The sequence below is a fragment of the Amia ocellicauda genome, chromosome 8 (assembly GCF_036373705.1).
Source record: "Amia ocellicauda isolate fAmiCal2 chromosome 8, fAmiCal2.hap1, whole genome shotgun sequence".
NCBI classification, from domain to species: domain Eukaryota; kingdom Metazoa; phylum Chordata; class Actinopteri; order Amiiformes; family Amiidae; genus Amia; species Amia ocellicauda.
In genome coordinates this window covers 34393226-34637018 of record NC_089857.1, presented here as the reverse complement: position 1 = coordinate 34637018, position 243793 = coordinate 34393226, and the positions used below count along the sequence as shown (strand labels likewise).

The following is a 243793-nucleotide window of genomic DNA, read 5'->3' as shown; positions in this document are numbered from 1 at the left end:
CCGGCCCTGTAACTCCCGGAAACAAAGCCATATGCATTGAGCCTTCATGACATAGCCCCCCACTGTAGTCTAAATCCCCACTAGTGGCATAAACACGCTGCTTTATCCTATGCCCCTCAGAAGCTGGCATTCACTTGTTTAAGCCTTAAATCTCGCAGCTCCCAGGTGCTGCACACGGTATGCTTTAGACTGGCTCCGCACCCACAGAAGCCGCTATTCACTTGCTTTATCCTTAATCTCTCAGTTCAGTGTGTAACAGCGCTCCATTTGTCTCCTTTCATTGATCCCATGGAGAGGCAAATGGATAGGCTACATTTTAAACATGTGATGTCTTGAAGGAGCCTTCATTTATACTTTTGTGTATTTATGTATGTATGTATATGTAGTGTATTTAAGACACCGTAATAGAGTGAAGACAGGTTCATGCGCTCTGTATGGAAGCTAGGCGCCGCCTCCAGAAGCCGCAATACATTCGCTCTCAGCTCCCAGGGGCCGCACACTGCATGTTTTAACCCTCCGGCTTTGCGCCACCAGATGCCCATATTGCTTTAGCCTTACTGGTCTCAGTTTCGTCTTTTACAGTCTCCATTTCTTGGATTTTATATGATCGTATCGAGGATCCTAAAATGGATAGGCTACATTTTAAACGTGTTGTGTTTTGAAAGTGCCTTTATGTAGCTTATTTGTGTATATATTTATTTTAATAACCAAGACCACGCAATGACAGGGCCGTGCAGAGACCACCTGAAAGCAGAAAGTAATTATCTTAATTTTAATAAACAGCTCTGGAAAAAAATAAGAGACCACTGCAATTTGTTCTTAAATCAGCATCTCTACATGTATGGCAGCCATTCCATTCCATTCATGTTTTTATTTGGAATTTGGGAGAAATGTTGTCAGTAGTTTATAGAATAAAACAAAAATGTTAATTTTACCCAAACACATACTTATAAATAGTAACTAATAATAAATAATTTGCAGTGTTTATGCCTCTAGCGGGGATTTGCGTTAGGTGTCCCATAGACAACAATGGGGGGCTATATTGTGAAGGCTCACTGCATATGCCTTTGTCTCCGAGAGCTAGAGGGGCGGCCCCCCCTCAACTCAACTGGATACAATTTTCTTCTGTTAGGACTTCGATGCATGTAGAATCACGAGGATCAGGTGCACCGTAGTAGCAGTAGTAACATTAGTTTACTGGTCATTGTTGAGTAGATACACCAATTCAAATGCCTGTCTTGGAACAGCTGGCAGCAGGGTAGAGTGGGGAAAAAAACACATTATAAACATCTTTCCAACATCTGCACCAAAAGGGCAATCCTAAAGTAGTGTTTTGTGCCAAGTGGACATCAAGAGTTTGACAGGGAGGACAGTCTCATTGAGTTCTGTTTTCAGCAAAGGAGACTAGCATGTTAATACTAGAACCAGAACCAATACTCCGTGAGAACTTTTTGTGATTTGAATCTGACATCACATAAGAAGGGACAGTGTTCCATTTGAATCAATTTGAGTCAATTTCTGATTTGTTTTATATGTATGCAAAATATATCCATTCAGGTAGTATTGTAGATCACCCAGCAGAATTGAATTTTAATTCTATATAATCCATATATGATTTCAGTTCAAAAGCACCGTATAAACTTTGTAGCATTAAACGTATTTGTAAAAGATAGCCTACTATTTCTTCTCTTCTATAATATGAACCTATTTGTTAAAAAAATGTTGTGATATATTCAGAAATATATGAATGGGTTCTAAATAGTGTAAAATGGTTAAAACTATGAATAACAGGCAGTAAAAGTTCATAAGAATTATTTTAGCAATGAAGAGGACACTGTTTATTTCCTAGGTATCCATGGATATTCCTACCGTGTCTTTGACAGCTGTGTGAAAAAACTAATTGGAAAAAGACAGAAATTGGCATATACACAGATAGAACAGAACAGTACCTCTGTTTGCAAAGAAATGAAACAATGAACCAGCAGGAAAAATAGGTCGAATACAAGAGACCGGCTAGATAATTTATGCAGAAATGTGAACCATGCTTGTCTGTTTTACTCTTATGTTGTAGAAAAAAAGAGACTGATGAACATGCACTTTCCTTAGAGGTGTAGCCTTGAGGATCTGGTATGTATTACAGAGCCTCCCTCCCTCTTCGGAGCACTCAGCAGCATGCCAGCTGCAGTCTCACAGCTGAGATTAAACCATATTAATGTGATGACTACAAAAATCATTAAAACACAAAAAATCATTGTTTAATTCCGTTTTGTCTCTCAGGAAAACAACGAGAAGTTGATTGTCAAAGATACTCTGCCTCCTTAATGCAAATGCATGCCTTGGTTTCCCTTCCTTTGACTTCTTGAGAAACAGAGAACAATTACTTCAGTGGACCTTTCCTCCTGCTTCTTCAATACAGTGCTGCAATGCTCTCTCTTTGTGTCTTGATACTGCAAGGTAAGGTTTTACTTTACTCCTACTAATGTTGTCATTTATGTAGTTCTTAACAAAATGCAATAACATGAAGTTCTTTTTGATCTGTGTGTAAATTTTTAGCTCTCTTTCAAAACTATCCTTAAAAGCTGCTTGTTGCCACTTGGAATGTTTCTTGGTGGTTTTCATAGAGACATGAAACATGCTGTTGATGAAGGGAGATTCTTACTTTAGCTGAGTAAAACAGCAAAGAAAACACATTTGTAACCAATATATATATATATATATACATTGCTCTACTAATGCTGGGATATTTCGGTTTCCTTTTTTTTTCTTTTCTAGTTTTGCTGTCTGTCAGTGCACAGCAGCAGCTACCAGGATCCTGCACGTTTGAGCAAAGCACTTGTGGATATGTATCAGATCCTGCACACTTGAAATGGGTTCTAAATGAAGAAGGTAAGAAAGTGTGTTTGTTTTAGTCAGCAGTTAACATTTGAGAGTTACGATTCCTAATGATCAATGTTTAAAATACATTTACTTAGTGAAGTAAAAGTGTAAAAACCATACTGTTTGATTGATTTTTGTTGCAGATGCAGGTTTTCATTATGAGTTCTTTCATTTTTACAGTTTTAGGGTTTCTGTCTAACCTAATCTAATCCAATTTAATACACAATGAAACATTCACCTCCTCATTTTGTCTTTTCCTTTGGCAGAATGCTCCAGTTTCTACCTAAGATATTTTAGATGCTTGTTTTTGTTTAATTCCTCACTGTAATTATATGGTTTGTAAACTGAGAGGCTGTCATTTATTCCTTTAATGGCTGCCCACCCCTCAAAAGCAGTCCTGTCTCCAAGAAACAAACCTAAAACAAAATAACACAGAAAACAAGAAAAAAATGTATCTAAAAGCTTTTATAATTGAGTTACAGAAGTATTTAAATATATGCATAGGCAATTTAAAATTACTGTGTGCTGCTGAATTGGAATGTGCAAATATATACCACCACTCTCAGCAAATGCTCCCCAGAGTTTTTATAGCTATATTCTGAAGTGTGTATGCCACTGGAGACTGCTGGAATGGTGCTCAGAAACAAGTTATGAACATCTGAGCTCCAAACTGACAAATAAACATCTCTCTTTGGGTACACAATATACTGCTGTAAGACAATGAACTATTATTATTCCTGCAAAAATATCTTCTGAGCAGACTTCCTAAAACTAAATGAGAAAATATGAACTGATGCATTGGATGTGTGTCAAAAGGAAACTGCCTTACTGATAGCATGCCAAGCACTGTTGGGTAGTTTGCTGTACCTGCATAACACCTTGTTATCCGCTTTAATGACACTTTCAGCACAGACTTTGTCTGAAATGGGCATTATGGTGAATATGCTAATCTACTCAGCAGAACTAATAAAGTTTATTTCTTATATACCAAAATGTATATGTTGCAACAATGAATTGCTATGAATGGACTGTAGCCGAGGCTCACACCTTATTATATTCTAAAACAAAAGATAAAAGTTCATCATTTCATTTGTGCACATGACCCCTGAGTAATTTGTGTTTTAATTTTCTTAGATATGAGAATTAAAAACACTGAATTCATATTTTCCATTGACTTGTGTCAAAAATCTTTAATAGTTTTCTCTTTACATATTTGAATTTGGTTTATCCATGGCATGTCAGTCAATTGCACTCAATAGGAAGAATTTGATTAACATTACATAGCCTTTCTTACCAAGAAATGCTTCCCAGAATCTTGTAGGCTAACTTCTCATTTGTTTTAGAGAGCAGACATTATTTTAATAACTTGTGTGTCTGCAGTGTTATTCAGGTTAGTACACATCAAGCTATTAAAGCTTCTGCCCTTCTCTGTGTAGGAATGGTTGATGGACAGCTGTTTTATACCACCAGTCTGGAATTTGCATTTAGCATCTTGTGTGAGAACAAAGGATGCTTTTGTAAATCACAGCTATTTAGAGTTAAATAATCCACAGCTCTTATTGTGACATGTTGCAGTCTGGTTTGGAAAGACACCAGTTTGCATTGATATATAATATTTGAAACTGGAAAACAAGTAACTGGATTTCAGGGAAACTGAAAAAAATATAAAAAAAAAAAAAAAAAAAAAAAAAAAAAAATGGAGATACTGTGGAGATTTCTTCTCAGTCTGTGTTTGTCTAAACATGAACATATTAGCATCCATTTCACCTGAGTTTCAAAGTCCCTGTGATATGAAATGTTTTGGGCATTGTTTTGCTATAACAGTCTTGAAACCAAATCAGCAAAAACATTACAAAGTGTCAAGTTGTAAAGTCTGGTATTGTAGTGCCAGAGGTCCTACCCAGGTATGAACAAGAATTGTCATGGTGGTGGGAGTTTTTAATAACTGGCTGTGATCCGTCTTATATTGCAGTGAGAGCTGGGATTAAGTGGTAGGATGAAATAAAGAGTGAACAGCCAGGTTTATTTAAGGACAGCATAGTATGTATTGCTCAGATGTTATCAAGAATGTGGAAAAAATAAATCAAAAGTGTTTAAAAATAACCAAGAGAGTTATTGTATGAGGGACAGTCTGAGCTTTGCTACCTCAGGGGGAGTGATGCTCGCTCTGCTCCCTGATGTACAGGCAGCAGTGCACTTTAACCCTGACTATGGCTGTTATTTTGGGTAAAGTCCCAGAGTATGTGTGAGGTACTTCTAGGGAAAGTTCATTGTTACAGTATTCTTCTGACAGCCATCGCTTGGCAGAACTGTATTGTGGTCTCAAATGCCTTAGTTCATAAAGAGTATCCTATTAGATTTCCTGTCACTGAAGTTTACATTGCTCTCTAAAAATAACTATAGATGTAATAACACATCTGGCCTTTGTCCCAAACCAAAGTGGTACAGTAGCTGTTCTGGGAGGAGGATTGAATCCTGCTGGAGAAAGTAAGACATTGTTTACCTTTTTTGAAAGCCAGTGTAAAGACCTGTGGATAATCAGCAAAAGCTATGCCCTCATTTCTGGAGCAAACGTGTAACCCCTGTCATGACCCTGTAGAATAATCTACTTTATTATCCTCAGTGGTCCCATTAAACAACCAAAAAAAGTACATTCAAAGCTGCAATACTGTTTTCTGTTTGGTCTCCCTGGTAACGCAAGATTTGGTCTACACCAAAGATCTAATTTTTCATGCTCCCTTTGTAATGTATCAGGATCTGAATCTTAAAAACAGAAATATCAAACACAGATTTGATTTGTTGGTATATGAAAGCATTTTAGGACAGCCTAATTTTTTGCCCATGGCCCCGTTATACCTTTTTAAGACTGTTTTAAGCTGTCTTTTACCACACTTTGCTCGTATTTGCAAAATGTACTGTGTATGATGTTAAGACATACATATTATCTTGACATATTATAATGAACTTGAATATAACTGGCACTATACTACAACAACTAACCTACTTAATTGTACATGCATACTATTTCTAACCAAAATAACACAGCCCTACTACAGCTTTGATTGCAAACTATTTCTGATATTAACCTGCATACTGCCATAAAATAATACATATCCAATATTATACCATGCAAAACATGCAGACAAATTATCTTTAGATACTTTAAATTTTAGTTTTAAAATATAATTACATAATGGTCATTGAGTACTACAGTACTGTAACTCCATTCATTCCCTAATGCTTAATTTCACCACATTCTTGTGCTGCAGTAAGCCATATGCACTTATGTATATAATAATAATAATAATAATAATAATAATAATAATAATAATAATACATTACAAAAATCACTAACTCCTCACACAGCTTTTGTGCTAGACAGATTGAACTTTGTAAAGTGATTGTGGTTCATACACAGTAGCCTATTGTTCAGATAATGCCTTTGTAATACCAAATAATGCTACAGTAAAATTCTACCACATTCTCTAAGAAATTATCACCTTGGTTTAGATGCAGTAATACAACTGCAATTTTAGTTGCAACATTATATTATAGTATAGCTACATTATAATACAGTCTACAGTATATTAAAGTATATGTAATTCTCTCTTACTGCTTAAGATTCCATAATAAACAGAAAAATAAGTATTTATGTTAAAATGCAATGATTAATGGTCACAAATGCATTTATTTTAAAATCTCTTTATCGAGATATAAATGGATCCAAGCAGGAGAATCAGTTTCATTCTTGTATACACGACCACACAATTGTTCTCAATGAATGTTTACATCAGTCCATTCCAGAGTGCAGGGAGCTGGCAAGAGATTGATTTGGTAAAGCCTTGTAATAGATCTAAAATTAAACCAGAAATATTCTTTTAGGGACAACCTTCTCATTTAGAGAATTAATTCAGAGAAATTCATACAATGAATGTAAATTCATTTCAATATGAAAATTTGTTTCAATACAATATTTAAACTCCTTAAATGTATGACTAATGTAATGTCTTGTATAAAAGTTGTCAAAGCCATCTTTATTAGTATACCATGAAACACTAGTAGTTAACTATACCAGTACTGTGTTATTCCTCCTGAAGGATTCCCCAATGTTTTTTTTTATAAAAACCTTGCTGCCCATGCTATGCAGGCTTAGTACTAATTTGAGATTTGTATTAATTTTCTATAAGGTATGCATATTGTACACTCATTTTGAGTACAGGCAGTGAGATATTAGAGGCTATTACAAATGATCTATGTGACAGTGTTTACATTTCTTTAGGATCTAAATAAATTAAATCAATTCCATGACATAAAAATACTTGTTTCTGCTTGACAAAAAATGACATAACATCTGGAATTCATCATCTTCAGCAAAACGACATCTGGAGGTATTAGCAAGGCCATAAAGTTAACAATAATGAATTAGCATGGGATTTCAGACTCTTGGTTACCATTCATCAAGCATGTGGATTCAAGCATTACATGAAAGTGGTTTAAAAACAGGAAACTTTCAGAACCCTCACAAAATCAAATCCAAAAAAAAAGGAATGAAAAAGCCTAGATCTCAACACAAAATATATTGAGATAATGCTATTAAAATAATACTTAGTTTTTTGTTTTGGCCCTATTTGACACAGGTTTTCCATGTTTCACCTAGAACAGTCAGGAAGGATTTCATTTCCTGCTGCTATACTTTGTTTGCTCAGCTGATGTCGTTACCAGTGTTGGTGTAGACTTTAGGGTACAGCTGTAGCGTTTTCACTGCATTTACAGGTTAACTGGGGGGAGAAGCTGGGTACACAGTGTTAAACATCTAGCCAAAAAAGCTCTTCTCTGTCCAAGCACCTGAACTGTACGTGAGTTAATGTCAGGATGAGAAAGCACAAGTTAACAACAGCAGCAAGACAAACATCTCAGCCTCTGAAGGAGACCCTAATTGTGGTCTTTTGATGACAATTTGGAGAATTGTGAGAAACGAATACATTATTGTGAGTAATACACAGTAATAACCGCAGTCAGAAGAAACTGAGGTATTTATGGGGAAGAAAGAAAGAAAGAAAGAAAGTCTGATGTGGTATATGTTATCCCCCCATCCTGTTTTAAATTGTCTGTGCCTAACTCACTGTTTCTCAGGGCGATTCATGGACTCTGTCTTCATGGAGGGGAGTGGGAGTGAGAAGGCTGTGCTGATCAGTCCTGAACTGGAGCTGCTGGAGTGGAGCTGCCTCAGACTGGTTTATCAGATCACAGGCTCTGGCTCCCTAGAGATGCAATTGAGGCCAGAAGGAGAGAGCTTTGACTACAGGCTGTGGTCATCAGACCAGGCCTCTGACAGCTGGCTCATTGCAAGTATAGACCTCAGGAACACGACAAGCACATACAAGGTACCTACCCCAGAGACACCATGCCGGTCACAAAGCTCATGCTGACAAGGTATATTGTTGTCGTTCCCCAGCTCTCGCACCGGAACCGGAAATGTTTTTTCCCGAATATTCGAATAATAAAACAAAAAACTATTCGAATAGTGAAAACACTTAAAATGCCAACTTCTAATTCTAAACACTCGATATAGCATCTATTTGCTTCACATGTTTTGGAGTTCATTGTATAATGTCGTGAACCAGCATCAAGCTTCGCAAGTGACGTTAAAAATGACCAAAACCAACTAAGTATACGCAACAATCATTTTTCCTACCTGACAATAGTTTCATGAGCTTCTTACTGTTAACCACGATGTTAATGGCAACATTGTTTCACTATTATTGTTTTTATTGTTATATTTCATTTTCAGATATCTGCATTTATTTCAAGATATCTGTAAACTACTTCCTGTGTGTTGGTTGAGATTGTCACCAGTTACATAGAAATTAATGAACGAGTGAACAGGAAGTAATAATATCAGGCTCCATAAAGGAAGTTGTTTACAAATATCTTTAAATGATTTGCAGGTATCTCCAAATGAAGAGGAAGTAATTTGCAAATATTTTAAAATCATTTAAAGATATCTCTTAATGAACAAGAACGTAGAAGAATGTTGAAGATATCTCGAAATCTACTTCACATACCTTTAAATGAATTGCAGATATATTATTTTAAAGTGCATCTGATATTATCAAACATTTAAATATAACTGAAATTAAAGTTAAAGATATCTCAAACTCATTTCTAGATATTTTTTTAATATATAAAGATATATTTAATACATTTTGATATACATTTAAATATTTAAAGATATCTTGAAATGCCATTGAAGATACTCTAAATTATAACTTGGCTTGCTATAGTATGGTTAGTTTCCAGTGGCTCCATAGAACAGTAATCACTAACATGTTTCTGTGTGGCAGGATCAATGGGCTTAATGTATTTGAAGTAGAATAATATATAAATGGATTTGTATTCATTGTCCCAATGTTGTTGTTTTTTTTGCTGCAGTTCTGTGTGTTTACCATTCAAGTGCACTAGAAGAAAAATATTTATTTCTGAAAGTCTGATATCTTCTGTGTTTGAAAATAAAATAGCAGTAGATTAAATAAGGTAATGTTTAGTCCAAGCATTTGAAAACATGAGAAAGAATCTATGGCAACAAGAAATAGGTTCTCTGTTTGAGTCCATATTTCCTGACTGATTCAGTCTTGTAGAAATAATATTTAATTATGCTAATTATACATATGGTTAGAATTAAAATAATTGAATGTAATGTAATTTAATGTAACAATGTCACTATTTCAGTCCTATACCAGAAACATTAGTTCTTAAACTCATACACATTAGTAAACATTGATGTGTTGTCAAACAGTAATCTAGGTTCTGTTATAACCATGTATTGCTTTCCTACTGTTGTTTTAGATCTTAATGGAAGCCAGACCTGGAAAAGAAACAGGCAATAGTGTTGCTATCTTTGAAATACACATTGTTTCTGGATACTGTATTGGTAAGTGAGTTAAATGATAGAAAATAGAATAGAAATAGTAAAAACAATAGAATATTAATAATAAAGTTTTTCTGCTTTTTATAGAGTGTAACTTTGAAGAACACCATCTGTGTGGCTATAGCAACTTCTGGAATCCCAATGTGAATTGGTATGTGGGTGGAAGCAGTGCCAGAGATCCCCAATCCAATCTACCTGATGACCACACAATGAGTAATCAAAGAGGTAGGAGATCTGCACAACCAGGAGATACAGCACTAGATCATTCTTTGCATTGTTTAAAATCACTGGAGGGAATTACGCTCTTTCAGTAAGTGGGGTCTCTTATTTGTTATGATTCAAGACCAGTGTCTTTGTGTTTCTCCAAGTTGCATATTTGTATATGTGTTTAATAAATAATGAAAGCTAGCTTGGGGCTCTTCAAAGGTTACGTCAGACATTTCTTCAGTTATTGTGCAACTCCAGGATTGCAACATATACAAGACCTTTCTTTTATTAGTAAATAAATTGACCAGGGCCAAATAATGATGTGAAAACAGTAGTAACCAAAACCCATTGGAGTAAAATACAAGAGATTCATCAGTCTAGCAGTTTTGGGGGATTTCTAACTGACACATGAGCATACCTTAAATGTGTTTATTTACACCCTATTTGTTTCCTTTGTTTTTTTTATTTGCTTCCCAGGTCATTACATGTATGTGGATTCAATTTATGCCAAGAACTTTCAGGAAGTGGCCCAGCTGTCATCACCCATGACAATCACAGCAATGTCAGGCTGCTTGTCCTTCTACTACCAGCGGGACCAAGAGCGAGGCAACATCTTCTCTGTGTTCACGAGAGACAAACTGGGCCAATACGAGGAAATCTGGAGACCTGATTTTTATGCGACATCAATCTGGAAATTAGTCCAAGTGGACATCAAGGCATCTCATCCTTCGGAGGTGGGTGAGATATCAGGATTTGTTAGGGATTCCTTATCTACACTCACCTAAAGGATTATTAGGAACACCTGTTCAATTTCTCATTAATGCAATTATCTAACCAACCAATCACATGGCAGTTGCTTCAATGCATTTAGGGGTGTGGTCCTGGTCAAGACAATCTCCTGAACTCCAAACTGAATGTCTGAATGGGAAAGAAAGGTGATTTAAGCAATTTTGAGCGTGGCATGGTTGTTGGTGCCAGACGGGCCGGTCTGAGTATTTCACAATCTGCTCAGTTACTGGTATTTTCACGCACAACCATTTCTAGGGTTTACAAAGAATGGTGTGAAAAGGGAAAAACATCCAGTATGCGGCAGTCCTGTGGGCGAAAATGCCTTGTTGATGCTAGAGGTCAGAGGAGAATGGGCCGACTGATTCAAGCTGATAGAAGAGCAACTTTGACTGAAATAACCACTCGTTACAACCGAGGTATGCAGCAAAGCATTTGTGAAGCCACAACACGTACAACCTTGAGGCGGATGGGCTACAACAGCAGAAGACCCCACCGGGTACCACTCATCTCCACTACAAATAGGAAAAAGAGGCTACAATTTGCACAAGCTCACCAAAATTGGACAGTTGAAGACTGGAAAAATGTTGCCTGGTCTGATGAGTCTCGATTTCTGTTGAGACATTCAGATGGTAGAGTCAGAATTTGGCGTAAACAGAATGAGAACATGGATCCATCATGCCTTGTTACCACTGTGCAGGCTGGTGGTGGTGGTGTAATGGTGTGGGGGATGTTTTCTTGGCACACTTTAGGCCCCTTAGTGCCAATTGGGCATCGTTTAAATGCCACGGCCTACCTGAGCATTGTTTCTGACCATGTCCATCCCTTTATGACCACCATGTACCCATCCTCTGATGGCTACTTCCAGCAGGATAATGCACCATGTCATAAAGGTCGAATCATTTCAAATTGGTTTCTTGAACATGACAATGAGTTCACTGTACTAAACTGGCCCCCACAGTCACCAGATCTCAACCCAATAGAGCATCTTTGGGATGTGGTGGAACGGGAGCTTTGTGCCCTGGATGTGCATCCCACAAATCTCCATCAACTGCAAGATGCTATCCTATCAATATGGGCCAACATTTCTAAAGAATGCTTTCAGCACCTTGTTGAATCAATGCCACGTAGAATTAAGGCAGTTCTGAAGGCGAAAGGGGGTCAAACACAGTATTAGTATGGTGTTCCTAATAATCCTTTAGGTGAGTGTATACTCCCAGAATAATCATTCTTAATCTGAAAAAACAGGGTTATATGACACATCTGCATTGAATCCATAACCATAAGTGACAGCTGTATACAGTTTCTGGATATTCACATCTTAATACGGACCCCACTTCTTGAGAGCAAATGCATGTTACAAAATCCCCATAGTTGATATAATAACTAGCAGTTTGTTGACACTGAATTTGTGAATAAATAAGTGATTAATTACATAATTAAGTTTCTAAAATATGTCTATCAGATATAACAAATTAACTTGAGGCTACGTTATTAAAATCTAGTAGAGCAAAACAAGGACTTGAGTACTTATTGCAGCAGTCTAGAAATTCACAGCTTTAAACATGTGTGAATAAATTGCATATTTAAAAGCTACGAATACCTATTTTTTCCTCCTGTCTCAGTAGGTTTTGGACTGCATGCACACATCTCTTTGAATACTTCAAGAGTGTAGCCCAATTTTAGGAATAATTCTGACCCCTGCTATGATAGGGAGCTATAAAGAGACAGGACAGGGGTTCAGACAGCCCATACATAATTTTCTGCTTGGAAATCAATAGGATGCATGCTACTGTGTCTTGTCACATCGGTCACAAGAATAAATAACACCATCTAATAATTTTTTTCCCTTGGTATTGATATGAAAATGAAAATAATAATTTTATTATGACCAAACTGTTTCCCATTTTGATTTCAACCAGAAAGTATTTTCACATTCACACTCTTGGTTTTGAATGCCTTCCTGCCTCACTCGCTTTACTCTCTGACTCCAATGCTATGAATAGTACTGCTATACCACATCTGTGACAATACTGATGCAAGACAATTGTTTTGAAAGGAGATTTTAACTTCCTATGTCCCAGAGATTCTGCTCATTAGAGTGTAGCAGATTAATTGTCTCCTGTTTGTTTGCTTCTTCAAGGTTGTTTTTGAAGTTGCCTTTAATAGTGCCAGGGGAGGATATGTTGCTCTGGATGACATTTCATTCTCTCCAGAATTCTGCAGCATGGAGACAGGTGGGAGGGATTTGATTTGGTTTGATTTCCATATGTTTGATTAATGCATGCAGACACACTGCCCGAGCGTGGTACACCTGAAAAAGCTGTCTTCATCTCTGTCATCTCGAACTTCAAAACGCTCAAAAGATTTGGAACTTGAAAGGCTCCTCCAGTTCTTCCAGGATCCTTAAGAAAAGATTTAAGGATCCTGGAAGAACTGGAGTAGCCTTTCAAGTTCCAAATCTTTTGAGAGGTGCTATACACAAAAGTGTGACAATATAATTCTCTTTATATATTTTAATAAATCTAGAAATGTAACGATACTGTATATTGTCTGGTGCCGCTTCATATTTATTTATTCAAATTGTAATGGTGTTGTCATTTTTCATAGAGCCTTTCTTTGATCCTTCCATCGCCAACTGTGATTTTGAAGAAAATTTCTGTCATTACTATCAGGAGCGCATAGAAGGTTCTGTATGGAACAGAATTTCAGTGAAACCCAATCTGTATAGAATAGGAGATCATACTACCGGTTCAGGTAAGTTACTAAACCTAATTTTATTTGACAATTAAATTCAGATTTAAAATCAAGAATACAGATTGCTGGTTTTCTGTCAACAGAAACTCTACATACTAGATCAGAACAAGATGTATTCCTTTGGAGGATATTTTTAAACTATCACAGTACCATTAGGGACACAAATATCTGCAGGGAAATATTTACTAATAGTTTCTGTAAGGAAAGTAAATTGTCCCCATGCTCTGCAGGTTCTTTCTTGTTGGCCAACACCAGGTTTACATCAAGGCCAGGCTACGTTGGGCGACTCTACGGACCCTACCTGCCAGGAAATTTGAAGTACTGTCTGAAGTTTTATTATGTATTGCATGGGTTTATGAAAATAGACAATGCCCTAGCTGTTTATATCTATGACGAGAACAACATTGCCCAGGAGAAAGTCTGGACGATTTCTGAAAGTTCAAGAGGAGTCTGGACTGAGGTTGAAATCACCTTCCTAAAGCCAATGCCAACAAAGGTAAAACTGTAATAATGCACATTGCTACTTTTCCACTCAAATGATTTGAAATGATCCATTTTATTTTTATTTTTTTTTGCTGTTTTTGATCAAACATCTGTCTAATAGACCTTTCTGGCACTTTGGTGTTATAGGTTTTAAAGTTTGCAGGAATATGTTTAAAAATTAATTAATTTGATCTGTTAAAATCATTTAACAATCATTTAAAGAGTTATTGGAAATTAATTTTGTTGAAGTGAATCTTTATACATTTGTTTTGTGTGGATCTTCTCCCTGGTGAAATTATTTTCCCCCATATTGAAGTGGATGGGTGGTAAAAATAAGTATCTTACATATGCTGTAAGTCCCATGTGAGGTTCAGTAGTATTTGTATTCTTTCAAAGCAATCCATTTTCTGACAGCAGGTTTTCCTTGCACCCCAACACTTCTAAAATATAATCTCTCCCGGTCTATGATTTATTTACTCACTTTAACCATGTTCATTCTGATATCAGCAGTACCATGTGTCTCTGTTAATCATAGTGTATCTACTTAAGGTGCAAGTGATGGATCCATTTGGCATTCCAGACATGCACTTTGAAGTTATTAAATGATCTACAACCCAGGCCTTTCAGTTTTTTAAACATCTGGCCAAAATACACAAACACACACACACACACACACACACACACATATATATATATATATATATATACACTCACCTAAAGGATTATTAGGAACACCTGTTCAATTTCTCATTAATGCAATTATCTAACCAACCAATCACATGGCAGTTGCTTCAATGCATTTAGGGGTGTGGTCCTGGTCAAGACAATCTCCTGAACTCCAAACTGAATGTCTGAATGGGAAAGAAAGGTGATTTAAGCATTTTTGAGCTATTTTTGGGATTTTCACGCACAACCATTTCTAGGGTTTACAAAGAATGGTGTGAAAAGGGAAAAACATCCAGTATGCGGCAGTCTTGTGGGCTAAAATGCCTTGTTGATGCTAGAGGTCAGAGGAGAATGGGCCGACTGATTCAAGCTGATAGAAGAGCAACTTTGACTGAAATAACCACTCGTTACAACCGAGGTATGCAGCAAAGCATTTGTGAAGCCACAACACGTACAACCTTGAGGCGGATGGGCTACAACAGCAGAAGACCCCACCGGGTACCACTCATCTCCACTACAAATAGGAAAAAGAGGCTACAGTTTGCACAAGTTCACCAAAATTGGACAGTTGAAGACTGGAAAAATGTTGCCTGGTCTGATGAGTCTCGATTTCTGTTGAGACATTCAGATGGTAGAGTCAGAATTTGGCATAAACAGAATGAGAACATGGATCCATCATGCCTTGTTACCACTGTGCAGGCTGGTGGTGGTGGTGTAATGGTGTGGGGGATGTTTTCTTGGCACACTTTAGGCCCCTTAGTGCCAATTGGGCATCGTTTAAATGCCATGGCCTACCTGAGCATTGTTTCTGACCATGTCCATCCCTTTATGACCACCATGTACCCATCCTCTGATGGCTACTTCCAGCAGGATAATGCACCATGTCATAAAGGTCGAATCATTTCAAATTGGTTTCTTGAACATGACAATGAGTTCACTGTACTAAACTGGCCCCCACAGTCACCAGATCTCAACCCAATAGAGCATCTTTGGGATGTGGTGGAACGAGAGCTTCGTGTCCTGGATGTGCATCCCACAAATCTCCATCAACTGCAAGATGCTATCCTATCAATATGGGCCAACATTTCTAAAGAATGCTTTCAGCACCTTGTTGAATCAATGCCACGTAGAATTAAGGCAGTTCTGAAGGCGAAAGGGGGTCAAACACAGTATTAGTATGGTGTTCCTAATAATCCTTTAGGTGAGTGTATATATACATGGGATAGAGTACATTTGGAAGAAAGTAAATCTACCCATTTCACTGAAGAGAAAAGTATCTGATCAATGCATCACATATGGCTCTGAAACCTGGTCACAGATGTACAAATAATACATAAACTTGAAATGACATGAAGAACCACGGAAAGCTGCAAGCTTGGAAATACAAACACAAATATATGGATCTGAGAACAAATAAAAGTATATGACTGTTGAAAATGTTAAATTGGCATTGGGCCAGACACATTGTAAGAACAACAGACCAAAGATGGACAATAAAAGCTATAGAATGGATCCCAAGAGATGAAAAAAGACCTAGAAGACACCATAAAAGATGGGAAGATGAAATAAGAAGCTTTGCTGGCATGAACTGGAATGTAGACACTGCTAATAGAAACTAGTGGACATAAAAGTGTATGACATAAATTCAAGAAGACCAAAGATATTTCTTTTTCCCCAAGCAGAATGACAGCTGGCACAGAATGAGCCGAGAAAGTGTAATTCTGCAGAATTTGAATATAGATTGCAAAAGTCACTAATCACTTTATCGTTATTAGACAATACACACAAAATATACAACTGGACAGTTCACTGCAAGTGCATTATATCAGTAATGGTTAAATTAAGATGGAGATTTTGTATTAAATTGAGCTTTTGGCATCTTCCACAGGTGGTTTTTGTTAGCATTTGTAAAAATTTCTGGGACTGTGGATTGGTGGCACTTGATGACATCACTGTGAGTCTTGGCGACTGCCGGATCTCCGAAGGTGGGAACACTGTCTATTCAGTTTATGAAAGAACAATGGTCACTGTACTGCTGGGTTGATAAGCTGCTTTCAGATTGTATTTGATACTTTTCCCATAGTATCAAAGAGGCAGGTTTCAGTTGTTCAGATGTACAGTATCCTTTTATTCTCTAAAGAACATATATAGCACACAAACACTTTAAAAGAAAAATCAAATTTCTTTTGATGCTTCTTTGATATTTTAGTGGAAATAAATAACTATTTTCTAACAGAGAAAACTTGTTCCTTGTGGTGTTCTGGAAGCTGTCATGTCAATGCATAGGAAGATTTAAAACTCACTTGTTTCCCATGACTCTTTACACTTTTAAGAGGCTACTACAATACACACATAGACACCCATATGTCTAAAACTTTCTACTGCAGGAGGAATAGGGAAGGGGCTGATGGCAGCTTTAAACCTTATTTTCTGTAACTCATATTTTATATGAACAAAATGATTGTGTGTTCCCTTCTATCTTGTTTCCATGTCCCAGTTTCAAAATATAGTGGAAAGCTCAGCAAGAATTTGTCTTAGAAAAAAACAAGAAATGCTTTGTTTGATCAGCATTGGTAGCAGCAGTGTGTTAACTGTTTTATTCTGTAATAACACACTCTACCCACCACCATCTCACACACATGTGTACATCTAAAATTATTTGGGAGTTTACTGTAACAGAGCTTTGCATTCAGCCTTAGAAATCAATTGATGAATAAAGTTTCTTTCTGTCAGTTTTTATCCATGGATAAGAATTATGTCTTGCAGGGATGTTTCCTTCAGCTCCAGGGCAATGCAATTTTGAGATGGACGATTGTGGATACACACAAGATGAGAATGACAGAGGGAACTGGTTTCGAATCAGAGGACAGACACCTACATCTTATACGGGGCCAAATGGAGATCACACCTCAGGGGTAGGTGAGTCATTTCAAGATTTCCCAGGATCTTTAGCAAAAAAAAACTTGCAATGAGATCACATCTATTAATCTAAAAATTATTCCTTGAAGGCATCTTAAACTGGACAGTAGGAGACAATTGATGTACAATATAAACTAGTTAATCTACAATTTCTGCTTTTATATTGTGAAACAGGCAAAAAATTGTTAGTGGAATAGAAAGTTTTATCTGTGATCTGTCTCAATTTGTCTCTGTCATATTAGTTGAAATTAACTGAAGCAAGTTACTTTTCTGGCAATTCAAATCTGAAAACATAAACATAAACTTTCTATATTCAGCAAAATGTTAAAATGATCAATCAGTGAACCCATTTATGTGAACCTTTTGTAGGTTACTACATGTACATTGAAGCCTCCCACATGATTCCTGGGCACAACGCCCGTCTAATGTCAAAAGAGCTGCGTGGCTTCCACACCCAGCAGTGTTTGGTGTTTTATTACCACATGTATGGGTCTGGCACTGGCATGCTGAGTGTGTACTTGAAGAAGGAGGGAGAGAGAAGGGAATCGCTGCTCTGGAGGCAACGCGGAGAGCATAGCATCTCTTGGATGAGGGGAATGGTGGGGTACGAGTGTGATCACAATCACAAGGTCAGTGGAAAATATCCTCAAACCAGGAGGTAAAACATGAAAGCAGAATTTTGTGGAACTGGTTGTGCAATAAAACAATATTTTACCTCATACATTTTTTATGAAGTGTTCCCAAAAACATTTTAGAAAATAACTTTCATGCCTTGTTTCTGTTAATCCAGATTGTCTTTGAAGCTGTACGAGGAATGTCAATAAGAAGTGACATTGCTATCGATGACATTGTTTTTCAAAAAGGACCATGCAAAGGTGATAATTTACATTTATAACATTGTTATCAATGATCGTGCTTAGTTTCAGTTTTATTCAAAGAATTAAAGATGTGATACATCTACATAAAGATAGAAGAAGGCTAAGCATGTCATATGTAGTGGTTTCAATCCTGATTTCAGAATCCATTGTTTTGACATTTGTTTACTGGGCAATTCAAGAAAAATACTCTATGTTCGAAGGAAACAAACTTGAGCCTAGTTTGGTAAAGGGAATATCCTTACACACCTTTTTATTGTAGTTTGTGTTAATTTAATGATTTTTTAATCATATTCTAAACTTTCAGGAATATATTGCTTAACTTGGCACTGCTGCCATGTTGCCAATTATTCCTTTGCCCAATAGGTTTTTTGAATGAAGAATTAACCCAATTTATATGTAATGTATTTGAAATGAAAATCTGGCACATGAATTTGATTGGTTTTCTGGATTGAACAGTGTTTATCTGCTACTTCAGTGAGTGTCAGTCACAGGTCTACACACTCCCTGTCATCACTCAGTCAATTGGACTATTTGCAGTTTTCTGTAGACTGAATAAATAAACTCAGACATAGAATAACTGATAAAGAAGTATATATTAATGAACAACTGAACTGAACACATGAACCACTGAATCACATGGTTTGAAATTAAGGGTGAAAAATTTGATAGTTTTGACCACAACTTTATATTTATATACACATATCACAGAGTGCTAGATTTACTGTATTCTAATATTTTTTAATAGAGCAACTTTGATGAACCCAGCTGTTCTGCATAGTGCTAATGAGTCATGCTGCTATCTGGTATTGCCACAAATTGGTTGGAGCTTGGCCAGACATAGTTGATGCTTACTCAGCACCCTCCTCACCAGAAAATGAGCATTTGAAAATGTGAGCAATGTGAACAATATCAATACATTAATTCACTGTAGCCCTTGTGGTGTTTGCAGAATGTCCTCTGTTCACGGGTGTCATATATTCAATAGCAGAGGTTTTGGATCAAAGTGGTTTTATTGATCTTGCTGAGCTTGTACACATAAATGTGTCATTCTGTGATGAAACAACTGCCCTTCAGCAAGGGTCATTCTACATTAATGCAAGCAATATTTTGTTAAAATGTTACCACCTTGTCTCAGAATTGAATAATTCAGTTAATGTTTACGGAGATATGAGAGGTCAAACTTTGGAGCTAATGGTAGTATTCTTGGGGTTGCATACTTCAAAAATGCATACTGTCCTTTTATATGTTAAGAACATTTGAACCATCAATGACAAGAAAATCTAATTTCATTTGAATTCAGAAACATTCAAACAGTGGCAGGAACACCACCATAAGTGGTCTATTTTGCTGCTTGGTTAAATGTCAGAGACACAGGGAGATCTTTTCAGTCTGCTGCGTAATTGCATTGGCAGTCAAAGATGTACATGTGCCAAGAGATGGTAGAATGCTGTGAAGGCAAGTAGGAAAATTATGTATTGTAAGTAGTGAAAAAGGCTATTGTTATTATGAAAAGAAGATACATATTGTATGTGTATTAATATCTTATTTTTAATACCTGTAACGGGTCATTTTGTTTTTCAAAGCTATTCCTTTAATTCAAATTATAATACACATACATAGAGACTGTAGCCCCATCAGAACTATACCATGTTTTTATTCGACATCTGTCTATTTTTTCTTCACAGAATTGGGAGAAATGATGGTTCCCTACTCTGGATTCTCTGAAAACTTCAATGATATAGATTACTGAACATAGTCTGGAATTGGAATGTGGGATTCCAGTACATGATACATTTAAAAATTGATTAAATGATTAAGGTTTATATAATATAATTTGCACAAGTGGCTCCAAAAATGGACATCTCCCATTTTATGTGCTTTAAAATTGCCACCGTATGTGAGGTACTCAAAAGTCCAGATGCTTAGAAAGATGGTTGCACCAGATTTTCCTATTTGAGCTTTTTCACAAATCTAGTTTATTGTTTCATGCCTCAGAATTGGAGCACTCAATGTATTTCCCATCCTAAAATTCCACTTTGATGTGTGTCTACCATCCTGCTTTCTTATATCGAAAACAGGCTAATGTTTTATGTGCATTTCAGAATTAGTGCACTTCAGCAAATCTCAACAACATACTGGATGCAAAGAAGCGAACAAACAAACATGAATTTTACACAATGTTCAAAAGCTTTTGTGTAAGTTTCTTCTTAACTCATTGGTAAACATCAAAACATATCAAATTTTCATCCTGTTGCCAGTTCAAGGTATCACAGGGAATATACATGTATATAACTCCTTAATGACAACAGAAGATTATCCACATTATGGAGAAGGACTTTTGAGAGGAGGATTTTTTTAAATATGTAAAGAATTGTGATTGCTCGTGTACAGTTTCTTTTTTTGTCCCTTGATTTCTCTCTCTTTGTATTAATAACTTCGGACACCTCATTGTGGCCAAGGAGAAATACTTGCAGATTTACCTGTATTCTAAGTATCCTCCTCTTGGTCCAGCAATGAGTAGCGCTATTGTAAAGGTGACACACATATGGACTGTGGTACCTGAAAGAGGATTTATTATTAAGACTAGTTATTTATAGGCTAAAGTGCTGATCAAATGACTCTGCACAATTGTCATTCCCTTCCTTGTTAACACCAGCTGCCACTAGCACCCTTGAATTCTTTCCTACATTTAGCAACACTATGAAGTACATATAGTAGTCTCTTTTTATCGAAGTTTAATAGTTTAGTTTATTAAAATAGAAGTACACCTATTATTCCTTCAACTATCACAAGAAAGGGACCCCCACTTTTTGTTACAATACAAGTAAGATTGTTACTTTATTGATCAATTTCCCTCAGTTTATCTTTTCAGATGTGTATGTATTTGTATTATTCTTTGCAGTCTAAGGCTACTTTTCTCCACTTATATCAGCATAATCAATCCCATGGAGCTGTCATAGTCTCATGGTAAACTGTAATGCGCCAGAACTATAGGCAATTGACAATGGAATGTTAATGTACAGTATGCCAGAGCTCAATGTGTGCATATATATGTTCTTTATGATTCATGGATAATATCGAACTGAGTGGGCTCCAGCCCTGGTCCTGGAGAGCTCCAGTACAGCAGGTTTAATAGGTCACCCTTAAATCACCAATTTAATAAGACTTGGTTACACTGAATTACGATCAATTAAGCCGGTTGTAACAATTACCCCTTTGAACTAGGGAATTAAGGTAATTAAGAGATCAAACCCCTGCGCACTGATTAATAACTAACATGTGTTCCCAGTCTTTAATTTAGGGTGACTATTAAACCAAGAGGATTGGGGCTCCTCAGGACCAGGCAAGGAAACCACTAATATAGCCTGTATTACTTTTCTTAAGAGCTTGCAGTGGTTCAGATATGATACCTACTATTACCATGACATAGGATCAGTTTAACTCCACACTTTATACACTGTTCAATATTAATACACCATTGTCTCCCTAAGAAGACTTCCAGATTATTATCTCAGAATGATGAGCTATCCAATTTTGTGGCATATTTGTACAATCTTTTATCCAGTATCTGGAAGGCTATAAGGTTCAATCCAACATTAATTTATCCACCTGGACATTTTTATTTTTGAGCTGAAGCTGGTCTTCACAAGTGAAGCTGATATAGCATACTGTTTAACCCCTTACAGGTATTAAACCTGTTGTGGTAAGGTGCTGTCCTGTATTATTGTGTTAAGACAACTTATTGGAAGAAATGTACTCCCCCTGGTGATAATTTACATCTGGTACTAACACTGCATCCTGTTACTGACCTTTGCTTGCTTTTGGATGCTTGGTTTTATTGAACCTTAAGGCTTGGATTTCAAAACTTGTATTGACCAATTTCCCATGTGTATAATTGTACATGTAAGTAAAACAGATGATTTTTTCGGCATTGTCCCGTGGAGCAAAGTATCCCAACTATCCAAGATCTATAAAAATTAGCAAGCTGTAAATGGACTGAAATGCCACCAATCAACTTGATCTCGAAGGTGTCAGAGTCAGTGACCTGGGTCCAAGATTCGCAGATCTTTATTTGTAACCTCTAACAAACATTTAAATCCTGGGGTTCTACAGTTCACTACAATTAGGCAGGGACAAATAAGTCTAGGTTCAGGGAACAATGCAAGAATTTGCAGAGAGTAAAACCCATGCTCTCTACAGTTCATTTTCATGTCCCCTTGTGTCCTGAAGTGGCTTGGAATCATGGGTATCCATTTCAGGAGGCAATTGAATCTGGACAAGTGCAATTTATGTAAATACAAACTAAAACATCACATTGGCATTGGTTGAAATTCTGGTACTAAGAAGAATGTAAACAGCATGTGCTTATAAGTTTCAGAGAACTGCATGACAGACATCTTAAGTTTTTAAAGAATACACATTGGCAGCCTTTCATAAACTCTTTAAAAGGTTTTATGTGATTCATGTTTCTTCAAATGTATACATCAGTAAAGTAGAACATGGTCTCATTTTAAAATAAACAGTGCTTACAGCTGCATCTGGGTCAGGTCTGTTCATTATATTGTTGCTATTGCTTTTTTCTTTCTTTCTGTCAAGTCTTTTGCAAATATTTGTGCTATAGCTCTTCACATTATAGCTCTGTCATCATTATTTTACAATGCAACATTACACAACTGACAAAGAAAAAGCATTTTGTGGCATAGAAAAGATGATTGATAATGTTGATATAACAGCAAATCTTGTGTGAACTATGACAAACAGTAACCTATGTTACTTAAAAATAAACAAATACATTTAATGAATTTAAAATGTGTGGCTTGATTGTTTGTTGTATTACAACTTCCTTGGTAGCTTGGTGTGCATGCCTTCTTTCCAATCCCTTACAAACCCTGACAATAAATGTCTAGATATCCACACAGATGCTGCTTGGGCTTTTATGTCTATTCAGCAAAATACATTAAACGTATGTTAAATTATTACATTGGATTTCATATATTAACTATACATTATAATTGTGTCATGCAGACAACCTCAAAACTGAAATGCCACTGTAGGAAATAAGTTTGCATGATACACTAAATTCAAAGGAACGCTTGTGGTCTACTGAGCAATTGAAGGACAAAATTCCTAATGTACTCCTGCCATCTAGTGGATAACAACGGTATTATCTAGAGTTAATACTGTCTTAGTTTGAAGAGACATGCGCCTATGTATAGACGCAGGTGACATTGAATGAGATGTAAGCTAATTGCTAATAACAAAGTAATAAAAATAATATATACATGAATAGTGCAATATGCGTATTCTTTAAGATCTATTTGAAATACTGTATTGGATGTAGTTAGCCATGAAAAATGTAACAAGCTGGGCGGGGCTACGTCACAGCCGACGCAGACGCAATGGGAAACTTTTTCGGCCGGCGGGAAATGCAGTGGCTCCGCCCCCTTTCTGCGTATGCGCATGACGCGCCGAATCGCTCTTCGGGTGCCGCCCCCTTGGCCAGAGCATCTCCGGGCAACATGGCGGCCATAGGTAAGAGGAAGCGAATCAGCCACCTGCTCACAAACAACATCACTTCAAATAACGGGGCTGCTTCATCCGCAAGAAGTCACGACCCTCGGCATGCAGAGGAGGGCGGCAGTAACGGACGTTTCGTGGAAGGATCCATAGTGAGGATTTCACTGGAAAACTTTCTGTAAGTGGCTTGGCAGTTGGGAAGTCGACCATACAAAGTTCGGCTCCTGATGTTTTTCTTGCGTGATCTAGGTCTTTTTGCATGTGCTTTCCATTGCAGTCTTTCATTAAAGTGTGTACAGATGGTAAACATCGCACCGAGTTATATGCATATCCAGTTGTCTTGAATCTGCGCCCATTTTTCGGTTTCACTCTGGTTAGGCAGGTTGGTTATGCAACGAATCTGCGTTTTTGTTTACATCGGTATTACATTGACATGTGATGGTCAACTCCAGATAGCATATAATTGTCCAGTCCCTTGTCTCTATTTCAGGACCTATGACAGCTGTGAAGTGTACCCGGGTCCCAATCTCAACATGATCGTGGGAGCTAATGGCACAGGGAAATCGAGCATTGTTTGTGCCATCTGCCTGGGGCTGGCGGGCAAGACCAGCGTGTTGGGCAGAGGGGATAAAGTAAGTCCGATTTATACAACTGTGTTTATAGTTATTGGCTGTTAGTTGCATTTCTGAGGCACCTGTCTGTCCCATCTGTGTGATCTGTGTCTTAAATCTCTGGCTGTATGTAAGTAAACCATTTCAGATGTCAAACCTCCCTGGATATCTGCTCAACAGGGCTTTCTGGGTTGCAGGGGTTCATGTCTAGGACAGGGGTCTCCAGTCCTACATTTGAAAGGGTCTGTTTTGAATGTTAACAGTGATTTTGTTTGTTTTAGGTTGGACTGTATGTAAAAAGAGGATTCTCCAAAGGCTCAGTTGAAATAGAATTGTAAGTAAATTAAAGTGGTTTTTTTAGGGGTGGGGTTGCTAACTTACTGTGAAAGGAGATGATTTTTGTATATAGTTATTGTCGTTGTTTATGTAGATTTTGGTGAATGTGTTTCATTCAGCAGTGGTGCATGTGTCTTGTGCTCCAGAGATGCTGAGATTGAATCCTGGTCTCTCCATCAGCAACCCTTTACTTTGTGTGTTTGCTTTATGTTCAGTTAGTTCAGTAATTATCAATAACCAAATGCATTTCTCTTTCTAAAGGTACAGGCATGAAGGTAACCTTACAATTCATCGTGAGATTCAGGTTGAAAACAATCAGTCCACCTGGATGATCAATGGGAGACATGCAAATCTGAGAAATGTGGAGGAAGTGGTGAAAGGCCTGCAGATTCAAGTTGGCAATCTCTGTCAGTTTCTCCCACAGGTGCGTGTGTTTTCATTTGTATTTCCATTTATCTTTCAATAGTTTCTGCAACCGCTGTTTTTTTGTATTGTTGTATTTTCTTTTTAAATGTACACAATTCAGTTATAAGGTAAAACTTGTTAGCTGTATTTTCATTTAAGTCCCCATTTACTAGTTGCATTAAAACATACATATATATGTTTATTACATATTGATCAACTACAAAATACTTTTGTTTTTCAGGAGAAAGTTGGAGAGTTTGCAAAGATGACTAAAATTGAGTTGCTGGAGGCGACTGAAAAGTCAGTGGGGCCCCCAGAGATGTACAACTTTCACTGCGACTTAAAAAACTTCCGTTCGAAGGAGAGGGAGCTGGAGGTGAGTAACTGTAGTGATTTTGGCACTATTGTTTCCTCTCTTATAGCTATGGTACTTGCAAACACTAGAATTATTATTTTTTAAAATATTGATTAAACTTTTTCACTAAAGACCACAGGGCATCAAAAGCTTAATTGTGTTACATGTAATACTTACATACAGACTCTAAAAATAGTATGTGTTGTGGAGGAAAATAGAGATCATTTCATGCCTCTGTGCTTTGTGTCCTGTGATCCTGTAGTTTTCTCACAGCAACTATTCATTTGTCTGCATTCTTTCCAATGAATTATGAGAACCTGTTCTTTTCTAACTTCTCAGTTACTCCTTTTAAGTTTATCAGCAACTTACATTCACTACTTGTTTCTTATTAAAGTTGAATTCTTTCAAACCTACCTTTGTTATCGCAAATGACCTTCCAAATGTAGCTGGCAATTTAGAGGATAATAATTATTATTGATTAGTAATGATTGTAATAATATTGATGAGATGGGTAGGCTTATTTTAGAATCTCAATGAAATTACTATCATAGTTATTTCGATGACCAATCAGACAGTGTTTGTAAAATGTCAAACCCCTTGAGGGTGTGTCCCAGAATGGATATATAAGCTTTGTACGTCCTTGAAAAGTTTAGTAAAACAGCATTATACTTGTTTTAATACTTTCTGTTACTGTGTTCTGCCGTTTTTTTCCGTGCAAATAATAAATTCTGATTAGAACTGCCGACTCCAAATCTTTCTTCCAGCACAGTGTCCATGTGTCCAAAGCTAAAATATTCCATGTAAGTTGTAGGTGTACAGACTATAGTGGGTTTTTTTTTTGTTGTTAATTTGTTTTTTAAGCAGGTTTTCTAGTGGGTTTTAAAGTAGTAATGTTTTAATATGATATTATTTTAATTGACAGAATATTTGTAAAGAGAAGACCAGCTTCTTGGAAAAGATGAACCAGCGAAATGAGCGATACAAGCAGGATGTGGAGCGCTATTATGAGAAGAAACGCCACTTAGACAGGATCAACATGCTTGAGAGAAAGAAACCTTGGGTGGTATGTGTGTCAGTGTGGGTGCTTCTGTGAGAGAACACACATTGTAATGTGCAACTTGTGCACAGCATAGTTCATTCAGGAAATAAATAATTATGTAGACAGTTTTGTTTCAGTTGCTACATTTTCGTTAATTGCTTCTAGTGCAAGAAGAACTTTAATCTCTCTAAAACAAACGCCACATTGAACTGCTTCCATTCGGTGTTTGTCATGGTCTCCACCACAAAAATGGATCAACAGTTACACTTCTTTTATGGAGGCTTCAAAGTATTGGATGTAGCTTTATGAAATATTTACTGTATATATAACCTGGCAGTAGCCCTATAGCTTGGGGTAAGTAGTGTCTTGTTTGAATGTCTGCATTGACTATTCTTTTCCATTGCTGGATTTCTTTTTTTAATTATTCACGAACTTCCATGTATGAAGATCTCAAAAAACAAACATAAATTCTTTCAGGAATACGAGACAGCAAGGAAACAGCTTGAAGGCGTGAAAAGTGAGCGGCAACAGGTGAAAGCAGACTTAAAGAGGCTGAAAGATGAGCAAGCGCCCATACAGCACAAAATACAAACCATTGAGGCTCAGCTTAAACCAATTGAGAGCAGAATGAAAGATAAGGTAAATTATAATATTTTAAATGTGCCATAGAAGAAGGTGTTCTTACATTGCGGGGGAAAACAACACATTCCTCCGCTGCAGCGAAGACGGAGCTTGTTTTCTTTGTCTAATAACACAAATGATGTTTACTCTTACATCCTGAAGTGAACTTTCAGAATTATTTGAAGAATCGCTAAATACTGTCTCCAATTCCAGCTACTTTATGTGGTCTTTATTTTTGTTCCACAGACTTCTAATGCCAAAGATGTGTCTCAAAAGCTTAAGAACAAACAGGAACAGCTGGATCGGAAACGCAAAGAGGTTGGTCTCTGTGAATGTGTCTTGAAGTCACTTAAAATGTTATTTAATATTAATATTCGAATGCTAATAAAAGAAGTGTAAGTGTGACCTGCTTTCTTCTTGTAGATGACTTCTCCTAAGATTATGCCCAGATTTATTTTTGCAAATATCCTGACTTTAAATCTCATCTCCAAATGTAAGGAATATCTTGATCAACTAGGTGTCTTGAGAACGAACCAAGAGGAGTTTAATTTTGGGAGAGTAGGTCACTTCCATACCTATCCAGGCTTTGGCAGGAGTTCACGAGGGATCGTTTTTCATTGTCAGATCGAGGACCTCCAGCAGGCACTGAGTCTGAAGCAAACTGAGGAGCTGGACCGGCAGAAACGCATCAGCAACACCAGACGCATGATCGACGACTGGCGTGCGGAGCTGGACAAGATCGGTAGCCAGGACGACGTTCAGCCCAGGATCGACAACATCAACCGCCAGCTGCGTCACATCCAGGAGGAAAAAGCAAACATCGAAAGCGAGCGCACAGACCTGAAGAGGGAGAAGGTCAACCACGAGTGTGAATGGACAAGTATGGAACCAGCTGTTTGGACCCTTTGCCTTACATCAGCTCTCCTTTCAGTGTATTGTGGCCTAAATAGGTTTGGAACCCTTGTGAGGATATTACGTGAGGGACATAAGTTCTGGACAGCAGTTTATCGCATTATTTTGGTAATGACCAGTGGGTAATTTGAGACTTCCAATAGAGAGAATGCATTTTTCCTGAATTAAGTGTAGGTTTCTTCAGCTGGCACAGTAGCTTTTCAGACTTTTTCCCTTATAGAGGGATGTTTTCCATCTCTGTGCTTTTTAAGGAGCTGTTCTGAAGAAGGCACCATAGCAGAGTTGTAGGATATGTAGAGTGTAATTTACAAAGTTCAAACTGGAGGACTCTGGCAGCATTTGTATTCCAGAGCTATGAAAAGGCCATTTGGACTTGATGGTTTACATCGTTGCCAGTCAAGGCTCAATCTCGGCTCAAGCCAATCTGCAGCTCCAGGGCTGCCCAAGTCCTCGACAACATACATGATTAACCATCAAGGCGTACCCAACCTATCTAAGAAGGGAAGGGGAAAATAAATATTAAAGTGCTCCGTTTTCTGATCATGATTGTCAATGCTAGTGCTCAGCTTCATAATTGGATTTTGAACAAATGTCTTTTTTGTTTTTTTCCCCATACACACTCATTCATCTGTTCAGCTTATAAAATGGGGAAATTATTTATTGACTCATTTATGTGTTCTTATTTTAGGGTTAAAAAATATAATCAAGAACCTGGATGATCTGATGAATCGCAAGGAGGAGAAGCTGAGAGAGCGATTCCGCGACACCTACAACGCCCTGATGTGGCTCCGGGAGAACCGAGATCTGTTCACGGGCAATGTGTATGAGCCCATGATGCTTGTGGTGAGTGTAGTTCATGTGCAATCTTTATATTTAGTCAATGCAGTACCATGGCAGTCAGCATTATGCACTTTCAGATGTTTCCTGAATACAACCATGAAAGGTGAAATTGGCCCACACTATGACACTCTCTACACCCCCCCACTATAGTATGTTAACAACACTAGGTTGTCTAGTTTTCTTTTAGATTTATTTTCTTGGAGGAGTATTTGCATTCTTAATTATGGATGTATTCAGTAATGCTCCTGTTCTGTTTTTGCAGCTCAACGTAAGAGATGGTCGACATGCCAAGTATATTGAGAACCACGTGGCACTGAATGATCTCCGGGCATTCGTGTTCCAAAAGCATGAAGATATGGAAAGGTTTATGACCGAGGTGATTGTCTTGTCCCGTGTCTGTTTAGGATTTCTGGTTGTTTAAATTCATGTAGTGTATGTTTAGTGCCAGAGTAAATAAGCTGTACAAGTATAAGAAGTGTTAAACCATATATGCAATAAATAGTCTCTAGCTCACGTGTGGGTAAAATGCTAGTTGGGCACATTTTTTCAGTAGTTGTCAAGTCGTACTATTGCTTGCAAACTTGGCTTGACATGATCGATGTTTCTGGAAAATGCTTTCAGACTTAATAAACATTTATATGTCTGGATGTGTAGGTCCGTGATAAACAAAGGTTACGAGTTAATGCTGTCATCGCCCCTGCTCAGTCGTGTGCTAACAAACCACCACCGAGACCCATCGAGGAGCTGCAGTAAGTGAAGTTATTGTTCATGAATAGATGTTTAATTAAAATCTCGTTTATTTTTTTGTTCAGAAATGATCTCTGTAGAGTGAAAAATGTTTTACTATTCAGCTCTATCAATACTCAGGTTATTCTTAAATTTAACTATAATTCTAACTGAATGTATTTATGTTAGTTTGATATGTGGCAAAATCTTCCTTGTTTTCCCACTACCACATTTTTCACTTGTATAATCTTTTGTGTTTCCAGATGCTATGGCTTCTTCTCCTACTTAAGAGAGCTGTTTGACGCCCCAGAGGAAGTTATGAGTTATCTCTGTCACCAGTACAGAGTAAATGAAGTTCCTGTGGGAAATGAAAGAACCAAAGCAATGATTGAAATTGTATGTGCTATATACTATATCATATTTATTGGCTGCTGGTGTGTGTTCTTATTTGGCTGAATAAAATTGAAGCTGTGTAATTAGCATGCTTAAACAGACCAGAAAAAACTATTAAAATTCCTTGACTTACTAGTCTTGAATTGTGATTGATGCCGCCTAGTGGCAGTTATAAACATTAGTATGTAAAATTGAACTGACGAATAACAATGAGTAGCAATTAACAGTAAATCTTTAAATGGAAAAATTTGAATTAATCTTTTGTTCAACTGAAAGCCATATATATATATATATATATAATTGATTCTGTACATGCCCATTCAGAAATGTTTTATAGAAACATCTTATTTATAATTTTGATTTGATCTTTCAATTAAAATGTTATTTCACTGTTTAATTTAGGTTATAAAGGAGTCCCAGCTCAGACAGATTTATACTGCGGAAGAGAAGTACACGGTGAGGAAGTCTTCATACTCCAACAAAACCATCTCCAGCAACTCAGCTCTCAAGGCGTCCCAATTCCTGAGTTTAACAGTGGATGCTGATGAAAGAAGACAGTTGGAGGAACAACTAAAGGTGATGACTGCAGATGCATTAGTTTTTACTGACCTAGGCCTCTTTTTTTTGTTGTTTATTACAACACCGTTATTTGTAAGATCCTCTATGAGTCTACATCTCAGACTTATTTTTAGGTTAGACTGCTCTATCTTTTTAAATCCATGTTGCAGACTTGTGCTTTTTTTAAACCTTAATATTAAGGGAGGTTTGATTTTTCAATCTGCCATTAACAACATCCACAGGCTACTGAACAGAAATTGCACACCCTGGATTCCCAATTGAGGAGTCTGGATGAGCGACACAGCCAGCTAGATCGCAAGGACAACGAGCTGAGGAATGAGAAGAAAGTGCTGTCTGAGCAGAAGGGAAGAAAGAGGCAGCTGGAACAAAAGATTAGCACCAAGATGGACAGGTGCATATTGTCCTAGTTATTTCACTTATTTACCAAGGCAAAATAGATTATGCATTTACCTGCTGTGTTTACAGGGCAGCCTCTGCTGTTGTATTAAGACTTAATTTCCTAGTTGTTTCTGAACGGTCTTGTGCTTTTCAAAGATGCTGACATAGCAGACTTATCAGAAGGTGCCGTGTGAAGGTTGTTGGTCAGGGCCAGTGATGTCCTTCACACTGGGCTCTGCCACAGGTGGTGTTGATGCACATCCTGATATTTCTCAGTTTTGAAAACCTTGGGAAGGAGGAAAGTTCACAATTAGATTTTAACCTTAATGAGCACATTAGTGATGGTATTTCAATTGTAATGATTGTTTACACTGCTAATGCATAAGGACACACGATGTAAAGCCATTTAGTGCTTGTCATTTACATTTCAAGTTTGAAAATGCTCAGAAGTCATTCAATTTAAAAGTGTTTAGCTGTGAAGCTAATGCTCTGTGCTAATAAGTGGAACATTGTCGTTGGTAGTCTGAAGCAGATGGAGCAGAGTGGCATTAACCTGCAAGAGGAGGAGGAACTGACAAAAGAGAAAATCAAAACGGTCAATTCTCAGAAGGTCAACATTGTATCGGATTTTGTTCGGTTAATGGAAGTAAGTAATCCTTCGTCCAAAATTAATTTGGTTAAACTGAACCTGATTTATTTTCCCAATTGATTAAACAAAATGTTAGAACTAGAATTCAATTAACTTCCCTTTAAGGACTGTTATTCACCAGTATTCATATTGCACATAGTGAGCATATAGTGCATATAGTGAACAGTGGAAGACTTTGATTTTTATAAACCAGTTTTTGTTTATCTTCCGTATTCAGGAACGCGCGCAGCTGAATATGGACAAGGTGTACTTGGCTCTAGAAAGCGTGCAGTTAACTGCAGAGAAGACCAAGCTGGAGACGAACAGCAGAGAGGGGTCCACCCAGCTGCACATTCTTGAGGTAATGCTTTGAAGTGTTCTTCATCCCGTCATGATCTGATCAGTGAGCTTCAGCATGCAGTGTCAAGCGGTTATCTAAGAAATGTTTTAGCAACAAAGGACGAAAAGCCACTTTAAACAAGCAACACAAGCACAATAGAATGGAGGTCTAAAATAAAATGGTAAATACTTGGAAACAATTCAGTCATGTGTAGTGATGTTTCTTCAGGAAGAAGTGTCTGCATGAAAATAATCAGCTGCCAGGATTAAATGACTATTCTTGCCCTGTTCAGGTGGTCTTAGTTATTATTGACTGCATCTTATTCATTAGAGCAGTGGTTCTCAACCCTGGTCCTGGGGACACACTACCCTGCTGGTTTTTCTTCCAACCAAGCTCTCAATTACTTAATTGCGCCCTTAAAGTAATCATTTTATTACATTTGACTCTTCAAATTGTGTAACTGATAAAAATATGGTTTCTTAATAAAGTTCCTTATGCAATTTTATACTTAACTTAAAAACCCTTCTGTTTAAAATAATTAAAAGGCTCTGATTTAGGAAATTATTTCAATTAAAGGTCCAATTAAGTAATTGAGAGCCCGGTTGGAACCAGCAGGGTAGGGGGTCCCCAGGACCAGGGTTGAAAACCACTGCATTAGAGCGTTTATGCATCTTGCAAAGTTCTATTGAGTCCACCTGATACTCTGGACAAACGTGGGAAGTACTAGAATATATGGATCGAAAAGTGTAATCGAATTGTTTCCTGAAGGATCCAGGAGTGAACCCCTTTGATCACTCTGTCAATGTATTCAGCTGTTGCATTAACTGAGTTTCTGAAACCAAATTGCAGCAAAAATGCACCGAGTTGGATAGGAAGAAAATCACCTTGCTGAACGACTGCAAGGCACTGATGAAGAAGGCACGGGAGATCTGCAACCTGGACCCGGGACAGAGCGACGTCCCTCAGGATCTCCACACTGTGAGTCCCCGCTGGCTGCGGCCGCTGCCATTCTTTACTGTGGATTAATATTGTTTAATTTTGCCAAATAAGATTGTATTGCTTTTTAAAATGTATTAAAAAAAACATCTGTAGTTCTTTTGCCTGCTTGTTAGTTATAATAAATCCCATAGTCTTCATGTGCTAGGTGATACCTTTTTTATAGAACTGTAAGTGCAGGATTCTGTGTGAAGTTCAATGCAGTTTAATCCAGTGGTACCTGCATTGGTTTACCTGGGTAAAGCAAGTTTTCACTCCTAAATAAAAGATTTCTTATCAGATTGGTAACATGTAGTATCGGACAGAACCTATTTTAAGGTAAAAGATCTTTGGTACCTTCACAAATGTACAGAAAATGTATATATAGGTAGCAGAGATATTGGTGAAATTCACACAGTGGTTTAAATGTTTAAGGAATGCTTATATTACCATGAGATATAAGAGAAACTGATCATTTGTGAGCTCCCCATATCTGGGAGTAAATCTAAATAATATTTGATGAGCAATAAAAGTCTGCTTTCACGTCTCCGCCTTAGTGTGGTTGTGTCTGTGGTGTGCTGTATTTATGTGGCGTGTAACGTTGTCTTTGTCTTCAGGCGTTCAGTCAACTGCCCGACACACTTGATGAAATAGACGCTCTTCTGCATGAAGAGAGATCGAGAGCGGATTGCTTCACTGGTTTGAATGCTTCGGTTGGTGATGTTCTTACCTTTTCCACTGAGACAGTAGAATGTGTGTGTCTGTATTTGTGCGGGGGGAATTGGAAATTGTGTTTAGAATTGTAACAATTTGAACTGCAAACTGAATCTACAATGCCAAGTAAGATAGAAGAATGTGTTGCATTTTTATTTTGTAATTTTGGGTTCTTGTGGGATTCTTATTTTCAGGTGGTCGAAGAACATGCAAGGAGGACACAGGAAATCAATAACTTGACCCAAGAACTAGAAGAAAAGAAGAATGCTTTAGATAAATACAGGCAAAGTATTTCTCAGGTACTGTTCCTTTTTGCTTTGCCTTTGCCTTTCTGCAATTGGGCTCAGATACATTAAAAAATAGTTTTGAATGGAAGTGTATTTTAATACAGAAAACATTTACTTCTGTCCACACATTTGCTTCTAATCATATTCATGAACATCCGTTTTACTTTACACATTTGTATTGCCGTGAGATGGATTTTCTCCTGACCGTCTTTGCGTTTGAAGGTAAAAGAGAGGTGGCTGAATCCATTGAAGCAGCTGGTGGAGCAGATCAATGAGAAATTCAGTGATTACTTCCGGTCCATGCAGTGCGCTGGAGAGGTGGACTTGCATTCAGACAATGAGGTCAGAACAGCTTCCTTTATCCTAACCTGGGAAGAGTGTATTGAACAGGCTCTGCATGGAATTTTGACCGCCTATTTAAATCCCCTTATTTGTTTGCAGCAAACGTAATTTGAAATTTTAATTTTATGGTTCTAAAAATCTTAATTTTCCAATGTCGTGTCAACATTTGTTTTTAATTGCAGCAAACAAATTGACAATTTATTTGATGGATTTAATGTTTTCCAGGTACTAAGCAATTGATTGCTCAATAGACATTGCAGGGTTGCTGGCCTAGTTTTTTTGAGTGCAGTAATAGTGTGAAATGGGCCTTTATGGAGAACCAAACTGGTTGCATCATTGCCCCTATGTTCTTAGTTTAAATGGACACCTTCCTCCCATGGCATCCTACACATTGTTAGGTTCTTTGCTGTAATAAACTGCTCTGTAGATGCACATGACTGTAAACATGGATGTGATTGCGTATGGTGTTAGTGATGTATACTGCCCTGTGTAGGAGGAGTATGACAAATATGGGATCCGGATCCGGGTGAAGTTTCGCAGCACCACCCAGCTGCACGAGCTCACCCCCCATCACCAGAGTGGCGGGGAGCGCAGCGTCTCCACCATGCTGTACCTCATGTCCCTGCAGGAGCTCAACCGCTGCCCCTTCAGAGTGGTGGATGAAATCAACCAGGCAAGTCCAGAAAACAACTACTTTTGAAACCCTTCCACCACACACAAATAAATGCAAAAAGTGCTTTGTGGCCATCAGAGACTGGGGAGACTGGACTGAGAGAGGTCTTGAGATAAGCTTGCACCTGTTAATGCCAACCGGGCTTTGTTTTAATCCACATTAACGGCTATGCCTTCACTGTGCCTTGGATTCATTTGTATTTTAAGCTGAAAACAAAATGCATAGCTTGGGTAATGTTATTGTACAGTAGTTACAGAATCGTATCGCCAATTGTATCCGTTTAGCTCACAACTGCAGCTCCCATTCTCACACACAAGGAGCAGGTGCGTTCTCTACTCTGATGCACCCAACTGTGAAAGACCACGGCTATTTTTTCCCACCCTGCGCGATGCCTTGCGGGTGTGCTGGTACCACTTGGTGATCGCAGGTCATAGGCGCCCGGCCAGTCCCCAGGACTTGCTGTTGTAGCAGAAACCTGAGGAAGCTCTGTAGACTCGGCCCACCTCCTGCCAATGGAATAAGGCCAATTGTTTTTCCCTGCTGGGGGATTCGAGGTCAATGCTGACTAATTACATAACCCAGGCTCAGTGCAATGTCTTCTGGGTCATAGGACTGACCTTACACTCTGACCACACACTTACTGTTTGAGCCACCCTGAATAACTGTTTCCTCAGGGCATGGACCCCGTCAATGAGAGGAGAGTCTTTGACATTGTGGTGAGAACAGCTTGCAAAGGAACAACATCTCAATACTTCTTTATAACACCTAAGGTAAATAACCTTTATTTGAGTTCTGCGATTTCTTTGACTGTGATCTTATACTGTAATTACTTTCAACCCATTATTATTCTTGTCCTTAAAAATATATACATATAGATTTATATATAATTTGATTGGGATTTTGCATAAAGTATGAAATATCCGATGGGTTGTTCCTGTCTTGTCCAGCTGCTCCAGAACCTGACGTATGCCGATGAGATGACGGTTCTGTGTGTCCACAATGGGCTCCACATGCTGCCTCCTAGCAAGTGGAACCTGAAGGCTTTCCAGAGGCGAACTAAAAAAATCCAGCAGAATTATGGGACGTGAAGTGAGGCCGTCATGAATGCGATGCCCCATCTCAATTTCATTCATGGATCCCTATAGTTGCACATTCGTTTTAAATACATTTTTTACATATAAATAATATATATATTTTTAACATTTTCATAATCTGTGGGGACAGTTCTTGTTCAGATTTTTATAAACATGTTCCATTGCTTCAACTATGTACAGTAATATAGTTCAATTAATAAGCTTGTTTTTCCCCCAGTGCTAAATTTTATTTGTCCCATGTTTCAGTACCAGAGCAGAATGGTGCCAGTATTTCGAATATACAGAAAAGCCTTTTGCATTTTAAAGCAGAATAGCTATGTGGCCTAATTGACACTGTCCTGTCTTCTAAATGCACACATTTGCAGGGTTTGTTTGTTTAAAAGTTTATATGTCTGGTTTTGTATGTGTTGTGTAATTCACATACTTCTACAGCAAATCTTGTATTGTGCAGTGTTTCTTTATGCAAATACATTTTTCTATTACTAAATATTTTCATTGGTTTGTTCTTATTCTTTTCACATTGCTGAGGACATGATGCTGTTGTGATAATTCTTCAGGGTGAAGAAAGCTTCTCCTTGCCTGCTACATTAATAAAAAAAAAAACAGAACCTATAATACTGAAGTAAGACAGTTATACCTTTATTGTTTCTGAAGCATCAGACAGGTTCATGAAATAACATTCAAAAAAGGTAATTGTATTCACTGTACATATCTAGGTCAAACCAAAACGTTACAAAAACCAACATCAGATAATCAAGAAAGCAGAATATTTGCAGAGTAAGTATGGTTGAAATGTCATTATTTGGTTACAGGGGTACAAAGAGGTTACAAGCAGAAAATACTGAAGGCAACTAAAAGGATGAATGGAGCTATAGAAAGCAAAACATTGCCTGATATAGGATTTAACCTTTTGAAGAGTCCTTTTTACCGCCCCCCCACAATTGTGTACTGAATTGTGTTCAACTTGTTAAAACAGTAAGTTGTTCACTCCAAAGCACCCCTAATGCATGACATTTGTGATGAGTAAAGATCCAATACAATTCTGCTCCTAAAGAACTAATGCTCACCATTCCTTGAGGCACTAAAACAAATGTATGTTTTTGTTTTACTGTATATATTAAATGCTAATATGTTGACCATCTTATTTTCATTCTTAGTGAATGCCACTCAATAGTTGTTTATTAATGGTCTTAATGGTTCCTAAGTAGCCACTTCCCAGATTACGTTAATAAGACAATGTAAATTTGCAAACGGGTATGACTGGTCAGTTTCTAGGAGAGTTATTTAAATGCAAAATAAATCCTGCAGGGTTTGGCAACATTGCCCGTACACACTTTCATCACAGGAAAACCACTACATTGCTACATAAGTCTGCAAAAGAACATTTAAATACATTTTTGATCAACTGTAATAAAATATTTAAAATACAACTTAAAATCCATGCATACTAAAGGTTGACTCTTAAAATTTAAGTTACATTCACCTTATTGTCTTAAATACCAAATATAATTACTCTCACATAGCATTGAAGTTAAAACATGAATTGTAGGTTTGTCTTTGTGTAAGACCAGTACAAGCAGAGGTAGATTGTGCATCACATCCCATAGTTTAGTATCTGTGTGAGAAAGAAAAATCAAGATCCAAAAGGCAGAACTGTTAAGAATGGTATGTCCTATATTGATCATGCATACAGTGAGATCAGAAGTGAATGTTTATCATTGTTAACAGCCAGGGGACATTTTACAGGAAGGCATGTTAATATCCTTAAAATTAACCAATGTACAAAAATACAGTAATATATAAAAATATTACATTCATCACTTCAAGGCAGGCTGAAGGCTAAAGTGGTGTGTACTGTATCAAAACTACAAAAGCTATAATAATCGTGCCATTGAAAATTAGAAGCTACATTATAGGATACTTTATTCTTAGAATTAATTTATATTGCATTCAGTTAATATTGCAACAAAACAACATATGTTAATGTTAAAGTTAGTATGAATATGTATGCACTGCATTTCTTTAAATTTGTAAAAGAAAAATACATTAAATCTATTACTCATCCTTTTGGCCTTCTATTTTGTTCAAACAAATGTACGCCCCCCCCCCCATATGCAACTTAATCTGTGATGAAAAAGTGTTACCTATAGCTACTGAACCATCACTACAGGAACATGTTGCATATGCCTCTTCTGTGAAGTTGGATAAAACAAATATTAAAGCAGCATCATAGGACTGGTCACCCAAATCAGAAAAAACAATCCCCTAACCAGAGTTAAAGTGACATCTGTGACAAGTATTCGGACTCTATTAAATTATGAAAAGTCGTCACTGTGTTTAACTATAGAAAGTAAGAAAACATTTATCTGAATTGTTTCATGGTTTCATCACATTTTCTAGAAAACGTTTATTTATAAAATAATGGATGCCTGCTCTATTCAGCATATTGTTGTAAGACTTTTAATGACACCAGATCTTTCTCAGCTCAGCTGTGCAATATAGGACTGTTTTTTTTTTTTTTTTTTTTTTAAGAACTTGCACACTAAGCATGAAATACTTAAATGATTGCATCTGTAATGTCTGCATATAAACATTTGGAATAAAGTGCAAGTTACCAATAGGTCTTTGAATTTCCACCACAAAAAAAACTACATACCAAAAATATATTTGTATTAAAATTAATTTCTTACCCTGTTCTTAAACTTATCAGCAAATAAGAGGTTACAAATATCTGAGAAATAATATTAAGGTTTTTTTTTTTGTTTGTTTTTTTAAGAAAAACAGTATTGCTGGATAATTCATACAATCTTGTCAATACTATGGCTTGAATAGGAAACACACTTTCCTATATGTAGTCTTTAAGCCAGGCCTTAACTACCCTTGCTTTCAAATGTCTCAAACATGTATATCTGTTGCACAGATCGGCCATGTCTGATGTTCCAGTCTCTGCACTAGAGTTTCTTTTGCAAAAGCATCCCTTTCATCCTGGGCAAGAGAATATACAATATTACAGATTTTCTTTAAAAACAGGTGGGCAGCTCCTAACCAGACAGTCTTATTTTCACAGAGGCCTTCTAACTCCTCAGTGTTGGTCCATCTGTGCTGGTGGGTTTTCCAGGTGACCAGTTTGCTCCAGGCAGGACTCAGTTACTCGCAGACATCAGGTCCCCCGACTCCGAGGAGGAGCAAGAGGCTGAAGAGCGCGTCCTCCAGCTGGCCTTCTTGATCATGCTGGGATGGAAGTCGGCATGGCGTCGGGCATGCTTGGTCAGGTGGTCACTCCTCATGAAGCACTTGTCACACAGTGGGCAGCTGAACCTCTTCTCACCGGTATGTGTGCGATAGTGGCGCGTCAGCTCGTCCGAGCGAGAGAACTTCTTCAAACAATCGGGCCAAGTGCATTTGAAGGGCCTTTCACCTTGAAGACAGAATGGCAGAAAACATGTCACAGCTGGCTACCGGTTTATCATTTTAGACCTTTGTCCTCTACAGAGAATATAAACAAAACAAGACACTGCACACAAGCACTCTGTCTGGGGAATCAAAGATCAAGGAAGGAGTCTGGCCAATTATGAAATGTTTATGTCATATCATGCAACACATCTCAGTGTCTTGAGTTGACATTCGATAATAAATAAGGAGTGTTTTACACGTGTTTCAGCCTGGTGTGAAATGAACTAAAAAGGAAATAACGTGGATGTGTTCTTCATTTGAAGCTTTGGTTTCACTGTATTGACCTAACTACAGACTATTTTATAAAGCTGTCATCAAAGTATCAAAGTGACTTAGTGATCCCAGGCAGAGTTTCCTAGAAGTATTAGACATCTGTGGCAATCACTCCTCACATGAGGAAGTTGGTGGAATACCACATTTTCAAGGCAAACATTTGTATCTTATTGTGGTATTTATTGTCCCAAATACATATTCCTCTATGGACTGTCCATCATTTGGCGCTTCTGTCAGCCACTGGACTGGGGTCTCTGCTGCACACTAGGATGCTGGCACAGCCTCACTTGCTTTAAACATGGTGACGTGTTTTGCTCTGTGATTGCACAACAGCATGCGTTGTCAGCAGCCCTAGCTAATTATTCCAAGTGGTTTAAGATATACTAGTCTGTGACGTTCTCTCATTTTGTATTGAATGTGTTCCTTGCGGATAACATTGCAAGTGCAGGCAATATTAAATTAACCACCCTAAATCACTTTATCCGGCCTCAAGGAAAACAAGGTTAAACTCCAGAACGGAAACGCAAATGACACGCACCACGCACACCGCGTCTTTATTTGCATAGTACAACGTCTTACCACGAAATATTTGTATTTCAAAAACATTTTTTTTTTTTTAAATCTGTCATTTTACTTTAATATAATGTAATACTACTGAACAGGCATTTACCTAAATATAATGCTTCCTGTGTTCTGACAAACTGGGCTTCCCTATCAGGATGAGCTGCCCGGTGTCTGAGAAACGGGCTCCCGGCTGAAAACATTAGGCAGACATAAGGGACCGGTCAGGATGGGCTACAGCGGTTTTGCAACACTGTTACTGTAATATAACACTCAAAAACCGAGGTGGCTCATCCTGTCGGACAGAAGGCACCCATCAGACAGGGCCACCCTGTTTTGCAACGCATAAACATGGATTTCCCAAGAACAGGAGCTGCGCAGCACTTCCAGCACACGCGTTGCTCCCGTTCCAGCAGGGCAGTTCCCCGCAGCTCTGCGCAGATCTGCAGAATTCCGCCGACCCCATTGGTGGAGCGGCGCAGCCCTGCGGAACTCCGCGACCACGCTTTCTACTCGCACTGCGCATCAACACAACGTGCGTCAGGGTCCCGCCCACGTAAACAAGCCCAGACGCCCCTCTCGCACGGAGGAGTTTTTACCGGTTGTAAGAGATGAAACTATTGCGATTATAACAGTATTGTCAATTGGCTACAGCTACCAATTCGGAAGACATTTATCCAAATATGCATGTCATAACTGGAAGACTTTCTCAGGTATTTCGCAACGCCCGGGCAGTCCTGCGCACAGACCTCCTCAGGACCGGCAGCGGGGGCAGCACCGAGGCTGCTGACTCAACCGGGAGTGAACAACTGCGGAGCACTGACGCATCTGCGACTCACACGCCCTGTAAAATGCTCGGGTAGCTCAACATAACGTGCAAAACAGCTCAACACAAGCACTCACCGGTGTGTACCCTGAAGTGCGCTTTCAAGTGCGACGATTTCCCGTACACCTTCCCGCAGCCGGTGTGGGGGCAGCTGTGTCTCTTCTCGGCCGCCAGACGCAGCTTCCCACCTTTTCTGTCGGACGTCGGTCTTAAGACCCGCGACTTCTGCTTCGTCCGTCCGAAATCGTACGCGTCTCCGCCGACCCGGCTGACCAGGACCTCGGCCGGGTCGCTTTCACTCAGGCGCTTGCTCGGAAGGGGGTTGCATTTATTCAAGTCCAGCAAAATGCTCGCCACCATCAGTAGAGTCCCCTTCTCCTGGGTCTCCCTCGTCACCTCTTCGGGCATCAGGAATTCAGGACAGCGGTGTACAGCTGCCCGGTTAGATATGGAAACCAAGCACTCCGCCGCAAAATCAACGTCAGACATGATGTTACTGGTTTTTATTTTGTGGATAATATTGTATCCCCCAAAACCGTAGTGATCCCGGCGACGTTGCTGTGGATTTTAAAATGATCCGAAAAAGGCGAGATGCATAACAATGACTGTACCGGACACCACGTGTAGGCTGGCCAGGCGGCACTAGCTAGCTCTCCTGGTCTGCAGACATGTGCATGCCCCCATCTGCTGACTCCACACGTGTCTGCGTATGTGACTCTTTTAAAGAAGTAGGTTACAGGATTGTATACAGAAATTCAAGGTTTCTGTATACAATTAAGAACAGGTATACATGTATAAAGTGCCTATTCTTTGTTTCCAGTTACAGGAAACAGTGGATAAAGTATAAAAGTAACCCGCAGATGAGAAAAACAGGACGGTGGCGCGGGTTGCCGGTCTCTCACGCTTCTACTCGCTCGGAATAATTCGGCGTTCTCTTCTCAGAGGAACAATTTCGCGGAATCCCTGGGTGTCATAATAAAGTCAGGCTCTGATTGGCTCAAGGGGACAGTGACGTTTTATTGTGTACTTTGATACCGGGTTGATTGACACGCCATGAGAACCAATCGGGCTTTCGGGGTGTTTTCTAAATGAAAACCCGGAACTAGTGTGAGGAAAATGAGCTCAAGTTGGTTTCCTAGAAAGCATTTTTTGTATTCTGTAATTGGTATTTTGTTCTAATTTCTATTACTCGGATTCTAATTCCAATTACTTTGAATTGTTTCTGAATTTATAATACGTTTTACTTTCCTGTGGTATCTTAAGTATGGGGTAATTGAACTCGTTAAAAATGCCATGTGGGAGTATAGCAGAGAGCAGTTGTTTGGATTCTTTTATTTACTTTGGAGGGACAGCATACCAAAAACCGATAAGCATCCATTAGGATACATTGTAAATTGGCCAAATTACTCTCAAATATTTATTTTATAATCAGAAACAATGGTATTGTATTTCATTTTGTTGTAAATTCCTAGTGGAATTCAGGTTCTTGGAGTAATTCCGAGATTCATTTGTGTGCTTCTGTAGTTGTTCCAGACCCCTCAGTTCTTTGTGTAAAAGGGCCTCCATTTTTATTTGATCATAAACATACCTAATCCTGACTTTGACTCATGACCTCTGATCATTATTTCATTGTACAATTTAAGCCCTTAGCAGCTGACTTTGTCCATCGCCTTCAGAGTACAATTCCCCATTTCATTTGTTGAGGACCAAGACCTGTCCATGTGTCCATGTGTGATTGCTTTGAGACTGGAGATTTCTCAAGTCACTCGTCCGTGAACTCTCTTCAGGACAGTTATTTTTAACATATCAATCAAAATCCTCAAAATAGTTTTTCTTCAATTTGTCACTTATATCTCTAGACTACCTTACTGCTTTCTGTATCTAATATTTCATTAATTTCAACATGTTAATATCATTTGCCAGCTGCCTGGATCCTGAATTTGGTCAAAGTCATATTTATAGTTTTTTTATAGCTACTTTATCAATCCCACCTACTTTAGTACCCATAGCAAATTAAACAAGTCTACCACCTACTCCTGTAACTGAAGAAAAGCAGCAGGTCTTTTCTGATTTGCACTTGTGGTTTGTTTGTATTCATCAAGATGCTCAATAAAGTCCCTTCTTTATTTTGATAGTTGTGTCAATCTAACTACTGAAATGTATATATATGTATGTTAAAACACACTTTTTTTTGTTCATTACAACTTGAGTATCTGAAATAACATATATGGCATGTTAGACATGGCTAAGTGTGCCAAGCAGAGCAAAAGTAACATGCCTATTTATAACGAATAATCCCGGTACATAGCCGTTCACTTTAGGACAAACGTTTTTCTCTGAAAACCTAGAACTGTTTGTTTTGTTTTATTTATTTAAATGTATTAACTAAATAAAGAAAGTCAACTCTATAAAGTTCAGTAATTAAAAAAATAACAAAAAATATATTTGTTTGTTTTGTATTTTGCACAATCTATTACATTTGAAAATACTATTGCTAATAAAGCTCAATCCAGTATAGATGATTGTAAAAAAAAAAAAAAAGAACCATGCACTTTTATTGCAGATATCTTGATGCTTCTGTATATTAATGGTTTCCTGTGAATCATTAAGAGACCTCTTTCTAGCAAAGCTGGCTTGAGATTCACAGTCACGCCTCCCTGAGCGTGTTTCACAGAACACATGTGGATCCACTGGTAGAGCATGGAAAAAACAAATGATTGTACTATTTACTTTCACAGTTAATAGGTTAGAGTTTTGAGACTTAGATTATTTCAAAAGCAATACCAGCGTATAGCAACTCCAACAGAAAAGGTAGTGGCAGCCGGAGTAAAGTTATGTAAGCACGTTGCCCACAGCATTTCAGTGGGGAAATTTGGATGTTGAACTGGTTCACATTAAACTACACCCAGTATTTGAATAATCACTTTTTAAATACCTGTATGACTAATTGTGATAATTGTTTGCATTCAACTCTTGTTTAACTTAACATTTTCTTATACAATTTAAATTTGAACATTCAGTAATAAAAAGAACAAGAACACAAATAGGAAGATGCTTAAAAATAATAATCTTTAATAGATGGAGTGAATATCAGATTCAGAATATGGTCTCCAGGGTCTAACCAGTTTAAAGGAGGGGGAATGTGTCATTTAAAGAGAGACAGAAGAAAATACCCTTAGTAAGAGCAGATATAATCAGGATATTGATGTAAACAGAATATACATGTGTTCAGTCTAGAAAACAGTAATTGTAGAATAGTAAAACATTAATTTACAAACCCCTATTAGTATATTTGATTGACTAGACTATAATAGTAATACAGAATACATACCATGAGTCTCAAAATGAATTCAGATTAATGTCCATGGTTGCGGTTTACAAAAGGGTAGCAACATGGGCCACTTAACAACTAGCTGTACCTAAAGTTATAAAAGTTACAAAGTTACATAAATCAGCATCATTTTGCAGCTTATTATTATGATAGTGTATCTTAACTGAAACACCTTACAAAATATTTACACCTGTAGAGAACCAGTTAAATTAGGCATTGATTACACTGTTTCACTAATGGAACTAAATTAGGGCACATTTTTGTATTGACAAAAATGCTAACAAGTTTAAAGACCCAGTGGCAAAGACAAAACACATATATGATGACAGTCCCAGTAGCTGACTGAATGGTAGAATATAGATCTAATTCATTGCTATGCAGAGAAAACTGAAAATGCAAAGATACAGTGCCTATAGAAAGTCTACACCCTTGAACTTTTTTCACATTTTGTTGCGTTAGTGCAACAGTGTTTCATGCTTTTAAATTAGGATTTTCCACTTACCTACACACCATACTCCAGACTGTTAAGGGGAAAGGGTTTTATTGTGATTAAAAAAATAAATAAAACAAATACAGAAATGAAATATAATTGGATAAGACTCCACCCCCAAGTTAATGCTTGGTGGGGGCACCTTTGTCAGCAATTACAGCTGTGAATCTTATGGGATAGGTCTCTACCAGCTTTTCACTGCTTGAATTTTGCAATATTTGACCATTCTTCTGTACAAAACTGTTCGAGCTCTGTCAGATTCCTTGGGGAGCACTGATGGACAGTAGTCTGTCATGCCACACATTTTCAATTTGATTTAGGTTGAGACTCATCCTGGGCCACTCAAGGACATTGACATTACCTGAAATAATGTGAATCACTACACTTCACTTGGTGTATGATTTTGAAGGTGACTGGTTCCACCTGAGCTAATTTAGGTTTGCTATTACTTGGGGGTGGACACTTGTACAACCAAGCTATTTCAGGATCAAAAACATTTCTAGAATATTTTTTTAGATAAAAAAATCTATTTGAATGCATTCTAATTCCAGGCTATAATGCCTAAAAATTAAAAGGCGGTGTTGACTTTCTATAGACACTGTGCAATAGTTTACAATATGTACTTATATATGACCTTTGGATAATGGAATAATTTTAATGCACACTTTTAATTCAGTAAACAGGACCCGTGTTTGTTCTTATTTATAAACTCATTTTAAAGCTTTATCACTTTCCTTAAAAAACGCTAGCTTTTAAAATATTTATACATACTGTTTTATGAAATATCAAACACTATGCTGACAATAGCATTAACATTTCGACATTGGTTTCCGAAATTCACTCATTAACTACCATCATGTTCAAATGAGAGAGAGATTATATATATATCTCTCTCTCTGGTGTGCCTTGCTCCTGTGTGTGCATGTCTCTGTGCTTGTTATTGACGATGGCCGGATCGTGCTGTTCAGATCGCGCTGCTGCTGCTGCTGTTATTTCCGACAGTCCCGCCTCGCGGCTCAGAACACCGTGTTCCTTCCGTGAACTGCGCGTGACCCCCTGCGCGTGCCAGCGCCGCGGCGCTGCTGTTATTATTGTTGTTGCTGTTATTATTGTTGTTGCTGTTATTATTGTTGTTGTTGCTGTTATTATTGTTGTTGTTGCTGTTATTATTGTTGTTGTTGCTGTTATTATTGTTGTTGCTGTTGCCGCCTGCTCCTTTGTCAGACTTTTACAGTTCCTGTATTTTGATTTAATGCGTCATTATTTCTGGTTCTCATTGCCTTATGTGTGTCCCACAGCACCGGCACAGACCCGCAGCTCGGGTTTACCAAAGGCCTCGTAAGGCGTATTTTTATAAGGACGCAACAACGACCAGTCAGTAAGGTGGTGACGTTCTTGTCGCCCAGGTTTCCGCAGTTCTGCGCAGATTTGCAGAATCCCAACGATTCCATTGGTGGAGCCGCGCAGATCCGCGCACATTTGGGCTGCAGTGCACTGATCTGTGATGTGTGTTCATGTCCACCACTGGCCTCCAAACTGCAACCAGCAGCCGACCCACAGACCCCACCCTGCGCGCAGAGCATCCAGCACTTCTCTATTAAGCACTGTTTCTGCTGCTGTCCCAATAGCTCTGCTATGTGGTAACATACTTTCTGACCCTGTGGATCACAGGAAATTCAAATTTGAGCTAAAGCTAAAGTAAAACATGAACACTCTTCTTTTTCAAACGTGTCTAGAGAATAATTATAATTACAAATAACTATTCTCTAGTGCATATTGTAACACGAGGGTAATTCTCTCCTTAATACATATTAAAAGGTCCAGTTCTGTAGTTGTAGGCTGTGACTGGGAGGTAAGGCTAAATAAACCAATGGCAGCTTTTGGTCCTCAGACATTTTGTGGTGTAACTCGTGTGAGTCAGCGGCCCTGGAAGCCCTGCAGTGCATCACAAGTGAGAGTTGTTTGACAACAGAGAAATGTTTAAATCAATCAAACATTTTTTTTTTTTAAGCCAGTGTTTTCACTATAGATTCTGTTGTTTATTTATTATGTTCTACCACATATTCTGCTGGTCTTAAACCTTTTGTGAAAGGAAACTTAAACATGTAAGTAAAGAAAGTTAACTTAGTTATCCTTAGGAAAATGTTTGTGCTGTCATCACTAAAATGGCATGCCCATTAATTGCTTGTGTTTTGTTTTGTGCATAGAACAAATAAGCAATTTGTTATTTGTCAGTGAGGGGGAAGTGAGGAGCACAATTTGTTCTGTTTGTAGTTTCATACATCAAAGCTGCTAAAAGCCACTCCTGTAACTGTTAGATTTTTTTAAGCATGTGGGATATCAAATGGTTGTTCAGAACGCTTTAATGGCGAGCACAGGGAACAGTTAATCAATAGACTAATACAGCTCTTGCAGAAGTGAGAATATTGACATTCATGTTATTTTTTCAAAACCCATCTGATCTCCTTATTACCCTCACTAGCTTGAGCTTCAGTCTCAGGAAGGTTTAAAGGGAACACCTAGCTGGAGCTGTGTTAATCTTTATTTTGTGTGATGAGGATATACTGAGATATGTGTTGGAATCAAGCTAGGCTGAGAAGCACTATTTCATAATGGTATTACACAATGCCTTTCTGCTGTGTACACTCTCAGATACAGCTATCACCTACAATGGAAATGTCTGTATCTGAAAATAATGACCCGTGCAAAAGAACAGAAAGGGCAAAGCCACACTATTTATAGCACTTGGTGCAAGAATAAAGAGTATCTCCAGAAGATCTTTTCATGGGGTCATGAAAGCTTTCAGATTTTTCCATTGTATACAAAAGGTGAACATTGGTAAAAAAAAAAAAAACAATTCTGGTAAATAAACATTGGAAGTTAAAGACTATAACAGTAATGTGTAAGTCTGATACATAGGTTTAAACACTTACATGACTTCATGCTGAACTGAATAAGACAGGAGGTGAAACATGCATTGCCTGTGTTGGTGTCTTCCTTTTGTGCTTTGGATGTAGAGATCACTACAAGACCCAGGGGATTTTGACTGGTTTTAATTGGATCCATGATTTACTTGATTTGGATTAGTGAATAAGCTTTCCAATGATCTACACACTGGCCATTTAAAGCTCTGTATGAAACCTGCAGGATTATGGCATCAGTTGGATCACGGCTGATGGCCCTTGAAATGTTGGTACTTAGCATGCTTTGTTTGGCAGAATGCAACGCACTGCTTGCTCGGCCAAGACTGGACCGTAGAAGGGCAGGATCCATTTTGGCCCACCTCAGTGAGGCTACCCAAAAATGTGACCACAGAGAAAGTCTGGACATTCTGGCCAGCTCCTGCAAAGGATATCTATCACAGATGCAGGACTAGTCCAGGAGGATCTCAGCATCTCTGGCTTGGGGGTGGAAAAAGATGGGCATTTTCAGGGAAGAACAATGTGAAAATGAGATTTAAACTGCATGAATCAATTATCTAAATGTCCTTGCAGGGGAAGGCCCTGTCAACAGTGAGTATCTTCACCTTGTGACCTAGTCCCATGTATAATTATATACTGTATGTATGTATGTATGTATGCATGTATGTATGTATGTATCATGTTTATATATATTTATACAATGGAGGAGAACTCTAGTGTCAAGCTGAGTCAGGCTGATGCTATGCATATGCCAGGCTAAACTAAGAACTCAACTCTGAGAAAGCCTGTCAAGATCCCCAGGAATTGTATTTATTCTAGTTATTGTTTTCAGTCCACAGTACGTCTTTATTCGTGGTGTATAAAATATATAACCAGGAGCAGGCAACTCATTCAAATTAGAAAGCCATGACTGGTACCATTTCTCATAATGAGGAATCAGGCTCATTTTGGCGCAGTGTTTAAAATGGATCAGTAACATGAGAGAATCATTAAAACATGTTCAGGCTATATTTTAATTCTCCAATATTTCATGCTGTTCTTCTAATCAAACACATATTTTGATACACTAAACTGAACTTAAACATAATTCAAATAAATAACCTTGTAGATTGCACATCGATGAAATTAGCTCATTAACCAAATACTTAAAACCAGTGTTCTTATCTGTATTTCTCTAATAAACCTAGATGCCTAAATAAAATGGTAATGATGCTGCTAAGTTACTTTGGATAAGGAAGACAGTAATAATAATAATTTTACAAAACCAAAGATGATTGACTTTATTTTGAATGTCAGAAAACAATATTTTTACCAGAAATCAATTAGTATACAAATGCATGCTTGGCAATTTCCCAGATACAGATAATGTACCACTGATTAACAAAAATGTTGAATGGGAGCCACAGTATGTGAATGAATTGTAACTTATTCCATGACATGGCCTGTTTTCAACAAAGAATTACTCAAAATAATGTTTAATTGAACTACAGTGATGGAGGTATACTTTTTTAGATGTAATGCAACTACTTGAACACTGTTTATTTCTTTTTTAACCAGGCAGTGCAGAAACTCATGCAGTAGGACACATGTTTTAGAGAAAGCATGTGTGTGTTTAAAAAAATAAATGAACCAGCTGATGAGACAAAAGAAACGGATTACATATTTACTTAATTCATGTTAGCCCAGAACAGTAGGCCACATGGAACACATACATTTCAGTTACACACACTTGCACACAGCATGTTGATGTCATTTTGTTTGGAGAAAATGTATAATTTGACTAGTTATTCATATGAGAATGGTGATTCAATAGTACAGTGAGGTGGATAATTATGTACTCTTTGGTTGTGTCAATATTAAAAAGCTCAAAACTGAGCCTTAATAGATGAAGTAATAGCCTGAAATCTGTGTAACACTGTCTCTATGTTGCAACATATGATGAAGTGTGAAAGGAAAGCTGTGTAAAATCAATGTGTTGAATCTTTCCAGTTTAATTTGATCAGCTGGTATCATCAAATTGTTTTGTAGTGTTTTGTGAAATGGGTGATCCTCAATTCTTAAGCATCGTTGACTAATCGTACACCATATTCATTACTCATAATTCCTTTGTTATTTAAAAAAATAATGTAAAAAAAATATCAGCACAATTGTTATTATATTATAAATAAAAAATAACATTTTTCATAAGGACACAATATGAACTGAAAGAGAGAAGGAACAGTACAAATGAATCAGAATTAAATACAGTATAAAATAAGATAATTCAGTTTGATTCGAAATAAAATACATTGAGGAATTTAACTGAGAATCCACCCATTAATGTTTGAAATACAGTCAGAGTTTATTGAAATATTCTTGTTTTATACTGTTTAGTACTGCACTTTAAACCCTTCAAAATGGTACCTTCTACACACAATCAGAAAATATAAGTTTATCATCATATAATTCTGTGCTTTGTCTTCTGAAGATCAGCTATTATTTCGTTAAAGTGCTTTGAACTCAGAACATAGTTATTTCATTAACATAAGGTAAGTATGATTTTAGCATAAGTACACTGGACTGTCATTCTGCCCTTCTGGCAATGTGACTCATGTAAACTTTGTAATGCTGTTATAAGATGCATGCCAAACACTACCCCATTCACATTCTAGTGGATTAAGGAATAAACGATTTTATGTTCTTTAAAATACCACAATAATGATCTTTAATATAGTATTTTTTTCTCTCTTTTTATACAGTATGCATTACAACTCCATTAAAGAACTGCATGCATTAATAGACACAAAATAAACTGGGACTTCTGGAAGATAATTTGCTTTAGGTAAACTACACTATTATTGCGAAAGCATGTGTGCTTAGACTTAGTACTAGCATACAAGTGCTTACCAACCATAATAAACTTGACAATATTTATATATAATTCACAAAACTGTATACTATAGGAAAATATTTATAAAATACTGTACATTGTTTGAAGTATAAGCATATATTATTCTCACACAACCATACAAGTTTTACCAGTGTTTGGTATCAAAATTAAACCAATATTTGTGATTTGGTAATAAATTTGCTCACCTTTCATGCTTCTTTTATATTTTCACACACTACTTAAGACATCAAATATAACAGACACACCAAGATTTACAAAACATTTACAGTGGATTGGGAAGGGGAAGTATATACATTTTTTTCTATCAAGTAATAAAATGACTACAAAAAACGAAACTAAAAATACTATGTCAGGTGAAAATTGGAAGAATCTGTCTTTGCAGCTGAGTGTGTTAGTGACCACGGCCCAGACCGAATCCAACCAAACTTAAAAACACAGTGCTTAATAGGTAGTCACATTCTGTTGAAGGAAAACTCCACTCCTGTGACAAGCAGTCAACAACTTTTGGGAATTGTAATCTATTATTAGGGTGTGGATTGGAGTTTGTGTGGATCTGGTCTGGCCCAGGCCTGCTACTGAAACAGGGTTCTAGCAGTATAAGGGGTAAAGGGAATACTGGGAAAGCATTTGCACTAGATGAGGAAGTACAAGTTTTCAAAGCCTACACCACCAGCTAATCTATGGCTGGCATGCAGTCCAACCACACTGCCTAAACATGTCATTAATATACCACAGTCGTATTTGGAGATCTTCCAACACTTCATTTGAAATAAAGATATTTCATGCTTAATTTTATGAATGCATTTTTCCTTAAATTATATTTATGTCTAATTTAAATGTGAAGAGTTTGTTGAACACTGATTCAGCCTACTGCGAAGACTCCAGTAGACTGAACTAAAATAAAATGATGGTGTGTGTAAACATTTGACTGCCACATAGGAATGAATGACAGTTTACATTTTTTTGTAGGCTGAATCAGTGCTCACTGAACTCAGAAAAGATACAAGTGATGAATAAATATTGTTTAATGTACAATATTGATTAAACTAAACAATTCACCAAATCACCTTGTTTAAAAGAACGAAAGATGTGAAATATAAACTAAATGTTGCTGTTTACAGTGTAGGCAGGATGCTCACAAATTAGTATTTTCCTGCCACAAGCAGTGAGAGAGGCTCCTCCCACTTCATTTTATTTGTAACAAGCCAGCTCACTTTCAAACCTGTTCAACTATTGGTCACCAGTGTGTCTGTCAGTTACATTGACCAATAATCTTCTTTGTCAGGTAACAATTTATAGCCTGACCTGAGCATAAATTCCTTAGTGAAAGCATTGAGCATTGTAGAGAGGTGCAATCATTTCATAAAGAGTACTGATAGATGCAGATCAAGTATTCCTCACCTGACCATTGTTTGAGAAATACAGATTTGAATAAAATATATTTTTCATTTTGCAATAACGATTTTTTATGGAAGATCATATATTAAGGGTTGATGTGCAAAAACACCATCTATTTATATTATGCTATTGACATAGTACTGAGTTTCATAATATTAACCAAACTAGAAATATTACCCCCCCCACCCCCTTATTTTTGTAGTGTATTTACTTTGATCTCTGTTATCAAACTGGTTCAATCATAAGCAGAGTTAGTCATCTAAAGATTAGCTAATTTACTAAAGTATTTGGGAAACCAACAGTAGACACTGTTAGACAGTACTGAAATGTTTGGTTGTACATTTCAGCTTTGCAACTAGTGCGAACAAGCCTGACCTTTAATTGAAGCTTGCATAATATGCATGTTATGTTTTATGACAAGAACAAATGTGCTTCCAAGAACAAATGCTTCCCAGCCATCTCAGTTCAATCTCATTAGTAATTAGACTTGTAGTATTCCGACTTGGTGCAGAAGCAAGCTTTTCTATTAAACTAATTCATTGTTATGAAAATAAAGGGAGATAACATTTTAAAATGATGTATTTCAAGAGTGGTGCTTTATATCGCATCATGAATTTCCCCTTTCACAACCCCATTCATTGATAAACCAAAGAAAAGAAGGACATAAAAACAGAAGCAGCACAGAATTATTGATTCCCAGCAACAACACAAAAATGCATATTTCCCCATTATTGTTTTAATACTAGAATATAAGATTCACACGTAGCATGTTTGAGAAGTGTTTAAGGAAAAAATTGTATTTTCAAAAATTGAGTGACATGCTTCTGCAACATATGTTCACCTCTTTTTATAATCTCTATTGTTTTCATTATTAGTTTGTGTTAGGGCTTTTTAAAGAATATATATTTAATTCAATTGTTTGCTTTCTGTATGTTAAAATATGTTACAATTTTCAGGTCAGCTTATAATTAAAGGCAAAATTGAATCAACAAACTTCAAAATAAAAGCATAAACTCCATAAAATATATGTTCCATAAACTCTTCAGGTTTGAACATAATATAAGGCAATTCAAATTAAGCAATTGACTACTATGTTTTTATTTTGTTTTATGTTGGGAACAAATGTATTTTAATGAAATCATTTAAATAGAAGGAAGATATACAATTTGTGCCAGTCATCAGTAAAAGCCCTAGAGTGTACAAGAGGTAAAAACTATGCAAAGTTCAGTACCGGTATAGTCCCAGTGTAATAAAGCACACAGAAACAACAAAAACACTGAAAATATTATTGCACTCCTTACGCACTTTCTGCTTTAAACCACTCATATGATCCCATGTAACCTAGTTTGATTTTAAAATGTACAGTCCTCCTTTTAAACAATTACTGTGTTTACCCACGCTACAACAGAAGTAGCCATAGTTCATTTTTTGTAAACATTGTTTGATTCATTTGGTAATTTGGTTTAACTGGTGCAACGCAGACATCCACCAAAATGTAATGTTTATACCCGGTCAAAGGGAGCTGAAAGGTTCAGAAATGTAGTTTGGCTGACAGTGCTTATGTGTTTCATATATTACGTTACATACCTGTAGAAAGTAATTATCAGGATATATACTATTGTATTGCACCGTTTTTGAGTTTGGCTGGGATTAAATCAAAACTTTGACCCACCCGCTAATAGAAAACTACAGAACTGTACTCAGTTGTGGCTTCATTTTTAGTAAGATGCCACTTTCTTCTAATCAGAAATGTAACCGCTATGATGTACAGGTTTGTAGTTTGCCATTAGCGGGTGGGTCAAAGTTTTGATTTAATCTGGCCCTTTGGGTTCTTTTCCTCTTTTTCCAATGTGTACAAAACCTTGGAAGAAATTAAATACTGAAAATTAGGAGTGAATGAAACCAACTGGTTTAAAATGTGTCTTTAAAGTTAAGATGAGCAATTGTATTAAAAGAATGACAAAATAATGTATGCCAGAAGATACCTAAATAGATTTGTTTTTCGTATTTACATTTCAATGCAAGCAATCCTTACAAAGGAGCCTTTAAACGACCTGTTTCAATATGGCACTTCAGTTACGCTGAATTAATCAAATTGACACTGCTTGTTTAGAAAAAAACGGGGGAAATTGCCCCTTCTTCTTAGAGAATTGTGAACAGCTTAAATCTCTGAATTCTTTGATCTGTCTTTTAAAGTTAGAAAGCAGACTGTGGGGTGTTGGCAATGAAGAAGAGGGATCCGTCTCTAGAATTTATAATAATGTGTGGAGATCAGAAAACAAAAAGCATGTGTTGTAAATTATTCAATAAGTGAACGCCAATACAAGCACTTCATCGCTTCAGATCCTTAGACTGAAAAGAAAGCCAGTTTAAAAAAATTAAAAATAAATGAATAAGTAAGTAAGAAAATAAAACAAAAACAGATATATAAGGATGGATGGATAGAAAGCATGATTTCTAGATTTCTGTCTTGACAGTATTTCTGACCAAATGATCAAAAGAAAAATCGATAAGTTAGTAATTATTCCTAGGTTCACAACATCCTAAAACACCAAGTTGTGCCATGAGAACCATAGTCTCGCAATGTAGTCTGATACATAGAATTCAGTTAATTTTTAAGAACATAATTTGTATGTATTTTATTTCTTACATGATACCACAGGCTCTGTAAGGAAATAAAAGGAATATGATTGTCATTGTTGAAGCCTGATATCTATATTTTTAAGTTCTTCTACCCCCTGAAAATTATATTTTTGGTTTCTGAGATGCAGCCTGAATTGTATAGGATATTTGAGTAATTAAGGGGTTGTTGATTAAGTAATTATAGAAAGTAATTATACAAACAATAACTTTGCCCATCCCAGGTTAAGTAGGCATAACTAAATAGCTTAATTAATAACAAAGGTTCTAATAATGGCTAAAAGAGAGGATATTGTACTATTTTACTCTGAAGTGCAGATCAGTGATTAGTAAGAAGTGCAGTAAGTGCATCACAGAATTCATGATGTGTAATTCTGCCTGCTCTCAAAACTGCGGAAGGCCGGCGACTTGGCCAACTTTCTCAGTGATAAACTGTCTGTCTTCCCTTCTGGCTTTGCAGATTTACTCCTCTGGAATGGGTTCCGTGAGTTCCTTTGCCTGTCCATTTTATCGCTTATAGAGAAGCTTTTCCTCGTGTGGGCGTTCATGGTGTGAGAGTCTTCGGACGAGCAGCTGTTTGCCCGCTCCAGTCTAGACAGTGGCCCACACAAGGGTCCCATTATTGAACTACCTTGGCAGAAACCCCCTTTCTTGGGTTCTCCTTCCAGGTCCTCATTGTCTGATCCCGGGTGACTCAGCTCTGCCTCCCTCTCAGGGTGGGAAACACCGAGATCTTGTGGTTTCTCAAAAAAGGACCCCCCAGGAGAGCCAGAGCGTTCAGCCGTGGTGTGAGAAGTAGAGACGCAGCGGGTGTCAATACAGTCAGTAATGCTGGTGTACTCTGCTGCTTTGACTTGGACACCCATACCTCCATAGTAACTTCGAGGCGTGAACATCAGGCTGTGGGATTTGACCATCGGCGTGTCATCCAGGTAGAGCGGCGCCGCGGACAGGTAGCGGCTGCTTTTGGAGCGCTCCAGTTGCTGAGGTGGGTCCAAGTCCCAGTGTTGTAGGCCCTCAGTGACATGGGAAGAGCACATGGAAAGGTCCACAGCAGCACTGTCCTCAAAGACCCCGGTGGGCTCTGAACACTTTCCACTTACTGTGCTGTAGGTCTGACTGGCCAGGACGGCATCCATGATCTCAGAGTGCAAAGAGCAATCCCTGTTCAGTGGCATCTTCAGCGCCTCGCTCTCAGGTTCTGTCCCGGGGTGGGCCTCCTCCGAAGCCGACACGTAGATGTCAATGCAAGAGGAAGGCCTTCTGGAGGAGTCGTGAGTGACGGACAATGTGTTGATGGGGATTGGCATGGGCTTAGCCTCTTTGGAAGCAGCCACGGACTGGGAGCTGCTGGCTCTGTGCAGGCTCAGGGACCGCTCTTTAAAGAAGCCCTCTATTTTGTCAATGCCGCTCCTGTCTCTGGAGCTGCCCACATAGAAAGAGTGACTTCTCATCCGGGGGGCAGCAATGGTGGGGGAGGTGGGGGATATGGATTCCTCTCCCGTTTGTTCGATGGCCTCCTGGATCTTGTAGGCATTGCCCTCTTGGCTGTTGAAGCTGCTTTGCCTCAGGATGTAAGCTGTGTCGGTGCAGTCGGAGGAGGTCCTAGATCTGGTCTTGTTCATCTCCCCCCTCTCCACGCCGGCCACCTTCTCCAGCGCCGAAGCCATGCGGCCGATTATCTCCTCCATCTGGGCCAGGCGGATATCCACCGTCTGGAGGGAGGCCTTCATAAAGTGCTCGCGCTCGTTGACTTCCTCCAGTCGCATAGCCATGTTTTCAACTCTAAAATAAATAAAATAGAATCGTATTTTTAAATCACTTCTACTCTTTTGTGATTGTGTGACAGTCATGTGGTCTGGAAGATATTCTAAAATGGCCTGGACACATTTGTTGGTACCCCTTAGAAAAGATAATAAATAATTGGATTATAGTTATATTCCAAACGAATTAGTTTCTTTAATAAGTATCACACGTCTCCAATCTTGTAATCAGTCATTCAGCCTATTTAAATATAGGAAAGTAGTCACTGTGCCGTTTGGTATCATTGTGTGCACCACACTGAACATGGACCAGAGAAAGCAAAGGAGAGAGTTGTCTGAGGAGATAATAGACAAGCATGGTAAAGGTAAAGGCTACAAGACCATCTACAAGCAGCTTGATGTTCCTGTGACAACAGTTGCAAATATTATTAAGAAGTTCATGGAACTGTAGCCAACCTCCCTGGGCACAGCCGCAAGAGGAAAAGCGACCCCAGATTGAACAGAGGGATAGTGTGAATGGCAGAAAAAGAACCAAGGATAACTGCCAAAGAGATACAAGCTGAACTCCAAGGTGAAGGCACATTAGTTTCTGATCGCACCATCCATCGCTTTTTGAGCGAAAGTGGCCTCCATGGAAGAAGACCCAGGAAGACTCCACTTTTGAAAGAAAAACAGCCAGACTGGAATTTGCTGAAATGCATATTGACAAGCCACAATCCTTCTGAGGGAATGTCCTTTGGATAGGTGAGTCATAACAAGTCACATTAGGTCCTGATTCTATGTTCTAGGATCCATGAGTCCTGATCTGAATCCTATCGAACATCTATGGAAAGAGCTGAAACTTGCAGTCTGGAGAAGGCACCCATCAAACCTGAAACCACTGGAGCTCTTTGCTCAGGAAGAGTGGGCCTGTTAACAGGTGCAGACATCTCATTGAGAGATACAGAAAACGTTTGATTGCAGTGATTGCTTTTTAAGGTTGTGCAACTAAATATTAGGTTGAGGGTCCCATCATTTTTCATTTGTTTGATTATTTACAATATTATGCTGAAAAACAAAATCAATTGAAATCAAACTGATTTCTATGAAATATGGAATAAACAATGGTGGATGCCAATTACTTTTGTCAGTTTCAATTTATTTCAGAGGAAATTGTGCATTCTTCGTTTTTTGTGGAGGGGAACCAACAAATTGGAGCACGTCTGTATATATATATATATTTTTTTTTTTTTCTCACAGTGGCTATGTTAATCTGAATAGTGCCTTTAAACTGGTGATGACTGACCCCTAGATCAGTACAGTCCTTTCAGTAGCCATTGTTTTACAGTCTGTCTATACTGTGTGAGAGAAATGTTAAATCTCAGACTATTGACATGAGAACTCCATCACCAACCTTTCAGATGTGACTCGGATCCTTTCATCATTTGAAGAGTTAAACCGGTCATCCTTTTCTCTGAAGTATTCTTCTATGCACTGCTCTTCAAAGTCATGCACTTTCTTTAGCTCATCTTCCGTGATAAACAGTTCTAGGATGTCAAGAAAAATAATTAGATTGAATGTATTATTTTTTAAGATTGCTAAAAACCTTGCTAAGACAGTTACAATTCAGTTTGTGATATTTTGCAGTTATTTCAAATTAAGACAATTTATTGGGGATTTGCAAACCATTTTGAAGTAGAAGATAAGTGTGTCACAGTACACATACATACTTCCTTTACTCATGAGTAAATCCATTGCCAACTTTGGTAAATCAAGCCCTAAATATGGTATGCCACCCATGGGGAATCTACTGCAAGCAAATACCCAAATTAAGCTTTGTTGATTCGAAATGTCCTGACTTACTGAGGCCATAATCTCGTTCATCCTGATCGTCATGCTTTCTCCAGCGGCAGCAGAGGTGTTTTAATACCATGGTCATATGACTAAAGATGATGAGAGGTGGAGGCAAAACAGGCCGTTCGTGGAAGGTCATGATGAGCTGGTACCTCTGAAACTTCCACACCTGGTTAGAGATGGATTTCACTTCAAAGAAGGTGTTACTGTAGCAAAGCAAAGACAGTTGGGTCAGAAATTGTGGGTACATAAACAGTAAGCATTTGTTTTGTGCTTATGGAAGTCTAAAATGCAGCTTTTTTCCCTTGTATAAATATTAATATTTGTCTGCAGGATTGTAGTCAAGCTATACTGTGTTGTGATTCAGAATGATTCAGTTTTACACTTGATCTAAAAGGTGTCTACTGACCAGACAAAGATACTTGTTTTGTAGGGTGGGAAAGCAAAGCAGCAGTGAAAAACGTTATACAACGTTTTATCATACTCTTGCCTTTGCATTACTAGCACTCATATTGTTTATTTTGATTTCCCCTACGTTCCCTCTCCCTTAGCTCCTAACTTTGACTTAACATCTTGTCTGCACTTATCAGCTTTTACAATCTAGGATGTAAGACCTTATATATTGTTTAGTGTATATCTCGTATACACTAGTGTAAATTCTGAATTTGTAAAATGTATTATGCCTTGAATTGCACTGTATTATTGCACTTTGTATTGCTCTTATATTTTGCAATTTGCCATGGATAAGGGCGTCTGCTAATAAATAAATAATATTAATAATAATATCTTGATACATGCACAGTATCGAAGCACACAAGTGGACTGGACATGTCTGAAGACCGGAGGCTTTCTGAAACCACAGTCTGACCTATGCAGTCTGATATACACGACTATGGAAAAAAGTGGTCATGCTCAAAAAATTTAAACATTCTTGTTTATTTACTGGTTTGGGAAAGGAGCGTGGGGCTTGTTCCCACCCCTTTCCCATCGCGTGTTTAGTAGATCTGTGACCATGATTAAACTGAATGAGTGTTATGCAAAAACATCTAACCTCTTTTCCTGCCACCCACCTCCAGCCAATTCAAAACATGAAATCTGTTTTATGACATGCTATGTGAATTTCTTTCATCAGTAAGCCAGTAATATTGTGCGTGAAATATGCAAATTGTAAAAATGCAACAGGGAGTTTAAACTTACTTGAACACTGCTATTAGAAGATTTACCAAGAGGATATTGGCAACTAAGAGATAGCAAGCCATGATGGCTGGCACTATCCAGGCGCCAGTCTTACAGGGGGGAAGCGTTACAGTAGTACCATCTTCTGCTGTAATGTTCTGTCCGCATGGAGCTGCCAAATAACAAGAGAAAAGCATGAAGCCACACTGCTTTAAAGTTTGCATTTTTTTTAAAGAATGGCAAAATATAATGTCGTTCTAGTGCAGCCGAAATGTCCAGAACATGTTTTCAATGCGTATCTTAAAATATATTAATAATATATTTTGTTATGTAACTTGTAGTGTCAATATATTTAAACATGCTTCATATGTTTAAAATATATTGTCACTGTAGGTACTGAAAGCTCCGTTACCAGAAAATGTGTGATAAATATATTGTGTACAAAATATGAAGAAATGTATTTAAAATACATTGTATGTTTTTTCCATCAGGGATGGTTCAGTTGCTGTGGTTTGTGTAAAGGTAATATAAAATAAATTGATTTGCATATCCAAACTAATACGTGAAACACATAGGGTAGCCCAAAGAAGGAGAACTGAAGCAACAGAGTTCATACTTGCAGTTTTATATTTGCAATGTAATAAACACTTTTACAACTGAACCAAGCGAAAAAACAGGTACAGTGATGAAAGGATAGAATGTGTAAGGGTTAATCTGCTGCAAGGCAAGTCCCGAACATCTTCCATTACTGTCCAAGCATTTTGCAATGCTCTGGACAGTGTCCATGATGATGACACTGCACGTGTCTGTGTAACAGAGGAACAGAGATGATGATGGCTTTTGTCCCTGAGTTATTTCAAATGGGTAGCACAAGCCCGTCAGTAAGTCCCATAGGAAGGCGTGAAATGACATGGCATGGCATGCTAAAGTATGAAGGATGGACCATTGTTACGCCACGTTCCATGACTTCGAAAGTAACGTTCGATCAGCCAGATTTTTTCATTCAGTCTGTACTGTAGCTTCCTACTATTCACATCTGAAACAAAGAATGACAATGTTATTTCAGTTCTCTTTTTGGGCCACCCTGAAAATGTATATATATATATATATGTTCACTCAGAAGCTGGCTTCCATTATATATATATATATATATATATATTTAAGTATATGCACTCCACTCAGAGTTTAGCGTATGTCACAGAAAAGGTCTGTTTAGAATTAAGAGACAGAGACTGGTATGTTACTGAAATAAATATGGAAAGTAAGATTTGCATTAATGTCCCTATTTACAATCATCTGTTTTATGTTGAAATTTTCAGTAATTGTGACGCAATGGGAAAATGCTTCATCACTCCACAGAATGGCTTACGGTCGATCTGGTCTGCAAACACTTCTCCGTAAATCATCCAGTATGGCATAAAAAATATATTCCTGGCCAGCATCCAGGAGGGATCCTCATTTGGGTTCAAAATTGCTTGCCGTGCCACTCCAAAGCTCATCAGGACAACCAACATAATGATGACAAAATACATCATATCGATCATCTGTCAGAATGACAAGGGAAATCACAGTTAGCAATCTGTGTCTGCGTCTGAGTATTGCAAGTGCAATATGAACACTTTTCAAATGCACCTTACATAAAATTTGCTGCTGACAGTAGCATAGTTTATTAGCATGATCATCATAATATTTTTTATAGTTTAATTAATCAACTAATTAACCAAAACCCCAAAAATAAGTTAGGGTGGGCGTTTATTAGGTTAAAAAGTATTGTGTAGTAATTTTAAATGAAAGTCTGCTATCAAATCTTCTGATCTTCCTCTGCAGGAAGTCCTTAACAACGTCAGAAGTGTGTTTCATTATCCTCTTGGGAAAGTCTTTCATGGCCACAGATCAGCTCACCACGTGGGGTCATTCTATGCTTGGTTAAAGCTGATCAACAGCAAGTGAAAATATTTTGCCCACTCTGAAAATATCCCTTGGGTTGGTTAGCATCAAACAGGTCTTCTCTTTGGTTTTTTTCTAAAGGTGTGCTGTAATATCTGGGCAGCATAGGTCTCTTAACACACCCTATTTTAAAGAGCAAGTGTTTTGTATAGGCACATCTTCTTCTTACGTTAGTATGGATTCATTTTTGCAAATAATTGTTCTCATGACTGAAAATAGGCTGCTTGGTTTAGATAATCACAGTTACAAACCTAAATTAACTGCATAAACTACTTTAAGCATTCTAGTAACAGGTGTTAGTTTCATGGACTAAGTAACTGAACATGTCAAATGTTTTCTGCTACGTATTTTATCCAGCTGAATAAAAATGATTAGTTGATACACTCCCTCTAGTGGCACAATGGCTAAAACACAACTATTAACACAAGGAAATGCAATAATACATAAGCATGCAGCAGATGAAGTCATTTTTAAACATTGGACTTTTAACAAAACAAATCTAGCCAACAATCAACTGAATCAAGCAGTATGTGGTATATCAAATGATTTCTTGTTTAGTTCTAAATTAATATATATTTAAAATGATATTATTATTATTGGTAACACTTTACAATAAAGAGCACCAACCCTGTAAGACCTCACATAGCATATTAGTAACATGCTTTTTACCCTCCCCCACGCTCACCCTTACCACATGACTGAAATGAAAAGCACGTTTTTGTGTCCTAAGGCCTGCTGTTGTGGCTTTGCCACATTTGGTGTGGACACCTATTGATTAAGTGAGGTATTTCCCATCACATGGTAAGATAACATTTCCTGATCACGCTAATTAATTTTGTCTGAAGGTTTGGCTTCAAATTGTGCAATTTCAGGTAAGGCGATATACAAAAGTATAAAAGAGTGTGGTCTGTAGAAGTCCTGTGTTTAGGAATGATCTTCAAAATCAAACATTTGAAGACATTTTGGGAACATCGGGTCATAAGGTCATGAACTCTGAACCTGATGGCTGCAGTAATTTTAATTGTGTTCTATTAAAATAGTTATTGTTTTGTGCAATATAGTTTTTTATGATGTGAAAAGGGAGAAAAAGCAAATGCAAAGCAAATGCTTTCTTCACTATTGCATGTAAATCACACTGTAAATTCTACCCATATTGCATGATTACAGAACTTTATTACCTTTCCTATCTGCATACCTGCATTGTTTGATATTTACAGGTGGAATCTGTTGCTAAAATAGTTGGAAAGGCATCAGAGAGATGCAATGAATGTTACAATTTTGAACAGTTCATATAAAGTTACTTCTTTGTACAGGGAAAATATCTCTCAGTATTTTTTAATAGCTGTTTTAGTTAGCAACTCTTAAATGAGGTAGTGCATGAGGTATTCACATGTTATTCCTAAGGTATTCATAAATTAATAAATTAAGAATTGGTGCACATTACTGTTAAGTGTAACCTTATTATTATAAATTATTATAAAGAAGTAGTAGTTGGCCTAATGTAGAAATGTCTGATACATTCTCAGTAACATGGGTACTAATGCATAACCAAATACTACACTTGTACCCCTACACTGTGGAGTTAACAATACTTGTTAACTGTAGAGCAGTTCAGCGCTGCTGCTCCAGCTCTGTGGAGGACTTACCATCTTCCCGATCATCATGACATATGGCCCCAGGTACTTATTGACCCCAAAGATGTCCAGCAGCCTGATGTACCAGTAGATGATGTTGACGCAGTAGATGACGCGGCCGTAGCTCATGAAGGGGGGGTCCTGCAGCCGGAGCACCATCCCCACGGAGAAGATGAGGATGGCCATGAGGTCAGTGATGTTCCAGTACTCCTGCAGCCACACCTTCACCTTCTGTAACAGCTTCCCGGGCTCTGACATCAGGATCTGGAGACATAAACCCAGGGTTCCCACTCAATTCAGGGTTCCATTTTCCATGACTTTCCAGGATAATTTCCATTATTTTCCAGGAAAAAAGTAAAGTTCAAACTAAATATCCAAGAAATTAAACGAATTGATGACACACATATTTAATGCTTTCGTTTCCTAGAATTCATGTTTTGATTTTAGTTTTTTAGTTTTTGTAAATATTAACCTGACTTTTCCAGGTTCAAAAAATTTTCCCTGACTTTTCCATGACTTTCCAGGTCAGTGTTTTTTCCCTGCAAACCTCACTGCTAATACTGTGGTCCAGGAACACGCCATTCCCTCACTTACAAGGTAGTACAATTACAACAAGGGGTATTAAATGAGTTGCCAATAAAACTGACAAGTTAAAGTTAAATTAATTATTCTTCAGTGAGAGTTCTAGGGAAGTTACTCTTTCAATTCAGCAAAAAACGGACTGCAAAAGACTGGTGACTGCTGTAAACGTACACTCCACTTGGCCAGCAGATGGCAGTACATGACTATTCAGCACAGGAGATGTGAAATAATCCCTGCACCATAAATATATTAATTCTACTATACATTATATAGAATGAATCCAACTGTTATAATAATATGTGGACAATAATAATATGAAAACACAATTAGTATGAAGTTGTGACCTGTACCATTACACTACACTATATATATATATATATATATATATATATATATATATATATATATATATATATGTTTTATATTTGTGTATGCTCTCCATATTCACCTTGGTGGTACACACTAGATCTGGCTATGGAACACCTACCTCTCTCATTTTCTCTATCCCATTTGTGAAAATATAGGCAATTACAATCCACTCCTGAGACGAAGGCCACAAATCCATCTTGACCAGAACAATGTAGTTGAACAGCATCAGGTAACCAACGTACGCCATCTACAGAGCAGACACAGAGCAGAATTAGCACCAGGCTAATGCACCTGCTTCTATATGAATGACGGTGCACTGTCTAATCTGGAAAACTCAGTATCAATGTCAACAAAGTATTATTTTCAAGTACTAAAGCTAAAGAACTAAAGGATTTAGAACACACATAATTGTTAATTAAATTAGATGTATTGGATCAAATTATTGTTACAGTTGGGGTAGATCAATACTAAAAAATCAAACATTCAGAGCTACATGTCTATCGTTATGTTTTATTCAACTAATTATTTTAAGCTCCAACATCTAGGGAAGACAATGGACCATACAGGCACTCAATGTCAAGTCAATATAATGAGTAAGTAAGCATTTTGGTGTGGTCACCAAAACAATTATTAAATCAAGGAGTTTTAAAATTGAATTGAATGAATGGGATTTTAATTAACTGCACAACTTGTACTGTACCATGGAATAGAAAAGTCACACATGACTGGAAGCTGTGACGACCATCAATAAAAAGCCAGTGTTTTCAGTACATAAGTTTATTATATTTAAGCAATACCTAGTGGTTAATAAAATATAAGAATAAATATAAAAGATGGGTTTCTAATCAACAAAACAATGACTACTATTGAACTTAACTCAAGTATAGTATATAGTTGAAATACTCACAGTATGGAACCAAAATTTGACAATTGGTGCATTGTAAAACTCATAGATCTTTCTTCCAAATGGTATTAACCTGTGCCTGTTCTGGACTTCCTCCACGTCTTTCTTTCGGGATGATTCCTTATTTACTTTTCCCAGCATGGCCTGAGAAGAAAACGGGGAAAAAAGGAAAGGGAGGGGGAGAAAACAGAAAATTCTGAGTTTCAAAAACCAAAACAAATATTATGTAGATGACTGCACCATTAAAACTTTTTCCCCCACTGCAAAACATGGCTGTTCCCCTTAAGGAGGGTGACTAACAAAGAAAGAGTAAAAGCATTAGCCATTTTTGGTGCATTCCATATCCCTGACAAAACTGAAAAAACAGCCTTGAAAAGAAATTCTAATCTATGATGGGGTGACTGGACATAGCCCATAACCCAATGAATGGAACACAAAATCCTGCCAATGGAAATTACTGTACCCTCCTGGGAAATCAATTAATTGTATTGCAACAACCCGAGATTGCTTTGCATAAAGCAATTTAGCTCTCTGAAAATGATCCTTGAGCCAGTGAAACCTGAGCTCTGGAACAATGGCTTGTGTTTTGCGTGACTTATCTCCCCTACTGTACCTGAACTCATTTCCAGAGGAGCATCGTCCTTAGGGAAAAGACATTTCAGTGGATGACACAGGTATGGAAGTGGGCACCTCATGCTGTGCAGTGCCGGGTGAATGTCCTCTGCATTCCTTAGTTCATAACCGTATACATTTCTATGCATTTGTGATCCTAATGAGTTTTGCAATGCATTTACATGACTTGCAAATGTCAGTGTAAAATGAAATGGGTGCTACAATGTACCAGGGAGTTTATATTCTCAGTTACAAACCGTGGAATATAACATGACCTTTTCCTATTAGTTGGCCATGAAACAGCATGTTTTTACTGCCGACATTTGTATGATTTTTATTTTTCTGTAAAGGCCGAATGTTACAGGATTGTGTGTTTTACTGCTCCTGAACTTACAAATATAAATGAACACCCATTTATATGATAAATGTGTATGTAACATAAATGTATCAAAGTAATCCTATTATAATTCTTATTATTAGAAATAACACATTGGGTTGAACTTATTCATTTTACTTTGACTATTGGTCATGTAAATGTACTGAAAAATGAGTATACATGGAATCAGACAGTTCATATGTTATTCTTATATGAACGTGTCAAAGGATTATTCAAGTCTTTTCCATAAGGATAGTTTGGGAACTGAAAAGCTAGCTGCTAAAATACACTTAATATCATCTTAAATATCTACGTATTTCATCGAAAACTTGCACGCCTCAGATTGTGAAAAGATTTGTCCCTTGTTCTCAGTTGTGTTTCTCTGCTCTCTGTAGTCTAACTGGATCTCAAAAGATTAGAACTTTGCAAAGGATGCACAAAGGATTGGCAGAGCTTCCAAGGAAACTTGCTCACTCCTGCCAAGTGCTTAACGGGCCCAGAGCTAGTGTGACAAGCCATGTTCTGGCTGGAGTGTGAATGTTCAAGCCAGCATAAGCAAGGCTGCTTGTATGGATCCATTTTGCTGAGTTGCATTTCTCCATAGATCCGAGGGCTATACTGAACCCTTCCTTAGTTCAGTTGAGATTAAAGTCTCTTCCTTCAGTGTCTTAAATGAAAATATACAGACACACATAAAGCATGTTGCACCAAGTTCAAAAAAGGTAGGCAACAAAAAGCTTATGAATGTCTTTTCCGGAAATCACTAAACATTTGAAATGAACCAAGATTGTCTAGTCTGAGAATACCAATTCTAAATGAGCCCAGATTAGTATTCTAACCAAAATGTTTGGTTTCCATTGTTTTATTCTAAATATAAAAGTCCATCAATTTGTAGAAGATCAATTTCAGTTGACCTGTATCAATGTATTGAACTAACAATAATTAGGAGACAGGCCTTAGAGATAACAAGGTGACAACATCCAAATTGGCTTTTATGAAATTTGCAATATTTGTTTCATTAATCTGAAACAGTGAGGGGGGTTGCAATGCAATTTCCCAGAGGTGAAGAATGAATCTGTTTCTGGTCTTCACACAGATTCATATGTTTTACTGTATTTCAGTGTGACAGGATGGGAGAGTGTTTTCAGTATGGAGTGTGGATTTTAACAGATACAATACCTCCATCTTTTTTTTTTGCAGTAAGGTTTGCTAGAAATTGTAAACAAAACAGAGAGACATACGCACTACCAAACCAATACGGCACATTTAGACATGACACTCCGAAGACATTCATTTTATGTTTTTGCTGAAGATAGGATAAAGACACAATCAACAAGACGTTAAGGGGACATTTTTGCTTGGCATAAAACAGCTTCCTGTCTACTGCTGTATTGGGAAGAACAATTTCCTCATGTTTTAATGATACCCAAGAAGATCAGCTGTCAAAAACTTCTCGTTATGCACGTTTCTCTGTATACACTTAAATTGAGAAAAGAGGCCAATTTATTAACCCTGCTGTCTAAATCGTATTGCTTTCCTGGTAGAAATCTGGGTGGAGCCACCCATTGATGCCAAGGGGGAGCGGGGGCTGAGGTGGGTGCTCTCACCACGGAGTTGTACTGCGTCCCACAGTATGCTCTTACTGTGAACTCCATGTCTTCCTCTTCCTTCTCCTTCACAGGCTTCTCTGTCTCCTCTGCCTCCTTCTCCTGGAGGTAGTTCTCTTGGTCTTGAGGCATGTAGGACATCTCATCCTTGTTCTTGAATTCCAGGCTCAGAATGGAGGGGGGCAACAGCAACCCTAGTATGACCTGTCCAGGGCATAGTTACCAAAAGCAATCAAATACATACACTGCACCACAAGATACATTTCTTGACTAGGAAAAAGTATTAGCATGTAGTTTTAGTTTCTGTTTGAAAGAGAATATACTTGTTTTGCTTTGTAGTTGTAGCTGTAAAGAGGTTACTTCACTGAAGTTTATAGATCACTTTTTGATCTCTCACAAAAGCCAGTCCACAATTTAATCCATTCACTGCATATCATTGATTCATTCATGTCTTCCTTCCTTCTGCCATTTTGAAATGACTGTAGGTCTGATCAATAATAATCATTAACTCAAAATGAAGTCATTTCCTAACAGAAGGAAACATCTGTAAAAGACCAGACTGATTCTTATTGAATTACAGTAGAGACTCGTGCATCTTCTATTTGCCTCGGTCAGAAGCTGCAGGCAAGGAATTGCTGAAATACAATTTATACTGACAATGCAATGCATACATATCCGAGAGAAGCAATTAGAAGCTGATTAGTCAAGACAATCAAGAGAGTACAACAATATCAACTATTTAGGTATAAAGAGCTGAAGGTGGCGTAGGACATAATTGAAATATTCTTTGTGAGAACATGGATTTGTTTTTCTTGTGGGCTATAATGTTCTGGTTCAACATTTGTAAAGTTAATTTCTATGTATCTCTACTCCATCATATGTGTTACAACGAAGCAAGCAAGACAGGAAGAATAATATTGTGGAACACACTATGGAAGACCAAGGAGAAACAACCCTAGCTGACTACTAGGTAATGATCCATGGGTTAATTCATACTATTATACAAACAATAATTACTATTGGTCTCTGAAGGTTGAAATGTCATTGCCCTTAATAAACAGTAATTTCTGAAACAGGCAGTTCTTTGGCTACATAAGACCTACATGCATTAGTCATTGTGATTTAAAATAATAATATCTATTGGGCATGTATATTGGAGGATAGTATGGTATACACAGTGGCAGACCTTGATGAATACTGCCAAATAATGATACACAAAATCAAGTAAAAAGCAAGTCTCAATGTATACTGAGTTGGGAGCTTGCTTTTCTCTCCAAAGTTACTTAAATGTAAAATTTAGATAACTGGATACATATTTTACAGATTACAGTTTGAGATTATGTTGGATCCTAAGGCTATATACATTTTGTGGAAATATTATTTAATTGTTAGAACAAGCTCAAATTAATTGTATAGTGTAAATTATTAGAAATCTCAAGAGCCAATCTTGAGAGAAAGGTCACAATTAATTCTAAAGTAAATATTAATGTAACACAAATGTTTTGGGAGGAGACGAGCTGCAGCTGTTAACTGTAGAGATATTCACAGGGTTATTATGAAATAAGTATACCTTTTCACAAATGTATTGTGATCAAGCTACATATTTCTGATACATAGACAGTTGCCAGGGTTACTGATATTGAACATCCATATACTGACATAAAAACGTAACATCTTGGAAACCTTCTTTACACAAGGGCAATGTTTTTCCACTAAAGGGATTAACCTTGAATTTACAAACCCTGTCTGCCTGCTGTTAGACAGTGATTGTCTAACAGGGATCATTGTGTTTACAATTATGGTGACGGTGACTTCCAGGCTTGGTAAAGCTGTCAAACACACTGACGATGGTGAGCAATGGTTACCTTCAGTCCGGAGTTTTTCCGCATGCGTAGTCTCCCCATCCACATGTCCGTGAGAAGCATCTGACTGCAGGTGTGCGCGATGAAGTCCCGGTGCTTGGCTGCCACGGCCAGCTGGAGGCAGGTGGCATTGCTCCAGTTCTTCAGCTCATAGGTGAGCAACTTCATGGCCATCTGCTCATCCTGCTTGTACGACTGGTCTAACAGCTCCACGGCCAACTGCCCAAACTCTCTGCACAATGCAAGGAGCACTTGTCAGGAGTCACTTATGTGAACTCATATGCATTTCAAACATAGAAGCTTTCATTGATGGGCAAGGGCAGTGTGCTCCAGCACTTTGAAGTGCTGCCTAGCATTTCTGTGCTATGGGAATCCTGTGTTGAGCCTAATAGAGGGGCTATTTTACCCCCAAGTATAAGTAAATATACACTTAGAACAAGTATTGGGTTACACTTCAAAAAATAAAAGCAGACTTCCTCTAAACAAGCTTAAGTGAACAACATAAGGCCTCTGGAGAGTAAGCAATTACCCCGACTTCAGAGAAATCATTATCTCACACTCTGCAAAGTCAAGGGATACATTTTTTCAATGACAGAAACCAAACTCATGAAAAAAGAAAGCACTGATTTCAATTATGAATACTCTTGCACAAAGTCAAACCTTGAGGTTAATAATATTAAACCTAAACTTTCAAATTAAAATAAGAAAAACAAACTCCCATCTGGACCCTGGTGAATGTGTTCCTGCCGGTGGAAATGGTGCGTATCAGTGAGTTTATGATCGCACAGACCTGGAGTTGTAGTTGAGTTCTTGCGAGATGTCATCCACCATGTCGTTCTCTGAGGCCTCGTGTGCCATGGCCTTGCAGAGCTTACAGGCCACCAGGGCCTTAGCCATGGCCTCCTCACCGTGCTGCCAGAAAAACAGCGCCATCTTCTGCCTCTTCATCAGCACCGCCCACACCATGAGCTCATGGAAAGGGAAGGGGAAGTGATTAATCTCTGGGTCATCCAGGTCAATGTCCACCTCCTCCTCTTTCTTCCTAGTGGTCTTCTGCCTGCCTCTCCTCATAGGCAAGTCATCCTGAAGGAGACAAAATTACCAGCTCCATTTGTATCGGCCTCTGTTCAGCTGTGCACAACTACGTTTAGGTGGAGTGTGCCTTTGTAAATGCAACAAAGCAATACATGTTTGGCAGTGGTAGGAAATGCACTGAATATATGTAATCTATATTTTATTCAGCCTACATCTTTTACACAGCTTCTATTGTAATGCCCACAAAGGTATTCCGTGTCTTTGGGGATCTCTATCATTATACAAATAGAGATGAAAAAAGATTCTGCAGCAGGGAAGACACAAACATTTTTCAGTGACATTTACCTCGTCCTGCTTTGTGAATATAGCCCTGAAAGGTCTACTTTTATACAGAAATTAGGCTAATATCATGCATACAAAACAAAATAATGTAATAGTTGTACTTTTTGTAGTCTGAATATGACTTAACATGACCTGGATGAGGGTATTAACAGTAAACAAGTAAATAATAAGATGTGATGAAAGGCTGACACCCTTGAAGCACAGCAGATCTAGTTGAGAAAGACACAGGCAGATGCATGATCAATTCAATATAAGAAAATACAAAGTGTGGCATATTGCGTACAGAAAAGTTGATTAAAGGTGTAAAAACAGAACTTGAGCTGAGGAAAATTGTATGCTTTAGTGAATTCCCCACTGTCACCCTCTATGTATTGTGAAGAAAAAGTGAAAAAGAATTGTACCTAATGGCAGAAAATATAGGTTCTGAGATATTATGTAGATTACTGTATATCATTCTTGATGCATGCCTCAGAGAGGGTTTTTAGAAAGGCAATTGGATTCAACCTTCATAGTGGCATGAGTCCCGAGGAAAGACTGAAACAGCTAAATCCTCATAGGCCTTTAACCATAGGTGCCAGGTGTCTTGTCACAATCTTAAAAATCTTAACAATGGTGACACGAGGAAACACATTAACACAAATAAGGTGGTTAATGATACGAACAGTTTACTCAGCCAGAAAACTGAACACAATCCACTGGTTTCCTTCCTGAAATAATTTAGATATCTAATTAAAATCACTTCCATCACAGGGGTGAAGAAAACTGATTGAAATGCCTTATCTCAATCTGGACTTCATGGTCTTATGTGGATATAATACTAAGGGGTAAAGTAAGATTTAATTGATTATTTCATTACATCCACCAGGTGTGTGTTCCTGAGGTCTTTGTATCCCCTCTTGCACAAATGAGTTTCTGGGAGAGCTTAGGACAACAATCGAAAGCAAGTTTTAGCACTGCTGACATAATCCTGGTTAAACTGAGTTCTAGACCATAAGGCCTCACTGTTACTTTGTGTGTTGTTGCCCATGGAGACAGTACAAATATGAAGGTATCAACCTTAACATCATCAACAACAACAAAAGTAGCAGAATAATATTGGAATGGGACTGACATTTTGTGTATGATGCCAGCTTTTGGGGGTTTTGGTGTCAATCAATGGCTATATAATTTTGACATTTATTTTAAAGTTCATTAAAATCATAATAAGACTGTACAAAAAGCCAACAAAATAAAAAGACATCGAAAACATAACAAACACTCACATTAATCAGATTATTTTCAAAATTCGAAATAACTGAAAGCAAATAGGATGCAGTCAGTCAAAACTCTAACCCACCCACCATTTGCACACTTTAAGCATAGTGCCTACAGACAGGTTTAAATTAGATATCCTAGAAGAAAGAATCCTTTGAACAAGAAGTTGTCATTCAATGTTTGATTGGTAGATGGGTTACAGTTCGATTTGGTCTATGTTGGGAACAATTTAATTGAAAGACTACATGGATTGAATAGCTACAGTTAATTTATACATTTGGAATAACTATGTTTATCTAACGTTCAGACCACATCATTGTAGGCTGCTAGCTGTAATGGGAGGACACATTACTAAAGTAGCCTTAATATATTCCTCAGTGACATTTTGACAGAGAAGAACGAGGAGAAAGTACTTTGGAAAACCATGTTTGTACAGTCTTCAGCTGCAGTTAACATACCTCCATTCCCAATAGTTTTAGAGCTTTGGGCTGTAAGAAATAAAGAGAGGTAGATCAGGTCCAAAGTTTAGTGTTTTACACACATTTTTAAATCCATTTGGCAAGAGAACTTGTGTAAATAACTGTGTCATTCACTATTGTTGCAACTAAAAAATATGTATACATGTATGATGTTGAAAATTAACAGCAGAATGGGGCAGGTGTGGATTTTAAATATCAACAAGACCTAGTTAACATTTGTTAAAAATAAAGAAAAACAAATATACGTCTTGTGTTTATTTTATATGACAAAAAACAACAACATCATATATTCAATTCAGATCACAGCTCCTCTTTGCTACAAGGAAGAGGTAACTAGTTAGAACCAAAATCATAGATACATTATGATCTGCAAACTGCTTACTTCTGTTTCTTAAGTTGTTTCCAACAACACTAACAGATCAGAAAGGTAACACTGTCTTTATGCCTTTAGGGGTTGTCCCAGTGAATACATTTAAAACACTACTGGCAAACAAAAGTACTAACTCCTCTCGGAACCCCTTAAAAATCAACAACCACAAAAACACTCACTCTCTTGGGGCCGAAGAGATTGTGATAAAGAGTTCGAAACCTTTTCCTAGTGTAATTGCAGCGGTACGCTCCACCCATCAGGTACTCGATGACGAGGCCGATGTCTATCAGACTGATCCTGTAGTCTGGAGGAAGGTTCCCCTAAACAGTGACAAGCGATTCAGACAAACTGGACACAACCACCTTCTTATGTTTAACTAGATAGAGAACAGGCACAAAAAATAATTGTTAAACAGAAAAAGGTTATTAGTTGATTCACCTTGAAATAGATCCAACCGAACCCTGGATATTCTTGCTTGGAAAGAACACATAGGGTAAGTAAGAAACGGTACTATGAAATGAGAAAGGTTAAAGAGAACAGAAAATGCAGTGAAGTCCTGTTAAGATCATTCTCTGTACACTGCAAACCAAGAGGATCTGATTATGGTTCTGGTTTTTAGATGATGTTTGGTATTTTTATATTTCCAGTCCACTTGAATTGTCACTTTATGATCTTAACAGGATTTTCAAGATTTTAGTACTCAGAAAGCAAGAAGAAGGTGCAGAAAGTGAAGATTTTTAAATAAATATATGAGTTAAAATTAGAGCAATAAACAATGACTTGAAATGATAGAACATCTGTAACTTCCAAATGCCTACACAAATCGAACACTTTTGAAGTCCATGGCCTGAATTCAAGTCTAAGTCCCCATCTTAGCAAAGGCAGAAATGCTAAGGCCATTTATGTCATGCAAGTCTCTCCCCATTGCCAGCTGTAGCACTCTGACGTAAAGATCTGCTCTTGAAAGTGGAAGAGATTTTGGGGGGATATGAGAAAATGCAAACCAACCCAATAAGATTCAGAAGCCGTGTCACAATACCTGAGACCTACAAAATAATGCTGCCTAGATTCAGGTCACTGATTTCGCATTGTGAAAAATAAACACCTTCAGGTTCAGAATCATTTGGATTGATTGCAGAACGTTCCCAGATTGAGGTGTTTTTAAACTGCTCCAGGAAGAAATATGGAGTGAGCTTGGTTTCTTGTCAACAGAAAATTACATTTGTGTTCCACTTGAGAGTACTGGTATCACCAAAAGATATTTACTTGGGAAATAATGTAAGGTAAGACCGAGTTAAAACTCAACTAGTTATAGTAGTGTGAATACAATCTTTACACACACACACACACACAAATATATATATATATATATATACACACCGATCAGCCATAACATTATGACCACCTGCCTAATATTGCGTAGGTCCCCCTTTTGCCGCCAAAACAGCCCTGACCCGTCGAGGCATGGACTCCACTAGACCTCTGAAGGTGTGCTGTGGTATCTGGCACCAAGACGTTAGCAGGAGCTCCTTTAAGTCCTGTAAGTTGCGAGGTGGGGCCTCCATGGATCAGACTTGTTGTCCAGCACATCCCACAGATGCTCGATTGGATTGAGATCTGGGGAATTTGGAGGCCAAGTCAACACCTTAAACTCGTGATTCATCAGACCAGGCCACCTTCCTCCATTGCTCCGTGGTCCAGTTCTGACTGCACCCTGACTGGTCTGCGGCTACGCAGCCCCATACGCAACAAACTGCAATGCACTGTGTGTTCTGACACCTTTCTATCAGAACCAGCATTAACTTTTTCAGCAATTGAGCTACAGTAGCTCGTCTGTTGGATCAGACCACACGGGCCAGCCTTCGCTCCCCACGTGCATCAATGAGCCTTGGTCGCCCATGATCCTGTCGCCGGTTCACCGCTTTTCCTTCCTTGGACCACTTTTGATAGGTACTGACCACTGCAGACCGGGAACACCCCACAAGAGCTGCAGTTCTGGAGATGCTCTGACACAGTCGTCTAGCCATCACAATTTGGCCCTTGTCAAAGTCACTCAGATCCTTACGCTTGCCCATTTTTCCTGCTTTTAACACATCAACTTTGAGGACAAAATGTTCACTTGCTGTCTAATATATCCCACCCACTGACAGGTGCCATGATAACGAGATTATCAGTGTTATTCACTTCACCTGTCAGTGGTCATAATGTTATGGCTGATCGGTGTATATTGTCACAAAAAGGTGAGCTTCTGTAGGGAATATTCTGCTTAGTAACTTAAATGAGACTTCTGCCTACCTAATTTTAATGATTTATGACAGTTATCTGAACTCATTAAAACTGCAGTCATGTCTTTCTCTTGACAAGATACTGCACATATTGGTGGACCACAGACATGTCTTCTGCTCATCTTTGCAGTAATAGAGACCTGAATATAAGAGGAGCAGAAGACTAACAAGTGTTTAAAAATGGTTCTTTATGTTGCCAGAACCAATCTCTGTTTAGGCAATTATAAACATACAGTAGAGAATGAATAGTGACTATGCAAAATTGTTCCAAATAACTTTTGTTGAAATATAAAATGATTCAACCATTTTAATCAGGGAATATGGTGGCACAGGTTTGGTGAATCTGATAATTAGGGAAATTGGGAGTCAGGATAATTGTCAGGAGTCGGAAAAGAGGACTTCACAAAAGCTGGTAAGGCAAATGAAGGACGAGAGACAAGCGGGCAGTATACAATCACGTGGATGGCAACTGCTGCAGATTCACAACCACATGCAGCACTACATTTCAACCCCCATCAATGAACGGATGCAGGAGTCTCATAAACACTTGTGCTATCAGACGCTTTTCTTCATTTCATGCAGTTTGGCAAGGCAAACAATACTGTACACTCGCTAACAACAACACTTCTGTTCACACAGACAGAAGCAGCCACTCATCCCTGAATGTACAACCGAAAGCAGTCATTGCATCACTCTCTAAAGTCCCAAGTTGTGACAGGGAGGTTAAACATCAAAAGAGAAGACTGAAAGTCTAATGTTCAGACTGTTAAGATGGACAAGACTGATGATGATGGAAGAAGACATGACCAAAGCTGAGCAAGGCACGCAAGTAGTGAGTCTCCTCCAAACAGAAGCAATTGAGTGATTGCCTTATACTTTCTGATCTCTAATAGGCAGAGATTCCTGTAATGCTGGAACTCAGACTGAATAAATGTGCCACATGTCTTTTTCAGGTTGTTTTAAAAATGACATAAATAACACTTGCAGCTTTGCACTTGATGACACTGTAAAAGAACCATCCCCATACATCAAGTGAATTTCATACACCTTGCCAATTAAATGCCAGAGGTGACATCAGAGGGCAGCATAGCATATCACATCGTACTGTAAGCTGAACATATGGATCGGCAAGCTACAAGGTATTTGTTTTTCACATGTCTGATGATGTGCACGCACTATGCACACACTAACAGATTTTGTGCACAAGATGTATGCACAGTAGATGATCTAGTTTAATATGTCTTCAACTGATATTTGTATTAGCCACAATTAAACACATGCACTTACATAAAAACACATCTTCTTGAATTCCACTAAATACATATCATTAATCCACTCAAACTGAATGAATGTGTTGTGTGTCTTTTTCAGATTACGTTTTAAAAATACATAAATAATTCAATATATCCATGTAATCCATTAAAGGAAGACCATGATCTCGAGCCAGTGAAAAGGCAGAACAGAATTGTTCTGTACTGTTTTTAGATACACATATATTCCTGAATTTCTCTCTGGTTGTTGTTAATTCGAAACATTTAAACTATGCATATATTTATCCGGATCTCCAGCTGCGTCACAAAAATCCCCTTCCCAGAGAACACAGTCATTTGGTATTGATTCTCTTTGTCTGTGTGCAGCTTCTTACTCAACTCATTAATGTTATATCAAAAAAAATAAATGGTATCTGATATCTGTCATCAGTCGATACTTGGCCATTTTTCAAATCCCCCTGTTAATAACAAACCTCTCAAGTGCTTTTATTGAATGTTTCCTGTCTGGAGTAGTACCATTGTATGGACTGATGTACTTAGACTACTGGTGTTGTTTGAAATGTGTTCAATGTACAGAAATTCATCACCTGAGACACATTGCCAAGTGATTACTCCATCCTGTGTGTTTCCGGGACTGAGATATTACTTCATGGCTTAGTTATCTGCCTGCTAGTCTGTTGCAATGCCTTGTTTGCTGGCCTGACTCAAAATGCCATGGCTCCAGCTTCTAAAAAAACTGCAGCAAAAAGGTCCACTAGGACACGACAGAGCACGTTTCCTCAAGGCTCTTCATTATATTTACAAATCTGAGTTGTCGAGATATTCATTTCCAGTGCCAAGTGCTGTAAGAAACAGAAGGTACACAAGAGCGAGACTGTGCTAAAACTGTCAATATAAGGAGTGGGCCGTGGTTAGGTGCATGCTGTATTGTAACACACACACTATATCTGGGTCACAAAACAACAGCCAGTCGTGCTGTGACATTTTAAAGAAAATTAAGGTGACCTTTTTACAAAATCTTTGATAATATTTAAGGATCTGACTTGTGTTTTGTTATTGTTTAGCTCCATATGAAAGAATTATATTAAAGTGAATAACACTATGACTATTGCTAACCCCAACACTGCTGGTGGGTAACAAATTGGAGTATTTCTGAAAACTCAGAGCATCATCAATGCATTTTCAAATGTGTGCCACCGGACAGCTTCAAATATTAGTTAACTGCATATCTGCTAATCTTGTACACCAGTTCATTAGTTATGCAAAATTAACCAGACATGGGGAAATAACAGCCAGGAAGAGCAGATTCTTTTCAACCATGTATTGATCTGACTGGAAAGCCTGAATTTCACATTTCTAGAAGAGGAGGCTCACTATCAATAAACACCAATAGGCAGCATTTAAACTATGGTACTGTAGACAAAAGCACCATGTATCACACCATGAACCCCTCACACACACACAAAAGGATGGGCTAAATCCTACCTTTTTAACGTCTCTGACCAGATGGTATAAAGTGTTTGATGGGCCATGTCTCTAAAAATACAAAGTGAAACAAAGAAAAGAAATAGCAGTTCAGGAAAATAACTTAGTGGAAACATAATATTGTCATGTTATGAGCCAGAGAATGGTTACAAAGTGCCCTTCTAAAGCAAGAAAGTATGTTTTATATTTGAATGAGCAGATAATACTACATTTTCTTCACTGCTGAATGAAAAATATTGATTCTGCGTAATAATGACTGCAGTGATTAATGATTTTCAGATGCAGTCTACTGCGATCCACTTGTAATGGATAAGGTTATCCAGGCCTGGACCACATCAAAACTTTGACCTACTGTACCTGCCAATCTCAAAGTACAATTCCAATACTTGATGACAGCTCTTTATTTACAGAGGATTCTGCTTTCTACATAATGCAGATCTGCCATCTTGTCTTTTTAACATGTGCGTGCCTCCAGGATGGCCAAAGGCTGTATTTGATCCTGATCCCACCGGTATGAAAATTAAAAATAAAAAAATTGAAGGGAGAAGGAACAGACTCCAGCTGTAGGCTGCAGTTTTTACTGTGAAAGATAATGGATTCAAAACAAGTACAGTAGCTATTTAAAAGCTTCAGAGACAGCCACGTTCACACTAACGCTAATGGAATTTCTCTCCTGCCATTTTTTTTCAGAAAGCTCTAAGGCCCGATAACAGAAGTAGTAAGCCATTACTTTGGAGTTTTCTAAAAGTGTTAATTTTATGCTTGTGGTTTGATAGCTTTCCTCTGGGGGTTTCCTCAGTGACTGAAGCTGCCAGGGCTGCGCTTTCAACTGGGCTTAATGATGTGGAGCGGATTACTGCAGTATCATGAATAACATAAGTGATTTTAGTTCAGTGGACTACCGTGTTGTACAGCTCTTCAAGCCTGGAGATGGTGAGGAAGCGATGCATGCTGACCCCATTCTCTATCAGCAGCTTGACAAAATCCACTCGGTCTAACACCAGGGCATCTAGCATGGACTGCTCTAAGGAACCCACCTGCAAATCAATACAGCAAATTAAATCTTAACATGTTTTGTACCATGCAATTTCAATGACTGAATTTCAATATCTTTTATACTTTTTTTCTTGTCTGGCCTATTTATAACTTGGCTAGGGTTGCCTTCCCACTCGGTAATACCGGACCACTTTGAGGTAGTACTTACGAAAAAGAAAGTATATCTTTTTTTGTCTTCATAGTGTTTAAGGTTTTAATTACTTTGAGGATCAGATGCAGTTTTTTTTAAAAGCACATAGGCCTGGACCTAATCAGAGCGTTAACCTGCCTGCGAACAACAAATTACCAACCTGTATCCTTTCGCGGTGTAATTCATTGTCAGAAGCCACTTTCCATGGCTTGTAAATGAAAATGTGATAGGGTTCAGGTTTGTAATTTGTGATTTGTAGGTAGGTCAACGTTTTGATTTGATCTAGGCCAAAGTATACCAATGCGTTCAGGAAGGCAGGTGGCAATCCAATTACACAGTATTCTAACAATTGTTTGTTCTAAACCAGGAAACTTTACATCTAGGGAGGCAGGAATGAAAGGCAATGAGTATATCTGTCTATCTAACAATTAGTCTATCCATCTATCTATGTACATTTAGAGAGATAGATAGATACATATATGGGTAGACAGATAAATAGATGGATAGCTAGATATAAAGACAAACATTATATTAACATTTTCGAGTTGTCATCCAAAAATGAGTAGGTACAATTATTATACATTACCGGCCACTGTTGTCCATAAATAAAGATCTGACTGCGGGCAATGTCAACCCTGTTCCATGCCAGGGCTAAGCTCAGCTGGTCTGGGGCAGAAGCATTGGCTCCTGTGGAAGAAACAGCAGATGAACAGTGTGTAGACTAGACCTAAAATAACTAAAAATAGCACCAGGCTTTTCACACATCATGCAGAAATGTGACCTTGAGCCCTGGACCTGGAGGCTCTCCATCCTTCAGGTTTTTATGGGTGTTTTCAGTCTGTAACTTAAGGTCATTTTAATCGTGACTAATTAAGCCATTTCTGAGCACATATTGAAATATATTTCGTGACCCAAACCCAAATGTTTCACATGGTATTCATGCCTCTCTAATCTTCAGAGTGTTTTAATATAGAACCCTTTCAGGAGTCTCATAATGAGCATTTCACGGCATAGTCTGTTCTGTTGCTTATTTTAAAATAAGCTCATTTTGAAACAGCTCTCTCGTGATGCTATGCATGACACTCATCTCCTGCTGACATATCTCATTAATTATAAAAACAGTGCTGCTGCATGCTTAACTGCACATTTTTATTGAAATATATGCTTAGTTTAACATTTGATACTTTAGATGTTCGAATACGCATCACAAGTAAAACCAAAGGACATTGCAGACAAGTCATTTAATTGTCTCAGATGTATACTGCATACACAAATACTATGCAAAACAGTGCTAACTATGCTTAACTATCCTGTGTGGTGGAATGACACTTCACAAAGGGACCATTAAATAAAAATTGCCAGTATGATTTAAACTTCCCAAAAAGTATTTCAAAGAAAAGACTGCTGGCATTTATATCTGTGTTCAGGTGATGAACTATTGACTCTCACTTTATTTGCTGTAAGCAAATTTCATTAGTGTTACAAAACGGTGTAAATAGCACCATGTTGTTTCCATAATTATCTATTTGCACCTGTTATGACAAATGTATTATATATAGTGAAAAGTTACAATGCTTAGCCATCTGTGCATTTTTACATCAGGATGGGAAGACCCATCCCAGTGTTTAATCCAAAAACTAAGAAAGCCATGATTTTTAGGACACTTATCTCTTGAAGCCCTGAGTATATTAGACCCTAAGCAGCTGTCAGAATAATTATCTGCAGTTAAAATTTGAGTGGAGGTTTCTTTCACTTCAGTTTGCTTAATCCTCTAAGGTATTATGTATATTTAAATGCACTATATATATATATATATATATATATATATATATATATATATATATATATATATATATATATCAAGTAAGACTCACTTCAATGGACAATACATAGGGGGGCAGAATGGTTTCAAATTAATTGTTTTGTAAATAATTAAATAATACATTGTTACCTTGTCCTACATCCTGATTTAACATGTATTAAAAAAAAATAAAAAATGTATGACCCATATCTGGTATAAAACTCAATATTATAATGAATGTAATGCTTCTTATATTATTTTCCCAATCCTATACAAAAAGTTCCCTAACACATATAATAAAGGATGCCTTCATATGACACAAAATAAAGATATTGATGAATGATTGTTCATCTCTATCTTTTTTGAATGTGTAAAGAGCATAATTATTCAGAAATTGTCCTGTAAAACTGTAACACAGAGATTTATTCAGAAACATGTGATTTTACACATTTCATGTCTACAAGATTTAACTTTGGAAAATCTTACTCCAATATTATATCAGTGAAATTATAAATCCTTCTACAGTTCCCAAAAAAAAGACTACTGGGGATTTACAAAAGGTCAAAATTAGCAGTACAAATTGTGCAAAAACAATTGCTGAGGAAACATTTATAATTTACAGAAGCTAACTTGAATATTTATATAAAATACCTTTTAGAAGAGCTGTGAGGATGGCTAAATCAATGTCCTGATGTCCGTCTGAACCCATTCTGAACACAGTAATCTGAAGTTATACAGAGAAAAGTTAAATTAGGAAACATACTTCATGGCACGATTCAGTTCTGGATTTCACAGAAACGTGCTACATTACTTATTATATTGGATAACTATCTTTAAAGATGAAGGTTTGCTTAACTTGATTTCAAATCTTTAAAGCAGCACTGTTGCATTAATTACATGAAACATGTAGATTTGTTGCAGATGTCTGTAATTCAGTGGAATAAAATAATTGCACATTTGGATGAAGTGGTTGGCCACTGAACTGAATACAAATCAACAACCAACAATTTTAAAACAGATATGAAATGACTGAATGCCAGGTATTTCATGCTGAACTGTCTCCTATACCCTGGATTCAAACGCCTGGCTAACAACGCAGTGTTTGCTGTTATAATGGACAATGCTTGTATTTCTGTACCCTTGAAACTTCAATATTATTTCACATAATTTTTTAAAACACCAAAACAAAGTTAAAATCTGACTAAAAAGTATTGTATTAATCAAACAACATAATGTTCTTGTCACAAAATGAAATTCCTTTACATTCACTTCACTTAATGCCATCACAAATTATTTAAACATGTGTCCATGAACACAGAAAGGATTTTACTCGAGTCAGTTTGTGCCTTCCGGAGATGCACTACCATTAGAAAATTGGCTGAAGAGTTCGGATGGGAGCCCTGCGGCTGATTGACAGCATAAGCGTTCAGCCACTTGCTACCTGATTGCAACACCACCTGTAGCTACTTATTCATGTAGGTTGTTTTTTTAATCACCAGAAGATGACCCAATTTACAAGGTTTGCATCACAAAGCCATATTTAGTTCAGATGAAACCTCCGCAAATTTCAGACCACAAATTAAATGAACAGGTTCAATGTGAAAATGAACAGCATGACTCTTCTTAGAATATTACTTGTGCTATGCCCTCCTCCTAATTCGAGCATAGTATTATAACATACATCTACAGTTGAGAAGCTCAGACAGAGCTTTACCATAGAACCAATCATTATAAAGCCAGTTTGGAGATCCCCTTTACTCCCAATCATAATCACAACACCTACAATATGATTCATTATACCATTAGCAGCCAATCTACAGCCATATTCTGTAGCCCCGGTGCAGCACTGAGGGCTTGATAGCCCAATGGATCATTAATGGAACGTGAGGCATTTAATTCCTCTGTGTCATTCGCACATGATGGCTATTTCAGACTCTGCCTTTCCTCCCAGTGACTCTCAATGAGAGGCTTGTAGCCTTTAGGTCAAAACAAAGGATTTCACTGCAATAACCTAAAACAAAAATAAAAAACTTTTTTATTTAAGTGTTAAGATTAATTATTTATATAGTTTCCTGTGAAAGGGGGGGCCGGGAGGTTTTAGGTGTTTGATCTCATACAGCGCTGAGACACAATCCATTTGGGTATAAATGTAAAGATGTATAATACTGTGAGGTATTTATCTTTAACCAACTTTCCATGAGTGTATTTTAAACCCAAATATGGATTATTTGAATTAATAAAGCTGTAGGTATTTACTGCTTTTCACAATTTTATGCATAATTTTAGTTGCTGTGTGGCTAGGTCTCTTATCTATTTTAATATATTAATATCCTGTTGTGCCAAAAGTATCACAGCACTGAACAGCATTAAACATTAGAAAAAGACATGAATATCCATGTCAATTCTGTGTAAATGTCTATAGGCTGCCAAATTGCAGACATGGAACCTGAAAAGGTGTGTAAATGTTAATTGAGGAACAAGCCATTTGGCATCTGTGGTGGATATAATACCAATTTGTGGGAGGTACTGTTCTCCTTCTGCCTTCACATTTCATTTCTAGACACATTTTGTGAGAGTTCTGTGACTTGTTACTCTCAATACATCTTCTGATTATAAAGGTAACATCTAAATTGATGAAACCGAGCTCATAGTTTTCACAGCTTATTTGGAATGTGATCATTGTTTTTCTAGGTCTGCTTAGGACTTTGGTTTCATCTTGTGAAAAATGCAGCCCTTTCCTTGTATTCTTTACCATGCAATTTATATGCAAATCACAGTACAATTCATCAAGTACAAATACTGAAATACTTCACTTTCTGCAGTAACTGGAATACTGCTATTTATTCAGCTTATGCCTCGTCTGTGTATTTGACGATAATTCAGCTATATTTCCTTGAAAGAAAGTCTCTTTTTAATGTAATCCTTTTTATCTTCTAGACATTAAGAAGACTATTGAGGAATCTACAGTATGAATGACTTCAGAGCTCAGAGATATAGGGAATGTATACAAAGAAGATGGGGAACAAGGCTTCAGAACCAAGGGATCATTAGAATATTTTGTTATACAAGAATATGAAACTGACAATGTGACTTCTAGTATTGACTGGCCTATTTGATAAAGGTTCCCCTTTGAGAGTTGTTCTGCCAGGGTAACTTTGAAGTCCTAATTGCTTAGTCTTATTTATAACTCAAAGTATTCCACTGCAGAAATAACCGTCTAATTTTATCACAGTCTGCTATTTCAGATAACTAACAAATCAACAGCATCTCTACTGCCAGGATGAATGCAATTGATTCCCATTAGTAAACACCAATATCACACCAGGACCTAAGTTGGCTGTGATGCTTCATATGTCATGCTCTTTTTAAAATGTTATCCTAGCGGGTGAAACCTGAAACTTCTCTAAAACTTCACCCAACTGTGAGCCTTTTATATTAATTATAAATCACATATGAGAACCTCGCCAATCACACAGCTGTTTTCTAAACATTCCTATACCTCTTATCTTGTGTATCAATGTCATCCCGTGCAGAAAATGATCAGCTGTGACTGCAAGGCCTAGTAATACCATTCCTACTCCAAACCAGAGCAACCGTTTCAACTCCTCAGTTACCAACAACATTCAAGGACACATAACTATCATGAAAACATAATACAGATCAGCTGTAGGTACTGTAGGCCAATTACAGCAGATCCATTTTTAGATGGGGAGAAAGGGGGTTAATTCATATTTAACAAAAATAACATTTTTTCACTGTGAAGATATGAGTGTCTAATCATTATGTGTGCCTAATCACGTGTGATTTATAATAAGTTAGTATGTTGTGTAAAGGCTGACTCTTATTGTATGAGATGTCATTTCACGCAGATTGTGCAGCCAGAACCTCTTGCCCAAACGGCACGAGATGATATCTCTTATAAAATAAGAGACACCTTTAACACACATTTTATTTTAAAATAGCATGTCAGTTTTTTGTTTCTGCATTTGTTCTTTGCTGAATTATTTTTTGACTTGTGGGATTGAATTGTAATTACAGGCTCTACCAATAGAACATCAAAGCTCTCACCAGCCTTAAAAACATATACAACAATATGAAATGATAAAAGACACCACCCTGAAAACAATTGTAATGATTGATGATGCAGTGAGGTGAAATATGGGCATATGTGGACATTTTGTGCACAATAATCTCAATAACATGAAGTGAATAAATTACATCCAATGACATTATTTCACAGGAGGGAATCTTCGATGCTCCCTTTTGAAAGCGTCTGAAAATGGCAATCTATCATCGGGTGTTTGACCCAGTTCAGATCTGCACACGGCTTAGCCTAATTGTGTCAACTTCCCTTCTTTATGTTTTTCCTTGATCTGATAATGGCAGGCAAACTTTCAGAAGTGATTTCTGGTAGTAAGAAGAAGGGAAAGATTAATAATATTTTCTTGCTTTTGAATTTGGCCTTTTGCTTTTCCTTATTGAGACAATTATATATACATTTCTTTGTATTTTTCTTTAGTCCTTTGAGTTTTGTTTATTGTGGTTTATAGAAGTTGCTGCGTCAAGCTTTTCAGATTAAAGAAATCAACCCAAGACTTTGCTGTTTTCAGGAACACAGCCGTCACTCTTATCAAAAAAGCTAAACAACGTATGCAAAGCTTGACAAACCTGTAGCAGGGATGTTGGTTCAATATTTCATTGGCATTATAGTGAGGTAAGCTACAATGCTTATGTCCGTTTGTTTGGCTTGGGAAGTTTGTGGACAGTGGGGGTGGTGGTATAATGGGTAACAATAACATAGATTTCATATTGGTAGACATTAGTTCAGGATGAACAGCAGGCGGTAAATGAGGTTGGCAGTATAGCAGGGGAGCACTGTATTTAGAGAATAATAGCAATAGGGAAATAGCTAGGAACTACTGATATGAATCAAGTAAATTTGTCTCAAGATTTTAAATATTGCCTATTTTACTGTTAAAACAGATAGAATAACACAACAGCCACTCTATTCATGAATATAAAACCTACCACCATAACAGTTAGCTAATCTGTGTAATACAAACATTGTAATAATTAATAAGATTTGCTACAGAAAAAAGGCAGTGTCACTTTCAATTAGCTGAATGTGAAATAAGTCCTTTAGTGAATTTTGCAAAAGGAACATTATAATCACCAAGTCTGAAAACACATACAATGTTACTTTTAATTAAAATGTTCTAATAAAAAGAGAAACGGGAAGTCTTTGTGGTTTTTAATCATGGGTGGCAATTAAAAACATAAAGACCAGTTATGGTACCAATAATGACTTGACAAAATATGAAAGAGTGCTTTTTCAAGATGCTAAATTTAGAAAGCACTGCCGGCTTTGATAAGCACTCGTCATTCATTTTGGATGAAAACACAAAATGAAGTAATTTGTGGTGTCTTCTTCTCCATCAGCACTGCACATAGGGGTATCAGGTGCAAGAAATAACTCTTCACACCTGGGATGATATAGTGGAGAGACTATAGCGGAGATCCTAATAAGCTTCTGTTTAGTCCTTATAGATTGGATTGTAGAAGCTTGGCAAACACATTAAAGTGTCTCCTGCATAGAACACAATGAAAAGTGAATTCTAAATGATAGATGCCAATTCCACGAAACAGACAGCAAGGAAACAAAAACACATTGCACTGAATTAAGATTGTAATACTTTTTCATGCAGAAAAGAAGCTGTTAATAGATAGGACTGGACATAGGAGTGAAACAGGAATGGTCAATGTTCATTTACAGACTAATTTATAATTTGCTTTGGTCTCTTGTATTTGCTTTCATTAGTATGAGTTTTTTTTTGTGTCAGTATTGTATATGGGAAAAGAATTGCTATGTACTTAAGAACATAAGAAAGTTTACAAACGAAAGGAGGCCATTTGACCCATCGTGCTCGTTTGGTGTCCATTAATAACTAAGTGATCCAAGGATCCTATTCAGTCTGTTTTTAAATGTTCCCAAATTTTCAGCTTCAACCACATCGCTGGGGAGTTTGTTCAGATTGTGACGCCTCTCTGTGTGAAGAAGAAGTCTCCTCTGGTCCAGGGTGAAAAGGTTCAGTTCCCTCAGTCTCTCAGTAGGACATTCCCTTCAGACCTGGAATAAGTCTGGTTGCTCTCCTCTGAACTGCCTCTAGAGCAGCGATATCTTTCTTGAAGTGTGGAGCCCAGAACTGTACACAGTATCCAGATGAGCTCTAACTAGTGCATTGTACAGTCTGAACATCACTGCCCTTGTTCTCAATTCTGCACTTTTGACAATATACCCTAACATCCTGTTTGCCTTTTTTATTGCTTCCCCACATTGTTTGGATGGAGAAAGTGAGGAGTCCACTTAGACTCCTAGATCTTTCTCATGTGTTACTTCATCTAGTTCTATTCCTCCCATAGTGTAATTATAGTGGACATTTTTGTTACCTGCATGTAATACCATGCACTTGTCCACATTGAATTTCATCTGCCAGGTGTCGGCCCACAACTGAATATTATCTAAGTCCCTTTGAATAGCCTGTGCTGCCGAGATTGTATCTGCTGAGCCACCTATTTGAGTATCATCTGCAAATTTGACAAGTTTGCTAACTATCCCAGAGTCCAGATCATTAATATAGATTAGAAAAAGCAAAGGCCCTAGTACTGATCCCTGTGGATCTCCACTAACAACCTCACTCCAGTTAGAAGTGACTCCTCTAATCAACACCCTCTGTTTCCTGTACATCAACCAGTTCATAATCCATCTACTTACATTACCCTGAATGCCTACAGCTTCCATTTTGAGGATCAGTCTTTGGTGTGGAACCTTATCAAAAGCTTTTTGAAAATCTAAGTATAACATATCATATGCTTTGCATGTTCAAAAAATTCTAATAAATTAGTAAGACATGATCTGCCTCGTCTAAACCCATGTTGACTATCTCCAAGAATATAGTTTTCATTAAGATGCTCCTCTACTTTCTGTCTAATAATTTTTTCCATCATTTTACAAGTAATGCAGGTGAGACTGATTGGTCTGTAATTTCCTGACTCAGTTTTGTCCCCATTCTTGTGGATGGGTATGACATTTGCCAACTTCCAATGTCATTTGGATTATTTTAGTTATTATTACTCAATTTCTTAGCACACACCTTTATCTAGGGTGACTTACAATTTTTACATGTTACCCATTTATACAGCTGGGAATTTACTGGAGCAAACTAGGTGGAGTGTCTTGCTCACAACTACAACAGCAGTGTCCCCCACCTGAGATTGAACCCATGCCCCTCTACTGTAGAGTCCAGAGCCCTAAACACTACTCCACACTACTGCCCAGTTAGTGGTCTATAAATAATTTCCCTAATTTCTTTAAGTACTGTGGGAAATATAACATCTGGCCCAGATGATTTGTTTGTTTTTAATTCTGCTAGTGCCTTTAGTACCTCCTCCTCCTACTTCTCCTGTTTATATTGAGTTTAGATTCAGTGCTACATCCATACCTTTAAACACTTTCTCATGTATCTTAAGCCATTTTGAATGCATCAAGGGTATATATAAAAAATCATCATATACTAAATTGTTTCTCACAGAATCACTGACTGTCACTGAATAAACTAAAAACAAGAGCATTTTTATTTTTATTGATCAAAGCATCACATGCATTGTAGAGATGTCTATGAGCAAAAGAACCATCCATTCTCTGATAAATCTGTCATGTATAATAGCTTGGTGAGATGGATCCATGCAGAGCAATAACAGCATACAGAAGCAATCATATGAGCGTTGTAAGGGGTCTGACTCTATTTCCAATATTGCTAACAAATATGCTTGCCTGTGGGCCTGGGCACCCTCAAATGAGTCTGTGGTATAGATTGCGTATTACCAGGTCCATGTAATGCTCATCAATTTAAGTAAAAAAAAATGGAAAAATGGTGGTTATATTTTACATTTTTATAGACATTTTAGAATTTCGAATAAATGTTCATACTTACGTTCTTAAATTTTCGGTAAAAAAACTGAAATTTCAGTATGTGGTTTGCAATTTCTATTTTTTCAATGTTTTCTCTTCTACTGAAATAATGAAAAACCAAACAGTGGTTGTGCGTGTGAAAGCTCTGTCTATCTGAGAAATAAAAGGCTCAAAACAGGCTGTACTGTACCATTTTTCAATTTTTCGGTACTTTCAGAAAATGGAATTGCTAAGCATTACATGGACCATTACAAGTTATTTCCTCCATGTTTTTAAGTTCAAGTTAAAACTAGGAATTTAAAAGCCTATGCTCTGTTCTTTTTTTGTTTTTGGGGAGTTTAAACAAGCGAATTCTCCTTGACAGCATCCCGATTCTTTTCAATTTCCTTCTTAAAACCAAAAGCGCTTGTCTAAAACTCAAAACTTCTCTGTGTCAGTTAAATGTAAGACAGCCGGCTGTTAAGGGAAGTGAAGGCATACGATGGCTACACTAATTTCAAAGAACAACACAGAAGGGAGACTGTAAAGTGGCTTATCTGAAGGTAAGCCATGAACCAGTAAGGTTTCAGGTGTATTGATCTGTGCTAATCAGTGAGTCAGGCTAAGGCTTCATCAAATGCACGTAAAGGTTTAAATAAGCCTTCAGTTGAATAAGCTCGCAGAACAAGGGGACATAAATAAACACAGATTTAATTATCTGGATTAGACGGAGAATAAAACTACAATGAGCTGAGCTGAAAATTTGACTAAATGAAGAAAATGACAAATGACTTCTGCATGTAAACTTGAACATGTTCTTGATTACATTAACAAGCCATTTTATCAGTGTTCAGCTTTCTTTCAAACCAGATCCTTGGACATAAAAATGTTTTAAAAATGTATGTAGCTTATCTAATGTAGACACCAGCTAAACAGCTAATTATATTGGTAATGCAAAGCTATTGTATGGTTTTAACTGATTTGTGAGCAAAGAATACCATCACTTCTTTTTATTATCATATTACAACATGGTGTCCCTTTGCTTGTCACATCATCATAAAACATGTACAGATAAAAGTTTGACTAACAGCATGGTATGTTCCCTAAAATAATAATAATAACTGGAAGTAACCATTATATGAAATAGTTCAATAGTTCAGACAAAGTGACAAATGGCAGTACATTAAATACTGGGGAGCACTATTTGTATTTTGTGTTTTTTGTATTTTTCTTTTATCTTGAAAAACACTAAACTATATAATTCCATCTGGCCAATGTTTAAACAACTTGTTTTCTTTTTGGCAGCACAGGGTAAAAAAAACAATCCACTGTCTCTAGAAGTCATGAGCCCAGACTGCCACTGTGCTTTCTGTCAATGTGATTAATTACTTCAGCAATTCTCTTTTGATGAACATGTGCACCTACTGAGATTCTGAAAGCTTAGCCCAATGCCAGCGCCTCATTCACATCAAACACATTCCCATCATTTCCCTATATTACTGATCAGCTATTAAGGAACATCTTTGCATATGTTCCATCCATTCTGTACACACTTGCCATGATGATGATGATTTTTGTCATTCGCTTTACTTTTGAAATGAAAGTTTCATTGCATCATTATTGACATTACTGGTAATTAGATATAAATCAACTTCCTGAATTATGTTGCTTTGTACACATTTAGTGAATGATATAGGATTAGTATTTTCAATGGATGTTTGGGTTAAAGCATTATAAAACAGTAATACCTGGAACCCACCTGCACCCACCCCTCCCCCCAGCCGTAGGAGAAATATCAGTGAAGATTTCAGAGATGTATTTAGTCCATGTAATGGTGGTGCATGCATCATCCTGACAGACCTATGTTGTTGTTTCTTGCTTTGAAATTTTATTGCAAACCTCCCTCGGGTTCAATCAGACTAAAAGGCAAAAGGCCACTTTTTTACAGCAGGTATAACTGGTGAGCGAGGTCTGTAAACTCAACTGACATAATCTGTCAAAATCCGGGCGGAATGACTTCAAAGAAAAGTACATATCTAGCAGGCTAAACCTGTCAGAATCCTTTATTGTTTTTAAAACGTAAATTCGAGGGATGTCAATTTAGTTTCAAGCCTGTCAGCAATATCTGTAGGATTTAAATTAAAATAATTGGCAAATATTTATGTAGATGATTGTTCTCTATGTTTTATTCTCTGAATGTGTGTTTTTGTCTAACAATTAAATTTGTATGATTCAATTAATTATATTTGCTTGTACAATGCTGCTTTTAGTATGAAAGGCGCTATATAAATGAAGTGTGTTATTATACAGCAGAAAATTATATTAATACAGATTGATTTAACTATAATCCCAATAACCTCCAATTACTACAAACTGTTTAGAAGTGTGAAAAACTAGAAGAATTGTGGGTCAATAGACACTGTTCACTGTGTGTATAAAATGGTGTACCCTTGACTTTATGGCTGGAGTTCCTCTGATTGGATGTTGGATGTTATTGTCTCTTTAGTCTTTGTTGTTCCTGTTAGTCCCAGAGAGGCTAGGTTAGTCTGAAGCCAAGACTGAACAGTTCTAGATGTTTTCAATGGTTTTCTCCTTCAACCACTGTGTTACACTCTATGGTGTGTTATAGTGATGACTGATGTATGGGCCCTCACCAGAAAATGTAATTAATGCCTGGAGTACTGTATATTACAGTATATACCGGCACAGTGCCTTTTATAAATACATGACCTATACATAGTTCATCCTTGTTGTGCATAAATAATAATAACACTGCTAAATTCATACAATTAAGTAATTTGAAGGCTGATAAGGGCTACCTTAAACTGCAACTATATATAAATTATTACATTTACTGTGTTCCTGCTGCCTGTCTTCCTATGCCCTACTTACGTCTATCTCAACTTTTCTCTCACGTATAATATACCCACATAAGAGCTATTTTCGGCACAAGGTAGTCAGTATTGGTTCATCCATGAAACCCATTTTATCTTCTGGAAAATTCCATGAAGGAAAAAAAGAGTCTTGCATACAAGCAAATGTTATAATGGAATTATTCCTCAAGATGTTCAGCTTGCCTTGCTAAGAAGAAACATAATACAAAGCTTTATAAGACTATTCCACTTTTTTTGCTTGAATATAACATAATGTGGAATACAAACAATTAACAAGAAAAAAGCTAAATAAAAAAAATAGCACATACAAAACACATACCATTTGATCATGTTTATGTAACGTACTGACCCCTGATAGAGGCCTTGGTCACTATGGGGAGCATTGTCACTCTGTCTGAGGTGTAGAGACTGATTTTGGGTGTCTTTTGAGCTGTGGATCATCATTTAATTTAAAGGCTGTGTACTGTCAAATATATGAAAACAAGATTTGTGTGACACTTCCTCAAGAATAGCATCAGTTACACTGCTGTCACCCATAGAAGGGCTACAGCACATTTACAAGAGATGTCAACAGCTATTCTGTTGACAATCAATGGAAGGGGGAGATAAACAATCAAAAACAGCAATTCAATGATTTATTTGGGATTCAAAGATAGCTCACCTAAAAGAACCTGGGAAAAGACTTGAAATTGCTTGGCTGCTCTCCGAGTGGTGTAATCAGTACAAATTATACCATCCCGCTAATCAAGGGCTTTAGCCAGAACAGATAATCCCATCAATTACTGACAATTGCTCCCCAGGCATCAGCAGGACTAATATAACGAGTATTACAATAAGCAAAGCAATGATCAATATAAGGTATGACATGTCTTGGTAACTGGTCCAATGAGGACAGTTATATGGATCTCAGAGAGTTCTGTCCCAATGATGACAGATCTCTGAGCGTTCGAGTGAATAGCACCCTGTCAAATAAGGGTTTATCTTCTACAGGATCTCCACAGGGCTGTGTACTCTCTTCCCTTGTTTTATTTACAAATGACTGTCAGAGCATTCAGGAGTCAAGGCTTGTTATTAAATCTGCGGACGATTCTGTAATCGTGAGCCTTTTACATGACGAGGAGAATAGCCATGGAGTAGTGGTAGATTAATTTGTAAGTAGGTGTGACCAGTCCTTCCTTCAACTCAACCTTTCTAAAAATAAATAAATGGTCTTAGATTTCCATATGAGGCCTTCATCCCTTGTGCCTACTCTCATTAAAGTAGTGCAACAATACAAATACGTAGGGACCTTCAGCAATTACATTTTGAGGTTAATACTGATTTTATTTGTAAGAAGGGTAACCAAAGAATGTTCTTTTTAAGAAAATGAAATTGTTTTATTCACCTTTTCAATGATTTGCTGGTTTGGTAACTTAAGTGTCAATAACAAAAATAAACTTGAGAATATTGTGAAGCTGTGTCACAAGATTTCTGGTGTCTCTTTCTGAAAGCAAGCAAGGCTCACTCAGAAGGCAGAGGCTATTTTTTCAGACCACCAGCACACTCTCCATGAAGAGTTTCGGTTCTCCCATCAGGACACAGGTTTAGCTGTCCTCAGTGTGGAACAAATAGGTTCAGGAAATCATTTGTCCCTTCAGCTATTGAGTTTATTAACAAACTCGTATTGTTACACGTATTGTGTGCCTTTTGGTTACATCTATCAATCGATTGAAGATTACGGCACCATTTATCTGACTGTATTTATATTGATGATTTATGATGGTCATGCTGATTGTGATGCTATCTGTTATTGATTTATTGTTGTATTGTCCAGTGATGTTTTTATGTGTTTGAATATGCGTTTAATATGAATATGTGTTTAATGTTTTTAATGCTCTTTTTTATTGCTAACTGTTTGCAAAACAAATTGCCCTTAAAGATTTAAATTGGATAGGATTGGTGATATATGTCCCCCCAGGTACAGGGTTTCATTTACTCCGCAGGACACTGCCTGCATGTTCCTGAATAGCGGGTGTTTGTGATTCAGGTTGTGCACTTTGATGTAACAGCATTAGAGTGCTAAAAACAATTACGTTAATCAGAATCCAGGATGACCTATTTATGCAATGATTTATGCAAAAGCATCTAAATGGAACATCAATTGAAAGATGTTAAAATGCAGGATTTTCAATAGGTATTATCCCTCAAAGTAATACATCATACATTTATACATACATTTAATGAGACTCCATAACATGAAAGAAAAAACATGTTGGTGGAAAATAAATACACATCCGACTACGTTTTCCAAAATGAACGGGCATTTGGAAAAGAAAGAGGACATTTTCAGATACCTTTACTTCCTGTCAATATATGTAGTGAAAATTTAACTGTTATGCGTGTTTTACCTTTCAATACATAAGCATTTATGAATGAGACCTGTCTAATACTCTTGTGTAGGGAGAAAATTACCCAGACAAACAATTATCAATATCAGTGTCTAAAACTAATTATGCTTGGAACAAATTCAGTCCTTTGGGAGATGAGAGAGAGAGAGAGACAGAGAGAGAGAGAGAGAGAGAGAGAGAAAGAGAGAGAGAGAGAGAGAGAGAGAGAGAGATGAGAGGGAATGGAATCCCCTGGTTCCTGAAATAAGGCTACAGACTGTTTGAAGTGGTGAGAGTTTATATCGGGCTCAATACTGCTTGGCATTAATCATTTTGTAGAATAAATAAACAATCAAGCAACACAAATACATGCTATCAATTTGAACAATTTGGAATCTGAAACAATGTATATATATTCAAATTCCTTATTTTCTGTGATCATATGAAATGGTACACAGGGAGTTTGAACATTTGGACAGAGGGCATTTCTCTCCATGGGAACTGTATTTTAAATGAGGGGGGGGGGGAAATACCCTAAATTATCAACAAAAGATTAAGCTACTTATAATGAACTTTGTGGCCTACAGAGCTGGTATGAAGTTTAGTTACACCATGCTGGACTGTTTTCAAGAATTCAAGACTCTTTAGAAGAGTACGGTAAAACCATTAACAAAATATATTTTAAAAGTTGAAATATTTGTTTATTTTGAAATAAAAAAAAATTCTATTACCTGCCTTGATATAAAAACATTCAATGATGCAACATAATGTAAGGACTCAGGGAAAGACCTTCAAAATCAAGGAGCATGACAGATGAAAGCAGTGAAACCACAGACCTATATCCAGAACCTCCATTCAGCCAATTCAATTCAAGTCAATTAATTTAACAATGCAGAGAATGGCTGAAGATAGGAAATATCCTTCTCTGGATAACAATCATAATTCACTGTGGCTGTTCAGTGACCCACACAAAGCCAGTGTTTCTGGTTTCTCAAGCTCCAAATTTCTTGTGGGATCATTTCCGATTGAGGGCTCTGAAATAATGAGAATCCACAAATAAATACTGCCCAGGGGGACCACCAAAGGTGCCTATTACAACAGTAATGTGCATTATATGCCTTGTATTAAAATCAAAAAGATATGCCTGATATCTTAAAAGGACACATTGGAATATAAACAAAGTCAAATTCTTCCATTTCATACAATAAGAATCCAAACTGGCGATTTAGCTGCCTTCTCAGTTATTACATCTAATAGAAATTGTATAGCAAGATGATGTCACAATTCTAAATTGAAGGCTTAGTAAGTTACAGGATACAGAATGCTTATTTTCCTTACAATTATTTAAAATACATTATTTACGTGAAGGGTGAACAACAAGTTGGACAAATGCCTTAGAAAATGTGTCAGACTTTGCTGGACAGAGCGATTGGGATTGGATTGCTCATGAAAATAGTAGATTAATAAAAATATGACAACATGGAATTAAAACAAATTGTACTATCAACACTGTTTGTGACCTGTGACTTCTCAATTCAGCTATAGGCTATGTGTTGTATATATATACAGTTAGGTCCATAAATATTTGGACAGTGACAAAATTGTCATGATTTTGGGACAATTGATTTGAAAGGAAACAATCAAGATGTACTGTAAGTGTATACTTTCATCTTTAATGTGAGGGTTGTTACATCAAAATTGGATTAACAGTGTAGGAATTATACCCATTTTTATATGTGTTCCCCCCAATTTTAGGGGCTCAACTATTTGCTACATTCTTTAAAAGAAAGAACACACTGGTGAGGTCAGGAACACCAAAAGGCCCAGAAGACCACGGAAAACAACTGTGGTGAATTCTTTCCCTGGTGAAGAAAAACGCCTTCACAACAGTTGGCCAGATCAAGAACACCCTCCAGGAGGTAGGCGTATCTGTGTCAAAGTCAACACTCAAGAGAAGACTTCACCAGAGTAAATACAGAGGGTTTACCACAAGATGTAAACAGGAAACAGGAAGACCAGATTAAAGTTTGCCAAAAAAACATCTATAGAACCCTGTACAGTTCTGGAACAGCATCCTATGGACAGATGAGACAAAGATCAACTTGTACCAGAATGATGGGAGGAGAAGAGTATGGAGAAGGGAAGGAACTTCATCTGTGAAACATGTTATGGCATGGGCATGTATGGCTGCCAAAGGAACTGGTTCTCTTGTATTTATTGATGATGTGACTGCTGACAAAAGCAGCAGGATGAATTCTGAAGTGTTTATGGCTATATTATCTGCTCAGATTCAGCCAACTGCTTCAACCCGAAGCATACTGTGAAAGCACCACAAGACTTTTTTAAGGTGAAGAAGTGGAGTGTTCTGCAATGGCCAAGTCAATCACCTGACCTGAAGGCAAAACTGAAGGCAAAACACCCCAAGAACAAGCAGGAACTAAAGACAGCTGCAGTGCAGGCCTGGCAGAGCATCACCAGGGAAGAAACCCAGCATCTGGTGATGTCTATGGGCTCCAGACTTCAGGCAGTCTTTGACTGCAAAGGATTTGCAAGTATTGAAACTCATAATTTAATTAATGATTATGTTAGTCTGTCCAAATACGTTTGAGCCCCTAAAATTGGGGGGAACACGTATAAAAATGCGTGTAATTCCTACACCGTTCACCCAATTTGCATGTAACTACCCTCAAATTAAAGATGAACGTCTACACTTAAAGCACATCTTGTTTCCTTTCAAATCCTTTGTGGTGGCGTACAGAGCCAAAATCATGACAATTGTATCACTGTAAAAATATTTATGGACCTAACTTAAAGACTTACACACCAGACATCTATATGCTATATATATATATATATATATAGCATATAGATGTCTGGTGTCTTTAAGTTAGGTATATAGTATATATATATATATATATATATATATATATATATATATATATATAGCATATAGATAACAAGTTGTTTCATTAATGCATTTATTACAAATACAACTGAGATTACATCGTTTTTCACTCAAACTAAAACAGTAAATGCGTTTCAATATAATATTGAAGGTTTAGTCTACATATATCATAATAACTAATTTCATTTACATAATTTGTTAATAGCTTTTCTCATAGACATTCTGAAATAAATCTTTCATTTGAGTATTTTAGTTCTGTAACTTCAAAAACCTTCAAAGTCATTACAGACAAACCTTGATGTCTCTTGTTTCAGAAACAATGCTGCAGCCCTGGACATTTTGCCAATAGCAGAACTCACAACATTTTTACAGATTGATGCTGAGCCCAGTGTGATCACAGGTGCACTTCAGTGTCACTTCAGATTAGACCAATAGTATTGCTGTTTGTTGACTTATGTGGTGTCTAGTGTGAGGGAACTATACTAATAATTAAATTATGAAATTAATATAAATAATCAAAACAACAACGACAACAACAAACACACAGAAACAGAAATATATTTATTCAGACACATCAATCACTTACTAAATAAATAAGGCTCATTGAAAAGGAATTAACAGACAACACAAACATCTCAAAAATAATCAGTATATAGTTAACCAAGCATAACTAAATTACTGACTGACTGAAAAATGTGGATACACACGTTTAGAAAAATGAAAACAAAACTAAAACACATGCAACATATAAAACTAGCATTGATTTATTATCAGTAAATATAGATAAAATAATTCTGGAGAAAACATCACAAAACATTTTCTTGTGGTTAAGTATACATGAGAGATTTAACATTTTAAAAATCATAATTTTAGTCTAATCCAATCCAATGTTTTTAATATAAGATTTTCATTATTATTGTTTAATTGTTCTGGTGACAATTCATTTGTAATGAAATAGTCAGCAGTCTGAGGTAGTGTAAAATAATACAAGGATAACCAACGGTGTTGCTGCAGTTTGTGTATTTCTATAGAAGTTATTAGACCATGCAGTACAGTGCTCTTCTATTTACTGGTACACTGTGGCAATGAAACCACAAGTAGCTGCATATCCAGAGCTCAGCTTTTACTCCATCTGGAGATGGATGTGAATTCTGAAAAAAATGATGGCTTTAATTTATAATACAGAAACTTGCAGGCACAAAAGCAGTCCTGGGCTAACTAGACTTTAAATTTCACTCTTATTCATTGCAATGCCTTGGTTCCAGATGTAAGCTTCATAAAGTGCTTCATGGCAGAAAATGCAGAAAATGAATTGATACTGACAGTGACACTGAATGTTAGGTGTCACTCAACAAGAATACCCAACTCACGCAGTCCAGAAAGCGGTTGAAAGCTGCTACATTCAGAAAACGAAGGGAGGTTATAGGTGAAAACAAACAGGTATATGTATACACAGACTAAAACTCATCAGGTGATCCAATGTTAAAAATACTATGAAAGTAGAGCAATAATTAAAGGGCTGTTATACTGATAAGATATTTAAGATATTATAGGGCAGTCTTATTGTTTTATTCCAAAAACACTGCATGAGAAACATTGTAGAAATGGAAGATGGTTCTTGTTTAGTCTAGAGGTCTTTCTTGTTTAGTCAGGAAACCAGATCTTTTCACACCTTTACTGACTGCAACGCTCTTTTAGACTTCAAACATTTTTAACTCCCATCCTGTTGACTCATTTTGCTGTGGGTTGTGTATTATGTCTAAAAATGGCTTTGACAGCAGTCCTGTATAACACTGTCTTTACTTTGTGTTCATCAGATTTAAAACAAAATGCGATGTGAGAGAAATGGTAATTCTCCAGGCATACCATTCAGAAATACCACCCCCTACCCCCATCATGTTACATGATAATCCAGTCCCGTGTTTAAAGGAAGGATGTGCCCACTGATGTTCTTGTCTCAAATGGTCTCCACTTACCAGCTCCTTCTTCTTCATGCATTCCATTAATATGATGAAGAGGTGCTGAGCCTGGGTTCGGCTGTAGTTGAAGGTTTTTTGGATGGTCACAAGAAGCTGGTCCCTCAAAGACTCATTGATGACCCTGGTTGAGCACAGAGAAAGAGATACAGAGGTATGGGGTGGGGAGGGGAGTTAAAAACAGAAATGTTTGCCTTACAGGGTGACTTTCAAAACCATTTCTTCAAGAGCCATCTTTTCTACACTGTTTCTTGAAAGCCAAAGCAAAGGAATTGTCTTAAATCCTATTTTTTTTAATGAATGCGTTGGACCAAAGTAATAAAGAGAATAATTACATACTCCTACAAGATTTCCTGATGTATGTTTGAATTCCGAGCCACTGAGTGTCATATTGAGTTTCTGTATGACATGTATATAATTTTCATGAGATTAATCTTTGTAATTAAAGGGAAAATGTATAATACAAATGTCTAATACAAATTCAATATTCTTGTTTTGAATGTTAGCTTTTCTTCTTGACACACAGATAACTGAGTTAATCACAATGGTGATTTCATGTTTGTCTGTAGGCTATGAAACATACCCTCCTTCCTCAGAATATTTGTGCCCAAAAGCCAAGATGTCAGATGCCCGTCCACTGCCATCACAGACAACGACTGGCACAGGCGGAGTGTCTCTCAGGTACTCCAGCACAATGGAGATGACGTTAGGTCCTCCTTCCACAATGAGAGCCACCACAGGAACCCCTTGTCCGATCCCTGTTCAAAATAACAATAATGAAGGAGGTACATGAGAATTAAGCATCACATGTCTGGGAGACAACATGCATCCAAATTGTGCATTGATCATGATAATTGGTTAAATCAATTTAAACAAAGAAAAAAGAAAAATAAATTGGTGAAAATAACTGTCAGGCATCTCCTATGAATTAGCAGCAAAATTAGTGCTGCACTCAGTAAACGTCTCCATAACTTAAAAATCCATGAACGCCATGGAGATTAGCCCAGGGGGAGCAATGGAGTCACTTTCCCGGGACAAATGAGGCATATGCATCACTGTCATAGACAGGAATGAACCGTAGCTGAAGTAAAAAAAACACCAACATTATATAATTACCTTATATTACTTAATATAATAATATAGTTTTGGGGACTTAAATGTTTAATTCAGTGTTTTCCTGTAATTTTAATTGCCATATAATAATAATATTTACATCAGTGTTTTTATTTTCATATGCTAATCTGCTGAAGCAAAAAAACAAAAACAAAAAGCAGGTTTCTGGATACCCACCAGTTGCAGTTTCCCACAATTAATGCAGAAATTATGCAGATTTAGAGAAAACACTTTCATGGGCTTCCTATGACAAAAATATACTTGTTAAAACGCCTTGAACAATTTGTCTGTTGCCTGCAACTTCAAATCTCATCATCCTAAAATGAACTTCTACATTTAACTGCTTGGACAAAAATTGAGTTTGTTTAAAAAGAGAGAGTCATCCCTGTCATACAGTGAGGGAAAAAAGTATTTGATCCCCTGCTGATTTTGTACGTTTACCCACTGACAAAGAAATGATCAGTCTATAATTTTAATGGTAGGTGTATTTTAACAGTGAGAGACTGAATAACAACAAAAAAATCCAGAAAAAAAAGTTATAAATTGATTTGCATGTTAATGAGGGAAATAAGTATTTGACCCCTTCGACTTAATACTTGGTGGCAAAACCCTTGTTGGCAATCACAGAGGTCAGGCGTTTATTGTAGTTGGCCACCAGGTTTGCACACATCTCAGGAGGGATTTTGTCCCACTCCTCTTTGCAGATCCTCTCCAAGTCATTAAGGTTGCGAGGCTGACGTTTGGCAACTCGAACCTTCAGCTCCCTCCACAGATTTTCTATGGGATTAAGGTCTGGAGACTGGCTAGGCCACTCCAGGACCTTAATGTGCTTCTTCTTGAGCCACTCCTTTGTTGCCTTGGCTGTGTGTTTTGGTTCATTGTCATTCTGGAATACCCATCCACGACCCATTTTCAATGCCCTGGCTGAGGGAAGGAGGTTCTCCCCCAAGATTTGACGGTACATGGCCCCGTCCATCGTCCCTTTGATGCGGAGCAGTTGTCCTGTCCCCTTAGCAGAAAGACACCCCCAAAGCATAATGTTTCCACCTCCATGTTTGACGGTGGGGATGGTGTTCTTGGGGTCATAGGCAGCATTCCTCCTCCTCCAAACACGGCGAGTTGAGTTGATGACAAAGATCTCGATTTTGGTCTCATCTGACCACAAGACTTTCACCCAGTTCTCCTCTGAATCATTCAAATGTTCATTGGCAAACTTCAGACGGGCCTGTACATGTGCTTTCTTGAGCAGGGGGACCTTGCGGGCGCTGCAGGATTTCAGTCCTTCACGGCATAGTGTGTTACCAATTGTTTTCTTGGTGACTATGGTCCCAGCTACCTTGAGATCATTAACAAGATCCTCCCGTGTAGTTCTGGGCTGTTTCCTCACCGTTCTCATGATCATTGAAACTCCACGAGGTGAGATCTTGCATGGAGCCCCAGACCGAGGGAGACTGACAGTTATTTTGTGTTTCTTCCATTTGCGAATTATCGCACCAACTGTTGTCACCTTCTCACCAAACTGCTTGGTGATGGTCTTGTAGCCCATTCCAGCCTTTTGTAGGTCTACAATCTTGTCCCTGACATCCTTGGTCTTGGCCATGGTGGAGAGTTTGGAATCTGATTGATTGATTGCTTCTGTGGACAGGTGTCTTTTATACAGGTACGAGCTGAGATTAGGAGCACTCCCTAAAGTGCTCCTAATCTCAGCTCGTTACCTGTATAAAAGACACCTGGGAGCCAGAAATCTGCTTATTGATAGGGGATCAAATACTTATTTCACGCATTAACATACAGATCAATTTATAACTTTTTTGAAATGCGTTTTTCTGGATTTGTTTGTTGTTATTCTGTCTCTCACTGTTAAAATACACCTACCATTAAAATTATAGACTGATCATATCTTTGTCAGTGGGCAAACGTACAAAATCAGCAGGGGATCAAATACTTTTTTCCCTCACTGTATATACCCATCATGCATCCTTGGGTAGCTCCTTGTAATTCTATTTCTATCTTTGGAACACGAACACAACTCTGCAGTACATCCAAATCAAATTCGATGAAGCAGAAATGTGTGTAGAATATCCAATGTGCATGCCTCTAATGCAAAAATAAAGGTATTTAAGAAATCACCATACATTGAAGATCGCAAAACATAAAAAGAATAAGGTTTTTGACAAATCTGAAAGCACAGGTTTTTTTTTCTTCTTTTTCTTGTAACAAAGATACGTTAAATTGCGATAAATTGCAAATAGAGCAGATACAGTGTGGTGTGAGTTTAAGGGGAAAATTACATCGCATAAGACTGAACAATGAGTCTATGTCATTGCAGATTCATTTTAAGTGCTCTATGCCTCTTTTTGCACAGTACCTGTCATCTACATTAGCCTCAAATAGTGTTACGTAGTGAGACGTAGGGGGCATTTTAAAGTATCCCTGCAGAATAGGGAGATATTAGGGAGAGTCAACAGCTCTAGAGACATGAGGTTGTTTCAGAAAGTAAAGGCAATTCATGAATAAAACAAGCGGGGGACCAGGTACCATTTATAAATGATAAACGAGTGCCCAGCATGTGAATGAGCAGGCACTCTCCTAAGTACAGACATCAGCGTGTTTTACACATCCCAAAATGCATCTCATACAAGAATAAATTACATACTCCATACAGAATGGTCTTCATCCTAAAGCAAATGCTGGCTCGTGATTTCATTTTGCAATGAGAGGGATGGAAGGATAATAAAAAATACAATTAAGTAAAACTTTTAAAGTAAGAGATGGCTAATTCAAAGATGAATGTCACACATTCATAAGTGATCATAAGGCTGCCATCTGTGCTCAAACAGATCACTCCCCACTTGCTTATACTTTCAATAAAAGAGGGTTGTTCAAAAACTGTAATTCCTTCACGGCAGCTAGACACTCGGTTTATAGCCCTCCTCAAGGTATTTGTCTTGGATTCTCAACTTACTATTTCTGTTGTAGAATACAAATGGGCTCAGACTGATGTATATGATTTAAAAGCCTTAAATCTTTTCAGTTTATGAAAGGTTTTATGTTGAGTTTACCACTAGAAAATGTCAACCTGTATAATAGTACAATGAAAAACTGGCACCCCAAAGTCCTTAGGCCACCATTTAAGAAAGTATTAAAACCCATTACTTAGATTTCAGTTTCCACTCCTTGTTTGTTCATAATATTTTGTTTTTCCTAATATTTTGCTTTCTGCCGCTGCCATTTGGAATGATTTATACATTTGTGAGTGAATCCCTCTGGATATCGACGTTCTGAGAGACGTTACATCATGTCTTGCTCTAAAGCTTCTCATTGATGTCCTGGCAGGAGTTTAAAGAAGAGTGACGAGAGTAATCCCAAACCTCAGAGGAATGTCACATGAACAGGTTAAAGGAACTGAACCTCTTAAGTTCTCAGCAGGGGAGACTGTGAAAGGATTTCATTCACATATTCAACATCCACAAAGGTCTTCTTCAATAAAGGACAATGAAACAAGGATCAGAGGTCACAAGTGGAAACTGAGAAGAGGTGCCTGAAGGACTGAAGACAGGAGGCAATTCTTATTGCACAAAGAGCTGTGGGAGTCTGGAAAAACTACACTGTAAAGTAAAGCCAAACAAACAATGACCTCCCCTTATTTTTTCTCCCCCAGAAACATTACTTATTCCTATACCACCCACTGTTAAATTGTAGTTACACTGAGATATAAATGTATTTATCTTGAAACGTCTTCAGATATTATTATTGCAGGAATCAAGTGCTGTATCGTGGCTACACGTTCCTTACATTGTAAGTAAAGTGTTCAGTCTTAGTCAAGTTATTGTTAAATGTGTACACATTTTTTAATTGCAAATAAGTAAAGCTTCTTTTAAGAATCATTGTTTAGAGTTGGAAATGTTTCAGAGCTTGTTAACTTAATACAACATTTCTCCCCAAAAATGTGTACATATGTTAAGCTATACTTAACAAACCTTCATAAACAAAACACTGATATTATGAGCAGCTTGGGGAAAAAAATGTTATACTTATTACCATGGAGAAACCTTGAACCTTTCAAATCTATCAGCACTGGACAGGTCACTATCTCTCTTCATCTGCTGTGTGCTTTTTAATTATATACTTTTAAACAGATGTTCAGAATGCAAAACCAAAAGCCAAAATGTACATTTAAAAATCTTTGAGACCAAATTATAGGGCCAGTTGGATGCATCAATATGCAAGAAGATTTGTTATGAAGAATTAATCTTTTAGTCTTTCTTAAGAAAGCAACTAGTAAGGTCAAAAGATGCCCTCAGTACTACTCTTGAAGGGTGCCAGTGGGTATTGACAATAAAGCTCCTTGTCAAAATATTTTCAAATTTTCCAAAAGTACCTCAGTCCCCAAATGGAAAAACATAGCAGAAATCCAGTTCTACTATTCAATGTTTCCCACCTACATTACTTTATATCTTGATTCCTGGACATCCATTAACTTGAACAGTGAAGTCCCCTTCATTTTTTAAATTGTAATTAGAATGGATAATTTCCTTTTGCTTCCTGAACCTGATTACAGTCTTGATTACAATCAATCAGTTTGGTGTGCTATACTGAACCCTGTAACTTAATAGATTGCCTGTAAGCTAGGCTGTTATCACAGAGACTACTTCAGACCTCCATTTGAGTCCTGCCGTTTGCACTACAGTTTTCACTGTAAAAATAAGCAAATGGTTTAATGTTGTACATCAAAGTGGACACATGTAAGCTGCCCACATCTTTCCTGTGTCAGTACCCGAGTCCTAGTAGTAAGTCTAGTTTATTAACAGTTGGGAATATGACATTAGCAAGGAGTTAACAGAAAAAAATATGTGACTCAAAATGGTAAAAAATAAGTTAACATACAATTTATTTTTTATAACTTCTTTGCCTCTAAATATGGTGTTCCTTGAGTGTTCATGGGTACATTAATGGAGAGTGCCTGGGTGCAGCCATGCTATCACACACACCACTTATCTCTCCACAACTGCAGTAAAGACCGTTGCTGTTCTGCACGGCACAATCTCTAGGGTGAATTTTTAAAACCCTCTCTCCCCCTTTGCTTCCTTCGGTACAAACACACAATTACTATCAAAATGACCTTCAGCACAAACCAGGGATTGCAGGTGTGTTTGCTTTGTGGATAAGTAAATCTCACAAGATAGCCTTCCTTTCCCTCACTTCCCAATCCTGACTTTCTTCCTGGGAAGTAGAGATAATACCGAACTCCTTTGTGAATTGTAAACCAGTTTATCTGATCTGAATCACCATTGGCTATTACGTGCACATTGAGGTGTTTTTTCAAATTCTTCTGCAACTAATTTAATGAGTTAGATTTAATACATTTTGATGGGTTGCTTTTTCTGTGTTGCTCACTAAATACTAATATTGTCCTACATGACAAATAAAAAGAGGCTGTCTCAGTGCATAACAAACATCAAAAGGCCAGAATAAGAAAAGGATCTGTGGCCAATTGTAGCTTTCTTTAAGCTATAATCTTGTTTTTGAAAGACTCCAGCGTAGAGAGACTTATTATGGGTCAGTTAATGTTTCTGCTTTAGGAAACATATTTTTAAAATGCAGTCCCTTTGTGGCAGAAATATCTATAGCATACACCAGAACAAAACAAGCTACTCCTCACTGCTTTCTAAAAACATACACAAATACTCCTAGTAACTCTATGACTTGTCATTCAAAGTCCACCGGTGACAAAAAATCAATAAGCCCCTCAGTTGGTCATCTTGAGCTGCCGGTTTGTTTCTGGGGTGGAGTAATGGTTAGGGTTATACTGCACAAGCCCCTGACTGATGAAATGCACATGACTGCTCCAATGCATTCCTGTGGAAATCTGAGTGCATAAATCAGACTTTGTTTTTTAGATTCCTCTGGCACATGAACATGCCTGTCTCCACTGCACAAATATTCTCCTATTCCTGACTTCTTCTCATTTCACATTTTCTCACAAGATTTGACATAACATGGCAGAAGGAAGGAACCAAATTAAAATCTTTTCAAACACAACATTAGAATTGACATTGTTTTATCTTTGACCACTGGGCTATGACTACTCTGAACTTACACACTGCATTTGTCTTTCTTCTTTTATCATTACCATACACTGTAGATTATTTCTGTTCTTAATGATATTGCTCAACTGATATTCTGCTCTAGGAATCCCCCAGTTATATCAAAATTATGTTAATTTCTTTGAACTCTGAAAGGCATGACATTCCATAACTGTTAATTGGCAGATAAGACTGATAAAAACTTGCTATGTTAACTGTGGACCGCTGATCATACCTTCAAGAATATATGTTAACTCTTAATTTGCAACCACAGAAGACAAAACAATTCTTAGAAATTTTCTAGGTTTCAAAATGATTTGGGAGTAGTTCAGATCAAGACAAGAAATCATTTTCTGAAAATCTCTATCAGCAATACATTTTAATGTTGAGGGATCTACTTTTAATTTGCACCAGAACATGACAGAAAAGATATTTGGTTACAATGATTTAAAAAAATGATTGTTTTGGATGAAAAAGGCATGACAGATGACTTTTGCTATCATGCACTTTTAATTGATTAAATCAAAAAGGTTTCCCAGAGTTCCTGCATTTCCTGTGATTATGCAAGTGACCTACATTCAAAATAGAAACTTACCCGAGGCGATGGTAATTATTCATTAAACTCATAGGTTCTGATGTGAGCCTCATCTACAGATAAACTATATTTTTCCCTCTCTGTAGCAACCACTTGCCTCTTTGTTAAAGGTTTTCACAGAAACTTCATTGGAATCACAGCTATGTATTCTGCATTTAAAAATGTTACAGTCATGACTCATCCCTTTATTTCAATTTGTATTTCCTAGCCTGCTCTGAAGTACCTCTGGAAAAAGTCAATTGCATTTAAAAAATGGCAGTCTCTCCCCTCTGTTTTCTCTATCAAACGGCATTTTTCAGCGATGGGGATGCAACTTGCTATTCTGTCTGTCTTTGACATTTCAGACCCACTGGACAAACAAATCAGGGTGCATCGCTCATGAGCTAGACAGATGTGAGAACGCATCAATGTCACAAAGGATGTGAGAAAGAAATTGGACATGAACGAGCACATGAAGCATTTGGAGATGAGGCAATGATCAAAGGAGATGCCAGTGATGACAGTTGAACGTCCCTTTGCCTTCCCAGCCCCCTTCATATATTCTCAGGCATAGGATGACAAAGGGAAGCCCACGGGTCACATGAGCGGATGAACAGTCAGGCAAGAGGCCGACACTGAGAGCCTCCCATTCTGGTTCCTTTTGGTCTCCCAAAAATCTTGAGACAGCTCTCTGTTTAGCCCGGGGAAGACCCCCTAGAGTCTGTGATTGCATTTCTCAAAGAGTTTCATTAGAGATGTAGACTTAAGGTATGTAATATGAACTCATCTTGGAAACCACTTAAGAAACGAACTTGCCAATTTCCTTGACTTTCTTTCAATTGAGAGTTAACTCAAATGCACAGATAGGGAAGCAGTGGATCACTCAATTCATGTATAGGCTAAGTGCAGGTGTCTGAAGCATACTTTGAGTGGTATTCCTCTGTTGCTATACATGTCTGAAAAAAAGCAACATATCAGGAAAGATTATCTATAGACCTGGCACTGTTATGTGCGGGCATCGTATGTGGAATGGAAATCAACCTTGCCAAACACTCACTTGTGTTTCTTAAGAGCAGTTCGTGGGCCACTTAGGATTCAAAGTGCTTGAATTTAAAATGCTCGAGGGTGGAAAATATCCTTCTTACATTATCAAGTAGATTTGCCAGTAAGACGGATTGCCTACATTTCAAATAATTAATTTTAATTGCTTGGTTGAGTTTTGACTTTATTCAACTAATATATCATTTTTTTGGTTTCCCATGCTTAGAATCTTTAATAAATTATATTATGCATTCACAACATTTAAAACATCCTATTGGATTGTATCTTTTTCATGTTCAACAAAAAAACATATTTATACAGTCTATATTGAAAATACATTTCATATTCTCAATTGGTTTCTTATTTCCCCTGCTTTTACTATCTAATATATTGTTACTAAATTAAATATGCCAACAGTAAAAGCTGACTGATGAACAAATCCTGTTTACACCAGAACGAAAGCTAAGCAATCTTTGGTATCTTACATTTTAGAATACAGAAAGCAATTCTGCAGGAATCCAGCCACACTGAAACCATCTCACACTGATGGCTACATGTTTAAAAAGCAAGCAATTCGATTCTGAGGAAAAATACTCACTTTGCAATTTTTTTAAAAGCTATAAAAGCTGCCTTGATAATGCAATATCAGTTTATTTTCATACCTATCCCCTTACCATAACACTGTTTAGGATTACATTAAAACAATACATCACAAATATTAATGATGATTTAAGCAGACTTTTAAAATACTGTTAGAATATTTGAAATCAACACATTACACCTTATACCTTCACTTCAGTCTCCTTTGTTCTTAGTTTTACTGTATGTTGTCTCTTGACCAATTACTACCATCTAGATGGCATCAATCATACATTGATTTGCTAGCCTCAATTTCAGCTGAAAAATATTTTCTTTCTCATTTTGTATATACACATCCATACTACCTTTTACCTTGTAGTGAAATACAAATGTGTTGCATAACAGCTGTCAAGGAATTTATTTAAAATGGTAAAGTGTATAAACTCTCAACAGGAGCAGAAGTAATTTTTGTTTATATAAGTGGCAGGTTCCCTGGTTCAGTAATGCACTGAAAATTGAAAATGACAAGATAAATGCAACAGGGTGCTAAATGTGATTTATTACTTGAATGAAGAAAAAAAAGGGAAACATTTTAGGATCTATATATATATTCTCAAAAATCTAAAAAAAAAAAAAGTGAACATTAGGATTCATCCTTAATGTAATCATGTTTTTGCTTCATTGCAGCACTTTAACAGGTATAATTCTGGTGCATTACAAGAAGAAAAAGCACAACTGTCCCTCATACATAATCAAGCTCAGTGAGTTGTCCATAAAGCTTCTTATTTAATGCCTGTTTTTGTATAATTGCTTCTAGTTTTGGTGACTAAATTCATTATTGCATCTAGAAGTGGGAACTGTGAGCTGTGAGCTGTATGTCTCTGCAGGGCCGTGGTTTCTCTCTGGGTTTATACTTACTGGTGTTAATTTTCTGCAGTGAGATGTGCTTTTCTAGTTGTCTGCGTAGCTTCACTTCAGCCCCATACTTCCCTGTTGTGCCATTGTCAGCCAGTATAAAGTGAGAATGCAGGCTGTTCAAGACTGTAAGCTTGCTTAGAGGGTTTGACATCGTCTGGTAGGGTCTGACCACCTAGAAGAATGGAAAAGAAACACATGGAGTAATAAGAACTGAATCTCTAACTTCATGCCACATATGCAGCTATAGAAAAGATAAAGGGAATGGGCATTATTTTAACTACCAAATCTCGTAATGTGGATTCAAAGGATTCTAGCACAAACAAAGCTCAGTTAGGTTGTGGGATTTTGTAGGACATGTGGTGAAGTTTCTTATTACAGAAATCGAAATGAAAGCAAATTATAATTCAAAATTGAAAAGAAACAAAATGTCTTGACATATTAGCCATGATATGAATAGTCAATAAGGCAATGGAAATATCACTCAGTCACACTGTTCCGGGTGTAAGGAGGTTAATTAAACGTTATATTCTCAAGATGCAGGCACCTGCCAAGACTTGCCAGGCCCATTTTCCAGACCCCACAAATTAATTAGATTCTGAATATAGAGAACTGAACAAGCTGCACATAAGGTAAAAGTATACAAAGTTTGGGAAATGACAGTAAAATAAATGCTGTGGTTCAGCTCCTAGGTGAAACAAATCTATAATATTGAGTTTACTGGAGATGAAGGACAATATTTTATGTCACTGATAAATTATTTGTAGAAATAAAGATTACAAATTCATCGGGGGAAAAAACAATAACTTCCAACCGAAATTAATTTAAATACAAAGGAAAACTCAATCCTTGATCTGGCTGTTAATTGCTTAATTGGTCTCATTATTGGTCTCATTAAGGGCTGAAATTAAAAACTTATTTCAAGGTCTCAGTTTTTTTAATAGATAATTCACCTTGTTTAACTGTAATATTTTAAATAGTCATCTTCATTAGACCTGGTAAATGTTAAATATGTTAACGTGGGAAAATAAGTCATATATGAAGTGAAATTGAAATTTAAAGCAAAAGACTCAATGGCCTTCAAAGATTAGAGTTTGACATTGTTGGGTTAACCTAAATTACATTATCCCCTTGCTGAAAGAGATAATGACACATATGTACTTTATTTAATTAAAGAAAGAGGTAGATTGGATTGGGCCTGAAGAAAGTGCTCTGAAAACCTGTGCAAGGATGATCCAGGGAAAAGTGAATTATGCAGCCCCACTTTCTTTATTCAGTTTCCTCATTTGTCCAGTGAAGATAGCTGACTATGCTATATTACATTCTTCTCACATAGCTTTCTTTTGGATAAGGCCAGACCGATGTGGATACAGATTTAATAAAACTGCAATTATTATGTACTTATGTGCTATATAAATAAAAGTGAGCTTTTGTTTTCAGACAGCAGTGATGGTGATTTGTCATGTCTGTTTCAATTAATTAAGTGCATTTACAACACTCATAAGTTATTTAATATTTTAAATTTCACAAAAGAGCCAGGGATCACACATATCAGGCAAAGCAACAGTATTTACACCTATGGGACTACTTAAAAACCCTGCTAATTAGGTGAGATGTTTGAGCATTTTTGCATGAAATTTATCAAGCACTTCAACCAAAATGTCATTAGCAACATTAATTTGATTAAAAAAAAGTTTTTTCGCTACAGAATACTAGAAATGATTCCCAGAAGAATACTTATGATTACATTAACTAAATTCCTATGCAGTGTTTGCAGGTTCTGATCCACTTAGTGTCAACTTACTTCATTTTAGAAAAACAGAACAAAACAATGAATCAAACTTAACCACAAAAACATAAAAACAGGACCTGCATAATGAGATTCCCCATGCTGTTATTCATCATGTAAATGATTCATTCCAAATACTACTCAGTGAGATAAGCAAAGCAAAAAAATATATATATATACAGTGAGGGAAAAAAGTATTTGATCCCCTGCTGATTTTGTACATTTTCCCACTGACAAAGAAATGATCAGTCTATAATTTTAATGGTAGGTGTATTTTAACAGTGAGAGACAGAATAACAACAAAAAAAATCCAGAAAAACGCATTTCAAAAAAGTTATACATTGATTTGCATGTTAATGAGGGAAATAACTATTTGACCCCTTCGACTTAGTACTTGGTGGCAAAACCCTTGTTGGCAATCACAGAGGTCAGACGTTTCTTGTAGTTGGCCACCAGGTTTGCACACATCTCAGGAGGGATTTTGTCCCACTCCTCTTTGCAGATCCTCTCCAAGTCATTAAGGTTTCGAGGCTGACGTTTGGCAACTCGAACCTTCAGCTCCCTCCACAGATTTTCGATGGGATTAAGGTCTGGAGACTGGCTAGGCCACTCCAGGTCCTCAATGTGCTTCTTCTTGAGCCACTCCTTTGTTGCCTTGGCTGTGTGTTTTGGGTCATTGTCATGCTGGAATACCCATCCACGACCCATTTTCAATGCCCTGGCTGAGGGAAGGAGGTTCACACCCAAGATTTGACGGTACATGGCCCCGTCCATCGTCCCTTTGATGCGGTGCAGTTGTCCTGTCCCCTTAGCAGAAAAACACCCCCAAAGCATAATGTTTCCACTTCCATGTTTGACGGTGGGGATGGTGTTCTTGGGGTCATTCCTCCTCCTCCAAACACGGCGAGTTGAGTTGATGCCAAAGAGCTCGATTTTGGTCTCATCTGACCACAACACTTTCACCCAGTTCTCTGAATCATTCAGATGTTCATTGGCAAACTTCAGACGGGCCTGTACATGTGCTTTCTTGAGCAGAGGGACCTTGCCTGCGCTGCAGGATTTCAGTCCTTCACGGCATAGTGTGTTACCAATTGTTTTCTTGGTGACTATGGTCCCAGCTGCCTTGAGATCATTAACAAGATCCTCCCGTGTAGTTCTGGGCTGATTCCTCACCGTTCTCATGATCGTTGAAACTCCACGAGGTGAGATCTTGCATGGAGCCCCAGACCGAGGGAGACTGACAGTTATTTTGTGTTTCTTCTATTTGCGAATAATCGCACCAACTGTTGTCACCTTCTCACCAAGCTGCTTGGCGATGATCTTGTAGCCCATTCCAGCCTTGTGTAGGTCTACAATCTTGTCCCTGACATCCTTGGACAGCTCTTTGGTCTTGGCCATGGTGGAGATTTTGGAATCTGATTGATTGATTGCTTCTGTGGACAGGTGTCTTTTATACAGGTAACGAGCTGAGATTAGGAGCTCTCCCTTTAAGAGAGTGCTCCTAATCTCAGCTCATTCCCTGTATAAAAGACACCTGGGAGCCAGAAATGTTGCTGATTGATAGGGGATCAAATACTTATTTCCCTCATTAACATGCAGATCAATTTATAACTTTTTTGAAATGCGTTTTTTTTTTTTGTTATTCTGTCTCTCACTGTTAAAATACACCTACCATTAAAATTATAGACTGATCATTTCTTTGTCAGTGGGCAAACGTACAAAATCAGCAGGGGATCAAATACTTTTCTCCCTCACTGTATATATATATACAGTGTCATCCACTGTGCTATTATGTGTGTTTCTCAGTTTATATGTCTACAGTCAAGTATGAAATTGGTTCTGTTATGGTGTGGGGGGGATGAGGTCTTCATGGGCTGAAAATCTTTGAATAGATGAAGCAACCAGAATGCCTTAATGTACCAAGGGTTACTCTGACTGAGTGATACTTGGTGGTGGTAGACTCATCAGAAATCTCAGCAAAGCAGAAACAATTTCAATCTGGCACAATCTGAAGCTGCCTGATCATTTGAAGAAGGATTAATGATGTGCTCTATTCTTACAGGCAGTTATACAATTTTCCTACATTAAAATATCAAGCATCTGTAGCTTTCTTAACAATCCTAATAGCTGAGAAAATCACATGGGAGTAATACAGGTTCTAAGGAAGTATAATGCCCTTCCAACATTCATCTGGGGCCGGTTGTACTAACAGGATCAGAAAACATGATCGGATCCAGGCTCACTGGATCCGGATCATGAAAAAGCGTTGTATGAAGCAGATCGTGATCCGGCTCCACTGATCCGATTTTTTTGATCCGATTATTAAGCAGCGTGTGCGGTAAATAAGAGTTTCCTATTGACATAAACCAGCTCGTCCGTCTCTGATGCGGCTATTTGAACTTCTACCGCTCTAATGACTCAATGACAGTCATAAACCTTTCAGAAAACTATACTGTGGTATTGCTGATGACTTTATTAATTAAATAAGCTTAGTTGTCCACTACATTTCCCACTGCATGTTCATGTCAGTGCTTATTGCTGCCACTGGATCCGACACGATCATGTGTAGTCCGTCATACGAAAAGATGTCCGCCAAGAACAGGGCACATTGGATCAGATAAAACCTCACAAAGGACACAGCCTTTCCAGATAATTGAACTGGTGTGCGTTTCTTTAACTCCTCAACTACAAAAATAATATAATAATAATAATTAGCCAATAATCAATTGCATTGATAACACGCTTTTCTCATACCCAATAGCGGTACAACTTAAACAGTCAAATCAGACATGCTCAAATAGGCAACACCGCAGCAGCAACTCAAGAGTATTAAAAAAAAAACTTGCAGCTTAAACAATGGACTAGGGCGCTTCTCAATGCTACAGCAGTTTGTAACTGGGGTGCTGGAGAAATACGAGTATTTACATATTTTTTAACAATAATATAAATAAATAAAAACCTAATTGCACACAAACTACACCTCACTATAAAGACACAAAAGCAGAATGCACGGTTCAACATTATATTGTTTATTTGAAAGTGCAAATCTTTGTAAATAATGTAAGTCACATTTTCGTTGTTTATCTGTGCTTAACCAGACTTGTCTACATCGATAATGTTACCTACTATTTGCTGAACCCGCTAAACGCAGCTTCAGACGTTTTGGTAAGGCATGAGTGCGCTTCGATGTAACTCCTAAAACAGCATCAATTATGTCTGCGAGGTTAAATATGCTTCATGCTGTTAATCTATACAGCTTTCATACGTCTTCCTCCCGAAAAACCTCTAAAGGCTTTTGCCTGTCTTTAAATACCTGCGGTCTGCATGTTTGACGCCGGCGAACCAGATGAAGTATACAGAGTTCCTGCATTTCAAAAATCTGATCAAGCTCTGATCCACCTTAATATAGAAACTGTGTTTAGCACAATCTGTAAATGATTATCATTAGAATTGCACTCATTATCATTACAAAATATCATAGCAAGATTGAAATGAGTTAGCACCCTTACACTACTGTGTGCTAAATGCAAGACTCAAATGATATTGGGGCTGCATGTAAGAAACATTAAACATAATTATGGAGCATTTAATAATATGTGAATTATGCCTCCTCTGAATATCTGATCCTCTTTGTTCATCCAGTAATATTTTAGCAGCTTCAGCTTCAGGCCAGGAGGGTCAAGCTTGGGTTTACCTACAGTATGTAAAGCTTCAAGAGAAAAGCAGGATACGAGCCTTACTGAAGACTGACCATTCAGATGACTGTGGTTGTGTGCTGCCTTGCTGTATTGAAGGAGGTTTTGCTCAAGGTTCAGTGCTTAGTACCATTTTCACCTTGGTGCCATTTTTGTGTGTTTGTTTTGTGTTATTCTGAATGAATTCCTGTTTGTTGGGAAAGTCCTGTATGGAGTAATGGTTAACTTCTGAAAACATGCTGACATTGCTTCACCTACACATATAGGTCAGGTCCGGTGTTGGATCTATAACGCCACTGGGGGATCACTGGCAAGTAACTGCCCTCCAGCGCTCCAGGGGAGGCCAATTCATTTGAGTGCAACCCAAACAGACCTCCATAAGACTGTAGTGTTGAAAAAAGCAGCACGATCGATCCTCATGGAAAAATGTACTATTTAAATTGAGTTGTTATTTTCTTGCTCTTCTGTCCGGACATGTATGTTCATGAACATAAAGGGGTAAAGGGTCCTTAACAACTGGTAATGATCAGATTAGTTTGGTATAGTGGGAAAATTGTGAAAGTGATAGAGACAGTACTAATGCTGACTCAATACATAAACTCATAACAATTACAAGCTCACATCTTTGCAATAATTCATCAACCACTGCAGAAGGAAGATGTCAGAGTGGGTTCCAGAACTCAGAAAACACACACACTCACACACGATTTCTTAGGCTGTATTTTCTCAGTGAAACAAAAAGACTTCCTTTTTTAAATGACATAAAACAATAGGATTTTCTGTGGTTATATCCACAATATAATAATTAGAATACAACAAAAAGGCAACCATGTTTTAATAAGCTTGTAATTTCGAATGTGAAAAGTCTTTCAAAAGCACTGAACCACCTACGTCTTTCCCAATGAGGTCCTCCTGGTTTTCCACTATTCCCCAGGGAGCAATGCCAATTGTGCAGATTTTCCCTCTTGATTTAGAAGCATGGTCTTTTAATGCATCCCCAACGTGACGGATGACTCCTGTAATAGGACCAAAGTAAATCAATACATGGTAATATACCTCTCTACCTAACCTAGACTTAAATTTAAAAAAGTCTACAAAAAAGCATTTTTTTAAGGAATATATATATATATATATATATATAATATATATATATATATATATATATATATATATATCTGTAATGTTAGTCTTTTCAATTTTGCACATCACATAATGAAAGCTGGTTTTATGGAGTTGGGTGGCAGAGTTATTGATTATTTAATTATTTCCCCAGTCCAATCAACCTAAGGTCAGTTAATTATCCTTGTCTCTGTTTATTAACTCTACCTGACTAATTAAACAATTTCCATTGTAGAGGCCCAGTTAATGAGCCAAGGACCTTAACTGCATTAAGCCAAAGTATTAGATTTAACCATGGCTTGTATACTCCTTGGATAAATAAAAAAACAGATTTAAAGGACATGCCATACTGTGAATATCTGTTAATACAATTATTATTATTATCAATTTGGTAAAAATGCAGAGACTTGTAAGTTGATAGTATTCTGTTAGACATGGACTGGCAGGAACACAAGACCACTGACATGGTAAAACTGTGAATTCAATGCTGCACAGCTCACACAGTCTTAATATGAAATACTTAAAAATAAATTAGACAACATTGCAGCCAGAATGCTAGTCTATTGGACATACTATTTTTACCTGTATTAACACCCCCAGTGAAGATCCAAGCCCCAGTTGTCATAGCAGCCTTGATCAGACCTTTCCCAAAGACCTGCTTGAGTTTTGGTTGCAGTTCAAAATTCTGCAGACCGCCATGCACCGAGATCAGTAGTTTGGGGAGATCAAGCTGCCACTCTTTAGTCATCAGGTGTAAGAGGAGATCAGGCTTTGTGTCATATGAAACACGGACATACTACAAGAGGTAAATATAGGAACAAACAGTTGGTAATTGGCTAATCAGAAAAAAAAATCATATCATTAGATTTTATAATGAGGAAAATACATAGTCAGAAGTCAGAACCAACCCTAGAAATGCATTCTTAAAGAATTCTGGCTTTTCTATTTGAAAAGACATTTGCTAATCATCATACTCTATGTTGCTAAGGTGTGTTGGATTTATAAATAGGGTGTCATTGACTTATCTGCTGTAATGATGTTTCCCAAACAGTACTGCTCAGACAAATATCATATAGATTAAGAATATAGATTTATATATTCAAATATCGCACAGTGAATTTGCACTTATAAAATCAAACTGTGCATTTTAAATTCCACTTCATATATTCTGGAGAAAATATATAAAATCACCATTGCTTTATTTGAATGTCCCCCTCCTTGGAATTCGATGGTTCCAAACGCATCGGTGGGACTGAGCTGCGTGTGTTTGCTAATGGACCACTTCTCTGGGAGACTGTCATTTTTGGTGAGTCTTTCATTTTTGTCGTTCTGACTGGACGAGATGCTTGGAGGCAGTCCAACATGTTGACCTATCAGTCGTCCACAGCAGCACCTGTGAAAACATGAGGCAACGCATTTACACTTGCATTCTGCTACATAAATATTCCATTTATTATTATTCAGTGGGTTCACATCTGCAGAAAACAGAAGTGGATATTTTGTGCAAACAAGAGGGAATGGACATATTCATTTTATATGAATTCAAATTTGGGGACAGACAGCAAATGCCAAATGTCTCTTAAAGCAGTGAAGTGCTTGTTCCTAATAACAATAGTACATACATCATTATAATAACTTATAATAACAATGTGGTAAAGGTACTAATAAAGGCAAAATTAATAAATAGAAAAAATATTAGGGAAAAAATCTGAAACAAAATAAATGAGTTATTTGCATTAAATCACACATGATCTGGAGAATATCAGAGAGAAAAACATTCTCACATGAAAATATGAATACTATTTCTCACTGTTGCAAATACTGCCACTGTGGATAAATACAACTGATGTGTGAGCTTGAGCACTTGAGAAAGAATTCCTTTTGCATTTGTCATTGTAGACAAACAACTATCTATTTTACAGAAAGGCTTGGATTAATAGTGTTAGATGTATATAGAATGCTGTTCTTAATTATTTTAAAAAAAGGTTCCTATATCTTTTGTTATGACCGATCAAAGAAATAAACACTATTTTGAGTTATTAATAAACTGTGAAAAGTCACAGTTCTTCATGTATATTATTATAGTGGGGAATCTTAAGTATTTGCACTGATAAGTCAATGTCTATAGAAAGGATATTTGATGGTTCTCTTACAATGGTTTGTTTATTCCCAGGGGAAGGGTAAAAGAACAAAAAACTTTTTGCTTTGTAGGATTTCAGATGAAACTATGTAAAACCTGGCTAAAGGAATTTCAATCCTACAGCCTTCCTTAGTGATTTTACAACAACAGTTGAATGGCAGTTCTCACTTATTAAAGAAAATAATGTTAAAGATATACAAAAAGCTATAGGAATGATTTGTATATGATCATTTTCTTTACTTAAACAAAATTGTGTCCCTCCTCCACCCCCAGAAACCAGTTAAAAAATGCAAAGGCATATATATATATATATATATATATATATATATATATATATATATATATATATATATACACTCACCTAAAGGATTATTAGGAACACCATACTAATACTGTGTTTGACCCCCTTTCGCCTTCAGAACTGCCTTAATTCTACGTGGCATTGATTCAACAAGGTGCTGAAAGCATTCTTTAGAAATGTTGGCCCATATTGATAGGATAGCATCTTGCAGTTGATGGAGATTTGTGGGATGCACATCCAGGGCACGAAGCTCCCGTTCCACCACATCCCAAAGATGCTCTATTGGGTTGAGATCTGGTGACTGTGGGGGCCAGTTTAGTACAGTGAACTCATTGTCACGTTCAAGAAACCAATTTGAAATGATTCGACCTTTGTGACATGGTGCATTATCCTGCTGGAAGTCGCCATCAGAGGATGGGTACATGGTGGTCATAAAGGGATGGACATGGTCAGAAACAATGCTCAGGTAGGCCGTGGCATTTAAACGATGCCCAATTGGCACTAAGGGGCCTAAAGTGTGCCAAGAAAACATCCCCCACACCATTACACCACCACCACCAGCCTGCACAGTGGTAACAAGGCATGATGGATCCATGTTCTCATTCTGTTTACGCCAAATTCTGACTCTACCATCTGAATGTCTCAACAGAAATCGAGACTCATCAGACCAGGCAACATTTTTCCAGTCTTCAACTGTCCAATTTTGGTGAGCTTGTGCAAATTGTAGCCTCTTTTTCCTATTTGTAGTGGAGATGAGTGGTACCCGGTGGGGTCTTCTGCTGTTGCAGCCAATCCGCCTCAAGGTTGTACGTGTTGTGGCTTCACAAATGCTTTGCTGCATACCTCGGTTGTAACGAGTGGTTATTTCAGTCAAAGTTGCTCTTCTATCAGCTTGAATCAGTCGGCCCATTCTCCTCTGACCTCTAGCATCAACGAGGCATTTTCGCCCACAGGACTGCCGCATACTGGATGTTTTTCCCTTTTCACACCATTGTTTGTAAACCCTAGAAATGGTTGTGCGTGAAAATCCCAGTAACTGAGCAGATTGTGAAATACTCAGACCGGCCCGTCTGGCACCAACAACCATGCCACGCTCAAAATTGCTTAAATCACCTTTCTTTCCCATTCAGACATTCAGTTTGGAGTTCAGGAGATTGTCTTGACCAGGACCACACCCCTAAATGCATTGAAGCATCTGCCATGTGATTGGTTGGTTAGATAATTGCATTAATGAGAAATTGAACAGGTGTTCCTAATAATCCTTTAGGTGAGTGTATATATATATATATATGCAAATTAACAATAAAGACATAGATTGCAGATTTCCATCACCAATAAAATAGTTCTCAGTTGCGTAATACAATCCTCCATAGTAACAGATTGATTAATATATAAATAATAGTCCTAATATATAAAATATCATACAATAATTGTCAAGGTTGTCAAGGCTAAACAGGATTTCTGGTGAATATTTCATACATGTAGGCCTATGTTCAGTGAAGCAACATTATACGCTACTTCAAATCTGGTTGTGCTTCTTTTTCCGTCACAGTGTTTGCATGCGTTGTAGTCTGCAGCATATGAAAAACCAACCTCTGCAAATGTCCATAATACGAGCTGTGGTACCAAATACAATATAGGTAAATCAAACTGACAAATGTTTAATGAAGGCTACAACAGTCTCTATAATGATGTATGGCCCCAGAGGCTTTTTCTTGACATTTTCATAGTTGTTTGAGACCAGCAGCTACCCCAAACTGTAGTTTAAATAAACTCTCTATTTAATACAAACATGAACCTGGGAATTCAAAGTATTTTAAGAAATGTTCTTTGTGCTCCTCTTACTTCTGTTCTTCTGTCCCTCTTGAACTGTTTCAGGTTTACACAATGCATTCTCATTTGTTTTGTACAATTAATAAACAGGACAGTACAACAGATATCAATTGAACTCCCCAGGCAATGCAGATTATATGGCACCAGGTGACAGAATATAATTTACAGGAAAAGATCATTGCTAACATCCAATATTCTCAGTTGGCTGCATTTGTTTTTACCCTGCTTACAAAACTCGATTTGCAATACTTTTTAAATCTGCTTATCAAATATGTGCTATCCTGCCTCTGTTACAAAATGTGAATGATAATTTTAGACAATTTTAGCTTTAATCTAATAACAATCATGATAAAACATTAACATTTCAATGATCAATTGGTGTTATGTCTCTGTGCATAGATAACCATGGTTAATAATGCAAATTTACATTAAAATGAGATTAAGTGAATAACCCAATGTGTCCTGATCTTAACTCAAATACATTGTTAGGAGATTGATTTTATTGATCAATGTACAACAACAGCAACAGTCAAGAATGCAAAACATTACAATACCACTGCAAAATATGGTTCATGTATTCAAAGTCAAAGAAGGCAACACATTCATGACATGATTAAAGTCTGAAGTGATGCATTTTTCATTCATTATGTGTCAGCTCAAGTGTACTGAGGGATACAAGAAAGATGGCGGACTATGAGCTTGTGATTGGTGTTGACGTTAATATTATTTTATATACCCCTGTGACAGATTTCCATTAATAGATCAAACAAATGAAGGTTGAAATAAAGTCATATCTGTACATGCTGCATCATATGTGTGCTGCATTTAATGTACATTCTAACTATGAGTCACAGTTACACTGTTCTTTTTCATTGCAGGTTTCAGAGAAAGAAAGAAAGAAAGAAAAAAAACTTACCTATGGTGGTCTTTTGCGCTCACTATGATATGCACACATTCTCTCTTGCTGAATGCTCTCTCTATCCATGATTTCTGTGCCTAGAACAAATGGGGAATATGAAGGTAAATATTTAGTTCAGAGATTAATTAAAGAATAAAACACTCTGATGAAGCTTTATAACCAACAAGGTGAAGGCTTTATCCAGATGAGTCACTCTAACATGTTAGTCATGTTTAATAAAAACGCAGGTACATTGCAATATATTAGAAGTGCTTGCTTCTATACAAATGCAATTCTCAACCATATGAAGCATTTAATGTGATTATAGTTATTTTTGTAACCTAAAACATTATAAGAAATGTACTTTAATTAGCTATACAGAATTTCTGAAATATCCCACAATTTCTCAAACTCTGTTGTTTTATACATGTTTTGCACATGGACTTCAAATGTTAACAAAACTGATTTGCACTTGAAACATAATTATCAGTAATAACTCTGTGCCTACAATTGTAATGTACTTAAATTGTTAAGTCATATAAGTCATATATCATATTTGTTTGTGTAACTATATAGTATATCTATATAATAATATAATTCAAAACCAGACCTACATTTTCCCAAGATAAAAGTGCTTAAGATAAGTTATATATGCTTGTGAAATACTTAATTGGAAAATTGTAATTTGTGTTGCAAATTCTAAGTGAGTGTACAACTGGAGTTTCTTTCAGTTAGATGTTTCAATAGATAAGGATAAACTTCATAATGTATATTATGCTAAAGACACACAAACTGCAGGGCAATGGTTGATAGCATGCTGGAATGACATGACCACAATCGGTATAGGTCATATGCAGCCAAAGCTCCTTTCTGATTGTGGCTTTGGAGTACAAAGTCTTGAGCAAACACACGTATGAATTTAACTTCCAGCAGCTTATTACAAGCTGCCAAGAAATTGTATTTGTTTGTATCCAATTCCAAAACCTCAGATCATTCTCAAAACATGTATCTCCTGGGTGTTTCAGATGGTGAAATGTTTCATTTTAAGAGCCAGTCCTTGTAATGTTTTAACTGGACCTGCAACACAAGAGGTAATCTGAAAATATAATACCTTCATTGCCATAGTATCTGTGCTTTCAGTGAAACAATGTGATGAATCAGTTTTATGCAGGAGAGAGGTAAACCCTTCACTTCCTGGGCTTGCTGTGCAGCAGATTTATGACTTATTTACACAGACATCAGGAACACTGCTGTCTCTGATACACACCAACCTTCTGTGCTGCTGTGACATCAGGTAGCGCAGTGCAGCCCTCAGTCCTTGTTTACCTAAATTCTTTTCCACGAGTCCTTTGAACCCCCACACCAATTCTCCTTCCCCTGCCTTCCATATGTGAGCCTGCTTGTCAATGCCAAGCACTTACCCTAACATGAGCATTCCCACGACACATCATAACTCTTTACAAAATATGACAGGGACTACTTTTTCAGGGTAACCTGGCCACAGTGACTCAGCATGCCAGAGAGCTTCCCTTTGACAGTGCAGTGACTTATTGCTACGCCGGTATACAATCATAAATTAGTCTGACCTATCATAGAATAACCCTCTGCAGTTCCTCTGTGGAAACTGCCTCTATGACACATTTACACCCTAAACAACTTTACACCATGGAAGGGTCAAAGTTTTTATATGGTTCAGGCTGAAATATGTTAACAGCACATCAAATATACTTGCTAATTATGTTCCCTAATAATGAAGGATAATTATAGGTAGTGGAATAGAAAGAAGCCTTGAATACACTGATACATTATGACTAGTATTTATTTTTCTTCTGGAAAACAGAATAACCATAAGAAACCACTTATGTGATTTACTAAACAAATTTACTTTTTCTGAGGGAGGGAGATTAGTACAGAAAAGCGTATTAGTTATTAAACGTATGTCAGATCATAAATGCCTGTAATATAAGACTCTTAGTTGGATCTCCCTTTAATGTAATTGATTTAATCAAAGGGGAAAACATATAATTCTGTTTACATTTGTAACATATTAAATATCAGTGTGTTGAACATATAAGAATAGCTAGAACTGTTTAAACAAAGTAGGCAGTATTTTGCGTTGATCACTAGGTTATTCTGTAAGGTGCGTCTCATTAGAGTCACAAAGAATCGTAATGGAGCCATACAATGAAGCCTTAACCAAGTTTCTGTACTTTATATTGGTGAAATAATTCAACAGATTCTATTTTTCAGTATTTGAGGCAGAAATTAAGAGACTGAATAATAAGAATGAAACATATATTTTTTTAACCTTGTTGACCTTGCTGATGAATTTTAACACTGTTTGACTGCAAATTATTGTGACACATTTGACAGCCTCAAGTTTAATTGAGATTTATTCACAAGGCTACTCCAGCACAGTCAGACCTTTACACATTCCTAACAGCCCTTTAGATGCCATGCCCGTTTAAAGAAAATTTTGTTCTGCAGCTGAGTTTATATCCTGTCGTTGCTCTTTAAGGATTTTGTCAATATAGGTTCTAAACCTCCTGGACTGTAATTTAGTGTTCTTCAAGCAAGATTACTGTAACTTTAATCACAGTTTATTGACACACAGTCATGTCATTAAAGACAGTTACGACAGCAAAAACACCAGTTCAATTGTTCTATCCTAGAATAATCTGTTACAAATAATATTTTCCTAGTTTCCCGATATAGATGCACTTTAAGTATCTTTATAGCTAGGATTTTCTGAGTTAAGTAAATGCTAAGCAAAAAATGAAGCCCCCCAACAAAACAGAATGGAAAATTTAATTTAGGTGTATTGATCTGTGAAATATAATATATATATAAATGAACAATAATTTTAGCAGCAAGCAATATGGTTTATTTTGTCTTTCATATCTGCAAGATCAAACTGTATTAGTATATTATGTCAAGTGCCATACATGTTTTACAGAAATTGATCCTTTCACTTATAAGATATAGGGCCAGATTAAATCAAAATTTTGACCCACCCGCTAATAGCAAACTACAAACCTATTCATCATAGTGGTTACATTTATGATTAGAAGAAAGTGTCATCTTACTAAAAATGAAGTACAATTCTGTAGTTTTCCATTAGCGGGTGGGTCAAAGTTTTGATTTAATCCAACCCATAGTCTAGTTATTCATATAAATAATCCTGAAACTTGTCAACTCACTTATTGGAGTTGTCACTTAATGCAAAGTGTATAGGCTATGCTCTGAAACAAGAGTAAAACATTTATTCTTCATACAACCAGTATATTTTCTAAAACTAAACAATATTTTTGTTTAATCAAAACAAATTAATTAAATTCACAGAAAAAATAAAGGATTTATGTGCTGGTATTCCCAATTAATGAACAGTTTCTGATTAATGGTTAGATGGTGTGTTTAAGAAGGATCTTCAGTCTTGAGTACATTAGCATTTGTTCTTTATCCTATTATCTCAAGTAAATATCAGGATTAAATATTTAATTCCTTGCAATGATAAGACAAGGGTTTCTGCTAAGAAATAAATACTACTACTACTACTACTACTACTACTACTACTACTACTACTAATATTTTATACAACTTTTTTGCAGAAAACAAAAACAAAAGGAAAAATTATACCTGGATATTTAATTCAAGTGACACTTTACAATAATGAGCACAAATTCTTAATTAAATGAATGTATGAATCTCACAGGAATAACATGAATACCTCACGCACTTTCACTGAATTCTGATGTTGATAACAAGCCCTAACCCTAACGTGATTAACAGCAGAACTAAGAACTAAAATGCGTTATTCCTGTGGTATTAATACATCAATTCAGTAAGAATTAAGAAAACAATCAAACAAATATAAAGGATGAAAAATTGGAAATGCCACTGCTTTACTATAAAATAATTGTTCAATTAAGAATAACAATATTTACCTTACTCTCTTGTCCAGTTTTAGAGAAAGCACGCTTCCATGAATAACTACCATGGTTCCATGACTGGTTTCTCTTCTGTTAACCTCACTCCTGACTGGCCACTTGACAACTTGTTCATTCAGTCCTTAAACAAGTGAGTTTAAAGTAAGCAGAGAGCTTGGGCCCATTAGGTACCTGGAATGTGCTATAGGATTAGCCTCATTAGATGTTCTTTAGACATTCATGGCATGCCAAAAAAACTGGAGCTCGGTTTGAACCTCTAATCTGACGCCTCAACAACAACAAATCCTCTGAACTTGGATTTAACTTGCACAGGCCTTGGCAAGCACATTTTTCTAGCTTTTTTGTCTTTGAAAGCACGCATGTGAAAGTGCGATAACGTTGCCAGAGATCTCATAATTCCCCATGAGAATCCAAATCCCTGCAGAAATAACATGCTATAATGCTAGTAGGAATCTGCACATAAAGGAGATATTAGTAATCTCTGATGAATTAAACTACTTCGTTTCCAGGAAGCTTTACCTGCAAACTATGCTTTCCACTTGCTCCACACCCCTCAATCACTATTATATTATTAAGAGGAAAGAAAGTGCCTGTATAATGTACAAGTACATTTTAAGTCTAGAATATATGTGAATAAAGATTAAACATGTCAATAAAGACTAAATTAGGGATCAGGGTGGAGTACCTTAATAGTGTTAATATTAGAAAGGGCAGGGATATTGTGCCAGTACAGCTACCTGTTAGATTGGGAGACTAGATAATACTATTCATATTAATAAGCTGTTTTTTTTTTTAAATAAGGAAAAGTTGTGTCTGTGTACCAATATTTTGAAGGAAAAAAGTATTTTTAAAAACAAGGCCTATGTTCTTTCAGGCTAGACCTTCAAATAATCTTTACATCCCTGCAGACATAAGATCATGGATTGATTAAAAATACATACATGTATTAAGTAATGCATTCAGTATTTCAAATTTTTGTTATATATATTAGGTATACAAGTTAAAAAATAATAATTTAGAAAGCGCTCTGAAATAACATCATACACTGGATAATGGTTTAAAACTAGGAGCATATGTTGCTTGACAATGAATAAAAATATATTCTGTTTTGTCATACAAGGATTTACAATCAACCATGTATACATATTCACACACGCAATACTAAGATTTTTCATGGAAGATTCTTTAAAAATGCATCAATATTAAAATGTGTGCTTCGCTAAGAAAATGAAAAATCATTCAACAGCTCTTGCATCATCCCGAAAGGACTCCTGCAAGTTTAGAAACTGACAAGCCTCCATGCCAAGGCAGGCAGAAATAATTTTCAGATTTGTTTTCTTACACGTTCATTTCCATCCCACACATTTATGCGTTTCTTGAGAAAATAAAAAGAACTGCTGAACCTATTCACAGAATCCCTGCTGGGCTAACAGTCAGTGTTGAAAGCTGCAACGTAATTCACATACTCAGTGCAGTAAATAAACAGCAGCACAACAGAAACCGAAACACTAAATATAGGGCAGTGTGTACAGTTTTTAAACCACTGCATTTAAATACTTGAAATTCTTAGAGGAATTGAAATTGTAAGGTGTGGTTTACAACCAAAGTCAGATCAATGATATGCTGAAAAACTGTTAATAATCACATTATTGCACATATTATACAAAATCAATGTTAGGCTGCTTAAACAACTCACTTTTTCGTCCGTCTGGATCTTTATTAGCAGCAGCATAATTTCCAATCAATTTCATACATACATGCATATATTTAAAAATATATTTGTATATAAAAAAAAGAAACTGACCATCAGAATATGTAGATCAGAATAATTGATTTGTTGATTCTGGTTATAATAACATTTCATCCAAAAATATACACATTTATACATATATTTGTCAATACTTGTAATGTTTGACTTTTATTATTATCTAAAACTGTTAGCTACTAACCCCACACTGTGGCATTACCTGTTTTCATCAGAAAAATAAGGACTGGATCTATTCTGGAGATTATCAGAGAAAGGCCCGCCGATTAATGTCACAGATGAGGGTTCCTGTCAAGCTGGTAAAGGCAGAGACATACTTTCGATTTAGTAGTTCCAGCCAGTGATTCTTAAAATTCCCTAGTGAGTCTAATGCTCTCGGCAAGATGAATAGCATCTCTGACTGAACTGTTGAGCTTTTGCTCTATTTGATAACTGGCTTCTTGTGACCAGCATGTGAGGGGGGGAAAAAATGAAGGCTTTTATTATTCTGTTGGTCTTATGACATCCAACAACTGGACTAGTCCTGTGACTTAGGCATGAAACTGGGAAAGTTTCAGTCATGTTCCTCATTCCATTGCTCAGATCCCTACAACTGCACACATACTCTGCTATAACATTCTGTTGTTAGAGAGTGGTTTTCATTTATTATCAATGATATGAATCAATTGATACTTTCTCTGGCGGTACAAAAAGGTTTAAAAAGTATCTTATTATTTCAAGATGGCATATTCCTAAACCTAATAATAATAACAGTAATAATAACAAGCATTGTCATCATAAAACCTATATATGACATTCTAATGTATTTTTGTTAAAATTCAAATATAATTTGGCAAGTTTCTCCTGAAAATGTAAAATGAAATGCCCTTTTTTATAAATCAAAGACAACACATCCATTATTCTTAACAATCCTTTGTAATTACTTTCTTGAACTAAGAGGATTAATTTAACTCTTATTGAAATGGAATTTTACTAATCTTTTTACAAACCTTTAATTGTCAGAACAGCACGGAAATATGAAAGGATCCAGGCTGGGGGTGGGGGGTCTCTGCTTTTGCCTGTTCTTAATATATTTATTGCTGACCCATTCATAATTGATAAAATTAATAAAGGTCTAGATGGATTAATATATAGTTTCAACATTAGGATAGAAAACACATTAATTTGAACCTGCATGCTGTACATAAGAGCGTTTATATAATCATTCAGAGAGACTGAATGGGCTTAGCAGTCTTATGCCCCTTTTCTACTAGCACATCTGACCCGACCCTGAACCAAGCCAGAACCTAGCCGAGCTGGCCTGTAGCGGGTCGGGTGTTTTTCCACTGCAATACCCGAGCTGATGTAAATGACCCAGCTCATGAAGAGGTGTGCAGAGTTCGGGAAGTATGCAATTAGTTGTGGATGCTGGCTGTGTGAGTCTTCATAAACCGTGGCATTCAAGAACACACAATGGCGTATTCTCTTCATTACCAGGAGAGCCCCAAAACACTACAATATGATCAGAAAATTGATTTACGGTCAAATAATAGAAAACTTATCTACAGTTGCGACTCATTGATATTTGAGACGTTTATAGGTACAGGAGTGCTAGCCATTGTCAAGCGTCCTCCCACTAGATCAAATACACGGGAAAATCAGGGGCACACAGTATCCCTCTCCCAGGCCCAGCTGCCCGGCACTTCATTCATTACCACAATCACCACCAATGTATATCCTCATTTTAATATCCAGTGCAAATTCACAATTTTAGCCCTAGGGCAAAAATCTGCTGTGCTAAGCTGGATGTGAGGGCAGTCGTGCATTGCAATGCCTATGCCAATGATCTATGTCCTGGCTGTTAAACACAGCAGTTCAGATATTAACAGTAAATTAATAACACCATCAGTGTGTAACTGAAAAATATAGAAGCATGTAGGATGAGAAAAGCACAAAGTATATCCATATACATTTTACCCAATACACTAAAGTATTACATTGACAGGTTAGCCACTGCATTTTAGACCTAAGAGCAACCTTGAACCTCAACCCTAGCCAACACCAAACATTTCCAGCTAGGCCTGTACAAAGCCATACCTGATTCAGTTAACCCAGTACAAAAGCAACCCTGAATGTAACCCTAATCATAGGCCATGCCAAAGTGTTATCTAGTTTTGAAACTTAAGTCATGCAAAAAATAAAAATAAAAATGCAAAACACCAAATGAATCACAAACTCTTACTACCTTAATCTGTATTTAATCTAATTTAAGTTTAGCTTTGTCACATTTTCTAAACCATCTGTTAATTCAGATGGCAATTCATCACCCTAACATCTAAACATATTCTGAATCTTTATTTTGAATTGGAGGAGAGACCTTATACTATATGCCATTTTATTACATCAGTGGGATATCAAATTTCTAATTTCAGGTCTGAATTACACAACTGTACAACAGCACAAATTCAGGTTTCTCACTGCAATGAGGTGCGTGGGTGGAAGGGGTTGGTCTGCCACATAACATTTTATGATAAGTTGTATGAAATAGTCTTGGAAAGACTGAGAACTGGAACACAGCAACACTGAAGAAGCATGAGATAAATACTATTTATTTGTTTGGGAAACTGAACAAAATAGATGACATTCAACTATAATTAAAATGATTATGTGTTCAAATGGCAGTTTCTAGAAGGTTTATCTTGTATTGCTTTATTTTTAGGACCCTCACCTGTTCTCTAAAACAAAATGCAGACCTTCTGATGGAAGAAAATGAATGTGTAATTATAATTTGCAACCTGCAATGCTATAAAAAAACATCACTGCAATAATAGCTTGGTTATGTAGGTTTAAAATAAATAATATGGTTGTTGCTTACGTGCTATGCTGCTAATCTGTTCGAAGGAAACTCATTAGAGGAACCGTTCTCTAATTCTGAAGCCTTGTGGAATGTGATTATATAGAACATTCCTGCACAAAACCACAGCAGGGCATTGTAACATGACTTGCTGATTATTGCTTCGGCATTGTTTCAATAGGCATTCTTGAAGGATTTCATTTAATGCAGATTAAGGCTTTTTATAAAGCTTGAGATAATTAGAGCCTCCAAGATTTGTTAAATATTGTTTATCCAAGCGGATTACCCAAATGCAGCGGTTATTTAAACAGCAATAAAAAGGTTCTGCTCAGCAACTAATTTTGAAGGTTCAAGGAGTGTTCTACTAGCGATACAGATGAGTGGGAGGGTCGAAACCACTCAAACACCTTTCCATTCACACAGCAAGTAGCAGTTTCATAGTACACTCACCAGATCATAGTAAACTTTACATTAGAGTATTTTTGTTTACAAAAGGGCATTAAACCAAAGCTATAAAGTAAAAAACTACAGGGTAAGTATTGAAGTAAACATACATAAATGCCTTCAGCATTCCAATAGTTTTCAGATGCAATGTTACTTTAGGATTTGGTTCTATAAATAGCTTTTTTTACTACAAAGAAAGTGATAAAACAAAAAAAGTGTTGAAAATAAAGACCCTTGACAATGTCAAATGATGCTGCCTTTTTAAAGTGAATCATATAGGTTAAAAGGTTGATTACAAATTTGTATTTGGATTCAACCAAGATGCATCAAGGAGGAAACAAAAAACAAAAAGGACCTTTCCATTCCATTTACTTTCTAAAAATTTAAAAAGCTAATTGAATCACTGCATCAATAACACAGAACACTGGAAGGCAATAAGAGAAAAACAAACAATGAATCCAATTATGTTCTGTAAATTCTTATTTTCTTGCTTTTACAACTGTTATGTAACTGTTCAGAAACATTTAAGATTCAATCATATCTATAAGATGTTTGATTCAATTCCATCCGATTTGTAGTCACAAAGATAAGTCTAACAAAAAAGTAGAACAAACACAAAACTTTACTTACTTGACACCCTCACATTCATTGTGCCAAAACTAAAAATATTTGTTTTCCTCGTCTGTGTTTCTAAAATGTATTTATTTGCGTTTGTTCTTAAATTGAACTTTGAATGGGCACTACTGATTTAAAAAAACATAAGGGGAATTGAAAATGTACCCTTTGCTTCTCTCTTTGGGATTACTGTACAATTGGTTAATTATTAATTTTTCAAGATGGTAAATATTAAATAGAATTACAGTTTGATTACATAAAATAAAAGCTTTTGATGACAGAACATTTTAACAGAGGTCAATACCTTCATAATGAATGCCACATTCAGACAATTCATTTGTTATTTTACATGAATGATAATGTTATAGGAGTGGCATTAATTTAAGTGCTATTCTAAACAACACACACAGACACACACACACACACACACACAAAGAGTATTTTTATGGTTCATTAGGAAATTGCTTTACATATTTAGAACTGGATCAGCAGAGAAAAACTGAAATCAGAAATTAAATATGTGATGAAGTTAGCATTAGCATGTTTCATTCCAGGCACTTTTATACTATCATGGAAAAATTGTATAAATGATAAAAAGCCATATTAATAACTTCCAATACAAATCCTGACAAATGCTTCATAAGACAGAGAAATGTGAGATGCAATGTAAGCATAACTTTATCCAATATTGTCAGGGTATAGATACATTTATTAAACGATTCAGTCCTTATCCGTCTGTTTCATATCAGAGTGAATTACAGAACATTCATGCTTATCTGCTGAATTAATGCCACAGACTTGAAGGATGCTTTTTTAAATTCACATATTTGTCAAGGAAGTGTCTTCCCCTGTGCTCTAGGTATAATGAATGGTGGATGGATGACTACCCACAAGAAGGCATTGTTCCCCAGAGAGATGAGAAGCAGGAAGAGATGTTGAGAGAAACTCAAGAGGTCTTTTGGCTTACCTTCTTAAGGTGGATCACAGCCTTGTGTATGGATTGTGAATGATCTGATACAGGTTTCAGAGTTATGCATCTACAGTGCAGTAAACAAGAAGGGCTGCTAATGTCTATCATGTCAATTCTAAAAGGTTACATTGATGCCATTAGTGCTGTCTGTGTTGTTGGACACCTTTATGTTCAATGTAAAAACAACATTCCTTATGAATTCCTTGAAGTGGCAAAAACTGATAGCAAGGATTTCCAGGTTTACAGGGTACTTTAAAACTGCCGATTAAGTTGGAATTATAGCAGTTTGAAAAACAGCGTTATAGCCTCTTTTCCACCAGCAATATTCTGTAAGCAACTGAGACTTACTTGTCATTCATTACATGACCAAGGTACTTCAGTCTGTTAATACCTCTCTCCTTACAGAGTAATAAAACTTAACAGCTACAGAATAACAACTAAATAAATACATACATACATAAAACAAAAACATGCTATTAGCACCTAATGAAGCAGTATTTTAATAGGTTTTACAAACCTTTCAGATAAATGCAAAATTTTATAAGGTGCACCTATCTGAAACCTGGGTATGAGTGGGTTTCTGTTCCATTTTAGGTACTAACCTAATTTTCCTGAATGACAGGATTCCTTCTGACTCCTGAAAAGAACTTGTGGCCATTGTGTTCCCTGCTGTTGCCTGCTGTGCCATGACATATTATACCTCGCATCCAATTTATGTGCTGAAGCGGCTGTGCTGCTTCACTGCTTTCCCTAATCATTTCTAACCTGACTTTTTAATACCTACGGCACTGCAGCATTGCAGATTAAATTTATCTTCTTTTATCTCTCACAATTACATGTCATACATGTAAGTGTTATTATTTTTATATTTCATTTTTACATGTGTGTTTAGAATTCTGAACAATATTTAATGTCCATAAAACAGCCTGAGTCAGTCAAGACCAAAAAAAAAAAAATGGTGCTCTGGGCTCATTGCTTTTGAATATCAGCAATGAAAATGGTTATATATACTAATCATTTAGAGAACTTAGTGAAACTTGATAAAAAATAAAATCATAATTACATAAAAACAGAATTCCATAATGCAAGTCTCCTGTGACCAGTATGTATTTTTGGGTACAGCTGCATAACTGTATTTTCTAACTTTTTTTCCCTTCACAAAATAGAAAAAATATTTAGAAATCTTTGGGAAGGGGTCACTACTAGAACAATCATTCATTATTACTATATTTGTTATTTATGCATTAATACATAAAGGGTTCTAATACATTCTTTTGGTTATAAATTAGTAAAATTGTCTTGCTAGTGTACTTTCACCAACGGAGAGAACACAACTCTTACACATTTGAAACCAGTCCCAATTTCCTTTTGCATAAATGTGTATCACCATGTATCACTTACTTTACTAATATGTTATATATATATATAAACAAGAGATACATTAAAAGAAAAAGGCTTGCCAATAAATACCTTCCCTGGCAACAATAAAAAATAGCAACTGAGTTAATCCTGCGAGAGCTGGTTTACTCAAAATGAAGCTAAAACATAACGTGTTCAATTCAACGTGACATGGAACAGTGCAAAATTTTAACAGAGCTGTTTTGCTTGAATAAAACAAGGACCATATTAATTACATTTGCAAAGAGGTCTAAGATGGCCTTCGCAAGGAAATAATACTGCGGGAATTCATATTATTAGAGATAATTCCCTCAAGCGATTATAAGAGTGCTAACAATTGTGCAATCATGGAATGACAAATTTGAGCACCTTAATTGGCCTACTGGACCAGAAAGATGAGCTTGTTTAGTGGTGTCACTTCCAATACATTACAGCGATGCAGAATAAGCATGCAAGCCCTTTCCCATAGATATCTTCAAAGCTCTTTGGAGGACCATCTGAACCATTCTTTAATTACTTGTGGCATGGCCATTTGCAAATTGAAAGCTAGCAAGTTACATTTAAAAACATTATTGGCCTGATTCTGACTACTTTCCAACAACCAATGGAAAAAATGAAACCTAGGCAACAGTGTTGATCACTTAGTCATCATTATTCCTCTAAGTGGCTTATTCATTTAAAAACAAGACCATACCTCCACATTTGACCTCCGGTTAAAGTGCTGAAGAAGAGTCTTTCTAAAGTATGCATTTCTTATTTGTTTTTATTGTTTTTAATCAAAGGTTTTGAAACTGAATATCAATACAACCAAATAATCTGTATTAAATTCAGTGTTTTTGTTTTGTTTTGGCATGAAATGGGTAAGCACCATTAGTTGCTTATCTATACATGCCTTAAAAACTGAACTTTCTGCTTCTGAAACAAACTGAACTTTCTGCCTCTGAAACAAGTTTTCTGCTCCAACAGACCATGTCCTGTTAAATTAAGTAATTCCCACACTTGGCCACCCCCTCGCCACATAATACAAAAAAGTTTTTAAGGTTCAAATTTAACATGAAAGCAGCTGGGTGGCCCGTGCCTCTTTTAGTCACAGTCACATGCTGTCAAATGGTAGTGATATAGTTGGATAACATGTTATGAGGAACTGAAATGCTCCCTCCCCACCTTGGAGGGGTTACCAACTGTCCCTGCTGCACACAGCAAACCACACAAGCAGCATGAGCAAGACTGTGTTCAACAATAAGCAGGAAATGCAAAATTTTAGTATCCCCAGAGGCTTTCGTTGTGTTATACAAACTACTATTGCACACACACACACACTCACACAGTCTAATCTTTCTATGTAAACAGCAAATTTAAATGCAGTCTTCTTATCTCAAACTATTTTGGGAATTCACAAAAATTATTCATCAAAAATATTGAAATCTCTCTGGAAGGGATAACAGGGTTGTTTTGCCAAATAGGCTCATGTCAAAAAAAAAAAACCTCCTGACATTTTATTTATGTTTACAAAGTCTTACACTTCCTTGAAAGAGGTGGAAACTAGTATCATAATAACACAATATCACAAAAATAATAAAAAAAAACACCACAAGAAAAAACCTTGAATGAAACCATTCTACTCATTCTCAGTAGCGGCCTTGACCTGGGCTTGCACTGGTTGTTGAGACTGCATCATGATCGCATGAATGTATGAACCTGCAAAGAGCCCTACATGTTGATAAGTAGCCTACAATATGTCAGATATGTGTTTTCTTTCCTCTTAATACAAGAAACAGCCATATGATCATACTGGTTCTGTGCTGCAGTGTGGAGAGTGCACAGTAAAACATCAAAATGTGTTCTTATGAAGCTTGTTTGTGCTTTAGAAGGAGATAAAGAGCACTGCATTTTAGGTGCCTGTTACAGCCATGGTTCTGTTTGTCAGGAGTGAATATGTCACATGACCCTCCCCTCTTGCTTTGGTGTGTAGCTAGCCAGATTATAGATAATAGAGTGGGATCGCATGGGTCACGTTCAACTGATGGTTCATCTCACCTCTGAAACAATCTCATTGCTGAGGTGAGATACGCTTTGTTTGTGTAGCCAACCACTGCAGATTGTTCTCAGATACTGTGACCTCAAGCAATGCTTTATACTGGAGATATCTAACAAATGACCCCTGATGGTAAATATATACATGCCATATGTTAAAAGACTGACAACAAACTGGCAAACAAACAACCAAACAAAGAGCAATGTGGCTGAAGCAGAAATTTGTGAACATTCAAAAATAGACTGGACTTGATCCTTGGAACACTTCATTATTAATGGCCATCCAGCACGATGGGTCAAATGGCCTCCTCTTGTTTGTAAACTTTCATGTTCTTATGTTCTAACATGTCCTTAGAATAACTAACTGTCTTCACAATAGGAAGTTGAAGGTGGTTTACATCTTGGTTCAGGACAAAATAACCAGTTTCTCTATTTCTGAACTCTTTATGAATAACACTTTCCAGATTTGATTGAATGCTTCAATTTCAATGGAAGCACCATATATATATAGCACCATATATATCGGTAACTTAAAATCAGCATCATGTCATTTTTCTATGTGTAAGCATTATGAATACAGAATTCTAAAATGGGTATTCATGGAAATCTTAATGGGCAATATATTCATGGTTCAGGAACAGTTCTTGAACACTTTAAAAAACAATTATTCAAGAATAACTACAGTGGACTGTGAAGAAATATTAACACTTTAAGAGGTTTGAAAATGTAAGAAGAAATTAAAAGCATATATGTAAAAGACAGAGGATTAAGTCTTGATGAACAATTAGCCTATGTTTTGAAAACAAATCTTTATAAAATATACTTTTTGGGTTGCAAGATGCCATACATGGTTTAGTATTGGAAAAACACCACAGTTTGTGACACAATTACACAGTTTTACACTTCTGCATTGGAATTTGAGATATTCTAGGCAGTGATTGTTGTATGGCATGATTTTCCATCCTCAAACAAAGCTGTAACTGTGGTCCTGCAGGACTTTTCACATTATATCTTAGCAAAACGTCATTTGAGAATATCCTGAAAGGTATTTCGTACAACACAAAATGAAAAAAGTTAATTGTAGCTCCCCAATCCACTCTAATGGCAATTACCACCATATGAATCTATCAGGTATCCACAGTGAACAAAACTTTGGTGTAAAAGTCTAAGTCATTAATTCTCGGGATGTAAGAAGCTCATGAATAACTAAAAAAATAATTTAAAAAATCACTTTATGTGTACATTAAGCATTAATGATACCATTAATAACTTAAAAGCCCCTTCTGAGCCCAGAATGGATGACTTACACCCATTGGTTAGTGGTTCTTCTATTCTTATTACAATACAACTTTAAATAGAGTTTGAAAATAAAATGTAAGAGAAGGACCTGAAGCTTTTAAAAAGTGGAAATGCATTCTGTTGAACATTCCCACAATCATCTGCATTGACTGCATACTGCAATAACATGTTTTTTATCAACGCAATTTCTAAAGAACAAATTCAAAATAATAATGACATCACTTTATTTAAATGTGGGACCTGGATGCTTTTGTGAAAAAGACAACATAGTATTTAATCATAATCTAAATCATGTATCATGAACTCTGTACTTATGGCTTTTCTGAAACTGTCACATTAGTACAAGGTAGACATAAATTCAACAAAATATTTTAAGTGTAATTAGATTAAGTCATTTTAATATCCAAACCTTTACCATCAACTGAATTTGGTACAATATGATCTCACAATGAAATCCAATATTTTGGGGAAATTTACAAAAAAAAAATGGAATAGTTCCTGTTTACTACAACATGCCTGCAGGTGCAGGCCCATGAAGCCTATAAATACTAAAGCAACTGAAGCAAAAACGGGCAGAGAAGAGATAAGGCCATCTTTGAAAGAGGCACTATCTGTTTTCATTCATGTACTAATATATCCCGATCTTGTAGCTGCTCAGATCTTTTCCATCTTTCTCACAGTTGCTGGCATTTACAGCATGAGAGTGGCTTCTCTGTACAGATTTATAACAATACATCCATAACACTACCTATAGAGTATTACCATGCAGTGTTTTTTAACATATTGGAGCACGACACATGGATGGAAATGTAATATTTCCATGGTGCAAATAATAATTTGTGGAATGCTGTCGTTAAACACGCAAGCACCACACGTGCTACATTAGAACCTTATGCTATATTTAAATAATCAGTATTATATAAAGGGTGGGTACAGTATTAACAACACCTGCTATGCAGCAATACAATTAATTGATCAGTGATTAACTTCTATTTTGCACCATTACCAGGAAAACAGGATCCTCACTAGTTTCAATGTAAGCTCTGTCATCGCTCACTGTGACTGGGATTCCCTATGCTGAGGGATACAATTGGCTGAGCACTGCAGGAGCTGGGGGGATCAGTCAGCCAGCTTTCCTCAGCTTGCCACAGGACAGCCTCCTTAACAATCTAGATGCAGGTGGTTCTGCAGTTTTATCAGTTCTTCAGTTGTTTATGGGACCCTTTCGCTCTGCTTCTGGCACTGTGGACTCACAGTGTGGGAAGCAGCAGATTGTTGACAACATCTTCAATCCAAACTGGAAGGGTATCAATAGAAAATATTGCCCACTCCAATTTATTTTTACAGCCTTCTTTTAGAATATGATCATGCAGGCCACATATATTAAGTAGACTATGATGAAAAATAGTATTGACTTTCTCTGTATCAACATAATTGCATGAAAAATTGTTTTTATAGAATGTCACATTATAATAAAACATTTTCTGAGTCATTTAATTACAAGCAAATGCAAGCATTTTGTAATGAAAGGAATATTCAGAAATGTTTTAAAAACAGTACGTTTGTGTGATTAACTGATGTGAATGAATGCAAAAAACAATAAATAAATAAATAAATAAATAAATAAAGCATCATTGTTTATCTTTAGAATGAGAAAAAAACATATATCTAGCCTTGACTGACATATCAGTCAGTTCACCAGCAGACCTGATCAATGATGCCTTGTAAGGGAAAACACATACTGTGATTACTAAGCACATGCAGTATTTGACAGCCTGCAAAAAGACATGACAGGAAGCGGATTTACGAAGTGATATTAAGTGGCAATTTATTCTCTTCATTTGAATTTCTTAAATAACTCATGGTGCATGGTAGGCTTATTTGAAAACATTAAACAGTGTGTTATTAATTTTTTTTTTTAATATTAAGTGCTTTTTTCAGTAGTTAAAAACAATGTGTTAAATGTCTCCTCTATTGATAGTAAAGTATAACACAAGGTAGCCTATAACAATAAATTAAGATGCTGAAAGATCTGTTGTTTGTGTGTGTGTGTGTGTGTGTTTATGTGGAGAATTCAGGAATGAGGAATGATACTTCCTCATACCTGATAGCTGTGGTATACAGAAGTATTTTTTTTTTCTTACTTTTGGCAAACCTCAAGGAAAATACCTCGCAGAGATGGGAAGGATGCAGAATGTAAATTATTTAAAAATGGCCGTGGCAGTGCCAGAGCTGAAGCAACAGGAAGCTGAGAATTCTCAGACTCAGTCAAGCACAGATGGAATGAAACAAATCTATATTTCCATCCACTGCTTTATATGCAAAAATAGTTATGTTTCCGTACAGCATTTTACTTAACACCAATGAGGGCTCTAAACATTACAAAGAGGAGGCATCAAATGACCATTACAAACAACATAATACTTCAAGTAAAACAGGGAGTAAACTGATAAACAGTTACTAATTGCGAGGTGATATAACCTGCCTTTTTCTTCATTCTCCTTTTTTAACGATTTTCTAATGGGTCAAATTAATCTCTGAGAACCTAAGGATAATAATACTGATAATAACAACATTAAAAATATTGAAACAAACGCTGCAAGCATTCTGTCTTATTATCTGTAAATATAGGAAGCACTTACTGGTGAATAATGTAACAATTTAAGTTAGGACTCAAGCAATTAGCTACTTATAATGGCAAAGAGTGTTGAACATCATTCTTTGCCCTTACAGCATATTATTTAGAGCAGTTTCTGTCTGTCAGTAACTGATCCCCAGTGTACCTGAACAAAATGTAGTGGGGACAGAACATGTTAGTTGTCACGGTCTCCCCTGCTTCTACCTTAGTTCACCACCAGAGATCTCCCTCTCCCGAATACTAGTCTAGTGCTTCTCCTTTCCTTTGTCCAGTCAAACCAATCTTTCCTACCAGGTGCACCTGTTCTGTCCTCTTCTCCTATCATTGGTCAATCTTTCATTCACCTCATTCAAACCCTCTATCCTTCACAGTACTTAAACCCCTCTGTTTCATAGATTCATCGCAAAGTCTTGCTTTCTTTCTAGAATCAATTCTGAGCCTTGTTTCGTGTTTGTTTTTTGACCTCTTGCTATCGTCTCTCGTTTACCCCTTCTGGATCTCCCCACTAGCCTGTTCGCCTGATCGATCGACCTTGGACTGTCTCTGTTTTCTCTCTCTCATTTTGCCCTTATTGGATTATCTGCTTCAACTTCTAGCCTGCACTTGGATCCCTTCCTTTGATCCTTGTGGACGTGACAGAAGACTTCGCCGTTAACATGGATCCAGCGGCTTTACCAGATGTTGCTGCAGCTTTGATGACTCAGAGGGCATTGTTGGGTGAACATGACGAAATGTTACGACAGATCAACTCCACTCTGGAACAGTTAATGAAAAGATTACCTGCTTTACCTCTTGAGTCCACCAGTCAGACAACACCAGAAGCAACCCCCGGCACATCAGCTCCTCCAGTTCCCGACAGACCTGTACATCTGGCCATTCCAGACAAATATGACGGCTCACCAGACCGCTGCGAGGGTTTTATATTACAGTGCTCCCTTTATTTCGCCCATTTACCAACTTCCTTCCCTTCTGATGATGCTAAGATTGCCTTTATTATTACACTACTTACTGGAAAGGCTCTTCGGTGGGCATCAGCTCTATGGGCTCGTAAAGGGGAAGTAACACGATCTCTCTCAGCATTTCTTGAACATTTCAAACAGGTGTTCCATCATCCGACAGCCGGGAATGACGCTGGTGAACAACTGTTCTATCTCTGTCAGGGTACCTCTTCTGCCGCTGAATATGCTCTGGAGTTCCGGACCTTGGCTGAGATCAGTGGATGGGGTGAGCCTTCATTAATCGCTCTCTTTCGTCGTGGATTACGTGATGATTTACAAGCAGAATTAGCTTGCAAGGGAGAAACGCTCGATCTGGAGCAGTTGATCCAACTAGCCATTAGACTTGACAACCTAATGAGATCCCGAGGCAAACGGTCTTTGTCTACTACATCCCGGTTATTCACCAGATCATCTTTCAAGCCTAGCCCTGTTACAGAACCAGAAGCCATGCAGATAGGAAGGACTCGACTACCTGCTGAGGAAAGAGAGGAGGATTCAACAGCGCCTTTGCCTTTATTGTGGTCAATCTGGTCATTTCCGAAACGCCTGTCCTAGTCTTCCTGGATCTACTTCGGCAACTCCACAGAAATCAGTGAGTACCTGTCCCCTGATAACACCCGCTCAGTGTATTATCTCGGTACGCATCCAGCTCCACACTCAACACGTCTTTTTGTCTGCATTAATAGATTCGGGGTCCGCAGGAAACTTCATAGACCGAAGAACTGCAGAGCGTTTGAAACTTCCCCTCTCACGGTTTTTACCACCACTTAATGTCAGAGCAATCAATAACCAACCCATCGGTTCTGGTCCAGTTTCACAGAAAACCAAGACAATCACCATGTCCATCGGAAACCAGCATTCTGAAAAACTGCCCTTTTTAGAGATTGATTCCCCTGGAGCTGACATAATACATCCTGCCCGAATTTCCACCGGAATACAAAGATTTGGCTGCCGTGTTTAGCAAATCCCGAGCCTCCTCTCTGCCTCCACATCATGCTTGGGATTGTGCTATTGATCTTCTCCCTGGTTCTACTCCACCTCGGGGCAGAATTTTTCCTCTCTCTCTTCCAGAGTCACAGGCCATGGAGGAGTACATCAAGGAGGCTTTAGCACAAGGCATAATTCGGCCATCCACTTCACCTGCTGCGGCAAGCTTCTTCTTCATGGCAAAGAAGGATGGAGGTTTAAGACCTAAAACCTTAAGGTTTTATTGATTATAGGGGACTTAATGCAATTACGGTCAAATATAGATATCCTTTACCTTTAGTTCCTGCTGCCTTGGAACAGGTAAGAGGAGCTCGATACTTTACTAAACTTGATCTGCGTAGTGCTTACAACCTAATCCGAATACGAAAAGGAGACGAATGGAAGACGGCATTTATTACTAACTCTGGACACTATGAATATTTAGTCATGCCCTTTGGTCTGGTCAACGCACCTTCAGTCTTTCAAGCTTTCGTGAATGAGGTGTTACGTCCTTATCTTCATCGCTTTGTGATAGCCTACATTGATGACATTCTGGTTTACTCCTCTACTCTCTCAGAACACATCTCCCAGGTTCGACAGGTGCTGCAATGTCTGTTGCAAAATGGACTCTATGTCAAAGCTGAGAAATGTGAATTTCATCGACAGCGAGTGGCCTTTCTGGGATACATCATCGATGCCAGTGGAGTTCACATGGATCCTGAGAAGGTGAGAGCAGTAACTGAGTGGCCTCAGGTTCAAACAATTAAGGAGTTGCAACGTTTCTTGGGTTTTGCTAACTTTTATCGTCGCTTCATCTGTAACTTCAGTTCAGTCGCATCTCCTTTAACCTCTTTATTAAAAGGCTCTGCTCGTCGTTTATTATGGACGGATTCTGCTGAGGTCGCCTTCGAGAAACTCAAGTCCCTGTTCACCACTGCTCCAGTCCTCAAGCACCCAGACCCTAATCTCCCTTTCGTGGTGGAAGTAGATGCTTCTGAAAACGGCGTCGGGGCAGTGCTTTCTCAAAGACATGGTCAACCACTAAAGCTCCATCTCTGTGCGTTCTTCTCTAGGAAATTTGTTTGTTAACGCCTGCTCCATCTGTGCCCAGTCTAAATCTTCACGACATCCCCTCTCTGGTCTCCTGGAACCTCTTCCAATTCCACGGCGTCCCTGGTCTCATATTTCTATTGATTTTGTTACTGACCTTCCCAGCTCTCAGGGTTATACTACTATTCTAGTAGCAATAGATCGTTTTTCTAAATCATGTCGGCTAATACCCTTACAGAAGCTTCCCACCGCTCTTGAAACTGCAGAAGTTCTGTTCCATCACGTGTTCCGCATTTATGGGATTCCTGAAGACACTGTTTCCGACCGAGGCCCTCAATTCACCTCCCGCGTCTGGTCTGCTTTCTTCAAGGCTCTGAATATTAAGGTCAGTCTCACCTCCGGTTACCATCCACAATCTAATGGTCAAACAGAACGTCTTAATCAAGAGATCATACGCTTTCTTCGTTCATACTGTAGTACCTCCCAAGATGATTGGAGTCATTTTTTGCCATGGGCTGAGTACGCCCAGAATTCCCTGACCAGTTCTTCCACAGGCCTCACCCCCTTTCAGTGTGTCTTAGGATACCAACCGCCTCTGTTTCCTTGGAATGAGGAGTCTACCGACATCCTAGCAGTCGATGATTGGTTCCGTTGCAGTGCAGATGTCTGGAATGCTACACATGTCCATCTCCAAAGAGCTATCCGCCGTCAAAAGACCTTGGCTGACCGACATCGACAACCTGCTCCGCAATACCACCCAGGACAGTTGGTTTGGCTATCTACTAAAGATATTAAACTTTAACTCCCATCCAAGAAATTGAGCCCTCGCTTTATCGGTCCCTTTCCTATCCTCCGCCAATTCAATCCAGTTACCTATCGTCTCCAGTTACCTCCTCACTACAAGATAGCTTCATAATTTCATGTTTCTTTGTTAAAACCTGTAAGCCCCGATCCCTCCTCTCCTTCTGATTCTCCTCAGGACTCCTCTTCTTCTTCTTCTTCTCCTCCGCCTCCTCCTCCCTTGGATCTAGACGACGGTCCGGCATATGCTGTCAGAACCCTGTTGCGGTCTCGTCGCCACAGAGGACGCCTGCAGTACTTGGTCGACTGGGAGGGGTATGGTCCAGAGGAACGTTCTTGGGTTCTAGCCTCGGATATCCTGGATCCGTCTCTCATTGCGGACTTTCACAGGGCTCATCCCACTGCTCCTGCTCCTCGGCCTTGTGGCCTTCCTCGCCGCCGTCTTCACTGCTCTGGTCCGGCCGAGGCTGATTCTGGGGAGGGGGGTACTGTCACGGTCTCCCCTGCTTCTACCTTAGTTCACCACCAGAGGTCTCCCTCTCCCGAATACTAGTCTAGTGCTTCTCCTTTCCTTTGTCCAGTCAAACCAGTCTTTCCACAATCTTTCCTACCAGGTGCACCTGGTTTCATTCACCTCATTCAAACCCTCTCTCCTTCACCAGTACTTAAAAGTCTTGATTTCTTTCTAGAATCAATTCTGAACCTTGTTTCGTGTTTGCTTCTCTGTGTTTTTTGACCTCTTGCTATCGTCTCTCGTGTAGACTTAACTTATGTCTCCTGGTTGTTTGACTAAATACATAAAAAACAGAATAGAACACAAATTGGCAAAAACCCCTAGCTCAAGAAAGAAGTAATAACATATGAGTAATGTTGATCAAGAGTACCTCTCCATCTAAATAGAGAATGGTTTGGGGGTGTCAGAAGTATAGAAACCTGTACAATGGTTTGGGTAAAACATAATTAGAAGGGAATAATTAAAATAACATAAATTGGGGGAATATTTTGACTTAAAGATACAGATATTATTTATGTGGATGTATTGCTTAAAGATGTGCTTTACAATCCAGCACTATTTCAAAGTAAGTTATTTATAAGGTAGATGAATATCAGTTAAAAAAAATAGGTACTTCAAAGTAGTTTCTATAGTGAAGTTTTTGTTCTTTGAATTGCCCAGCTGGAGGATGAGAAAGGCTTTGAAAATCTGTCTGAAATATGTACAGTCTCCTTATGATAAGTGAAAGGTTGTTTATGCAAAACCAATGAGATATGGAGACCAGAACATAAAATGGTTGGAGACACACTGTGTTGATGACATTGTGCAGTATGGTATGCAGGAGGGAACTTGTTGAAATAAGTAATACATTAAATAGATCCCAAGAGAGCATTGTTAGGTATTTTGTGTTATAGAGGGAAGGTTAAACGTTTTATTGAAATGGAAGGGGAAAAAGGCAATGAAGTGCAAAGAAAATACTTTGCTTTTCTGTTACAAGCATGAGGTGATTCCCTGTATCAAAGGCTTTATAGAGCAGTCTGTGAAAGCAGCATCAATGAGGTTTCTATGATTCAAGATGAGACAAACTACATGATCCGTATGAGGGAGAGAGGCAGAGTCCATAGATACAGTGTCCTTCAGAGTTATTCACACCCCTGAATAAATAGGAAAAAAACAGCATATAAAAGGAACGATTTATGAATTGGATCATGTGTCCTGCTGAAAAAGAGTCTAAAATGGTATACTGTTATCTTAATAGTTTACAGAGAAAAGTCCTATTTGTCATACATATGTCATACACCGCGACAACACACAGCTTGACACGCGACCCAATTAAAATAGAAAGTGTTTCCAAGTCTGCCATTTTGTCTTGCGACATTTAGGCAAGTGACCAATGAAAAGGTTCGTACTGCTCACAACAATAAAGTAGTAAACAAAGAGCAGTGCAAGGGAAAAACAATGGCATTTCCACAGCACTTCACATGTTTATTCCACAATGTGGAAGACTGCAGAGATGCCAACCCGTTAGCTAAAAGCAACAGAGTTGTAGTACTACTAGAAGTCTCCAGTTGACAATAATAACTTACGTTTCAAATTTCTATTATTATTATTACCACATGGTTATGTTACTTTAAACTTGCGTTAACAAATAATCTGGTAGCTTCTTATGGGCTCAAATTTGCGCCATAAGTATCGCATTCAAAAAAAGAAAATAGCGATGCTGCAATTTTTGCTTTCGCCGCCAGTTTCTTTGCTTTCGATTTTTTTTTTTCTCGTTACAAGTTTTGGCGCTGTTTTGTCATGAGGGCGGGATTTACAGGGAGGCGTGGATCATGGGTCTCCATTGGTCCAGCCGGTTTGAGTGACGGTCCTTCCTAACCCAATCAGCGAGCAGGTGGGCTGGTCTGGATGGTATCGACTGTCTCGGTTTCAACAGCAGCGCCGGTTCAGCGACTCATTAAACCCCCTGTGTGCGCAGACCTGCAGTCAAGAGCTGCACAATCACTGGATCCCACCGCCATTTGAGCCCAACATACAGCACTGAAACAAAACACAGGACTCACAGGTTACGTGCACAGTAACATGTTTAATATCATGTTCATATTAATGTAACGACTGATGGAGATCACGTCATTTAGCAAGAGGAAAATGGAGGGGCATCGTATTCATTAAGAGCATGTGATGTCCCAGTTTATGTTTAGGTAAGAAACGCACACACACATAAAGGCTGTATGAAATAAACATATGTAATATGTAGAAAGCGATTGTCCACAACTTTTATTAAAGCATGCTTTGTCTATAATTCAATTCTGAAGCCATGTAGTTGTTCCACTCAGTCCGGGTCAGTCAGCGCTGAAGTCACATGTGTTGCAGAGAGGTGACTGTCAGACCAGCCCACCTGCTCACTGATTGGGTTAGGAAGAACCGTCACTCAAACCTACTGGACCAATGGAGACCCAGGATCCACGCCTCCCTGTAAATCCCGCCCTCACGACAAACAGCGACAAAACTCGTAAACAAAAAAAATAAATTGAAAGCAAAGAAACTGGCGGCGAAAGCAAAAAATGCAGCATCGCAAGCAAAGACAGGGACTGCAGGCGAGTTTTGCTATTGTTTTTGTTTTGTTTTTGCTTTCGATACATTTATTTTTGGTTTACAATTGTATACATTTTGCATTCGATTTTTTTTTTATCTCAACATCAATTTTTTCTCAAGTTTTTTTTGTTTACAATATATATATATTTTTATGCGATATTTGTTTTTTGAATGCGATACTTATGGCGCTAATTTGAGCTCATAGCTTCTCTGTGTGCTCTAGAAGTTACACTGTACTTAGCTGCACTACTCTTGTTTAGTAACCATCATGAACCACATTCACACTTAAACAATTGCCGGCAATTGTCCTGCAAGGTTCCTAGCCTAAGTGCCAACAATTTGCCGGCAACGTGTCTGCGTGAATGGAGCAGGAAAATGATTGCCGGCAAATTACGCGTCAATCCTTGCGTGTCGACGCAGTGCATCAGCTAACTGACGTAACCAATCAGAGTAGGGGAGCATTTTTGGGACCACGACACAAAGGTGAAGCCGCCTTTGACCAAGAACTTGTGACCGTAACGAGAAACAGACCGGGTCGTTAGAAATGGCGGAGGTGGAAAATAGTGTGTTATTAGAGTGTTATTGATGAACAAACAGGTTGGTGTATTTAATGCTAACTATTGTCACATATATGTCAGATGTTATATACAAATGAATCATGCAAAATATAACATCTCTATACAGCAAACATGTTACACCCCTCACACTGGGTTAGTTTAAAACGAAATTGGTTTGGTTAGTTTGCTTTGAAACAATGTATCGGTCGGTGCTCGATGTCCACATTTGTCTTGTGTACAAACTGCTCCGTTCGTCACTCGGGTTCGTTTTTTCGTGATTCACTCGGTTTGTTTTGTATTAATAAAACACCGGATATTTACATTTTACATGATTCAGTGCATATACGAAATGGCAGCATAATGCATACAATAACAAATAAATATGATGGCAATACAGTACCTACATGCAGTAGTCTAACACATTTGACAGTCTACTTCTGAAACAACCAAATAGCTACATGGGCGCATTCACATTGTGCAGAATCTGCGCAGATCTGTCCAGCAAAGCAATTCAGTTTCAGAATCTGTGACGATTGTCTGCATGAACGCATCCAATATTTAATGTGTGCAGTTACTGAACACAACAATATGCTTGTGAATATTATGATCAGTGCACACTGTGCTGCCGAATGGTGATTGTTTTGCCTAAAAATATACAATAACACAGAAAAATGACTCGCACGCAGCATGTTTAAATAAAGTTGTACTCTGATGCATTAACTTTAATTTGCATTATATTCCATTTAAAAAAAAATAGAGAAATACATTTGTAACACCATTGATGAATACAGCCCAATATCCAATCGTTGTCAGATTACTGATGCTACCGTTAACAATAAGTAAATGAACAATGCGCATGTTATCTTAACTGGTACTGTACACGTTTTTGGGTGAAATGTGGAGTTCATTTTCTTTTTGAAAAAGAACCGAGACCCTCCCGTGTCACATTCAAGTTTTCCATTAATTTGAACCAAACTCAGTTATTTAGCCAAATGGACCTGCAAACCCAGACTTTAGGAAGATATAGATATACACACAATGTAATGTCATGCGTTTTTTCTCATTCATTTCAGTTGATTTAACTTTGCTCCAGTGTGTCAAGACCCCGATCAATGCGTTTCTTCACACAACCATGAACAGTTGAGTCTCATACTGGGTTCGCTGGTTCAAATGATCTGTGAATGCTGGGTCCAGTGACCACACCACAAAAACACACAACCATACAACCTGGTGAACTGGTCATTGTGCGAAACACACCTAGATTGACGTATCATTTGCCCTTCCCTCCTGACTAGTTCTTTATAGGGCTGTGTGATATGACGATATATATCGTGTGACAATAGAAAAACGTCTGTCATTTCATATTATTTTCTGTCGTTTGTTTCGTTGTGTCTCTTTACGGCAGTATTTTTGGTCATTAGGACGCTTTGCGTTCTTCCTGGTTCTTCCACACGTGTCGGATGCGGCAAGAAATGAGCATCAGAAACAGACAGACATGAGGAGAGACCCGACAGAATAACCAACACAACCAAAAGATACTTTAATGCGCAAGCGCACATGTTCCGCCCCGCTCTCGTCGCTGAGCTAAACTCGATCTGCAAGCACCCCCCACCCCCGCTAATTTAATTGATATCATATGTATAAAATTAAATAATAATAGTTTGTTTGCATTTTAACACGTTGGAAATCAATGCAAACAGAAAATCTAATTTTCTTTTTATTAAGATGCTGAAGTTTTTATGATGATTATTATTATAACTATTTTGTATTAACGTGCTGTAGCAGTAAGCAGAATCGAAACGTCTCTGTCCAGCAGATGCTAAATGCGCCACTATAAACCCGGCTGTGCTAAATCTACCTGAATCTGTACCTTTTTACAGGGCATGTTTTGCGTGGTTACTATTACTCGTGGTATTGTTGTTATGTGATATTAAATCATACTGTGTATATGTGTGTGTGTGTGTGTGTATATATACACTCACCTAAAGGATTATTAGGAACACCATACTAATACTGTGTTTGACCCCCTTTTGCCTTCAGAACTGCCTTAATTCTACGTGGCATTGATTCAACAAGGTGCTGAAAGCATTCTTTAGAAATGTTGGCCCATATTGATAGGATAGCATCTTGCAGTTGATGGAGATTTGTGGGATGCACATCCAGGGCACGAAGCTCCCGTTCCACCACATCCCAAAGATGCTCTATTGGGTTGAGATCTGGTGACTGTGGGGGCCAGTTTAGTACAGTGAACTCATTGTCATGTTCAAGAAACCAATTTGAAATGATTCGACCTTTGTGACATGGTGCATTATCCTGCTGGAAGTAGCCATCAGAGGATGGGTACATGGTGGTCATAAAGGGATGGACATGGTCAGAAACAATGCTCAGGTAGGCCGTGGCATTTAAACGATGCCCAATTGGCACTAAGGGGTCTAAAGTGTGCCAAGAAAACATCCCCCACACCATTACACCACCACCACCAGCCTGCACAGTGGTAACAAGGCATGATGGATCCATGTTCTCATTCTGTTTACGCCACATTCTGACTCTACCATCTGAATGTCTCAACAGAAATCGAGACTCATCAGACCAGGCAACATTTTTCCAGTCTTCAACTGTCCAATTTTGGTGAGCTTGTGCAAATTGTAGCCTCTTTTTCCTATTTGTAGTGGAGATGAGTGGTACCCGGTGGGGTCTTCTGCTGTTGTAGCCCATACGCCTCAAGGTTGTACGTGTTGTGGCTTCACAAATGCTTTGCTGCATACCTCGGTTGTAACGAGTGGTTATTTCAGTCAAAGTTGCTCTTCTATCAGATTGAATCAGTCGGCCCATTCTCCTCTGACCTCTAGCATCAACAAGGCATTTTCGCCCACAGGACTGCCGCATACTGGATGTTTTTCCCTTTTCACACCATTCTTTGTAAAGCCTAGAAATGGTTGTGCGTGAAAATCCCAGTAACTGAGCAGATTGTGAAATACTCAGACCGGCCCGTCTGGCACCAACAACCATGCCACGCTCAAAATTGCTAAAATCACCTTTCTTTCCCATTCAGACATTCAGTTTGGAGTTCAGGAGATTGTCTTGACCAGGACCACACCCCTAAATGCATTGAAGCAACTGCCATGTGATTGGTTGGTTAGATAATTGCATTAATGAGAAATTGAACAGGTGTTCCTAATAATCCTTTAGGTGAGTGTATATATCCTATAACAACATAACACACGTAATAGTGATCACACAACACTTGCCCTGTAATGTGTTGCATTCTGCATATATTTACCATGACAGCCTATTTGTTAGTTTTGCTTATTGAAGGATTAACGAAATACTTGTAGTTTGAATGTCTTTGGTCTTATTTTGTAGCTTGATTGGATAAAAACAAGAAATATCGATATATATTGTGTATCGCAAAAACGTCTAAAAATGTCATCATATCGCCCAGCCCTAGTTCTTTGTAGTGAGTCCGAACCGAACCGGCACCCTGGTTAGAACCAATAGCCCAGTAAACACAATGAAGGAAACTGGCAAAAACGGGAAATGATCGCACTTGTACAAACACGTCCAGAGTGTCGGTCCGTGTCTCCTCTCTCGAATCCACTGTAGCGGCTCGGCCCCAGGGCCACAGCGCTCTTGCCCGTAGTCTCTGTTCTCTGTGTGAATGGGTCCTTGCCGGCAATTTTCTGGCATTCAAAGCCAGTGTGAATGGGGTGCAACAGGCACTGTTTGCCTGCTTTTGTCCTGCAATTGTCCTATTATGAAGTGGGTTTTTTTGTTATTCTGCCTCTCACTGTTAAAATACACCTACCATTAAAATTATAGACTGATCATTTCTTTGTCAGTGGGCAAACGTACAAAATCAGCAGGGGATCAAATACTTTTTTCCCTCACTGTATATTCATAGAGTAAAAGTGGTCACCTGGCGAGGGCTGTCAAAATGCAGTGTGAGGTACGAGCTCATGCAGGGAAAGTGTAGAAACGTGTCCTGTGTGGACTGTCCCGAGCTGTCAGGTATGCAGGCTAAATATATAGTAAATAGTTTATTGAAATACACTGATTTTATTCACTGTAGCTTTGTATGTTGAAAACAAAGTTTACACAGTGTTGAAAATGTTTACTTTAGTGTACAATTATGTTTTGATATATACAATTATGTTTCCAATATTTACGTTTACACTTGTTTCATTATCTTATTGTATGCTGTTTTTGAGCTTTTAGCTTATTTATGTTTTGACTGCAATGTGTGTGTTTAGAAAAAAGTGATTTGTTCTCGCATTAGAATTTAAGTTTAATCTGTATGCATGTTTTGATGTAGGTGTATTAATTAAGGTTGTGGCCCGTGAATACATTTGTGAACACTTGAATGGCCCTTGATAGGAAAAAGGTTCCCCACCCCTGCTTTAAACCCTTTTGGGGAAAGCACATTAACAGATCAATGTAGGATACATAACAGGTGAAGTTTATACTACTGAGGTTTATGTGATAGGGAAGCAAAGGCAGTGTGTGTAGGCATGTTTGAGGGAAATGGAATTAAGACAACAGAGGAGCACAGTGCTTAAATTCTTTAGGGATGGTACTGTACCACAGAGAATTCAGAGATAATGACTTTAAGCAGAAAGATGAGACGTTAGAAATTACCCCAGCTTTGGTGGAGCTGAAGTGGATTGGGAGTTGGGAATTCTGAAATGTTCAACAGAGCGTACCTTCCGAAGTGTTTAATAACACAAGAGCCAGTAGGTGAGTCAATAGTCTGCAGTTCAGTAGGTTAGAATTCATTTGTACTAAATGTCGTATTGCATTGTTGACGACCTTCCTTGAAGTCCTCATAAAATGTTAAAAAAAAAAAAAAAAACTCATGTTACTTGCCAACCTTTTTTATGAACCTGGCATTTTCAATAGGTTTCTTTACTAGGCTGTAGACTGGAGAGTGATGCACCATAATTGTTTATTATTATCCTCTTACATTTATTGAGGAACAAGTAATAACTCTTGAGATATTTTTCCCATATTTACTATAAAAGGTTATAATTACACTAGTAGATGTTACGTGTAGGGCATTTGAAGACCCTGTATTGGAAAGTTGAAGAAAGTGTTTTGTAATAACTATATAATGTTTTATATTAATACTAGCATTATAAATAATATCATGTATACAGACTGAGCAAATTAGATATATCAGGCTAAGCAATGGTCAACAAGGTACATTTGTTAGAAACTCCTCCTATGATAAAAGGACTATACTGTGAAGAGATAGCCCACAGCTGTTTATCTGTTTAAAGTCTGTTTGTGGAATCGTTTTCCCAGACAAGAAGGAGCTGTACATGATAAATGACAATTGCTAATGATGACCATGAGATCGGACCTTCCAACGTACATTGAAGAAAGCCATCTGGTTTGGGGATACCACACCTCTCCCCGGGAAGACAGATTGTAAACGGACTCAGGCTTGCACCATTTGATTGGATGAACGGCCACAACATTCTACGTAATTTTTCTTATAAAACCTCACCCGTGTTTGTCAAAAACGAAGTTCTCACTGAAGGAATTTCCTGATGTGGTGCTGCCAAGCTAGCTTGTTAATAAAGTTTCTATTTGCTTTATCTCAACAACTTTTCCATTTATTTCCGAGAAGGGTTCAAAAGCACTCTTGCTGCATACTTCTGTAACAAGTTCAAACAAACTTCCTTCATTTCTACATTAATAGCACATATAAGCCAGTAATTGAAACTAGAATAATATACATTGCAGAAGTATGAATGTAATATAATCCATTGGAGATCATTGTCTGAAATGTTTTTACCTGTAACACCTTTAAGAACACCTCCAACACTGAGGTCATAGCACTGTAATAATAATTCCTTTTAATGTTAACCTACTCTGCCAATACCATACTAGTTCCACCACCACAGTAACTACAACACATATACTTTCATGAGAAATAAAAGCCAACTTTCATAATTGCAGCCCTTGAACAATTGCCAGTTCACCCAAACAATGTAAGACTATAAGAATTCTAAATTGCTTGATTTTTTAAAAGCTTGAAAACACCGCAGTACATTAGTGTCAGTTAGCACTGTGTCTAGACTAGGGAATAGAGTGTTCAGTTCTGAATGCTTGCTGATTGTATATTTTTATTTGTTTTATTTTATTTATCTCTCAGTTCACTCTAATGACATTTTCCTGCATCAAAAGTCACAAAATTATAAAAATCCATCAGCCTTTCAAATCAAAAATAGCATGCTCCATGATTTCTTTATTTTTTATTTTTTACTTCTATTAGTCATCTTGTTTAAGGCCTAAAAAGGTGTGACACCAAGTCTCCAGCTTGCAAAGCCTTGAGGCACAAACTGCACCATTCAATTTTTGTTTTGAACAGTGTCATTCTGAGCTGATGAAATTGAAACACTGCACCACAGAACAATTTCTATTATGTGCCACAATACAGAAGGTGGCGTGGTCTGAATTTTTTCTTCCAAGGTAAGCATTTCATCTCTGGAGACAATCTCCACAAAAGAATGACACTAATTACATTCATCATAAGAAATGTGTCACCAGATCCATTTAATAAGATGTTGAGCACACTGCTTGAACATTTTCCTATTTGGTCAGCATGCAGTTTTATTTTCTGTATATACTGATGGCTTCATAAGGTTACTGTCTAAGCTCAGTGAAAGAAGGGATATACTTTGACTCAAATTTCAAACAAATGTGATGAAAAGTGCTTTAGAAAAACGTAACTTTTTAATATAACTTCCAGAAGAAAATTGTAATTTCTGGGCTCTAATACAATATTGCTCACAATGGAATTCCCTCCAAGGCATTATTAGTTTGATAGGTAGATCATGATTTTGCAGTTACATAATTACTCTACATGTTGGGAGAGTGGGGCTACACCATGTAACAAATGTAATAAAATAAAAAAAATGTTCCATAACTGTTTTACTCCCTAGGGCTATGAGTAGATTTCAATGTTTCTTTTCTGCTTAGCTCAGTACTTACTCTTATTAAATATTTAAAAGATGTTTCCCCACAGATTTGAGACTGTAAATCAGTCTGGATTCCCATTTTTCCTGACAGGTATATGTTGTATAACTGTCAACTATCAACTCTCTCTGGCCCGGCTTCTCCCAAGAGCAGTTCTGTTGAATTCACAAGGGAAAAACAATCTATCAATCTATTCCTGAAAACATGATAGATACCAAAGGCATGTGAATTTAAAAACATCCACATAAAAGATTTCAATTTCAAAGCTGCAGGATTCCAAGACTGTGATGCGCATGGACTGCAAACTGGTTAATGACAGGAAACCAAAGAATACGGATTAGGAATGGAACTTCATTAGATTTGTATTAGATCTACTATTCCTCATATTTACATCAATAATATAGACTGGTATAGGCAATAAACATGGTATAAGAATAAACTGTATAACTGCAAGCTAATAACTAATGATTCTACTTTAAAATATAATTAGAATATATATATATATATATATATATATATATATATATATATTTTTTTTTTTTTAAAAACATTGACCCTGTTTGGTTGTCAGGATGACAATCATTCATATTTTATTTGTATTTTTTTAAATGTACTGACACACTAAGGTAGATGTGTCAAACTGACATTGACACTTATGGTTAGTTTTATATATGTAATGTTCTGTGGTTTAGATAACTCAAAGCATGCTATACTGCAAAAAAGGAATTCTGATTTAAAAATATTTAAGGTCTAATTGCTATAGGGCAATTTAGTGTTTCTGAGGACATACCTTTTAAATGAAAAAATAAATTGCCACAGCTTGACGTAACTGGGCCGACTTAAAATGAAAGTGTTCTCTTTGTTTTTTTTTATCATTGCTTAACATTAAGAGGAATGTTATGTGTAAATAATATAGGATTAAATTATTTACTGTGGTATTTTTTTTTTTTTTTAAGGAAAGACCCCCTTGATCCATTAATTAAAATAGGCTCCAGGGTTGTGGCGATTCAGTTGACATTGATGCAACTGCGAAGATTGCAGTTTTATACATTGAAGTTTAATTAAAAACAAAGAACATAAAATGTTAGGAATGACAACAAATTTCATCCATGGATAGTTAGAGAAATAGAAGCCAAACCAAAGAATGAAGCTACAGCTAAATGTAGATAGGGTTACGGTTGCACTTCTAGAGAAAGGATTACAGATATAGCTTAATGTTGATGCTGGCTAGGACTGGGTTTTCAACCCTGTGCACTTTGGTTGTTTGTGTCTAAATGATACCAATTCATGGTTTCTGGATGTAGATCTTAATATGTAATAAACCATAACTGCTTTATATTGGCACATAAACTCAGCATGTTGTCCCATTTCCAAAGAAAACATTACTGTTGAAAAAGAGACATTTCACAGTCCAACACGTGCAGTTTGGGTTAAAGGGGTTTCTTCCTACAATAAATCGGCAACATATGTTGCTATGCCTCGAATGCAGATTTCTGTCACAGCTACATCTGTGGGAGGTCGAGCCACACAGCCCAAAGGAGCATCAAACCTGCTGCTAGTGCCAAAACCCTGAGTGTGGAGATTTGTATAAATCTGGAGAGCCTGTTTGGGAACATCTTTTAAATGGGAACATACACACATGAGCCCTGTAACACACCACTGACATTTTCATTTGACTCTGCATTGGCTATTACATTGTAATTAAGCATGCTCTATTCCTGCAGTTGCAGACTGTTTGGGATAAAATTAATGAAATTAATGAAAGTAACTAGTCTTAATGAACAAGGAAAAAACTTATTTACTGAGTAAAGATTGCAGTAAGTGCTCAGAAAGCTCAATTATGTATCAGTATCAATTATAATATACAACATAAGTATATATACTTATCTATAAAAGATAATTATTTCACCCATTTCTAAATCATCATGGCTAGGTAAACAATACACACAGACGATGTAAATCAAGCTTTCTTGTCAACACTTATTGCCTAATGACTTCAATTTTCAGCCAGGTGTTGTTCTTGCTCTTATGTTTTAAGAGTTTAGTACATTTTTAACTGTTTTAAATTACATAACATACAGAGAAATCCAATAGATCCAATACTGCTTAAATATTACACTTGAACCATAAAAAGCATTGAATATTTCCATGTATTAATTACAAAAATAACGTTGTAAGAATACCAAGCATGTTCGTGGTTGCACTTCCATGTGCTGAAAATCTCTGTCTGAGAAGAGTGACAGAATGAATGATAACCAAGGTGAACACGAGTGGAAAAGTCTCCATAACTATTTTTCCCCTTGCAGCAGACCTCTGGAAATTCATTAAATTAATGTTCCTAAGCTTGCCTTGCAGAAGGACCTGTTGACTGCATCCTCCATGTGGCACAAAATCAATGACAGTTTAAACGAGATTCTGTCAGAAAAAAGGAAAACAAAACATCTCTTAGTGGTTAGGCCTAGTCTTGGACTGAGGTGCTGCTAAATTATTAACTGAAGTATTAATCATGTTGCTTGTGATATATATACCTCATGATTCCTGTTTAATAATTTACCAATCATTTCAGATTTGTATTGTCTTGTTCTAGTAAAACACTGAAGCCCCACACACCCAAACCATTGACTTATTTATAATCACATAAAGAGACAAGATTTGTTGAGGGTAATCAGCTTTTAAATGGATTTGAGAGCTTTCAGAAAAAAATTATTACACACACACAAATAAAGCAATTCATATTAATCTATCACTTGTTTATTATTTTGGAAAATATTTTGAATACCTTACATCAAAAGGTATTTAAGAAGCAAATGTCACACTTATGCAATGATACCAACCCCAAGTCGGCCAATGACAGCCTGGGCAAACATGGGATGTGTGGAAGAACTCAGTCATCAGTGCCAGCTCTACCGAAACAATCGTCCATAAACACTTTCATTTTTCAACGTCTCTGCAGGATAGGTCCTGAAGAAACACATTTGACAACAGGCACTCTCATATCTCCATACGTCAGGAACTGAAATTCCACAATCAGGCAGAATGAGGCAGGTTGTCTTTTCAGGATCCCTGGGTTCATCATGTTGTGCAGTGAAGATGATGCACTATACACATTCAGTGTTCCAGAAATTATCTTAGCCCAGCCATCTCCAGGGTAAGCAACTGAACTTCTGTCTGGGGAGTGCAAGGCTGAGCTATTTATTAAAATTTATACATATCATGTTTCAGTGTAGGTAAGAGATCCTGTCAAAAGTACATATAAGACATTTGTTCATGATAGAACCTGGATTGATTTTTTCCACAGGTATTCACAAATAACACGCAAGGTACATTGGTTTCTAAAAAAGGTTCTCCTTGATTAAAATATCCATTTAATGATTGATTAAAATCTCACATTAATTTTATAAAATTTGCTAAATATAACATATAATTTTATGTTTTAAAAACAGCATGCCAAATGCTACTCTCTATGCTGATCTGATGTCAAAATGAATATACCATGTGTATAATTTAATTGACTATGCTTCTGAAAACATAAATGTGTGAGCATGAGCCTAACAAAGCAAATAAAGCTGCAGGAAAGCATGCAAAATGCAAATTTCAGATTGAAGGGAATGAGATCCTGTGCATAGCACAATAAGGTAGCTCAGGGGATTTGTATTCTGATTGCATTTAAATGTACCCCTTGACAGCTGTTAAGGGAACAGCCATGTGCTGATAGCTCATTATTTGAAATTGTGTGGAATTTTCATTTTGATGCCACATTTAATTCACTCTCTCACAGCGCTTAAAAATTCTATGCATTATTTTCCAGAATAAAAGCTATCAGTTGGTTATGTAAGTTATGGATAAAAAAAAAAAAAAAAAAAACATGATTTAATTATATATATATATTTTTAGACTCACCAAGGGTCTCTCACTTGTGTTAAGTTTAGCTGCACAAAGACAAGCAAACATTTAATGTCAATGAGATACCAAACTTAGCAATGACTTCCTTGAAAAGGTTGCATGTGCCCCAAATCTGTCTGTTTCATATCTGTTACACAAAGATGAGAAATAGGTCAATTTCAAAGTTACAAAATGTACCTTACACACTTGCAAGACGCACAACACAAACATTAATCAAACTGATTGGGCTTGTGTTATTTTAGACAATCAATGTAGCTAATTAGCACTGTTTCCCAACCAGTGTGCAATCAGGCAGGAACAGGTGTGGAACATAATGTGTTTAGAAGCCACACATGAGAAAAATAATAATTGTAATCAAAATTTAACATTTTGATCCCTTAATGTAATTTTAATTAATAATTTAACTAAATTACTCAGAGTCATGCACTCAAAACAATCTAAAGGCAATAGTTAGACCATTCCTACTTTAATGTGTATCCCTAATAAAGTGACATTTACACATTTTTGATTTTCCATTTTCTTTTACTTTTATAGTGACATTTTTGGAGAAAAGACAAACCGACAAATTGTGGGTTAATAAAGATAGGGGAATTAACTAGTTTATCACTTAATTCATAATTTGAATATCAATGTTGATCTTGAATCTGCTTTGCATTACAGAAATGAAAGAATCCTCACTGTAACCCAATGTATTACTATGGTAGCCTACTTACCTTATTTAAGGCCCAATCAACAGCCTGAACTCCAGCCCTAGCCAACAGATATATTTCAATTTCAATACCATGGAAATCTACACTTGATTCAGTTAACTCAGTGCCCACCTTATCAAGAGCCTAACTGTAGCCCAGACAAAATGTAATCCTAATTTGATCACATAGCTAATTTGTGCAAAATATACCTAAATGACTCAAAATAGGGCTATTGAAACAATCTAAATGTAACCATTAGAGCATTCCAATCTTTATTTCTAATTTAAACCTAGCTTGGTCAAATGATCACATTTTGGAACATCAATTTTTTTCTGTAATATTTTTAATAGTCATCCAAGAAATATTTGGCAGTGAATTAGCCTAATACCTAAATAGCAGTCAGAATCTTTATTCTTAATCACGATGCAGCGTGAAGGAGAGAGAGACACTATACACTTCTTTATTACATGCGTAGATTACCAGACCCTAATTTATAGCTACCATTGTACAATATTCAAAATTTGGGTGTGCAACAGAGTGTTGGAAAAAACACCCAAGAGAAAAGTGAAATATTAAATAAATAATTCCTACCAGAATTAGGTAACTGTACATCAGGAGAAGCTCAGATTAAAATGGTGTGGTGGGTGGGAGAAGTTGGTTTTCCACACAAAATGTTAAAGCTTTTACAATCCCCCAAAACACCACATGACCATGGAACAATTCTGTGTCAATGAGCTGTTACTTCCCCATTGTAAACATCCAGTCTGGTAATCATTTGTATTCTGGTCTATTCACCAACTACACTGATCTTACCTCAGAAGCACATCATTCCCCGAGACTCAGAAAACCCCATTGTTAACAGCTAAGCAGTGTATGCTGTAAAACACAATCTCATAGAGCTCTAGTAAAATAGTTAAACAGCAAAAGACAGCTGATAACAATATAATTAACAGGCTGTAGGCACACCCTTGGCCTTAATGACTACTGCAGTTGTTGAAGGAAAACTTTCAACCATTTTGTGATCGATGCAACACAAATTACATTAACTTTTTTGATTGACATTTAACATATGGTATGTTGCTATGGATACATGCTGCTTCCCAAGGCAAATTTGAAAATGGGTTACTGTACCTCAGGGGTATACTGCTATGAAAATCTGCTCAGATGACATACATACAGTATGATTGCTCTTAGTTATGATTAATTATTCTACAGCCACCTTTGTTATAAATTGATCTTATATTAAAAGGGGAAAATACACTTCATACAGTGAGGGAAAAAAGTATTTGATCCCCTGCTGATTGTGTACGTTTGCCCACTGACAAAGAAATGATCAGTCTATAATTCTAATGGTAGGTGTATTTTAACAGTGAGAGACAGAATAACAACAAACAAATCCAGAAAAACGCATTTCAAAAAAGTTATGAATTGATTTGCATGTTAATGAGGGAAATAAGTATTTGACCTCTTCGACTTAGTACTTGGTGGCAAAACCCTTGTTGGCAATCACAGAGGTCAGACGTTTCTTGTAGTTGGCCACCAGGTTTGCACACATCTCAGGAGGGATTTTGTCCCACTCCTCTTTGCAGATCCTCTCCAAGTCATTAAGGTTTCGAGGCTGACGTTTGGCAACTCGAACCTTCAGCTCCCTCCACAGATTTTCTATGGGATTAAGGTCTGGAGACTGGCTAGGCCACTCCAGGAACTTAATGTGCTTCTTCTTGAGCCACTCCTTTGTTGCCTTGGCTGTGTGTTTTGGGTCATTGTCATGCTGGAATACCCATCCACGACCCATTTTCAATGCCCTGGCTGAGGGAAGGAGGTTCTCACCCAAGATTTGACGGTACATGGCCCCGTCCATCATCCCTTTGATGCGGTGCAGTTGTCCTGTCGCCTTAGCAGAAAAACACCCCCAAAGCATAATGTTTCCACCTCCATGTTTGACGGTGGGGATGGTGTTCTTGGGGTCATTCCTCCTCCTCCAAACACGGCGAGTTGAGTTGATGCCAAAGAGCTCGATTTTGGTCTCATCTGACCACAACACTTTCACCCAGTTCTCCTCTGAATCATTCAGATGTTCATTGGCAAACTTCAGACGGGCCTGTACATGTGCTTTCTTGAGCAGGGGGACCTTGCGGGCGCAGCAGGATTTCAGTCCTTTACAGCGTAGTGTTACCAATTGTTTTCTTGGTGACTATGGTCCCAGCTGCCTTGAGATCATTAACAAGATCCTCCCGTGTAGTTCTGGGTTGATTCCTCACCGTTCTCATGATCATTGAATCTCCACGAGGTGAGATCTTGCATGGAGCCCCAGACCGAGGGAGACTGACAGTTATTTTGTGTTTCTTCCATTTGCGAATAATCGCACCAACTGTTGTCACCTTCTCACCAAGCTGCTTGGCCATGGTCTTGTAGCCCTTTCCAGCCTTGTGTAGGTCTACAATCTTGTCCCTGACATCCTTGGACAGCTCTTTGGTCTTGGCCATGGTGGAGAGTTTGGAATCTGATTGATTGATTGCTTCTGTGGACAGGTGTCTTTTATACAGGTAACGAGCTGAGATTAGGAGCACTCCCTTTAAGAGAGTGCTCCTAATCTCAGCTCGTTACCTGTATAAAAGACACCTGGGAGCCAGAAATCTTGCTGATTGATAGGGGATCAAATACTTATTTCCCTCATTAACATGCAAATCAATTTATAACTTTTTTGAAATGCGTTTTTCTGGATTTGTTTGTTGTTATTCTGTCTCTCAGTGTTAAAATACACCTCCCATTAAAATTATAGACTGATCATTTCTTTGTCAGTGGGCAAACGTACAAAATCAGCAGGGGATCAAATTCTTTTTTCCCTCACTGTATGTGTGGGGAAATGCATCCAATGCTCATTTTTTGAGGACACTGCCAGGTTTTAACAGCACTCTGTGTTCTGATGAACACTAATGCTGATTTATTGCCATTTTTCAGCTATAGCTATAATATTTATGAAACACAGTAAAAAGGAAAAATATGTATTTTTGTTAATCTATTATCAAAAAAGCAACTGACATGGTAAAGACAGCCTCAGCATTCTGTAATGTTTGTATTGAGGTCTAGACTTTGGGTGTTGAGTGATGGAAAAAAGAGATATCTGTGAGATACTCGTTTGCCCACTAGCTTGGCCAGCATCACAAGACCTGGCATCTCAGTCTGGTAGACAAGGGGTCAGTTGGACTGATATGCAATGAGAAAATGGCATATCAGGCCAAGGATAACATGGGCATCAGCGAATGATACCAATAACATTCTTATTTCATGCCATGGATGATCTGTTATATTAATACATAATTTGAATATTTGTTTGCAACTACATTTATTTAGGCATTTACTGGAAATTAGAATACTGTTATGTGAAAGCAGGAGATGACCAGTACTAGGTAGTCTACCAGGTGTGTTGAATGATCCTCATCACCATTGCAAGTGAGCAGCATAATTTCAATAGGTGTCTTTCAGTCATCAAAAATACATTGTGGAAAATTATGCCTTAATTGATGCCTTCAATAAAATAAGGACATGCAGTTGAATACAAAAAGCCTTTGAGATGTTATGTTCTGAAATGATAACTGCAATGGTAATAATTACTATATAAAGCTTTGGAATTAGGTATACCTCTATGACTAAGAAAAAGGCTACAATGAAATCAATATCTGAATTCAGCACTGAGCAAAACAGTTTCTGATCTGCAGTCTTCAGTTTGTTAATGATTTAAACAATGAACAAGGACTAAATGAACAGCGATACACAAAAGGTTTTCATGTACTGGAAAGATTCCAATTTTCTTTCAATGGGGCACAAACAGAAGCAATGGTCATACACTGATGTAGATAATGATGATAATGACGATAATTTAATAGGACCTAATGTAATCAACATGTCTTGCTGTGTGAAATTAGAGATACAAAAACTGCATAAATGCAATCCACAAAAGGGGGCTAACATTGGATTGAAATGTAAACAGCTTAACCTGCCCAACCTTTGAAATGTATCTGACAGGTAGATTGTGTATACAGGATCTTATCATTGGAAAATTAATGCCTTTACTGGCAGTATGCTTCAAATACCCCAAGAGGTTCTAAAGCAATATGTTATGAAGTGAAAAATGAGATACCATATACAGTATATTCCCACTGAATGAATAATGTTAAATTGATTAGGTATACAATTCAGAGATTGCATTGTAATCTCATTTGGAAATATTATCTTTAGTAAGCATCATACAAATTATGATATGATTTATAGAAGCACAATGCTGAATGTTATGCAGAATATGTTTCTAGAGAATGCTACTGGTGTTGTCTTTAAGTGACATGACTTCAAAGGAAAGATTAAATATGACAAGTCTAGTCTGCATAATCTCTTATCTTTTTTTATCCATTTGCAGAGATAATTGGCTACTATTTCTGCAATACAACACATTGCAGGTCCTAAACCTAATTAAAATGAAAAAACCTAAAACAAAATAAAACCAATCATTTGTTTCGCAGTAGTGTTTACTGCATTTGATTTGATGTTCCCCAAATGACTGTTTCAAAGTAAGTCTGCTTAAGATTTTTCTTTTGTCATTCTATAATAGTTTGCAATTTGTAACATTTGCCAAGCTTCTGTTTCTTATCCGTGCAAAATACTGTTATGCAAAATAGTACTGTTTTTTATGGTGTTAATTTCTAACTTATATATCATTACTCTTGCTAAAGATGTTATGCAGTACAAGGACAAAGCATTGGACTCATTGTCAAAAAGAAGATGGCATTCAATTAGAAACAATGAATAGGACTCAAATTAGCCTAAGGTTGATTAACTTGACAAAACAACTGCAGTAGTATTTGACTGGAGTCACTGTAACCCCACAGGCTACAACATAGATCACTTCAGTAACACACACAAATATGACCCTGTATTATAGATGGCATATATCCAACTGAGAAAGCACAAATCTCTTTTTAAAATGTCATTTAATTGAGGAATGCTTCCACATGTACTTTTGATATTGCTGTAAAAGGAATTCCTGGAAAATATTTTACTCTTAAAAAGATTTTTCTAACACAAAAGAAAATACTATTCAAAATAATTTTTACCAGATATTTACCATGTGCATTATTTTCTACACATTTTTGTGGTTTCTTTTAGTTTTAGTATTGAATATTTAACTACCTCCTTTCTTCAACCAAGGTTTTATTTTACTCATAATAAAAAAACATTCCAAATGAAATGGCTTCCAATTTGAGAAGACCGATCTATCCGGGTTACTTCTGATGCATTGGAAATCATTAGTGAAATGGTCTATATGTCCCTGTCTTTCTTGGCTTCTTTACTTAGGATCTGCTGTCAATGTGAATCAATCTGGCAGATGTGGTGGCTTTGTTCTGCAGTGGTTGGGGTATAGGCCCTGCAATTTGCAAAAGCTCCCTTTAACTATGGAAAATAAAATGGGTCATAGAGGTAGACAGGATTTTCCACACATTCATATATTTTATCTACCACACTGATCTGGATTTTCTTTACTACCAGGTCTATGGAAGCATTTAGTATAAAATATAACTATAAAAAAGAAAAAGAATGAGAAAGGTGGGTTGCCATAAGCACTAGATCAAACCATTATTAAAGATACACTCACCTAAAGGATTATTAGGAACACCTGTTCAATTTCTCATTAATGCAATTATCTAACCAACCAATCACATGGCAGTTGCTTCAATGCATTTAGGGGTGTGGTCCTGGTCAAGACAATCTCCTGAACTCCAAACTGAATGTCTGAATGGGAAAGAAAGGTGATTTAAGCAATTTTGAGCGTGGCATGGTTGTTGGTGCCAGACGGGCCGGTCTGAGTATTTCACAATCTGCTCAGTTACTGGGATTTTCACGCACAACCATTTCTAGGGTTTACAAACAATGGTGTGAAAAGGGAAAAACATCCAGTATGCGGCAGTCCTGTGGGCGAAAATGCCTTGTTGATGCTAGAGGTCAGAGGAGAATGGGCCGACTGATTCAAGCTGATAGAAGAGCAACTTTGACTGAAATAACCACTCATTACAACCGAGGTATGCAGCAAAGCATTTGTGAAGCCACAACACGTACAACCTTGAGGCGGATGGGCTACAACAGCAGAAGACCCCACCGGGTACCACTCATCTCCACTACAAATAGGAAAAAGAGGCTACAATTTGCACAAGCTCACCAAAATTGGACAGTTGAAGACTGGAAAAATGTTGCCTGGTCTGATGAGTCTCGATTTCTGTTGAGACATTCAGATGGTAGAGTCAGAATTTGGCGTAAACAGAATGAGAACATGGATCCATCATGCCTTGTTACCACTGTGCAGGCTGGTGGTGGTGGTGTAATGGTGTGGGGGATGTTTTCTTGGCACACTTTAGGCCCCTTAGTGCCAATTGGGCATCGTTTAAATGCCACGGCCTACCTGAGCATTGTTTCTGACCATGTCCATCCCTTTATGACCACCATGTACCCATCCTCTGATGGCTACTTCCAGCAGGATAATGCACCATGTCACAAAGGTCGAATCATTTCAAATTGGTTTCTTGAACATGACAATGAGTTCACTGTACTAAACTGGCCCCCACAGTCACCAGATCTCAACCCAATAGAGCATCTTTGGGATGTGGTGGAACGGGAGCTTCGTGCCCTGGATGTGCATCCCACAAATCTCCATCAACTGCAAGATGCTATCCTATCAATATGGGCCAACATTTCTAAAGAATGCTTTCAGCACCTTGTTGAATCAATGCCACGTAGAATTAAGGCAGTTCTGAAGGCGAAAGGGGGTCAAACACAGTATTAGTATGGTGTTCCTAATAATCCTTTAGGTGAGTGTATGTATATATATATATATATATATATATATACACTTTTTGTAAGTGGTAAGAGATTGTGTAAAGTAGCCCCGATGTTCCTAGGTAATTCTTGCAAGAATGCATATCTGTGTAAATTGATGAGAACTAGCATTTGAGTTTTGAAAACATAAACCTCATGCCCTAACATGTCTTAATAAACAGCAGAAGCATGATACTGGAATTAGGTAACACAAACGGCAGACTGAACCAGTGCGTAGGAAGTTCTGTTCTCATCATCTTAAAAAAGGGATTTAGTATTCATTACTTTTCCACTGGGAAGTACCTTTTTCTATCAGTGTGTTAGCTCAAAAGTCATCAGGACAGCATCTGAGGAAATGCAGACAATTTATTCAGCTGAAGAACATTTTCCATGTTCAAGGTCAGCAGTGAATGCTTCCAGTATTTCATTGTCTAAATACGTGGACAGTGTTTTCGAAGAGTTAGCCAGTTAACAACCAGTTACCAACCCTGCTGTCTCTATGTTGTTTTGGTTTTGTATCCACTCATTGTCTTGGTAATTCCAATTCCAATTTCAATTGTAGTTTTAAATAGATTGTGTGTTAATATTGTATTGTGCTTCCTGTGTGCTTTCAGGTAAAGCCCTTGTAGAACTACTAAGTTTAAGTCTCTTAATTTCTGAATTGCTAATTAATTTGGTGTACTCGGTGTTTAAAAGTACTAATTGAATTGATCATTATGCTGGTATACTTGTAGCTTCAACACCACCTTGTGTTTAGACATGGAAGCAAAAAAGTGCTATACATTTAAATTCACATAGTTGTGATTTTTGGTTATGGTTTCTGATCCATTTTATTTTGAAATTAAGGTATAGCTATATTAATACTACTATCATCAAATAAACAGTTTATTGTAAGGCTCATTAAACAACCAAAAAGTAAATTTCAAACTCCTTAAATATTGTTTAAGAATAAAAAACCTTTCAGGCCTGTATGAAAGGTGCAATATACCCGATGTAGTATCCAAGACATGACTACCATGGATTTACTAATATTCTAATGCTGGTTCTTACATTTTATGATCTCTGGCTTACACAAAGGCCCAAAACATATGATTAACCCGATTCAAACCACATCTGATGAAGCTCAACTTTTATGCCAAAATGATTAGTATTTTCAAAATGAAGATGAACAAAATCAGTGTAATTGTGCACCCCTGTGGATTTTTCAATTTTCTGTGAGTTGTGTTTTTAAAGTATTTCCAGGTGCATCCAATAAACATCATACCGGAAGTTAATTTATTATGAATATACATTTTATGTTGACTGTTTGTTTCTAGACCAATTAATGTGATTGGCATCTTTGTTTGTGATCTGGTTGGAGTAATTTCTCCAGAGTCCCACGCGGCTTCTTAATAATTAATTGCGCAAATTAGATTTTCTCATATCACCTTCTGAAATTCTCAGAGAATTATTGTATTCTATGTATTCTATAACAAGGTCCTCTCAATGGTTGATACAACGCTTCAATGACCTTTTCTTTGAACAGAAGCATTACATGCATGCACTACAGTATATTGTTCAAAGTGTACTCTTTGAATAAAAGGTGGCATGGTTTTCAAATGTAAAGGATTCATATAATGCAATCAATATAAAGTAACACTATTCCCGAAAGTACAAAATGCATCATAGGGAGTGACTGAGAGTAAGAATTTATTTCTACACATCATTGCAGCCGTAATTACAGTTGCTTATCTTTAACTGTGTATTCTGCTCCTAATCATGCTCATATATTCATATTCGTCCCTGTGTGTACTGCTAAGTCCTACTTCTGAAACATTACATGTCTTTCTACTACTTACTACTAATGTCAAACATGATGGAAACGTAAAGAAAACATGCTCACTTGGCTTGTTTTCATATAATTACTGAGATACAGCATTTGCCAAAAGAAGGTAGAATTCTGCTTAAGGTAGTTTAATTAGGCCAATGAATAAATGGTTTAATGATCAGTATGTAAAAGAGATATTATACAAACTAGACTAGACTGTTATACTCAGACCAGCAAAGGCCAAGACAAGTTAATAGACTGAATTACCTTTCATGAAGAATGTGCTTTCTTTGATAATTATATTTTCTGGAGAATCAGTCAGTGCTTCGAAAATGTCATCAGTACAGATTAAATCATGTAAATTGTCAGTATTTGATTATTTAGTAAATTATTGTAATGCTTTCCTATTCCTTGATATTCCTCTCTGCTTACCTTCAGAGTGTGTACTAATATGTTAGGTATAAACATATTAAATTTAGTTGGATAATGTGGTTATGTGTGTTATGTGTGAGCAGCAAACGTGTATGTTTAAAATTAAAAAAAAAATGTAATACATTAAATGTAATTTTAGTGTGCCTTAAATCCATTCCTGATGAATAAGTTCGATTATTAAAAGTAAACTCAGAAATAAGGAGCACAGGGTGGCTTCACAGAAATTCTAAAAATGTTTTCTCCTGCAATTGCCAGAGGATGAAACATTTACGTTTTCTTGTCTTATTGCTCTCTGTGTTTGCTGCATGTAGCTCCCAGTGTATTTTTCCTAATTGATAATCAGTGCTTTTGTCATGTGGCTCTTTGCATTATCTGAGAATTGGCCTAGGCTTCCGATTTAGGTTCCTAATTACAGCTGTAGAATATAACTTTACAGTGAAATGTGTCTGGAGTAAGCTGTATTAATCAAACACACCTTCCATCATTCCTACTAAAGATTTGAATAAGTATCTCTCTCTCTCTCTCGTGTCATTAATTAAGAAAATCAGAAAATTATTTGTGTTACTAACAGGGTAATTTGTAAAACCATGATAATAGCTGAACAACCCATCAATATCTTTGTGTTAATACTAGACAATTAATCAACTATATAAGAAGGCTGTTTAGGTTTTGTTTGGTATCTGTCAGTAAGGTATTATAACAGAATAATGGTTAGTTTTAGAAGCATGTTGTATTATTTATCTTGATGCACTGAAAAGTTAAAAGAGAAAAGTAAAAAGCTCATTATTGCTAATGATAACGGTTCTTCACAGACGTTTAAAATGTTGTTATGAAATGAAATCCTAATGTTTTGTTGTCATTGATGTTGTAATGTTGGGGTTGACTGAACACTTAGTTAGCCTCATTAGTGTTATAATCCATTAATTACACTTCTGAATGTGAATCATTTATTTCATTCCCTTGGGATTTGCTATACATTAAGGATTTGTTATCTAGATCCCTAATTAAATTCAGGCTCCTTCAAAGTCCTACATCCTTTCAGAAATGTCAGTAGATAATGAAATCTATCTATGAAATTCTTAAAGGACAGAAGAAGAAAAATAAGAAGAAAACATTGTATTTTGTATTGAAATTGCTTCAATTAAGTTGTAACAGTGGGAGCAAAGTTGAGCTAAAATTAGTATTATATACACTCACCTAAAGGATTATTAGGAACACCATACTAATACTGTGTTTGACCCCCTTTCGCCTTCAGAACTGCCTTAATTCTACGTGGCATTGATTCAACAAGGTGCTGAAAGCATTCTTTAGAAATGTTGGCCCATATTGATAGGATAGCATCTTGCAGTTGATGGAGATTTGTGGGATGCACATCCAGGGCACGAAGCTCCCGTTCCACCACATCCCAAAGATGCTCTATTGGGTTGAGATCTGGTGACTGTGGGGGCCAGTTTAGTACAGTGAACTCATTGTCATGTTCAAGAAACCAATTTGAAATGATTCGACCTTTGTGACATGGTGCATTATCCTGCTGGAAGTAGCCATCAGAGGATGGGTACATGGTGGTCATAAAGGGATGGACATGGTCAGAAACAATGCTCAGGTAGGCCGTGGCATTTAAACGATGCCCAATTGGCACTAAGGGGCCTAAAGTGTGCCAAGAAAACATCCCCCACACCATTACACCACCACCACCAGCCTGCACAGTGGTAACAAGGCATGATGGATCCATGTTCTCATTCTGTTTACGCCAAATTCTGACTCTACCATCTGAATGTCTCAACAGAAATCGAGACTCATCAGACCAGGCAACATTTTTCCAGTCTTCAACTGTCCAATTTTGGTGAGCTTGTGCAAATTGTAGCCTCTTTTTCCTATTTGTAGTGGAGATGAGTGGTACCCGGTGGGGTCTTCTGCTGTTGTAGCCCATCCGCCTCAAGGTTGTACGTGTTGTGGCTTCACAAATGCTTTGCTGCATACCTCGGTTGTAATGAGTGGTTATTTCAGTCAAAGTTGCTCTTCTATCAGCTTGAATCAGTCGGCCCATTCTCCTCTGACCTCTAGCATCAACAAGGCATTTTCGCCCACAGGACTGCCGCATACTGGATGTTTTTCCCTTTTCACACCATTCTTTGTAAACCCTAGAAATGGTTGTGCGTGAAAATCCCAGTAACTGAGCAGATTGTGAAATACTCAGACCGGCCCGTCTGGCACCAACAACCATGCCACGCTCAAAATTGCTTAAATCACCTTTCTTTCCCATTCAGACATTCAGTTTGGAGTTCAGGAGATTGTCTTGACCAGGACCACACCCCTAAATGCATTGAAGCAACTGCCATGTGATTGGTTGGTTAGATAATTGCATTAATGAGAAATTGAACAGGTGTTCCTAATAATCCTTTAGGTGAGTGTATATGCTTCAGAAAATCATGTAACTCTTGCGGTATAGGTTAAAAAAGACAGGTGATTGTAGGAGGGAAAAGAACTAAATGGAGTCATCAAAGCTGTACTATAGCTACCCACGCTCACAGAAACCCTGACTGAAAAACGTTATAATACACGTGATGAAAGACACCAGTGCTGCAGTTAAAATTAATACAACCATGCATATGATAGTGTTGCAGTCTCTTTTGTAGCTGGTTCCTTTTGGCTGCCTCCCTGAAATATTTAACTCACGCAGTACTGAGGCAAACTGTATGTAAAGTTATGTGTATGCAGCGCCATAACATGACTATAATCAAAATGTCATAAAATTACAGTAATTTTAGTTTAATCAGGTGTACAGCTTGATGTCTGCACAAACTTAATCCTTAAGAACATAAGGAGTATCATGAACATGTCAAAAATATATTATTTCAATTTTTCAGGTGCCTGTTGGTGTATATGTCACACTGGGTTACAAAGGGTTAATTTGGAGTATATGCTGATATCTGCAATTTAGTAATATCATTAACTGATCAGTGACACATATATTAATATATCAGTTCTATGACTCATTTGGTAAATAATCAACATTAAAAAAAATGATAAAACAAACAGGGGTTCAATTGCAAACATCCTATGAGTCATATTCTCTCTGTGTGATCATTTCCAAACCTTTCCAATTGCTCTCACTTGTGCCGGCATAAATGATCACACCTGAAATACTTGAAAGACACATATTTCAAAAGGGGTAAAATAAGAAATAAAAATAAAAATCTAATTCAGTTCATTTTACGATCTCCTTTCAAAGGGTGTATATTATTATTATTATTATTATTATTATTATTATTATTATTATTATTATTATTATTTATGTATTTATTAGCAGAAGCCCTTGTCCATGGGGACTTAAATATAAAAAATATAAGAGCAATACAAAGTGCAATAATACAGTGCAGTTCAAGGCATAATACATTTTACAAATTCAAAATTTACACTAGAGCTGATAAGTGCAGACAAGATGTTAAGTCACATATAAAATGTATCATGCATATCAAATGTATCCACTTCCTGCACGGAAAAAATATACATTGTGATTACGTAACATAAATAGGGCTTTAAAAAACATTTTTCAACCAACGTTTTTTCATGCCCCTTTTGAAAATCGTATGATAATTGAATAGCACAAGGATGATACGATGATTCTAGAGTTCACAATGTGATTCAATTGTGGACTTGAGAGTAAGTCGCTGAACTTCTACATTTGATTTTTTGCATCATTTTTAAATAAAGAGGGAAATGTAGGCATTTACCGCATTTTCATGTTAAAATGTTTTTCTTGTTTTAAATATTAACAGAACAACAAATACAAGTCAGATGCTTGATAATTCATTTGAACTACACAATAATATAAGCTGCCAACATGATACAGTTGTAACTACAACTCTGCTTTTACCAGTCCTGATGAGAACACTGAAGCACACATTTCAAATGCATTAATTGACAGATCATTCAAAATAGATTTCACTATAATAGATTTCAGGTATTTAAACAAATTAGCCAGCTGTAAAGTGGATGCAAGATTTCACCTTACTTGACAGTAATACAATGATTTGTGCTTAATATTTGAGTGGTTCACACACAAGCACAGACACATATTGCTAAAGGATTTGTTGGTGTATCTTCTCTGTCCAACACTTCTTACAAGAGATCAAAGAGGTTCTGGTCTAACCCCCTTATCTTATATTCCCACTATAGCAAATGCGAAGCAAATAAACCCCCACAGTTAGTATAAAGTCCAGAACAATACAAAATAAATCCTACATTTTAACACCATCATTTTTTTATAGTGCAGCTTGGTTCTCTCGCTAAGCTGTGTCCATATTGCTAGCCGCTCCAAGAACAGGCCATACACACCCTAATACATACCACATTTCATTGGTTCATGTCTCTAGATGTATGGAGTACTGAACTACAGCTATAAAAGAAACAAAATGAGTATAATATATTGAAATATGAAAATGTAAGTCTTAAAAGACAAATGATAAGAGAATTAACATTATGACATATTTAGTATGATGCACAGGAACAGATGATGTATAATTCAGAGAAACAGAATATTATGTCTACTTTCATCCTACTAACAGATTCATCAAGAATTTGCTAATGTGCAGATGTTTCTGCCCAATGATGTGCTTGTATTGTTTTTCCTCAGTTTAATATTTTATAAAAATTGTGACCTGCAATTACCAATCACTTTTTTAATCTTAAATCACTTTTAAGAGCATATAAAAATACAAATAATTGGAAAAATCAAGACCTTTCATATCACCCTTCCTAAAAAAGTTTGATTGAATATTTTCAGTAAATGGCAATGTTTTATATAAGCATCTATGCTTATAAGCTAAATATTTACTGATTAGGTTACTCACCCAAACCCATTATTAGTTTCAATATTGTAAAATGGAAGCACATTGTTACCAGAAGTAGGATATGTTTCATATGTCTGCAATTACATTTTTTAGAGCTAAAGGTTTATTTTCTTTTAATGAAATGTAATGTAATTTTCTATTTTCCCATCAAGTCTGGTATGTAACAATGCTATTAACATAGCGTGACTGTAGTTAAATATGAGATTAGGTTTTAATGATAATGTACATTTTACCTGTATTAGTGGCTTCTAATCGGTCATCTTAAAATGTCAATATTTTATCAAAGCTTTGGGTTTACATACTTCATTTGAAGAATGGCCTATTTATTACAGGTTTCTGTATAATCAGATGTTGTGTTGACTATGCTTTGATCAGTTCAATGGGAGTGGGTCGATTAACGTATTGAGGTTTTGGACAGGCCAGTCTGTCATTCAAATGTAGCTGTGAAAGTTGCATGGCTTCAGCTGTGTATGATTAAACATATATGATGTCAATAAATAAATTAACTGAAGTATTTGGTGTGAAACAAGGAAACAAAAAAATTTCATCATTTGGCTCCAGTACTCATGAAGATGTATGTAACATTGACACTGTTATATTTTACATTTTCAAAATACTGTAGTGAAATAAGGGCTGCTCAGAGTAACTGAAATATCATCTGGGAAAGTGCTGTGTGGCTGACCCTGCCTGCCATTCATCTCAGGTTAAGCTGGTCAAGTTGTCAGTGTTGAATGCATTACAAAGAGAAACTATGATTAAAATCAATAACCACAATTTGTATTAACATTTTTCCTCTTTCCACATATCTTAATTTGCTCGTGACAGCAACCATCTGTCCTTATTCAACTGCGATTTACTCCTACCTTCACACCTCAATGCACCCAATTCATTACGAGTATGGCAGAGCCACTATATGTGAATGCTATTTTTATTTATTTATTTATTTATAGTTAGTGTTAAGTGAAGGAGAAGTCAACAAATCTCAATTTCTCAATCAGGCTATGTTTTTTCTAGACCATATCATCATGATAAAATGATACACATGACACACAGTTTAGACACAGCCTGAAACGTTAAACTTTCCATGGATATACAGTGTGAACTTTTATTTTGAATATTTGTGTTATTTTTTAATCCCTTTACAATATCACCTTTGCCTGAAAATCACAAACATACAGGTCTATTATCTGAACTATTTAAGTCAAGCAGTTTTGGAGCCACTATGATGCCTTGATGGGCGAGTTAAATGAGTTAATTCCCAAACTGTATTTACCCAAAGCAGCTAAACAAATTTAATTTCCAGTAATTGGTTTGGATGCCAAGTCCAACTGCTAGAAGGCCCAGGGGAGATATTTAAATTCTTTAAACACTCCTAATTTCATGCATTCTTAAATGATCAAAAGAGGATGTTTGTCAGACTACCTTCAGCATAATTTTTTTGTTTTTGTTTTCTTTTTTTTTTCTTTTTTTTCTCTCTAGTATGTCTTTTCATTTAAAAAAAAACAATAAAAAAACAGAATAAAAACATATTGTATGACTGAATTCCTAGATTCCAAGCATGGAAAATCGACTGCTCATCTGGGGACATCTAACCTATACTTTTACCAGTTGTAATCCAATATAAACCTAATATAAGTCCATATAAAATAAATGTAAGGGTATTCTAAATAAGTGTCCACATTGTGCAATGAAAATAATTTTGTGATGTGATAACTAAATAAATAAAGAGAAGGAAACAATAACCCAACCATTAACAGTGCATTCCATATAGGTATAATGCTCAGTATATTAGATGGATATCAACTGGATATTCACATCAGATTTGTATGAGTAACATTTAGACACCCACTGGTCAATCTCAGGAATTAGCCCCACCTACTGCAGTCATTTAATGCCAATCACTGATCTCTTCAAGACCCACCCCTCAAGCAAGCCTGCGGTACAAATCTTTTGTCATTTCAACTGACAGAATCATGATCAAGGTGGACAGCAGGGAAATCCTATACTCTCCACAGAGGCACAACTGACGGCACTTGTAGGATTGTGAAATGACCAAATCATATTCTTTCATGATTAAAATGTCACAGAATTACACTTAACACTACACTAGTCTAGGTCAGTGGTTCTCAACCCTCTACCCTGCTGGTTTTTGTTCCAACCAAAGCTCTCAATTACTTAATTTAACTCTTAATTTAAGTAATCATTTCCTAAATCAGAGCCTTTTAATTATTTTAAACCATAACATTGCAAAATTGCAAAATACAAAATTGCATAAGGAACTTATCTTATTAAGGATCAACATTTTTCAGTTACACAATTTAAAGTATTAAATGTAATTAAGGGTTGAATTAACCTTCAGACCTGGGGTCAATTACAATGGACATCACATGGTAGCTTGTATTTTTTGGGGCTTTTCTAGAAGTTAATACCCCTTATATCCTCAAGATCCTTTTATTGGCTATTTAAAAACCAATCAAATTGCAGTATAGCTCATCTTGTTTCAATTTGAAAAACATCCACCTCACTGAAGAGAGGCATGGCAGGACTCCACATGGCAAAATAAAGAAGATTTATGCATGTTTTATTCATATTTATAGATATTGGTTGCAAGATTGAATAGATCTAATAAAATACTTAAAGATGGAACTTATTAATTAAACTTTAATATCAGATTTTTATTGCAAGTTTTTATACAGGAGTTTTTCAAATATTGCTGTCCATTACAATGGACAGTAGGCCAGAAACCTTGTTACTGCACTCAGTTCTCCAGTAGTGATGAATTACCTTAATACTATAAAAACAGTACATCAAAACAATAAAATGAGTTGATTATAGCCATAAAATAAAATATAAAATAAAATAATAAGGAATATAATAACCTCACACTGTAATGAAACTATAGTGCAATCTAATGATCTCACACTACATCAACACTGTACAGTAAACATAGTGCAGTGTAATGATCTCACACTTTAGAGTAACTATAATGAAGTGTAATGACCTCACACTGTACTGTAATTATAGTGCAGTCTAATGATCTCACACTGTACTGAAACTATAGTGCAGCCTATTGTCTATTGACCTCACACTGTACTGTAATTATAGTGCAGTAACATGATCTCACACTGTACCGTAACTATAGTGCAGTCTAATGACCTCACACTGTACAGAAAATATAGTGCAGTCTAATGATCTCACAATACATCAACACTGTAAAGTAAATTTAGTCCAGTCTAATGACCTCACAATGTACAATAACTATAGTGCAGTCTAATGACCTCACACTCTACAGTAACTATAGTGCAGTCTAATGATCTCCCAATACTTCAACACTGTAAATTAAATTTAGTCCAGTCTATGACCTCACACTGTACAGTAACTACAGTACAGTCTAATTACCTCACACTGTACAGTAACTACAGTACAGTCTAATGACCTCACACTGTACAGTAACTATAGTGCTATATATGATGCTATCATATCATGTTAGTATTGGTATTTTTTTTTAAACAGTTTGAACCCGATGTCCATTCAAACGGTCAAACAGTTTAATAATTCAATTAAACAGTTTTGATTAAACTTTTTTTTTTAATTCAGTCTCATTTCTGCTTGCATTAAAGATAAGAAAAATATATTTTTCAAAACCTTGGAACATAATTCAGGTTTGAAGGGGTTGAGAGCTCAGTTAGAACAAAAACCAGCAGGGTAGAGGGTATGCCAGGACCAGGGTTGAGAACCTCTGGCCTAGGTTATCAACTATCATTTTTACGACGAAGGCTTCATGAAGGTGTTAATATGTCAGATAAACCCATATTGATAACACTGGAGGCCCTCAGTAATTTACCAGGATTGAATAATCTAAATATACCTACATAAATAAACACCAGCTTTTTGTTAGTCTATTTGAACAGCTCATTTATGTACCATTATAGTCAAGCCCATGTCAGCCAACACTTTTTTCAGCTACAGCCCAACCTATAACAAATAATAAATACAGTTACTAAACACTTATTATTATCATGATTTATAATAATAATAATAATAATAATAATAATAATAATAACACACATTCAGTTTACACTTTTATTATAATATCCCATAGTGCTGAAAATTGCTATGCATCTCAAGTAAACATGACTTTAAAAATACCCAAGCTCACTATCATAAAATCAACATAAAATCAAGTATTTTAAACAATATCATTCCAAATGCAATGTGGTGACATTAATTAGAGCCAGCAGGATCCAGAAGACAGCACAACAGTACAGTCTTATCACAAATGCCTGTCACTTCAAATTTGTCAATACTCCCATCATTAAACGTGTCATTTTAAAATCCTCTGTTTTTTCTTTATTTACAGTTAATTAAAGTATTTCTGACATCTTCCTAGAACACATCTAAATTATCCAACATTGGTATCAACCCAAACAACACTTCCATCTTGCTCCAAGCTACATTTAATAAGGCTAAACTTATGTGACATTAGATCTGTTGTGAAGTAAACCAGCTATGCGGCGATTACATTTAATCTTGGGATTAAAATGTACCTAAGGCACAGTGTTTGTGTTGTTCTTTTTCATACATTGATATTAGTAAGAACCTTATATGTAAACAACAGTGTCACGTCCTTCAAGGTTTCAGTTGCTGGCTGGAAACTTCAAGATGCAAGGGGAAACTAGGTCAGTAACAAATATTAATGGTTGTGTTCTGCCACTCCAGAATAAGAAATTCTCAAAAGTCAGAATGATTTTCTCCTGATCACAGGCTATCATCGCTGCAGGAATGCTTGCAGTCAAGTTTGCCCTTTGAGACAAGGCACACTAAGCCAAGAATGAGGCAAACTAAGTTATTCTGAGAGGTTAGCTCACTCTACTTGAAATTACACACAGGCTGATGTTGCAAATAATGCTCAGTATTCCTCTGTGAGAGAGTATTGATTTTCAGCTTCAAAAAATCAGTATAGAGGTTAAGTATATATTGTAAAGGGGGAAATATCTGTGGCAGAGAAACAGACAATGTCTTTCTAAATCTCACACTGAAACAAATAACATTTTAATAGATGGAGCAACACATTACCTGTATACCACGGTGTTTGTTTAAATTTTAAACAAGAAATTAATTGTTCATTCAGCCATCATAAAACTGTTGGATTAATAATGGGTTCAATACATTCAGATCAGACTTTATGAAAATAGAGATGGTCACACAATACTAAATGACTATCATCCTATACTGATCTTCAGAAGAGGATATGTGTCTGCAATTGGTATTATCACCAATCCCCAATACACTCACAGGGTGTATTCCTAGGCTAGGGAATAAACCTCTGACCGTTCGAAGGATGTTGTGGCTTTTGAAGTCACAGTGTGCTATAGTATGCTGACATCCTTATGACATCCTTGATGCATGCATGCAAAGCCAGACCACTTACAGTCACTACCCAAGAAAACTCAACCACTTGCACATAGGTGAGACAAGATTCCAGGCACTGAGATCTTCAGAACAGATACTGTTTGGCATACAGATAATGACAGTGAAAGCCTATCTAAGTTTGGCTGGTCAATTGTTCTTAATGCCTTATACTCATCTAAGGTCAACCCATCAAATAATGGTGTTTATTATTGCATTGTCATTCGCATTAATGAATAAAATACAAATCAGTAGGATATTAAAATCAGAATTCCCCTCAATAATCCATGCCCAGGTTCTGATATTAAACTTGATTAAAGCAATACAACCAGTGCAGAAATACTTCATTAAGAATTAAATTTATTCTGTTCTTTTGAGTGTATTAAAAATAATTAACAACTTAACAGAGAATGATTCTCTGAACCCTAGTTAGACAACTATCTCCTTGGGAAAGGATGCTTTATTCTTTTTAGTTATAGAAGGTTCTGTTCATTAGGGGAAGTAATACAAACTCTGCAGGTATGATGGCTGTCTATGCATTTTCTTATTTTAATTTTGTAATTTTGTCTATCCTGTCTGAGATTCCTGTATATCAAAGGAGATTGGAACAGTCCACCTTCATCGCTTCCATTAAAAAATGTTAAAATATTAATTTTAACATGACAAACTAACACACATTCCTCTTTCATCCTGTGAAGCCTTATGAAAATAAGTGTATGCAGTATACCACAACTGAAAAAAAAAAAAAAATTACACCCTGCACACCAATTCCCCTACCTCAGTTATTTTAATTATCCCTGCGTGAAACCCATCAGTGCATCCTTTTTTTTAAATCACTTGCATGTTAGAGGTGACAAGTCCCGAGGTGCCAGGTCTCTTTGAAAAGGAAGGAAGGTGAGGAAGCCATGTTTAGGGAAGGTAACAAAGAGGATGCTGTTCTACTTTTTCAAGAGAACTCTTGTCTCTGTATTCACTGCCCTTTTCAATGTGACTAATTCCTCCAGCATCCATTTGTGAGGATGTGAGATCTGTGAGTGCTTCACTCATGGGGCTGACTGATAAAGGGGCTGTGTTGTTCTGAGATTGATATAGGGCAAAGTTAACTCAGCAGGCAGATGTAACCCATTATATCTTGGGAGATAAGAATGGCCATCATCCTCACACCGATTAGCACCACAGACATCACATAGCAATGATGAAAGGCTGATGCCCCCAAAACTCAACAGCTAAATGTGCTTCTTTATGTTTATGCATTGCAGTCACTCAAGCAAAGAGATCTACTTTGGGTCTATGCCACTAAAACATTGGGTGTGTGCCCTGAGTAAGTCATGCCAGTGGAAAGCACCTACCTATTAAAGTATTTGGAAGTGAACATTTAATTGTGTAGACTTAAGTGAAACATCACAAAGGCTAAGCAAAATATATATTTATGTATAGTAATCCTCATGTTTTTTGGATGTTTTGTATTATTCTGATTATTATTCATATTTTTATTATATAGCTCCTTAAAGTGCTTATGACATAAATTGGGTGTTGTGGCTTCCGAATGTAAATGTATTTATTTACTGCTATATAACTTGGTTTGAAATATAAAGACCTGCTGTTTGCTGTTAATATTTGTTTTGTTAATCATTTGTACCTTGCTAACCTCTCATCCTAGGGATTAACAACATAAAGACAAATCATCCCCAAAACATGTTTGTATACATGTTTGTATGTTCTTTACTGCATTTACTCTTTGCATACACAGGGCGTGAGAATTACATCATAGAAACCTATAGACTATGCAGACTCTACTAACTCACTGCAACTCGGAACTGTTTCAACTAGACACCCCCTATGACAATCAACAAATGTCTACACAACAAATACCTCAGGATATGGTAGGCTCATATTCAATGTTCAATGACAAATATTAAGTTTGACAGTGTGGTCCAACAGTGCATGTCAATCAAAATAAAAGCTGGAGGTAACTTTCCTTTCTTTATACTTGGGTCAAATAACTTCCCTTTTTTATTAATGCCAAGCAAAATAAGCAATATTACAGGCTTAATGTATACTGTCATCTCTCCCTCAGGCAACACAATGTTATTTGTGTTTTCATCACCAAAATTACTCACTATTGCACATCGTCTCTCTCTCTCTCTCTCTCTCTCTCTCTCTCTCTCTCTCTCTATGTGTGTGTGTGTGTGTGTGTGTGTGTGTGTGTGTGTGTGTGTGTGTGTGTGTGCGCACATGCATGTGTGTGTATATATAGTCAACATGTGTGCAAATTATTTATTTTTAGTATGGGCTCACTGTTTCACAAACACATGAACTGACCCATGTTCACTTTTTTAAGGGTAGACCTGACATACTCTGTCCCAGCAAGACCACTACCATGTCTCTGTCTCATATCCTTCATTTTGAATCGGATTTTAAGTATATTTTTGGTTTTGGCCCTGACGGACAGTCTGAACAAGACATACCTAAATGACAGTACCAGATATTTTCATTCTAATATAGTGCCCCTGTCATAAAGAACCTAGAAGGAGAGAGACTTCACTCATAAAATATTAACATGCTATTTTATGGCTTTCAAGTGATAACTGGAAGCTTAATACACTGTGAGCACTATCCCAGAGATTGTTTCAATGTATGCATAGGGTTTAAGCTTACACCTCTGTGGATGTATCCCGAACGCACATCAGTTTAATAAAAACATTTTAGATATCATTCTAATATTGAGACTTCTTTCCAAACATTCTGAAAGCAATGCATTCCTCTCACGCATCAAGGGGAAAACCCATACTTTATCGTAGGTAGGAAAATAAAGCTACAATGCAGCAATAAACAAATAGGTAAGAAATGTGCACAACCCCATGAAAGCTCGGATACATTATGCAAATTTACCTTCCATCCATTTATAACCATTGCATTAAAGTCTTTAAAAGGCACAATAAATTAGCTGAGCTATGAAAAAATGCCAAGTGGCATCTGCAAATATTATAAAACAATAATCATCTACTGCAATCACATGATAAGGCAGGTGATTTCCAAATAGGCAGAAGGCAAATGTGTTTGGAAGCAATTTTAATTAAACTATAATTACTCTGTGACATTTTAGAAGTACATTTCATTTTGCAGTCCAAAAAACACAACGAGATGACATTCTCTTTTACGTTACAAACCAGGAGTTCATCCTCTCTGCTGCACTGGAAAATACCTCTAGGCCCAGTGATTTCCATCTATGCACTTGCACATGCTTTTGAAAACATCCTGGGTTCAACTTCTGTCAGATCTCAAAGTGATACGTTGCCATGCCATCAGTTAGTTAGCCAATAAGGCTACAATATTGAAGACACAATTGCCATAGACAACTTCTTGGTACAACGCAAGTAGTATTATCACCACCCATTTATACAGCTGAGCATTTTACTGCAATCTAAGTGAAGTACCTTGCTCAACCTTCCAGTTATGAGTCCAGAGCCCTAACCACTACTCCACAGTGCTGCCATATAGCACTGAGGTATAGAGATTGTAATGACCAATCAAGAAAATTGCTTTTATGCTCTCTGAAGAGTTTTGTGTGTGTGTGTGTGCGTGTTTTAAGATTGTTTTCTTTAGGAAAGTAAATTTGTTATCATGCTTGAGCTTCTTGAGAGTGTATTTTGGCTAAAATATCCTGGTATACTTATATATACACATATATATGCAGTCCATCTATCTGTTATATCTAACAACAGCACCAAGACTGGAGTGTGTATACATCACAGTCCTTTACATGCACAACAAATGTGTTTATTTACCTTTTTTCCATCAGCATATTTAAACCATGATTTCCAAGGGATCTTTGATGTTCACTTCAACATCTTGAAAAATAACATTATAATCAATATTAAAAAAGATGTTTTTAAGTCAAGGATAATTATTTATTTTAGTTTGTTTTCATTCAACAGCATACTGTATAAGAGTAGAAAATGTAATTTTTTATACAGTACAGAATATTTCAGAAATAACTCACGTCTTATCATAAGTCAACTTGTTTAATTTTGCATACACTGCCTCATCTTTCAGTTTGGGGCTGGCCTTGATTAAAGAATGCCTGCAGCTCCATGTGCTTCTGAAGATAAATGAGAATGTATCTGAGCCATCACCACAGATGACAAGGCATTTCAAAGCTGCAACTCCCCTACGACCTGCATAATGGATAGAATACCAGGAGACTCCTAATCCATTAATAAACACATAGAAAAAGACAAGCGCTGCAGAACTCTTCCCAGAAAATCCCTGAGAGGATCTCCTGAGATGGAAACCCATCAAATTTAACACTGGTTATTAGAAGAACTCTCAGAGCACTTCCCTAGAACTTCAAAATGGTGACAGACTCTGTATAGAATAGGTAAAGTAAGTCTATTTTGGGAAATAATACATAAATACCATTATAAGGACAGCTCTACTAAAAAATGCCTTTTTCATCAATGTATATACTTAACAAAGCATTGTGAACAAGAAAGAAAAATGCCTCATTTTAAGGTTTATTCAGTTCACCAGCTACCAATATTCTACATCTTTAATTTTCTTTTTAAAATGTGTTCTTAAATATACAGAAAAATGTTGTAATAACGTGAGTTTTTTTTTTTTTAATGGTAACATGGAAATTATTCAAAGAAAATTTCATAGAAGAAGCAGAAATGATAGCTATGGGAATTGAAATACAATTAAGAGAAGAAAAATGTCCTCTCTGATTTGCTTGATGACCAACTGAATGAGATTCACTAGGCAATGAATGACACACTTAAATAATCTCTGTAGGATTTTGTTGCAAACACAAATACAGTTTCTTTAAATAGAGCACTTCAAACCTGATGAAAATAGAACTAGTCTGTAGCAGCAAGAAGACTTTATTATTACATTTTACAGCCCCAGCAAGGAATTAGACTATTGCAATACATTTCAGTAAGACACGCATGTGTTTGATTTTTACCCAACTATAGAGATTAGCTATCTTTAGAGCTCTGCCTTAACAAAAAGAAAAAAACATGCTTATTCCAACTGCATTCTGTCAAACACAACAATGCAAAGGCAGGGTTGTATTCTAGAACATGCAAGCGACAGAAATGTAAAAGATAAACAAAGAAATACCTTAAAAAAAGGCTTGTTTCCTACTGGCCATCACTGCAGTATGTATGAATCATTCTTTCCTCTTATATACATTTCAGAGAAAAAGATGAGTGTCTCGCTAAATCAAGGGTAACCACATGTTTAGTGAGTTACACATTATTAAACCAAGACATGATGTATAGGTTTTATAGGGAATTGCCACTGGTATATTACAAAGTGTCAGTGGATCAGTGCAGCGGAAAAAAAAAAAAAAAAAGTGTGTATATATATATATATATATATACACTCACCTAAAGGATTATTAGGAACACCTGTTCAATTTCTCATTAATGCAATTATCTAACCAACCAATCACATGGCAGTTGCTTCAATGCATTTAGGGGTGTGATCCTGGTCAAGACAATCTCCTGAACTCCAAACTGAATGTCTGAATGGGAAAGAAAGGTGATTTAAGCAATTTTGAGCGTGGCATGTTTGTTGGTGCCAGACGGGCCGGTCTGAGTATTTCACAATCTGCTCAGTTACTGGGATTTTCACGCACAACCATTTCTAGGGTTTACAAAGAATGGTGTGAAAAGGGAAAAACATCCAGTATGCGGCAGTCCTGTGGGCAAAAATGCCTTGTTGATGCTAGAGGTCAGAGGAGAATGGGCCGACTGATTCAAGCTGATAGAAGAGCAACTTTGACTGAAATAACCACTCATTACAACCGAGGTATGCAGCAAAGCATTTGTGAAGCCACAACACGTACAACCTTGAGGCGGATGGGCTACAACAGCAGAAGACCCCACCGGGTACCACTCATCTCCACTACAAATAGGAAAAAGAGGCTACAATTTGCACAAGCTCACCAAAATTGGACAGTTGAAGACTGGAAAAATGTTGCCTGGTCTGATGAGTCTCGATTTCTGTTGAGACATTCAGATGGTAGAGTCAGAATTTGGCGTAAACAGAATGAGAACATGGATCCATCATGCCTTGTTACCACTGTGCAGGCTGGTGGTGGTGGTGTAATGGTGTGGGGGATGTTTTCTTGGCACACTTTAGGCCCCTTAGTGCCAATTGGGCATCGTTTAAATGCCACGGCCTACCTGAGCATTGTTTCTGACCATGTCCATCCCTTTATGACCACCATGTACCCATCCTCTGATGGCTACTTCCAGCAGGATAATGCACCATGTCACAAAGGTCGAATCATTTCAAATTGGTTTCTTGAACATGACAATGAGTTCACTGTACTAAACTGGCCCCCACAGTCACCAGATCTCAACCCAATAGAGCATCTTTGGGATGTGGTGGAACGGGAGCTTCGTGCCCTGGATGTGCATCCCACAAATCTCCATCAACTGCAAGATGCTATCCTATCAATATGGGCCAACATTTCTAAAGAATGCTTTCAGCACCTTGTTGAATCAATGCCACGTAGAATTAAGGCAGTTCTGAAGGCGAAAGGGGGTCAAACACAGTATTAGTATGGTGTTCCTAATAATCCTTTAGGTGAGTGTATGTATATATATATATATATATATATATATACACTTTTTGTAAGTGGTAAGAGATTGTGTAAAGTAGCCCCGATGTTCCTAGGTAATTCTTGCAAGAATGCATATCTGTGTAAATTGATGAGAACTAGCATTTGAGTTTTGAAAACATAAACCTCATGCCCTAACATGTCTTAATAAACAGCAGAAGCATGATACTGGAATTAGGTAACACAAACGGCAGACTGAACCAGTGCGTAGGAAGTTCTGTTCTCATCATCTTAAAAAAGGGATTTAGTATTCATTACTTTTCCACTGGGAAGTACCTTTTTCTATCAGTGTGTTAGCTCAAAAGTCATCAGGACAGCATCTGAGGAAATGCAGACAATTTATTCAGCTGAAGAACATTTTCCATGTTCAAGGTCAGCAGTGAATGCTTCCAGTATTTCATTGTCTAAATACGTGGACAGTGTTTTCGAAGAGTTAGCCAGTTAACAACCAGTTACCAACCCTGCTGTCTCTATGTTGTTTTGGTTTTGTATCCACTCATTGTCTTGGTAATTCCAATTCCAATTTCAATTGTAGTTTTAAATAGATTGTGTGTTAATATTGTATTGTGCTTCCTGTGTGCTTTCAGGTAAAGCCCTTGTAGAACTACTAAGTTTAAGTCTCTTAATTTCTGAATTGCTAATTAATTTGGTGTACTCGGTGTTTAAAAGTACTAATTGAATTGATCATTATGCTGGTATACTTGTAGCTTCAACACCACCTTGTGTTTAGACATGGAAGCAAAAAAGTGCTATACATTTAAATTCACATAGTTGTGATTTTTGGTTATGGTTTCTGATCCATTTTATTTTGAAATTAAGGTATAGCTATATTAATACTACTATCATCAAATAAACAGTTTATTGTAAGGCTCATTAAACAACCAAAAAGTAAATTTCAAACTCCTTAAATATTGTTTAAGAATAAAAAACCTTTCAGGCCTGTATGAAAGGTGCAATATACCCGATGTAGTATCCAAGACATGACTACCATGGATTTACTAATATTCTAATGCTGGTTCTTACATTTTATGATCTCTGGCTTACACAAAGGCCCAAAACATATGATTAACCCGATTCAAACCACATCTGATGAAGCTCAACTTTTATGCCAAAATGATTAGTATTTTCAAAATGAAGATGAACAAAATCAGTGTAATTGTGCACCCCTGTGGATTTTTCAATTTTCTGTGAGTTGTGTTTTTAAAGTATTTCCAGGTGCATCCAATAAACATCATACCGGAAGTTAATTTATTATGAATATACATTTTATGTTGACTGTTTGTTTCTAGACCAATTAATGTGATTGGCATCTTTGTTTGTGATCTGGTTGGAGTAATTTCTCCAGAGTCCCACGCGGCTTCTTAATAATTAATTGCGCAAATTAGATTTTCTCATATCACCTTCTGAAATTCTCAGAGAATTATTGTATTCTATGTATTCTATAACAAGGTCCTCTCAATGGTTGATACAACGCTTCAATGACCTTTTCTTTGAACAGAAGCATTACATGCATGCACTACAGTATATTGTTCAAAGTGTACTCTTTGAATAAAAGGTGGCATGGTTTTCAAATGTAAAGGATTCATATAATGCAATCAATATAAAGTAACACTATTCCCGAAAGTACAAAATGCATCATAGGGAGTGACTGAGAGTAAGAATTTATTTCTACACATCATTGCAGCCGTAATTACAGTTGCTTATCTTTAACTGTGTATTCTGCTCCTAATCATGCTCATATATTCATATTCGTCCCTGTGTGTACTGCTAAGTCCTACTTCTGAAACATTACATGTCTTTCTACTACTTACTACTAATGTCAAACATGATGGAAACGTAAAGAAAACATGCTCACTTGGCTTGTTTTCATATAATTACTGAGATACAGCATTTGCCAAAAGAAGGTAGAATTCTGCTTAAGGTAGTTTAATTAGGCCAATGAATAAATGGTTTAATGATCAGTATGTAAAAGAGATATTATACAAACTAGACTAGACTGTTATACTCAGACCAGCAAAGGCCAAGACAAGTTAATAGACTGAATTACCTTTCATGAAGAATGTGCTTTCTTTGATAATTATATTTTCTGGAGAATCAGTCAGTGCTTCGAAAATGTCATCAGTACAGATTAAATCATGTAAATTGTCAGTATTTGATTATTTAGTAAATTATTGTAATGCTTTCCTATTCCTTGATATTCCTCTCTGCTTACCTTCAGAGTGTGTACTAATATGTTAGGTATAAACATATTAAATTTAGTTGGATAATGTGGTTATGTGTGTTATGTGTGAGCAGCAAACGTGTATGTTTAAAATTAAAAAAAAAATGTAATACATTAAATGTAATTTTAGTGTGCCTTAAATCCATTCCTGATGAATAAGTTCGATTATTAAAAGTAAACTCAGAAATAAGGAGCACAGGGTGGCTTCACAGAAATTCTAAAAATGTTTTCTCCTGCAATTGCCAGAGGATGAAACATTTACGTTTTCTTGTCTTATTGCTCTCTGTGTTTGCTGCATGTAGCTCCCAGTGTATTTTTCCTAATTGATAATCAGTGCTTTTGTCATGTGGCTCTTTGCATTATCTGAGAATTGGCCTAGGCTTCCGATTTAGGTTCCTAATTACAGCTGTAGAATATAACTTTACAGTGAAATGTGTCTGGAGTAAGCTGTATTAATCAAACACACCTTCCATCATTCCTACTAAAGATTTGAATAAGTATCTCTCTCTCTCTCTCGTGTCATTAATTAAGAAAATCAGAAAATTATTTGTGTTACTAACAGGGTAATTTGTAAAACCATGATAATAGCTGAACAACCCATCAATATCTTTGTGTTAATACTAGACAATTAATCAACTATATAAGAAGGCTGTTTAGGTTTTGTTTGGTATCTGTCAGTAAGGTATTATAACAGAATAATGGTTAGTTTTAGAAGCATGTTGTATTATTTATCTTGATGCACTGAAAAGTTAAAAGAGAAAAGTAAAAAGCTCATTATTGCTAATGATAACGGTTCTTCACAGACGTTTAAAATGTTGTTATGAAATGAAATCCTAATGTTTTGTTGTCATTGATGTTGTAATGTTGGGGTTGACTGAACACTTAGTTAGCCTCATTAGTGTTATAATCCATTAATTACACTTCTGAATGTGAATCATTTATTTCATTCCCTTGGGATTTGCTATACATTAAGGATTTGTTATCTAGATCCCTAATTAAATTCAGGCTCCTTCAAAGTCCTACATCCTTTCAGAAATGTCAGTAGATAATGAAATCTATCTATGAAATTCTTAAAGGACAGAAGAAGAAAAATAAGAAGAAAACATTGTATTTTGTATTGAAATTGCTTCAATTAAGTTGTAACAGTGGGAGCAAAGTTGAGCTAAAATTAGTATTATATACACTCACCTAAAGGATTATTAGGAACACCATACTAATACTGTGTTTGACCCCCTTTCGCCTTCAGAACTGCCTTAATTCTACGTGGCATTGATTCAACAAGGTGCTGAAAGCATTCTTTAGAAATGTTGGCCCATATTGATAGGATAGCATCTTGCAGTTGATGGAGATTTGTGGGATGCACATCCAGGGCACGAAGCTCCCGTTCCACCACATCCCAAAGATGCTCTATTGGGTTGAGATCTGGTGACTGTGGGGGCCAGTTTAGTACAGTGAACTCATTGTCATGTTCAAGAAACCAATTTGAAATGATTCGACCTTTGTGACATGGTGCATTATCCTGCTGGAAGTAGCCATCAGAGGATGGGTACATGGTGGTCATAAAGGGATGGACATGGTCAGAAACAATGCTCAGGTAGGCCGTGGCATTTAAACGATGCCCAATTGGCACTAAGGGGCCTAAAGTGTGCCAAGAAAACATCCCCCACACCATTACACCACCACCACCAGCCTGCACAGTGGTAACAAGGCATGATGGATCCATGTTCTCATTCTGTTTACGCCAAATTCTGACTCTACCATCTGAATGTCTCAACAGAAATCGAGACTCATCAGACCAGGCAACATTTTTCCAGTCTTCAACTGTCCAATTTTGGTGAGCTTGTGCAAATTGTAGCCTCTTTTTCCTATTTGTAGTGGAGATGAGTGGTACCCGGTGGGGTCTTCTGCTGTTGTAGCCCATCCGCCTCAAGGTTGTACGTGTTGTGGCTTCACAAATGCTTTGCTGCATACCTCGGTTGTAATGAGTGGTTATTTCAGTCAAAGTTGCTCTTCTATCAGCTTGAATCAGTCGGCCCATTCTCCTCTGACCTCTAGCATCAACAAGGCATTTTCGCCCACAGGACTGCCGCATACTGGATGTTTTTCCCTTTTCACACCATTCTTTGTAAACCCTAGAAATGGTTGTGCGTGAAAATCCCAGTAACTGAGCAGATTGTGAAATACTCAGACCGGCCCGTCTGGCACCAACAACCATGCCACGCTCAAAATTGCTTAAATCACCTTTCTTTCCCATTCAGACATTCAGTTTGGAGTTCAGGAGATTGTCTTGACCAGGACCACACCCCTAAATGCATTGAAGCAACTGCCATGTGATTGGTTGGTTAGATAATTGCATTAATGAGAAATTGAACAGGTGTTCCTAATAATCCTTTAGGTGAGTGTATATGCTTCAGAAAATCATGTAACTCTTGCGGTATAGGTTAAAAAAGACAGGTGATTGTAGGAGGGAAAAGAACTAAATGGAGTCATCAAAGCTGTACTATAGCTACCCACGCTCACAGAAACCCTGACTGAAAAACGTTATAATACACGTGATGAAAGACACCAGTGCTGCAGTTAAAATTAATACAACCATGCATATGATAGTGTTGCAGTCTCTTTTGTAGCTGGTTCCTTTTGGCTGCCTCCCTGAAATATTTAACTCACGCAGTACTGAGGCAAACTGTATGTAAAGTTATGTGTATGCAGCGCCATAACATGACTATAATCAAAATGTCATAAAATTACAGTAATTTTAGTTTAATCAGGTGTACAGCTTGATGTCTGCACAAACTTAATCCTTAAGAACATAAGGAGTATCATGAACATGTCAAAAATATATTATTTCAATTTTTCAGGTGCCTGTTGGTGTATATGTCACACTGGGTTACAAAGGGTTAATTTGGAGTATATGCTGATATCTGCAATTTAGTAATATCATTAACTGATCAGTGACACATATATTAATATATCAGTTCTATGACTCATTTGGTAAATAATCAACATTAAAAAAAATGATAAAACAAACAGGGGTTCAATTGCAAACATCCTATGAGTCATATTCTCTCTGTGTGATCATTTCCAAACCTTTCCAATTGCTCTCACTTGTGCCGGCATAAATGATCACACCTGAAATACTTGAAAGACACATATTTCAAAAGGGGTAAAATAAGAAATAAAAATAAAAATCTAATTCAGTTCATTTTACGATCTCCTTTCAAAGGGTGTATATTATTATTATTATTATTATTATTATTATTATTATTATTATTATTATTATTATTTATGTATTTATTAGCAGAAGCCCTTGTCCATGGGGACTTAAATATAAAAAATATAAGAGCAATACAAAGTGCAATAATACAGTGCAGTTCAAGGCATAATACATTTTACAAATTCAAAATTTACACTAGAGCTGATAAGTGCAGACAAGATGTTAAGTCACATATAAAATGTATCATGCATATCAAATGTATCCACTTCCTGCACGGAAAAAATATACATTGTGATTACGTAACATAAATAGGGCTTTAAAAAACATTTTTCAACCAACGTTTTTTCATGCCCCTTTTGAAAATCGTATGATAATTGAATAGCACAAGGATGATACGATGATTCTAGAGTTCACAATGTGATTCAATTGTGGACTTGAGAGTAAGTCGCTGAACTTCTACATTTGATTTTTTGCATCATTTTTAAATAAAGAGGGAAATGTAGGCATTTACCGCATTTTCATGTTAAAATGTTTTTCTTGTTTTAAATATTAACAGAACAACAAATACAAGTCAGATGCTTGATAATTCATTTGAACTACACAATAATATAAGCTGCCAACATGATACAGTTGTAACTACAACTCTGCTTTTACCAGTCCTGATGAGAACACTGAAGCACACATTTCAAATGCATTAATTGACAGATCATTCAAAATAGATTTCACTATAATAGATTTCAGGTATTTAAACAAATTAGCCAGCTGTAAAGTGGATGCAAGATTTCACCTTACTTGACAGTAATACAATGATTTGTGCTTAATATTTGAGTGGTTCACACACAAGCACAGACACATATTGCTAAAGGATTTGTTGGTGTATCTTCTCTGTCCAACACTTCTTACAAGAGATCAAAGAGGTTCTGGTCTAACCCCCTTATCTTATATTCCCACTATAGCAAATGCGAAGCAAATAAACCCCCACAGTTAGTATAAAGTCCAGAACAATACAAAATAAATCCTACATTTTAACACCATCATTTTTTTATAGTGCAGCTTGGTTCTCTCGCTAAGCTGTGTCCATATTGCTAGCCGCTCCAAGAACAGGCCATACACACCCTAATACATACCACATTTCATTGGTTCATGTCTCTAGATGTATGGAGTACTGAACTACAGCTATAAAAGAAACAAAATGAGTATAATATATTGAAATATGAAAATGTAAGTCTTAAAAGACAAATGATAAGAGAATTAACATTATGACATATTTAGTATGATGCACAGGAACAGATGATGTATAATTCAGAGAAACAGAATATTATGTCTACTTTCATCCTACTAACAGATTCATCAAGAATTTGCTAATGTGCAGATGTTTCTGCCCAATGATGTGCTTGTATTGTTTTTCCTCAGTTTAATATTTTATAAAAATTGTGACCTGCAATTACCAATCACTTTTTTAATCTTAAATCACTTTTAAGAGCATATAAAAATACAAATAATTGGAAAAATCAAGACCTTTCATATCACCCTTCCTAAAAAAGTTTGATTGAATATTTTCAGTAAATGGCAATGTTTTATATAAGCATCTATGCTTATAAGCTAAATATTTACTGATTAGGTTACTCACCCAAACCCATTATTAGTTTCAATATTGTAAAATGGAAGCACATTGTTACCAGAAGTAGGATATGTTTCATATGTCTGCAATTACATTTTTTAGAGCTAAAGGTTTATTTTCTTTTAATGAAATGTAATGTAATTTTCTATTTTCCCATCAAGTCTGGTATGTAACAATGCTATTAACATAGCGTGACTGTAGTTAAATATGAGATTAGGTTTTAATGATAATGTACATTTTACCTGTATTAGTGGCTTCTAATCGGTCATCTTAAAATGTCAATATTTTATCAAAGCTTTGGGTTTACATACTTCATTTGAAGAATGGCCTATTTATTACAGGTTTCTGTATAATCAGATGTTGTGTTGACTATGCTTTGATCAGTTCAATGGGAGTGGGTCGATTAACGTATTGAGGTTTTGGACAGGCCAGTCTGTCATTCAAATGTAGCTGTGAAAGTTGCATGGCTTCAGCTGTGTATGATTAAACATATATGATGTCAATAAATAAATTAACTGAAGTATTTGGTGTGAAACAAGGAAACAAAAAAATTTCATCATTTGGCTCCAGTACTCATGAAGATGTATGTAACATTGACACTGTTATATTTTACATTTTCAAAATACTGTAGTGAAATAAGGGCTGCTCAGAGTAACTGAAATATCATCTGGGAAAGTGCTGTGTGGCTGACCCTGCCTGCCATTCATCTCAGGTTAAGCTGGTCAAGTTGTCAGTGTTGAATGCATTACAAAGAGAAACTATGATTAAAATCAATAACCACAATTTGTATTAACATTTTTCCTCTTTCCACATATCTTAATTTGCTCGTGACAGCAACCATCTGTCCTTATTCAACTGCGATTTACTCCTACCTTCACACCTCAATGCACCCAATTCATTACGAGTATGGCAGAGCCACTATATGTGAATGCTATTTTTATTTATTTATTTATTTATAGTTAGTGTTAAGTGAAGGAGAAGTCAACAAATCTCAATTTCTCAATCAGGCTATGTTTTTTCTAGACCATATCATCATGATAAAATGATACACATGACACACAGTTTAGACACAGCCTGAAACGTTAAACTTTCCATGGATATACAGTGTGAACTTTTATTTTGAATATTTGTGTTATTTTTTAATCCCTTTACAATATCACCTTTGCCTGAAAATCACAAACATACAGGTCTATTATCTGAACTATTTAAGTCAAGCAGTTTTGGAGCCACTATGATGCCTTGATGGGCGAGTTAAATGAGTTAATTCCCAAACTGTATTTACCCAAAGCAGCTAAACAAATTTAATTTCCAGTAATTGGTTTGGATGCCAAGTCCAACTGCTAGAAGGCCCAGGGGAGATATTTAAATTCTTTAAACACTCCTAATTTCATGCATTCTTAAATGATCAAAAGAGGATGTTTGTCAGACTACCTTCAGCATAATTTTTTTGTTTTTGTTTTCTTTTTTTTTTCTTTTTTTTCTCTCTAGTATGTCTTTTCATTTAAAAAAAAACAATAAAAAAACAGAATAAAAACATATTGTATGACTGAATTCCTAGATTCCAAGCATGGAAAATCGACTGCTCATCTGGGGACATCTAACCTATACTTTTACCAGTTGTAATCCAATATAAACCTAATATAAGTCCATATAAAATAAATGTAAGGGTATTCTAAATAAGTGTCCACATTGTGCAATGAAAATAATTTTGTGATGTGATAACTAAATAAATAAAGAGAAGGAAACAATAACCCAACCATTAACAGTGCATTCCATATAGGTATAATGCTCAGTATATTAGATGGATATCAACTGGATATTCACATCAGATTTGTATGAGTAACATTTAGACACCCACTGGTCAATCTCAGGAATTAGCCCCACCTACTGCAGTCATTTAATGCCAATCACTGATCTCTTCAAGACCCACCCCTCAAGCAAGCCTGCGGTACAAATCTTTTGTCATTTCAACTGACAGAATCATGATCAAGGTGGACAGCAGGGAAATCCTATACTCTCCACAGAGGCACAACTGACGGCACTTGTAGGATTGTGAAATGACCAAATCATATTCTTTCATGATTAAAATGTCACAGAATTACACTTAACACTACACTAGTCTAGGTCAGTGGTTCTCAACCCTCTACCCTGCTGGTTTTTGTTCCAACCAAAGCTCTCAATTACTTAATTTAACTCTTAATTTAAGTAATCATTTCCTAAATCAGAGCCTTTTAATTATTTTAAACCATAACATTGCAAAATTGCAAAATACAAAATTGCATAAGGAACTTATCTTATTAAGGATCAACATTTTTCAGTTACACAATTTAAAGTATTAAATGTAATTAAGGGTTGAATTAACCTTCAGACCTGGGGTCAATTACAATGGACATCACATGGTAGCTTGTATTTTTTGGGGCTTTTCTAGAAGTTAATACCCCTTATATCCTCAAGATCCTTTTATTGGCTATTTAAAAACCAATCAAATTGCAGTATAGCTCATCTTGTTTCAATTTGAAAAACATCCACCTCACTGAAGAGAGGCATGGCAGGACTCCACATGGCAAAATAAAGAAGATTTATGCATGTTTTATTCATATTTATAGATATTGGTTGCAAGATTGAATAGATCTAATAAAATACTTAAAGATGGAACTTATTAATTAAACTTTAATATCAGATTTTTATTGCAAGTTTTTATACAGGAGTTTTTCAAATATTGCTGTCCATTACAATGGACAGTAGGCCAGAAACCTTGTTACTGCACTCAGTTCTCCAGTAGTGATGAATTACCTTAATACTATAAAAACAGTACATCAAAACAATAAAATGAGTTGATTATAGCCATAAAATAAAATATAAAATAAAATAATAAGGAATATAATAACCTCACACTGTAATGAAACTATAGTGCAATCTAATGATCTCACACTACATCAACACTGTACAGTAAACATAGTGCAGTGTAATGATCTCACACTTTAGAGTAACTATAATGAAGTGTAATGACCTCACACTGTACTGTAATTATAGTGCAGTCTAATGATCTCACACTGTACTGAAACTATAGTGCAGCCTATTGTCTATTGACCTCACACTGTACTGTAATTATAGTGCAGTAACATGATCTCACACTGTACCGTAACTATAGTGCAGTCTAATGACCTCACACTGTACAGAAAATATAGTGCAGTCTAATGATCTCACAATACATCAACACTGTAAAGTAAATTTAGTCCAGTCTAATGACCTCACAATGTACAATAACTATAGTGCAGTCTAATGACCTCACACTCTACAGTAACTATAGTGCAGTCTAATGATCTCCCAATACTTCAACACTGTAAATTAAATTTAGTCCAGTCTATGACCTCACACTGTACAGTAACTACAGTACAGTCTAATTACCTCACACTGTACAGTAACTACAGTACAGTCTAATGACCTCACACTGTACAGTAACTATAGTGCTATATATGATGCTATCATATCATGTTAGTATTGGTATTTTTTTTTAAACAGTTTGAACCCGATGTCCATTCAAACGGTCAAACAGTTTAATAATTCAATTAAACAGTTTTGATTAAACTTTTTTTTTTAATTCAGTCTCATTTCTGCTTGCATTAAAGATAAGAAAAATATATTTTTCAAAACCTTGGAACATAATTCAGGTTTGAAGGGGTTGAGAGCTCAGTTAGAACAAAAACCAGCAGGGTAGAGGGTATGCCAGGACCAGGGTTGAGAACCTCTGGCCTAGGTTATCAACTATCATTTTTACGACGAAGGCTTCATGAAGGTGTTAATATGTCAGATAAACCCATATTGATAACACTGGAGGCCCTCAGTAATTTACCAGGATTGAATAATCTAAATATACCTACATAAATAAACACCAGCTTTTTGTTAGTCTATTTGAACAGCTCATTTATGTACCATTATAGTCAAGCCCATGTCAGCCAACACTTTTTTCAGCTACAGCCCAACCTATAACAAATAATAAATACAGTTACTAAACACTTATTATTATCATGATTTATAATAATAATAATAATAATAATAATAATAATAATAACACACATTCAGTTTACACTTTTATTATAATATCCCATAGTGCTGAAAATTGCTATGCATCTCAAGTAAACATGACTTTAAAAATACCCAAGCTCACTATCATAAAATCAACATAAAATCAAGTATTTTAAACAATATCATTCCAAATGCAATGTGGTGACATTAATTAGAGCCAGCAGGATCCAGAAGACAGCACAACAGTACAGTCTTATCACAAATGCCTGTCACTTCAAATTTGTCAATACTCCCATCATTAAACGTGTCATTTTAAAATCCTCTGTTTTTTCTTTATTTACAGTTAATTAAAGTATTTCTGACATCTTCCTAGAACACATCTAAATTATCCAACATTGGTATCAACCCAAACAACACTTCCATCTTGCTCCAAGCTACATTTAATAAGGCTAAACTTATGTGACATTAGATCTGTTGTGAAGTAAACCAGCTATGCGGCGATTACATTTAATCTTGGGATTAAAATGTACCTAAGGCACAGTGTTTGTGTTGTTCTTTTTCATACATTGATATTAGTAAGAACCTTATATGTAAACAACAGTGTCACGTCCTTCAAGGTTTCAGTTGCTGGCTGGAAACTTCAAGATGCAAGGGGAAACTAGGTCAGTAACAAATATTAATGGTTGTGTTCTGCCACTCCAGAATAAGAAATTCTCAAAAGTCAGAATGATTTTCTCCTGATCACAGGCTATCATCGCTGCAGGAATGCTTGCAGTCAAGTTTGCCCTTTGAGACAAGGCACACTAAGCCAAGAATGAGGCAAACTAAGTTATTCTGAGAGGTTAGCTCACTCTACTTGAAATTACACACAGGCTGATGTTGCAAATAATGCTCAGTATTCCTCTGTGAGAGAGTATTGATTTTCAGCTTCAAAAAATCAGTATAGAGGTTAAGTATATATTGTAAAGGGGGAAATATCTGTGGCAGAGAAACAGACAATGTCTTTCTAAATCTCACACTGAAACAAATAACATTTTAATAGATGGAGCAACACATTACCTGTATACCACGGTGTTTGTTTAAATTTTAAACAAGAAATTAATTGTTCATTCAGCCATCATAAAACTGTTGGATTAATAATGGGTTCAATACATTCAGATCAGACTTTATGAAAATAGAGATGGTCACACAATACTAAATGACTATCATCCTATACTGATCTTCAGAAGAGGATATGTGTCTGCAATTGGTATTATCACCAATCCCCAATACACTCACAGGGTGTATTCCTAGGCTAGGGAATAAACCTCTGACCGTTCGAAGGATGTTGTGGCTTTTGAAGTCACAGTGTGCTATAGTATGCTGACATCCTTATGACATCCTTGATGCATGCATGCAAAGCCAGACCACTTACAGTCACTACCCAAGAAAACTCAACCACTTGCACATAGGTGAGACAAGATTCCAGGCACTGAGATCTTCAGAACAGATACTGTTTGGCATACAGATAATGACAGTGAAAGCCTATCTAAGTTTGGCTGGTCAATTGTTCTTAATGCCTTATACTCATCTAAGGTCAACCCATCAAATAATGGTGTTTATTATTGCATTGTCATTCGCATTAATGAATAAAATACAAATCAGTAGGATATTAAAATCAGAATTCCCCTCAATAATCCATGCCCAGGTTCTGATATTAAACTTGATTAAAGCAATACAACCAGTGCAGAAATACTTCATTAAGAATTAAATTTATTCTGTTCTTTTGAGTGTATTAAAAATAATTAACAACTTAACAGAGAATGATTCTCTGAACCCTAGTTAGACAACTATCTCCTTGGGAAAGGATGCTTTATTCTTTTTAGTTATAGAAGGTTCTGTTCATTAGGGGAAGTAATACAAACTCTGCAGGTATGATGGCTGTCTATGCATTTTCTTATTTTAATTTTGTAATTTTGTCTATCCTGTCTGAGATTCCTGTATATCAAAGGAGATTGGAACAGTCCACCTTCATCGCTTCCATTAAAAAATGTTAAAATATTAATTTTAACATGACAAACTAACACACATTCCTCTTTCATCCTGTGAAGCCTTATGAAAATAAGTGTATGCAGTATACCACAACTGAAAAAAAAAAAAAAATTACACCCTGCACACCAATTCCCCTACCTCAGTTATTTTAATTATCCCTGCGTGAAACCCATCAGTGCATCCTTTTTTTTAAATCACTTGCATGTTAGAGGTGACAAGTCCCGAGGTGCCAGGTCTCTTTGAAAAGGAAGGAAGGTGAGGAAGCCATGTTTAGGGAAGGTAACAAAGAGGATGCTGTTCTACTTTTTCAAGAGAACTCTTGTCTCTGTATTCACTGCCCTTTTCAATGTGACTAATTCCTCCAGCATCCATTTGTGAGGATGTGAGATCTGTGAGTGCTTCACTCATGGGGCTGACTGATAAAGGGGCTGTGTTGTTCTGAGATTGATATAGGGCAAAGTTAACTCAGCAGGCAGATGTAACCCATTATATCTTGGGAGATAAGAATGGCCATCATCCTCACACCGATTAGCACCACAGACATCACATAGCAATGATGAAAGGCTGATGCCCCCAAAACTCAACAGCTAAATGTGCTTCTTTATGTTTATGCATTGCAGTCACTCAAGCAAAGAGATCTACTTTGGGTCTATGCCACTAAAACATTGGGTGTGTGCCCTGAGTAAGTCATGCCAGTGGAAAGCACCTACCTATTAAAGTATTTGGAAGTGAACATTTAATTGTGTAGACTTAAGTGAAACATCACAAAGGCTAAGCAAAATATATATTTATGTATAGTAATCCTCATGTTTTTTGGATGTTTTGTATTATTCTGATTATTATTCATATTTTTATTATATAGCTCCTTAAAGTGCTTATGACATAAATTGGGTGTTGTGGCTTCCGAATGTAAATGTATTTATTTACTGCTATATAACTTGGTTTGAAATATAAAGACCTGCTGTTTGCTGTTAATATTTGTTTTGTTAATCATTTGTACCTTGCTAACCTCTCATCCTAGGGATTAACAACATAAAGACAAATCATCCCCAAAACATGTTTGTATACATGTTTGTATGTTCTTTACTGCATTTACTCTTTGCATACACAGGGCGTGAGAATTACATCATAGAAACCTATAGACTATGCAGACTCTACTAACTCACTGCAACTCGGAACTGTTTCAACTAGACACCCCCTATGACAATCAACAAATGTCTACACAACAAATACCTCAGGATATGGTAGGCTCATATTCAATGTTCAATGACAAATATTAAGTTTGACAGTGTGGTCCAACAGTGCATGTCAATCAAAATAAAAGCTGGAGGTAACTTTCCTTTCTTTATACTTGGGTCAAATAACTTCCCTTTTTTATTAATGCCAAGCAAAATAAGCAATATTACAGGCTTAATGTATACTGTCATCTCTCCCTCAGGCAACACAATGTTATTTGTGTTTTCATCACCAAAATTACTCACTATTGCACATCGTCTCTCTCTCTCTCTCTCTCTCTCTCTCTCTCTCTCTCTCTCTATGTGTGTGTGTGTGTGTGTGTGTGTGTGTGTGTGTGTGTGTGTGTGTGTGTGTGCGCACATGCATGTGTGTGTATATATAGTCAACATGTGTGCAAATTATTTATTTTTAGTATGGGCTCACTGTTTCACAAACACATGAACTGACCCATGTTCACTTTTTTAAGGGTAGACCTGACATACTCTGTCCCAGCAAGACCACTACCATGTCTCTGTCTCATATCCTTCATTTTGAATCGGATTTTAAGTATATTTTTGGTTTTGGCCCTGACGGACAGTCTGAACAAGACATACCTAAATGACAGTACCAGATATTTTCATTCTAATATAGTGCCCCTGTCATAAAGAACCTAGAAGGAGAGAGACTTCACTCATAAAATATTAACATGCTATTTTATGGCTTTCAAGTGATAACTGGAAGCTTAATACACTGTGAGCACTATCCCAGAGATTGTTTCAATGTATGCATAGGGTTTAAGCTTACACCTCTGTGGATGTATCCCGAACGCACATCAGTTTAATAAAAACATTTTAGATATCATTCTAATATTGAGACTTCTTTCCAAACATTCTGAAAGCAATGCATTCCTCTCACGCATCAAGGGGAAAACCCATACTTTATCGTAGGTAGGAAAATAAAGCTACAATGCAGCAATAAACAAATAGGTAAGAAATGTGCACAACCCCATGAAAGCTCGGATACATTATGCAAATTTACCTTCCATCCATTTATAACCATTGCATTAAAGTCTTTAAAAGGCACAATAAATTAGCTGAGCTATGAAAAAATGCCAAGTGGCATCTGCAAATATTATAAAACAATAATCATCTACTGCAATCACATGATAAGGCAGGTGATTTCCAAATAGGCAGAAGGCAAATGTGTTTGGAAGCAATTTTAATTAAACTATAATTACTCTGTGACATTTTAGAAGTACATTTCATTTTGCAGTCCAAAAAACACAACGAGATGACATTCTCTTTTACGTTACAAACCAGGAGTTCATCCTCTCTGCTGCACTGGAAAATACCTCTAGGCCCAGTGATTTCCATCTATGCACTTGCACATGCTTTTGAAAACATCCTGGGTTCAACTTCTGTCAGATCTCAAAGTGATACGTTGCCATGCCATCAGTTAGTTAGCCAATAAGGCTACAATATTGAAGACACAATTGCCATAGACAACTTCTTGGTACAACGCAAGTAGTATTATCACCACCCATTTATACAGCTGAGCATTTTACTGCAATCTAAGTGAAGTACCTTGCTCAACCTTCCAGTTATGAGTCCAGAGCCCTAACCACTACTCCACAGTGCTGCCATATAGCACTGAGGTATAGAGATTGTAATGACCAATCAAGAAAATTGCTTTTATGCTCTCTGAAGAGTTTTGTGTGTGTGTGTGTGCGTGTTTTAAGATTGTTTTCTTTAGGAAAGTAAATTTGTTATCATGCTTGAGCTTCTTGAGAGTGTATTTTGGCTAAAATATCCTGGTATACTTATATATACACATATATATGCAGTCCATCTATCTGTTATATCTAACAACAGCACCAAGACTGGAGTGTGTATACATCACAGTCCTTTACATGCACAACAAATGTGTTTATTTACCTTTTTTCCATCAGCATATTTAAACCATGATTTCCAAGGGATCTTTGATGTTCACTTCAACATCTTGAAAAATAACATTATAATCAATATTAAAAAAGATGTTTTTAAGTCAAGGATAATTATTTATTTTAGTTTGTTTTCATTCAACAGCATACTGTATAAGAGTAGAAAATGTAATTTTTTATACAGTACAGAATATTTCAGAAATAACTCACGTCTTATCATAAGTCAACTTGTTTAATTTTGCATACACTGCCTCATCTTTCAGTTTGGGGCTGGCCTTGATTAAAGAATGCCTGCAGCTCCATGTGCTTCTGAAGATAAATGAGAATGTATCTGAGCCATCACCACAGATGACAAGGCATTTCAAAGCTGCAACTCCCCTACGACCTGCATAATGGATAGAATACCAGGAGACTCCTAATCCATTAATAAACACATAGAAAAAGACAAGCGCTGCAGAACTCTTCCCAGAAAATCCCTGAGAGGATCTCCTGAGATGGAAACCCATCAAATTTAACACTGGTTATTAGAAGAACTCTCAGAGCACTTCCCTAGAACTTCAAAATGGTGACAGACTCTGTATAGAATAGGTAAAGTAAGTCTATTTTGGGAAATAATACATAAATACCATTATAAGGACAGCTCTACTAAAAAATGCCTTTTTCATCAATGTATATACTTAACAAAGCATTGTGAACAAGAAAGAAAAATGCCTCATTTTAAGGTTTATTCAGTTCACCAGCTACCAATATTCTACATCTTTAATTTTCTTTTTAAAATGTGTTCTTAAATATACAGAAAAATGTTGTAATAACGTGAGTTTTTTTTTTTTTAATGGTAACATGGAAATTATTCAAAGAAAATTTCATAGAAGAAGCAGAAATGATAGCTATGGGAATTGAAATACAATTAAGAGAAGAAAAATGTCCTCTCTGATTTGCTTGATGACCAACTGAATGAGATTCACTAGGCAATGAATGACACACTTAAATAATCTCTGTAGGATTTTGTTGCAAACACAAATACAGTTTCTTTAAATAGAGCACTTCAAACCTGATGAAAATAGAACTAGTCTGTAGCAGCAAGAAGACTTTATTATTACATTTTACAGCCCCAGCAAGGAATTAGACTATTGCAATACATTTCAGTAAGACACGCATGTGTTTGATTTTTACCCAACTATAGAGATTAGCTATCTTTAGAGCTCTGCCTTAACAAAAAGAAAAAAACATGCTTATTCCAACTGCATTCTGTCAAACACAACAATGCAAAGGCAGGGTTGTATTCTAGAACATGCAAGCGACAGAAATGTAAAAGATAAACAAAGAAATACCTTAAAAAAAGGCTTGTTTCCTACTGGCCATCACTGCAGTATGTATGAATCATTCTTTCCTCTTATATACATTTCAGAGAAAAAGATGAGTGTCTCGCTAAATCAAGGGTAACCACATGTTTAGTGAGTTACACATTATTAAACCAAGACATGATGTATAGGTTTTATAGGGAATTGCCACTGGTATATTACAAAGTGTCAGTGGATCAGTGCAGCGGAAAAAAAAAAAAAAAAAGTGTGTATATATATATATATATATATATATATATATATATACATACACTCACCTAAAGGATTATTAGGAACACCATACTAATACTGTGTTTGACCCCCTTTCGCCTTCAGAACTGCCTTAATTCTACGTGGCATTGATTCAACAAGGTGCTGAAAGCATTCTTTAGAAATGTTGGCCCATATTGATAGGATAGCATCTTGCAGTTGATGGAGATTTGTGGGATGCACATCCAGGGCACGAAGCTCCCGTTCCACCACATCCCAAAGATGCTCTATTGGGTTGAGATCTGGTGACTGTGGGGGCCAGTTTAGTACAGTGAACTCATTGTCATGTTCAAGAAACCAATTTGAAATGATTCGACCTTTGTGACATGGTGCATTATCCTGCTGGAAGTAGCCATCAGAGGATGGGTACATGGTGGTCATAAAGGGATGGACATGGTCAGAAACAATGCTCAGGTAGGCCGTGGCATTTAAACGATGCCCAATTGGCACTAAGGGGCCTAAAGTGTGCCAAGAAAACATCCCCCACACCATTACACCACCACCACCAGCCTGCACAGTGGTAACAAGGCATGATGGATCCATGTTCTCATTCTGTTTACGCCAAATTCTGACTCTACCATCTGAATGTCTCAACAGAAATCGAGACTCATCAGACCAGGCAACATTTTTCCAGTCTTCAACTGTCCAATTTTGGTGAGCTTGTGCAAATTGTAGCCTCTTTTTCCTATTTGTAGTGGAGATGAGTGGTACCCGGTGGGGTCTTCTGCTGTTGTAGCCCATCCGCCTCAAGGTTGTACGTGTTGTGGCTTCACAAATGCTTTGCTGCATACCTCGGTTGTAATGAGTGGTTATTTCAGTCAAAGTTGCTCTTCTATCAGCTTGAATCAGTCGGCCCATTCTCCTCTGACCTCTAGCATCAACAAGGCATTTTTGCCCACAGGACTGCCGCATACTGGATGTTTTTCCCTTTTCACACCATTCTTTGTAAACCCTAGAAATGGTTGTGCGTGAAAATCCCAGTAACTGAGCAGATTGTGAAATACTCAGACCGGCCCGTCTGGCACCAACAAACATGCCACGCTCAAAATTGCTTAAATCACCTTTCTTTCCCATTCAGACATTCAGTTTGGAGTTCAGGAGATTGTCTTGACCAGGATCACACCCCTAAATGCATTGAAGCAACTGCCATGTGATTGGTTGGTTAGATAATTGCATTAATGAGAAATTGAACAGGTGTTCCTAATAATCCTTTAGGTGAGTGTATATAGCTTAGAAGATTACGGGATAAAATGTATGACTACATCACGTATCCTAATGTCTAGCATTTGATGAAACACTCCTATGCATACAATATTTGTACTGTTGTGCTTTATACAAAATAGTATTTATTTGTTTTCAAATTAATCGGATCTCAGGGAGATGTGGAATAAATCACAAGTGTTTCCAGTTCGCTTGTACAAGAGCAGCACCAGCATTATCCCCTTTTCGGTTTTAGTTAAGCCCGTGTAGGGTTGTTCATTAAGTGGGCTCCAGCAGCCTGCTGACACACACATGCTTGTGTTGCCAGGAAGCCCAATAAAGCTCCAAACAGAGATTAACTCAGACAGCCAGTGTCAGAGCTGTTTACAGCCTATTTTTTAGTTCAGGCCTATATTTTAATAGCAGGAATGTGTGCCCTACAGGTTAATTGTTTTGACGATTCAAGCCATCGAGTCTTCCATCTTCAATTTGCATATCTGGGATGCTTAACAGAAATTGCCTCCATACCTACAGAAACGTAAAACTGGGGGTGTAAGTCTTTTACAGGAGAGCACTTTGCAGACTTAATTTACCTCATGTGTGGAGCATGTTTCCCTAGGATGCCTGCATTGAGACAAGAAATAGCAGCAAGGGTTTCACTCTGTCAGTATGCTTTGTGTGGTAATGTGACCTGCAATGCAGATAATTACACTGGGAAATTCCAATGTTTTTAGTCTTCTTTAAACATTGATATGTCAGTACATCAATATTGTCTTCATTCAACAACGACAACACTGCCACAACTGGCTCAAATGAAACCACTAATGTGTCTAATTAACCTTTCCCAGTTGACCAGGAACAACAAAGAGGGAAACCTCAGGGTGTTTCAGCCAAACAATTCCTGAAGGATAAGTTCCACTTGGCAGGACGCATGGCTGGGAGACCAGGCTGACGATTTTGCGACCGCTTCAGCACATGTGCACTCCCACGTCTTGTAAGAGCGTCCACTCCACTGTATTTTTTAAGACACATTTTACATTCTTAGCATTTATGTCAGCATAAATGGCAAGGGATGCCAGCCTTAGCTTTGCTTTTGCACAGCTAGGTCCTGAGCACAGTTGGGAGCCGCTGTACATCCTTCTGACATTGCAGTACTTCCCCAAGGCAGCTTATGTGCTGTTGTAAGGTAATTTCTGGCAAGCAATACACACCTCAGTTAGGCTTCATTTCCTCTGTACAACACAATCCTTAGCTCTACCTACTGGGAAAAGTGTTTGTTGCACACATACGGTAACAAAAATTTGGCACCCTACATTCATGACTGATGTTGAACAAAAAAAAAGAAAAAGTTGCGTAACAAAGGCATGAAAAGCTGGTCTCAGGTGCCGCACTTGTATTTTCCACTGCTCTGTTGATAAGATTACAACCAAACATGATGAATGCAGCTGCCCCTGCTATGTGTGCCAAGACAATATGATAGCTGAAGCCTGAATTTATGAGATACAGCAGTTGAAACATTATTACACTTTTCTCTAGACAATAGCTGTTTGCCTTTGCTCCTTGCTGCGTCACATTCATCATTATGAAAAATTAGTGAAGCCTTGCAGAGTGAAGCAAATCTTTTGGGTGTGATAAGGAAAATTAAGGTGCCAACAGAACTATTAAATGTGCCATGTTCCATTTCAATGTCTGAACTCAGCACTTACTAAATAGACTACAAGTTGCCGTTTTACAGATAAATGAGGATGTCCCATAATGTAGTCAGCGCATTAAAAAGAAATGCGGCAGTAGATCTATGCAGCATAAGAAATGCATGATCTTCAAAAATACTACAAATGCACCAAAGGCAGAAATCTGCACTGGTGGTGTGTAATGACTATGGGCTGAATGGTAACCAAATGAGTTTATCTTGGACTTCAACCTTCAATTAGTCTTTCAGTCCACTTTTTGTATGTATTAATATATAAGTACTTTCACAACATGTTTCTTTAAGTTTCTCTTTCAAATTGGAATGCATAGAAACCCATTTTAAACACAAGCCATTGATCACAAATACACTTTCTGTTTGTAGACTGGCAAAACAACCCCAAACCTTCACATTACCACCTCCATGTTTTCGTAGCATTTCACAGGAGTGTAAGATTAGTGAGTTACCATGGCAACTAAGGGGGAAATAAAACACGCTTACACTGTCTGAGTTTGTACTCAATGAAAGAGTCTCAAAGCAGCAACCTTCAAACCAGGTCTGATAATAGTGATTCAAGTGACTGATTATTATAGCACCTCTCTGTCTCTGTAAGCCATATAAAGTCAACACATAAAGGGAATATCTTCTGACTGATCAAAATTGCTCATCAGACTTCCTTTAGAATTTGTAATATTTTTTCATATTCAGTGTCACCAACTTGTGATCATAGTCTTTCTTTTTTTCCAAGTTATTTTTTTAATATACGAGTTATTACTACATCTTGAAGATGACAAACTATAAGCAGAATTGTTATTTAGAGACCCATCTCTCTTTTATATTTAGTGTGTTTTTCATTGTAATTCTTTCTGTCTTGCAATGCCTACCAAGATATCTTTCCTTAATCAGTGCACTAAAACAAACATTTGTTTATGTTGGCATTCGGCATTCAACTGTCACTATAGTGACTGTGATAAATTAGAGTCATTTTAGTTTTTACATTTTCAAGCTTCTCGGGAAATGAACAGTGAAAATATTTTTGCAGGCATGTTATTAAAATATGTAGAAATATATCAGTTTCTATGCAATTGTTTGTTGGTTTTCATAACATACTGAATATCTCATTCAAGAATGTCCTTAAGATATAAATAATACATAACTAGATTAGTGAATGTGTACCTGTCACTCAGTATATTTATACAAGCCATATAAAAGTGGTCTGACAAGAATATTGATAATTTAGTTAAAGCTCTACTTCTTAAAAGGTGAAAAAGCTGTATTGTGGGAATTAATTACAGAAAATGTTAATGTTTAATGATGGGAACCTGGGAAAAAAAGCACGGATATTTACTCTGAATCATGTGGATTTCCCAAAATGAAATGAATTCTAGTTTAAATTTGCAATTAAAATCAGATGTGTGATTAATATTTAATGCATAAACTGCTGTAAGGCTTTGCTTTTTTTGCAGTTTCTATTTTTAAGCAGAAATGTACCGGCAAGAGAATTTATTAAGAGACACTTATGTCATTAAAAAAAAGGTTTGAACTGAATACACTAAACATATTTTCAGAACAACTGATCTATTTAAATAAGAGAGACCATTTCAATTATGCAGTTTATTTTACTCTACAATACAAGATGACACTAAGCAATTAAACCTTTAAATGTATAACAATTGCAGATATGGATGTGTTCAGAACAACTAGAAATGAATATGATTACTATAGTACTCCATACACTTAAAAAAAGAGAAATGAAAGGTCTTTGGAACCAGTAAGATTGTATTTTTAACACACAAATCATATAGGCCTAATTGCTTAACATTGTGAAATAAAGTTAACATACTTCTGCAATCAGATTAACTGCTTTTGATAAGAAAAATATGTACCTGGATGTAACATATCAGTCACAAACATGGGGAATAACTATGACAGAAAAGCTGTATTTTAGATTTCAAAGGAAATATAACAGTGGGTATGTTTTAATGCAATGTTACTTCCGTTACCAGAGTGCACAGCTTTCACAATCGGAACCAATGGAGAAAACAGAACAGTGTGGGAATCTGAAATATCCCAATCGGTGGTGGCCCAGATTTTTAAATGGGAAGACAGACAGAAGGTGAAAGATGGTGCTAGACCTAGGGATGTGATGGCTGACAGAAATCCGCATCCATCGAATGTGGATGTTAAAGCATTAAATCTGTGTGGATGCGGATACAGATGTGGATGTAGTGTATTTAGCTATAAGTTGAGAGGCATTTTTTATTTGCCAGTATTACTGTAAAATAATTTTTCTACAGTTTTAATTCAAATATTTGAAATATTTAACAATTTATTTTATTTAAATGTAAATGTCTAAGAGCTGAAATAAACATCTGCTCATAGTCCTAAAATTGAATGTAATGGAGTACTTTTATTACTTTTATTTCACTATTGAAACTATAACATCAGACAGTCTGAATTAACTGTTCAGAAATGCAAGAGATACTGTTGAATATGGTTTCTTAAGTTGTTAACATGTATCTAATACCACTATTACTGGTCACTTTACTACTTAGTACTTGTAGTTTAGTCGTAAATAAAATTTCAGAAAGCCGCTCTGGCAGCAGCCTGCTTCAATGATCATCATAAATGCCACCCAGCAACACTGAAAATATGTTCACTTTGTACACTACTGGGTGGTGCAGAAAGTTACACTTTAGACAATCTTGCAAGGACAGGTAATCGATACTGGTTCATTTTCCACCACAACAACATGCTTTCCTTTAGTGTAATTATTAGTTCTCCAAAATATGTAGTCACCTCCAGCGGTGTAGTGGGGTGCTGTATTTAATAAGCAGTAATAATAATAATAATAATTGAGAAACATGGGATTTGAAAAAGTATGTCTGAGGCTCCTCCTTGAACGGATTATGAAGTGCTGGAGCAGTGCTTCACTAGCACTACACCCCTGGACATTTATTTTATCCAACAAATGTGGATTCAAACTTCCTCCCAACCCTAGCTAGAGCATACTGTGAGTGACTTAGCATGCCTCCAAATAATGAGATCCATTCAAATGACATGTACCCTTCACAAGGATGTGGGTTTTGTGAGGAGAAATTGCAAGAACAGTCAATGTGTTGCAGAGTTAGTGCAAATCAATGCAGACCACACGCAGGCCTATTCAATAATTTTAAGGAGGAATTGTTTGAAAGGCCAAGGGTAATAGTTTTCTAACCAGCCATCACTTTGCTACTGATTTCAGTTCCATACCAGTCTCTGTTTCAAAGGAAACAGCCAAGAGATGCTCTAATGAAGGGGAAAGTTGCAACTTGAAAACCTTTGAGAAAACATAAATAACACCTTTAGTAGTCATTAAACCATAAAGAACTGTCAGAAGGGCAGTGAAAAAAGTGTTATTGACAGAATGTGTACATCAGGTTGTATATAGAACTCATACCTTCTTATACAGAAAGAGTACCATTCACTGAAAGACAATTAAAGACTAGAATTATACCATGTGCAGTTATTCTGTTCATTCCTATTCAGTGAGCTAATGGTATTAATAATTAATTCTGCTCAATACTTCATTTACATACAGCCTAGTGCCCATTAAGTAACACACAGTTTGCAGGAATATGGTTCCTGAAAAGAGCACCAGTGTAATGTACTGACCAGTGAGTTGGTGTAACATTGGCATGAATTTCAGTGAGAAAAGAAACGGACACATCAAACGAGGCATCCACGTCAGCCTCTGGGTTTGTCACAACAGAGGCAGCAGTTGTTTGTGAACAATCTGAAGGTCACAGATCAGGAGTTGAATGTATGTTTGGAGGTCATAAAAAATAATTTGCTTCATGTGAGGAAAAAATAAATATGTAAATGTCAGCAACTAAATGCAACCATTTTTCTTCCCTACCAAGTACAGAAAACAGGCAACGTATGTACATTAGTTATAACTGCAAACACACTTTTGATTAGACTGAAGCATAGTCTATTAGTAACCACACAACTGACTTCAGACAACCAACTACAACAGCAGATTGCAATTAGTACAATGCACATATAACAGATGTGTTCCAGTTTATATCCAGCATCCTTCACATAAATGACATACACAGATGTTCGGAATGCCTAATACAGACAATCTGAACGTGTACATGTGTGTTATGCTGATATACACATATGAAATATGGTGTCCATAGCAGTTTGGCTCAGGTAGTGCATGACTCATAAAATGGTGTGTTAGGAAACAGGACTTTCAAGATGGCAGAAAAAGTTTGCAAAAGCATGTTCCTGCTCACCTGACTGTTAACATGCTCACTGAACACACTGCTGAAGAGTGTAACGGTATAGATGCCATTAAATCAGTGAGGCAGCTTCTCGGGCCATTACCCAACATGACAAAGCACTCTTGGGTAACAGGACATTCAGTAACAAGCAGTGTAGAGCTCTATAGTATTCTTCTTACACAAAGTGCCTCTGCCTTGGCTGGATCTGTACCATCTGACTGCTCTCCTTGCTCTCCTGTGATAATCATCCATTGTCCTTCAATCTCTTAAAATGAGTGAATACTGTGTGCACATTAATCACCCATTAACAATAGTTGGTCAACCTCATTTAAATATATTTCTATGCATTATTCATTGCATATGAAGGAATGATTCCACACAAATGACATACCATGGTGCTTACTGTGCAACATACATTAGCTGTTCAGTGAGGCCTGAAATCAACAAAAGAAACAACCTGTGTAATCCAAACCACTAGAAGAGTAGAAACTATTATCTAGCTTTAAGACCCAATATAGCTTAACCTGAAGGACAAAGTGACCAAAAAGAAGTAAAGGCCACTTCAGAATGTTAAACATTGGTTTAAACATATGAATTTCCTCTTTGTTCAAAGCTTTTTTGGTGATAAATAATCTGAAAAGCCTCTAATCTTACTAATATTACAAAATCCTCTAATGTTAAGAATAACAAAAAAACATAATGGGTATTTGTACTTGAGCTAGGTGCCATTAAATCATTGTACTGTTGTTATTATTCCCAGCTGTGTGTTTCATTCCCAAATGAGTGTCACTTTAGGCAGAGTAAGTGGAAGGATTATAATATATTAACATTCATAAAGTTTCAGCACCTCCACATGAACTGTGGAATTATGTCACACAACTCAGGGGAATATAAGTAAAATAACTAATGCTGATTTGTTGGTACATTTTCATTCACTCAAAAAACTGTACATTCAGCAAAATGAGGATAACTAAAGCTTATATATATATTTACAAAGACTGAGAGGTAGATAGACAGATAGAATACACAATAAGGTTTTTATTAATTATAGATGTTTAAAGTGCTAAATGGCCAAGATGGTAGAAGTTATAAATGTTTAATGGAAAAAATGGCAGAATTAGAGTATAGCTAATATAGCTGTTTCATATGCATTTCATTAGGCAAGGAAGGCAAATACATATTTAATCAAAGCATCCAGCATTCAGTTCTATGGAGATGTGGATCAAAGAGATTCACAGAGGGTCTTCTTTATAGGGTCCTTTTTGAAAGGGTGCCCAGTACTGCCCCTTGACAGCCACACTGATTTCAGGTGTTCCAGACACCCGACATATAAGCCTAATTAACAAATTCCACTTACGTTTGCCTTAATAGAAGTAATGCAACTACCCTTTAGAATCTGGAGATTGTTAGTGATCTACAGAGCTGGAAACCCTGTTGGACTAAGGCCCACCAGGATCAGGAGTATGGAGGTTTAGAGTATCATACAAGTATTTATATGAATTGCCACTTTCAGCAGGAATTGACAATGACAGCACACCCCTACCTTAGCCTTCCCTCAGCAGGCAATGCAATACCAAACACACAACCAGTTTATGCGCAGATTTTAAAAACAAAACAATATATCCCCCACCTCACAGAGCTTGGTTCTAGATCAATTTGTCTTTACTTCATGTTATCTTCAGGGCACAACATGATAAAACAAGATGTAAAAAACAAGAAGTAGATGAACAACCGGCAGTATGTGTTGCACTAATCATATAGTGGTATTTATTTGTATTGCTATAGGGGATACCATATTTGATATTAGGTATTTATAGCTTTCATTGTTAACGAGTCTCCCTGTGTATCTTTGCCTTATCAGTCTGCCAACCTGTTATGAGAGTTTTGTAGAAAAATGAACTCAATCCAAGTCTTTCCTGGAATGTCCTGATATCGTTACATTTTTGAGTCCCCCTTTTATAATTGTATGTATTATTTGACATTAGGCTGAGAGCTAGGGATTGGCCAACAAGCATTTTTTTTAATCAGATGGATTGGATTTGTATATTGGCTGGGGTTGGAAATAAGATAGCTGACTGCACTGCCTGTGTAATAAACATGGTTATAAGTGATCTCAAGGGTACATGAAGTTGGTCCAGAAATGTAAGCATCTGTACTCTTGGCCTCCCAGGCAGCGGTCGGATTGAAGGGGAGCCATCTGTGTCTGCTAAACCCGATAAAAAAATGGAACTAAACTCTGTCACGGGTCTGCAGGAGTTTAATGAGTAACGAGAGACTCTGGTTTCCCCAGAATTATTATATTAAAAAATGCATAAAAGGAATATGATCATAAAGAGTTTTCTTACATGTCAAAATATTAGTGCATTACTGTTCATGAATAATTACATCTGTCAAAGTACAAATTTCATGGAAGTGCCTGAATTTATAATATGATTATTTTCTGATTAACTGAGTGCTGTGGCATATAGATAGAGAGTGCTTTGATATTGATCATGGTATTAAATTAAAATAAAACTAAAAGCATCCAACATGTCTTTGGATCTGTTCAATATTATGTAGAAACTTACTAAATAAAACATACTAAAGTTAATGACATAGTGAATTCTAATGAATGAAACATATTATTAAATGGTAAAGACAGAGTCCCCATGAAACTGGTTTATTTTTAAAATGTGTAATAATGTTTTTGCATGATCAAGTTTAAATTCCTTGAGGGAACCTAATGTGTATCTTGTTGCTATACCAACGTAAATTTAGCGGCAGCTCAGCAACTTTGGTTCTTCGCACATATGCAGCAGAGGAAAGAAACTCAAACTGCACATGATTGTGTTGTGCCTGACGGTTCAAGGTTTGTGAGGTTCATTTGCTAGCCACATTTTCAAAAGCAGTTCTGACCTTCATCCAGGCATGCAGTGTCAGGATTTTTGTTTGCTTGTTTTTTGCTTGCAAAACACAAACTTTCACACAGTATGCCCATTACTTTAGATGATGCTACTATTATATCCATAACAGATCCACCCTCCATGTTATTCAGAAAGGGCTTAATTTCTCCACAGCCACAGTGGTAGTGCATTCTTTCCAATAGTTCTTTTGTATTCTACCTGTCATCATCACTCTGTTCTGTTTTGCCATTTTATAAATGTATGGATTACCTTTAAAATATTACTTAATCAATGAAAAGATTAGTTAGAAATCAATACAAAATGCAAATTAGCTACATTGAACATTCTTCAGTAATGTGTTCGGAAGTCAAAATGTATCCTTTATTGCAAACCTATACTTTAAATTGTCCAAATTATTATAATATTTAATTACTGATCAATGCTATGTTTTGTGGGTGCAATTTGCAACTGTAAAATTACAAATATAACAATGGGAGAGAATTTGATTCTAGTATCTTTAATGGCAACTACAGACAATGTGGCACCACATTTATTGCTGGGAAACAAACTTGCAATTTTTGCAATGCAGTATGTGTGCCAAATGAATTATTGTATGGCTTGTTTTGCACCTCATATGGCATTTTGACACATAAACAAAATAATAGTCTTTAAATTAAAATGCAGCTGCTTCATATTGTAATCAACAGAACAGTTACCTACTTCTGCAAGCAAATACAAGAAAACACTTAAAAGGCAATCAATGTATAAGTACTAGAAGCCAGCTATTTAGTAGGATGAAAACATTCAATGGTGTTAAGGTTGCATTAGTTTGTATCAGGAGTACAAATTTCATATCCCAAGGAATAACTTGTAACTCTTTGCAGAAAAGAGTCCCAACAATACTACAGTTATAATATTAAACTCCATACGCATATTCAGGAAAAAAATGTGCTTGCACTTGTTTTTCTGTTTTTAATTGCTATGAATGCATTTAGCAAATGGGCAGGAATATTTAAAATAGAGGTCATTTAGCAAGTATTGCCTGCTGAGCTGAATTGTAATTGCATATTAAAGTGAAGGTCTTTTCTGGCTAATCATTTTTTGATTAAACATACAAGAATCACATTTCACATCAGACAACTCTGCCAGATAATAACGTAAGAAACAGCAAGAAACAGTGAGTAATCTGGTATCAGTATCATCGATCACCCACGGTGACAGAATCCAGTGTAACCACTATGATGTGATTGATCATCCTCTTATTATCTGGATCAGTGTTGCTCATTTCCTTAAAACCATTCCTTAAAAGGAACATGTCTTTCAGGTGTTATTTATTGATTTGCAGTCATTTTAATAATCTAAAACAGCATTGTGTGTGTGGCATTCAGCAGTGGTCAGGAGAAAAAGCTGCTTTTATTTTTTATTTTTTAGGGAAAATGGAAATAAAAACAGGTGTGCTCTTTCCATTTGGGTTGTGTATCTGTTATGTCTGTCTTGGCTGCACATAACGAGAGCTTATCATACTTTTCATTTTACTCACCAGTCCACAACATTTGAGATTACATATTCACATACAACTTCATGCCTATATCATCTATTGAAAGCCTCCAGGCTCAAATGTGTAGTCCCTTCGAGAAGAAAAGGCATTTACACTACAGAAAGTCCAGTTTTATTATAGGTGTTTTCAGCAGTCCAGAATTAAAAAATTGTATTGACATTCAGTCCAAGTGTTTGAGTAATTGATTGTGTTAGCCCAAGGCTACAAATCTGCAGAAATCATATATAAAATATATAGATACAATATATTTTCCCTGGCAATTATATTTATTTACTTCACCATGTACATTACAGCGTGAAGAAGGTTATTAAATTGTCTGCAAAATGCAACAAGAAATGCATCACTTTCTCAAAGAGCAAAGTGTATTGAGTGGTTTATCGTGTTCCACACTCGCAGGAAAGAGATGAACCAGAGAAGAAAGAAATATAAATACATAACAGACTGAAGAAACTTGCTGATCTAGTTAAAATCAGGCTGCACATTTTAAGTTGCATTATCTCTTGCAAAAAGTGACCAGGGCAGTCATATTCAGTTTAAAATGCCATGAGGTGCTACTTTCACAACGTAAGAAGCGTATGCATTAAACAACTATTTAGTCAAACTGTTTTGTGTATCTTTAAAATTATACCAAAAAGGAATGCTGATAATAATAATAGTAACAATAAATCACATTGTTTATTCTTAATTAAACAAAATAATACACACAGATTGAAATGCACTTCTTAACATTATATAATTTAAAAAAAAATTGTTTTCACATTATTCAATGGGTGTTATATAAACAGTAAACAAAACACACTGAATAACATGGGAATAATGTGTTTTTCTTTTGATTGTGTATGATCTTCATTGAATGCATGCTTTTCCTCGTGGGAAATTTGCACTTCTAATTAATTTATTATGGAGCAGGCCCTTTCACCAAAGTGGACTTCTATGTCCATGCTGTTTGTATGAGATAATTGCAAAATGATCTAATCCAAAATACCAACCCCCTGTCTGAAAGCTAACATTCTGAGGAATAACAACTGGATGCCTAAAAATAATACTCACATAATCAGTATGCTAAATAACAGTATCCTTCGGCTTGAATTCCAGAGTATTTTCCTGAGCACAAAGTCCATACCAGATTTGTTTTAATAAAGCAAGAGGCTTTTCACCGAGTTAACCTCTAAAAAATATCCATTGAATAGCTTGATTTACATATGTATGTAAATGTATAGCAATCATGCTTCTTACATACTTGTCTTACCTGCATTTCTAACCTGTGTAAATCTATCGCTTGGTTTTGGCACCACCACTATAATCTGTATAAGAGAAATGTTAGATTTATTTTTAAAGTAAGAGCACTATAATTTCTTCTAAAATTTACTATAGAGCAGTCAGTAGAATCTGCAGAGAACTAATTTGCTTATTTGATAATACCTTCCAGCATCAGCCAATTACACTAATTTACGCGACATTCAGAGATTCATGGAAGCCCATTCTGCTGTAAAATGATACTATGATTGCCAACATTAACAATTTCACTCTCATGGCAAAAGGACTATTTATGAAATGCACATTTACATTTTGCTTTCAGATAATTCCTCACATCTTTTGCAAGAGATTGCCTATTATCTTCTTCTTCAAACACATTTTATGCAGCCACAGTAAGCATTCATGTTTGTCTTTGCTCTGAGGGCATGAAAAACAATACTGGAAGGATTAAGACTTTTTTTTATCCACAGGAGGGTTGCTGGCATAGGAATTCAACAGGAAATGTATGTAAACTACACTGTCTACTTGGAGGAAAAAGGAAATAATACTTGGGCATGGTCCAGCTTGTCATCTTAAGTGAGTGATCTGAGTGTTTTAGAATTAAATCAGGTCAAGGGACCCAGCACTCAATCCGCTGTCATTCTCTGCAGTAATGACTAATTCACAGCTCTGTGGACGGAAGCAGTGAATTCTGGATCAGCTTTGCTCCTTCTCTTTTTCCCTTTTTCCTGCTAGTGTGCCTTTCCACTGTTGCCCCGTACATTTGTTAAACGACATTCTAACTGCCCCGATAAACAGAAGTATTCACGCTTGATAAATACATGGTGAAGCCCACGATTCATCACCTGGGATCATTAAGACACATTACATATATGTCAACTGAACAGTTTTAAAACCACAGGACCAGATGCAATCATCAGAATGCATCATGGCTCTTTTTCTGTATTGTTTTGAGATTTCTGTAAGCAGTATAGTTGCTATAGAAACTGCTGTTTTTTGAACCATTGATACCAGGTTTTAACCTTCAGTTACTTTTCTCTGATAGACTAGGACAAAATACGTATGTTCTTGTTTTTTATTTATGTAATGTATATGATCACTTTAAGTGAAACATTATTAATCTATTTTCACATATTTGTTGTTCTCAAGATTCTTGGCAAGATTAGCAGAAAATCCTTCAGCAATGCTGGGGGAATTGAATGTCTCTCGCATAGGTTAAAGTAACATATAGGTAGATAAAAGTGAATAAAGTTTATGTTTCTTTTAACCTTAGTCATCACAACTCCTTCTTCATGTCTCTCTTTACTGAGAAGGAACTAAGGTATAAGGCCTTCCTAATAATTATTTTACAGTGGTATCCAGTGAGATGGGTTGTCAACCTTGAAGACATAGATGTCCTTAAGTCCACAACATGACTCATCCTGCTCAATATCCCTGCAAGACAATGTGCCAGTATGCATCAATACAATCCTAGGCCCACAACTGCCTGTCAATATAATTAAGGTGTAAGAGAACTGGCGTCCAAGCATTGAGGATCCACTGGATGTGATCTCATGTGTTCGTAGATAAATCAGGGAGGGTTGCAGGCTCTTCTACACCTTACACTAGCCTCACAATACTTCTGCTATTACAATGTGTGATTGTGTTATTTAGGTCCTTGATGTCACTCATTTTACATGCAGATAATATTTGCATCACTGTGACTGTATTATGTTGTCTCCTGCACTCTTTGAGTGGGCTCATTTCCAAACACATTGGTGTCTACATTTTGTGAGTTCACTAACCTGCTTCCAGATTATCAGGACTGTGCTATTTGTAAGTCCAGTTCATTCAATTATTTTAACAAACTCACACAACAACATTTCGAACTCATGGATTGAAAATATAACCAAGCAACTGTAAATGTCTCAGAAAACCAATGTAGGTACTGTTTTTAAACTGACCTAAAACCCCATTCACACTGAAACAATTGCCGGCAAGGTTCCTAGTCTAATAATCTGTATGAATGGAGCAGGAAAATGATTGCCGGTAAATTCAGCATCAAGTCCTTGCGTGTTGGCGCAGTGTGTCAGCTAACTGCCGTAACCAATCAGAATAGGGGTGCATTTTTGTTACCACAATCCAACAAGGTTAAGACTTTGAACAAGAAATTGTGACCGTAAGGAGAAATGGGTTGTTAGAAATGGCGGAGGTTGAAAATAATAGGCACAGCAATCCTGAATGTTATTGATGAACTAACAGGTTGGCGTATGTAAATCTAACTACTGTCACACATTATATATCAGTAAGTCAAACAAAATATAATATCTCTATACAGGCAAACGTGTTACCCCCTCACACTGGGTTCGTTTCAAACTAAATCGGTTCGGTTTGTTTGCTTTGAAACAATGTATCAGTCAGTGTGCTCACCATTCACACTTGTCTTCTGTATAAACGTGCTCAGTTTGTTTGGAAACTAACTGGGGTTTGTTTTTGTGATTCACTTCCATGCTTTCTCAGAACTCCAATCATACTGCAATAATCAAGTGAGCTTGGTTCCTTTTGTATTAATAAAACACTGGATATTTACATTTTACATGCAACATAACGTGTACATTAACAAATACATATAACTACATTGTATTGTTTACTGTATAGTTCCTATACACGTGTGTAAATTTGAATTTGTAAATTGCATTATGCTTTGAACTGTACTGTATTTTTACACTTTGTATTGCTCTTATTTGTAAGTCGCCCTGGATAAGGGCATCTGCCAATAAATAAATAATAATAATGACAGCAATAAAGTTACTACATGCAGTAGTCTAACACATTTCACTACTTCTGATACAACCAAATAATACATGGGCTCATTCACGTTGTGTAGAATGTGCGCAGACCTGACTAGCAAAGCAATTCATTTTCAGAATCTATGACAACAGTCTGAATAATGACCGCATCCAACTGATTATTTAAACACACTGTATGCAGTTATTGAACACAACAATTGCTACTATATTTGTGAATATTATAATCAGCGTTGCAGAATGGTGATTGTTTTACCTATATAAAAATATACAATAACACAGTAGTGTGACGTCTCCTAAATATCCATCTAGGAGTATTTTACTGCTACTGCCATACCTTTAAACAGGGAAATGATTGAACTTGTACAAACATGCTCAGAATATCGGTCCGTGTCTCCTCTCTCGAATCCACAGGCTCCTGTAGTGTCTCGGTCCCATGGCTACAGCGCTCTTGCCGGCAATCTCTGTTATCTGTGTGAATGCATCCTTGCTGGCAATTTTCTGGCATTCAAACCCAGTGTGAATGGGGGGCAACAGGAAAAAAGCAGGCAAACGATGCTGACAATTTGCCGGCAATTTGCCGTCATTTCAGTGTGAATGGGGCTAAAGAGTACTTTCACAGGATTTGAAAAGTGGAAGTACTTTTTGTAATGTAATGCTGGCAGAATCCCTTTAGTATTCTCTCTAGTGTTTCATCTGATTATTCACCGATACTGTCTTAAGTACAAATCTTTAGGCCTATTTACTATAGAATTAAAAATGACTGCCCTGTGATAACTCACTCGTTTATGTACCCAGCTATACAATATATAGGTTATTATTATTTTTTAAATACATAATGTTTTAATTGGAATGCATCAATTCAAATATAATGGAAAGGTGCCTTGATGAATATGTTGTTAGAGCTGCTCAGAATTATTATGGTATTTTTGTGGTTTAATTTAAACTACAGAAGAAATCCTAAGCAATTAAGAAATACTAAATTGATGCTTTAGAACAACAGTTTTGTGATTTGTCTGTATTTATACTTTTGCATTCTTGAATAATTAATCGATTCTACATATGTAAGGACATCACTAAGCTGTTGACCTCTTTGTGAAAATGTTGATTAATATATAAACCACAAAATGGTTTATCCATTATGGCTTTAGTACGGGTCCTTTAAAAAATACATATAAGTGTCTGGTAATTAATGTTTGGTTTATAATTTAGTCATGGTTAAAGGAAGTGGGTTGTTTTCTCGCTCCTGATAATCACACTACATGCAAACAATGTGTGAAGTGGGTTGTTAGCGCAGAACCTTAGATGAACTTTCTTTGCTTGAATTAAAGCCAATCAAACACTATTATTCTATAAAAATGCTATTTGTTTTGTAATATGTTTCTGTAACCTGTTCATGTACTAGGTTTTTATGTCAAGAGCTGACAAATTATAAATATATCTCATTGAGTGTGGATTGTTAAATTGTCATCAATTGATTGTCATCAAATAATTTGCAGATGTTTAAATACTAAGATGTATTTTGCTTTAAAGCCTAATGCAGTAACACTCAACGAAAGCAATATACCCCATGGATCCTGTATTGGTTAGATTAATAAAAGCTGGAAATATTAAAGACATCCAAAAAAAAAAAAAAAAATCTATGGGTTTATGCTCTGCCACTTTCTTCCTGGGTAATGAGCTCTGGGGTTTTCACTACTTATTGCCTCAACACCTTAAACCATAATTCCTAGAGAGTACATGACAGTCCTCCAGTGCTCAAACCCTGTTTCTAGAGCACTGATGACTAAAGAGTGAGGTTCCAGTTTCCACTCCAATGGCGTCTGTAGCCCAGAGGACAACGAGTTGTTGCTGGTTTTGCTGCTTTACAGTGCTAGAGTGCAACATGCTCTGCAAAAGCTTTAATTTATCAATTTCTAGACCATGCCTGGAAACCCATACAAAACAATGAAGGTTTGAAATATTTAATACCTTTCGATTTGTTTGCTTTCCTTCAGTTTCGCTGTAAAAAATAATGTTGGTTTCATTAAGGTGAGTTAATTTGGTCTTATTACAGTGGGAAATTAAATGCAACTCTCACCAAGGAACTGAATTTCTCATAAATCATAACTAGAAAACACAAATAAAATAAAAAAATGAATGAATGAAAATAATTACCCAGCTCCCCTGGGTTTTCATGCCTATATCTCCTCCACAATGCAAGTTGATCAATATTTTTTTATGAACATTTGTATATCTCATTTCGTAACAATACAATATAGTTTTCACACCCTGGAGAAAATGAGAGAGAAAATCCACTTACAGTTATTACATTAGTGCAATGGTAAAGTAATTAGGTAGAGGGAAATGACTTTTGAAAGAATATTGGAGACTTCATGGCCTTAATATGCATGTGTTATAACCAATAAGGTCTATATAAAGTAAAGGAAATCCAATGTGAGCACTGCAGTCCTATCCATTTATCGACATGTTCATTTGAATTGACTTTCTAGTCAAATTGGAGACCTTCCCTATCAATACTGGCTCTGATTAATTTAAAGTGGTGGAAATTTAAATCTACCACACAAGTACACTCCTTCAATTAGCAAACCCACCTTAACCCCCTAACAAAAAAACGTATTTTCAAGATATGCATTTTCACTTAAAGTAAACATGAATGCATTTGCAAGATTTACTAAATTAAATTAACATTAAAAGGAAACAAAACATTAAGAGCTTCAAAGTCAGTTTTATCAGTAAACACTCTGAAGAGCATTAAAACTTGCTTTTTCTTTATTAATCACACTGGCAATAACTGCTTTATTTATTATTAAAACATGTTCACAAGTAGTAATGACAGAAAGCTGGAGTTATTGTATTATCTTCTCTTGAAACTCTATTAACATTGTGAAGGTTTACTGTTCAAAGGCACAGACAATTTTCCAGGAAGTGTCAAGATGGTCTCAATAACATTATTCTACCCACTGAGATAATATTCACTGTGTCTAAAGGACAACCATCTGCTTCCCTTACAAGCCTGTAAAGGATTCTTCTTTTTATCTTTCAAGCATTTACAGAGAAATATGGGTTCCAGAATGGAAAAGGTTAATCACTAAAATAGTAAAGTGCAGATCGAGAGATAGAGTTATACACTGTAAACCAATATAATCAGCTTCCTGCTGAGTAAAAGCCTTTACATACTATACAGTACATTAGGATTATATACATAAAGGAGACAAGAAACCGAGACTCATGCACATTTTTCAAGCTTTTCAAAAGCATCTGGCCAACAAACCACCTTAAAAGGAATTCACATAATTTATACTGCATACATAACACGCTGCTGACAAACTGCCTAAAATACTGTACTAATGTGAATGCATAACTGATTTTTTTTTTTTTTATAAACACATTTAAGGGGGTGAAAAAAAAGTTTAATTTACGCTACCAGTTTGGACCCTATTTAATAATATTAATCCAAAACACCTTGTAAATAAAAAATTAAAGCACAATAGTGACAACTCCGATTATCACATAAAACTCAACGATGTTATAAAAAACTAACAAAAGAAACTGTAAATGGCTGTAAGAACACGCAGAGCCAATCTTGGAGCAATCTATGCACTGCTCCTCAGAAACTACCAACACATGCATGACAAGGGAATCTGTGCTCATACCTTGAGAAGCCGGACGGATGGGAGGAATGCTGCGTGGCAGAGCTTCCGAATAGTCCAGTTGATAGGACGGGGAGCATCAGGCTGATTCATGACCCCCTTTTATAGAATCCCACTCCCCCAAAAAGAGTAAGTGATCCTCGCTGGCAACCACAGGACAGGGATGTCTGACACGCCACTCAGTTCCCCATGACCCCCATCTGCAAGCAGCAACTCCCTCTCCACTGCTGGACAATCCAACTACATCAATGGTGTCAAAGTAAAGTGCCTTTCAGCATCTGATCCACCTCAAGAAAGCTGCCTCCTCTCTATGGAGCAGCTGTGCTCATGCATACCAAACAAGCAGGCAGACTAGAAGCAATCAGCCTGCTGCTGCACAGGGGAGGGCTGCACTGTCTTCAAGACGAACAGGGACAGCCTCCTCTCTCACGCTGCAGAAAATGCCTGCGCCGAGCAATGAAAAGGGGATCTTCTCACCTAGAGTGCTCGGAGGTCAGGATCTCAGGTGGCTGAGAGCCGCTTATTCAGTGAGTGAAAGAATATACCCTGGAGCCAGTTGTCCCCCCCCCCACACCCCCATCCCAGTCCTTTTATTAATCTGCTATGCAACCTGTATCTGACACAGCTATTTCAAGGAAAGAAAAGACATGAAAGGAAGGCAGCATGGAATCACGATGGATCTTTTCATTCTTCAAAGCTCACTGCTTTAAGTACATTTAGCAAACCATGGGCTCTCCCCGAGGAGCTCCGCACAACACTTTATGGCACAAAATGAGTAATACCCATGGAGAGATCAGGGGAAATGTATCCTATACTAGCTTTCACATTTGTCCAAGGTCGCCTTGTGACCTTGGAAGTTCCTGACCCCCACTGGTGCCCTATGGTCCATGTGTCAGTGTTAGAAGTGAGTGTGAAATGGACTGATTAATTTTTTCTTCCCATTGAGCTCTTTCAAATATATTTTTAATCCTGCGCACATACTCAGATTTGAATTTCTAAACAAGATGGGTGATATTCATCACATAAAAAAATTAAACTCAGTCTGCTGCCACGCTTATGATGCTTTTGCATAGGTACGCCTATAGTTTTTATTTTGAATCTGTCAGAAATCTGAATTAAAAAACATTCTGCAAAGTTATTTCTTTTCCCCCCACTCAGCTCCTTAACTAGTATACTTAGGCAGTAAAGCAGGATTTGTATAATAGAGCTATGAATCTTTTATACATGAGATCCATCAGATTTATGGTGCATGGTTTCTACATTTATTATTTAAAGGACTGAGCATCTGTACCGAAAATTAAAAGTAACCATGAAAAATATAATCCGTAAACATAAAAATTGTTCTAGTTTCTCTCCAATAAATGAAACAAAAACCTTCGAAAGGGTACACCATGAAAAATAACTCCACAGAATTATGTAAATGTTTTTGTATAGATGGTACTTGTGATGAAAGGTACCTTTAAAAGACAAATAAATTACAGAATTGGTATTTAATATAATCTGGAATGTGAATGCCAAATCATATAGTAGTCAAACTTTTTAAGATACCAAATTCATTTTCATTTGATGAGATACATTAAAAAATATTTTAAAATATAGTTTTGTTTTTCAAAGGGAAGCATTTGTTAAAAAATGTATAGTAATATTTTACTTTTTTAAGTATAAGATTTACAAAGAGTTTGTTGGTAAAAAACAGTCAGCTACAAAAACCTTCAGTTGTGAGGAAATTATATAACACGTCAGGAATATATGTAACCATAGCAACCTCTGTTTATTATATATCACCCACACACTTTGCTTAAATGCACGAAAAAGTCTAAATTTAATTCTAGTTTAAGTCAATAAAACCTTTAAATTGCAGTCCTGGTTAACAACACAAGAGGTTGACACAAGAAGTTCAAAGGAAACAGTCAGGCTTTGAGGAAGACAAATGAGATGAAACAACTAATGGTTAATATAATTACCATTTTTAGAACTCCTTGGCATTAATCAGCATTCAAAGTTATTTTGAAAGTAGACTTTTGTCAGCAGGAGTTGCTTTGCTTTTTTAACTTTGGGGTTTCTTGGAATAGTTTGCACCCTCATTCCTTTAGCTTCATTCCCTGTCTCCTTTAGCTGAGAAGTGGGTCATCTTCCCTTTGTGAAGGACAGTGTGAGGGCTGTAGAGATCCTAGAGAAACAGGCTAAAGTTGGACATGCAAGATGTTGGGGATGCTGAACTCAGACTGTGCTCTTTAAGGTGTGGATGTACAATTTGATATTAATAGTGCCCTTGAGAAAGTGTAGGCAACACACTCCTGACCTGAACCCCCTAACTATCAAATATAAATAACCTATGCGATATCATCCTTCTTCAAGTAAAATACATGATCTAAACAGAGGGGCGAGAGATTAGTTCTTCATTTTACAACCAACATAAAATCATTAAAAATACATTATACAGAACAGCATCACACTTCCAACTTAACCACCTGTATGCTAGGCTGCGGTATGTGAAACAATTTTAGATGGACAATAGATAATCATAAACTAATTCGTTTTTTTAAATAATTATACTTCATTTTTATATTACTCTGTTTCCAACATCAAATACAATTCTTTCTTTAAATAAACTGTTCAAGAAATTGAAATTCACCAGTTATTGTTGTATAATTTGGGGAAAAAAGGTTTCTTCTTGCAGCCATTGACACATTGACACTGGCTCCATCACATTTTAACCCTAGTAATATTTAGTCAGTAATATATATGTGTGTGTATACATAAATATATATTATATACTGAGTAGTCACTTCAGTAGGCTCACCTCCCCTTTCCATGAAATACACTGCACAGTCAGTTACAGCATCACATATTCAGCCTGTTATTTAAAGCAAGTAGTCAGGTACCTAGGGATTGTGTGTATGCAATTCAGAGGGAGAATAGGCAAGACAAAAGATTTAAGCGACTTTGAATGGGGCATGGTATGGCATGGTAGTTGGAGCCCTATGACTATGTCAGAAACTGTAACCCCAGCAGGGTTTCATGTATGACAGTATCATGGGTTTATCGAGTATGGTGCACCACTCAAAAAACATCCAGCCAACAGAGGTCTTGTGGTCAGAAACAGCTAATTGATGAAAGACATACCTTGTGCAGAATAACAGACGGGCTAATGGGAGGATCAATGGGAGGACCGATTTTAAGAAACACCCACTGATTGTATTTAGTCTGAAATAACACTACAATTACATTTTAGGAAAAAATCTAAGGAAATCTAAGGTTTCTGAGATATAAACACAGAGGGTCAAAACACCTGAAAACACACATGGCAAAATTATTTTGCTATCCTACCACTTGATAATTCCCCTCTGTCTCAAAAATTGGTATTCTTGATTACCCAATCCAGACAGACTGCAGCAGCTCTAAAACAATCTAACTCATCTTACAGCAACTCACTTGGTGTTTTCAGAATTATTTGACCGAAGGTGTTACCCTTTCCAGGGACCCAGCTCCCCTTCTCACATGTTCCCATGATGACCGACCTGGTCCCAATGCATCCAAAGTACCAAGCCCCTACCCTCCCATAGGCCCTCCTTGAATATTATAAAGCTTTGTAGAAATTTAGCATTTCTGACAGTTATAGGTATGTTTCTCTGAGGCTAGCTAGGGACCTAGGGACCTCCTTCTTCTTCCGCTAAAAATCTCGGAGTCACCCTTGATCCTGCGCTCTCCTACACCCAGCACATCACCACACTGACACACACTTGCAGATTCTTCCTGAGCAACATACGCCAGATCCGTCCCTTCCTCACCGACTACTCGACGCAGCTGCTCGTCCAGTCACTGGTCCTCTCCCACCTGGTCTACTGCAACTCCCTCCTGGCCGGCCTGCCTGCATCTACTAACCGCCCGCTCCAGCTCATCCAGAACTCTGCGGCTCGTCTGATATTCTCTCTGCCCCATTTCGCACACGCTACTCCACTGCTCTGCTCCCTCCACTGGCTCCCGATAGCAGCACGCATTCAGTTCAAGACATTGACCCTCACCTACCGCTGTCTCGACCACACTGCACCAAGTTACCTTCAGACACTCGTCTCTCCATACATGCCCTCCAGACCACTGCAGTCCTCCAGTGCCAGAAGACTAACTCTGCATCCTCTCCGCTCCCCTTCCTCCAGAGCCGCTCCTTCTCATCCCTGGCCCCTAAATGGTGGAACGACCTTCCCACCGAAGTCAAAACAGCAGAGTCCTTGACCTCATTCCGGCGCTTACTCAAGACACATCTTTTCAGACAGTACTTATAATATTAGTCCTTTTAATCCCCGTTAGATAGCACTTCACAGAGTTTTATGCTTCTTGCGTTCTTGATTGTTTTCCTCCTTGCTCCCTTTCCCGTAGCCCTTGACTGTGACCCTACATCTTGACAGCACTTAGCTTTTACCATCCAGGATGTATGACCTCACTTACTGTTTTTGCCTGTGTAAATTGGAAGTTGTAAAATGTATTACATTTTCAATTGCTATGTTTTACGTAAATTGAATTTGTAATGATTGATGCCTTTACTTAACTGTATTTTTGCACTTTGTTTTACACTTATGTTGTAAGTCGCCCTGGATAAGGGCGTCTGCCAAGACATAAAAATAATAATAATAATAATAATAATAATAATAATAATAATAAAATACTTGACACGCTGTAATGCAGAATGAATAGTAGAGTCGGAATGGTAGAGGGGAAGTCAATCTTCCATTATTCATTTATTCCTTGACCAAATACAGAAATTCTTCATTACATTTGTTTTACATAAATCATACATACATGCATACATATATACAGTTAGGTCCATAAATATTTGGACAGTGACACAATTGTCATAATTTTGGCTCTGTATGCCACCACAATGAATTTGAAAGGAAACAATCAAGATTCACTTGTTTAAGGCAAAGAAGTGGAATGTTCTGCAATGGCCAAGTCAGTCACCTGACCTGAATCCAATTGAGCATGTATTTGCAATCAAGTATTGAAACTCATGATTAATTTAATTCATGATTATGTTGTTTGTCCAAATACTTTTGAGCCCCTAAAATTGGGGGATCCACATATAAAAATGGGTGTAATTCCTACACCGGTCACCCAATTTGGATGTAACTACCCTCAAATTAAAGATGAAAGTCTACACTTAAAGCACATCTTGATTGTTTCCTTTCAAATCCATTGTCTTGGCATATGGAGCCTAAATATTATGACCTGACTGTACATATATATATATCCATCCATTTTTGAAACTGCTTATCCTGGTGAGTAGAGTAGAATACAGGCAGGAATACACACGATGACAGGATACCAGTCCATCACTGGGCAATTTAGAAAGGCCAATTCACCTAACCTGCATGTCTTTGGACAGCAGGAGGAGACCAGATTGCCCAGACAGAATCCATATGGACTACATGCAAACTCCACACAGACAGGCACCCCAAGCTAGGTCTTGAACCCAGGACCCCTGGAGCTGTGAGGCAGCAGTGCTAATCACCACACCACCATACCACTCATACTTAATTACCAGTCGAGGGTAGAGTTAAGGAGGTTTTATTTTAACAACTCCGAACTGCAGCTGCAAAAAATAGAGAACATGAACAAGAGCAGCGTACTGCAAGCCCGGCTCACGGCTTCAGGAACAGAGAGCGTGTGGCCTTCTACCTGGGCTTTTTATATCAGACACAACAAAGTAACAACCTGGGGTCACTAGCACGGAAGGGAACACTCAGACAGGATGGAGAACAAACACAACAAAAGTGCAGTCTCTGCCAGCCTAGGGCTCAAGTTGAACGGTTTCTTTTGCCAGTTCATAACATAGCCCCCCCCAGCCCTTGCCCGTCCTCGGGCAAGATAGGTGGCATCATGGAAACAGGCTGGCAGCCGCCGTCGCCTCTCAGGCCGAGGGTTACGATGGCACTGCTAAAGCTGAGCCCCTGTTGTGTCTGGTGTAGCTGGCCTGTGAGAATGCAGGGCTTTCCTTGGGGAGCAATGGATGGGGCTCCCAGGCTGATTATCTGGTTCAAGATGGTTGCAAGGGCGGCCACAAGTTCTCTGATGACTCCCTGACAAATGTGGGGACTGACCTGTGGGATCTGGGATAGCAGAAGAGGGTCCCTCATGATAAGGGGCCAGGCGGTCCCGGTGCAGTACAACTTTTCTTCCACCTTGTGGCATCTGCACCCAGTACACACCCTCACCCACTCGCTTTAGAATCTCGCCGGGTCCAACCCATTCGCTATCCAGATTGGGACACCGCCCCTTGCGCCTCCTGGGCGCATAAATCCAGACGTGCTCTCCTGCTTCAAAGTCTCTTCCTTGTCCTCTGACGTCATAATATCGCTTCAATCTAACCCCGGCTGCTTGAAGCTACTCCCGGACATACTGGTGAGCTGTCTCCAAGTGGTCTTGTAAGTGTCGAGTGTACTTGGGACCAACGCATTCAGCGGAGTGGACTGGTGGGCGGCCAAGCAGCAGCTGGGCCGGGTTGTGTTGCTCTCTCCCCAGCATAAGCATGGCTGGGGTGCAGTTTGTGCTCTCCTGGACTGCACTCCAGTCCTGCTGGTGCTTGGAAGTCACAATGGCCAGCTGTGCTGACAGCGTGCAGTTAAACCGCTTGACCAGCCCATCACTCTGAGGGTGAAGAGGGGTAGTGCGTGTCTTCCTGACCCCTAACAGTTTGCACAGCACCTCCATTACTCGAGATTCGAAGTTGCGCCCCTGGTCAGAATGCAGTTCCAGGGGGGCTGCGAAGTGTGCAAAGAATCCTTCCACAAGTGCATCTGCAACTGTCTACGCCTCCTGGTTAGGGATTGTATACGCCTCAGGCCACTTACTGAAGTAATCCATTGAAACCAGCATATATTGGTTTCCTTGGCTGGAGACCGGAAAGGGGCCCAGAATGTCAATGCCCACTCGTTCCAGGGGGCTCCCTGTCTGAAGTGGCTGCAACGGAGCATGAGATTGCCTGGGGGTTCCTTTGCGGGCAATACAGGGGTCACAGCCACGACAGAAATCCTCTATATCTCTCTGACAGCGTCCCCAGTAGTACCTCTGTCGCAACCGGGCGAGGGTTAGCTTGAAGCACCACTTCCCTCAATTCCTGGGGCACAATGACCTGCCAGTGGTCGGCTCTCCCAGATGGATCACGCCACTGTTTCAGAAGGACCCCATCCCTCAGCGCCAGGCAGTTCCATAAGGACCAGAGTCCCTTGGTGGCTTCAGACTAGTCAGCAATGTGTTCCCATGAGGGCCGTTGGCCCTGTTGTAGCCAGCTGAAGACAGGCCGGAGATCTGGGTCCCTTCTCCTGAGCTGCGTGCCAATCCTCTGAGGGGACAATGGAGACTTCCTGGCAGCTGAGTTCCCGTGAGCTCCCCCTCCGTGCCGTCTCTTTTATTGGTTGGTGGGATGGCAAAGACGCTGGGACAGGGCGTCAGCGTGGGTGTGATGCTCGCCAGCCCTTCAGTCGAAAGACTGAAGCTGCTCCAGCCACCGGGCTAACTGTCCTTCGGGCTCCTTTAAGTTCATCAGCTAACGGAGAGAAGCATGATCAGTGCGAAGGGTAAAGTGGAGCCCGCTGATTTAAGGGAGGAAGTGACTGGTGGCGGCCACCACAACTAGTAATTCCCATCTGGTCACACAATAGCGGCGCTCAGTTTTACGGAAAGACCGGCTGTAGTACACAATGACCTGTTCACGTTTGGGACCCTGCTGTGACAGGACCGCCCCCATGCGGCCTTCTACCTGGGCTTTTTATATCAGACACAACAAAGTAACAACCTGGGGTCACTGACATGGAAGGGAACACTCAGACAGGATGGAGAACAAACACAACAAAAGTGCAGTCTCTGCCAGCCTAGGGCTCAAGTTGAACGGTCTCTTTTGCCAGTTTGTAACAATATATATATATATATATATATATATATACACACACCGATCAGCCATAACATTATGACCACCTGCCTAATATTGTGTAGGTCCCCCTTTTGCTGCCAAAACAGCCCTGACCCGTCGAGGCATGGACTCCACTAGACCTCTGAAGGTGTGCTGTGGTATCTGGCACCAAGATGTTAGCAGCAGATCCTTTAAGTCCTGTAAATTGCGAGGTGGGGCCTCCATGGATCAGACTTGTCTGTCCAGCACATCCCACAGATGCTCGATTGGATTGACATCTGGGGAATTTGGAGGCCAAGTCAACACCTTGAACTCGTGATTCATCAGACCAGGCCACCTTCCTCCATTGCTCCGTGGTCCAGTTCTGATGCTCACGTGCCCATTGTAGGCGCTTTCGGCAGTGGACAGGGGTCAGCATGGGCACCCTGACTGGTCTGCAGCTACGCAGCCCCATACGCAACAAACTGCGATGCACTGTGTGTTCTGACACCTTTCTATCAGAACCAGCATTAACTTTTTCAGCAATTTGAGCTACAGTAGCTCGTCTGTTGGATCGGACCACACGTGCCAGCCTTCGCTCCCCACGTGCATCAATGAGCCTTGGCCGCCCATGACCCTGTCGCCGGTTTTACTTCCTTGGACCACTTTTGATAGGTACTGACCACTGCAGACCGGGACCACCCCGCAAGAGCTGCAGTTTTGGAGATGCTCTGACCCAGTCGTCTAGCCATCACAATTTGGCCCTTGTCAAAGTCGCTCAGATCCTTACACTTGCCCATTTTTCCTGCTTCTAACACATCAACTTTGAGGACAAAATGTTCACTTGCTGCCTAATATATCCCACCCACTGACAGGTGCCATGATAACGAGATTATCAGTGTTATTCACTTCACCTGTCAGTGGTCATAATGTTATGGCTGATCGGTGTATATGCATGTATGTATATATGTATGTGTGTGTGTGTGTTTAATATTACACTGCTACTGTATGCAAATGAGACTGATGCCTAACCTGAAGCATGTCTTACAATGACAATAGGAAAATAGTATAATTTTAACATGCTGCCAACTGAAACCAAAGATCTGGTACATGCAAGTTTTTCTTCAAATGGACATCTGTTAAAATATCTTATTCTGTTGTTCTGCCATTTGTTTTTTTATGTTTGTCTGTTCAGTGAACACATTATCTATGCTGTATAGAAATAATAATGCTCTTTATAAAAATCTAAATCACTGAAGCTGCAAGTAAAGCAACTTCACATTATAAAAAAATGCATATGTTTCCCTTTGTTGTTACATAAAACAGTTATGGATTGAAATACTGTAAATTGTAAAATCAGATTTAATAAAAGGAAGATTAAATAAAGCCATAAAATACAGCAGTACCCAGTCTTAGTTCTAGGCCTATACATAGTATTTAGAAGCCCAGGGATCTATTATGGTATTAAATAACTAGGAATAAGAACCTCTTTCTTCATTTTAAGTTAATTTGCTTTGGATTGTTTTTTGGACTCTCTAAGAGTCTGTACAATAAAAAAGTAAAATGAATCACCATCTAGAACTAGACACTTTTAGGAGATTCAGCCTACAAACCTCCTAAAAAGCCAGTTTACAATGTGCACATAACTTACAAAACAACCTTCATTACAGCTGCTATCTTGACTTTTTCCATTTAATTTGGAACTGTTTCCTTAGTGACTAATTGTATAGAAAAAACATGTACAATGTATATTGGCATTGATATAACAAAAATGGATGCTGATATTGTGACTGTGTTAACTTCATGACTGGCTTTTTACCTTATGATATTGACAATATTTAGTTTAATATAACTGAAATACCATTGAATCCCTGTCCAACCTTCCAACTTGGTACAGACTGAATATTTTTAGGATTTTTGCTGCAAATTCATCCACCGTGATAAAAAAGAGTCTCTTCCTGTCCAGGATTGGAAAATACTTCTCACTGAATGGATTCAGACACTCAATCCATGGGTTAACACCATATGGTTTCTGTTTCTGCTAACAGGTGTCACGCATGACACTGTATCTGATTACTAGCCCTGTACTGTTCAGTAAAGACGAATCACTGCTGATCCACATTTACATCCACATCCCAAGTGGTGGCATTGATTTTCCGAGTGGGATTAAGTTACGTACACTCAATTGCAGTCAGCCACGCATGCTATATTAGCACAGCTTCACAAACCTCAATAACATGTGGAGGATTATTAAAGTATGTCAGATACAACACACAGAGTGGCCTGCCATTTAAAACGGGCAGCCATGACAAGATGGAGATAATTCAGTTGCCACCAAACACCAAGGACAAAATGGAAAAGACAAACATCGCCACATCTGAGAGACTGGTCTTGATTCTCATACCTGGCACAATCATGGAGAAGTAATCTATACAAATGCAAGGAAGTACTGTAGGACAATCATGGTAGTTTCACATTTTTTATATTAATATCTATAACTATTCATGTCAAAAAAATAAACTGGTGCCTAAAAGATCGTTACCCAGAGTTTAAGATCTTTGTAATCAGCATGATCACAAATTGTCAGTTCATAGTTAGAAATAGTATGTGTTTATGTGTTAAAAAATGCTCTTCATGTTTTTGCCCCCAAGTAATAATAATACATGTACTTGATTTAAAGCCAACCATACACAACACAAATCATAATGAAGATCAACTCTGTGTTAAGCGAGTGACATTTCTGTCCAAACAGCTTCTATGACTTATTGCTTTCTGTCAGTTCAGCGATCCCTATTCTTTTCATTAGCATGACACAATTACATAAGCAGTTCCACCCCCAAAAACATGACATGCTGTGCAGTCCTGAGCTGTTGCTTTGTTTTGCATTGATGGCAGAGCTCCCCACCTGCGAAATCCATTCGATGCGTTTAAAATCATATTCCAGATTCCTCCAAACAGATCTGCGCTATAAATGACACACCTAAGTATATCCTCCCGATTTTATTGTAAACATGACTTCAGTCTCCTGTTTCCAGGAACTGCTTTGAATCCTCAGAATAGTATTTTCCATCAAGAGTATCTTGATCTGAGCTGTTACCACAAATAAATACATATAATGTTTAAGTAACCGAACAAGACCATTGAACACAATATTCTAAACCTATTTCTATTCATATTTGAAACATTATATATGCGGGACATATAAGAGGTACAGAGGACATGACAATAAGACTGAATCATGCATTTATTAGCTTTAACAGAATAATTCTAACAATTGTCATACATTTTACTTTCATTGATAACAGAGGTTCCCTACATTTCTGTTTTATGAAATGGCTTTAGGGGTCATGCATTATATAATAAATTATTAAGCCCAAATTAGGCTTTGTATACCGATGTTACACATTTTAAAAAATACAAGCACAAAACCTTAAGTGCTTCATACAAAACTTTCTTTGATTATAAATTAGTACTCCAAACAGTAATTTTAGTCCGAGGGCAATAATACTGTTAATTTCCCAAGGGAAATTAAGTTTAAACCTGTACGATTTGACAAAAAAAAGGAGTTCAGTATGGCGCTGCAATGCGATGCATGTTTTGAAAATGCTAGTCATGAGACCTTTTAACTATATTGGAGGTCAAAGATGACTGCATCTCCTACTAAGAGTTTGTATTATAATAATCCTTATAGGGCAGGGGAGCGTACACAGACAAATGTTACATATATTTTATTTAGTTTACCTAATTCCTTTTCTGTAGTGTAGTGATTTCAAATTTCAAATTTGGTCATATTAGCTGTAATAGCTTGTAAATATGTTTTCACTGTGTCCATGTTTTTCCAGGAAATTCCATACCTAAATGTAGTTTGGTACAATGTGTTTCGGTGTCAAAGATAAGAAAATTCCAGGATATGTTTAAAATAAACCATAGCTTTGGTCACCTGATCTATGGTTGCTTCCATTTTAAGTATACTTTGCTTATTGCTCTGCTGACTCAAATGTACTCAGTTGTCAACCTTGAGTTGTAAACAAAGTAAAATACTCATAAGTGGTCCCTTATATGTATATGTACTTGTTTACTACTGAAGTATATTCTACACCCAGTTTTAGAGGGCCATAAACAGCTTTGGGTTTACAGTAGCTACCTGTATCATACACAAAGAAAAATACCTTTAACACTACAGGTTAGTGCAGATTCCAATGTAATACTCACAACACTTTTATGTTGCCATCACCCAACCTAAAAAGACTGGGAGTTTTTCTTGTTGACACGGTCAATGAGGTAAGCAATCAAAAACCACAGGAGCAATCTCCATTAGCATTAGACAATCTGAGCCTGAGTAATGCTTGCCACAGTCTGGACACCAGGGAATGCTTTCTGCCCACATTTACTCACACTTTCAACTTACTTGAAATTCATACATGTACAATGCTTAATAAATGTAAATCTTTCTAAGGTTACATTTGGGTGGAAGGTGTAACTGCACATTTCAAAGTTAGCACTTCAAGATGATCAGTATTTTTTAAATTAGGTTTCTTTGCATGAGCAACACAAATCTGAAAAACAAATGAGGAAACAGAGTAATGCACATTTTCAGTGGGGGTGAGCCATAAAATCTTCAAATATAATCTGTCTTATATTGGGAATTTGAATCTGAGAGATTTAGTGGGTATTCCACCATGCTAAATCTGATGAAAGCAAACATTGTTGGGAAGACAATTACTTTGAAGACAAGAACAATATGTGTGGGTTTAAAATACATGAAGAACATGAAACAACTGTCAAAGTTTCTGTTTCAGGCAACAAGCTTATGCCTGTCAATTAAACAGAGTGAGGTACATATGATTATAAGGTTACATGACTTGCATTTATTCTTGAAATCACTAGTAACATCACTGTTCTCTATCAGTTTGGCAAGACAGAAGCACATTTCAATACCAACCTGATTTATTAATTCTGATGAAAACAGAAGTTAGATAAAAGTATGAAAAAGTTGTATCTTTTTATTTTATATTATTTGGTATTTTGTTGTTCTTTTTTTAAGCAAAACATATAAAGACATGTCTAGTTAAAAAAATTGAATTCTTATATAGTTTAAGTAAGAACACATGCATACATACTGCTCACAATAACTACAGATTATGAAAAAGGAAAGTCCATTAGTTCTCCCATTATCAAATTTGAAAAAATTAGAAAAATTCACACCCACCCACTCACACACATGAAAAACAAGAATGATTCCCATGTGAAACACATACTTTAGATTTACTCAGGACCTATTATTCATATTTATATGATTATAATACCATTATTTAAAGTTATTGATTATATATCCTCCTCATTTACTGCAGAAAATAAGCCTGTGTTTATTACTGTCCTAACAATCCTCCAGGTATTGATCAACAGTAACAATAAATCTCATCTTATCTCACATTACAGCTATTGCTTCAAGCAATTTTAAAATTCAGAAATTGAACACAATTGAGAAGCACTGCCTTTAACAATTTAACTGCTTCCCCAGAAAAGAGATGAGTAATACATTGCATTTGAGTTTTTGAACATATCTCCAACACTGGTATTTCATTCAAAACCATGATTTTGCCAATATTCTATAGGAGGGGTGAATTACAATTCCACAGGTATTTAACCTTATAATTATGTTCACTGGCCTGAGTCCCCCCACTTCAAATCAGAAGTTTTTTTTTGTTTGTTTAGAAGGAGAGGTGACTGAAATTAAATAAACTGAGAAGATTAAGTGAAACATTTGGATCACAGGCTTCTACTAAGTTTTTTTTTTGTCTGTGTCAAAAAAAAAAATCTTGTGATAATAAAATAAATAGGAAGTTGGAATAATTTTTGCTGATGCCACAACTGAATTGTTCACATGAGAACATATGGCAGCATATCACAGTATTTAGAAATGAGTTTCAGCAACTGTTCCTTAAAACCTCTGTAAGTAATTCATACAATATAATACATGAGATTGCACTATTTATACATAATTAGCAATGCATGAAATTAGTTTATCCAATACCATTCTGAGGGAAATTACCAGCAGATGTTGCATAATAGAAATATGTTGATGAAAGCAGCTATATATACAACACGTTTCAACACTACTATGTCTTCATCAGGTAGCCTTTAAAATTACCTAACAGGTGTCTTTTAAATGACAATTAAATCAATTAAGAAATAAAACCCACCCTCTCCCAATAATTACATTCCATCAAATGATCAAGTTATTTTATTTACAAACAAGTGCAAATAACAATAGGCTAACTCAATTGTCACATATACAATGGCCCTATCTCAATATATTAAACATATCATTCTTATAAAAACACTGTCTTACCCAATCATGTCAATGAATTAGGTCAAATTCCAATGTACATTGTAATTGAGGCACAGACTCCATACTATTGATATATTGATCCTAATATTTGAAAGATGATGTAAAACCATTAATATCAATTACATCCCAACAATAACAATTTATTTTCACATGATCAGTCACCAAAAACCTGTGTTAAAATCACATGGTGTTAATTTTATTCCCTGATCACATTCCAAAGCCCATTAATACCTGGTTCACAAAAAAGAACTAAGACCCATATGGTTCCACTGTTTTTAAAGTGAAAATCCAAAACGCTTCTCTGTTTAGCAAATGTTTAATGATATTCCCTCCCCTTAACAGAACTGCTATTTTTTCAGTTGCCACAAATTTCAAACTAGAGGCTGATCCATGATTCATTTTTTTTTATAATGTCTGGCTATGGCATAATCCATGTTGTTATTGCGAATAGCAGCTTTATGATCTGATATACATATTTTTAAATTTCTCTTGGTTTGTATTTATGTCCTGAATGTGGATGTGTAAAATATTTAGTCGTGTATGTATTGGAACAATGAGTGCATCTGCCACAAGGATAATTCCCTTTCATTTCATCTTTTAACCAGTTCCCACACGGCATAGGAATTTATAAGAATGGTACGTTTAATATATTGTGATAGGGTCATTGTATATGTGATAAATGAGTTAACCTATTGTGATTTGCACTTGTTTGTAACTAAAATAACTTGTGTTTGATTTCTTAATTTACTTCTTAACTGTCATTTAAAAGACACCTGTTAGGTAATTGTAAAGGCTACCTGATAAAGACATAGTATTGTCAAAATGCATTGTGTTGTGTTTCAATAACATGAAACTTATTATACAAAAGTCTGGTCTAAATACCAAATAAGTGAGAGTGTGGCTACAAAGTTAAATTTTCTTTGTCTATTTTAAAATGTTCTCAAATGTTCAGCTTCAACCACATTGCTGGGTAGTGTGTTCCAGATTGTGACAACTCTCTGTGGGACTCTCTGTGTGTCTCCTGTTTTCCATCTTGAATGCCTTGAAGCCCAATTTCCATTTGTGTCCCCGGGTCTGTGTGTCCCTGTGGATCTGGAAAAGCTCCTCTGGTTTGATGTGGTCGATGCCTTTCATGATTTTGAAGACTTGAATCAAGTCCCCACATAGTATCCTCTGTTCCAGGGTGAAAAGGTTCTTTGAAATACAAATGCAAAAGTGACTTGTTTCTGTGAAGAATGCCTCTATAAATTATTATATTTGCACTGTACTGCCTGATAGTAAAATACTCATACCCTGTATTTCTAAAAGTATTTATTCAAACCTCCTTGAATAATGCTTTACAAAGCACTTGCACTTTAATTCCTTCCCAATATTCAGCTAAATATCATTTAAGTTACAGGCAGAAATGGTTAGCTTGGGGGCTGAATGCTTTACAGGAAGATACGGAACTCTAAACACTTCTAATACATATTAAAACCAATACATCATTCACGCATGTGCTGCGACTGTAGGATGAAAGCAGATGTTTTTTTTATTCCCCAAGGATTGTTTGTGTAAGAGGTCTCAGCAAATTCGGGACTGTGCAGTTTTGTAAGCAATCTCCTTGGAGGAGCATGTTTTGCAATATTTATTTGAACACATTAAATTGTATGTTTATACAAACTTCAGACAAAAGAAGGCAAATTCAGAACAGTCTGCAGAATTCTGATCCAATATCTGTTTTTAAAGACCTCTAAGACCTGTAATTGCTTGTTCATACATGAAGTTGGAAATATAAATTGTTTGAAATGTGTGTAATCTAAAGGTCACATAAACATAAATGCATTTGTTTAAGTCCATGGTCATATTTTAGAGTGAGAAAAGGCTATTTTGATTCAATATTCCAAAGAAGAAAGATCAAGGTATGTTATTTTGTATAATCCATGAGTATGGGTGCAGGTCATTTTAGGGATGAGAGTTATGATGACCCCTTGGAAGAAAATAAAGACTCTGATATTTCAATTATCACTGAAAATTATTTGATTATAGAGCTTCACGCCTATAGTTACATGAGAACAATATTTCACATGGCCTCTAAGAAATTGTTTTTTTTTTTTTGCAGAATTAATCAGCAATTGTGTTTCCTGACATTATAAATCATATAAAATGCTGCCGCCAAAGTCCTGTTTTTAAACCTTTACATAAATATATTTTCTTAAATGAGGGTGACTTGAGACAATACACCTTCAATTATAAATACAGTTAGAACAGAAGGTGTTTTGCTTTTTATTTTGTTCATCCTCCCAATCATTCTCACCATCTGCAAAACATTTTTACAACTTCTACAAACCATCTGCGCAGGGTTTGGAAGCTGATAAATTAAGTCTATTGTATTCTCAGTCCAACCCCATTATTGTAAATGTATGTCAAATTTCAGCCTGTGTTCTTTATCAATGAATAATCTGCATATTTAGGCTATTTATACAGATATATATTAGAACATGCAAATATTAAAACTAAACTTCTTTATGAATGCCTGGAAAGATTACTTCTCAGTAAGTTAATAAATATGAGGAGCTTTGAGCTTTAATGGAGAAGTGGGCATGACTGCACAATCAGATGGACCTGACAAAGTTAATTACAATCTAGAATCTGAAATCTAGAAAACACTGATAGGAAACTTGGTTCAAATTAAGTGGTAGAAGTGGGATTCAGCCAGCGTTTTGTATCCACAAACTTGTCAGGTCCACATTAATGGCAAATAGGTTGTTTGAGGAGTCGGTTGTGTGTGTGTGTGTGTATGTGTGCCTGTATTTTGATACAAACTGAAATTAAAATGTAACATTGAACAATGTAATGTGGATGAGATGTGGAAAAATGCTAAAAACATAAACATACACTCACCTAAAGGATTATTAGGAACACCTGTTCAATTTCTCATTAATGCAATTATCTAACCAACCAATCACATGGCAGTTGCTTCAATGCATTTAGGGGTGTGGTCCTGGTCAAGACAATCTCCTGAACTCCAAACTGAATGTCCGAATGGGAAAGAAAGGTGATTTAAGCAATTTTGAGCGTGGCATGGTTGTTGGTGCCAGACGGGCCGGTCTGAGTATTTCACAATCTGCTCAGTTACTGGGATTTTCACGCACAACCATTTCTAGGGTTTACAAAGAATGGTGTGAAAAGGGAAAAACATCCAGTATGCGGCAGTCCTGTGGGCGAAAATGCCTTGTTGATGCCAGAGGTCAGAGGAGAATGGGCCGACTGATTCAAGCTGATAGAAGAGCAACTTTGACTGAAATAACCACTCGTTACAACCGAGGTATGCAGCAAAGCATTTGTGAAGCCACAACACGTACAACCTTGAGGCGGATGGGCTACAACAGCAGAAGACCCCACCGGGTACCACTCATCTCCACTACAAATAGGAAAAAGAGGCTACAATTTGCACAAGCTCACCAAAATTGGACAGTTGAAGACTGGAAAAATGTTGCCTGGTCTGATGAGTCTCGATTTCTGTTGAGACAGTCAGATGGTAGAGTCAGAATTTGGCATAAACAGAATGAGAACATGGATCCATCATGCCTTGTTACCACTGTGCAGGCTGCTGGTGGTGGTGTAATGGTGTGGGGGATGTTTTCTTGGCACACTTTAGGCCCCTTAGTGCCAATTGGGCATCGTTTAAATGCCACGGCCTAGCTGAGCATTGTTTCTGACCATGTCCATCCCTTTATGACCACCATGTACCCATCCTCTGATGGCTACTTCCAGCAGGATAATGCACCATGTCACAAAGGTCGAATCATTTCAAATTGGTTTCTTGAACATGACAATGAGTTCACTGTACTAAACTGGCCCCCACAGTCACCAGATCTCAACCCAATAGAGCATCTTTGGGATGTGGTGGAACGGGAGCTTCGTGCCCTGGATGTGCATCCCACAAATCTCCATCAACTGCAAGATGCTATCCTATCAATATGGGCCAACATTTCTAAAGAATGCTTTCAGCACCTTGTTGAATCAATGCCACGTAGAATTAAGGCAGTTCTGAAGGCGAAAGGGGGTCAAACACAGTATTAGTATGGTGTTCCTAATAATCCTTTAGGTGAGTGTATATATTCAACTCAATATCAAGGATTAGTAACATGTCTATCTATTTTAAACTCCATTTGCTACATCTTAACAACCTTAAGTGAACAGTGATTAGTTATAGATACGTTATAATGTACAATTTAGGGCTGGGCAATATGACGATATATATCGTGTGACGATAGAAAAATGTCTATCGTTTCATATTATTTTCTGTCGTTTGTTTCGTTGTGTCTCTTTACGGCAGTATTTTTGGTCATTAGGACGCTTTGCGTTCTTCCTGGTTCTTCCACACGTGTCGGATGCGGCAAGAAAGGAGCATCAGAAACAGACAGACATGAGGAGAGACCCGACAGAATAACCAACACAACCAAAAGATACTTTAATGCGCAAGCGCATACGTCGCAGAGCTAAACTCGATCTGCAAGCACCCCCCACCCCCGCTAATTTAATTGATATCATATGTATAAAATTAAATAATAATAAAGTTTCCATTTTAATACATTGGAATGCAATGCAGACGCATGCAGAAAGCTTCATTTTCTTTTTGGTGGTACAACAGTTTATTATTATTATTATTATTATTATAACTATTTTGTATTAACGTGCTGTAGCAGTAAGCAGAATCGAAACGTCTCTGTCCAGCAGATGCTAAATGCGCCACTATAAACCCGGCTGTGCTAAATCTACCTGAATTTATACCTTTTTACAGGGCATGTGTTGCGTGGTTACTATTACTCGTGTTATTGTTGTTATGTGACAGTAAATCATACTGTGTATATGTGTGTGTGTGTGTGTGTGTGTGTGTGTGTGTGTGTATATGTGTGTGTGTGTATGTGTGTAGCTTGACTGGATAAAAAATATATATATATATATATCGAGATATATATCGTGTATCACCCAAACTTCTAAAAATATAGAGATATTATTTTTTAAGTCATATTGCCCAGCCCTAAGTACATAATGATTGAACTGGGAAAGGAGAGAGAGTAATAACATTTAAAAAAAGAGTGGCAGATTCAGAGGATGTCAGAGCTAACTGAATTTAACTAACTTTACATCTGCAGATTGTATCAACTCGTATGTCTGAAAGATATTAGAAATATCTCTATTTGGAGATGAGTAATAGATAATGCACTACCAGTATACCATTTTTAATGACAATGGTATGAGTGCCGATGAGAAATACCTCAGGGGAGTTCAGCTGGTCTATTTCTATTGCACTGACCTTTACAGATAGCAGAATAAGCAGAAACACTTGTCAGCATCAATCTGGGATTAATGTTTGCTACTTGCTACTCTTGAAAGTGTAAGTGTACAAATGCAAGAGTTACTGAATAGTATATGGTAAGCTCATGCCCCTAGGAAAACAGAGTCTATGCTAGCAATTACTTCACAGAGAGCTTCCCATAGCGATACAGCTCATTTCCCTCATTGTAACCGAAGCGGTTTATTCCCCCCAGCTGATAGTTCTTGACTGAAAAGCTCCACTAACGATATGAATCAATGCTCAACATTACATCCAAATATGGTCCCAGTCAGTTAGTACTATTGCTGAACACACCTGTTATTGACCTCTTTAATGGTTCCTGTGTAGGTTTTAATTATGCCTCAATGTATGTCCTTTGGCTCAGACACATATTTGCATTGCTTTAGGCACATCTTCCCTATCTCTGTATAACAAATAAAATTAGATGTATGATTGTACACGGACGACAATCTAGAAAGTTAGCACAGATTAACCTGAAATTCAGCACCATGGACAAGTCTTTCAAAGGACTACATATTGCTGAGGGTAGATTGAGATCCTTCCTTCTCTGGGCAGTGAATTGTTTTCCTGAAGATTATACATCATAATTCCAAAATACTATATCTGAATAACCCCCTGCTAGCTATTTTGGGTGGGCTGCTTAAATGCTACAATGGTGAAGCCACCTACTCTGTATTCCCTTCATCTGATAAAATATGTGCATATTCAATTTTCCATTTGCTACAATGTTCTTTCTGTGAAATGTAAACCCAGACATCATCAGATGTTTTCTCATTGAGCATATCGATCTTAGCTGTGTTTAAATGACTGCAAAGGAAAACAATAAATAAGGGAAAACTGTAGGATTCTAATTTTGATCAATTGCATGCTATTCCGTACATTAACATATATATCGTTTGCCACTTTGCTCTGCATACATGAAGTGTGGATTATTAAAGTGGGTTTCAAAACACAAACATATGATATGGCCAGTAAGGTTTCTGGTTCAATCATGTTGTTGTGTGTGTATGAGAGATCATTAATAGTACATCTTGGCCTAAAACACATGTTGAAACTTAGAGACTGCCCAACTGTACATTCCGAGCTCTCAATTAATTAATTGAGCTCTTAATTGAAGTAATAACTTGCTTACATTTTACTTTTTAAATTGTGTAACTGATACAAATGTAATAAGTTTCTTAAACAATGTTATACTTAACTTAAACCCCCTAACTAATTAAAATACTGATTTAGCTAATTATTAATTACATTAAGTGTGTAATTCAGTAATTGAGAGCTTGGTTTGCAATAAGAAACAGCAGGTTAGGGGGTATTCCAGGACAAGGATTGGGAACCACTGCATTAAAGTATGATTATTGTATTGCATCTGCACTTTCTCATGCTGATAATACTATGTGATACACACACACGTTGTGCACAAGTTGCTTTACTGTAGCCTTGAAACTCTTGTATGAAGACCTGTTCATCAAATTGTAAGTACTTTCCAATTACTCTAATCTTGTGCTATTACTAGGCTGAACAGAACGCTCAGCCCCTATTATGATGTCATGTTTCCTATAAAATTATGTGTAAACTGTAACACAGTGAGATTGTCTGTGGAGACTTCTAAAGTCAGCCTTCCATGCATGCTTGAATAGAGAACCAGCCTTCTAAACACAAGAGCACAGCCTGAATCATTTTATAAGATGCTTCAGTATTAGTTGCTTTTCTGAGATAAAAAATATTCTTGGTCGTATTGAGTATTTTGAGTTTTGCCTGTAGCAAACTCAGCAGTGCTGTAACATAATTCTTTGTCTGGCTCTGAAAGTGGAAATTAATAACTTCAAGGTTCCCCACAGTATTCATGTACACTTTGTTTACTTTACCAAAACAAGCTCTCAGATTTCATAATGTGTGGTTGGTATCTTGGCATCAAGTTCAGATTTACTAGCAATACTACTACTTGTTTTCAAATTTGGTGTATTTCAAATATTCAAACTCCTTATATAATTATAATTGACGTCTGCGCTTTTGTATTTTATCAATATAGCCTACAGTAAAATCTTCAACAGAGAAACTGAATATGGAAATGCTATTTCACAAAGATGTTTGATTCGTTTCCAATAGCAATCAAGGCAGAACATACACGACACGTACAAGATGGCTGTTTCCAGATACAGTGCAGTAAAATAAAGTGAAACAAATGAGCAAGGCCTCAGCAAAGACAACCTATTGAAACACAACATCAATAGGTAGATGTTGACATAGTGTTACACTATTTCATTATATTTTAATCAAGAGCAGCCTGAAACCCAACTCTAGCTAGTACTACCAATACTATAATTTAATGCTAGACCATTAAAAATGTACACCTGCTGGAACTGTCAGTAGAAAAGCAAGCCATTGACACATTTTGTAAATGTGCTTATATGCTTAAACATCTATTTGTTTCATTCAATTATTATTATTATTATTATTATTATTATTATTATTATTATTATATTTCTTAGCAGACACCCTTATCCCAGGTGACTTTGTATATTACAGTATGTTATAGTGGTATCAATTAGTTAGCCTAACATCTATATAATAATATTTATTCTAAACTAGTATACTGTATTGCAGAGCTTTGTTTTTTTTGTCCCCATCCTGCAATTTTTGTCAATCAGTTTTGACTGATTAACTTGATTATAAAT

At 37.0% G+C, this 243793-nt stretch overlaps 4 protein-coding genes across 7 annotated transcripts; 2 read left to right on the top strand and 2 right to left on the bottom strand.

Annotated features, from left to right (window-relative positions):
- Positions 1 to 2149: 2149 nt before the first annotated feature.
- mamdc2a (MAM domain containing 2a) lies at positions 2150 to 23036 on the top strand. Of its 3 annotated transcripts, none has more exons than XM_066711176.1 (14): positions 2150 to 2454; positions 2773 to 2886; positions 8011 to 8261; positions 9724 to 9808; positions 9893 to 10030; positions 10490 to 10746; positions 12942 to 13035; positions 13409 to 13555; positions 13786 to 14051; positions 16593 to 16689; positions 17471 to 17623; positions 17993 to 18252; positions 18414 to 18498; positions 20187 to 23036. In XM_066711176.1, the coding sequence occupies exons 1-14, from the start codon at positions 2424 to 2426 to the stop codon at positions 20249 to 20251; spliced, it is 2043 nt and encodes a 680-aa protein (XP_066567273.1). In that variant the 5' UTR covers positions 2150 to 2423; the 3' UTR covers positions 20252 to 23036. The 3 variants fall into 3 exon arrangements, with proteins under 3 accessions (XP_066567273.1, XP_066567272.1, XP_066567274.1); XM_066711175.1 differs by having other exon boundaries at positions 17456 to 17623; XM_066711177.1 differs by lacking the exons at positions 18414 to 18498; positions 20187 to 23036 and having other exon boundaries at positions 17456 to 17619; positions 17993 to 18166.
- A 964-nt stretch (positions 23037 to 24000) lies between these two features.
- On the top strand, positions 24001 to 36755 carry smc5 (structural maintenance of chromosomes 5). The gene is made up of 24 exons (XM_066711173.1): positions 24001 to 24196; positions 24509 to 24650; positions 24911 to 24963; positions 25227 to 25389; positions 25612 to 25746; positions 26648 to 26788; positions 27242 to 27403; positions 27632 to 27703; positions 28010 to 28265; positions 28986 to 29140; positions 29400 to 29513; positions 29792 to 29886; positions 30127 to 30259; positions 30659 to 30832; positions 31057 to 31226; positions 31736 to 31859; positions 32080 to 32202; positions 33031 to 33159; positions 33774 to 33869; positions 34065 to 34169; positions 34380 to 34499; positions 34993 to 35172; positions 35847 to 35942; positions 36120 to 36755. Exons 1-24 carry the CDS (start codon positions 24021 to 24023, stop codon positions 36258 to 36260), a joined length of 3255 nt encoding a protein of 1084 aa, XP_066567270.1. The 5' UTR covers positions 24001 to 24020; the 3' UTR covers positions 36261 to 36755.
- Positions 36756 to 36884: 129 nt separating this feature from the next.
- klf9 (Kruppel like factor 9) lies at positions 36885 to 42320 on the bottom strand. Its single transcript, XM_066711174.1, has 2 exons — positions 41457 to 42320; positions 36885 to 39684 (listed from the first exon to the last, which is right to left on the bottom strand). The coding sequence occupies exons 1-2, from the start codon at positions 41866 to 41868 to the stop codon at positions 39410 to 39412; spliced, it is 687 nt and encodes a 228-aa protein (XP_066567271.1). The 5' UTR covers positions 41869 to 42320; the 3' UTR covers positions 36885 to 39409.
- Positions 42321 to 49372: 7052 nt separating this feature from the next.
- Positions 49373 to 125456, bottom strand: trpm3 (transient receptor potential cation channel, subfamily M, member 3). 2 transcript variants are annotated; one of them, XM_066711171.1, is made up of 27 exons: positions 125344 to 125456; positions 121413 to 121492; positions 117414 to 117615; positions 116805 to 117018; positions 115995 to 116119; positions 109623 to 109794; positions 99895 to 100069; positions 99312 to 99435; positions 81874 to 81946; positions 80008 to 80108; positions 79138 to 79272; positions 78236 to 78286; positions 73633 to 73668; positions 73374 to 73514; positions 72804 to 72833; positions 70505 to 70797; positions 69718 to 69946; positions 67889 to 68056; positions 65261 to 65401; positions 64472 to 64600; positions 63415 to 63666; positions 61179 to 61365; positions 61112 to 61117; positions 59843 to 59993; positions 58655 to 58851; positions 58206 to 58338; positions 49373 to 56834 (listed from the first exon to the last, which is right to left on the bottom strand). In XM_066711171.1, the coding sequence occupies exons 1-27, from the start codon at positions 125389 to 125391 to the stop codon at positions 55409 to 55411; spliced, it is 5019 nt and encodes a 1672-aa protein (XP_066567268.1). In that variant the 5' UTR covers positions 125392 to 125456; the 3' UTR covers positions 49373 to 55408. The 2 variants fall into 2 exon arrangements, with proteins under 2 accessions (XP_066567268.1, XP_066567267.1); XM_066711170.1 differs by lacking the exons at positions 49373 to 56834; positions 58206 to 58338; positions 58655 to 58851; ... (14 more) ...; positions 80008 to 80108; positions 81874 to 81946 and adding an exon at positions 97876 to 98486.
- Positions 125457 to 243793: the final 118337 nt, after the last annotated feature.

Coding starts and splice junctions, on each gene's coding strand:
- smc5 (XM_066711173.1), top strand. CDS start 24,021: ATGGCGGCCATAGGTAAGAGGAAGCGAATCAGCCACCTGCTCACAAAC. Junction 24,651..24,910: donor TGTTGGGCAGAGGGGATAAA/GTAAGTCCGATT, acceptor TGTTTGTTTTAG/GTTGGACTGTATGTAAAAAG. Junction 32,203..33,030: donor CCCAGCTGCACATTCTTGAG/GTAATGCTTTGA, acceptor ACCAAATTGCAG/CAAAAATGCACCGAGTTGGA.
- mamdc2a (XM_066711175.1), top strand. CDS start 2,424: ATGCTCTCTCTTTGTGTCTTGATACTGCAAG. Junction 2,455..2,772: donor TTGTGTCTTGATACTGCAAG/GTAAGGTTTTAC, acceptor TTTCTTTTCTAG/TTTTGCTGTCTGTCAGTGCA. Junction 8,262..9,723: donor ACACGACAAGCACATACAAG/GTACCTACCCCA, acceptor CTGTTGTTTTAG/ATCTTAATGGAAGCCAGACC.
- klf9 (XM_066711174.1), bottom strand. CDS start 41,868: ATGTCTGACGTTGATTTTGCGGCGGAGTGCTTGGTTTCCATATCTAAC. Junction 39,685..41,456: donor GCACTTCAGGGTACACACCG/GTGAGTGCTTGT, acceptor TCTGTCTTCAAG/GTGAAAGGCCCTTCAAATGC.
- trpm3 (XM_066711171.1), bottom strand. CDS start 125,391: ATGGTAGTTATTCATGGAAGCGTGCTTTCTCTAAAACTGGACAAGAGA. Junction 78,287..79,137: donor TTGAAGAGCTGTACAACACG/GTAGTCCACTGA, acceptor TTGTATTTTTAG/AGACATGGCCCATCAAACAC. Junction 68,057..69,717: donor GGAAAAACTCCGGACTGAAG/GTAACCATTGCT, acceptor TGCCCTGGACAG/GTCATACTAGGGTTGCTGTT.